This window comes from Acanthopagrus latus, chromosome 1 (genome assembly GCF_904848185.1).
Source record: "Acanthopagrus latus isolate v.2019 chromosome 1, fAcaLat1.1, whole genome shotgun sequence".
Taxonomy (NCBI): Eukaryota; Metazoa; Chordata; class Actinopteri; order Spariformes; family Sparidae; genus Acanthopagrus; species Acanthopagrus latus.
The window spans coordinates 12,880,091-13,138,646 of record NC_051039.1 but is presented as its reverse complement, the minus strand read 5'-3'; the positions used below and the strand labels follow the sequence as shown (position 1 = coordinate 13,138,646).

The 258,556-nt window shown below is 40.3% G+C and overlaps 23 protein-coding genes, 2 long non-coding RNA genes and 2 other non-coding genes across 35 annotated transcripts; 11 read left to right on the top strand and 16 right to left on the bottom strand.

Moving 5' to 3' along the window:
* Window positions 1-28,518: 28,518 nt before the first annotated feature.
* Window positions 28,519-58,792, bottom strand: tacr3a (tachykinin receptor 3a). Of its 3 annotated transcripts, XM_037115280.1 has the most exons (5): window positions 57,382-58,792; window positions 52,367-52,555; window positions 50,618-50,768; window positions 32,952-33,148; window positions 28,519-31,322 (listed from the first exon to the last, which is right to left on the bottom strand). In XM_037115280.1, exons 1-5 carry the CDS (start codon window positions 57,747-57,749, stop codon window positions 30,989-30,991), a joined length of 1,239 nt encoding a protein of 412 aa, XP_036971175.1. In that variant the 5' UTR covers window positions 57,750-58,792; the 3' UTR covers window positions 28,519-30,988. The 3 variants fall into 3 exon arrangements, with proteins under 3 accessions (XP_036971175.1, XP_036971183.1, XP_036971191.1); XM_037115288.1 differs by lacking the exon at window positions 28,519-31,322 and having other exon boundaries at window positions 32,948-33,148; XM_037115296.1 differs by lacking the exons at window positions 28,519-31,322; window positions 32,952-33,148 and adding an exon at window positions 48,014-49,549.
* Window positions 58,793-69,967: 11,175 nt separating this feature from the next.
* On the bottom strand, window positions 69,968-73,896 carry cnga1a (cyclic nucleotide gated channel subunit alpha 1a). Its single transcript, XM_037114105.1, has 7 exons — window positions 73,802-73,896; window positions 73,651-73,713; window positions 73,252-73,386; window positions 73,056-73,160; window positions 72,509-72,615; window positions 71,003-71,613; window positions 69,968-70,912 (listed from the first exon to the last, which is right to left on the bottom strand). Exons 1-7 carry the CDS (start codon window positions 73,894-73,896, stop codon window positions 69,968-69,970), a joined length of 2,061 nt encoding a protein of 686 aa, XP_036970000.1.
* A 3,431-nt stretch (window positions 73,897-77,327) lies between these two features.
* enam (enamelin) lies at window positions 77,328-80,336 on the bottom strand. Its single transcript, XM_037113983.1, has 7 exons — window positions 80,280-80,336; window positions 80,122-80,148; window positions 79,877-79,942; window positions 79,704-79,745; window positions 78,715-78,738; window positions 78,559-78,633; window positions 77,328-77,771 (listed from the first exon to the last, which is right to left on the bottom strand). The coding sequence occupies exons 1-7, from the start codon at window positions 80,334-80,336 to the stop codon at window positions 77,328-77,330; spliced, it is 735 nt and encodes a 244-aa protein (XP_036969878.1).
* Window positions 80,337-85,707: 5,371 nt separating this feature from the next.
* scpp5 (secretory calcium-binding phosphoprotein 5) lies at window positions 85,708-87,931 on the bottom strand. The gene is made up of 11 exons (XM_037108344.1): window positions 87,814-87,931; window positions 87,635-87,709; window positions 87,462-87,515; window positions 87,233-87,304; window positions 87,091-87,132; window positions 86,888-86,956; window positions 86,726-86,755; window positions 86,580-86,627; window positions 86,443-86,493; window positions 86,232-86,315; window positions 85,708-86,113 (listed from the first exon to the last, which is right to left on the bottom strand). The coding sequence occupies exons 1-11, from the start codon at window positions 87,898-87,900 to the stop codon at window positions 86,096-86,098; spliced, it is 630 nt and encodes a 209-aa protein (XP_036964239.1). The 5' UTR covers window positions 87,901-87,931; the 3' UTR covers window positions 85,708-86,095.
* Window positions 87,932-90,469: 2,538 nt separating this feature from the next.
* Window positions 90,470-92,499, bottom strand: scpp7 (secretory calcium-binding phosphoprotein 7). Its single transcript, XM_037108992.1, has 9 exons — window positions 92,466-92,499; window positions 92,286-92,351; window positions 91,941-91,985; window positions 91,662-91,709; window positions 91,542-91,583; window positions 91,351-91,410; window positions 91,140-91,259; window positions 90,755-90,828; window positions 90,470-90,638 (listed from the first exon to the last, which is right to left on the bottom strand). Exons 2-8 carry the CDS (start codon window positions 92,337-92,339, stop codon window positions 90,787-90,789), a joined length of 411 nt encoding a protein of 136 aa, XP_036964887.1. The 5' UTR covers window positions 92,340-92,351; window positions 92,466-92,499; the 3' UTR covers window positions 90,470-90,638; window positions 90,755-90,786.
* A 1,616-nt stretch (window positions 92,500-94,115) lies between these two features.
* Window positions 94,116-97,403, bottom strand: LOC119028174 (vegetative cell wall protein gp1-like). The gene is made up of 7 exons (XM_037113850.1): window positions 97,395-97,403; window positions 95,817-96,098; window positions 95,550-95,606; window positions 94,934-95,083; window positions 94,772-94,807; window positions 94,622-94,660; window positions 94,116-94,468 (listed from the first exon to the last, which is right to left on the bottom strand). The coding sequence occupies exons 1-7, from the start codon at window positions 97,401-97,403 to the stop codon at window positions 94,181-94,183; spliced, it is 861 nt and encodes a 286-aa protein (XP_036969745.1). The 3' UTR covers window positions 94,116-94,180.
* Window positions 97,404-101,595: 4,192 nt separating this feature from the next.
* On the top strand, window positions 101,596-102,482 carry LOC119027668 (protein SLG1-like). The gene is made up of 4 exons (XM_037113076.1): window positions 101,596-101,680; window positions 101,773-101,846; window positions 101,968-102,060; window positions 102,168-102,482. Exons 2-4 carry the CDS (start codon window positions 101,790-101,792, stop codon window positions 102,279-102,281), a joined length of 264 nt encoding a protein of 87 aa, XP_036968971.1. The 5' UTR covers window positions 101,596-101,680; window positions 101,773-101,789; the 3' UTR covers window positions 102,282-102,482.
* A 1,898-nt stretch (window positions 102,483-104,380) lies between these two features.
* LOC119025049 lies at window positions 104,381-104,873 on the top strand. Its single transcript, XR_005076685.1, has 3 exons — window positions 104,381-104,490; window positions 104,615-104,688; window positions 104,811-104,873. It is a non-coding gene; the product is annotated as an uncharacterized LOC119025049 (long non-coding RNA).
* Window positions 104,874-107,351: 2,478 nt separating this feature from the next.
* Window positions 107,352-108,142, bottom strand: LOC119027524. Its single transcript, XR_005077402.1, has 3 exons — window positions 108,084-108,142; window positions 107,893-107,961; window positions 107,352-107,764 (listed from the first exon to the last, which is right to left on the bottom strand). It is a non-coding gene; the product is annotated as an uncharacterized LOC119027524 (long non-coding RNA).
* Window positions 108,143-116,331: 8,189 nt separating this feature from the next.
* On the bottom strand, window positions 116,332-117,016 carry LOC119028069 (integumentary mucin C.1-like). Its single transcript, XM_037113598.1, has 3 exons — window positions 116,829-117,016; window positions 116,640-116,708; window positions 116,332-116,502 (listed from the first exon to the last, which is right to left on the bottom strand). Exons 1-3 carry the CDS (start codon window positions 116,883-116,885, stop codon window positions 116,332-116,334), a joined length of 297 nt encoding a protein of 98 aa, XP_036969493.1. The 5' UTR covers window positions 116,886-117,016.
* Window positions 117,017-119,936: 2,920 nt separating this feature from the next.
* On the bottom strand, window positions 119,937-121,029 carry LOC119027677 (integumentary mucin C.1-like). Its single transcript, XM_037113087.1, has 4 exons — window positions 120,916-121,029; window positions 120,726-120,799; window positions 120,537-120,605; window positions 119,937-120,399 (listed from the first exon to the last, which is right to left on the bottom strand). The coding sequence occupies exons 2-4, from the start codon at window positions 120,780-120,782 to the stop codon at window positions 120,229-120,231; spliced, it is 297 nt and encodes a 98-aa protein (XP_036968982.1). The 5' UTR covers window positions 120,783-120,799; window positions 120,916-121,029; the 3' UTR covers window positions 119,937-120,228.
* Window positions 121,030-123,787: 2,758 nt separating this feature from the next.
* On the top strand, window positions 123,788-128,256 carry LOC119024475. Its single transcript, XM_037107317.1, has 22 exons — window positions 123,788-123,860; window positions 124,102-124,166; window positions 124,281-124,328; window positions 124,531-124,614; window positions 124,839-124,859; window positions 125,569-125,589; window positions 125,713-125,739; window positions 125,866-125,892; window positions 126,011-126,052; window positions 126,247-126,276; window positions 126,375-126,410; window positions 126,509-126,604; window positions 126,693-126,713; window positions 126,806-126,826; window positions 126,946-126,978; window positions 127,089-127,115; window positions 127,221-127,253; window positions 127,338-127,367; window positions 127,484-127,519; window positions 127,617-127,652; window positions 127,980-128,045; window positions 128,131-128,256. The coding sequence occupies exons 2-21, from the start codon at window positions 124,116-124,118 to the stop codon at window positions 128,031-128,033; spliced, it is 774 nt and encodes a 257-aa protein (XP_036963212.1). The 5' UTR covers window positions 123,788-123,860; window positions 124,102-124,115; the 3' UTR covers window positions 128,034-128,045; window positions 128,131-128,256.
* Window positions 128,257-128,279: 23 nt separating this feature from the next.
* Window positions 128,280-130,133, bottom strand: odam (odontogenic, ameloblast associated). The gene is made up of 6 exons (XM_037107309.1): window positions 130,007-130,133; window positions 129,865-129,918; window positions 129,650-129,772; window positions 128,888-128,920; window positions 128,662-128,745; window positions 128,280-128,529 (listed from the first exon to the last, which is right to left on the bottom strand). Exons 1-6 carry the CDS (start codon window positions 130,130-130,132, stop codon window positions 128,494-128,496), a joined length of 456 nt encoding a protein of 151 aa, XP_036963204.1. The 5' UTR covers window position 130,133; the 3' UTR covers window positions 128,280-128,493.
* Window positions 130,134-133,159: 3,026 nt separating this feature from the next.
* On the bottom strand, window positions 133,160-135,578 carry scpp9 (secretory calcium-binding phosphoprotein 9). Its single transcript, XM_037109041.1, has 8 exons — window positions 135,499-135,578; window positions 135,305-135,322; window positions 134,982-135,206; window positions 133,908-133,982; window positions 133,757-133,816; window positions 133,577-133,642; window positions 133,451-133,501; window positions 133,160-133,359 (listed from the first exon to the last, which is right to left on the bottom strand). Exons 1-8 carry the CDS (start codon window positions 135,541-135,543, stop codon window positions 133,291-133,293), a joined length of 609 nt encoding a protein of 202 aa, XP_036964936.1. The 5' UTR covers window positions 135,544-135,578; the 3' UTR covers window positions 133,160-133,290.
* A 2,623-nt stretch (window positions 135,579-138,201) lies between these two features.
* Window positions 138,202-145,065, bottom strand: sparcl1 (SPARC-like 1). 2 transcript variants are annotated; one of them, XM_037085068.1, is made up of 11 exons: window positions 144,721-145,065; window positions 143,652-143,707; window positions 143,432-143,500; window positions 142,230-143,345; window positions 141,214-141,322; window positions 140,746-140,867; window positions 140,549-140,669; window positions 140,301-140,437; window positions 139,591-139,739; window positions 139,014-139,162; window positions 138,202-138,773 (listed from the first exon to the last, which is right to left on the bottom strand). In XM_037085068.1, exons 2-11 carry the CDS (start codon window positions 143,703-143,705, stop codon window positions 138,745-138,747), a joined length of 2,055 nt encoding a protein of 684 aa, XP_036940963.1. In that variant the 5' UTR covers window positions 143,706-143,707; window positions 144,721-145,065; the 3' UTR covers window positions 138,202-138,744. The 2 variants fall into 2 exon arrangements, with proteins under 2 accessions (XP_036940963.1, XP_036941681.1); XM_037085786.1 differs by lacking the exon at window positions 144,721-145,065 and adding an exon at window positions 143,971-144,019.
* A 3,043-nt stretch (window positions 145,066-148,108) lies between these two features.
* On the top strand, window positions 148,109-151,669 carry scpp1 (secretory calcium-binding phosphoprotein 1). Its single transcript, XM_037099604.1, has 9 exons — window positions 148,109-149,065; window positions 149,436-149,487; window positions 149,803-149,850; window positions 150,196-150,249; window positions 150,376-150,402; window positions 150,500-150,547; window positions 150,687-150,728; window positions 150,844-150,903; window positions 150,992-151,669. The coding sequence occupies exons 2-9, from the start codon at window positions 149,437-149,439 to the stop codon at window positions 151,487-151,489; spliced, it is 828 nt and encodes a 275-aa protein (XP_036955499.1). The 5' UTR covers window positions 148,109-149,065; window position 149,436; the 3' UTR covers window positions 151,490-151,669.
* Window positions 151,670-152,588: 919 nt separating this feature from the next.
* On the top strand, window positions 152,589-152,662 carry trnai-aau. The gene has a single exon. It is a non-coding gene; the product is annotated as a tRNA-Ile (tRNA).
* Window positions 152,663-153,705: 1,043 nt separating this feature from the next.
* aptx (aprataxin) lies at window positions 153,706-156,259 on the bottom strand. Of its 2 annotated transcripts, XM_037099572.1 has the most exons (8): window positions 156,029-156,259; window positions 155,555-155,601; window positions 155,156-155,388; window positions 155,110-155,119; window positions 154,901-154,960; window positions 154,591-154,817; window positions 154,291-154,394; window positions 153,706-154,178 (listed from the first exon to the last, which is right to left on the bottom strand). In XM_037099572.1, the coding sequence occupies exons 1-8, from the start codon at window positions 156,156-156,158 to the stop codon at window positions 154,024-154,026; spliced, it is 966 nt and encodes a 321-aa protein (XP_036955467.1). In that variant the 5' UTR covers window positions 156,159-156,259; the 3' UTR covers window positions 153,706-154,023. The 2 variants fall into 2 exon arrangements, with proteins under 2 accessions (XP_036955467.1, XP_036955461.1); XM_037099566.1 differs by having other exon boundaries at window positions 155,110-155,388; window positions 156,029-156,254.
* Window positions 156,231-163,799, top strand: dnaja1 (DnaJ heat shock protein family (Hsp40) member A1). The gene is made up of 9 exons (XM_037099553.1): window positions 156,231-156,366; window positions 158,142-158,294; window positions 158,473-158,665; window positions 159,729-159,833; window positions 160,090-160,317; window positions 160,423-160,537; window positions 160,797-160,912; window positions 161,412-161,512; window positions 161,895-163,799. The coding sequence occupies exons 2-9, from the start codon at window positions 158,163-158,165 to the stop codon at window positions 162,120-162,122; spliced, it is 1,218 nt and encodes a 405-aa protein (XP_036955448.1). The 5' UTR covers window positions 156,231-156,366; window positions 158,142-158,162; the 3' UTR covers window positions 162,123-163,799.
* Window positions 162,400-177,850, bottom strand: LOC119020286 (WD40 repeat-containing protein SMU1-like). The gene is made up of 12 exons (XM_037099539.1): window positions 176,951-177,850; window positions 174,426-174,636; window positions 174,195-174,347; window positions 173,995-174,111; window positions 172,128-172,247; window positions 170,796-170,915; window positions 170,396-170,512; window positions 170,152-170,279; window positions 168,051-168,177; window positions 167,801-167,962; window positions 167,011-167,163; window positions 162,400-166,780 (listed from the first exon to the last, which is right to left on the bottom strand). Exons 1-12 carry the CDS (start codon window positions 176,974-176,976, stop codon window positions 166,682-166,684), a joined length of 1,533 nt encoding a protein of 510 aa, XP_036955434.1. The 5' UTR covers window positions 176,977-177,850; the 3' UTR covers window positions 162,400-166,681.
* Window positions 177,851-178,261: 411 nt separating this feature from the next.
* trnas-cga lies at window positions 178,262-178,343 on the top strand. The gene has a single exon. It is a non-coding gene; the product is annotated as a tRNA-Ser (tRNA).
* A 634-nt stretch (window positions 178,344-178,977) lies between these two features.
* Window positions 178,978-181,424, top strand: LOC119020315 (perilipin-2-like). Of its 5 annotated transcripts, XM_037099592.1 has the most exons (7): window positions 178,978-179,085; window positions 179,193-179,223; window positions 179,538-179,721; window positions 180,037-180,119; window positions 180,213-180,450; window positions 180,549-180,685; window positions 180,986-181,424. In XM_037099592.1, the coding sequence occupies exons 2-7, from the start codon at window positions 179,203-179,205 to the stop codon at window positions 181,319-181,321; spliced, it is 999 nt and encodes a 332-aa protein (XP_036955487.1). In that variant the 5' UTR covers window positions 178,978-179,085; window positions 179,193-179,202; the 3' UTR covers window positions 181,322-181,424. The 5 variants fall into 5 exon arrangements, with proteins under 5 accessions (XP_036955487.1, XP_036955495.1, XP_036955478.1 ...); XM_037099600.1 differs by having other exon boundaries at window positions 179,083-179,223; window positions 181,118-181,424; XM_037099583.1 differs by having other exon boundaries at window positions 179,083-179,223.
* An 857-nt stretch (window positions 181,425-182,281) lies between these two features.
* On the bottom strand, window positions 182,282-186,865 carry rps6 (ribosomal protein S6). The gene is made up of 6 exons (XM_037120028.1): window positions 186,727-186,865; window positions 185,939-186,070; window positions 185,184-185,394; window positions 184,408-184,554; window positions 182,871-183,028; window positions 182,282-182,417 (listed from the first exon to the last, which is right to left on the bottom strand). The coding sequence occupies exons 1-6, from the start codon at window positions 186,730-186,732 to the stop codon at window positions 182,322-182,324; spliced, it is 750 nt and encodes a 249-aa protein (XP_036975923.1). The 5' UTR covers window positions 186,733-186,865; the 3' UTR covers window positions 182,282-182,321.
* Window positions 186,866-186,871: 6 nt separating this feature from the next.
* On the top strand, window positions 186,872-202,324 carry acer2 (alkaline ceramidase 2). Its single transcript, XM_037119795.1, has 7 exons — window positions 186,872-186,985; window positions 188,656-189,184; window positions 189,578-189,692; window positions 193,312-193,453; window positions 194,233-194,370; window positions 198,795-198,932; window positions 199,309-202,324. The coding sequence occupies exons 2-7, from the start codon at window positions 189,071-189,073 to the stop codon at window positions 199,493-199,495; spliced, it is 834 nt and encodes a 277-aa protein (XP_036975690.1). The 5' UTR covers window positions 186,872-186,985; window positions 188,656-189,070; the 3' UTR covers window positions 199,496-202,324.
* Window positions 202,325-204,113: 1,789 nt separating this feature from the next.
* Window positions 204,114-217,185, top strand: LOC119031418 (tetraspanin-5). Its single transcript, XM_037119918.1, has 10 exons — window positions 204,114-204,607; window positions 208,293-208,343; window positions 210,517-210,663; window positions 210,766-210,936; window positions 211,084-211,209; window positions 213,407-213,454; window positions 214,136-214,252; window positions 214,344-214,405; window positions 215,265-215,317; window positions 215,413-217,185. Exons 1-9 carry the CDS (start codon window positions 204,524-204,526, stop codon window positions 215,275-215,277), a joined length of 819 nt encoding a protein of 272 aa, XP_036975813.1. The 5' UTR covers window positions 204,114-204,523; the 3' UTR covers window positions 215,278-215,317; window positions 215,413-217,185.
* A 4,046-nt stretch (window positions 217,186-221,231) lies between these two features.
* On the top strand, window positions 221,232-234,125 carry LOC119028922 (microsomal triglyceride transfer protein). The gene is made up of 18 exons (XM_037115381.1): window positions 221,232-221,488; window positions 223,236-223,423; window positions 223,601-223,744; window positions 225,869-225,976; window positions 226,072-226,188; window positions 226,279-226,418; window positions 226,503-226,653; window positions 227,415-227,572; window positions 227,724-227,892; window positions 228,080-228,187; window positions 228,282-228,494; window positions 228,587-228,798; window positions 228,931-229,028; window positions 229,149-229,270; window positions 229,427-229,654; window positions 230,405-230,529; window positions 232,878-233,048; window positions 233,155-234,125. Exons 1-18 carry the CDS (start codon window positions 221,428-221,430, stop codon window positions 233,300-233,302), a joined length of 2,661 nt encoding a protein of 886 aa, XP_036971276.1. The 5' UTR covers window positions 221,232-221,427; the 3' UTR covers window positions 233,303-234,125.
* A 4,849-nt stretch (window positions 234,126-238,974) lies between these two features.
* On the bottom strand, window positions 238,975-249,335 carry LOC119029690 (uncharacterized protein C4orf54-like). Its single transcript, XM_037116745.1, has 2 exons — window positions 244,990-249,335; window positions 238,975-240,973 (listed from the first exon to the last, which is right to left on the bottom strand). The coding sequence occupies exon 1, from the start codon at window positions 249,163-249,165 to the stop codon at window positions 245,014-245,016; it is 4,152 nt and encodes a 1,383-aa protein (XP_036972640.1). The 5' UTR covers window positions 249,166-249,335; the 3' UTR covers window positions 238,975-240,973; window positions 244,990-245,013.
* Between the last annotated feature and the right edge of the window lie 9,221 nt (window positions 249,336-258,556).

Sequence of the window (258,556 nt, the reverse complement as noted above, 5' to 3'; positions counted from 1 at the left end):
TATACACAGACGCTAACGACGAGACGAGGAACAGGTGAGGTGGAACAGCAGGTGAGATAACGAAGGGGTCGCACAGAAGAGAAAATACTTGGAAAACAATACTGACAGACAGAGGGAGACAAACATGCAACAAGAAGGAAGGGAAAACGAACACAGAGGATAGTGAAAGGACACAAGAGGGCGCGGAAATCAAAACACCAGACATAACAAGATACAGAACAAAGACACCAGGAACCATGACATTGCGGTGCTAAAGAAAGTGAGAAGAAATTCCCGGGTCTGTCTTTTAACGCAGATTCATGCTAACAGTTAATAAGGGTCTATTCTGGGCTGTGATCCATCCTCCATCCAAGTTTCATGGAAATCAGTTCAGAAATTTTTGTGTTATCGTGTTGACAAAGCAACCAGCTAACCGAGCTGGAGCGCCAGCCTCTAAGACCACAACACAATGTCGTGTCATTGTAATTGTTCAACTTTATTCTCCATAACCATTCACAAAACTCAGAACAAACTGTCAAAATTAGCCAGTAAAATAAAGAATACAGATAAAAAGCCCCATTGAAAATGATAGATTTTCTGTATTGCTGTCATGTTAACATTCAAAATATAATATATTTGAACATTGATGTAAAATTATAATCCTTGAATATAGTAGTGCTCGAACTTAAGGGCACTCCAACTCAATGCCATTAATATAATATGCCATATATTTGGTACACTTGTACACATAGATGCTGTTGATATATGCATCATGTTTTGCATATACTGAAGTACACATCTGCATTATTACATTGGCTTTTTGCATTGTAAATTACAATTTAAGCTTTAATTCCTATTTCCTTCACTTCCATTTGCATATACATGAGATTCTCTATTTCACATTACTTCTACTGCTGAAAGTTGTTTTTCTTTTTGTACGGAGAACAGGTTATGTAAGAGCCAACATAGTTGATGGCTCAGCATCTTTGTCAAGAATCCAGCGGCAGCAGCAGCCTGCGGACGGATGATGGTCGGGGATTGCGATAGATTCGCTGGAAAATCCAATCAACAGTTTCCAATCTGCCGTGGTTGGTTCTATCACTCGAGGAACAAGACAACACTGAGTAAAGATTGGTTGCTTGTATTTCTTTTGTTACAGTACAATTGCCACCCAAATGTCACGCTGATACTATTTACACTCGGCTTATTTGGAGCAGTGTCTGGATTTGGGCCCTTGAGAACTGTTGGTTTTCATTCCAGCTTTGAAGATGTCACTTGGCCAAAACAGAAATACATCACCAGCTTTAACAAATAATCCTGTCAGTGGGATTTACGCCTTGATTTCGTTGCTATTTTTCTAACATTGCCATCTGACACAATATCCTCACACCAATACATGTATTTGATCCAGTACTGTGAGAACTATTAGAGTAGGATTAGGGGCAAGAGGTAGGCCGGAGGTCATTGAAGCAGGCCCATGAAAACATATACTCTCATATTCTTGATGCTTAATACAGCACTGACATCTAGTTTTAAGCCACAGCATAATTCAGTACAGTTGAATTTCCTCTTCAAGTTATTCGGCTGCCTTGATATCTGTACGTAACATTTCCTGGAGGGTTTTTTGGCAAAGAAGCCAAGATGGTCGAGGCAGCAGAGAGGGTTTGACACTTTCTGAGTCGCATGTCCTTTAACAATAACATTTGTGTTTGAATCACTCAAGCAAATTTACATTTGGAGTGAAAGCGAAAAGCAGTTTTGCGCCTATCCTTGAGGGATGTGTGAACCCTCGCAAAAAGCACAAGAAATGGAAAACGTCCAAAACAGAAGGGAGGATTTTTTTTTCCTTCTCAGATCCTTCTTTTCACACACAGCTGACAAACTGAGGTTGACATAACTTCTCTTCTGTCGCTCAGAACCTCTGAGAATAAAGCCAACATTATCTACCCAGACATCTTATTCATCACACTGATTGTAGTCATCTAGAATACCTGTTGTGATTTAGACAGCTGTTATGCCACACGCAGCCCCAGTGAGGATTATGTTTTTCAAACTTTCAAAGGCAAAGTATCTTGGAGTGCAGCTAAAAATGATTACAGACCTTTAATTCATATTCGTATTTGAAGGGCTTTAACTTTGCAATTTTATGTTCCTGCAAAAAGAAAGAATAGGCTTCACTTTTTACATTCCATACACATGGGCCTGGTCTCATCAGTTGTATCTGTTGTTTGTGGATGTTTTACTTGCCAGCATTTCCTCTGCTGATTGGGTTGTAAAATAACTATTCAGTTATAATAAAAAAACAAAACAACAAACAGCCTTTTAAGCCACCTGTTACTTCCAATGGCATATGAATTACATTTTTCTGCCAGAAATTTGTGGCACCAACATTTCAGCATGGCGCCAGAACAGTAACTCATTGCACTCTAACACTGAATGCATGAAAGGCAAGAGAAAAAAGTTTAATCTTCCAAAAGGGAGAGAATAAATAGAGATGTAGTGCTGAATGGAGATGTGTAGCTTAAAATGTAGTGTGTGAGTTCAGACTTAAAATTACTGGTCTCGGAGGAGAGCAGTGTTTAAGACAGGAAGGAGTGAGCAACAGAACATTGAAATTCTATGCAGAAAGCTGGGAGCCTTTGGGAAGAACATGTCATTTTCCCCACTGACATGGAACTGGAGAAGGGACCTCAAAACCTTAGTGTCATCATGATATAAGAGAGATTGCTAGTTGCTGTATTATCTGAGAACATGGCTAATAATGCACACCATTTAAAACAAAAAGTTTCTTCCCTTTTCCTATTTTTTCTCTTATCTATATTGAGGGTCACGGTGTTGTTCAAACAGACAAAGTGAAGCTTTGTGCAAATTGGCTCTATTCCAAAAGTACAGGTAAAGAGAACCTCATTCATCATAACACTTGGAGTTATAATGAGACAAAATGCGATAACTTCAGCCTTTGTATGATCGTGGTAATAAATAATAATAACACAAAATGATCAATGTTGTGGTTAGTCAGAGGTCATCAAATATTCATTCTTTTGGCAGCCTTTAACACACAAGATGTTTTCATGCAGAATTACAGCTATGAAGTGGGAAAAAAAAATCGCAGTCGAAGAGAGCAGTGGAGGACATCCCACGGATGAAACCAGGTTACAACATAGCACAATTGTAGTTATGTTCCAATATTTACCTCATTCTCCAAGTTATTTTCCTCTCTGCTAAGTGGGGAGCAAAACTCTCTTTTTCACTTAGAAAGAAATGTTTGTATTTTGGAATGAAACCCAGCAAGATTTGTTTTGCTTGTGCTACATGCATGTGAACCTCAAATTCTGCTGAGTTTCATTCCAAAACACAAACATTTATTTCAAAAATAAAAGTCAGCTGATGATTTGCTCATTACATCCATAAGAGACTTGAGGCTTGACATGGACTTGCAAAAATGACTTGTGAGTATAAAATTCTGTATAAAAGTAACATTATGTAACATTAATGTTAAGTAACATTATGGCTGCAATTCACACTCTTAGGGGTTAACTCTCCTCATCAGTGCCCACGCAGCACCTTTTGGTGGCACAGAAGGCAGTCCTGACCTTACAGGCTTTTTTTGTTTTGCTTATTTACATTCAACTGACTTGGCTAATCATCTCTTTTCTCAGGGAGCTAAAGGACAGTTGACAAGATAAACGCTCCTTTCGATCCCTCTGTCAGTCTGAGTCTGATGAGGGAAGATAGGCTGCAGTGGGTATCAATCATAAAAGTGCCTCATCCATATGCTCCAGTCAGAGGAGTTCAGCACTGTACCGAGGAGCCGTACACTGCAGGGGTCTGTATCAGAAACTTCGAGCTCAACTGAGGCTGTGCTGTGCAGTCTTCTGAAAACCCTGCACACCTGCAGTCAAGCACAACAGTATAAATTATTGATTAAATAATTCCTGTACCTTGAAGGGTGAACACTGTACGATGATTTATGGTAGAAAAGCAATAAAGTCAGTTTTCCTAAATTCTAAGTGAACAAGCAGTTGAGTTCCCCCTGCAGAGAACAGAGGAGACAGACTGGTGTGTTTACTGGGTAAACTACTGCTCATTAATCAAGTGTTTGGTGTTTCAAGCCCCCCCGCTGTGTTTCATTTTTGCCTGTTGGATTTGTTGTTTTTTTTTCTTGGCTACATTTTCTGGATTTGACCTTCACCTCTCCTGGTTCTTTCTTCTGTGCCTTGTTTGTGTTGATAAAATCACTGCATAAAACCAGCTCCGGCACCTGCATCTGTGTCCGATCCATTACCTTACTTTTACTCTACATGCACAACCTTGACAAAATTAAATTAGAATCCAATTCCTTGTCATTGGTTATTATACATGTGTGTAATGTGTGTAGTGGGTCTGTGCAGCTCTGCTGTAGTCACTAAGTCTGTCTTCTGTCAATAATGCGTAACAGGATCTGGACATGTTCAGGGCATTTTTTTAATGTGTTATGGTCCATTAGATCAATGAGTCTCACCGATCGGACCATGGGGTCAGCTGTGAGAGGCATTAAGCTTAGCAGCGCATTGCTTCAGTCCATGAGCATGCAGTGAAGCCTTCACTGCCTCTCCCAGTCAAATACATCCTTTTGGTCAGCCACAAAAACAAGATCTTGGAATAAATACCAACTTTCCTTTTCACATACTGACAAAGTTCTGTAGAAAGAGGCTCAATCTTCTCAACTTCTCTCTGTAATGTTTGGTTTTCCCCTTCCGAAGCTGTCATAGTTTTGTATGAGAGATATATAACCTAAAGGACTGACCGTGGATTCTGTCATTAAATGCTGTATTCCAACTGTATGGACGTAGAAGATTTGTCTCTGTGTGGGCAAATACAGGTCTTTCTGACAGAGCAGACATGTCAGAAAGACCTGCATTTCGTGATGTGTGTGTGTGTTTCTGTGTTTGAGACTGAGACAGAAATAAAAGCTACAGCGCCAACAGGCTTTTTTGTTTTTGAACTAAAACTGTCATTTTTGACCTTTACGTGTTCACAGCTGCCGTTTGTTGAGAGAAAATTATCACCTCATTTCATATTTGAGACATTGTCTGAGTGCCACATAATTGCAATTATGAAACTGCGTCCTGCAGTTAATTACGTTACTCACAAAAACACTGAGGTTTTTCTATTGACTCACTGCCGCAATGTGCAGTTCTCATTAATATCTGTCTTTGATGTTACTAAAGCGCACCAATTCCTTCTTTAAATATCCCAGTCACTACCTATATAGGGGCCTGTCCTGAGATAAACTCCCTCTCCTTGTAGCGCTAAGCTACAGCCATATGCTGCATTATTTCAAGTGTAACTAGAAAATAAATTAATGTGACAATCACACTGCTGCACTCAGGAGGGAACAGAGAAAACCAACTTCTGCACCACCAGAAGGCATTCCAGCCCCTGTCCACTCACACATGGGTATTTCTGCAAACAAAAATATCAAGCACTGGCAGTAACTGAGGATTTAGGTGTCGGTGAACTTCAACTCAGGTCAACTCTCACTCATTTCAGCACTCACCCGAGGCTCTGGTTCACTCCTCTCTGTGATGTGAGCTGTGAAGTACATTTCCCCTGCAGCTCTAGTCTGGGTTCAACATTATATTAAATATACATGAGATAACAGGGATCATGTCCGGGATCGCTGCTGCAGTCAGATTGATAAATCCACTGTTTTATCCCAAAAGTTTGAATTAATCTCCAAATTAGAGCAGAATTTGATGTCTCTATGGGGTTTATTCTTCCAGAAGGTCTGGCTTTGCACCCAACCCTGTCCCCCAGAGCTGGTCAGCTGTGAAAACACTTTTCTTCTTCTTCTTTGGTATCTAATTGTAGTTGGAATACATCGTGTTGCAACACTTTGCATTACTTTTCTTTTTGTCTGGATAGAGAGATCCCCGGGGACGTAAATGACATATTATGAATTGAAATATGCATTAATTGGTTTATTTACCGATCTCAAAAACACTGCAAACATACAGCATGTTTACCATGTCAAAAGCTCCAGTGGATGACCTGTGAGAGAAAATGCCATAAACGGACAGATGGACACAACGCAGAACATGTAGTTAAAGTGCATGCACTTATGTTTCAACCATTGAACTCAGCCGCTCAGTGTTCAGAAGCACCGAGCAGTTTGATGGCAAATATAGATCTGGCTTCTGTTTCCATCTCAGCTGTAGGAAATGCTCCTTGAAAAAACCCGCTGTGTACAGAAGCAGAGCACACAAACAAGCCATGCCAGAAACATCTTAGCAACCTGTGAAACATGTCAAATGTCCAGGTTTCCATTCATCACCCTGCAGGATTTCCTTATGATAAACAGTAGTAGCACCAGCAGAGCGACTGCCATAAAAACACCTGTCAGCAAGGTATCTGATTCTTTTCATCATGTCAAAGAGAGATGTCACAGGCAAAGAGCTGCAGACCTCCTGTAGTGACGAGAGATCAGAGAGGGCACATACATTTAGTTTAATGTACTTTCAAAGGGGCCTGTTCTGAATGATCCTAAAGAAACATTATGAGCGCTCTTTTTACCACCAAGCTTCTGCAGTTTCATCCCTCTTGAGGAGAGAAAGACTTGCAATGGCAATCTACTAGAACAAGCAACACAAGTTTGCAATAGACTGTGAGAGGATTTTTGGTACTTGGCCAAAGTGTCATTCAAAATGCATTCAGCCGGCTCCTTGCAGTGAGCTCCAGGGGTTAAACGCCTTCGTGGACTGCACCCAGAAAACTTTAAAACAGTAACAGCTTAAAATTCAAAGAAGTTTCCCCAGTATGCACACATTTTATTATTATTATTATTATTATTATTTTTAGGAAATCCTCCAAGAGACTATCACAGTGACAGAATTGCATCTGGCATTTAACTTGGTCTCTAAGAAGAACTATTTACAATTGACAACAATTTCCCCACAATAATCCAATAGCAGTTGATTTATAACAAACTCAGACGTGCGAAATACAATTTCTGGCAACAGCAAAGCACAGAAACAGTAAAACATGTATTATGAAGTATGTGAGAGCATGCAGAGACACTCACAAAATGTCAGGCAGTGTATGCCACTCTGGATAATGTAAGAGAATCACATGGCTCAGTGCTGATGCCGAAAGGTGTGCACCCACAGCTTAATGACATTCACTTTCTCTTTTTCTGTTATGATAAACAATGTAAGCCCCCCAAATTTAGAGGACATGCAGTTAATGCAGTTATTCTCACCTTATAAGTGCGGACTAGTAAGGAAAAAAAAAAAAAAGTAACTCGTGTTACATTACGTAAGTGACATAATCTTAAACTTTTAAACTCAAGTTTGAAAGAACTCAGTATTGACCTCACTTTTCGCACTGGGCACGAACAACTATCTCCTGGATGAAAGTTGAAAGTCCTGTGCTTGTTTGATCCTATTGTCTATCCTTGACCTCCTCCCTTTCCACTCTTTATACTTCAAGCCAAGATGGGAATGAAATTCAGTTCTGAGAGAATCACCCTTAGTCAAACTAAAATAAAATATTATTTAATTAGCAACAAAGTAATAATTATATCTTTATTTCATATCACTTATCAAAACAAAAGCAAGTCATGCTTCATATCACAGTGAAAGAGCAAAAATCATTACATTGAACCACATGAAATAACTACAATAAAACCCATGAAAAGAATAGAAACTACAGCAACATCATATCAGGAGACGCAGTGTGATAAAAGTGCATTGTAAGCTTAAATCTAAAAGAAGCCACAGACTCAGCTTACCACATGTCCTCGGGCAGGGTGCTCCAGTGCCTCAGGGCTCTAATTCCCAAAGTTCTGCTCGGCTTATTGCTCTGAGTCTGCAGCAGAGGAGTCAAGGATGGCAAAGTACAAGCAGCGTCATACTAATGAGCGAGGATGTCCAAGTCAAGGGGTGACTGGGGTGGTCGGATTGTTCATTAGTCATTAAAGACTGGACTCCATGTCTTGTTTGTGACTAAGTGTCAAGAGTGATTTGTTTTTAATTTATGGGACATGAATAATCGGACAAAGTGAGTCATGTCATTAACATGATGTTAATAAAAGAAGCATTTAAGCAAGAATTAACCAAATCGTTTATTTTGCCTAACCTTAACCAAGTACCGCAAAATACCAAATAATAGCTGGGGCGTTTCTTTGTTTTAATCACTTAACAGACCAGGCGGCAATTTGGGACCAGGCGGCAATTTGAGACAGGCATTTAATTCCTGATTGTTTCAGTCATCTGGGATGATGTCACAAACTTCGTCAGTTTCTCTGTGAATTCTCTAGCATCTAGCAATAGTTGTACGTCTTCTGCAAGTGAAGCTGTTGTGGCGGAGGAAACGATTTAGCCAACCAGCACTCGCTACAGACTCCTCATCTCTGCTGTCACTCATGGTGGCGTACATTTGTTTCTCCATCGCCCTGACCATTTTGCGGGACACTCTCTCGTGGCGTGCCCGTTTGCTGATTACTCATTCCCACATGTTTATCTTAAGCTCCTCGCTAGCCTCCCTCCACCAGGCAGCCTGACCCTGTTGCTGTCCTCCTGGAACAGACTCTGAAGCTCAGTCTTATTTTTTCGCCAATCTCTCACTCTCTTGGGGTCGACAGAAAAACGTCTAGCGGCTTCTTCTCCCGAGTTTTCCTCTGCATATTTTATGACAGGAAGTTTGAACGTCAAGTCACACTTTTTATTTTTTTGCTGCGCCGGAGCCATGGTGATCATCGGTGTGATACTGACTGACAGAAAGCAAGCACAACACGTGAAAAAGGCAAAGAAGAAAAACGTGCAGTGTCAGTGGTCACATCTTCTTCCTTGATTTTTTCAAAAAAATATTTTAAAAAATAGACTCAGCATTTATTTGGAACCGGCAGTTATTTATCAAAATATACACCTGCCACTCTAAGGTTAATTGAAACCCGGCTTTTATTTTGTAATTTACGGTAGTTGTTTTGCATACGTAACCAAACAACAATCGTTTGACAATGTTGGTCAAATTTGAAGCTTTCGGCACACTTTTTTGTGTGTAACTGGATGTTTTATACAACATTTTGTTGCAAACTTGACTGCAGAGCTTTTATATTGATAGTCTAACCAGACGTCGCATAAAAGGTATTTGTGCTAAGTTGACCGGAGTCGTTCATCCCCGAAAGTTCCACTTGAAGGGTAGGTTGAGTGTCATGGTCTGAAGCTCAAGGCCATTGACCAAGTCACTGAATTTAACAAGTTGGGAGTGAGAGCATGCTGAAATTAAACCACATGCATGACACAGGGCGTAAGCCCATGGTGCTGGGTGTCAAAACACTTTTTATTCCTGGTATTCACCTCAAATGCCTCCCCACGACCTGTGTTTATTGCAAGAAAGTAACACTGGCAGGAAAAATCTGAAAATCTGAAGTGTCTGAAATCGATCCATGCAGCATTGTACATTTAATCCCAAATGTAATACGCACAACTGTTTAGGAGATAATAACAAGCATTTTTCTCATACACCTTCCAGGCAGCAGTCTCAGCACAAACAGCCTCGGCTTATTGTTATCCAGCTCAAGGATCAGTGTTCTTACTTCTTCTCTGCTCCTTCAACACCTTCAGGATTCTCTTAGGGAATGAAGTGGAATCAAATTAACCGCCAGCCTGATACCTTTTACAGTTCATTCTAAACAATCACTGAGTCCAACCATTCGCCTGACAACTCATCAGCCCTCTTCACCATCCTGTCTTCCCCCGGCTCACCCCTGGGCCCGCCACGCCGTCCACCTCCTGCACAACCTTCGCTTGGCCATGCCAGGCCAAATCTGCACCACGGGGCCCTTCTAATAATAAAGATGACAAGAAGGGAGAAGAGCTCTCTCATGCCCGGCCAGGCGAAACCAGTAAGGTCAACAAGGTCGCTAGATGTTTCCGTCTGCCCGGCAATGACGGGAATACCAGCGCAGATACACTTTCTCCCAAACTGAGACTTTGTTAGAGCAAAAAAACCCCAAAAACCCAGCGAAGCTATTGCGTCCTTGAATTTTGTGATTGAGGTTGAGCATTTTGCACATAAAATAAGAGAGATGGAGGAGATGCTATTTGTCTTTTATTGAAAACGTGTGGTGCCTCATCCATCTACAGATTTGAAAAAAAATGTTCAGCCTTTTCTGATGACGTTGCAAACGTTCAATCATTTGTGTTGCTTTAAGGCAACAGTCATTGTCTTTGAATTTAACTCTCTTGCTATAAAGAACCGTGGCACTAAAACTACCTCCTGCATTCTGAGTAACGGACTGACTCAGCACCAGAATGAACTCTTGTGAACTATTATGAAAGGGAAGTTGATTGTGCGACCATCTTAGCCATTTTAAATTCAAGTATACCAGATTGGTTCTGTTTCGTCCGCCCTTACTTCAGTGTCTGCCAGTGACCTTACAATCTAACACCTGTCTGTGTGTCCAACACCAATCTCGCAAGCTGTTCACCAGATTTACTTCACATTGGCAGGTTTGTCGCTGTGAACCCAAGAAGTCCACCAAAGCATGTAATGACTATGGTGAATAAAGTTGTGCAAATTAAACAACAAAATATGAACGTTTTTTCCATGGCATACAGACACATTTTCCAATCGGGTGCCCCTATCTACATCATTTGTTTTTCGTTTCTTCAACACTGTTGTAAAATTAATCAGTGATATGATGCTCCAGTTGTTTTGTTCTCACACCAACCATGACCTCCTTTCTACTGTATGAAAGTATCCTCCGACGTTTGCTCTCGTCATAAGCCTGTAGGTTGTCCATGCATGCAACATATTATGAACCGTATTTATGCTTAATGTTAGGTGGCGACCTCTGAAGGCCAGAGTTAATATGACAAGTGCAAAGAAGGAAGCCTGTTGACAAAACATAAGGATCCATGTAGGGAGAAGGTTGATGCGGATGGACGGGTTGAACACAGAAGACTGTGTGAAACTGTGTGAAACCAGAAGTTGAATTTATTTGACTTGGAATTAAATTTACGTACAGTACTTAATTTATGTCACACACTGGACCTACCGTTCTTGCTTTAGCCAAAGCGATGGTGGCGAAACCTGAACAAACTGTAATTATTTAACCACTTCAACCATGTGTGATCATTACTCTCCAACTATCTGGTTTCAGTATTCACTGGCAAATCTTTTATGTCGTATTTAGCAGCTGTTTCACTGGCACTAGAGTAAAAGTGTGATATTTTGGGGAACTTGCAGCAATCTCCTTTGGATCCTTTATTGAGACCAATTTTCTGGAATAAATCCTGCACCATCCCCGGAATGAACATAAAGCTCATCTAGTTAATATCACACTCTTTGATCTCTTAAACCAGGGAATCTTGGAGGAAATTGAGCTTTATCTGAAATCTTGTTTATTCAGGCATCTTCAGTGCCGCAGAGAGCAACCACTTCTCATCACATTGTTTCCAAAAGACCCAGAAAACTGCTGTCCTCTGTCTCTAAACTGCAATTGAGAATCTTCGGAAGAACCAATTACAGGCCAATCTTAAAACCTCTCGGTTCTCAGTTAAATCAGCAGAGCAGCTGTTTATCATGGGCTCAACAACCTCCCAAGCTATCTATCTTCCCCAGGCAGTTGGCAATCAGGTCTGCTGTGCCGTCACTGAACAAGTCTATAAATCAAAGTCTTGTGCCCAAATGTCCTCAAGAGAAAAGAAAACTTATACGGTCTTAAATGTTTTAGATACCAAGCAAATAAGAAAGAAGCTTTACTAATATTATTGAATCTAAATAACCTTTTAGAACATCAGATGACATTAATCACTGGTGGTACCAATCAAACAGGAACTTTAGCTTATAATCAGAGAAATGGTTTTCATCACAACATTGGACATGTCCTTTATAATGCACCTATTAATACTCACACATTGCATCAGGCCAGTGTAGTCGATCATGCTGTTCTTTTATATCTTGTACAATACGTCCACTGCTCCAGCAGCTGAACTCAGCCCAGAGTTGCGCTATCAGGCTGCTGTTACTTCGCAGTAATATGTTATGCCAATGCATGGAGTCATTATCCTCTCCACAGACACACACAATCATAACTTCCAACAGATACAGAGTGTCCCTAGAGTCCTTCATTGGTGCTTGTGTACAGTTGTCTCATAGCAGTGTGTGCTGTGTTAGATAAGTAATTCCCTCTGGGGCTTCTGCTGTGTCGGATCTCCATTGGTTGCAGCTCCTTCAACTGGCAGCCCTGATGCTCTTGGTAATGACTGAATCCATAGAATCATAGAAATGTCTTGAGTTATTGTTGCAAAGAAAGTGTTTATTGCAAAATATTGTGTACAAAAATTTTATAACCCGTGTTGCAAGCAAAACACAGCTTTGTAGTTGCTGAATTAATCTAAAATGTATCCAGAATCTACGAGTCAATACATGTAAAGCTCCAAGTTGTAAGACAGTTTACTTTTGATTCTCATTCTCAACTTGTCAAATGTTGATGCTCTGGGTTAATAGGCTGGGTCACTCACCAACCCAATGTCAGTCCTGGACGAGCTGGGACTTATGTTGAACGAAATGATATAATTCATTGAGCGGTTTCATACAAAACTAGATGATATTCTACCATCTTTGACGACAAACATTGATTTTATTGACTTGGAAAATGGTTCAAGGCATAATTCAAATATGTTCAAAAGTCTCTCTCGATTGACTGCTGTGCAGATTATTTTCAAGAATAAGGCCCCTTGAGACCCACCAGAAGGGTCAGGACTTGTGATAGTGTAGTTACTTCCATCTGAACCCCTGCTGATAACAACACACTTTCACGACAAATTACTGAGTTTAGATATTGCTCTTTAATATGATGATCGATATGAGAATCAATGCACCGAAACATTTGGGATTGCAAGTATTGATATTCATGTATTAATATGAAAATGTTTCATGTAAATAGAAACAACACTGTGAATAATAGGTTATTATGCTGTTTAAAAGCAAAAAGAAAACCAAATCTATTTGTTAACTGTCTCAGCACGACATGTCATTGTTCTGTGCTTAGCAGGATTAAAGTTCTGAATCAGGACCTCAGGGATTCAAGGCTGTGATAATGAAAAATTTGTCTTGCCGACCATCAAGTGACACAGTCACATTGCAGAGGCGTCGCCAGTAATATGAGTAATTAGTCTCAGAGGGATGCTAATGTATAGCACACCTTCAACATGTGTCCGTAAATACGTAAATACGACTGCAGACCCATTCAGCTGAAAGATGCAGATGTGAACAAGATGTGTGAAGGGAGATTTAAGGCAATGTTTAAGCCATCTCAAAACCAAAACTGTCTGTGCTCTATCATCTGTAGTTGCTAGTCAAAACTCTTGGCAATCAAACTACTTCAGCCTTCAAACTGCACTCAGCCGAAGTGCTTCAGTGCATTTATTTACCGGCAACGTGCGTTGTTACATTAAACTGCACTTGACTGTTTAATGCTTCACGTCCTTGTGAACGATGTCGCTGTAAGCTCTATCTGCTGCATTAGCTGGTGGCGCCATGAGCTATTATTGTTCCTCGAGCCAAAACACACTGCAGGACCCTGACCATGCTGATTTCAACACGGATTTGTTGTTCGTAATGTTGGAATATCAGGGGACAGTGGGTGTGACCTCTGTCAATAGTGAGCATGCTCTACTCTTTTGCATTTTTAAATGCCATATTTTTTGTGGGTCTCGCACTAAGTAGCCAGCCGCTGATAGTTACTATAGTAACGGCATGAGAGGACGCGCTCTGTTGTAGTCGGCACTCAGTTCAGTCATTTTGCTGAGCAATTTATCCGAACCTCTTTCATCATAATGGTGTCCCAGGAAAGGTCTTCAACCCAAAACATTCTATCGCCTGCAGGACATCAGAGTCTTCAGCTCTGCTCTTTACAGGCATGTAAACATGGCCAACAGTCCAGCTATAGCTTGATTAAAATATGGCAGAATTCCATTTTGGTTTTAATCTGAGCAACAACACCATTTTTTCCTGGCTCAAGCAGAATTGCAGGCTAGATGCTTGCTGGCTTCATTTGCTGTATACAAACCTCAAGCAGAGGGTGTTTGGAGTCTGCTTGAAAATGAATGGAGAGGTTTTCTCATAAAGGCAGAAGAAAAACAACGTAAAAGCGAAATTACATCGATGGTTAGCTGTTTAATTTTAATCTCCACAGAATTAAGCTTTCCAGAATGTTTTCCTTGTCGTGGAGAAACTTCAAGCAACAGTACATTTATGTCAGTCAAAACCAGCATAAAAAAACCCCCAAAAAAACAAAACATCAATCCATGGACAAGTACCTCTGAGGCTGTGTGCTCTGTTGGTCTTTGTCTTCATTATCCCCTGCTGAATGTAGGGTCTCTCTTTATGATTCAGGCAGGTGCTGCTGCTGGCTTTAAGATGGATGGATAAAGTGGCGTGTCACGTCCTACAGGTCCACTGTAGGTGGCAGACTGAGCGTCTTCCTGCAATTTCTCACTTTCCTAGTTGGGCCCTCTTACCTCCTGCACTTATCTAGCAGCTGCTTGCATCTCACAGAAAAATAAAATCCTTTTTTCATTTCTACAGAGACTGTAGCGTAAACACAATATCGAATAGGCCCATAAGTATCTGGTTAGGATTAAATCCTGCAATCAGTCGACCACATATTGCTATTTAAAATGCCATATGAAATATTCACGAATTTGGAAAATAACATGACTCATTGTTTGGTGAACTCAGAGGTATGTTTGTGGTATTTGCCGAAATCCATAACAGATTATTAAAAACAATTTAGGAAAAAAATGGTGATTTCAAAAAGTATAGCCTGCTGAGCAGACTATACAATTACACATTTTGGCAACGCTGCATATGCGGAGGACACTGTCTAGTGCCACATTATGTGTGTGTGTACAGAACAGTTCGTTTGGTTGGGTGACGTGCTTTAAAGTCAGAGACTGCACTAAACCTCAAGTGTCCTCTGCGTCATGGTGTCAAACTCTACAAATCCCTTTTACAGTCAAGATCCTCCTGTGACTGTCAGGGATCTAAAATCAAGTTTAATACTAGATTTAGCTCAATGATGAAACTGTATACAGAAATATGATAAAAACAGCATACATTTGAAAAAGATACATAAAATAATGTGCGATGCAGTACCTTGAAATACCCTCATACATGTCATTTGAACTGACATTCCCACCTCCACTTCAATAAAAGTTATCAGATTATCTGTGTGTTATCTATATATTATGTTTAGCTAAATGAATCTGTATCCACTGAAACAAACACTCCAGCTCTTTCTTTGTCTGAGCACGGCATTTACATGAGATCAGTGGCACAAAGCAAAACGTGACAAAAAAAGAAAACATTAACCCACCAAAAGTTAATGGGGGTCTATTTTTAGCTGAGACGCATCCTCTATCCACCTTCCGTAAGAACCTGTGCGGTGGTGTGGTGTTCCTTATCAGTCAGTGAACTGTGTTATACCGAACATAACTTGTAGTTACTGGTGGAAGAGCTTTTACAGAGAAATACTTTGTGCTTGATTGCTTTCACGAAACAATTTCATTTTCCACTTATGCCAGGCGTTTGCACATGATGTGACAAACCGACTGACTCACGATTGAGCCAGGCTGTCTATAAAAGGAGCCAGGCCTCGCTCCTAACGCTAGTATGTGGGGATATCTCTGTCTCTTTGCTGTAGATGCAGAGGAGTCCGAACATTTGGATTCGTCCCACCTTTCTGTTTAGCTCTGTTGTGATGTGTTTTCAATCTATTGTAGTGTTTGGAGGAACTCTATTTGTGTGTGTGAAGCCTGTTGTTATGAATTTCCTCCATCATTCACTGATTTTGATAAATATTGCCCTCTCTCATACATTCACCGGCGTAAACTCTAATGGAATGAATGCTGTTCGAGGATACACAGGATTGTATCTGTTGTATCTTCCTCTCACGGTGGATAATTAACGCTGTGTCAGTGACAGTGGAAACTCTGCGGAGGATTCGGCAGAAAGGACTAATTTTAACAGTGTTTGAACAAGTTAATCACAAATCTTTTGAGTCTGTGTTGGATGGTATCCAGTGGAAGAGCCCAACAGGAGAGTGTAAGTATACTGTGTAAAGTGTATTGCATAACATTTATAAAAAGACAAAGGTGTCATTTATTGGCTAGTGTAGATTATGACCACTGTGGTTAAATGTTCTGTCCTCTGTAGCCTTGTCATCACCTCAGACTCTATGGAATCTCCACCAATTGAGGCTCATGGCACTGCATGCAATGAGGATAAACATATTTTAAGGTCTGCCACTTGTGAACATTTAACTTGTGCTTCTCATACCGCAATCTTTCTCTCACTTCTGCATACACACCGTGAAGAAATCCCCTCAAAGTAATAGTCTGTCGTGCAGCAGACTGTGTCTTGTCCTAGGCACACATTAGTAATATTAATGATGAGTCTCTTGATTTGAGATGCATTGCTATTGAGATGAAACTGGAATATTTACATGGAAAATAGCCATTCATCATGTTATTTATTGCTTCTGTGTTTGACAAGTCAAACTGTCTGATGTGAGAAAGGTCTATTAGGTCCAGACGCTCACGTAACACTCACAATGTTCGCTACATTGCCTCATCTGGACAGCTTTACTTGGTTTTCTCGCGCGGAAAGTACAGAAATTGTCAACATCTCAGAACACACGCAGATTTATCAAGTCGACTTTTTCATTGGCAGGAGCTACAGGGAGACAGCGCACTACTAGTGTAAACAATACTCATAAATAAATTCTGGATCCATAATTTCTGGTTCAGGGTCAACGGTCCAATCCCAGTGTCCTTGATCACAGACTTAACCTACTTTAAGTCTGGAGGGTTAAGGGTCTGTCCTGCTATCAAATCATGAAGTGCCTTAGGGCTCCTTTACTGACACTTTGGAGCCCTTAAGTCTGTATTTCTAGCAGACTTTGGCTGAGGGAATTACCTACAGTTCATAATGATGTGATATAAAACACAGGGTTAGAGGGTAGAGTGAAAAAAACAGAAACATCCAGAAGATGATGTCATTATTCTATATACAATTTCTATCTCCACCAACTTTCCACATTAAAGTGTGTTTACAGGTCTCGGAGAGTACTACTCCACATGTAATCTGCATGTGATCTGATAAACTGCCACCAGTGATGACACTGCATTGTAGGTAATGTAGGCCCCAGGTTTGAAAAAGGAAGAAAGAAAGAAATTTATGGAAAAATAAAGGCAATACCTCTGGCTCTGCTGTATCAATTTTGATACATGTTTTGTTTTTAAACCGTCCATAATGAGTCCAGCAGTGTTTCAGGAGTGATGTTTATAACCCGGAGACTACCCACAATGCAAATAACAAACTGAGTGACATTCTCTAATTAGTTTTTTTTTTTTTTTTTTTTTTTTTAAAGGTAGGCCTAAAAATGCTTATGAAACATTGTAGAAGCTTGAACTGTGACCTCTTACCGAATATGGCTGTCATGGCTCTAGAGTCCATGTCTTTGTGTTGTGTCCAGTTGTGTCTTATGTTTTGATTTTCCATGCCCTCTTGTGTCCTTTTAGTTTCTCCTGTGTATTCCCCTTGATGCAGTTTTGTCTCCCTCTGTCCGTCAGTGTTTTCTCCTCTGTGCTTCTCTCCTCGTTCCCTCATCAGTGTGTCTCTGTATTTAAGTCTTTGTTTCCCCTTCACCCTGTTCATTGCTCCTGTCTGCTTCATGTCCTTCCAGAGCTCCTCCTGTATCCAGTCTCCCCGTGGTATGTGTTCTTTGGATTTTGATTTGAACTTTGGTTTTTGTATCGTTCAGCTTTGAAAATAAACCTTGCTTTTTGTTTCTCCCTGATCCTGCCTCCTGTCTGAGTTACTGCGTTTGGGTCCACCTCCCATTTCCCTCATCCCCGTGACAGAATGAACGGACCAAGAAAAATGGACCCAGCAGTTACTGGCCATGAAATTATTCGCTGGTATCAGGACTTCATGACAAATCCCACCAGCAGGGCTCAGCAGATTGCTGCTAGCCACCATTTCTTCCACTCCATCCCATCCCATGCCTTGGCCTCAGCCCATGCCTCAGCCCAGCTACCAGCCCATGCCTCAGTCTCAAACAACAAAGTGCCCCCACCAAGAAGGCAACATTCCTACCACGGTCTGGCTCCCTGTTTTGTTGCTCTTCGCCGCAGCCCAGGGCTTCATCTTCACTACAGTGCAGAGCATCAGAACCATGCCTGCCCAGAGCCCCAGCTCCAGTGTCAGTGGTCCAGCTGACACCTGCCAGATCACCCACTTTAACGGCATGGCTGACAACTGTTCCTGCTCTTTGGTCGGTGGTCCAGCTGACACCTGCCAGATCACCCACTTTAACGGCATGGCTGACAACTGTTCCTGCTCTTTGGTCGGTGGCCCAGTCGACTCCTCGGCTGGAACAGGGCTTGGCTCATTTTGTCCCTGCTCCTCGGTGGGTGGTACTGCTGATACCTGCCGGTGTTACTATGTTGGCGTTCCAGCCGACACCTGGTGGGGCTCCCAGTTGGAGCCCTGATTAACACCGGTTCCTGTTCCTCGGTCAGAGGCCCGGCTGAGTCCAGCCGCCAGCGACTCACTGTCGGCTCCCAGGCTGACAGTCGCCAGTGACTCTCCGTCCGCACCCAGGCCGACAGTCGCCACTGATCCTTTGTCGGCTCCCAGGCAAACACCTCCCTATGAATCTCCTTCTACTCCCAGGCTGACATCCCCAAGTGATTCTCCTCCAGAGGGTCCCAGCCTTCGGCTTCCCCGCCGGTTCACAGTGGGTCCCAGCCAGCGCCTACACCTTCACCGCCAGCTTCCAGTGGGTTCCAGCCCACAGCACTGCTACTGGCTTCCAGAGGATCCCAGCCTTCGTCTTCATCGCCAGCTTCCAGTGAGTCCCAGCCCAAGCCGCATACACCGGCCATATGGCTATATTTCTGTATGCTGCATGTGTACTCTTTTTTTAATTTTTAGTTCTTTTCTTTTCAGAGTTAGGTAAAAAGTCTTAAATCCACGAGATAACACAATGTTGCTGTCACATTCCAGTTCATCCCAAGTCTGAAATGGGCCTCTGTGTCTCCAAAGCATTTCTGAGCCTTCCCCCCTCTATTAATAGGTCTTTTTCACAGCAGACATTTTGACTTGTCAGAGCAGGAAAAAGCACAGGTATAACAAAAAACACAATGGCTCTGTTCCTGTAAGTGCCCCAGAAAGCCATGACAGAGGGCTCATTAGAGATGAAGTGCGCCTCGGCTGGAAAGTGGATGAGATCAAGCAGCAGCGGCAGGGGGGTCAGAGCCAGAACCGCTTTTCCAGGTCAGTCAGTACAGGAAGTCACAGAAACACTCACATCCTGTTACATCTGACCCAGATTGATTTAGATATTATCAGACACCTGTTCGTACGCAGTCTTCAGTTGTTATTAATCATCACACTGCAGCCTATTAAAGCTCTACACAGGCGATCTGCTGTTTCTGTCCATTTCTCACAAATTCTCATGTAAATCAGCTTCATATCAGTTTGCTGCTGTTTATAAGTCATCTGAACAGAACTGTCTGTCTCAGACTACATTAATAAATGAAATACATTTAAAGTCAAACACAAAGGAAAGAAATAAAAGTCAGTAGTTGTCATTATTGATCTGTCAGATATTCTTACTGTCAGGGCTTCACATCTGAATCACCACAAGTTTTTGTGTTGTTAAATGCTTTTATAGGACGGTTTAACTTAGTCCAGTGTTAATACAGCAAACAATGATTTATTTTTGTTTATAATATGAAGGTGTGCTATTTAGTCTCCACATCAGCCATACGGCAAGTCTTCCGCTAACAAAATAGCCCAAACCTTCAGAATCAGACAAATTGGATCAAAATTTCTACATTTTGGAGGTTTCAATGAAACATCACATAACTGAGTTGGCATCTAACGAGCGAGTTGTGAACAGTGAACCAGCATGCACAATACCTGGACCCTTGATCTGAGCAGCTGAATGGAATCAAGCCATCATTAATTTGACTACTCACACCTGTGCTTTTCCAACTGCGACATGACGAACGGCCTCCCCTCCAGGTGTTTCCCATCGAGGTTACTAACAGGACTGTGACTTGCCTCCACTTGACTTTCAAATGACGATGACTGAATGTTAATTAGGAGGTTTAGAATGACAAGAGGTCCATCAATGGTGCTAGATCTGAAGGTGAGAAAACCAGGAAACATCAGTACTTCAGTCAATCTACCAGAATTAAAAGAATTGCATTTATTAACATTAATAAGGATAAATATTATAAGAATAAAGGTTCTCAGCAAAACTAAAACTGACATAGGAATAAATAAAGTTTAACGTAACCACCTACTACCAGAACTACTGCACCATTCAGAGGTTAAAGGATAAAGGAGAGGGTGTGCAGTCTTTAGGTAAGGAGTGATGAGGTCAGTTTAATTAGATAAACAAGGGGGGCGAATTCTGAAAACAAGAGCTAATCAGTGATGAGGAAGGGAAGTGAGGCAAGTGAGGAGAGAAATTGCAAACAATTAAAGAAAAGAGGGATCTTTTCTTCCATCGAGCTGGTAACTGCCTTTGTCAGATCCATAAAGAACTTTTCAGCAGAAATACACTTGACATGTTCCTATAAACATGTCTGAAGTCACTCAGAGTAACAAAAGATACATCTAATATACTCACTGCACTGGTGTTTACTGAAATGCATTATGTTGAAATATAAAAGTTAATATAAAAGAAGGATTACCTGACAGAATTAGTTCAACGCTTCATTCTTCACTTTTAGGAGACTAATGCAGGTGTGATAATTTTGGAGGACATTTGGAGACACCACGTTAAGCTCTGGTATCTCTAAGTAACTGGAGGTAATTACATCTGGCTGAAAAGAGTTTGATATGTCATTATTTTCCAGATTATTTTTGTGCACATACGTCATTTGCTTCCCTACGTAGCTGGATCTGAAACATAATCAGCTTGTGATAGGCCGTGTTGTGACATGTTGAGGATGGAAGTGCTTGAGTGTTTTTTTTTTTTCTTCTTATTTTTAGCACTAACCACGTCCCCTGCCCGTGACAACTGTAATTTTACAGCCTTTAGCTGCACTTTGCTCCCTGGCTTATTATCCTTGCTCTCCCTCTCAGCTCTGACTTCATTCTCTGTCTTTCTCCCCTCTCCTGTGGTGTCCACTCTGAAGCCACGCACTGACTGCATTCTGTGTTGATATACATGCCTGTAAATAATGTTCCTGGTACTCACAGTGGTCCATCATATGTTGATCCATTTTCATGTATGTAACTTTTATCCATTTACACTTGGGGTATTTGGCAGACGCTTTTGTCCAAAGCGACTTACAATAAGTAAATTTGTCACAAGAGAGAAACCACAACATATCACTGTTGATGGAGTAAAAGAAATATAGAAACAACTGTCAAGCCCTCATCTGAGGACCATAAGTGTTATTTGTTAAAGATTCTTCAAGTGCAAAAGTGCTAGAAGAAGTGCTAGCGATACGAACGTCCAAGTTCATACAATTTTTGTGTGTGTGTGTATGTGGCGGGGGGGGGACCCAGAGAAATCCACAAGTCCACGCGTGCTAACTGTGTGTTTCATTTGGCCGACAGACGCTACTTCCGGGACAGTGAAGTTGGTGAAGGGGACTGAATTTAAGATTAAAACTCATGTGAGCAATTGTGCTTGAGTCACATTAGATAGTTCATAGGTTCTTTTTAATGGCGTATACATCAATAGTGATGCGAGTTTGGTGGCAGGAACATTTGCGTTCATTTGTGTTTCTCATGCAGTATCGTTAAAAGTAATCTCTGAGCTCTCTAATCTCTACCGTCAGTAAAGTGTCCTGGATCAGAGGAAAATCTGAAGTGACGTCAGGTGTTTATTCTTGAGAAGGTCTGACTTGAATCCAGAATCTCTAGCCAGCTCTAAACAGCTGAGCAGCGACTCTTCAGCCCTTCATCCAACACTCTGCAAACTGAAACTTTGCCTGAAAGTTTTACTGTGTTAAATCTGTTAGAGTGTGTGCAATGTGCTATTTCAGTTGTTCTTAATATGGGAACGCTGTTGAGTTTATCTGTAATTGCTCATCAGCATGTTTTGTAATATGAGTGTTTGTGAAACATCTGGAAAAGCCTGCAGAAGTTAATGATGTATTGTCACATGAATGATTGTAGATTGAAAAGTCTACACACAACCAAACGTTTCGCTGTTTTCCATCTAAGTCTGCACACCAGGGGCATCTTGATGTATGTCAGCTCTTTGAGAAAAACACTTAAATCATTAATGACGTGCGCCATCTCTCCAGAGAAACAGCAGCTTCTCCACATCCCGGCTCCTGTGCAGTTGGTATGATTCACCCATTGTGGGCCGCAGGTGTCAATACCACTGGTATATACAGAAGCCAATTTAACTGGAAGCTCATGGCACCATGTGCAATATAATTTGCACTGCATTTCAATGTATAATAAACCCTGGCTGTGAATACACAAAACATAATAATGGAAAAGAAAAGTATCCTTAAAGCTCTTTGTGGTGGTAGGTAGTTTTTATGATGAATTGTGCCTTAGATTAGATCAGGAGTGGTGACTCACAGAAACAGAACTAATAACATCTGTCAGTGACAGATTCAGTTCATTTTCAAACATTAACCTTGTTTGCTTTACATAAGCTGACCATCTGATTAACTTGTAATTTCTTCCTACATGACCAGTTGTATTTTTAGCTTGATTTTATCAAGTCACAGAAGTATACATTGATGTTGACATTGAAGTATACTACAAAGTGTTGTTTCAATCGCACCCATTCATGATAACTATGTCTCAGGGATGTGTAGCAGCACATTTACCTCTTCTGACTCAGAGGCTTGAGAGGACTCAGTTACATTGGCAAAAAAAATTGAGAGTTTAATGGAAAAATTCAGCTCACACAGATGGAAAGTCAGCTGAGGTTTTGTAGCCCATAAAACATTTCTGGAGCTTCGCAGCGAAACATCGTTGCAGCGTTCTCCTGAAGTAGATGGGGACTTTAGACCGGGTGCATGCTAACGCTATTAGCTTAGCAGCTTCAGTGAAGAGTTTAGCTTTAAAGGTGCTATGTGTAAGAAAAGTTGAATTTGTGTCCCAAACTGTCAAAATCTGATGCTTTTGGATGGCAGCCAACTCGTCCTACAATCCCATAGAGACAGTTTTTGAAGAGCTGGGATTTTCAAATGGCACCTTTAAAAGGGCTGTAAATAACACCTATTAAATCCTGATCATTAGGTTTCTAGGGACTTGGATTATGCTGGACAAGCTATATGGATCCATTTCATGTTTTATTTTCTGTCATTTTTTAAAAATCTTTCTTGTACATTTGAAAACAAGTCCCCATCTACTTCAGTAATTTAGGTGAAAACTGTTTGCTGTGAAGCTCCAGAACTGTTTTTGTGGACTGTAAAGCTTTCTTTGACTTTCCATCAGCTTGAGGGATTTGGAATAAATGGACAGATGTGTGGATGCAGGGGACAGGGTGAAAAAGACTGCACTATTCTTACCTTTTGTGAAGCGATAAATTCCTCAACAGAGGCAGCTTCGAGATGCATGTGAGCAGGGTGGCTTTGAGGAGGGGAAAAAAAGAAAAAAGGACTGCGGTTTTCACACATGAGTCTTAATGAGGATGCAATCACTGAAATGTGTTCTGTTAACATGGCCATGACCGTCAAGTTTTTCCTTTAAATTTTAACCACCAAACATAAAACAAGTATTTTAGCAGCCACAAAGGAAATTGACAGTTTTATGCTTCTTTCCTCCTCCACCTCTGTGGTGGGTGAGAGGCTGTTTCTAAAAATGACTGACCTGCCAAGTGGTCTGACACAGACCAGCAGACCAGCAGTCCTAAGCCATATGCAGCAGACGTGGATTGCTTTGCAACAATTGCCTTATTTAGTGGTGCAGATCCAAGCTTTGAATAGCACTTCTTCTTTGGAAACGCTGCTATTTTGCAGGACCTGGCGTCAAAAAACATGTGGATAACATCTTCACCTCAACACTTGGTGGATTCAGTATTTACTGGGCATTAACACAAACAACCGATCGCTCACAACAATGTATTCTTTCCCGAACAACGTTAGTGATTTACACATATTTACATGTATATCTAACATTAATTGTATTAACCGTGAACACACAATGTGAAAATTCATTCCTTACAAAAGCATTGTCACAGACAAGCAGCCTAAACGATGAAGCAATAAGTAGCAGAGACAAGCTGCTGCATACCTATCGCCTTATTTAGCAGTCCTCGCCGCAGAGTAAATGGATAGTTTCATACAGCCATCATGAATAATTGAACATGCTTAGGTTATATGCGCTTGAGAAATTAATATTCCGGCTCTATATGCTGAAAGCCGCTATTAGTTTTACAAGTGGGATCTGAAGGATGAACTCCCCGAAAACCCTCCTCATATTTATGAAACAAATTCTGCTGCAAGGATTTCATGTTTCTTTTAGGAACATTAGTTACCTGATAGGACAAGGAGCATTAGTTTTGCTTTTCAGAATACCACTAGACTGCAAAGCCAGGAACATCTTCCTGCTGGTCTTTCATTTCAGGGCCTCAATAGACAAAAAAAGCCCTTGAAAAAGCCCTAACATACTGAGTTACCGTCAGTGTCATGTGCGCTCCTGCGGATTTATCTTTTGATGTAACAACCTTCTCTCAGCCCTCATCATCTGCTCTGCTTCCGCTGGTGGCTTCTTGCATCTCCCGGGATGCCCACTGTGCAAACACCACGCGGTAATTAAACCCTGATCTTCTGATGACAAGAGAGGGAAAAAATAAGTCTAATCAAACAGGTCGAATGTCACCGATAATGGATTCTCTCACAGAAACAACACGTCACCAGCTGCCAGCTGTGTTTTCCATCGTTAACTCATGTGTGTCAGTGGCAACAATCCTGACTGATGAGCGTAAGAACATTGTGACCGGTTTTCTATCAGACAAAAATACAGAGACTTTTCAAAGGTTTCAAAGGGTGTGGGCTGGTTACATGAACATCTGGAAGCTGGAGTCTGTTGCTCAAACAGCTCACAGTTGTCAAAGGAATAGGTCTGGCCAGAAAAATGAGATGAAACAATTTGTCCATGTGGTGTAGCTTGTAATTTGAAAGGTAGGCCAAATGAGCCAGAGGCCAGTTGGCCAGCATATCTGAGCCAAGAGCAACACAACGATGGCTGCAGTCTCACTGTGGAACTTGGTATCCTCTCTCATTAAACTATCTTCACTTACCTTTCATCATACTCTTTATGGTCTTGAGCTCACTGTCCAAACATTGAATCAAATGTGCTCACAGGAGAGATTCTGAAATCTTATCTGTCACGTGTTTGAGAATTTGCTCCCAAAAGGCTGGTTCATTTCAACACCTTCTGCCATGCATCATGGGCTGGGAAAGACATTTTTGGTGAGGTGGTTCTCCTGTTAGTTTGACTACTAGGTGACCCAATTCACAAAATGAATATTAGTGAAGTGTGTTTTAGCAAAACTTAAAATTTCTTTGCTCTGGTAAGGTTAAGGCACAAAAAACACTTGGTTAAGGTCAGGAAACTAAAATGACCTGCTTTTGTGACCACGACCACTTCAAAATATCCAGAGGTTTAACACTCTTAAATGCTGGATCCCCGCCTCTGAAAAGCTCATTCTTCACGTGACAGTACGAATGGTTTCTTAGCCAACTTTATAGAGCAGGACGAGGACGGCGATACATGTTGACGTTTTAATAAAGGTCAGCCTGATGTTACAATCTGCAGCATTTGTGTGCCTCGTGCCGGTGATGACAGCAGCTTATAAACCCAAAAAATAGGTAAGAATGACAGAGTCCCAGCCTGTGCTGCACACAGATCATGTCCAGTGAAAATGTCATTTTTTAATATTATACATATCGAACAAATGTTGGTGTAGAAAATAGTGATAGAAATTAATCCGTTTCAGTTAACTAGCCACATGCCTGTTGCTGCTCATACCCAAACACCCAACTGTCTGTATGGCTATCTACAACAGCACATGCAAGATGTTAACTAGCTGGGTAGAGGCAATTACAACAGCAACATGTTTAGAAGTAACTATGAGATGTGCTCATTAACTGCAGCTTTCTTCCTTGAATGCAGGTTGCTTCTATAGGGCCGAATCTATACTGAATGGTGCAAAACTATTTACATGAATACATAAATACATGAAAATAAAAATACTGAGATATTTAAAAGTTGCAGATTCTCACAAAATCCTGCATCGCTCCGGACGACAAACATAAAAACAAAACACTGCTGCTCGATTGTTGTTTTTTTTTTCTTATTATCTTCATTAAGATTTGACGGCGTTTTTGCAACAAGCCACAGCTACATTTCATCATAAGCATCATGTCACGTCGATTGCAAGCACTTGTGATACTGTGAGGAAAAACTGTTGCAATGAAGCTACATCAAGCAAATTCATTGACCAATGCAAAGCGATGTAAAACCTCCTGGAAGTCTCACTGTAAGAAATATGATATACTGTAGAATTTATATAGAAGTAACTCTGATTTATCAGTAACAACGCTATCCTACAGTTCCTTTTCTCAAATGACCAAAATAATTGGCATTTGTCAGCGATAATAATACAAATATCTGTTTAAAGGATAATACCACAGTTATTTTTAACCTGAGTTGTGTTTTTGTGTAAGAGTGAAAGCAGTGGTTCCTTCAAAATAAAGACAATAAAATACGTAACGTGAAGCGATATGATCGTGTGGTAACAACAAAGAAAAGAGGCTCAAGTCAAAAATGAACCGATTATCCTTTAAAAACACAACAAATAATCTGATCACCACTTGACAGAGATAGAGGCACACATTGTACTGTACATTCATACAAAACACACACGTTTATCAACACCAGAGAAAAACAGGAAAATAACTTGACACCACCACGTACAAAATATTTAAGCAACCCCAATATAATGATCAGACGACAGCTCCAGACTACATCACACCGAAAACGCACAACAATGTTTTTCTTCACATTCTTCAGTAAATACTTTCATAGAGTCCGAACATTCAGAACTGTTGGTAAGAGGAATTAAGGAGAGAAATTATATGTGTCTCTGTGGTTGCAGTTACAGATCAAGCTAGGAGATTAAAGGAACAGTTCACCCAAAAGAAAAAAAAAATCATTATGGAAAACAGAGTGGACTTGTTTTAAAATGGGTAAAACAAACACAAAATGACTCAGTGCAGTTTGTCAGGCGCAATCCAAGTGTGTGGAAACCTGGATATCCAAAATGGATTTGTACAGACAATATTCATACCTTCAACACACGTACCCAATTCAGGTGGTGCACATTAATGCTTTAAGCTTAGCAGCGACAGTGAAGTATTTCGGGGCTTCCAGAGACCTGGATTACACTGGACAAGCAACATGAAGACATTCTATATATACATAATTCTTTTTCATTTTTTTTGACAATTTAAAACAAGCCTCATTCATTTTCTTCCATATGTAACAAAACATATAAGGATACAGCATTTACTGCAACTAGCAGGACACTCTATACATCATAAATCTGTACAAATATTTGTCAGTAACTTTGAAGGAGGTCAGTTTGGTAGATAAAAGCAAAACCAAAACACTAATGATAAAAAAAAATGCTGCTGCATGCGTGTGTTGTATCAGAGGGGCCACATTGTTGATGATAGAGCCCTACTTGTCACAGTTTGTTTCAACTTATCAAAACTGTGACCCCAACATGCCACAGCCTAGCGTATTGTTTGGTGCAGTTCAGGTCCTGTCCGCATGTTTTTGGCCTTTTGTACATGTGAGTCAAGCTATCGAGAGTTTCGCCAGTGTTCATGTCCCGGCAGAAAGCAATGACACTGACAGCCGTGGTTGCTTCCAAAGGGGCCGCATCAGTATATGTAGCATCATTAAACAATGCTGACTCAGCGTATGTGTTCCGATGAGTTTGTACATTGACTGAATGGACGTTATATCGTCTAAATTTAAAGACACAAATCGACATCGACAGAGGTAAGAAATAATGAAGTTCAAATACTTCGGTAGACTCTTTAATCATTTTTCTGACAATTTTTACTTTTACTTGCTACATTTCAACACAAATATCTGTACTTTCTATTCCTCACATTTTCAAAACAGGCCCGTTACTTAAGTTTTAATGCATTTCGAGGGGACTTATCAATTACTTTCATTTACCCGTCATTGCACGTCACCTTCACGACATCTCTAAACTGAGTTCAATCTATCAGTGAGTATCGTGCATGGCAGATACAGCCAGACGAAACAACATAGAAGACGTAGCAAGACAAGGAACAAACAGAGAGGGATGGGAAGAAGAGACAAGTAGTGACAAAGGCACCAGCGCAGGTAAAACTGAATTAGGCATCATTGCGGACAACGCCGGGATGGATTCTGAGAAAGCAAGACATTCCCCACCCAACTTCTACCTGAGTAAAGAAGTTGAATTAGTACTTTTACCATCACCAGCTCTTTTTTTTTTTTTTTTTTTTACAAGTATCAGTACTTCTAATTGAGTAAATAATATGTGTACTTTTTCCACATCTGGATCTGGACATTGATAATACAGTGACAGAAAAGAGAGACAAATACAGCTGCTGTTTCTATATTTCACGGACAAAAAGGCATTCTGTGTCACATTTCCCTGCCTTGCTCGTAGCATTTTCAGTCACCAATTAACAAGCTACAGAGAGTACAATCTGTTGTTTGCAACAACACGGACATGCTTAGCACACATGAATAGCCATTGGAAATCCATTTTCAGGTGTGTTAGCAAGGCGGAGATCATTTCTTAAGTCGTGCCAAAAGAGTCCACCTCGACTGAGACAGTCTGGTTTCTAAAAATACCAGGATACATATGTACAAGACCTCGGACACAGGCAGGGAGTTAAATTAAGGGGCAACGCAGGATAACAACTTGCTGCGAGAGAAACTAGTGGAACACCAACTGTCCTGTTCTCTGATCACACGCTGAACAAAGGCATTTAAGAAGAACATTAACGGACATTAAAACAAAGGCCGACTGCGCTTCACTTTGCAGCTTCCGAGTATAAAATATAAAAATGAGAGCTATCGATCCACTAGCCCCTAGTTTGCGTTCAGTCTGCTCATTCTCCAGCAGCCTGTTTTATTGACGTGCCCTAAATATATACTGGATTTTGCCCCTGGCTTGTTACCAGTTACTGGGAAAACATGTTCCTTGTTACATAACTGAAAGCCCGACTTATTTTCGGTACTTTCGGATCCAAACTCAGAGCTGCATATGTTGCCTATCGACAGCTATTCCACTGGCAACTCTCTGCAGCTGTTCTTTCATGGTTTCAGGATGAAGCAAATGCAGAGTGTATCCTCTGTTGAACAAAAAGTTCACAGTTAAAACTCACCGGTAGTAATGAGGACTAGGACATACTTACATGATTATAATCACCATGACGTGTTTTCAGATTAGCTCCATTATGAGATGGTCTCCGCATTCTTGTATATATTTAAATAATGAGTCTTGGAGCAAGATTAATTTCATTGTCATTCATTTGAGCTGCAGGGGTGAGCCCTTCACAAAACAGTGGGGTACTCATTTTGTTTATATGCTAAACTCGTTCAGAACTAAATGTCTGATGCAGGCACTGCTACTTTGAGGATTGTGTTAATGCAGAAGGACCCTGTTTGTAGGGGAAACATTGAATGTAACACTTAAAAGTAAAAGCACCTGAAGTGTAAATGAACACACTGCAGCAGGTTAGCGTGGCTCACTTCACATGTTGCTAAGGCTGCTCTCAAGCATGGATGGATTATGGGACAATGGGACTCTGGGTGCAGACATGCAAAAGAGCCCCCCCACCAGTCACCAGTGCTTGTTTTGCATCCCCATCTTCGTTGCTTAGTTCATGCTGGAGATGAAGAGAGGCTGTGTAAATCTTTGCCAAAGCAAGGGGCACGTTTCACCAAAATTTGCAACGTGCAAGCTCAGATAATTTTCTCTGCTGTCGATTTTGGGACGATTCGCTGATCAAAACAAACACAGCGACAGTTGATTGTGAACTATAACACTGCCATGTTTTGGGACCTGTGTGCAAATCACTTTTGTGAAACAAGCCACTCGATCCACAGAAAATGTCGTAGAAAAACCACTGGGAAAAAAAAAACCCTGTGACACATGCTTCATTTTTTTTGTTTGTTTAAAGCAGAGCTATTCAGTGCAATGTGAAACATTTTAAATTGCTTTGCTTTATTTTAAAGAAGACCATGCACGTGCATCTAAAAGAGTTTGAAAGCTAACAAGACGATCAAGCGCCTCTCTCCAGCAAAGAGACAGGAGTTAAAAAAAGAGTCTTTCAGACAGAAGAGGAAGAGGAATACAGAGCTGCAGCACTGGACAAGCAGAGAAAACTGATGTGTTTTTTAAGTATTAAAGCATGTAAACCTGTTGTGGTAGTAAGTCAGAATAATATCATGAACCTGAAAATGAGCAGAATATGTCTCCATTAATTTAAGTTTGCTCTCTACTGTCAGCTGTATTATGCTGAGAAAGAATGAACACAAACAAAAAACAAAGTGGGATCACACTCTATATGGCAGCTGATAGTAAATGAACAGGAGAAAAAGAAACATAATAGGGACATCCCTCATTTTGATTGAGCTGTGTGACTTTTTAATGAGAACTGCTAGTAACATTAACTTCACACTGACGCCTGTGGCCCCGGGGCCTGTACCCAGTAGTCCATCCATGCTCCAGAGAATCATCAATATCATCCAGCAACGTTATGTAGTAAATAATCTCTATATCCAAGTAACCATTCTCTGCATACCTTCCGCCTTGATACAATGCTTCTACGTCTACATTTAGCAAACATCTGTGCACCTTTTATATGTACAGTGTATCATGCATGTGTATACATTTGCAACATGCATATGTCTGTGTGTAAGTCTGTGAGTGAAACGGCCTTCACGAGAACTCCTCAGGATGAGCGCTTGGAGCCGCTCCATTTTGCGTTTTTGGGTTGCTACCGTTGCACCCGATGATCTCTGACTGGCGAGACGTAATGTAGCTTCTCTTCCTAGAGGACAGGGAGGACTTCCTTCCAGAGGCAACAGCAGCGCCGCCGTCGCCCTCGGCAGGGTCGTACACCACCACCATGGTGGTGTCCATTCTGGACAGCGTGTACATGCTGCTCTGGCGTGTTGGGTGCAGCCGCGTGGAGCGAAGTTCCAGCTCATCGTAGCTGGACACCTTGATGAAGGGGCACCAACGAAATGCCCGCTTGAAGCCAGCTCGAAACCTGGCGTCACATGGATGCATAGAAGAGAAAAAGTAGGAGGTATTTTTTTTGTATTTTCTATTAAATGTTTTCTTCAGCAAGAAATTGAAAATATTTTATAAAGCACTAAAGGTTGGCTCTTCAGCTGAGAACAAATTGTATTCAAGTTCGCCTGAGGCTTTTAAAAAGGTAATTAGTGACGGATGTCAGTGTTTGTGCAGTGATGAAAAAGAGGCAAATTGGTGTGCAAGTGGTGCATTATGCTGTGAGGGGATCATTTTCTGAATGCACTGAAGCTGTATCCATTGATACATCAAACAGCCCCAGAGGCTTTAGAGAAGCAGTATTTCTTTAAAGAGACAAATCCATTACAGACTGATTGATGTAGTTTTCAATAAAAATGACACATTTTCACGGTAACGATCAAAATGATGTCATATCTGGATTGTATTAAAAAATAAAAAAAAATCTATAATCATCTGATAGACTTTAGGCATTTTACTGTATACGAGACTGAAAGAATATGTACCATAAATATTCAACACTATATGAAATTCAAGAGTGCATGTAGAGAATGTGGTTGTCTCTGGAGCATCATAGTTAATATTGTTCAAGGACCGTCATTTGTGGTTGAGTGGGTTATATATGGGACTATCACTCTGGGCACTGGGGCTTGAATATTGTTCTGATAATTTTATACTCATTTCAGAACTCAGTTCACTCATTACTGTCTGTATCTTTACAGTTTTCTGTTGCTAGTCTGGTTAAAAATACTTTAAGTTAAAAAATGTGGTTTGAATTAAAATAGACCCCTTCACATCGTTAAACATGTGTTTCAAGTCTGGCAAAAGAGGACCCAAATGCATAACACTGAGGCAGGCAGGTAAAAATCAAAAGTGAGCTTTGATGAAACTTAAAAGCTGATGTCCAAATTCCAAATACAAAATACCAGCAACAAAAGGCAGGCAAATATGATCAGTAACTAAACTAATAAACTAACAAGCCAGAAAAAAAAACAGATCAAACTTCATAACACAACTGTTTGGACAGGGAAAAACTAATGGGACACAGGTGAGCAGGATGGGAAAGGGTGGGAAAAAAGACTAAAAAGTGGAAAGTAAAACATGAAACATGAGGATGAACCTTATAGAATAAAACAGGAAACAATAAAACTGAATCCCAAAATAATGACAATGCGTTTGAGAGGGTAACTCCTCCCATGTGCATATTTTTCCTTTTTCCAAGAGTCACAAAACTTTGACGTTACAAAAACATGCTTTTTTTCAAGTCTATATTTCCAGTAGCAACACTAACACAGCGATACCAGATTGTACGAGAGAATATAACCAAACAGCAACTTGCCTTCATGAGGTTTGAGGTTTAATTAATAAAATGGTTTTATTTTATTTAGCGTGGACTGAATGTTCCATGGGTGATTTGACCAAATGTAATGATAAGTAGGGGATGATGATAAAAGCTCCAAACTGTTCACCCAGAGTAGATAATTAATGACTTTAAACCTCTAGTAAAACACAAAATGATGCAATGTAATAATACAACTAACTCTACATCTATAGTTGTGTAAAAAACGTAACATTTAGTTTTGTATGTTGTTTACTGTATTATTGTCACGTCCCTGCTGTCACTCACCTGCTGTTGAGGCAGCAGTAGATGATGGGGTTGTACATGGTGGAGCTCATCGCCAGCCACAGCACTGACAGGTAAACCTGCTGGATGTACTTCCACTTGTTCAGTGGCTTGTTAAGACCCGTCACAATGAAGTAGACATGGAAGGGGAGCCAGCAGAGAGCAAAGGTCACCACCACTATAATCATCATCTTCACCACCTGGGAGAGAGTGAAAAAATGATGAGAGACATTCACAAGTTGTCGGCTGCTACCTGAGGATTTGTGTGAGCTCTGAGAGTGACGGATGTGTGAAGGACAGCAGTGTCTACACCAGAAGAAATCATCACAGATCACCGCTAGTCACCCTGAATCAGGTTCATATTTTAGAGGAAGAATGTTGTACATGGACTTTTTCCTCCATTATTTATAACTTGGCACCTGGTTTTATAGGCAATAGATGCTTTACTGGAAGACTGTAATGGAAGGCAGGACAGTATGTTGTAGTTAGTCTGATTTGTTAGCATGTTATCATCTCTTTTAAATAGCATCACATGGACATGTCACAAGCATCTTCTCTTTTTCAAGGGGGTCCCGGAACAAACACATACAAGAAGAAATAACAAAATCATAAAAGACCTCAGGGTAAATACTGTGACCAGAAAATCTTCAAAGTATAAAGTAACAGACAGTCATCACTGAAAACAAATGAAATTATTATCAAGGATAAAATGTTTAATGTAGCCAAATGATGACAGAGAATAAACATGCACAAGTAAGTACGCTTTAGAGACAAAGGTGACTACAAAGCAGAGCTCATCAGTGCATCTTTGAAAGTAAATCAAAGAATGAGGGACGAAGAATTGCTTCAAGCTATAAAGACAGCATTTAAAGCGTTTAAAGGCGCATTTTTTTGCAATTAAATTGCTCTCCCATCAAGAGAGAGACAGTGAGTATACAAAGCATCATAACACAGGGAAAAAGGAACATGATGATGCAAATAGCCTATAATTTTTAAACATGAGTAGAGAAATGGAAAAAAAGCAAAAGTCAAGTCAAAGTAAAAAATGTATAACAATAAAAAAAATGCATATTTAAACAAAATATGTGAAACATCACTTCAAAAAGAGAAGGTCTGAAACAAAGAGGAATGAATATTCAAAACATTGATCAAGGAAAGGGCGAATGTTCCCTCTGTGAAATTTAAGACTAGAATTAACTCAACCCCTGAGTGGTTGTTCCTGAGTTATGGCGTTGAATAATGTGAAGAAATTTTTTAGCAGAACATTATGATGTCACAGTGTGTTTAACCTCTGACCTCTTTTGGATGTAAAACGCCACAACTTAACTCATCCTGTTTGACATTCGAGTGACGTGTTATTGTACTTATTGCACAAGGCTTTAAGTTGTATGTCTTGCAAGGTCACAGTGACTTTGACATCTGACCTTTGGAAACTGAATTCCAATGAGTTCATGAAGCAATAGTGGACATTTGTACCAAATCTGAGGATATTCCCTCAAGACTGACGCCAGTGTGGAGGCATAAGACTGGGCATTAATGTAACGCATTGCGTGCATTTAAATCAGATGTTTTAAATACTTTGTTAAAAAAGTCTGTCTACAGTATCTTTCAATCATTCTTTCAATCTCTCCTTCTGTTTGGAAGTGAACTGAATGAACCGCTGTGGACTGTGTCTGGGTGGTAAGTGGGAACACAATCCATCCTACTGTGTGACATCCCAGAGACAGGCTGGAGAGCCACGATACCAGAGGCAAAACAGACATCATCAAATCCCTCATGAAACCCAAACACAAGGCCTGGCACACTTTGTTTTGAGTTTATGTTTCAAAGTCATTTATGGCGTAACACACGCCAAGCTGTAAACTGTGATAGGTGGCTGCTAAACAAGTGGTGAAGCGGCCAGTCGGTATTTCTGCCAGTGTGGTTGTTTTTTTGTTTTTTTTTCAGCGGAGGCTCAGATTATCTCGAGAAGATACTGGGACAGGGTTTGAAGTGATGTGGGAAGACTAATGAAGAAAGATGTTAAAGAGCAAAGTAGTTGTTGAGGGTTTAGTGTAAATGTTTCCATCATGTGTTCTGGTGCCAAGGAATCCTCCGACCATGTGTTATAGCAATGAGTGTGGAGAAAAGGGGATGGTGAAGAGTCCGGTGCGATGTATTTTGTAAAGTTTGTGCACTGCATCAGTCAAATCTGTCTTGACCTCTGAGCTAAGGACCGACTGAGAATGATTCCCAACCACGGGCCCATGTGTTCCTTCTGTATATTCTTAATTAAAAAGATGGGTCATGAATATATTTAATTTTTATAAAGGACTCATTAATTTCCTGAAGCAGCTGCAGCAGTCACTGTGGTTCTAGCAAATGATGCTTAACTGGAGACTTGTTCAGGGGACGATTTTCAGCAGTGTTTTAATACACACCGGACTGAAAATAAACTGTGTCCGAGTGTCACAATATGCGGTGTTTCTCAATTTATGTGAGTAGGATGACATTGATGGACAGAAAGTCAGATATCCTGTTGTTATCTTTGGTTTCCTGCTGAAGCACGTTATAACATGCAGTCACATTATTATCACCATCATAGCACTGGGCAGCTTGTTCCGTGATAGACTGATACACCACAATAAGTGAAGGAGATGTGTCGCAGGTCCTTCCCTCCTGCTGCTGTCAGACTCCACAATCAGCACTGCTCCCTGTAGACCTCACTTGTGCACTCTACAATAAAAACTCCATACATAACCCATTACTCATTTTGGTTTGCACTAACTGGGCAATTTTCATACCCATATTTATTATTTATCAATAACAATACACTGCCCACACAGTTTATAATTACACTGTTTTGTAATACTTGTACATATTATGTATGTCCATATCTATTTCTATTACTTACATTTTTTAATATTTTTATTGTTTGTTGTTGAATTGAATTCTGTGACATACAGATGTCCCCGTTTGTGTGAATAACAAAGGAATTCTGATTCTGATCAGCACTGTCAACAGTTTATATATGTAAAAATAACCTGAGGAGGAGAAGCACAGTTGTCGAGTACTCATTGGTCTTGTTTAAATTGCCCTTATTTGGATTGAATACAATCCATGTAAGTTATTATTCATATAAACTGGGTGCTTTAGATGAGGTGAGGCTGGCTTCTTAATAATGTTACCTGCATGTCTGCTTCTGGAGACTCGTCCTGCATCTCAGGTCATGTTTTCCTTGTTTCACTTTTTATTGCTTTACCTTCTGTTTCATTTTAAGTTTCTCGCCTCTCCTGTCTTTTCAGATCCCCACTTTCAGCCGTTGTGTGTTTCCCACCCTTCTCTGACTGTCTGCACCACTCTGGTGTCTTTCACCTTTGTCCAATTATCTGTGCCTCCCTTGTGTACTTATGCTACATTCATGCGATGGTCACATTTCCTGAGTTCAGAAGTTGATCAATGTGTATCAAGCCAATTACTGTCATTTTCAACAGGCCAGGAGGGAACGAGTAGACACGATAGTACTTGAGAATGTGACATCCAAAATATTGTGCGTTATACATGAGAGACTTAAAAACTAGGAAAAACAAGCCAGTTGTGTCAATCAGCGTAGTTTTGCCAATGCCAGCAGAGTAAGAACATGAATCATCACTCAGGTTCTCTACTGTAACATCCAGTCCATGCAGGACAGAGACTTTGTGCATGACAGACAAACAGAGCGGTCTCTTCCTTATCACATGTAAATAATACTGAGCGTATATGCTGTCTGACACAGGAGGTTCAGGTGAGCTCTTGCAGTGGTTCGTATAAACATGACAGGCTTGTGAGCACATTTAAGAAAAAAAAAAAAATAGAAAAATTCAACCCACTAAACACCCATTTCTCATTATGAGGGGATAATGAGAATGTCAGAGCAATGTATTTTATGCGTACTCAATATCGTTTATGGAAATAGGTTACACAATTGTTATAAACACAATCATTTTCTCTTCCGTTTCCATGTCAATTATTCTATGTAGCAGGATTCTACTGTCTGCAAGCAGTAATTTCAGATAAAATTAATCTTCAGTGATTGATTTAATGCTTAAACAAGCTAAATAATCAACCAGGGAACAAAATTTGGTTTTACTGTTTATATCACTTAGAATTAAACAAAGAATCTATTGGACATAATGAAGTGTCTTTACAGTTCTAAAACAAAAATATCGAATGAGCAGAAATGTTGAGGTTAACAGACTGAGTCAAGAGGAGATTTAAAGCCGTTGCCATCCCATTAATTTTGTTAATGGCATAATTAAGAAAGTCATCAAGTTATCACTGGGCGGCTTCAGGAAACTGAAAAAAAAAAAGGCACTGATCACTGAACTAATGGTCTCAAGCCTGGGCATGTAGCATAAAAGACATCAATGAAAACCAAATGTGAACATATTGCAAAACTTCATAACTAAGTCCCAGCAGAACATATAGATTAATTAAAACTCCTTTGTAATATTAACCGCTTTTCATAGACAAAGCTCTTTATATTCAGGCACACCGTCATGTGTTATGAGTCTCCAGATCAAAGTTGGCCTTTTCAAAAATCAGTCAACTCCGGAACTGGAGGAGCAGCTTTTTGTTGTTTTGCTCCAATGAGCTGATCCCACCTGTCAGAGGTTCTGAAATGTACGCCTTTAATTTTCTTGAGTATAACCTTTTTATTTATTGGGTTTTTCATATTTCTGTTGACCAGGGTCAACCAACAATATTGGCTATTTCTTACTTTGAGGTTAGGAGGGTTAGTCTGATTATATATAACACACCAACAACACACACATTATATTGGAAGCTATTTTGAGCAATTCTCTTACAAAACCAACAGGTGGTCCTTATAGGTACCATAATTACTAATCAGAAAGAACCCCCACCAAGGTCAAATTATGATTGCTGCTTGTCAACAAGATGGGCCTGAGAAACGCCTCATCTTGTACAAAAGGAAGCTTATTAACAATCAGTGTGCTACATAGCAGCAGGATAGCAGCGTGTGATGTAACAAGAGGTTGGGAGATGGGAGGAAGTCATTCTGAGGGCAACTACTTGCTCACGAAAAGACTCCTCGACCCTAAAGTTTGCTTAACAATGGTAATCTTGAAGTGCTAAGATAGTTGGTTTACACTTAAACTAGTACAAATCTGCTTTTGAGTTACTGAGTGCTAGGAAATATCTTAACATGTGAATCAGTGCCTGATGGTCAGTCTTCACCATCATGAGCCAGCTACTTTCTTTGCTGAGCCACCAGCCTGAGCCGGAGCCTTCCACCGCTGCCAAACCACTCAAGCAACTTAAGTTAATTTCTTTTAATCTTTTCACCTATCCCTGTGTCTGCTTTTGGGTCCAACTTACAACCACCTACAAATTGTAACACTTAGGAGGTCCTTGACATGAGAACATTTGAGAATGAACGGATGGAGAATGTATTGATTTTGCCTCAGGAGTCTTTTCTTTACTGCGGTGGAAAATTCTAAAACGTAATCCATTGTAACCGGTGCTGACAAAAGCCTACAGGGTATAACTGTTATATCCTTCAAATATCTTTTCTATTCATCACACACACACACACACACACACACACACACACACACAAAGTAAAAATTGTACAACGCATATCTAAAATACCTTATTTTTAACATTTCACACTTCTTTAATCTTTCTTCTTCCTGGACTGACTGGTTCATTTTGGGCACTGATCGAGCTGAGAGATAGTTAGGCTTGAGAAGTTAGGTAATTCCCTCTGTGTCTCAAACTTTTTATCAGTGTTGTGGAGGTCATTTTCCAGACGGCAAGGAAGAGAAGAAAGTACCCCAATCTATCGAGGTAAACTAAATGATTGCACATCACGTATGTCTCCAAAAGCATCCCCCTGTCCATGAAAAAGAACGCAAGTGAGGAAGGACTGGAATAGCAAATAAAAAAAGAGATACAGCTCAAATTCCACATAACTGAGAGGTTTTAATGATACAAAACATTTGTCTTGGCTGAGGCTACATTTGTCATGCAAACACACTTTCTAAATTATGTACCTGAAAGATTAAAAACCTTAAGGGGAATTGCTGAAAGAAAGTTATGGGACTTTGATATTTCTGTTGGTGTAAAGAACTAATAGTTATTAAAAAGGAAAGAAAGATGAAAGCAGTAAGACCAAACCCTACAATTTAAAAAAAAAAATGCCAGAGAAGAGATAAAGCACGTTTTATGAAAGCACTGGATCTGAGGGCACATTCTGAGACCTTTTGGTGGTTTCCTACTCGGATTAATTTCGAAAATCCAACACAAATGGGCTGAAACAGAACAGAGGGAACAAGAGACAAGCAAATAAAACAAATGTAGTAAAATTTACATACAGTAAAGCAAAACCTCAAAGGGAGGATGTCTTACCTCATTTTCCCACTTTGATGTTTCATTATTGCTGTGCTGCAGAGGCCAGTGGGGCAAAAATACACAAGGCGGTAAAGGTCATGTAATAATGATAATAATGGTTAGAATTACGGGTGCCATTGCGCTGAGCTGAGCTAACAGAGCTGAGCATTAAAAGAACCGCGAAGCTGCGCAGCCAGCAGCAGGTTAGCTTAGCTTAGCACAAAGAGTGAAAGTGAGGGGAAAAGCTAACATCGACTTGTCCAAAGTTTTATCTCTTTGTTTTCATCTGACAAAAAATTGTATAAAGAAGACAGGTTAAGGCACTATTCAAGTGAGTTAGCAATGTGTATGTTGTGTAATGGCCTTTCATCTAGACTGCCTAGGACATTGCCTAGAATCCTAGGACGCTCTGCCTTGAGGCTACAGCGTGACGACAGGGACCAGTCTTGGCGGAGGCTTACGTCATGCAGAGTGGGCCCCTTCGAGTCATGAGGTTTGGCAGCAGACTACTGCTGGTGCCATTTGAACTTGTGGGGCTGGTTGTGTGAGGTGGGTTGTGGTGGAGTTGCTGCTAAGCGGAAAATGTAAAATGTGTCAATATCTGTAGTTGTTGAAGTCTACTCATTGATAATAAAGTTCATAAAAAAAACAACTTTGACAGCTCACTTGCTGCGGTGATTAAAAACACTGATATGAAGCTCAATTCTGAGGCTGTTCTGTTAATATATTTTTTTTTTTAATAAAAGAAATGGTCAATATAGCATCTTCTGATTGAGGTCAGACTTAAATCTACAACTTCTCGTTGAGCCTGCCAACCTGCTGTTAAAGCTCCAGCTATTCCAAATACAGACATGAGCACAGATGATGTTTCACCTGCTCTTCCTTGTTGGCAGAGGTTTTGCCGACCAACCTTTAAAACTAGCAGCGTAGCCAGTGTTTTATTGCTTTCAGAGCATAATGCATGGATCCCAATGAAACAAATCAAGCCCATTCGGGTAGCTGGTATCTATGAGTGAATACAAATGGAGGCTGTTGGGCCTTGGCGAAGGCTATTGAGTGTCACTCTAGTTTGCAACAAAGTGTGTGGGTTTCTACCTATTATTTATAAGCAGTGAGTCACAAAGTGAACACAATTCACCAACCTTAAGTAGGGTGCTCAGGCAGGTATTTTGTAGTCTGTCCTTGCAGCAGAACACATGCAAGGGTACACTTCTTTTATGTATAAAAGTAGTGTAACCTTGCACATTTACAGGCAGCAAACATCTGCAACATGAATATGTTTGTTGAAGAGCAGGGAAGCAGATGGTAGAGAAGCCTTCTGTAGAATATTTCTGGAAAATGGTAACATACTGCCATTTATGTCCTTTAATTGGCATGGCAAATGCTCACAGGCAGTTTTCTCCTTTTTAAGATGATAGGAACCTTAACCGGAGACACAAGCGCAAGCAATCGGCTGAGTCCTGCAAGTCTCTATTGTCCGAGCGCTTCCATCAGGTTTGAGAGGGGAGCCTCAAGTGTTTGTATTCGCTCTCCTGCTGCTAAACTACACAGGGTCAGTCTGCACCATAGAAAAAATATCTGTGTAATCCAAAGGTTATTTGATATCAGTTCTCCAACGTGGAAAAGGAGGACAACGAGGTCAGTGGCATTTTCTCACTAAATGTCAAGGTTAAATCTTGATTGCAGGGATTACTCAGTCCCCTTGTTGGTACAGGGAGCTCGTGGGGGGGAGAAATATGTAATAGGCAAGAAAATGTTCACTGACGCATGTGGAGGTCAGCCTGCGAGCAGAATGTCACACCTGAAAATCACAGTTGGAGGATCCCATGAAGCGCCAGAGAGTATCCACAAGCTAAAATCAATCATCATAATTATTACCTGTTGGCACAACCCTGTCTCCTTGAAATAACGTTTATATACTGTGTCGTTTTGAGGACAATGCGCTGCCTGGATTATGTTCAGTGTTATTCATCAAATCATGTTTCTGTGCTGCACACAAATGTCAGGATAAGGGTCGGGGTGCATGGTGGGTTTACACGTCCAGGATTTAGGGAAAAGATTTTATATTTCGGTTAACAGAAGTTGCTTCCGTTGACAGTGACCCTGCTCTTTTAATCAGTACAGCCGCCAACACCAGTTCAAGTGAATCCCTTGAATTTCCGTGGCATGAATGATATTTATCCACCTCAAGATGTTTTTCTGTTTTACACATGTAATTGCGATGACTGTGTTTTGGGCTCTGAGCGCTGCCAAAATCGCGTATTACCTATCTTTTTCACTGCAGCCATGATGACGTGAAATAGAAGGTTAACATAGGTTTAATTAATGATGATTAATGAAGGCTACGTTACATTTAGTGTAGCCGGGGACTTTCTAGTGCACAATAGCAGCACCTGGACACTGTTCGACCTGAACGGAGCAGACTCTTAATAAGTATCATCTGTAACATCTGTGTTTACTCAACTGTTTAATGTCAAGATGGCTGCTGTGTAAAAAGGTCTATACTGAGCCTGAACACATACTCAGTGGACAGAAACGGACGACTGGAGCTGCTGCCGCTGCTGTCGGCCTGCTAATGAGCTGATTTCACCATCCGAGCTTTGCAGACGTTCTGTTAATGAGATAAAAGCATCTGTTTCATTTCGTCACATTAGACTTTGTTTGTATTAAACTGAGGTCACAAGCTTTTTCCTAATTGCAACCAAGAACTGCCTGCGCCTGCACTGTACTGTATTTGTCAATGGGTGTTGTGCAAAATGTTGAGCATAAAAAAAAAAAAAACACTTCTAGAAGTTTTGTTTGGTGAGCTATTACAGAGCCCAAATAATTCAACAGTTGGTTGGTTATTGTGATCATTTTAGCTAATGACAGTTAAACTTAGGTTAGCTATTACTTGACCAACCTCTACTAATACTACCATAAAGGTCCATCTTTGAAATGCTTGGGTGCAGTCAGTAGAAGTAAATCGGCTAATTCCTCATGTCAGCCTTGCAGTGGACAATGAAACCAAAATATATAATAAGAATAGCTTAACAGAAGCTCTTGCTGACTACCAAAAGCCAGTGCACCGCTGATGCTCTAAGCTGAGGTAAAGTAAGCAGAGGACATGAGAAGAAAAAAAAAAGAAAACATTGTATTCATAAAATATAGCCAAGTTTCACCTACAGTTTTGTGGTGTGTGACTTAGTGAAATAAAGCCTCACCAAGTTAGCTATAGTGCAAGAACAAACGTTCAAGGGGACATAAGATGGACAGGGTCACCACGCTCCCTATTACAAGTCAGTTTACTGTCAAAATAACATGGAAGTTGTTATTTTAAAGTTAAAAAGATAAGCAATGTTGCTTTTACATGACAAACAAATGGCAGTATATTAGTTTGATGTCGATTTACTTTTGAAGGCAAAAAGGAATGAAACTCACATGCTAATAAGCTTTTCAATGCACCGTGGATGTTAGATTAGATTGTAAGCAGCCAAAACAGTCTTGGGGCGAGAGCGCCAGATTTATGTTTCTTCATTAATCAGGTAAATGACAACCCCATTATAAGCTCTAAGCCAGAACATGTCCCTCCAACAATTTTAAATGAGATACGACATGAACGAGACTTGCAAGTGCTACTAAACGAAGCTCCAGTGAAAGTTCAGACAGTAAGATGGCTCTTTTGCATGCTCGGTCCTTCATCTCATTGAGGCTCACTCATAATTGCCTGGGACCACTGACTGACATGAGCTGCTCGCATCAGCCGGGCGCATCTATCCAACAGCACAGCCACACACCTTCACTGTTATCATCTTGTTGCTGTCTTTTTAAGTACCGCTGTTTCCCTGCTTTTCGTTCATTCATGCTGCTATTTTGCAGCTTGAATGAACAAATGAATGAATGAATGAATGAATGAATGAATGAATGAATGAATGAACAAATGAATGAATGAATGAATGAATGAATGAATGTGCCCTCCACCTCCCCGTCATCGCCCGTCTTCCCGGATTCCCCAGCTTCATCAGCTTCATCGCTTCATCAGTCTGTCTGTCTCAGAGGCGTCATCAACCATCCCCATCAGTGTCTGTACTCCATGGGGGATTCTTCTTGCTGCTGCCCTAGGCAGAAGCCCTTTTATCACGAGAAATCTCCCCATAGAGTCTAAGTGCCTATGTCTTTCTGAATAGACATTTTTCTTACACCATTCACGAGTCTCTCCTGATGGAAATGAGAGACGCAAAAGGTGATGATTGAAGAAAGGGAACAAGGCGGTGAACCACGTATTATAAAAGTATAAAAAGTGTATTATACTACTAATGTGCAATAGAAAACACAATAATACGATAGCATGCCACTTTTCTAACTGACAATTTTATCCAAAGTTAAGACACTTTAGAACAATTTCAGATTAAACGTACCTGCAAAATGTTCACAAACAAGATATTTAATCAGCTTTCCCTGCGATATGCTCTAATGGCAACTGAAGTGTATTTTTTTATCATTAGAATAAGAAAATATTTGAATCAATGTATCCGCAAAGTTGCTAAATGTTTCTTTCTTATTATTATTTTCACTGATTTCCACAATTAACGCAAATATGTACGAAAGGAACATCATTCCCATCCTTCAACAAAGAACCCTTTGCTGTCACTCAGCTGTTAAACGTGCTCCAATTCCTAAAGCGATGTACGACTTCGTATGCGCATAAATCAAGGTGCAAACAATGCGTAGCCACAATAATTGAATGTGGCGTGGTTAACGTGAGATGAAATTGAGCAATAAAAAGCGCCCATGTTGTAATAAAAAGGTAGGCAGGAGTAGCACGTCATGTCAATGGCCCGAACATAATAAATTCTTTATTCATTACTTGTGTGGAGGGTTTGTCAAAGAATGTCAGAAAGGGTCTCCACACTTTAATGAATTTATTTTCTGAACCCTGTAGTGTAAATTTGATTTGGTCGAGCTTCAGGTTGAGCAGCACATCCCTTAACCATGGTGAAAAATTCCTGTGCTGCTGTGCTTTGTCCTCCACCAGACCAGCACCTCGTCTGTCAGGTACAAGAATGCAACACTTCCTGGAATGGAAAATATATGCTGCTAGTGAACACAGTTCAGGCAGCAATTATATTTCCACAGAAATTTGAAATGTTAAAGGTACGAAAAAATGTACCGGCAGTCTCTACTTGTGGAAAACCAGTAGGAACTATAGGGCCCAGCTTTTCTTACCATTATAACATCACTTTCGTCAGTAATTCCCAGCTCTACATACACTTACTGGTTTTCCCAGGAGATTCCTGTTTTTCATTGCCCTCCTCCTCCTCCAATTCTACAACAATTCGCCCAATTTCTGACAATTTGTTTCCCTTTTAGTTATCATAACCTGTTTCCTGGCGTGTGGCCCACTGCACTGTTTTCGCCTCATCCTCCTCATCGAGTGAGAGATTGACAGAGAGAAGCGGAGAGGAGAACGAATATTCAATCAAACTCCATTCGCCCCGGAGAGAATTCCCATTTCTGTCGTGAAGTCTTAATGGAAAGGGGCTGCAAACACTCCCATGTTGAGTTTTCTGTTAATCACGGGGGTTGCACTGTGTCCGTCCCGATGGGGATTGACTGTCAATCCCAATTTAGGACAGTGGCATGCACAAACTCTCTAAATTTTGCCCTGTTTTCTGAGAATAAAGGAAAAATTTAAATTGTCTGGCATAAAAATGCTGTTATCATTTTGTCATTTGCAGACTTTCTCTGTCAACAGAAACAAACAGAAGACACAGTTCTTGAATCTCAAATTATTCAGGGACCAAAATCCTCCCTATTTAAGGGGTCTCAAGGTTCTCAAGTATGTAACAATCATACCTAATGGTAAAAATAATGTAATCTATGTACATTGATCTATTTGTGGCACAAAATGGATAAATGGCTTAGCCAGCTGAGGAAGATGGTGCTGACTGACATGCTCCAAAATAAGAAGAATCCTCCTCCTGTGTGCACAATCCAACTTTTAGGTACCGATGTGTGATTTCTCCAGACAACCTGTAGTCAGATATAAAAACTGTGTAAGTCTTTTGTAAGAGACTTTTAATACATTGTAAAGTCCAAGGAAACTGAAAAAAAGCTTAAAATTGTTCTGTTTCTAGTCAATAGTTAAAAGCTATTCCAAGAAAGAACAGACGATCCACGGCACTGGGGGTGTGTATTAAATAAAAGGCCTTTATTAAAGCATAGCTTATACTTAGTGTTTCAGCAATAGCCTTTGTCAGGTTGTGAAAAAAGGATTCAATTCATGAGTGAGAAGAAAGAGCACAGGTGGTAATGTGGCTGCAGCCCTTCAGTCACAGCTCAGCAATCACTCTTAAAGAGAGTGAAGAATATTGTATTATCATGTTAATTGACCCTTAAATGGGCTCTATGTAACTATCTGAAACTATTCACATGCATGAATGACTTTATCATTGGTCATATATGAGCAGATTTTAATGTGATCTGAGATATAAGAGCTTCCCCATCTCTCTCTTGGTTGCCTGTGGACAATTTGTTGAAGTTTTTAATGCTGCTGGACTGTAGATGTCTTTGTGAAAGACGCAGGTTGGATTCCTCAGAGACAGCGCCTCATCTCAGTGCATATATTTGCCCCGCTGACAGAGAGCAACAGCAGCTAATGTTAGTTCAGAAATGGAGTAAGCATATACTGTATAAGCTAACAACTGGCCTCTAGCACAACCCAGAAGTTGCACGGAACCCCCTTTAATAAATTGCTCATACTGTTTTTTTTTTTTGTTTTTTTTTTCATTAAACAGGGCTGAGCACAACAGATCTATTGGCACCTATCCAGTCAGGATTAGATCAGCGCCATTAACGCTGGTAAGGGGGCGTGACACTTAGATACACCACGGCTTAACACTGCTATGCTTCATTTCTGGTAAAAAAAAAAAACAAAAAAAACTCTGATCTTGTCGAGGTAATCCAACCCAATCCTACATCCATTCTCACACCCCCACACAGTGCTTTGTCTTCAGGGAGAAAGGAAGATGGATGATTAGTGGTACTTACAACACAACAAGCCAAACACAGCTTGTCTTTAAGAGCAGTGCAGCAGATTTATGACAGGTTCAATGCACAGCCTCAGGCATGAGTTTAAAGAACACCTGTGATGTAAGGATTGCAGCAGAATAAATTAACCTTGGATTGTTGACTTTTTCTTTTAATATAGATGTTTCTTTGTATCTCGTCACTGACCGGTGTGACCTTCTCAGGAAATGTGTCGTTAAAGAGAAACGTGAGGAAAATACCTGAAAAAAGACCCTGAGAGTAATAGCACCGCTAAAAGGTTATTTTCGTTGAAAATGATCACTTCAAATGATTACTTCAGTTCATCCATTCATGTGATTTCAGTGACCTTCACCACTTTTCGCAAAAAAATCATTTACTTTGTCAATCTCTTGAGTGGGTTGAACCTGCTTTGAAGATGCAACTGCTCAATACACACTATAGATAGTCCTGATTATGGATGTAGTCAACAGCTGAACCGGTAACCGAGGGCACTACTTGGTCCAACAAAGGGGCGAGCAAGTGGCAACCATTAAAGCAGAGATACTCATAGAGAAGATTACTTTTCCCTCTAAGCATCAACGTCTCCTTAAAGAGCCAGTTCACCTTAATACTCTGCTGCCGACCTACTACATCTGAGGTGAACAGATTTTTTTTTTGCTCCATGCTAGCAGTATCGCTCAGGGGATGAAAATGTTGATTGGTCTGTCCATCACTGAGATTGAGACAAAAGCATCTTAAAAGCTGTTGGATGGATTTCCAGGAGATTGAGTGGAGACGTTAATGGTCCCCAGAGGATGAATACTTGCAAGGACAATTTTTATGCTTTGAGTAAGATGGGTCAACAACTGTTGAATGGATTGCCGTGAAATGTGATACACACATATCTCCCTCAGGAGAAAGTGGAATAACATTTGTGATCAAGCACCATCATCAAGACAAAATTGAAGTTGGTTCAATACTTTGGTTTATGACAAAATGCATGCAAAACAAATGATATACCCATCAGCCTTTTTTAAAAATAATTTATTTCCTCTCAGCATTCAACACAATCACCCCCGAAGAAATGTATTGGAAAAAGTGAACACTATGGGCTTGAGCTCCACGCTCTGCAACCTGATATCAGACTTCTCCACAAACTGACCCCAGACAGTTTGGATTGGCAGTCATACCTCCTCTACTTAATTTCTCAACACATGCTAACATGCTAAAATAGTAGTCACATCTGTTAACACTACACCTGATTACCATCGGCATCTCACTGTTGTCCCTTTGTACTTGTTAGCATGCTGATGTTAGCAAGAACAGCTACACATAGCTGCCAGCATTGCCATAGACCTTTAGCCTTGTTGTTGGCGCTTGTCTTGTGAGAGACTGCAGATACAAGATCCAAGGTGTTTGAATGTACTTTCATAAACTAGGCCTAGTGGTTGTTACAGTAACTGTAGTTTGGTGATAAAATCCAGGTCTGATTGTTTCAATACCTACATAATAGTAGTGGACAGTACAGACTTAAAAATGCCATATTAAATGCTTTTCCTTTTTCATTTTTGATAATAAATAAATAAATAAATAGATAGATAGATAGATAGATAGATAGATAGATAGATAGATATAAAACAAAAAAAACAGAAAGAACATTAACTTTTGATCCCACTGTTGCCCTGGGCTGTGCTCTTCATTCTGTAACATGTTCAGAACAGAGCCTGCAAGTGCAAACAAAACTCTAAATCCTGTGTGCCATTCATCGCCAGAAATAAGCCAGTGTGCAAAGTAAACCACTGATGGGGACAGGTTTAGGGCTGAAAAATTAACATTCACCATCTTCGATATGATGCAAAAATATTATAATTCACACACACACACACACACACACACACACACACACACACACACACACACACACACACACACACACAAATACAAACTGCTTTTGAAATCAGCTCTGGAATCAACAACAAAACGTGGGCTGCCTGCCTGAAATCTCTGGTGTGCAGACACAAACAACACACAGTCGGATACAAATATTCCTTCAGAATTATTGATCCTCACAGTTAAAAGCATGTCTCCCCATGGAGCCATTTTCTGGCTGGAGGAGTCAGAAATAATGAGCACTGTGGTGAAGCTAATACTGTTGCCCATGAACAGGTTAACGCATGTTGGACCCTACAATTAAAAGCAGCTGGAAATCATACAGCAAGACGGCCCAGTCAGAAGCATGGTCATGTTTTCCAGTGATGATAAAAAGTAAAATAATTTGTCATTCCTACCTTTCTTGTGTCCAACGGTGGCTTTGACCGCTCATTAGTTTTATATAATGAGTACAAGTGTATCATTTTGCATCATGTTGTGAGCCGCGGGCCGGGGACATAATGACAGTGCAGTAACACATCCTCTCCGTTAACACCCAGACCTTCTCATAACAAACACCGATAGATCTTTTGTTATTATGGTGATGTAATGGCCATTACACAGTTTGTTGGCTTTAAATGTCAGTTTTGAGGTTTTTGGCACCACCTGGGGAAAGCAGGGGCCATCCAAAGAGGAACCATGAGGTTAAGTTTTGGTCAAAGCGTCGGTATTTGACAAGTTGGGAACGAGATAAACTTTCCTACGAACTGGACCTTTGAATGAACACCAAAACAATGATGGGTAACTCATCTGGCAGGGTTGTGAGGGCGTGACAAAGGAATAGTTTGAGTAGAGGAAGGTAAAAAATATTTCCATCAAATCGTCAAGTATGGGGTTAAGGCACTCACAAGAGTGCCCCTTTTAATGCCCTTATGTTAAACGAAACACTATGAAGTGACTGCTGGAGCCTATGGGGAGCCCTGATTACCCCTGAGACACATAATAAAACAGTTCTCCTCTTTATCATCTTTGGGGAATATTTTGCCATGACTGCATCGTGACTTTCTCATAATGTAATGAAACTGAACCTGTCTGTGACGAGATGATTTTGTATTTCAATGCATTTGGTCATGTTTTATGATGAAAGTAAACAGCCTTATCTTTTAAAAAAAACATGTCTTCAACGAGCTCTGAACTCCTGGAACATAAAGGCCTTGGTGTCAGATACATCTGCCAAAATGCAGACAAACTTGAAATGCCGTGAGACATGGTTGGTTTTCAGAGCTTGTGTTTGTCTGGACGCATGGACAAACACCTGATTGAGGACCTGTGACAACCAGAAAGGTCGTGGTCTGTGGAAAAAAAGAAATAAACTGTTTTCTTCCCGGATATGTTCACAGAGCAGTGCCTCACGCACACAGAAGGCAAAAGTCATTATGCTTATTCAGTGAAATATGCTGAAGCATATTTTCTCACTTTTAAGTGTAAATTAATACGAGTTTAGTGCAATTAGAACTGCAAACGAAGCAACGCAGCTTTAAATGTTGAACTTAATCAGCATTACTTTCCTTTTCTCACCAGTGAGAACTTAACTTCGTATTGTTTTTTAATTTTCATTTATTTTGTAAAAGAGCCCTGCTCTTTACATTATGTTTATGGTTTATGTTTATTGATGCTACTGCGTGTCAAATACTTATTGAACAAAATGTCAAGTTGTTTCCAAAGCAGTCATATTAATTTCCGTGGTTAACACTCAACTGAAAGCTTACAGTGAGTTATTTTGACTCCTTTCAGGATAAAATACAAAACATTAAAATATGAAAATATTATAGGCTTGAATTGAAGAGGAGTAGCTCTAAACAGTTTCCCCGTTATCTTCTGACTCCATAGAGGATGTTATGTTCTCACCAGTTTGTTTATCAGCACTTAACAACAGATTATCTTTAACACAAAACAGGCCAAGAAACAATTAATTAGATTCAGTGGAGTTCTGGGATTCAACCCCCTACTAGACAATAAATGTCTTTTAGCCACAGCAATTAAATTAACAGAGACAGAGGCTCGAATCCAAAACCTAAAAGAATATATACACAATAACAGGAAGCTGGATAATTACTCTGGCTCGGCAGATGCCTTATCTACATTTACAAGAAAGATCCGAAAATTGGAAAGCTCCCAAAAACAAATTGTCAGAATGGCACGTTGCCTCAAATCTTCCATTTCCTTTTCCATTCAGGGTATAAAACAGACGTGAGATAATAATTACCTGGAGCCACAGGCGTCTCGGTGGTAGACAATTACAAATTATTCCTGCTTCTCTGACTTCCAGCATTAAAAGATCATCTTCACAGCTACTAATTAGGCCGCCCCGGGTCACAAGTGGACGAATGTTGCACTATTTCCATTCAGACATTGCTTACCTTCCTTTTGGCCCTGAGCTGTCCATGATAGTTATCAGATGAGTCTCCTGGGATCTCTCCTCCCCACAGAGTCACGCCCACGATGGTGTAAGTGATGCCCATCACCACTAAGGGCAGCACGTAGACCAGGACTGTCACTATGATATGATACCTGGGAAGAAATGGGAGAAAACACTTAAGATTTTTTTTATATTTAGCATTTATAAAATATATATACACATATGTGATTTCAGACACAGGGGATTTTATATAGGTCAACACTATAAGTCACTATAAGTCAACACTAACTGCTTCAATGTACTAATTGAGACCTTCAAGAAAAAACGCAGCATTTCAACAACTCCCCCCAAAACACGATGTGTTTAGTTCAAGTGACAGAGCCTGAGGACCGTCGTAATTATGATGGGATGCAGAGAAGGAAGTCATGGGGGGGGAGGGGTCTGGGTGGATGAGTCAACAAAACATGGAACTTTCGCACAGAGGACTGCTGCTTCCAAATGACAAAAAATACGCATTGACTGATATTTTTTTTTACATAATTTCACAAGTTGTTGTAATCACTTCTCATGCTGCTGCCTTGGCCAGGGCTCCCTGTGTAAAGAAAATGTTAAAATAGAAGTTCAATAAATTTTTTTTTTATTATAATCAGTAATCAAGAGACTCATCACTGATATTTTTTCATTCTCTGCAACGTTTATACCTCCTCTCCATGATAGTTTGGAGACTAGAGAGCGAGAAGGCTGCATCAGAGCCATAGGGGCCCCGTTTAACGCTCCAGTGTGTGAGATTTAGAAGGATTTACGAGGACTGATCGAGGACTGCTTGCTCTTTGTGTTGTACCAGGGAGAGTGAATGAATGTTTGTGGTAAAAGTTGCTTTCTGTTGCCAAATTGCTTGCATCCCTCGTGTAGAGTTAGAAACAAGCAGAATAAATAGCTCACAGTAAGACTTGAATAAAAAGTTGAGTTTCAAAATAAATCTTTGGATTAAAACAACAGCCAGCATCCTAAGTATTGGCATGCCTGACCTGCCTGCTACCATAATACCCTCCTTATTCATGGAAGTGACAACAAGGCAACTTCTGGGATTGACAAGCAACCAGGGAGTAGAGTTGTTGTGCTTGGTGCATGAAATGCATGGACAAAACCAACAAGGCATAAAGTGTTAACTAATGGACTTCATAGGTGCTGGAAGGTGGATTTATTTTACCTTGGATGGAGCCCAGCTCCTTGTTCTCCCTGTTTCCTGTCATTGTACTAAGCTAACCTCCTCCTGGCTGTGTCTCAACTGACAAAGGAGTGATATTAATATTCTTATTCAGCTCTCAGAAGAACGCAAATAATGGGGTACATCAAAACGTCAAACTACTCCTTTACTAAAGAGAGATTGATGTATGTATATGTGAAATTGCTTAAATTAAGAAACCTTCATTATGTGCAGCATAATAATACTGAGTGTGCATGCCACTGTCAACAAAGATGAGAAGAGATGTCGTCCATTTCAGGTAATGTGCTCCCAAGTTTGGCTTCTTCTAACATCAGTTTCTACCATTTCTTTGAAAAACGGTTCAAAAACTAATGGATAATGGCTAAACAGGTTTGTAAGTAATACCTTAAGAGGCTTAATTACACTTTAATGAACTTGCATTGAGAGACCTGGTTTAAATAAGACACAAACAAGCTTAGACAAAAAGGGCTGCAACAACAACTGCGCTACACTGCCTGGTATCAAAGCAGGAATATTTCTCACATGAACGGGTCGTCAGCCATGCGGGGCCAGGCCACGTAGCAGAGGGTCCTGCGGGGCAGAGTTTTGGTTGTAGAGAAGTAGCAGAGAGGGAAGGCCAGAACCACGGCCAGACTCCAGATACAGACGATGACTCCTGTGGTGGCCTTCGCTGACAGACGAGGCTTCAGGGGATGGATGATGGCCATGTACCTGCAGGTCAGACGTCAGCAGGTTAAGAAAAGACATGATTTACTTTAAGGCCTTGATCATATACAATCAAAATCGGTTCATAGGTTTAATCTTTAATTGACCGGGAAATGCCTTGACACACATTATAGATAGAAGACAGACCTTATGTCATTATGTTTTTAATGCCTCAAGGCATTATTTCTCAAGCTTTTAGGCTTTTGACTTTAAATTGAGTAATATCTATCTTCTATTTTGTCATTTCATGTTTTCGGATTGTTTAATTGATTTTCATTTGCCTAAGGAGGCAAATGAAAAAAAAAATGAAAAAAAATAGAGAAATATCTGAAACAGACATAATTATAAAGTTTAGACGCTCAGATTTCTCTCAGAAAAAATCACGGGTGATTCAGAGTTCAGATTTGTACTTTTTCTACATTAATATTTTGTCTGCGTGGCAGCCTGTAAAAGTCCAATTATGCTTTGATGTCTGGCTTTCATGGAAACCGACGCATGATTCATTCCAAAAACACTGATGAGATTTAGTTTGAGCCACACAATGAAACACTCAGACCTGACGGGGAGATTATCAGCTGGGCATGAAACTCACTCAGGATGCTACATGACTTTCAATTGCTGGTAACTCAGACATGGAGCCGCTAATTCAGTCTTAACAGGAAGGTAAAGAATGAGCCTTGTCTTGTCACCTCAGTGACTGCAGGTCTTTGAGGGACAACAACAAAGACGCCCCACCTATTCTCTAGTAATTGCTTGGCATTTATTCTGAGTCTCTCACTGGGCCGTGTGTGTGCCAGTGTGTGAATAGCTTGTTAGATGTCCAATCAAGTATGTACCACAGCGGCCTACAGTTATTTGGGGTCCAACAACCTCGCACAGCGGTGGCTGATCTAATAGACTTGTAACCACTGAACAATAATCACAATGAAACGCCAGGAGTCCTTGAATAAGATAAATAGGAATACATATCAAAGCACATCCACAGAGGCGTCAGCATTAACTGGGCATGATCGCAGAGACATTACAGCAGCGGATTAATAAATCATTTTTTCCGTCCGACCTGGGAGTGTGTCATGGCTTTACGCCGCATGAAAGCTTTCAGACAGCGTATTGTTTGGAAACAATGTCATTCTGAAGTGACAACACCAACTTAACAATCAATTTATCATCGCTTGGTGTTTAACTAGCAGAGATTACTCCTGGATGAGACGTCCAGTGCGAGCAGCCAAACACCGTGCACACAGCTAAATGTCAATGTGTTGATTTAAATGTCCGCAGAGGAGAGGAGTGTGTTTAATTTTTCAGCCCCCCAGCACTGCACAGCGGCAAAATACTTAAAGGATCAGTTCACCCAAATTACTCTGACAATGCCAGTAATGACATCTAGCCCTGCTAATTTGGTTTTGGTGACATTTCACAGTAAGAAACATTACATTTTGAGTAGCTACTAGGGAACAAAAAAGGGACTGCTATTTAAGCATTAGGTAATGAGTAACTCTGAATCCATTTATATAGAGTAGCTAATGATTAATTAATGATTAGTTAATTAGGAATCGACTAACGGATGAATCAGGAACAAAATAGAAAAGAAGACTTGTCAACTAATGCACATGTGATGATTCAGTATGATGCACCACTTTACTTGAAGTTAAACTAAAGGGGTTGTCATGTGATGCTGTATTGAGTGGCTATTGGGTAGTGAAGGGACTATTTAGTGACTACTTTCAATATTATGTGTCACTACTTAGATTGCACTGAAACAGTAACAAATGTTGAAATAATTAGCAATGAATTACATATCAAACTAGTTGTTCTTGATTTGGTTTTCTCTAGTTAGTATTTACATTGTCATTGAATAATCTTGAAAGGTGAAAATGTAAGAATTCAAGTGAAACCTTTAAAAAAAATTACCTAGAATTATTAACAGAATGTGAAGAAATAACAGTCATTCCATACAACTAGCTGCACTGCTAACTGAGCTAACTGGCCAATGCCAGCTAGATCTTGCAGCAGTTAGCAGTTACTCTTGTGATATGCCACTGAGCCCTCTATCATCATAATATTGTGATTTAAAAGGCAAACCCACCACCATATTAAACTAGCTCAGTCAGATGAACACAAGACAAGTGTTTCTTATCTATGGGTTGCCGTGACGTTGTTATTCCATTTTCTTAGCTTTGCTTCCTCAGTATAGCCAGCCAGCTAACACTGGTTCAACTTCTGAGGCTGAACACAACTAAGATACAGACATGTGGTGCTCAGACGAAGACCTTTTAAAACCCGGCACGAGGATCTATGTCTGTAGTGATTGGGGACAGTTTTCTCAGCTGGGTGAGATAGGCAGGTCACAGTGACAGTAGAAAACAGGGGCGACTACAATAGTGTGGCAACGAGCACCCTAAGACCTTCTGGTGACTCTTAGGTGACACACTGCCTCATATTTAGAAAGATGAACCCCCACAATGATGTCATTATCCGTCACAATGTTCCACTATTTACAGTGTCACATATGAATATGGTAGATATTGTCCAACCCTAGTAGGAGTTACTCATTAACTAATACTTAACTAGCAGTTAGTTCCTCATTCGTTCCAACTTTTGTGTCCTTTAATGTTAAGTGTGAAGTGGTACTTTGATTTTATTTGTTTGGATTTTTTTTCTTTTATTAACCACTTCGGACGTTCCTGATGTCACCACAATTCAGTGGAAGTGAATCTTTGTGGAGGACAGTTGGAAATATCTTTATCTTTAAGAAATCCAGCCAAACTATCTCTCTCACAGAACAATGAATGTGCCTGTTCCAGCGGATACTCAACAGACACCATTATCAGCAGTTTTCACACAGATGACTTCCTCTCCTGAGAGTTATTCCAATGACAACTGTTCACAGCAAAAGTCTCAGGAAAGACTCTTCGCTGTAGTTGAATTACTTTTTAGAAGTCATTTGTCAATGCTGCGTAAATAAAACTCCATTAACCTTCTGTGTATCGACGCTGGAAGCAGAAATCTCAAGTTTATAATGAACAGACCCTTTTTGGAATACAGCACTTACTAACTACTATATCACGTAACAATAATACAGCTGTATCCTACAAATACGCAGCCTTAGCACAAAAAAAAAGGTGTGAGAAATGGCATCATAAAAAGCTTCAAGGCTTCTCCAGTTCCCGTTCACACAACAACCTGCGTTTATGTTGCTGCAGTGCCTTAGGAAACGCACTCGGCAGCACAGCGAGTCAGCAGGAAGGACAAATTCACAGATGATCACGAACTGTGGCCTCGTGCCATTTCAAGACATCAGAGCGGAGACAGCACCATACTGAGGTTATGAGAAGCATGACCGCAGGTTACATCTACATCATGTGGGTCAAGCCGATGTTCTCTTTCTCAGCGCAGGGTTGACAGAATCAAAACGGACACTGCGGACCAAAAATACAAACGCATGGAAGTAGCTGTTGAGGAGCCAAAATGAACACGGCCTCGGGAAATGCAGTGTTCCCTTTTGTGTGTCAAGGAGAAGCACTGGAGGAGGAAAACACCTCATACACTATCACAACACTCTGTGACACTTGGACTCCGGCTGCATACACACACTGGCCGCTTGCAGCTTCTTCGTGCTTTTTGTTTCCATTATGTCCGGCCTGTGGCTGCTTCCCTCGTCCGTCTAATCCCTTTATTCAAACATTATGACGTCTGATGGTCCACTGATCAGTATCAAAGCCGGCTGATAGCAATGGCTGCATATTACTGGAAACCACGGGGGCAGGAAGAGAGAAAGGGATGGAAGAAGAAAGAAAAGGGGGGGGGGAAGAGGTACGAAAGAGCAAAGTCGATAAACAACGTGAGTGGAAGTGACACAGAAAACAAGGCGAGGGTGATGTTTTTTCTCAGTCACCGCAGCGCTCAGACTCTTTGCAAAGTAACAGCTCCAGTCCATGAATCAGAGGCTGTGACACATAAAAAAAAATAAACGCGCGGAACAGGCCCATGGTGTGTGAGATGGCTGTAACCCTGCTGGGCAACAGCCTTCCCTGCATCATAATGCAAATCACAAAGGAGCAATCACCAACTCTAAAACGCTAGAATCAGCCGGGAGCAGAAGCCTACATAAAATGCACTCAGTGGAATTTTGAATCAAAGTTCGTCCTATGCAGATGGATGGGGGGGGCACAGTCTGATACATCAGATTACTTTAATTGCACAAGCCTTTTTCAAAGGGAGAGCAGATTGTCTTCAAACAAGACAAAAAAAAAAAAGAAACACTGATTTCGTTTTTTTTCTTTTTTTTTCTTTAAGCACAATATTCAATTTTCCGCCACTGCTGGTGGAAGGCAGCATAACCAAGTGGAATAATCAGAGAGGAGATGTCCAAAAGAATCATGCGTGAAGCTCTTGAGATGAAAGTGTTTTTGGTGCATGGATCTCCTTTTTTCTTTTTCCTTTTTTTGGTACATACTGCATAGCGTGAAATATTCATGTTCTGTGTATGTGCTCCACACATTCCACTGCTCCTCTGATGATTAAGGTGTGTAAATGTAAATGTAGTGTTAGGAATCAATGCTGTGTTACTTGTACACTGTTCTTCTTCATCACACACCCCAACACTGATGAGTATTTCTCCCTATACAGACAGAATCTATAGAAATTGTGAATAAATCTAGATTATAACCCTTTTTAAATAATAATAATAATAATAATAATAATAATAATAATAATAATAATAATAATAACAACACTACATTTTACGCACACATGGAGCTGGTCACCTATAGAAGAGATGAGGATTTAGCATTTCGTTATACACTCATGTTCCAGCATTTGCATAAGCCCACCTGTCCACAGCTATCGCAGTCATGGAGTAGATGCTCGCAAACACGGATGTGACCGGGAAGAAGTTGTGGAATTTGCAGTACGCTTTCCCGAAGTACCACTCCCCGTGTGTGGCGTAGACAAAGTTTATCAAAGTGTTGAACGCTGCCATCGACGCGTCGGAAAACGCCAAGTTTAGGAGAAAGTAGTTCGTCACCGTCCTCATGCGTTTATGGGCGAGAATGATCCATATCACGATGAGGTTTCCGAACACCGCCACCGCCAGCACGAAGCTGTAGGCTACGGACCAGAGGGCGACGCGCCACGGCGGCTGCACAAACTGGTTGGTGAGGTTCCCCGTTATGTTGGATCCGTTGTGTGGAGCCGCCATCCTCCTCTCCTTTCCCTGGCAGTCAGTGTTGTGGTTGTTTCAGGAATCTGATCTAACTACTGGAAACTAGAGTGGAGGGACGGGGATTTGCGTGTACACACCACAGCGCGCGACTTGAACGCATCACCATCCCGAAAAAAGAAAAAAAAAAATCCCCAAACTACTCCGCAGTTTTAAATATATACTAAGGAAAACGCGATGAAATTGTACATGAAAGTATCCCCCAGTGCCTGTTGAATGTGAGCGCACAGCCTCTCTTCCTCCTCCTCCTCCTCCTCCTCCTCCAGCAGCAGCAACAGGCACGGCACCGTGCGCACTCTGTGACGCGCAAAATGGCACAAATGGTGAAAGAGATCGATCGATACTGGTGGCTGCCGTTTTAAACTCACGCAGAGCGGATGGAACCGCGCTCTCCCTCCCTCTCTCCCCACACTGTGCTTCTTTATCTGGCGTGACCCCTTTCCTGATTATCTCGTGTCAGCAGCATTTCAAATGAGCCACAAACAGGATATTGAAATGTTGCGGCACCATGAGGGACAACGACTCCTCGTTTTCAACCCCTGGCTGCGGTGTCAAATAGACTTCATTCACTTCCTCCCCGCCTCCTTTTGTTCAATTTTCCATCCCTGTCACATTATGTGTGGCTAATCATTCAGCCGCTTTCTTAGTGTTCCTGTTATTGCGGCCCTAAATCATCCTCACTGCGCGTCAGCGGCGAGTGGAAATGTGCACTGCTGCATCACAGTGAAAGTCTGCGACTCTCCCGTTTGTCTGTCACATCGACACTCACGACTAACAGGCTCAGGTCGCCTGCAGAGGTCCAACTGTTCACTCGGATAAACCTCCTTCATCTGCTTCCATTGCCTTTGGTGCTATAGCAAACCTCCGCACGGGTACATTTACATGTCTCCAGCAGCTGATCAAATCCAATCAGTCCACCAAAGCTTTTTAGCAACTGCATTTCTCAGTGTGCAGTGACAGCAGCCCAGAGTCATCCAGGTTTCCAAAACACATTCCCAGCTATGATTTGATTTTAGTCTATAGGAAGGCTCCAGTTCTATAAGTGGTTTCCCCCCTTGGTTGCATTATGAGATAAAAGAAAATGAATCAGTGGAATAAATTTTACATTTGAATTCAAGAGAAGAGTTGTGGGATGTTTTCACTTTACCGCAAGACTTTACACTGCAGAGGAATGCAGGGACCTCAGTCTATTGTATGGATCACTTGTGATGCAGGATGCAGGAGCACAACACACCAAGGTTTGGCCACACTGCTCTTCTATTTCACACTACCTGAAATTCATCTTATGTTTTCAAAGTGTTTGCAGAGAAATGGGAGCAAAAAAAGGTAAAGTTTTCTATAAGGGCTCTCAAAGTTGGACACAAAGTACTCTTATTTGTTATTACCAATAGCAGTGTTTTCAATTACTCCGATTGTGTCACCGGATTCATTAATTTATGTCAAATACAAGAAGTTCCATTGTTACAAGTTGTAACACAACCTGGGATAAGCTTTAACCTTATGAGTACAACTAAGACCGCACCACAGAAAAAGGATCTGAAGAAGTTTATTGGGCCTGAGAGACAATCAGGTCCTGCCATGTTGTTCTTACTTAGGTCTAAATCTTGAGTTATGCCTCTGCATAGAATCTGTGCCATACCTACAGCGATCTGCGACCTGTAGTTTCCCCAGTAAACACACTGACCTATCCAGCTGTTGCAGTCCCTCCTGACCAGCTGGCCATTGCTCTATTTGGGTTCCTTTGCCTAGATAGAGAGAGAGCAGACGGGCAACATGACCAAAGGGTGGGTTGTCCCTCCACAAGCACCCCGCCTTGCCAGCATTAGTCCTGTGTCCAAGCTCGGCGAGCGCAGAGGAGCAACGCTGCTGCACAGCTGCAAACCAAAGAAGTCTGTGTGTTTACCGGTCCGGAGTGGTTCTGTATCACTTCTGCCAGCAAGCCAATTCTTACAACTGCACAGGCCACATGTGTTCGTGCGACCATTAACTTTTTTTTAACCTGTACCTGTCATATGCTTAGAGTCTTGCATGGAGTTTGTACAAAATACAAGGCATCCTCTTGCTGCACACTGAAGGCTGTTTCACTGCTGAGACATGGGTCAGCTGTCTTGATCCTTGTTCTCTCAGTTTTTTTTATAATTTCTCTCAGTAGCCGCTCTGTGACTCATGACAAAGTACTGTTTGTATAATGTCCTTGCCTGACCTTATCTAATATACACACTGAATGTTTGTCTCCCAATAGGAGTAGAATAGAGAAAATGTGATACAGTTGTCATTTGGTTGTTGGTTTTGGCGTCGGTGTTAGAGCTGTCCCACCCCTTTTAGCTATTGTTAAGCTAACTGTTGCATCATGGTGGTTTTAAATTGAAATATACGAAATGCCAACATTTTACCACACTTTTTTTCTTTCCTCAAAATTTGAGGCTACTGTCTAATTCAGTCGAAGTTGCATAATTGACTTTTTTTTAGCATAAGTATTAATCAAAACATAGAATGTCTTAGGGAGAGCTATGCGATGCAGGAACAAAAACTAAATTGCTCCTGATTGAAAAATAAATCACAGAATCCTATCAAGAAGTTAAAATGACTGATGTTGCAGTTACTCACAGTGGGGGGGGTTATGTGTTAAGCCCATACTACATTTCTCAAACAAGTTTTTTATTCTGCTTTTCATTCCTGCATTTTCACTATTGAATTTCATGAGAAACACTGTCAATTTGGGAAGTTTGGTCCCTGAGGATATGTTAATACCATCAGAGGTATCATGATGGAGAGTCGATTTGATAAAAATGCAGTTTGTGTATGAAAAGACGGCAAACATATTCAGTGATTCATGGATTCAGGAATATTCATTTGAATATTGATATCCGGTAGAGGTCACTGTTAGGAACTGGATTCAGCTTCAGCTGGATAGGTAGCATTTATCCTTGTTACTATTTTCCCCAGAGTTCGATGGTGCATTCAGTAAGAGGGAAAAACACAATTAGAAAAAAACAGCAGCAGCTACAGTGTGCACTTCACATTGAGGTGACCACCGACAGAAGGCATCGACCTCATCTCTGTGGCTTTGTCTTGAGTCTTTGATCACTGATAAAACCCCTGCAGTTGTCTGCTGCGGGATCAGAGCAACCTTTATTAAAGATCAGTGGAAAATCTTACCTCGTAACTGAAAGGAGACAAATGGCCACTCGTGACACATGTAGGAGTGAACCGATTGGCAGTTAGATCCATGTAAAGGACGACCAAGTTTGCAGAATTGCTGACCCCTGGCATGCGATTTCTTTAAGAGCTGCAGGGTTAGGAGACAATGTAATCGTGTCTCAGTCCGTCAAGTATTTTATGGGTCCTGAATTTTTCCCTTTAGTGGATGTGCAGGTCCACAGTGTAGCTCAATATGATAAATGAGGGGAGCAGTGAAAATGTAGTTTAATATTCAGAAGTGTCCTGATACACTAACATCCAGCCCTCTGAGGGTTACTATGGATTCATATTCAAATATATACCGTGCAAAAAACAAGGGAAATTGTGTTGATGTGAATGTTTGTGATTGATAGACTGTCGTTGACAGCATGACGCAGACAAAACAAGACCTGCTGTCAGGAAGGTTTACATTAAAATTGTTTGCATTTTTCTGCAGAATGAGAGTGCTCTGAATTTCATGTCATTTCATATTCACCCTGCAATGATTAAAACGTCCCTCAGTGATGTCAGTATTGACATGCTTAGAACAAAGGAATAAATTAAAACATAACAGAAGACACTGGCTGGAAACTTGGGATGAGAGAAGGCGATGACGCACAACAAAAGACCCTCACCAGGATTTTACCGGACATGCATCTCAACACACAAGGCTAGCAGCTCTGAAGTGAGCATTATAATTACATTTGCATGAAACAAAAACATATTCGGGCCCCCCATTAGCCACGTTGTGTACAGGTTATCAAAGAAGAATAAGATTTACAGTTATTGCTGTCAAAGAACACAGCGACCACAACAAAAGATCCAGGCTAAAGAAAACCATTTGCATGCGCTGCATATTTTCACAGTCCGGTCTCGACCCCTGTCTGTTCTGACTTAATGCCGCTGCCTAATGAGGAGCAGTGTGCTCATTGTTATCGTTACATAGCGGGCGCTGAGGTTGGATTTTTTTCTGTCGGGTAATTAAATTTTTTGACATAAAATGTCCCTTTTGCACATCTCTGAGTGCATGTTTCTGGTGAAAGTGTGTGGAGGGCAGTTGCGTAGCTTCGGCCACAGCGTTGTCATCAGTTCATTTGACAGCTGCCTCTGTGGTGTGTCAGAGACCCTCCGGGGGCTCAGGGCTATTTACTTCAATCAATTAAAAATGTAACCGCATACACTACATATATCACAAGTTGTTAACACCTGCGACAGCATAGCTGGTAGCTTTTTTTTGTTTTTTTTACCTCTGTCTGTGTGTGTGTGACTGTGTGTCTGTGTGGGTGTGTTTGTCATCATGGCTAAGCATGTTCTTGGAGACACCTATGATTTGCAGGTGTTTATGTTTCTGTCTGAGAGATTTTGTCAGCCATTAGAGCAAGATACAGTCATGAATCTAACCCCCCCCAATAAATCCAGCTGCAGATTGTGAATTTTTTCCCTGACTAATAGGTCAAAACCCATTAAAATGAATTTGCTTGTATTCTACTCCATGTCAGGTTATGAAAGTCCCTTTAAAAATGTGTGACAGTAGTGATAAGCCCTGAATCATTACTGTACAAGATGCCTCCTTTTCTCCTGTCTCTACCTGTTGGGCTTTATTTATAATAAGTGGCCAATTTGCAGTCTACACAAATGTACTAATTACTTATGTCTTTAAGAAATATTTGAATCCCACTATTAAAAACTTTTGCCATGGCTTTATATCACTTCTCCCAAACAGCCCATCCTCTGTTCTGACAAGGTAAGACCTCTAGGTGGTCCAAAACTCCTCTGCTACTAAGTTGTGTAACCTTAACATCAACACTCCCCTGATGTGCCAAACCTCCAGTGCGCGCAGAGTCGGCTACTGTAAGTTGCACAGCTAACTGAGCTAACTAGTTGCAGTCTGTCAGTCAGCAGCTGTAAGCTCTGTACTCCGGCTGCTTGGAGCATGAATTCAATGGGTGGGCAGTTCCCACATATATCATGTGTAAAGCTTAGGGGCTTAAATGAATCACACAGTGTTAAGTACATTTTGCATATGTTAGGAGAGTATGGTTTACAGTAAAAGCTGTCAAAGAACACAGTAACCAGACAAAAATGCTTCCTTTACATGCGATTGATATTTTCCCCAGTCTTGAGCCCCGGCTGCTCTGCTTAATGAGGTGCTGTGGGCTCATTGTGTGTTCGCGGCTTTGTTATGCGGGTGTTTCACACTTGATCGTTTTTTTGTAATTAAATACTCTGACTTGAAATGTCATATTCTGCACATCTCTCACTGCATATTTCCTATAAAAAGAACGACGAGGGCAGCAGTTACGTAGCTTCAGCTGCAGTGCTGTTTCGCAGCTGCCTCTGTGATGGTCCGGCCTCGTGTCAGGGCTCCGGGCTATTTACTTTGATCAATTGGAAAATGTAACCGGGGACAGCAATTTATTTCCTAATGAAGGAGCATTACTTCTAAGTTATGTTTTTATTAGCCCTTAACTCAGCCATTAACAGTTGAACATTACTAGGCAGAATATCATGTGAAAGCGTTACTTCGTAGCTTATTGTACTTTTTGCAAAGTGAGTGTGTGAGTAATGACCGCCAACACACTGTCACACACTAATCAATTGAAGGTTGTCAGAGGGCATGTTCGTGCTACTAAAACATTTTAGAGTCAGGACAGTTTTGTCATAACCTCATTTAAAATGAGTGTAGTTGTAAAGGTACTCCACATGCAGATGGACTGACCTTCTGTCAACTGCTACTCTCACAAGAAGAAAGTGTTCCTGACATCCTGAGTGTAATTAAAATGACAAGCCAAGATGTGGAAATGTTTTACACGTCAGAAGCATATGGAGAAAATAATAGAGTTCCTGTTCCGTCACTATGAATATGTCCCCTTGCTGTGCAAATATACCACACCTTCACACTGACACCAATCAACAGGCATAACTTTTGTCACACCAGAGGTGTACTTCAGTTACCCACATGCAACATTACTGTTCTGTGATCTTCGAGACCTGGGAGAGAGGGTATGGCAGATTACTGGCAGTCAACGTCAATACAGTTCCACTGAATGAATGGCAGGAGTGAAGGGTTAATGATCTGGTAGTTAGTCATGGCAGAATCATTGGCACACTTTGTTTTAGAAAGCTGACGGTTGGAGAAAGGTCAGGCTGAACCCATCAATCTGGTGGAGGAGACAAACAAAAACTTTACGGGCCTGTTTGTGTTCTTTGAAACAATCACAATCGTCTTGGGCGGCATGAAGCCCAGGGAAGCAGCGAGCAGCACCTTTGGAAAATAGCAACAGATATCCAAAAGGGAGGAGAATGCCAGCTGAAAGGGTAAGCGAATGGCAGGCTTATATGAGCAGCCTCCTTCCTGTGTCATACTAGTCCTGGTTTCAAGGACCAGAGAGACAATTTTTCCTGAGCAGATCTTTTCCTCCATTCAGTTCTTTCATCGTTACGTTCATACAGACATTACTGGTTAATTAGCAATGATTCATTAACAGCAGCGTTTTCACAAGTTGCAGCTGTATGAGTTACTATTTTTGAGATGTTGTAAAAGCAACCATACAACTTCCTCTGTGTGACTACTTGCACTTCTTCTTCTTCCGTGTGAATATTTACACCGACAACCAAGTGAACATATCACTTCACTGTCTTACAGCATAATTAAAGCCACTATGTAATATGCATATATAGTTTTCCATATAAAACACAGAATAGAAATGTATTTTTATGCAATCTTTGTCTTACATCTTTATATTCCCTGTATTTCAATGTGCAATCATTCAGTATTCCCCTCTGATGGTGTAAGTCCATCAGTGAACTTGCTGCAGTTGGTACCACTCCTCTAATATCAGTGAAGACTGGCAGGGTGGCAGCACAGGCTGCTAATGTTAACCCTATAAAGCACAGCTAGCAGCCCGGTAATGAAGCACTTTTCCCTTCGATTTGATGACTGTGAAGTTGTGAATGATGTGGGCTTCCATGCTTTTTTGAATCTCCATCAGATAAATTGCCAAAACCAGTAAGCCTTTCTTTTACGATCCCTTAATTACCAGGTATTAAGCTGGTAAATTCATGGTAACACAAAAGTGTTACTAGGTAATTACCAAGGCTAATAAGAAAGTAAATACAATACCTAGTAACACATTTTTGTCACCATATATTTACTGGGTAAATAGCTAGGACTCTAACTACCTGCTTATTACCAGCAGTAATTACCCAATAACACACTACATTTACCATATGGTTACCAGGTAAATGCCCAGTATTTTGGCCATAGTTTCATTGTATTTACCTTCATAATAATTACTCAATAACACACTATAATTTACCATATATTTACCAGGTAAATGCCCAGTATTTTGGCCATAGTTTCATTGTATCTACTTTCTTATTACCATTAGTGATTACCTAGTAACACTTTTGTGTTACCATGAATTTATCAGGACTGTAAAAGAAAGGCTTACCCATAAACCATTATAATGACACCACGATTGCCATAGACGGCATATTTGACATGTGTCTATTTACATAAATGCCACTGACAACTATTGACTCATGAGGGTCTTGAAGGGTTGTCCAACTATTATCATAGGGGGATATTTTAACAACTACCCCTTTAACTCTGTTTTGTTGGGGACTGAGCCTGAACTCTGTTGTAAACCATCAAACTATGGTATTATTAAAGTTAGGGAAAGGTTATGGTTAAAGTTATGTGTAGCGTTTGGAAACTGAAACATCTCAACAAAGTTTAGACCATGAATCTTAATGCCCACTGTCTGTGTATGGCTGCATATCATTGTTGCTTTGAATTCCCACATTCTCCCTTCGCTCCTCTCACCTAATCTCCAAAAAAATAAACCTTAAGAAAATTCCTGAGGTGCAGAGTCATCTAATATGGACATAAGGGCCCTGGTTAAACTGTAATCTCCGTAATAACTGCCAAATCCAGAGACAACGTAAGCCAAGTTGAATCTTTACGTGCCAAGCTTAGACAGGTTAAATTCCCCCTCTGGTGTCTAGGACTGAATAAAACAGACTAAACTGCCTCTTTTAATTAAGGAGGTGTCAAACTTTCCTACCTGGGAGGCAAAGGTTAATCAGTAGCTGCCAGCCAGCTTTACCAAGGAGAATGTGAATATGTTAAAGTTCTCTGTTCTTTTGTTTTACTTCTTAATCCTTTCAAATTTGCTTTGAATAGTTTAATTTAGCATTTTTCACTGTGCGTGTGTGCGTGCGTGCGCGTGCTTGGGTGTGTGTGTGTGGTCTAATGTCTAGTACAGAGCTAGACTTAATAATTAATATGGAGAAATGTATAGAATCAGGGAATAAAGTGGTTTAAAATGGAAATGCTCAGGTAGAAGTATCCCAGATTAGTACTTTAGGGAGTACTTGATGGGCATGAATGGTTCATGGATAACGCTGGTAACACTCAATGGGCTTGTTATTGTCAGCAATCCCATAAAAAGACCAAAACCAACAACATGTTAATCCAAAAAAAAAAAAAAAAAATCTTCTCTGCAGCCAAGCCTGAAATATCTTGCTCCTGTGTGATGTACAGTAGAGCTCCTTGTTGGCCAAACACACAAAACCATCCAGTCAAATCCTCATAAACCCTCCTGCTGTTGTAAATACTCAGTGGAGCATCAAACGTGCATTAAGCCACAGACGAAAACAGTCCCTGACCAATGTAGGCTAAACAAAAATAAATGAAAAAAACAAAAACAAAAAAACAGCTTTACTTCTCGTCCACATGTCTTTTACATTTGCTAACATATGAATCTTCTTGATGATTGTCTGCGCTGATACTGCTCAATACAGCGAAGACCCCCTGGCTCTGAATGCCACGGAGAAATTTCTCCTCCGGGAAATCAGCCTAATAGGTGGCATTCCCCGGGATAAATGACATGCACTCAATCACTTCACTGCACCCGCTCTACCAAGACAGTTCCATTGGCTATCGCAGTCGAGTTCATTACAACACAGAGAATGGGACATTAATATTTATACTATGTGGAGTGTGAAAGCAAAGGATATACAGGATCAGACCTGGTATGTGGAAGAGAGGGAAACTGTGTGTGTGTTATATCTTTCTATGTATTTGTTATTATTTATTATTCAGAGACCAGTGTTCAAGAGAATCGACCAAAGTTATATGTCTGTGTTGACACATCTGCGTCATCTTTGTGACAATACAACCAGGGTAATTTTTGTGAGTGAGTCGAAGCTTACTGAGCAGTTACCTTTGTGTCATCAAAAACTCTATTCTTAATGAGACTTTGGGGCATTTTCCTGCCATCTTTGTGGCAATAAAACTTGGTATTTTGATGCGAAGCAAGATACCAAAACCAGGTAATTTTTTGCATTCAGCAAGATGGCTGCTAAGCAAATGACCACTGTTGAACACCATTTTGCTCGTTTCCCATTTCAGTTGACTAGGTAATTTCTATATACCATTTTGGAATGCATCAATCGCTGTGGCCCAACTATTGGGTCATCTCAGCGTTTCTTTGTGAGACAGCTGCCAAGGGAGCCACCATTAGGGCATTTTACAGCCATCTTGACAGCAAAAAAAACTGTATTTTTTACAACCATCAGAGATTTAGCGTCTTTTTGTTGGCACTGAACCCGTTTTTTTTTTTCTTTAACAAGACGTAATATTTATGAGCTATTTGACACAAAATAGCGTTTTAGTCCAAAATCTTTCTGAACCCTTACCATGTGGTTTTATGACAAAGCCTATTCAGATAATAAGCACAGCACTGATACCCCCAAAATCATAAATGAAATGTGAAGCTGAAATCTAGAGAAACAGAAACAGACGAGTATCAGTGGTATCCAAGATGGTGCAATGCCTACCTCTATTCTGGCAATTGGGGTGGGATGAAAGACACAAGCTTTGGTCTTTAAAGTCACAATCCTGCACTTAGTAGTGTACATCCACCAATCACCTCAACCACCTACCTGCAATTCTAATGGGACATAAATGGTTCCAGCTTCTCCAATGTGAAAATATGCAGCCTTTCCTAATTTCATATCACAGTGGACACTTTGCATTGTTTCACACACTGTTAACCTGTAATTGATAATTGGAGGACTTCTCAACATAACAAACAATTATGATAATCTTTTTTAAACACAGTCCAACCATAAAGCCAGATGTACTTTTAACGTGTGACATTTAAAAGATTCAGAACACGCCTGGGCATCCTCAGTGATTTTTACTGTTGCCTCTTCTATGTGATGGAAAGAGATAACTCAGCACAAACAGATTGTGTCACAGTGGGCACATACAAGTGACTCAGGATGTGATGCACACCTGTTATCACAAACTGGTTGCTTTTCTTCGCAGTTTGGCTTATCAGTGATGGATTACTGCATTAAAGCGCGTTAGTGGCATGTGCCACCTGTAGTAACCAGCGCTAAGAGACAAACACAAAAGATAATCAATAGTCACAGGCTCGGCTGCTTATTTAGAGGAGAGCGTTTCTTTTTTTGTTCTCGCTGGCATCTGGCTTTCTGGTTTGCGGTGATGTATGTGTACACATAATTACTGACAGGTGAGGAAGATTTGAGAGCTTTTGGGCATGAAAATGTTTTCTTTACATCCTTTCTGTGCAAAAACAAATCAAATATGGTCAGTGATGTGAAGCCAAGTGCCACACACATACGCAACTGACTTTCTTTTAAAGCCTCTGTCTTCAAGCCGAAACACTTTTCAGTTTAGGAAGTCAGCTCTTTTCTTCTAACTGCTTTGAGCACTGTCGCTTAAAACCAGACAGGTATACAAACCCTGTGATTTTCCCAACAGCAGTAGCCATTTTTTGTTTTAACATAATGAATGTATTCTGATTTTTTTTTATTTCAGCAATAACACATGCTCACCTTTAGATTCAGCTAAGGAGAAAAAAGCCTCAACAGTTTGAAATAGAGTAATTTTCGCTGCTGCTGTGCTGCAGTTTGGTGGGAACTCAGATTGAAATGTTGAATGAGCTCGTCGAAGAACTTTTGTGGCCATCTTCTTGGTGGTAAAGGTCACACATATCACTGCAATGCATTCTTCTTTCTTCACTGCTGACATTTGCTCACTGTGGCTTCTCTATATGAGGTACATTTTTTTTATTCATGAATTTTTTTTTAAAAAACCCTGACTTGCTTACCTTCAGATAATCCAATTCATAAAATCCTCCTGTAGCACTGAACATATGCGCTGTGAAAAGAAATTGCATTGCAGAAAACCTTTCCTCTGCTTTAATCACCCTTATTACCAGTGATTGGTAACCTTTTAGTTCAGAGCACACTGCAGAGCTACAGTATGTCATGTGATTACCTTTAAAACCTTGCTATTTACTATCCTCATGTGGACACCAGTGTATACTGCAAGCTTAGGAAGGTTATCGTGCAAAATCTAGTCATGAAAATCACAATGAATAGGACACCTGAAGCCAATATTTTATTTGGATTGAATATCAATATTGTCATTGGCGATATTTGTCCACTGAAATACTGTCATTAATTTTATAACATATAAATATACAATGGCAATACCTTTTGAAGACCAGTTCAAGTGGTATCCAGTTTCTACTAGTTTGGGTTTTTTTTTTTTGGCTTTTGCAGTTTTTTATTCATCTGTCAGTCATTTAAAGGATTAATTCAACTAAAAGTGACAGTTCAGTCATTATCTACCCACCCACGTGCCGATGGAAAGTGAGGTGATGTATCATCTACATGTATCTACATACAGTTGGTCCCATGTAATCCAAGTCTCAAGAAACCCAGAGATCCAAATTTGATTTTAAAAGACAATATTTACTAGAACGCTGTTTTGCTGTGAAGGTCCAGGAATGTTTTCTGGACTATGAAAACATCACCTGACTTTCTAGTGGTGTGAGTGTGAGTAGATGATGACTGAATTTTAATAAATGCTGGTTGAACTTTTCCCTTAAGAACCAAGTCCAATAAGAAAAGAAAGAGATCCTATTGTAACTAATTAGATAATAAGTGCTCATGGTAATAAAGAAGCTATGGGTTTATTTTTTATCTTCCTCTGTAGTCTCGTCTTTTTTCTCCTCCTCTTGTGCCTCCTCGCCCTTTCCTTCTTCATCCTTCGCCTCCTCACCTTTTTCCTCTTCCCCCTTTTCCTCCTCATCTCCTTTCTCTTCTTCCTTCTTCTCTCCCTCTGCCTCTTTCTCTTCCTTCTTCACCTCTTCTTCCTCTTCATCCTCGTCTTCTACCTCCTCTCCCGTCTGGCGCTCCAGGTCGGTGATGCGACACCTGAGAGTCTTGTCAGTTACCTTGTATTTTCCCAGAATCTTCTTCAGCTTGCTCTGCATCAGCTCCATCGTGCTGTACAGTCTATTGACCTTCTCCTCCAGCTCCTTGGCCTCAGGCATGATGTTCGCTGGGTCCAAGTCTATCAGCCCATCTTTCATCAGGATCTGCCTGCCTTTCTCCTCTAGCATCCCCTTGGCATCTGGATACTCTAAAAGTGACTCCATCAGGTCATCCTTGGACAGGCAGAAGAGGTCTGAGTATCCGATGCTGCGGATGTTGGCTGTTCGCCGGTTGCCTGCTTTGCTGCCTTTGATATTCAGGATACTGATCTCACCAAAATAGCTGCCGCTCCCCAGCACGACAAACTGCGTGACACCGTCATCAGCAACAACCGCCAGTTTTCCATCTTTGATGATGTACATCTCACGGCCAATGTCGCCCTTCTTGCAGATATAGTCTCCGGGGCTGAACACCTGTGGACGTAGCTTCAGCACCAGCTCGATCAGCAGTCCCGCCTCACAGTCTGCAAAAATACGAACTTTCTTCAGCGTGTCCATGTGGACTTGGATGGCGATTTCAGCCTTCAGCTTGTCTGGCAGATACCTCAGCACTTCTCTCTCGTCCTGTGCCTTGCCGTTATTCCACAGATAGTCAAACCACTTGATGACCCGCAGCTCAAGATCCTTGCTGACCTTTCGGACCTATAAATGAAAGGAAAAATAGTAGAAGTAAGACACGTGCATGCTGAATCTTGTTCCAGCTGTTTCAGTGGAAGTAAGAGAGCAATCTACCTGCATGTACTGCTTGATGTTGTCAATCCGAGATTGAAACTGAGCTTGTGCAGCATTCATATTGGAGATCATGGTGGCGATGTTTCCGACAATGGTGGCAAAGACCAAGACCCCGACTAAGAAGTCAACGACGTGGAAGAGAAACTCTGAGTCCAGGGCTGGTGGTGGAGTTTCTCCAATGGTAGTCAGAGTCAGCGTGGACCAGTAGAGGCTGAATGAATACTTCCTCATGGGCTCCCCGAACGCGGGCTCATCCGGGTCATCCAGAGCCGGGTAAACCCAATCGTCGGCGCCAAAACCAATGTGTTTGGAGAAAGAAAAGAAGAAGCAAGCGTTCCAGTGGATGATAATGAGGATGTACATGATCAAGTTTGCGATGCGGAAGATGTTGGGGTAGTTGGTTTTAGTCTCGGTCCTCGCGAAGAACTCCATCAAGCGGCCGATTCTCAGCAGCTTGTTGAGGCGGATCTCTGGGTAGTCGAGGCCGTAGTACAAATACAAGATGTCAGTGGGCAGCATGGAGATGAAGTCGAGACGAAACTGGAAGCTGGACACGTAGCGATCCCTGAGCAGCTTCTCGTCTTTCACCAACAGGCCTTGTTCAAGGTAACCTGCATTCAAACGAGTACAGAGTTTATAGAGAAAGGTTCATTGTCACTGATATGATAGCCCCTTGATTACATGCAGATGATCGCCATTCAAACCAAAATGTCATGTTTTGCACATCTTCAGAATTTAGATCAATTTGTTTTCAGATTTGTTCTCCTCTTACTGTTGGTCAGTGTCCTAAAAAATGCACCTTAATAATGATTCACTTCTGTAAAACAATGACATGACAATTCTTGACCGGTGAATATGTTTTTTTTTGTTTTGTTTTGTTGTGTTGGGAGGGCTTCAAAAATAGGTCCACATTATTTTATGTCTATTCCACACACCATACCGCAAGCCCAGACGTACACTGAGGCAGTTCTCAGTCTCTGTAATCATTCTCCTCCCCCGAACTGTCTGTATAGAAAATGTTAAAAACTGTGTTGGGGGAGGAAATCCTAAGTTGTTGTTGCTGTGTTTGCAAGTTCAGGTGAAGCTAATAAATAACACTTGAGAAGTCTAGATTAATTAGGTGCTCATCTTGCAGTTTCAGTCTATTAGTTGAAAAGTGTCTATCTGTGTTTCCTCGTAACACAGCAGAGGAGGAACAGAAAAACAGGCAGGGATAACTGTGCTTAAAACTCTCTAACCAGGAAATACTCAAGCATGATACTGAAGCCTCGTGCTGGTTTCACCAGAGGTTTAGAGAGCATTCTTTTCACAGACTGTTGATTTTGTTTCCCAACAGCTTATGTTGAAATCACATTAGGGACCTTTTAATGAGCTGCTGCTGTTGATGGTATCTTCATGGGGGGATGAATACGGAAAATGTTCCTTATTTCTTTTGCATATTTCTTAAAGCTTCTCTGCAGGCCCTGGATCAAGTTTTTTTATTTTTTTTTATTTTTTTTTTTTTACCTGTTCTGGTCCTGAAGAACATATCGGCCAGGTAGATAAGGTCTGAGCTGTAGTCCAGAATAACCCAGTAAATGAGGAAGTTGTGCTGCAGTTCCTCAAAGCAAGCCCTGGAGAAGGAGACGGACAGCCATGAGTGTGTTTTGTAAATGAGCAGATGTTCATTGTGCTTGTGTAGCAGGTTTTGTGAGATGTGAGGCACCTATGGATGTTGAGCACATGAACAGGTGCATGAGCACGAGGAAATACCGACAGACAAGAGAAGAGAAGAGAAGAGAAGAGAAGAGCTCCCAGCACCCTGATGTTTTACTCGCATGAAAAATAATGTGTTTGCCTCTTGTGTCTTAATCAAAATTTTTCCAGCCGCTTTTGAAAGACCAATTTCTCTGCACAGTTTCAGACTGCTGCTTAAATTGTAACCATTTGTGACAGCATCATATAAAATAGGATATGAATGACACTTAATGGGGCAGAAGGGAGTGAAATGAACATTTGACCAGCAGGGAAAACGTTTAAGGCGAAAAAGAATCAGTGGTTTTGTAGAAGTCACCTGGCAATGATCATGGTCCAGTTGTACATGACTGGTATTGTGATGATGAACAGCCAGTTGTAATACAAACTTCCAGCAGGATTAATGACAAATAGCTCTTTGGGCCTATTAGAACAGGGAAAAGAATGGAAACAACACATCAGAAGCAGAATTCGAAAAGGTGCCTTGAGGATGTTTCTTGGAGCGATGCTCTTACTTATTTTTTTCTTTCTCCTCCTTTTCCTTCTTCTCCTTTTCTTCCTTCTCCTTCTTCTCCTTCTCTTCCTTTTCCTTCTTTTCCTTTTCTTCCTTTTCCTTCTCCTCCTTTTCCCTCTGCTCCTGCTCCTTCTTCCTGTAATGTGCAGCGATACATTAGAGAACACCGAGCATTAAACACTCTTTCGAGCAACAAAAACGGTTTTGTAATATATCAGAATTACTCTTTCTTCTCCTTCTTCTTCTGTTCTTTCCTCTCCTTTTTCTTTTTTTCCTTTTCCTCCCTGGAAAAAAAAATAATAATAATTAACACATTTAATGACTCTGTGCCATACATCATAATAGGAACTGTGTTTTACAAGGGCTTCACTTATCTCCTCAGAGTTAAAGCCATACTCACTCTTCATTGTTATTGCTGTTATTCACATTGAACAGATGATGAGGGGTTGATTGCGGTGCACTTCTGAGAGAAAGACAATGTGTTACATATAAAACTAATTAAGTCTTCTCAGTAGTGCATTGTAAGCTCTCTGTTTGAGAGTTTTGCTCACAGGTCGTCCTCGCTGAGCTCTTCACTGTCCGAGGCGAGTTGTGGTGCAGTGTGAGGCGGCGCAGCGAGGTGGGGCGGGGTGGCCGAAGTGGTCATGGCAGCAGTTTTACCCTGCAACGAGATAAGAGAAAATGTTCCCGCTGAAGAGAGCTACAAGGAAAACAGTGCATCCAACCACTCTGATGCCTTTTGGTGGCCATACAGAATGAAGACAAACTTATTTTATGCTGTGCTACTCTTTTCATCCACCCCACACCTACTGTTCATAAAGTCCTTGGTCAGAAACTGTATTTTAAATACTGCCGAACAGATAAAATATTCAGCTGTGTGAAAAGAAGCAGAAGAGCAATTAATGCCCGTATCACTGAGGTGCAATATCAAGAGGACCAGAAACCATAAGTGAATTCATTCAAAGTTGTGTTCACTGCATTAGTATGTTGGCAGTCTGAAAGGTTCACAGTTCAGCAGCAGATGAATGGAGAGAAACTGTAGTACGTGTTCAGCACTCACTCCAGTTTATTTTGGTCAACAATTTTCAACAACATGTGCGAATAGAAATAGATAAACAAAGAAAAAACAAAGACAGCACAAACATTATATTGACATATAAGACTTAAGCTTACGTCTATGTTATGACCCTTTTAACACATCATAAGCAGCTCATATCTTAATAGGCAAGAAAACACAACAGAACAAAAACAAAACTTCCAAAACTTTTCAGACACAAAATATTTGCTTACCACCTTTTCTTAAAACACTTTTTGCAAAGTTAACCACACAGTCTTAATTCCCTGTCAAGACTAAATCCCCAAGTTCACCTCTTTAAGAGATACACATCAAGTCTTTTATTTGGCTGGCCCTTGCTTTTCTTGTAAACATACCTGTTCCGTTTTTATTGAACAACCTCTAAGTACAGTTAGAGAGCAAGTTATTTTGTGCGTTATAATCTGATTGATTAACAATTCTTACAGATTTCTTTCCAGCAGCATGTAAATTGGATTAGTTTTGATTTTGTTTGTTTGGTTCTTAAGTAATGTATGGGACTACAGTACAGTTTAGATGTGTCCCTCAGTCTGGTCGCACAAAAAGCTCATGCTACAGTTGCAACATTGTAATAGTGATGATGCATACATTTCATGTAACTTACCTTTTCCGCTTGTTATTGTAACGTGAAGTCCATTTTTCTTTAATCCTTTTGTAGTTTTATTGGAATCTGAAGCAACAGCAACAGCAGCAGCAGCAGATTTGTAGCACCAATAATCAGATGCTAATTAAAAACAAATATCAAAATGTAGCTACACAAGTGTCACCCATAAGCACTGAGTCTAACTAACTGTGTCATAGAGTCTCAGTGACCCTGATAAGGATTTGTGGATTAGAGTTGGCTGAGAAGAGGAGAGGCAAAGTCACTCATCCTCAATATTTGTCCACTCTGGTGGGAGATGAGATACGCTGAAGTGAAGGTTGGACAACCCTCAGTGACCCGTTAGTGATGGTCCAGGACACAGAAAAACATCTTGTGTTGGCACTTTTTTTTCTTTATCTGCAACAGACTGTAATTTTCCTGACCATTTGCGGAACAGCAGAGGATTTAGTCTCTCTCTCTCTCTCACACACACACACACGCGTGAGCGCGCACACACACACACACACACACACAGATTGGTCGCTCCTGCTCAGTCAGCACTCTCAGCTCTGATCCTATTATATCACGCCGGGGTATTACAGATTTCAGATCAGTCGGATCAGGCTCCTTTCTCTTGAATGAGAATCGTGAGAATCTGAACCTCTGTCAGTTGAGTGGAGCAGGGGGATCCTCCTGCCCTTGTGTGCTGCAGGCATCCTGTGGTTCACTGGCACTCCCTGTTGGCTGAAGTGGTGTCTGCAGTCTTTTGACAAGATTCCTAGGACTTCCTCTAACATTTGCACAGTGGATCGGGGATATGCTGTCGGTTATTTAGATGGAGACGACGAGGTACACTGTGAGGGGATCAGCTGAGAAGTTTACTCTGATGTGGCAACCTTTTCTCAGTTGTCTTAATGTGACAGGCTTTGATAACATTACAGCTGAGAAACATCTCTGCCTGTACAGTATGTAATGAGTGTGTAATATTGATTGTAAGTTATGCATTGTTGTATTCATATGTTCCTGCTTTTGTCCTGTACTTGTTAATTGTTTGTAAAACTACCAGGCAAAATGTATCTTCAATGACGTTTTTTTTTTTTAATGCCTAAACAAACTAAACAAACAAATGGTCCGTTTCTGTGGCTAAATAAACAAACTGACCTTAAAGGGCAACACAATTTCATACTGTTTTGGCGGACCCTGCCACCTGTTTTTAGGTGTTCTGGGGACCTTATGTTCCTCTGAGAACAGCTTGTTTATTCAGCTGTAGAAAAATAACAAATCATTACCCCATTCATGTTGCTATATCAAATTGGGTGGCTATAGGAGGTAGAGCAAGATGGTGTGGGTCGTCTTGTAATCAGAAGGTCACTAGTTCCAATCCCCGGCTTCCCCAGCTGCATGTACAAAAAATAATGCACATCCAGCAAATGTATGTTTCTGATAGTGTGCCTTTATTTGATTAATTTCACAGCAGACATTTTGACTTGTGACATAAGAAAAGCACAGATGTCCACTGTCACATACATGGAATTGTCAATGTTGAGTCAAAACAGCCCAGAATATGAGCTGGTCTCAGTGTTTCTCAAAAAAAACCCAAAACAAAACAAAAAAAAAAAACGAGAAGAAGAGGTGGATGCATTATTTGTCAGTAGAGATATTTTTCTGCAATAAACAACTAAGCACTTAATACAAGGTGTTGCAATGACTCATTATATCACTTTTTGGGAAATTGTGTCTCGTCAGTCAAAACTGAATTTCACACACAGAACCGCAAATTAAAGACAGAAAGAAGCTAAAGGTTTAAAAAGCTGAACATTTTCATTTTCCACTGTAAATTGAATTTTCCAATTGTAAACAAAAAACACACTTTTTTACTTGTGTTGCTTAAAGTACATACAAGAAAATTTCAGTTTTTGTTGATTCTAGCGACCCCTTTTGACAAAAACGATACGACGGCAGCACCTGCTGTCTTATAAATCTTTGCTAGTGCGTGCCGGCGGCGCGTGCATTGGATTTGGAAGCGAGTGACATACCACAGGATGGAACACGATGAGGTAATTTATATGTGATTTGATATGTGATCAGACCTGTGCACAGGCACATTAATCATAACAAAAAAATACCAATCTTATCGCTGATGACCGTTGGCTGTTACAAACATTTATGATCATCAGAGGAATGAGACTGTTTCGTAAATACTGAAAAGTTCCTAGTTGTCACTTTAACAAAGAGCAGTACAGATTTTTTTTTCCACATTTTTATGATTTTCAATTGTTTTCCATTTCAATCTCTATTTAATATGCCACAGCTTTAATCATTTTGTGCTGCATATTCATCGATGTTAGCAGCTATTGTGCTAACTGCTAATACAGGAGCACTTGAGCAATAAGAGGAATATCTACAGTGGAGCAGGATCTGCTGCTGCAGCATCAGCTGCAACGGCATCAACAGCAGCAGGGACGTCAGCTGCAGCAGGGGCGACGTCAGCAGGGGCGACGTCAACAGGGGCGACATCAGCAGGGGCGACATCAGCAGGGGCAACGTCAACTGGAACCACATCGACGGGAACCACATCAACAGGAGCCACATCGACGGGGACCACATCGACGGGGACCACATCCACTGGTGGCACATCCACAGCAGCAGCATCAACCAGCACAGCATCCACAGGGACGTCAACCACAGCTGGCTCGACAGCTGCCGCAGGGTCCGCTGCAGGCTCTGCTGGTGCTGCCTCGACCACAGCTGGTTCAGCCTCAGCGACCTCCGCCTCCTCGACCTCCTCTACCTCATCAGAATTGAGGGGGGCAGCACCAGCAGCTTTGGGGGCAGCATTGCCCTCCTGTGCCAAGCAGATGGACAATGACTTAGATTTGACTTGCATAAATTACAGGTACATTTGGTTGTCCACTGGAACAAAAAGGTGTCACACTAATGACTGTATAATATAAGTGCGTTTTGGGAGATTACACACAATTAACAGAAAGTCTAAACAGGGGCTCTCTCTACATTCATGCAGGTATTTTTTTATCATGTTAAACATCACATCATGTAAACAAAACGGGAAACAAGAACAGGTGTAAATAATGCAGGTGCTGATGGTTAAATTCCAATAGGCTCCTTTAGATCTCAGCTCATGGTCACTGTCACACTGTCGTGGTCTACTGCTTTGATGAAAATGATCAACACAAGAGAAGAGTCTTCGTTTTTTTCAACTGCTGGATTTACTATCTTTACTTTAAGTTTTTTTCTGGCGTAACAAAATCACTGCTGCTATTTTTAAAGCAAAGCCCCGAACCGAAACTAAATGCAGGAGACGTGTTTCCTTTTATGAATATGTGAGTACTACTTTGCTGCCTGTATGATGTTTTTACAATATCAAAAGGTCGCCTTTTTTTTTTTTTACTCAACTTCAACGAGATTTTTGATGTTCGTGCAAGACAAATCATATTATATTGTGTCACCTTCAGCAGGAATAGCTCTGTGCATAACAGTACATTAGTATATAAACCACTGAACTTGAATGCATTTTGGGAAAAAATATCGCTCCATACAGGGAGAAATGTAGTCACAAAGAGAAATCTATCTGTTTATTTTTGTCATTGTTAGGTGTGAAGTTGTCTGCTCACCTCTGCCTCCTCATCTGACGCATCTCCAGCAACAACAGGAGCTGGAGGGGCGACATCAGTTGCTGCAGCGTCCACCTGCATAAATAAAGCAGTTTTAATTAAACAGGGTGTTGAGCATTAACAGTTTAGATGTTGCAGTGCTGTATGTGTGCTTACCACTGCGGCCGCAGCTGGATCAGCCTAGACAAATAAAAAATGAACGAGTTAGTAACATAAAAAACTTAAGTTATTTTAAGTATAGATTATGTTACAGTCATAAGAAATTACAAGATACGATAGATATATATGATGGTAAAGAAGAAGGAGCAGTATTTTTTTTGTGTGTGACACTGTGAATCATTATTAACTTCTGAATAAACTCAAAAAAGCAAAACTTTCCCCAGCAGTCTCTCAGTTGGTTTACACCAAATCTGGAGTCCTGAGAGTAATGTTTCAAAGTGATTGTTTCTGACATCGGCCTTTCGAAATTGCAAATCTGGCACACCACAAGGTTCCATTCTGGAATCACTTTTCTTTTGCTTATACCTTTATGACCTACCGGACAGCTCTAAAGAGGTTGGATGTCAAGTGTTTGCTGATGATGCAATCATTCATGTGTCGACAAAGACTCCACAACAGGCTGAACTGTGAACTGTGCAGAAAGGTTTCCGATTGCTTTTCGATAGGGCAAAAAATATGTGATGGTTTTACAACAAGTATTGCTCAGAAGGAATTAGAGAAAGTAAATGTTTGCAAATATCTAGGTGTCATCATGGACCCTAATTAAAATTTGGGGAACATATCAGAAAACTGGCCAAGACCTTCAAGACTAAACTGAAGTGCTTTCAATTTATATAATCATGTTAAGCTATTGAGGCAACCCTACTCCATGTGCACACCACCATCTTATCACATGTTTACTATTGTTTAACTGACTGGCTACCCTCTTACTGAAGTTACATAAAGCAAAATCAAGTGATGGAGGGCGGAGTGGCTGAGACAGAAACACCATTCACTTATTTACAAGACAGTCATTCATCAACATGGATTAGACGCTGTTATTTCAAGGTTAAAAAGTTACATAATATCGCTGGTTAAATAAAACAATGCCTACATGTATTCTCCGAGTCAAATAAACCGATAAATAAATAAATACATAAACTTACAGGAGCATCAGCAGCAGGAAGGAAGGGGTTTCCAACTACACCCTGAAAAAATACAGATTAAGGATTATAATTAACGATTAATGCCAAACTGCCTGAATTGTCGAGCAATTGATTTAAAGATATATACTTTTATTGTAATTGTTTTGGGTGGAACTACAGTAAACCCCCACTACCTGCTGCTGAAACATCCTGTACATCTCCATCCACCTCAGGGCCTCATTAGCATGTGCCGCAACCTGCTGAAAAAATACCAGACATCTCAAGACATGCTCTGCAATTAAGTCAATTATTATCTCTCTGCGAGACATCTATCAGACTGTACAGCTGATGACATGACAAAAACATGTTCGGACACGCCATTGAAGGCAGACAGACACAACAACTTCACAGAAAAGAAAAGAAAAGTGAAATTTCCTACATTTTCCTCGCTTTCACTCCCTGGAGCCTGCAAATCAAACAAGAGGAATTACAAAATGTTTTTTTGGTATTTTTTCTCTCCAGAAAAAAAATGTTTAAAATCATTAAAATGGATCTGTCAGGAGACTTACTGACACATCATGTTTAAGAAATACTTACAGGAGCAGCCAGTGTAGTAACCAGCAGGAACATCATGCACACAAAGAGCTTCATCATGATTGTTCCTATGGAAAGAACGTGGAATTATATATGTATGTATGTATGTATGTATGTATGTATGTATGTATGTATGTATGTGTATATATATATATATATATATATATATATATATATATATATATATATATATATATATATGTATATATATATATATATATATATACATATATACATGCATACATATATTTTCATTCAATTCCACTGCAAAATAAGATAAACCATTTTTAAAGCTAAAATGATAACATAGATAATTGGCTCCAGGAGTTACAATCCCACAGTGCTGAATTGTTTCCATTTGAAAAGTCCATCTCACCTTTTTTTTTGTCCTCGTGCAGAGAGAAACTGAAGATGTGTCTCCTCGGTTATGGCAAGCAATCTACTTCATCTCAAACATGGATGGCATTTATATACGGTAACATCCTGTGACAGCCAATCACATCCAGTAAAACACGCAGAGCTATGTGTTTGAAGAAATCTTCAAAAGTAAAAAAAGAGAGCATGCAGGGTAAGGGCCCCTCTTATGGTTAATTACATGGTTTGGAAGTTTGCTCCTCTCTGTATCGCCCTAACGCTGATTTAAGAAGGGGAAAAAAAAAAATAACATGACATGAAGTTATCATAATGATAAAGTGATAACGACTGAGAGACACCACTTAGATCGACTTCAAAGTATGATGAAGACTATTCAGCGCTGTAATAAATGTGATTTAGTGCTCTAAATATTAAGATTAAAATGCTGATGTTACTGATAGTGACAGGGAGGAAATGCCAAATTTCCTATCCTCTACTGCATACACACAATAGCTTAACATAAATAAGTGATGATACAGGAGTACATTTACTCAGTACTGTACTGGAGCACCTATATAGGTACCTTTTATTTCATTTTACATTTCACAGCTATAGCTATACATTTTACATAGAAACATCTTGTCAAATAAATACAGTGCATTGTTAAAGATTGCTTTAAAAAGTAGCAGTGTTGTTGAGTTTCTAAGTCATGTTTCAGAAAATTGTTTGCCATTTCCCCAATAAGACATTTGCCCTCTAAACTTCTCAGATGGTTTCATTTATTTGAACAGGCAATATACAACTTTTTGCTTTAATTTATCTTTCTGAAGTAAATAATGATTGAACAATCGCAATTGATTGCAATGGCTGCAGAAAAATTACTCTGTCTCATTGTAGACCCTTTACCCTATAAACCTCACATTCACCAGTCTATTCAGGCCCATGGGCTCGATTTTTCCCATAAAAATTAAGGGTTGAAAAGTTGAAAGATTCATCAACATGTAATTTTTTTAATATAAAAAAAATTAAGGTTCACTGAGGCCAAGAGGAGCCGGGTTCTTTTACCTGCAGATCCAGACGGCATCTCACCTTAAAGGCAAACAGAAAATCCACTGTCGGGTTGAATCATTACCACGTTACAACAAGTTAATTTACAGTTTGTAGTTGGGATTTTTTTACCGTTAGATAATATAGGTCTATGTTGCTTTGAAGGTTTCTGACTCCAAGCTGAAACCAAAAGCATCTGCTTGACAATCCATGAAGTTGTGAACAGATTTCTTAATTTTCATTTCCCCACATTTGTTCTATTTTAACACCATGAGGATATTTCAAGACTTCATTCCTCATTGTTTCCTCTTTCGGCTCAAATGAATGATGGGAATGTTCCATTCTGAAAGTGACAAAAAAAAATCTGTCTATTAAATTATTCATGTATCAGCTTTGTGTTAATTTCCTGAAACAAAACCAAATTTAAATTTCTTGTCAGAGTGTCTAACTTTGCGTGCCCTCATTACACTTCGCACTGCACTGTTTTCAAGTTAGCAAACACAGAAAAAAAAATCTAATTTTGTGCCAGGATAAAGCTTTTGAAGGACTAATGAAACAACTGTTATCTCGTGTATGGAAACTCATTAGCTCAGCAGTTTGGAAACTAGAATGTCTGGCATACCGTTTTGCAGATTACAGTTGAGAGTTAAGTCCTTCATTATCTGATTTGGAACCACACACAGTAAACATAAGAGAACCTACAGTGTTGGAAACCGCTGTGATGAACGGCCCCACCAGCTAAAACAAACAAAGGGATCAGTGAAAACCCAGACACCACGAAAGAAACAGCTCCCTTTGGCAATGTGCACACACACTGGAAATTTATGTCTTGAAGGCTTGTGTTAATGCTGTAAATGGTCCCATTGGAAACAAGAAAAAAGTGCAGTTGTGAAAGGCCAGATCTTTTATTTAACTAAAGCAGAATGACAACCAAAAATTACTCTATTACATGTCAAAGGCCCCAAAATTTCACTTACATTAACAACCAAAGTACATAAATACTATCAGATAATAGAAAAGTACAGAGAAATGCCTCCCAAGAACGATATATTGTCTTTATAATGGTATTAGAATATTGTTTGTGATGTAATACTAAATACAATATGCAAGTCTTGTTATACCATATTGAAGCTGCTTGAGGTGGAGGCCCTCCTGCACTTTATTTACTGGTAGCACTGGTATAGTTCTGTCTTCTCTTTCAAAAGGGTCACCAGATGAATCCAAGAGTTTGTGAGATGATCTACAGTGAAATACAGAAGAAAAAAAACAACCCAAAAAAAGTTCAGCAACACAAATCTAAATCAAATTTTTTTGGCCTTGTTTCCCTATATTTAACCAGCTGTTATTGTTGTAGCCGTTTTAGCAAACATCCTGTCTGTTTGGCAATCCGCAATCTCCTGTCTCCAACGACTCCTTTCTTAACCCTATCCTGGTTTGTCGCACTTTTTATTATCCTGTTAAATACCTCAATATCTGATCCTCGTTGTCTCTAAAAGGTGACACATGTGAAATGGGGCTAAAGTAAACAGGGAAATCATGCATCATTATAGAATGTAAACATTAGCAGTATGTTCCATTGGACATTTAAACCCAGGACTAGAGGGAGTGCATTGTGAATTGTTCTCTCTTATTTTCCCTTTTAATGTTTTCCCTTTTCAATTAAGAAAGCTAATCTACAGAAGCAGAGCAGAGAAAAAAATGGCATTGTTTTAACACATTTATATTCTGTGGCCCTGAAAATGTGGCTGAATAGGCCACCTATATCCACTCAGACACATGTGTTGCCTCTGTTTATCATTCCATCGCCTGACACAGTACAGACAGATTCATATAGACCCTCCTATTGAGCATTTGTGTATTTCCACGTGACTTTAAAACTTCACAGGGGTACCATATAGTGCTGAGGACATTATACTGAAGGTGTGACATGTCAAATTAGGGTTATTAAGCAGGCTGTCAACATCTCCTCTGCTGTGGGTGATAGAAGTTGAATGAATTTATGTGATCTTAAGTTCCAAGAAGGGAAGCTTGTGGGGTAGAGGCAGTTATTGCGTGAGAGGATGGCGCCTGTGTGTTTTAAGTGTCATGAAGAGATAAGTGTTTGGTCATGTTCAGACAGGATTTTGTCTCCCTGGGGGAGATGGAATCAGGAAGATCCGTCACTTTTCCTTTATGGTATTTACTTTTTCAAGACAGTCACATTTCAGTGTGGGGATATCTGCTTAACCACTGTGGTAAATTATCTTCTCTGTGTGTTGTAATTATGATGTTCTGTTGCCTGTGCAGTCTGTAAGAGACATATACTGAAGCTGTATGACTTTCAGTCTTAAAATGCATGACAAAGGTGTTGACACTCTGCTGTACCTCTTACTTATCAACAAGTTTCACTGCCATTTTTCCCAATGCCCTCCAACCTGTGGTGGTCCACAGGGGTCAATCATAGGTCCATGCAAAATTAAAAATGTAAAAACATTGTATACCCGTTGTCGCACAATGTAGCTGAAGCGGCCATGTTGTTATGGAAACAGTGATATATGTCATGTTGAGAAATGCAGAGAATCTTTTCAGTTGTCAGGTGTGAGGATGTGTTGGTGATTCACAATGTGTTCACATTGGTTGAATTCTTGAGGTCTCACAACGGCACTGAACGTATTTCCTCCCTCATAAAATGACAGCAGAGCTGGTTGTTTTAATTATTTAGATTTTTTCAAAATTCAGCATTGTTTACATCCTTATTGTACCCTTCAAGAACACATATGGTGTTGTACTGCTACCTGTTTATCAGGGGAATATTGTGAAACCATTTTTCTTCAGCCACTCGTCACCCACACTCATGTGCCTGCATGAGACAAAAAAAGTAATGCCCTGAATTGAAAAACAGCTTCTTAGCAGTAACAGAGGTCAAACAGGAAACCTTTACAGTAAAAAACAACATTAAAAATGTTGTGTTAAATGACTTTTTTCTGTCTTTGTGATGCCCTTGTTTGCATATTGATTTTCTTGAGACATAACAAGATATCATCGTGGATGAAGCAACTCTAGCAGGTTTCTGCAAGTTGTTTTTTTGCAACACCTAGTACAATGAATGAAACCCAGTGACAAAGCAGTTAGGTTTATTGCAATCAGGAATAGAATGATGATGGGGGAATGAGGTCCAAAGGCAGAGGGGGAAGCAGGATGAATGCGACGGGCTAGTGAGGAATGAGTGTGACTGGCAGGGATGGCAGCGAGGTTGTAGGCAGGCTGGCAGATGGCAAGATGATCCACGAAGGTGAAAGAACAACTTGCAGTGAGTACCAGAGTAAATACCCTGAAGGCTGATGAACTGACGAGAGGCTGGTGAGCAGAGCGGGAGGAGCGATCAGCTGATTGTGTCAAATAATCAGAGCAGGGAGCCACACCGAGAAACACAGTCAAGACATGGGAACACAAGGGACGCATGAGGAAGCCTTCAGGCTGTACAGCATTAGAAGTAGTAGACAATTAGTCTGCAACTATTTTGACAATCAATGAGTCATTTTATTATTTTCGTTAACATCTGCTCTAACACCTGATCATATGAATGGGTCATTATCAGGCTTCAGCAGAGCTTGTTGACTGGCTGATCACTGTAATCAGGCGGGTAGGAATCAGGGAACAGCTGCAACATGCAGAGGAGGAAGCCCCAAGAAAACTGAAGATGAAAAAGGTTTTTGTTTAAAGCAAAACTTCAAAATATTTGATAGTTTCACATTTTCAAATGTGGGTTTTTGCTGTTTCTCTCTGTTTGATATCATTGCAAATTGAACATCCTTGGGTTTTGGACAAGGAAGATGTTTTGAAGATGACACCTTGGGCCCTGGGAAATTGAAATAGGCCTGTTTTTTTCACTGTTTTCTGAAGTTTCATACAACAAAGAAAATAATATCTGGCGGACACACATTCAGCCATTTCTCACAGCTTTAATGCCGTGTTTTTACCATTCAAATAACACCAAATGAATTCTGAAACTCTTTGAATAAACACAGGAAAAAAAAACAGATTGCTTGAAAACTTAGACTTTATTTCTTAAGGGCAAAAGACGTTTAAGGAAAAGTTAAAATGAGTTAACAAACATATGCAGCACATGTGTTACATGATGTGGAAATACAGCATTACAAAATGCCTCATCAATGAAAAAAAAGGGAAATCTATGAAGACTAAAGTAAAGCACAAAATTCTTCAGAATGTATTTCGTTCTATGTAGATGTCGTAATTTAGTTGAGTACTATTCCTAAACAAAAAGGTGGTTATTTCATCGTCATCTTAGCATTTTGTTTTATCTTTAGAAAGCACGTCCATGTGTTGCAGAAACAGATTCAGTTCCAATTATTTAACAAGTTGCAGATGTCCGAATGTTAGGGAGAAATAAATATTGCTTCATGTGCATCTCAGCCACTTCACACCTTCGCCGGCATCTGCAAAGGGAAGAAATGACAAACATGTGAGTCATTTCACACAATATATGCATTAATTTGCAGTACAGCCCTTGACAGGCTTGAATCCACTAAATGTGATGTATAGATTGATAAGAACCTGGCTTGTCTGTGTGGGCTGGTCCTGCTGGAGAGGCTGCATGGGATCCTGGGACGGGAGAGGATTGGCATCAAATGAGGGAATCTGAAAAAGAGAGAAAGCAAAAACTCACTGAGAGGTTTGAGAGAAAAGTGAGGAAATGCTCAGAATCTGGCAAATAAACTACTGAAAACACGTTGACTATTGTGTATATAACTGCTCTTTTTCTCACATTTGGGATTTGCTGGGGAATATTTTGAGGAGGATAGTCAAATGGCAGCACCTGTGAAAAGACAAGTTGTTTACTAAAACATAATAAATGAACAAATATGAGAAAAAAGGCATTCTTTGGAAGAAATGATGTCTCACATTTGGCATCACGGGGACATTTGCCATGGGAGGCATGTTTGTCATTATCTGAAACCAAAGAAAATGAGCTAATTTAGCACTTTTTAAAATGATACCGAAGTTTTTTAGATTATGCATTGTCATATCTCAAAGTTTAAAGTGTTTACCCTCTGCTGGGAGAAGTCATAGGGGTAGTACTGCAAATGTAAAGATAAAAAAGGGCACACAATTATAGATAAACCTACCCAACATGCTACTACAAGCAGTAATTAATGTGTTTTCAGTCCAAATAATGTGAGTAATCTTGAAGGGGGGGGGAGCACTCTCACCACTTCCACACTCTGTCTGCCTGGTGGCTGAGGGATGGAGTATTTGATGAAACCATGAGAGGGGAAGGGCTGCAGAAAGAAACAAAAGGGAAAAAAACTAAAAAAATCTAAAAAAATCAGTAACTGGTGGTGACCAGTTAGATGATGTTTTACCGCTTCTTATCAGAAAAAAAAAAGATTTTTCTGCAAAAATGTGTGCTTACCTGTGTTGCTCCACCTGTACCAGGGAATCTGTGGGGATAAATCTGAGACAAAAAATGGAAAAAGTGTGTCAGAATTGTCCAACTTTTCTGAAAGCAAGTTGAATGAAAGCCTGCATATGAGAAAAGAAAGAGTCTGACACACCAGCTCCACACTGTACGCTCCAGGTATTCCAGGCTGTGGTAGAGGCTGACCAGCTGCGAAGGAGTTTTTCACCTGAATGAATGTGAAAATGTAAGAAAATTGTCAGCAGGCAGAAAATACCAGGTGTTTCAAAAAAGACACTTTGCTCAGAAGCCTATGTAAATGTGTCGTTTCTGCATAGAAAAAAAAAAAATCTTCCATGCAAGATGTTAACCAGGAGCACGTTTACCTGTGAAGATGGTTGTCTGGAGCCTGCGTAATGAGGCAGGTAATGAAAGAAGGACTGAAAATGAAGGCAAAAACATGAAAATTTACATCAAGGGAACATCAAAACTTCACCTAAAATTGAGGAAATTGAGATATGAGAGCATCCTCTGTCTATTTTTCTGTGATAAAACGTACAGGTGCGGCCGAGACTGTGCTCGCCAGACAGAGGCAAAGGATGGCCAGTTTCATTTTTGCAGATTTCTCCAAGTCCTGCACACACAATTCAGCATCACGTTAACACAACCAGTTCAGACTCATGAATAAACTCATACGAGAAAAAGCACGCCTGGACAGTGAAGTTCTTCACAACTCACCTTAACACCACTGTAGAGGATGAATGATGGATGGTTGATATCGGAGGGTGACGCCAGTCGATCGTATCTACCACAGAGAAGCTTCATCTTTTATAGGGCAACAGCTCACCTGAGAGCCAATCGGAGCCGATGGGAGTGATGTTCCCCAATGAGTAGGTACAGTGCAGGTGTCTAGTCTTCAGCTTTAGTAAATGACCAGTGGTCAAATCCACTTTCTGTGTAATAGCAGGCTCGGTTTGATTACACTGTCTAGAGCAGTGGACACACCTTCACTCTGCTTGCTCCTGCTTGATTCTGCCTGTATGACAGTTGCAGTAATGTGGATTAAATAAATGAAACAATGTTAGATTTATCACTCGGCGGAGCTCTATGTAACAATCTGTGGCCCTTTACATGTTTATCGGCCATATGTGAGGGGACTGGCATGAGGATTCAAAAATGAGTCCTTCCCCATCTTTCTCAGTTACCAGAAGCCGGTGGATGACTTGTTTAATTTGATTAATGCAGCTGGATTTGTGAAGGACTTGGGTTGGGTTTTCCTGGACGGTGATCAGATCCCAACAAGCCACATGTGGAACAAATAGTATGTTTCTGTTGGACAACAGCGGACAGGTTAATAAATCCTCAGAGGTAGTTCAACATTTCGACATATTTTCAAAAAACAGCTTCTTTTGTACCACTGCATGACTTTTTTTTCTCTTCTATTTTGTAATCTCTGAGTGTCGAAAAATGACTACTAACTCACTACCGCAGTCTGCTGACCTGTATCATTGGCAGCACTGCACCTTTAGTTAAATGTTAGTTATTTCTTTTGCTGATACCAGTCTCTATCATGCTGGCACGGCGTAGGCAGCAAAGACACTGACAGGTTAACCTGCACTTGAACCCACGTTTGTGCAGTTTGATTGACACAAACAAACACATCCGCGTGATGACAGCCTCAACAGTTCATCCGTGACCACGATGACTAAGAATCCTCCCCAACAGACGGCCGTCACTGTTTTTCTTCACAGCGACTGGATTAAGGCCAAATTTTAGGAAAGAGTGGCAAAAGCCTGCAGTGGTTTAACTTTTGAAAACTACAGGCATTCAAAATGTGGGACATGAGGTCCATGTGAAGGACATGGGGGCAGAGGATAAACGGTGGTGGCTGTGCAGTCCCGCAAAAAAGTATGACACCTGGTCACCCTGACGTTTGAGTGCCTCGTCCCGGTGCCTCTCTCTAGCCTGCCAGCAGAGAGCAACAGTCACAGCACAGATCCTCCACAGAGCCCTGAGGTGAATGTAATATTGCATATAATAGTGTTGCTTGTGAATTGCACTGCAACATTGTATCATAACCATCAATAATAAATGGTAAAGTCATATCAATAACATTTTCATGTTGACAAAATGACACATCTGCGGAATAGAAAGTACAGAGTAAAAGCTAGCTAGCAAGCGATATCAATGTTAACAACACCTGGCTAGCGTTAGTATTGGTAGTGCAACAAATTAGCAACCACTCGAGGGGGCTGATGATTCAAACCACAGCGGTGTTGTGATGTGAATGCAAAGGGTGGGGGGGGTGGAATGCTACATTTAGCGGCTGAATATTATCAATAACACCTCTGATTCAACTACAGTTAATCTCACTGTGAACAAACAATGAAATATATTTATTAATGAATTATTAGCCAACTATGAAGCTTTATAAATCAGTTATATATCAGTTGATACAGCTGTTTAAGAAATGGTTTATAAAGCATTTTATTGTGACTGGGGAATAAAAACAAAGTGGCAACAGACAACATTACCTCCTGTTGTAAACCGTATCATTTCCATTTTCTTTAGAGTGGCAAATAACAACCACACGGCACAAAACATGAATCTATTCAATCATTTAGTCAATAATAGGAGTGGATAGCCACTTGGCCTTCCTTTTCACAGGTTATATATATTATGCAGTCAACAGTTACTTCATAATGATACACTGAAGCAGAAAACCTGCCGATTGCCAGTTAAAGCATATGATGATGCCTGGAAGGGCAAAGCAGATCAACTTCACTGTGTAATCCAGCTAACTAAGGGTGAAACACAGAAACTCACATGTAATTTATGCCAACATATTATCCACTGAAATGATAAGAAAGTAGACTGACACCTCCTTTGTGTGTTCATTTCAATAATCCTCAGATGTTATTGTTAAAAAATCAAAAGGCAGTTTTTATATTAATCTCATCAAAACATGCCGAATGTGAGTCGTGTTTAAATATCCTGGTACTGCAATCAGAAACGCAAGGATTTTAAAGGTGGTTGAGGTATAGATATGTTTTTATGGGATACACTCAGTGGTCACTTATTAGACAGACCTTTAAAATTGACTTAAGTCCAATAAAACTTTGTTGACATAAAGTCTACTTTTATTATACCATTAATGATTTTTGACACCATCACAGAGAAGTTAATTAAATTGGATGTTTCTAATGCAAACATAAGTGTTAGCGTTGGACTGGACTATTTTAATTCCATCATTAAAAGTGATTCTGAAGGACAGTTGTTGCAAAAATGACTCCAAGTTAAATGACTCAAAACACACTCATATTTCACTGCAATGCATAACTTTTTAATTCAAAACATAACTTTTTTTTTTTTTTTTTTTTTTTTTTTACACCAGTTTATTTCATAGAAAAGCAAAGCACCATCTACAGAGCACCACCTATCGCTTAAAATCCATCCATCTGCTCTGTTTTCCTTTCAAACCCGTAGCACCGTATCTCTCAGGCTTCAACAGAAGTGTTGGCTGGTCATCTGTCACCAGCTCCTGGTCTCATTGCATGGGTCGCCTGAAATGAAATGTGGAGCAATCACATCTGAAATACAAATTAAAACTCATCTTTGTTTAAACCTATAAGTTGGAATTATGTCAGTTGAACGGTAGACTCTGTGTGTGCAAGTGTACCTGTTCTGTGCCGTCCTGCTGAGTCCGATCGTTTAGTCATCGTCATCATCGTCATCCCCGCTGGGTTTGGCAGCCTGAAATGACAGAGGCTTCAGATGAGCCAATCAGGAGTGAGGACTGTCTCTCACATGCCAGCTGATGAGTCGATGTTTCTCAGCACCTCAGCAGAAATAGTTGGAAGACAGTGCTCCTGACGTAATACTAATTTATTAGAATGAACCCCTTGCCCTCGCCACTACGTCAATGCTTTTCCCTTTCCTACGTTATGCTTCCATTTGAAGCTGTTACTGTTCATTAAAAGCAATCAAACCATTCATATGGTTGACAGCAGACAGCGACACACATTTCAATAATTCTAAATGGCTCAAAATATAGTCATTTTTACAGGGGCAGCAGGAGCAGCTGGAGCTGCGGCGGGAGCGGCAGGGGCAGCAGGGGCAGCAGGGGCAGCAGCAGCAGGTGCAACAGGGGCGACAGCTGGCTGGTCAAATCCAAAGGGGATGTACTGGATCAGGGGAGAAAGTGAAAAAAGCTGACAAGTTCAATAATGTCTCACACAACTTGTGTCAGAGAAAGGAGAATCTGCAGGCACTTACCACGTCCTTGGTGTCCCTCCCGTTTGGCTCGAGGATCTCCTGCTTGATGAAGCCACGGACCTGTGGATGAAAAAGTCACACACATGCACATAAAGGCAGTACATCATGTATCATGTAGATCTACTCGTGGTCTCTAAAGGGTGGTGCAGGCTTTCACTACATCTTAAATTCTTAAATGTTGTGTCACTTACAGGTCCTGCAAGAAGCTGTTTCTGGTCATCAACTGGGAGCAGCTGGAAAAAAAAATAGTCATGATTATCAGACAACAGACTTGTTTAAAATGGGGAAAAACAAAATCAATAAGCTCTTACAACATCCAGAGTTCCCACTGCTGCTCCAGCAGGAATAGCCTGGACTGCCTGCAAAGATCAGATCCATCATTTTAAACTTTAGATGAGTACAGAGAAAAAACAATGAGCTACAAATAAATGTGCCATCAGCAGGCGCAGTAATAGAGACATTATCACCAGTGGTGGAGCCATAATAGCAGACCTGTGTGCCGAGCTTCTTCAGAGTGAAAATGTGTCTTTTACTGTGGTTTAGTGTGGGCCTAAGTCATACTATACACCCTGAACGGTGTCTTACTGTACCTCAGCCGGGGCGTGATGGATGTCGAACTCCATGTACCTCTGTTTCTGTAGAGAAGAGACAATATCACAGAATGGATGAGCAGAAATTCAGCCAATATTATTCATCCTACAACATTTTAAATGCACAAGAAGCTCTTAAAATGTACTGAGAAGTGGAAGTTTGAACCTCTACAGTTCCTGGACTATTGAGCATCCATTGATAAAGATTATGTGATATGACTGAGAACTTCAAAACAGCTATATGGACCTGGAGGTAAGAATTACTTTGTCAAATATTTACAGAATGCAGTGCTTAAATATATAATTATTCATATGGTATAGAAATAAGAGAAGTATGTTCCTCACAGGGGCACAAACTGCCATCCCAAGGAGGCAGGCAACAATCAGGATGGATTTCATCTTGAATAAAGCCTGCAAAGAGAGTTATAAGACTTGATAATATTCAATGTATTACTCAAAACAGCATTTGAATAGATTGTTATTTAAACAATTCTTCAAAACTATGATATGATTCTAGTTGCCTACCTTTCCCTTCTGGAAGCACACGAGCTCTGGCAGATTGTCGAGGAGGGGTGTGAGTGCTGGAGAGAGACTTACTCCTATTTATTAGCTGACAGAACAAAGGACCAGCAGTCCTGTGACAGGTTTTGGTGATGTGCCAAGGATTTTTATTTTTATGATTTCAAAATTGGCAGCCATATCCCCCGTGAGAACTCTCGTAACACATTTTTGGCTTGAAATGCACATTAATCACAGTGGAACCCTTCGTGGATGTGTTTTATCAGGTGCTCCCTTGCAACATCTTTAACACCGCCTCCAACAAAAATTGAATGAATTGGAGTCAAATTTGTTGATGAAGACTTTGAAACTAATATATATATACATTTTTTTGAACTAAGATGGTCATTCTATCACACCTTTTCACAGACCTCTGGTGCACCTGCTAGAATATAGATAACATTTTATATCATAGCTGATTATGATCAGACTACATGGGCTACAGTTACACCATTTCTGCATTCCTTCATGACAAACGCAACATGATCAGACTTTCTCTCATCAACTCAACCTCATTCACCTTTTGTTGAATACAGATCGATTGAATGGCTTTAATGGAATAGCAAATTGGTGACACATACGGACCCCAAATAGTCACTTTTATGTGAGCCTGTGGGGACTGTTAAGTGCTGAACTCGGGCCAAAAGCCATTAACTGTGAAGAAAAAGGTCTCAGCGCGATGACCAGACAAGCTCTCCCATTATGGTGTTATGGGGGAGAAAAAAACAACAGAGCACTTTCCCATTAAAGGGCTTCGAATTGAGTGGAGTGGAGAAGCTACTGCAGGGTTAACACATAGAGAATTATGAGTACCCCAACTTTATGAAACACAATTAAAACTTGAAGGCCAATCAAGGAGAATGTGTTTTTTCTTGGCATGTGTCTTGAGATTATAGCAAACACCGCTGTAGGGCAGTTTTGTCCCACTGTCTGAATTGATCTAGTTAATAAACCAAATTATATAACTGCCACATGATTATTACTGTTATGCTCATTCATTTAATTGGGTATATATCTTAGGTTATCAATGTATATTGTGGTATTCATACGTAAGTGGTATGTCACTATATATATTTACAGATGATTCATATTATATGTTTTTTGAAATTTGGTAATTTTACGGTTGGTATTATTTAGAACCTCTAAATGCGCTGGACGTTATCTGTCGAACACCAAGTTACTGGTGAACATGTTTAATCACTTTGTCAGTAAAAAGCCAAACATTTCCATGAGGAGTTGGTGGAGACCAAACATGGAGCTAAAAGAAGAGTGACTACTCGAATTTAGTGATCAGGAGGACAGAAACAGCACCCCAAATAAATGTTACTGTGTCTGACAGATTTGTAGCTTGTCCATCATGTCAACTTAAAAGGTGATAAAAATCAGTGTTTTCCTCACAGGTTGTTGTCAGTGCAAAAAACAGTTAATGCTGGTTGCAATAGTAGATGTTTTAAAACTAAGCATGAAAACACATCATTTCAAAATAGGAGACAACTTACAATTTAAATGTGGTTTGTTTTACGTTTTTATTTGATGTAATTTATTTAAAAAACAATAAAGTTAGTCAAGTGATAACGTCAAAGAAACGTCATTGATTCATTGTTATTCCTTCGGATCTTTATCAATGAGGTGTTTAGTTTTGTTCAGTATATGATGAGTTGTCTCTTCTGCTGGCTGAGCTCTCAGACCAGGTCTCCCTGTGTGGGTTTGAGTTTGGGTCCAGCAGGTGTTTGGACCGTGGCCGCCTGCTGCGTTGGGCTCTTCAGACCTACAGGGTTAGTGTTCGGCGGTGAGCCAGCACTGGCCGGCCCTTGGGTCTGCTGGATTCCAGCTGGCGAGGTCGGGGCGATGCCTTGCTGGTCTGGGTATGAGATCCCAGCGGCCTGGTTCACAGGCTGAACGGCTCCAGCAGATGGGTTTGTGAGCACACTGGACATGTACACGCCCAGTTGTCCCATTTTAGCAGCCATCTGAAACAAAGAAGAGAGGAAAGATACTGTAAGAGGTGAGGGCGGGGTGCGGGGGAACAATTGGATCATCAATCCAACTCGGGATCACTGGGTTCATCGTGTAGACTGTTTGAACAGGCTGAGAGACAGATAAAAATCTTGGCTTTGTGTTACCTGGAGTTCTTCTGAACTGAGACTGCCAAGTGCTGCATTCTAGTCAAACGGCAAATGTCCAAAAACACATCATCAGAAAGACAATCCTGAAACCAGACTGAGCATAAATCATGGTTATGTCTAAGTTTGCAGAGTGTACTTTGCATTTACCATGGGTTGCTGGAGCATGTATACAATTTGGGGATTCTGTGGATGAAAATAAGAAGGTTTGAGGATATTGCAACATTGACTTTCTTTATTCTAAAGTAGAATATATATTTATTCATTTATTTTAATCATATGAACGCTTTAAGTGTATAAAGGTAGAGAAACCTGTTGTTGCTGAATTGGCTGAGGTGCATTTCCTAAAGGAGCAGTTCCTGAAGGGGTTACTGCGGGTGACACTACGCTGTTCATAGGTTGATTTGCTGGATTTTGCTGAAGCGGGGATGCAAAAATCATCGGGTATCCATATGGGGGAGCCTGTGGAGAGAGAAATTAGATTTTTGGTGTTTTTCAACAACCTACTGCTCTGAGAAAAGAAACAAAGTCAATTCCAACCCTTTCCTACTTGAAACACCAGACATCAGAGAGTACTGTGAGACACTCACAGTATCACTTGTGGCAGGAGAACATGCTGAAGGCAAAACAGTATCTAAGTTTCGATCCCAGAGTCGTAAATTATGTGACAGACTGAGGCAGAATTACAGACAACATCATTTCCACAACACTGTCTGTTATGGCCTTTTCCAATTATCCTATACAGTAGGAAAAAACATGCAATGAAAATATGTTTAAAAACCCCCGCAGGCAAAATCTTTCAAGCTGTGTGGTTGGAATTTATCCTTGCATCAACCACCTATAGCACAGCACGTGCTGCACGTTATTTGGTGCATGGAAAAGATCAGTCTCAGAAAACATAGACAGGGTATTTTTAATAATGTCTTACCATTTGATTCCCATATGGTGATGAAAAAACAGGAAAATATGTATAAGGGGGGAAAATCTGAAAATACAGCGACAAAACCGAAATCAGAATTAGTTCAATTGTTTTGATTAACAGAAGTGTATCTCTGGGATTGATGTTATTGTTGTGAGTGAATAAATAAATAAATAAATAAATAAATAAGTGCATTTAATAGCTTTAAAAGCTTTGGATATCGTGTTTTGTGTGGTGTAATTCTTCCTCCAGATGCTATTATTCTTCATCTCCTACCTGCTGAGGCTGCTGTGGGAGAGTCGGCAGGTTAGCAGGCTGTGATCCAAGGAAGCTGGGCTGCAGAGGGATCATCATTGGACTGCCCCCTAGTGGAGACCAGACATAGTATTGTGTGGGAGGCATAAACTGGGGGCCACCCTGAGGACTTGGCTGCTGGGGGACCCCAGGCTGTGGTTGCTCCACGATAGGGGACAGTGGAGCCGGCGTCAGAGCTTCAGGTTCCTGGTTTGTGGCTTGGGTCGCTCCTCCTTGTGAGAGAGGGAGGACACTGGGATGAGCCTGAAATATAAAAGAAAAATATCCATCTTAAAGAAAAGAGCTTCAAGTATTTTTTATAAATATAGTCAATAGTGAGTCTACTTACTGGTACCGCAGACACCGTAATGGTAAAACATGACAAGAGGATGACATTTAAAAATGGCATTTTGAAAAGAAAGAAAGAAATCAATATGATTTTGAAACTGTTTCCCACAAGATGGGAGGAATGTCCGCTTAGACCCCTGAGAGTAGATTCAATGACACACAGTGAGGGAGCAATGACTTATGCGCTGCTCAGAGAGCGAAACAACCAATGACAGAACAGACATGACAGACATGACAGACATGACAGGGGTGAAAAAAAACAGACAAGTTCTACCCAGTTTTCTGGTCTGAATGAAACAATGAGACGAAACCAAAGAAAATGTGCTGAATTCCCTGAACTGCATGTTTACCTTCAATTAGAATTGTGTAATGTCTACAGAAATGAATAAACAGTCAGGTAAGAACCCGGGACTTGTGGTTTTCCTGTTACTCAGAGTGCCTGTGGGTGTGGCTGATGTGCCAGCGTCTGACGTTGTAATTATGGTGAAAGCAGATAAGCAAAATGTGCAACAAAACAGAGAAAAAAGATGAGTAAGGAAAGTAGGTATAATGTTTCAAACGCTTCGTTAAGCATCAAATTGCAGCAAAAAAAAAAAAAAAATAACATAAAGGGTTAATAAATGAATGCAACACACAAGGTAATCAGTGAATCTTGATGGATATTAAATATCACTGGCAAAGAATGTCTTGATCGTGTTTGTATTTTGTATCAAAATGACTTCATTTTGTTGGTCAGCCAAGTTTTTAATAAACTTTTGACATTATGCAGCAGGAATGCTTTAAGGTCCAAAGCTTTGAATTTCAATTGGGAAATTCCAAACTCAAACGCTGACTGCAAGTATACACAAGTGCACAAGGGGGCGGAATAAAGCTAGGGGGCAAAGAATAAAAGGATCTCTTTATAACCGTCAGATAAGGATCATAATTTCATCCTTTGCAGCTGGAGGTGTCAGTGTTGTGGATAAAAAGACACCAGGATGGGTTTTTAACTGTTTTTCACTCATTCACTGATTACATTTATTTTACATTTTTATTATATTACATTTATTTTTCTTTTCTTTTGTTAAATACATTAATTTTCCTAATATAAGCCTTTAATTTTCACTCATACTGTTTGAGTGCTTTTCCAGGTGTTTCTGGAGCCAGTCCCAGCATGCACTGTGAGGCGAGCTGACACCCCGGACATTTTACCAGACAAATAGACACACTGACCTTATTCATAGCTATGATGGTAAAATCCACCTGACTATTATGTCTCGGGCAACTGACCAAAATGTGAATCACTAATTACTTAATGTGAATACTCTACTTCAGCACACACTCACTCTATGTTTGTGTAGCTCACTGCAAATAAAGGAAACCTCAACGATTTGCTTGAATGGTCACCAAAATAAAAGTAACCTGGGCCAAACTACATACTTTTCATATTTTGGTTAAAAATGTCACAAGACGTCTCTCTCTCATTAATTTATAAAACATCACTGTTGTTTGAGCAAAACCACCTACTGAAGCAACAGTGAGTTTAAATGGGGGAGATGACAGATATAATTTGCTTCATTGGCAAACATCACGAGTGCTGAGGGGAAGAGACAAGTTGCCTTGGCACAAAAACCCAAAATAGACTTGCTGGATTGTTATTGTTATTGAAATGGGATATAACATCCACACAACACCATTATCAAGGTCACCATTTCTTCACATGCGCTTTTTTTTTTACAGCAACATGCTCAACACATGACCATTGTGCCATGTTTGAGCTGTTTTGGGTGCACATAGGAATATGTAAAACAAAATAATGAAATCATCAGAGATGTCCCAACGTGTCTGGCTTCAAATTCAATTTTATTTTTCAAAACCTCTTTGAAATAAACATATTTATGAAATATGCAAAAGTCATCATTCAGTGCAGGCTTCAACAGTATTGACTTTAACCAGCCTTTGTAGGTTGTTTTACACAATTAATTTGACATTTCAACAAACTTAGGGAAGAAACTTTACATTCATAACAAGCAGCAGTATGAAATCCGACTGTTTTGGAACATAAGAGACATGACAAAATCAAACTATACATTAAGAAACAGGTGTATTTTTTCTTAGATTGTTACACATTTTTTAGTCAAAGTTTCTGTGAATAAAAGCAGCAAACACTCGCCAGTGCAGTGTCATGAATGGAAATATTAGTCAAGAGGCTGAGTCATGGTAAAAGTACAGTGTGACAGACTTCACTGATGAAGCGAAGAGTCAGGTATTAAAGGCTCAGCACTCCCTTTCTTAAGCTGTGTTGATCCAGGTATGGTGATGTGTGTGCCCACTGAGTGGATATTATGGCGGCGTGTCGTCAGCACCCTCCCACAGGTGTCTCCAGTGCTGTCCCGAGACCGACCTCGTGCAAAACCCATAATGACAACCTCACAAAGTGCCTGTCTCAACTGTACATGTTCCAAAACACAATAAATCACCATACAATCGTCGTTTTGGGCATAAAAATAAAATAAAATTTGAAAAAAAAAAAAGCGATAAAAATGCACGTATGAGTCAACAAATACAATATATGTGAAAGTGGAAAGGTTGCTCTACCAATACTGAAAGGTGAAAAACGAGCCGACAATAACACATAAGTCAACAAAAACTGGTTCAAACAGATAACATACTACCAACATATCTAAATGCAAAAAGAAAAACCCACATGCAATATATCCTTGTTAAAGATCGGAAGTAAAGTCATTCAATCTGCTCTCAGACCAGCACAGTTTATCCGTTGTCTCCTCGGATCTCGGTGGTCGTTGGGATGGGAGTCGTAGTTGTGGCTGTGGTTGTAGTTGTAGTCGTGGTCTGGGTTGTAGTCGGTGGTGCGGCAGTAGGAAGTGAAAGCCACGTCAACAGCCAGTCAGGCAAGGTGGGAAGTGGCTGGGGCTGCACTGGTTGACGACTGCCACTCTGCAGCAAAAAAAAAACAAACACAGTGAATTTTTTGTTTTGCTAGAGTTTGAGTTCATAAGTGATAGGATTCATTTAACTCTTTACCTCATTGCTGCTAGAATCACTGCTGTCACTGGAGTCACTGCTAGAGTCACAATTCTGCAACAAAAAAGAACATTAAATGATCTACCGGTTTGCCTTTCATATTAGCCACAAATCATTGTATAAAAGCAAGAAAAAAACATGTGTCATTATTTTGTACTCACGACTACAGGAGAACTGATCAGGCAGAAAATCAGCAGAGGAAAAAACTTCATCTTGCACCTCAAACTGTTTCAGGTCCCTTGATAGTCAGAGCTGCCTGCATGCCACAGGAGAAAGCAATTGTAAACAGCTTTATAATGAATAAAATATTAAGCCTTTGTTCGCTACCCTGAAGCTGGTCCCTCCGGGCGACTCCATTAGCTTTTAAACGGCGTCGGTGCGCCCACATTGCTCTTGCACTTTAAAGGTGTGTTACTTCGTGTCAGATGTGGTCGGTGTCATGGCAGCCTCCTGAGACAAAACCAAAATATAGGTGTGAGCAGATTTTCATTGCCCAACTAGACTGTGTTTCTGAAGAGCCGCATCCTGTTCATAATCCCGGCCGACTTAAGGTATTTGCTGAAAACAGGCTGAGCTGAATTCACCACTAAGCCCAATTTGTACTGCTGATCACTCACACACACACACACACACACACACACACACACACACACACACGCGCCCAAACACACTTCCTTTTGTTCCACGAACACAAGATTTTGAATTCTGATAAGAATACAAAATATCAACCTGCTATAACAGCCACATTTTAGGAAAGAATTTAAAATAGCTGAGGTCAGATTACGGGAAGATTGATGCTGTTGAAGCTCTCTGTACTTACGAAACAGAAATATCTCTTCCCTCGAGCGATATCGCCACCTGCAAAACAATACTTGCTCAATCCTTCCCAAAGACTGTAATCATCTTGTTTACCGATGGTGGACTGCTTTTATTTCTGCTATAGCAATCATTACGACCTGTTGCAAGTGTCATCCACAGATTTAATCTCTGACTTTCAGGAGATTTAAAAGACACATTCGTGGCACTTTATGTCCTGCTTCAAACAGTGCCTTATATCGAAATCTGTAAGTGATTCCAAAGGCTGATCTCATCCCTGTTGTCTGTTTGGTCTCAGTATGATCAGGATTTGTCATTATATAGCTAAGTTTAAAAAAAATTCCTCTGACAAGGGAAGAGACACTTCATAAAACATCGTAAAATGGAGATGTTTGTCTGATCAACACAGCAGCTTATAAAAAGATCAGCCTGGCGGCAGATTTACGACGTGTGGTTCACTGACACGCAACATGTGAGGTAATGCAGGAGTCACACGAGGTCTCACACATGATCATAAAACTAGGAATTGTTTTGTCTTTACAGTCATGACACACAGCCACCAATTGTGCAATTCAAACTAGAACATGAATTATTGTGGAAATGCTAAAGACACATTAAAGAAAGGTTATGTAGGAATTAGCGTTTTGCGTTGTAAGTGTTGAAAACTTGTATGTTGAAGTTAACATGTATGTGACGCAGTGATCCTCAACTCTCACTGAAGTTACGTAGCGCAGAAACAAGTGAGAGCTGAGACAGAGACAACATTCACCTTGTTACAAAACACTTTGCAATCAAAATGATTTAAGCTGTCTGTAAAAGGTAAAACAGTTACATATTGTTGCTTTAAACATTGAAAATATTAGATTTTTTGGGGGGGTAACCTTTATAGCTCACTTGCAGACCACATTCTTTTGGCAAGTTTCAACTTGTTTCGTCATTGAACAATTAATGTAAACTGGCCTTAAACAAACTCTCTTCAAAATATGTCGCTTCCAACCCTCCAATGTTCTCCGAACACCCCCTGAGGGCGGCAGCGCTCCTGTTGAGAAAGGGCTGTTTAAAATGCTATAAAGTGAAAATATGCTGTAGTATCTGTCGCTGGCAGTGTTGCACATGCAGACAGAGAAAAAGCCACATCGAGATTGGTTAAAGAGCAATTTCTTGTTGACCATATTTTCTTGAGTAACTGCAATCAAATGAGCAAATCATCTTAAAAAAAAAAAAAAAAAAAACTATCATAAAAAATGTTCTTATGTTCTTTTTTATTTTTTGTATGGTGGCCCTGAGAACTCAATGGACTGCAACTTTAGAAAAACATGCAAGCAGACAAAACGCAAGCTCATGCTGCACTGCGGATGCTGTATTTGGACCTTGTTTGTATATTTGGTTTATGTTTTTGTTTTTGTTGTATCTGCAGCAGTGTGTGAATTTGCATCACATTTGCGGGGCATCTGTTATCAAATATCATTATTAAATTGTTGAGGTAGAAGATTTCCCAATACATGTAATTGCAATGTCCCAACAATGCAACAATGCTGTATGCTGATAAGATAACATCCGCTCCTGTAACTGTATATAAGAGGAGCTCAACATTCAGAGCAGCACGACAACAACCTCCTCGACCATCTACGAGACCGTCTGCTGAAGCTCACCTGAAGGTATTTATACAAATCTGGATTTTCCATTTGAGTTTGGTGGAAGGATGAAAACTGTTCACCTGATCAAGTCTTTATTATTGTCTTTTCAACAGGTCTGATCACTGTAACCATGCTGAAGGTAGCACTCGTTCTTGGATGCCTCCTGAGCCTCGCTCTGGCTCTCCCTGTAAGTGGAACATTCTCATTCTCTCGCTCATTTCAAAACGAGTGTTATATGTTGATATAATCAAGTTTATTGCAATAGTTGGATATGGGCAATATCAAACGTGTTACTTGTTGATTTTCAGCAGATGGAGGCAGCGCACAAACGAGTGGCTCGTTCAAGCTCCAGCTCCGACTCCAGCTTTGAATCTGACGGCTCCAACTCTGACTCCAATGAAGTGAGTGCTCTCTCTATCCTGTAGAATTCAACAACACCTAGACGTCAGCTACTGGTGACGTCCTTGGAAACTCCTGTCTTACAATTCATGTCTCTGATTTCTTAAAGAGAACCACCACCAAGGCTACAACAACAACAACAACAACAGCAGCTACAACTTCTACTACCGCAGCCACACCTACTACTACCACAGCTCCCACCAACACTACAGCGGCAAAATAAAATTTGAAATTCAACCATTGATCATGACAACCAGTACTGTATGACATGTATTTTCTAAATCCGCTTTGTCTCATGTCAGATTGTCCAAACAACTGCTACTGGCTCATCTCTCAAATTCAATTACACGTGTGTAATTACAATGTGGATCAGAATCACTGTATTCTCTGATGCATCTGCTGAATAAACCCCTTAAACTGACAATGTTAACCGTTTATTGTCTTGTCTGTAAATATGTGTGAGAAGACAAATGCTTGTGTAAAATGTGTATTACAGAAAATATCACACAGAGAGACACACAGATGGCTGTGTGATGGCCAGCAACCAAGAGGAGTTTAAACAGATTCACACCCTGAGAGTCTGGATCTACTTCTGTAGGCTTTTTGCACAGGTGTATTTACATACGCCAATCAATCAAGTTGGTATTTTCCTGGCTTTCCCCGTCTATCATTCCAGATAGAACTGTTCAGTGTGTTTAATCACAAGAGTACAAGAACTAAATCTAAAGAGCTTTTTTGTTTCTAAAATTGAATTAATGAACTTTAGACACCTACCAAAGCTCGTGTACATGTATTAACACATTTTACTCAGATGATACTGGTAAAAAGTACATTATCTGTACTATATATTAAAGACACTTCATTTATTCATCAATTACACAACAAGTAGAAACCTTGACTTATCTGAAATCTCTTCTCTCTCTGAAATACTGGGTATTTAATGGCATTAAAGCTGTCTAGATGATTTATTATGACGAAATGTGTGAACACTTGTTGGTTTGTCTGTTTGGTTATGACTTTGTTACATTGCAACACGTATGAGGTGCTCTCGTGTCAGCTGCGACTGGCTTCAAGAGAGTGTTTGTATGCAGCAACAGGCAGAAACATATTCAGAAAAAATAATTCTACATTTTATAACACTACAAATATGGCCAAGATGAGAATCTTTGCATATGCAGCAATTGTCATTTGAAGATATTTTCATGTGACATGGTTTTTTTTTTCATTGTTGTTTGTTTGTTTTTTTGATGCAGAAATGTAGAAGAGGCTGCTCTTGTAGTTGTTACAAGATGGAAACATTTTGCCTTTAGTACATTTTTACTAAAATGTTCTGCTAACTTTTAAAGGGTTAACCAACCAATTTCGAGTTGGTTGAGAACTCAAATGAGGGTGTCTGCATTTAATTTGGCTGCAGTGATGTAATTCACAGTTATCTGGTCGTTAGAATAATTTCTTAAACTAGAATGCAGGAATAGCAGAGTAATAAAATATATCAGAAACAGGTTCTTGAATTTCCTTCTTTTCTTTTTCTTACAGAATCACACAACTTTACCAACACAACAACAACTGACTGGCCCAACGAACTTTGCTGTTCCAGATCATGGAGCTCATCAGGAAACAACAATCTACAAAACCGTGGTGTGATCAAACGCTACTATTTTCATACAAATGAATGCAATAAATAACCTTTCAAATGCATTTCCTCTCCTCCAGTTCTTAATTTTCTAATGGTTTATGATGAACTGAATATCCAATTGTAACAAAAAAGATATACTTGAGCAAGTGGGAGACATATGAATACACTGTGGTGCAGTGGATCAGAAGGCGCTGAAATAAATTGGGTCGTGCTTTGTGGGGCTTCCCGGTGCAACACGGACATAGCAGACTGGCAGCTTGTAAAAAGTGCTGGTATGGAATGAAATGTGAAAGTGACTACCTCAAGCCTTTCATTTAATTGAAAAACTCAGTATTTTCCAAACTAACAAAAGTATTTGTTCTTGTCTAAACTTATATAAAGACTGGTGCTACAGTCCTGTATGCAATCCACCCCAACCACATCCTTGAGACTCCACCACGGTATCCACTCAAAGAGAAGTTGTCTTTGAACATAATCCACACAGCACTGGATTACATTGTTCGGCACACTGTAATTATGAAGACAATTAGGTAATAAACAAATAGGGTTTGATCACTGAGAGGAATTATTAAATGTACTGCACCTATTATAATGTTCGTGTGTGACCAGGCCGGCTTATTTCCTCACGTTAAAATGTGGAGGTGGATGATTTCCTAATAATTGCAATTTTCCCAACAATGCAATATGCTGATGACATCAGATCCTGTAAGTGTATATAAGAAACGCTCAGCATTCAGAGCAACACGACAACAACCTCCTTCACCAGGCAGTTTGCTGAAGTTCTGAAGTCTTGAAGGTAATTATTTTAGTCTTTTGCTACTGTATTTGAGATTGGTGTCAGGTTTGTGGAAGAGTGATTTGGCTGATATTTTGGAAAGACTCTTCATCTGCTCAAGTCTTCATCATTTTGTTTTCAACAGGTCCGATCACTGTAACCATGCTGAAGGTCGCTCTTGTTCTTGGATGCCTCCTGAGCCTCGCTCTGGCTCAGCCTGTAAGTGGAACATTCACATACTCAACATCAACACCAGTCTTCTTATATGTTGATCCCTTTACTGTTATTGTAATAGTATAATGTGGGCATTATCAAATGTGTGATTTGTGGATTTTCTGCAGATGAAGGCAGCACACAAACGAGTTGCTCGGTCAGTCTCTAGCTCTGACTCTAACTCTGGCTCTAACTCTGGCGAGGTGAGTGTTTTTTTTGTCTATAGTCTAGAATTCAACATTCAACACACCTGAGTGTCAGCTACTGTAAGATTGCTTAAAAACTCATCTTTGACAATTCATCTTTCTGAATCTCTCTCATTTTCTTGAACTGCACCACCACCCAGACTACAACTACAGCTGCAACAACTACCACTGCAGCTGCAACAACTACAACTACAGCTGCAGGAGCAACAACTACAGCTGCAGCTGCAACAACTCTAAGTCCACAACAGATACTCGCGCTCATTCTTCAACTCCTTGGGCAGTAATGAACCCCGACTGAAGCAACTGTTACATCTACCACTGCATCAGCCTCTATGACAACTACCATAAAATAACAATCAAAAATGTATCCAGTGAATGACGACCACTTTTTAATGACGTCTGCTGTTAACATCAGCTTTGAGTCAGTGTCATTTCACCTGCTTCTTTCTCTTTCCTGATTTCAGCGTTCTAGTTCACATTAACATGTCGATCGAAATCACTGTATTCTCTGCTCTATCTGCTTAATAAACTTTATCACTGCAAAACATGGAACAAATGTGTTTTGTCTTATCTGTATGTACGATAATAATAATTAATGAAGCTGTGTGGGAAAAAAGGTGGTTTTCAACTGACAGATAGATGGATGGATGGATGGATGGACATCCATTACCAGGTCTCAGCTATCAAAGCAACATTAACAATGTTACAGTCACCACACACTTCCGTAAATCTTATACTTAAGTTGCATGGAATTCTGAATGCTTCTGGTTTCACTCCACCCTATTCCATACTTGTATAATAAATAAATAGAAAAATAGCAAACTGGAATGGAGTCTTATTTTCCAATAACTACATGGTCCAACTGCGCATATTTGTATTGATTTTTCATCTCAAGAGGCACTGTATGGTTTCAATAACAACATGGCTCAGAGTAACAAGAGGGGTATCAAATCAATTTCAATCAATCAAAATCAAAATCAATCAACCTTGTATCACTGCCACTGTAGACACTCAGACAGATAGATAGAGCTACCACTGCACCAGTTTTACTAGTGCTACAAAATGAAATCTGAAATCAACCTCTAGCCAATAAGTGAATGACATCTATTATTAACATCAGCTTTGTTTGGTGCCAGTTTTATTCCAACTGTTTCCTTCTCTTTTCAGATTTTAACACGTTTTATTACTAATCATTATGTATGCACATCTGCTTAATAAACTTCATCAATGCAAAACATGGAACAAATTTGTTTTTCTTCAAATCCATATGTATGAGAAACATTAGCACACAATAAGTAGTAAAGCTCAAGATCAACTATAATGCATTTATTATGAGGTATTTAATATTGTAGGGCAGACCAAGCAAGATGATCCACTTATTACATTTGATGACTTAACTGCAAAATGAGTAAAGTGTATTTGTTTCAAATAATAATTACTACATGTACCTCAGGATGTGCAGCCATGGAAAATAAAACAAGTTATGTAATTGTCATGGTTACAGAAAAATGACCAATCAAAGCTTGCCTCAAGGTGGGGGTAAAATGAACAAGGGGTAGCGATAAAAAAAAAAAACACTTTTAAGCACTGATATATACATTACAATGCACCTGTTATCAGTAAGCGGCTTTTGGCGGATGCAGTGATTTACTACCACAGCAACAGCTACGACTGCCACTGTATCAGCTACAACACTTTTTTATTTGTCATTCAAATCACACCTTACAGTGCAGATCAGAGCGAAATGTCCCTGCAGATGGCTTGGAACAGTACAGGATAAAACAAGCAGCAAGTATTTACATAAAGATCAATAAATAAAAAGTGTAAACATGAATACTATATAATATATAAGATATATTGCACGTTATTATTATTTATTATTTATCAAGCGAAGCTACTAACGCTACAAAATGAATTCTGAAAGTTACCAAGCAATCAATCAGTGAATAATGATGATCGCATCAATTGTTAACATCAGCTTTGTTTTGGGCCAGTTTGTAATTACAACAGTTTCAATGATGTTGTTTTAACCAGAGTATTTTCTAACACATCATTCTAATTTGTTTAGAAATGTAGATAGATACAACTTTATTCTCTGCAGTGTGTGCAAAATGAACATCTAATGCAAAAGATGGATGAGATATGTTTGTTTTTCCTAAAAAGCATATGAGCTGTGACTCCACAGGATTAAGATTCTTCCAGACGAAGCTTTAAAGGAACAGTTCACCCAAATCCAGAAAATGTTTTGTGGAGCAACCTCGACCGCCTTTCATTTTGTGGTTCCTTTAAAACTACAACTACAATCTTTGGTGTCCTCATGTTATTTCATTAAGCCTGAATCTATCAACAAGGAATGGAGACAAATCAGGAATGAATGTAAAAAGAACTACTACACAGTATGTACAGCCTCATTAATTATTGATATACATAAAGATTGTAAGGAAAAACACATTTGTTCCATATTTTGCAGTGATGAAGTTTATTAAGCAGATAGAGCAGAGAATACAGTGATTTTGATCATCATGTTAATGTGAACTAGAACGCTGAGTAATAGAACACTGGTTAAAACAACGTCGTTGAAATCAGGAAAGAGAAAGAGGCAAGTGAAATGACACTGACTCAAAGCTGATGTTACCAATAGACATCATTATAAAGTGGTCGTCATTCACTGGATACTTTTTAGATTTTTATTTTATAGTAGTGGTCGTAGGGGCTGATGCAGTGGTAGATGTAGCTCTTGCTTCAGTTGTAGTTCACAACAGCCCAAGGGCTCGAAGGAGCTGGACTATCAGTTGCTGTTGTGCACTTAGAGTTGAAGTTGCTGCAGTTGTAGTTGTTGCAGCTGCAGTGGTAGTTGTTGCAGCTTTAGTTGTAGTCTGGGTGGTGGTGCAGTTCAAGAAAATCAGAAAGATGAATTGTCATGATGAGTTTTTCAGTAATCTTACAGTAGCTGACACTCAGGTGTGTTGAATGTTGAATTCTAGAGGGCAGAGAAAACACTCACCTCGCCAGAGTTAGAGCCAGAGTTAGAGCCAGAGCTTGAGCGAGCAACTCGTTTGTGTGCTCCCTCCATCTGTAGAAAATCCACAAATCACACATTTGATAATGCCCACATTATACTATCAAAATAATAGTAAAGGGATCAACATGTAAGAAGACTGGTGTTGATGATGAGTATGTGAATGTTCCACTTACAGGCTGAGCCAGAGCGAGGCTCAGGAGGCATCCAAGAACAAGAGCTACCTTCAGCATGGTTACAGTGATCGGATCTGTTGAAAAGAAAATGATGAAGACTTGAGCAGATGAAGAGTTTTTCCAAAATATCAGCCAAATCACCCTTCCACAAGCCTCACACCAATACCAACCTCAAATACAGTAACAAAAGACTAACATAATTACCTTCAAGACTTCAGAACTTCAGTAAACTGCCTGGTGAAGGAGGTTGTTGTTGCTGTGTTGCTCTGAATGTTGAGCGTTTCTTATATACAGTTACAGGATCTGCTGTCATTATTAGGAAATCTTCCACCTCCATATTATAATGTGAGGAAATAGTCTGGTCAGGTAAGGATCAGAGACACACTTGGTCAATATGTGCACAACATTTAATATTTCATCTCAGGGATAACTCTGTTGCCTAGAAATTATTTGTATGTTACTTAACTGTCTTCATAATTACAGTACGCTGAACAATGCAAACTTTGTCTGGATTACTTTCAGAGACAAAGTTTCTTTGATAGGTTAACATGTTCCACAGTGGAGTCACAAGGAGGGGGCTGGGGTGGATTGCGTGCAGAGTGCAGGATGGCCACACCAGGGTATATGATTCATTCCAGACCAATCAGTGGGTTTGCTTAAGGTTAGAAGAAGATTGAGTTTTCAGTTAAATGTTAACAGAAAAAAACCTTGTGTCTCAACACTCTTTAGCTGCCAGGACCCCAATTTAAGATGAAAAATGACACTAAAGTGAACAAAGTATTAGTGACAGTCAGGGTAAAATATTAAAAGTACTGTAATGCAGTTTAAGGTCGTGGAAAAAATAAGTTCATCGTTTATTCACAAAAATTCTAATAAAGCTATAAAACAGTCTATTTATATGTGAGCTGATTTTTTTTTCCATATTAGTTTTTGTGCGTGCATCGTTTGAATTTTATGTATACATAATTAACAGTTTTTAAAACATTCATTAAAAAGATATGTAATGTTTTGGAAGAAGAGACTTGGTGAACATGGTGAAACTGGTGCACTTCCATCCTGAGGGGGCAGTGGGGAGCGTAAACACACAGGGACCAACTTCAGATTCAAAGACAAGACCTTCTTCTTGCTGTGATGAAACGGGGATAACCACTGTGTCACTGATTACAGAAATACACAGATGAGCCAAAACATTAAATCTGGCGATGTTGACCGGCTCATTACAATCAAGTGTTCTGCGGCATTCTGGTGGATCAATTGGTATAGCATGTTATGTCCTCGCTGTCCAGGGTTCTTATCCGACCTGTGACCATTTGCTGCATGTCATCCTCTTTCCCTTTCATTCTACTATCAGTCACTCTCAAACTATCCTGTCAAATAAAGCTGCAAAGATCACATATATCAACAAAAACTTAATGGGCACCATTTAGCCACAAACCATTGCAGACCAAGTATATACCCTTAGCTGAAGATGTATTTGCCAGTTGTCTATGTGAACGCGTGGTTCAAAGGCATAATTATCTCCGGCCTAATAGCTCTGGCATTTCCCGACAGCAGTGCCACAGGACACATAACAAAGAGCTCAAGGCGTCAACCTGGCCTCCGAATTCCCCAGATAACATCAAGCAATCCCTGGGATGTGCCAGAACAAGTCAAGGAAGGATCCAGGAAGGCTTCACCGCTCAAGGATCCACCACCAATGCCCTTTGCCAGGCCCCCAGGTGTCCCTACAGAGATCCTGTGTGGGGCCTCCATTTAACCTCCTAAACAAAGTCCAACTAAACCCACTGAATGCCATCTGCCCAGAACCATATAGGCCAGGGAGTCTGAGCAAATACCTGGCATCGGCTGACACACTGTGAATGTTCATGTCAGCAGCTGATGTGTGAGTCATCTTTGTAGCATTCAGCTCTGAAGTGAACAGGAGGTGTTTTTTTATGCCAGCTCATTGTCTGTGATTGTGTTAGTGTGGTTTTCGTGTGAGGTTGCAGGCTCATCCTTAATACTTCATAAGTGGTTAACATGCCTGACATTGCGAAATGAGTAGTGGACAGCTTTGTTGGTTAATCCAACACATGTGCATTCCCCAATTATAGTGGTCATTAACCTTTTTCCTTCTTACCATTAAAACCACACTGCTGAACATTCTGCGACACAAAATTTGAGCTATACATAGAGTACAAAAGGGGAGAATGCAACTGTGAATAAATACAATAACAATGAATGATGGTCGACCAGTATGTACCAGATGAAGATGTGTTTGGAGATCCATAATACTACTTTGACACTGGACAAAAAACCCACTACAACCACCGACATCTGGATTTTGTGTTCAGTGAGAAAGGCTGATACAAGTAGCGATATCAGTACATGGAATAGGGACCCGAACCCACCAGTACCTTTTCTTGGTACTTCACTTTCTCTGATAAATGATGCTAAATCAGGCGTAACACAGGAATTTCTTCCAAAGAGGACAAAAACCTGGAAATGGCTGGACAAACTGGTTTTACTCTGTGAAGGGTTCAAATGTTTGCAAGGGTGTTCTTTAAAAGTAGAAGTTTCAACCACTAGAAGTTCTAAAAACACCCATAGAGGATTGTAAAGTGGAAATGTTTAATTTGATTTATTAAGCAACATTTGTAGCTGTGTCAGGTGAAGGTACTGCAGACATCAGGTGGAAAATACAGTAAGTACTAGTGCTTGTGTTGAAATGTGCACAAAAAATACAGAGATCAGACAAGTTTCTGTATTTCTTATGTTCTGTATTCGTGTTATTAAAATCTCTCTACAGTGTGATCTCTCTAATATCTTTAATGCACATTTTTTCACAGCTTCATTTTAAGAAAAGCATATTTCATCCATGTTTTCTGTTTATAAAGTTTATTCAGCACATACTGCAGACAATAGAAACCACAGAAAGAAACAGTTATGTTAAATCAACCCAAAGGGAAAAAAAGTCAATAAATACTGGTATAAATTCACTTATTGATCCTTGGTTAACCAGGGGCAGGAGTGGAACCAGCTATAGTTGTAGCTGCAGTGGTAGTTGTAGTAGGTGTGGCAGTAGTTGTTTGTGACTGAAGCATGGCAGAAAGGGCCCGAAGAAGATCAATAATCTGTTGTGGACTCAGTGTTGAAGTTGCTGCTGTTGTAGTTGTAGCCTGGGTGGTGGTACGCTAAAGAAAATAAGATGTTGTTAAAAATACAGCAGAGGAGTTTTAGGGGGTTTTTTTTACAATAGTTGACATTCAGTTGTGTTGAATGTTGAATTCTAGATGGTAGAGAAAAGTTCTCACCTCTTCTGAGCTTGAGCCAGAGCTTGAGCTGGAGTCTGACCGAGCAACTCGTCTGCGTGCTTCCTCCATCTGCAGAAAATCCACAAGTCACACATTTGATATTGCCTGATACTATTACAATAACTAACTGTATCAACATATAAGGACACCTGTGTTGATACTGAGAATGAGAATGTTTCACTTACAGGCTGAGCCAGAGCGAGGCTCAAGAGGCATCCAAGCACAAATACTTCCTTCAGCATGCTTACAGTGATCAGACCTGTTGAAAAGAAAATAATAAAGACTTGATCAGATGAACAGTTTTTTTCAAAATATCAGCGAAATCACCCTTCCACCAACATCTCATAGAAAATAAGCAATCAGAAGATTTAATTACCTTCAGATCTTCAGAACTTCTGCAGACTGTCTTGCAGATGATCGAGGGTTTGTTGTGTTTCTCTGAATGTTGAACATTTCCTTTATACAGTTTCAGGACCTGATGTCATCTCTTCAGCATATTGCATTGTTGGGCAATTGCAAATATTATGAAATCTTCCACACGCACATTTTAAGGTGAGGAAATAGTCTGGGTAGCTCTCAGAGACACACCTGTACAGTATGATGGATACAACGTGTTTATTATAATGATCCTTGTAAATAAATGATGATAGCCAGTTGGATTTGTCTCAGATTGTTATCCATCTTTTTTTCTTTTTTTTTGCTAATATGGAACTGTCATTAACCCACCTGCATGATATCAGTTTGTTCAGTATAAACCCAGCTACAAAACTGACTTTTCATTTTGTAACTTCATCAAAGTGTAAAGCTGCCTGAGACGGCCGAGTTTTCATCAGGTGAGATATATGTCAGAAGTATGTTCAGTATGTGTTGCTCACAGGGGTCAGACAGAATAGTTCTGGGAAATGGTGAATGTGTTTCTTCCATCCTATCTTCTAACTATAACACACCTTTCTGCACAGCTTAATTTATCATTAAAATATCAAGTGTTGTTATCTAAAAAATGAACAAGAGGGGGCCATTCCGGTTTCATATCTTTAGACCATGGTAATTGTTGCACTGGATGTTGTGTTGTGTTGGTCAGCTTTGCATTTTAAATGTGGCAGGGGTGATACCTCGCCCTCTCTCTCTTCCTTTCTGTACTGTACAGATGCACTACAAGGTACTGGAATTTGGCACCGTTTCATTGATTGTGTATTGGTACTCAAAAGTACTGATTTAATTCAATTGGTTCCCTTAAAAGTACAGAGTTCAGTACCTAACCTTAGTGAAGAAGCATTCAAATGTTTACAAGAGTATTTTTCTTTCTTTAGAGGCACTATAAGTTCAAAAAAACAAAGACATTTTAAAAGTCGAAGATTTTTATTGAAAAGCTGTTTCTTAAACTGTCTAGTTATTATTAATAGTGTTTAACAGCATGGTGGGGTAGTGGTAGTTGTAGCAGGGACAGGGGTGGTAACAGCTGTAGTATTAGTTGGTGCTGTAGTGGTGGTTGTTGGTGCAGCAGTGGTGGTTGTTGGTGCAGCAGTGGTGGTTGTTGGTGCAGCAGTGGTGGTTGTTGGTGCAGCAGTGGTGGTTGCAAGTTGTTGCCATAGGAGCTGAAGAAGGAGCCGCAGCAACAGGTTCGTCGATATTACAGGTGTTGTTGTAGTTGTAGCCTGGGTTGTGGCACAGTTCAAGAAAATGTGTCAAACATACAGCAGAGGGGTTTTAAGGATTTTTGCAGCTGTTGAAGTTCAGATGAGTTGAATGTTGAATTCTACAGGACAGAGAGAGCACTCACCTCTTCCGAGCTTGAGCCAGAGTCTGACCGAGCAACTCGTTTGTGTGCTGCCTCCATCTGCAGAAAATCCACAAGTCACACATTTGATATTGCCAACATTATACTATTACCTTAACAGTAACTGTATCGACATATAAAGACACCTGTGTTGATACTGAGAATGAGAATGTTTCACTTACAGGCTGAGCCAGAGCGAGGCTCAGGAGGCATCCAAGCACAAATACTTCCTTCAGCATGGTTACAGTGATCAGACCTGTTGAAAAGAAAATAATAAAGACTTGATTAGGTGAACAGTTTTTTTTTTTTTTTTCCAAAATATCAGCAAAGTCACCCTTCCACCAACCTCACATAGAAAATCAAAGAACAGAAGACTAATTTAATTACCTTCAGATCTTTAGAACTTCAGCAGACTGTCTCGCAGATGATCGAATGTTTTTTGTGTCTCTCTGAATGTTGAACATTTCTTTTATACAGTTTCAGGATCTGATGTCATCTCTTCTGCATATTGCATTGTTGGGAAACTACAAAATTTCAATGTGAGGAAATATGCTGTGTAGTTGTGGTTACTTTAATAATCCTTGTTAATAATTGATTATAGCCAGTTGGATTTGTCTCAGATTGTTATCCAGCTTTTTTTCTTTTTTCTTTTTCATTTTTGCTCATTTGGAACTGCAAAAAAACGTTACATTAACGCTGACGTTAAAAAGTTGGTGCCAATAAATACTATTTTAAGTTTTTATTTATTTTGTGACTATGGAGCAGCTGTAGTAGCAGTGGTAGCAACTGTGGTGGTTGCAGGTGGAGCAGTAGCAGGTCATAAGAGGGCAAGAAGGAGCTGGAGCAACTGGGCATTCACTGTTGCAGCCACTGTTGTAGTTGTAGCCTGGATGGTGGCACAGTTCAAGAAAATCAGAAACATCGATTGACAGAAACACAACAGAAGAGTTTCTAAGGATTTTTACAGCAGATGATGTTCAAGTGTGTTGAATGTTAAATTCTAGAGGACAGAGAAAACACTCACCTCATTTAAGTCAGAGCTAGAGCCAGAATTAGAGCCAGAGTCTGACCGAGCAACTCGCTCGCACTGCCCACATCATTCTGTTACCATAACAGTAACTGTATCAACATACTAAAACACTGGTGTTGATACTGAGAATGAGAATGTTTCACTTACAGGCTGAGCCAGAGCGAGGCTCAGGAGGCATCCAAGCACAAATACTTCCTTCAGCATGCTTACAGTGATCAGACCTGTTGAAAAGAACATAATAAGAGACTTCATCAGATGAACAGTTTTTCCAAAATATCAGTGAAATCTATATTTCATCAGACATCCAGGGAAAATACAGAAACAAAAGACTCATAATTACCCTCAAACCTTCAGCAGACTGACTCGCAGATGGTCGTGGAGGTTGTTGTCGTGTTGCTTTGAATGTTGAGCTATTCTTATATACAGTTACAGGAGCGGCTGTAATCTCATCCCCATATTGCATTGATGGGTCAATGCCATAGTTGTGAAATCTCCCACATCCACATTTTAAAAGGTGTGGACATAGGCCGGCCAGGTAATGATCAGACACACCTGTACATTATGAATGATACAGTATATAACATAGTTCATAAATAACGCACTCGTCCATTGAGTCAATTGGATTAGTCTCAGTTCCTAATCCAATGGACTCTTCATGTTTGTGACTTTTAATGCATTTGTTTTGGTCTTTGTTCAACAATTTTGGAACTGTCCTTTCCCCACCTGCATGTTATGTTTGTGTTCAGCACAAACGAACCATAAGACTGTCTCTGTCTGAGGTTTCCTCAGGTGTGAAATTTGATAAAAGTATATATGTAGTGCTTACAAGAGTCGATATAGAGGCTGTTCTATCATTCCATCCATCTATCAATCCATGTCATTTCTTCAATATACACCTTTCTATACAGCTTCATTACTGTACGCCCTGCTATCTGTTTACAGATGTTTGTCAGTGTGATAAAGTCACAAAAGTGCAAGATGCAGTCACAAAACATTACAGCTGTGTAGTTGATATCAAAATAAATGTTGTGTTTAGATATGGGTGTGGTTTGACCTACCAAAACTGAGTACACATGTAGTCATTGGCCAGAACATCAACATGTTGACAAGCATCAGGCTGTTGTGATCCCATAGCTAGATGGTTTCTACTCTAGTACTGTCTGGTACTGCCAATGTCATTTGTTAATGCAAAAGAAAACCAACAAAAAAAAAATCTAATACTTTCTAGTTATACAATGAACATTTGATGATAAATCAGTATACATATAAGAGAGAAAGCTTGATAATGTTGCAGTATAGTTTCAATGATTTTTATATACTTTTTAGTTACTCAAGGAAAAATAATTCTGAACTTGAATGTCCAGAAATAAGAAGCATATATTGAATTAAGCTTTTCTCTGTCTGGAAGTGTGTTGCCTTATGTTCCTGCTAAAAAAGGAGAAGGAGAAGATTCATGTGCAACACTTGCAAACAGAAATTGAAGGTTTGGTTTATAGCTGACAGAGTTTGGTCCATTTGAAATAAACTCCCTTTATCTCAAGACTGTGATGAAAATCAATATTGAAAAACTGGAGAAAAATATGGGTGTTAATATGGTGTTAATAATCGTAGAGCTGCAAAAGAAAATCATAATGTTTGTAACTGCCAGCACAACTGGCTCATATTGACCACAGTCCTCACAAGACCGACACGGATGCAGTCAGGTGAAAGTGTCTAACTATGTTGTAAGTTCTAGGATGCACATCTTTCTATACAGCTTTATCAGTGTGTTTCATATATGCATGAAAAATAAGAGAAACAAACGTACTCAGTTCAGGTTTGCGTTTGTGATATTTATTAAGCAGGCAGTAGAGAGAACACAGAGAAAGAAAAAGCTGTCATGATGAACGAGTAGTAAAACAAAGCAGTTGTTAAATAAAAACAACATTATTCAAAACTGGTTGTCAGTGAGTTATTGATTGCTGGAAAATTTTAAGACTTTATCCTGTGGTAGAAGTAGCTGATTCAATGTAATAGTCAGCACTGCAGTAGGAGTTAAGTGCCATAAGAGCTGAAGAATGAGCTGATCAGCTGTTGTTGAACTAGCTGCTGTTGACTCTCTGGTTAAAACAGCATCATGAAAATACTATTTTCAGATTAACTGTGTGACTACGGAGGAGCTGTAGTAGTAGTTGTAGCTACAGTGGTGGTTGTAGGTGCAGCAGTGGTGGTTGTTGGTGCAGCAGTGGTGATGGTTGCAAGTAGAAGCTGAAGAAGGAGCTGGAGCAGCTGGGGATTCACTGTTGTAGCTGCTGTTGTAGTTGCAGTTGTAGTTGTAGCCTGGGTGGTGGGACAGTTCAGGATAATAAGTAACATTAATTTTCAAACACACAGCAGAGGAGTTTTAAGGATTTTTACAATCGTTGACGTTCAGGTGTGTTGAATGTTGAGTTCCAGAGGACTGAGAAAGCGCTCACCTCGTCAGAGTCGGAGCTTGAGCTCGAGCCAGAGCTTGAGCGAGCAACTCGTTTGTGTGCTTCCTCCATCTGCAGAAAATCCACAAGTCACACATTTGATATTGCCAACATGATACTATTACAATAACTAACTGTATCACCATAAAAAGACACCTGTGTTGATACTGAGAATGAGAATGTTTCACTTACAGGCTGAGCCAGAGCGAGGCTCAGGAGGCATCCAAGCACAAATACTTCCTTCAGCATGGTTACAGTGATCAGACCTGTTGAAAAGAAAACAGTAAGGAATTAATCAGATGAAGAGTTTTTCCACAATATCAGCAGAATCACCCTTCCACCAACATCACATAGAAAATAAGCAATCAGAAGATTTAACTACCTTCAGATATTCAGAACTTCTGCAGACTGTCTTGCAGATGATCGAGGGTTTGTTGTGTTTCTCTGAATGTTGAACGTTTCCTTTATACAGTTTCAGGACCTGATGTCATCTCTTCAGCATACTGCATTGTTGGGAAATAGCAAATATCATAAAATCTTCCACATCCAAAGCTTAAGGTGAGGAAATAGTCTGGGTAGTTCTCAGAGACACACCTGTACAGTATGATGGATACATCGTATTTACTGTAATGATCCTTGTAAATGAATAATGATAGCCAGTTGGATTTGTCTCAGATTGTTATCCATATTTTTTTCTTTTCTTTTCTTTTTCCTAATATGGAATTGTCCTTAACCCACCTGCATGATAACAGTTTGTTCAGTATAAACCCAGCTATAAAACTGACTTTTCATTTTGTCAATTCATCAGAGTGTAAAGCTGCCTGGGATGGCCGAGGTTTCATCAAGTACGTTCAGTATGTGTTGCTCATAAGAGTCAGACACAGTAGATCTACACAGCTTCATTAATGTTTGTCATACATAAAGATTTTGAAAAAAAAAAGTCTTTTTTTTTTTTTTTAGTGGCTGCTACACTTAAAGCTTTAGAACAGTATGTATAGAAAATCTGGCCAATCAGCTGTCACAGGTGTTTTGACATTAGTCATCATTTGAAATGTGATGAAATGATGTTTACTGGGGGATTATCCTGAACTAGGAACTAATCTCTGAACTCTCAGACTATGAATTAATCTAATAGCTGTTGGGAAACAGTGAAGTGGTTTTGCCATCGACATGATTCATGTGAAAACCTTTCTGTAGTTTGTGCAAGCTTCTTTTTTCCATCAACTATGCAGGGTATTTTGTTAGAATATCTTCTTGTTAAATGGACAAAGTCACATGTTGGTGGTTTGCCACTGATAGATTTTGACTTTGACATCTGTTATTCTTTTTTTTTCTTTTTTTTTTTTTTTTTGCTTTTCTAAACTTCAATCCTTCAGTGTCAAAATACTCCAAGAAATACATTCAACAATAACAAAGTTATGCTACAGTAACTGCCCTATCTGACAGGAAAACACTATGGAATATATACTCATTAGCTGATGTGTGAGTCATTATTGTTGGATTTCCACTCTGAAGTCAGAAGGAGGTTTTGCATTTCTGGCTTCTTATTGTCTCATATTTGGGGATTTCATGGGGCTGTAACACATGACAGGATTTAGAGAGTGTGTCAGGGAGAGAGTGAGTCCCAAAGCTTTAATTTTTTTCATTTCTCATGGCTTTTCATGTTCTTGCCATTGTCTGTGTGTGTGTGTGTGTGTGTGTGTGTGTGAGTGTGTGTGCATGTGTCCTTGCGGTAAAATGTGATCCTGCAGACAACTTTTGTAGCGGGAACTATCACAGAAGCAATTGAGCATTTTGTCAGGTGTTTACTGTATGCCCTGCTGTCTGTTTACAGATGTTTGTCAGCATGATAAAGTCACAAAAGTGCAAGATGCAGTCACAAAACATTACAGCTGTGTAGTTGATATCAAAATAAATGTTGTTCTTAGATATGGGTGTGGTTTGACCTACCAAAACTGAGTACACATGTAATAATGTAATGATAATTACTGAGTCATTGGTCAGAACATCAACATGTTGACAAGCATCAGGCTGCTGTGATCCCATAGCTAGATGGTTTCTACTCTAGTACTGTCTGGTACTGCCATTGTCATTTGTTAATGCAAAAAAAAAGAAGAAGAAAAAAATATTCAAATACTTTCTAGTTATACAATGAACATATGATGATAAATCAGTATAAATATAAGAGAGAAAGCTTGATAATGTTGCAGTATAGTTTCAAACGTTTGTGTATTCTTTTTAGTTACTCAAGGAAAAATAATTCTGAACTTGAATGTCCAGAAATAAGAAGCATATAGTGAATTAAGCTTTTCTCTGTCTGGAAGTTTGTTGCCTTATTTTCCTGCTAAAAGAGGAGAAGGAGAAGATTCATGTGCAACACTTGCAAACAGAAATTGAAGGTTTGGTTTATATCTGACAGAGTTTGGTCCATTTGAAATAAACTCCCTTTATCTTAAGACTGTGATAAAATTCAATATTGAAAAACTGGAGAAAAATAAAATATGGGAGTGGACGTTACAATTACATGAAGTCTTTTGACTGTACCAGCAGCATGCTGCATGTTACACCTGCAGTAGGGTCACTGTCAGTCATTTTTGTGTAATTGTCTGATTTTTATTATTCTTTATGGTTCGTTCTGGGTAGGCTACAAATGAAGGTAGCTGTCAATAGTGTATTGTTCCAGTAGAGTGTACATTGACATTTAAAGTACTTTTTTTGTCGCCAAAATGTTTTTTTTTTATTTTTTAATAATTTAACAATTTTAACATTTGTTTGCCCTTTAATGTTTACTCAGGTTTGAAATGACTTCATTTTATATAGGGACCTTTGAGCACAATTAGTAGTTGAATTAAATGTTTCTGAAGAAGCGGTACTTTAACTTGAGCATAAAATTCTATTCTGTGAAGATTTACTACAAATATGTGCCTATGCGATGTAAACTGTTACATGTGAACAACCTTTTTCCTGTACAGTCACAATGTTTTCAACACATCAACCATTTGGGGTTTTTTTGTGGTTTTTTTCCTTTTTCAGGAGGTGTTAATAAAAGTAGAGTTGCAAAAGAAAATCATAATGTTTGTAACTGCCAGCACAACTGGCTCATATTGACAACAGTCCTCACAAGACCGACACGGATGCAGTCAGGTGAAAGTGTCTAACTATGTTGTAAGTTCTAGGATGCACATCTTTCTATACAGCTTTATCAGTGTGTTCCATATATGCATGAAAAATAAGACAAACAAACGTACTCAGTTCAGGTTTTGCATTTGTGAAATTTATTAAGCAGGCAGTAGAGAGAACACAGAGAAAGTAAACAGCTGACATGATGAACTAGCGGGAAAACAAAGCAGTTGTTAAATAAAAACAGTGTTATCCAAAACTGGTTGTAAATGAGTTATTGATCGCTGGATAATTTTAAGACTTTATCCTGTGGTAGAAGTAGCTGATTCAGTGTAATAGTCAGCACTGCAGTAGGAGTTAATTACCATAAGAATTGAAAGAATGAGCTGATCAGCTGTTGTTGAACCAGCTGCTGTTGACTCTTTCGTTAAAACAGCATCATGACAATGCTATTTTCAGATTAACTGTGTGACTACGGAGGAGCTGTAGTAGTAGTTGTAGCTACAGTAGTGGTTGTAGGTGCAGCAGTGGTGGTTGTTGGTGCAGCAGTGGTGGCGGTTGCAAGTAGAAGCTGAAGAAGGAGCTGGAGCAGCTGGGGATTCACTGTTGTAGCTGCTGTTGTAGTTGCAGTTGTAGTTGTAGCCTGAGTGGTGGGACAGTTCAGGACAATAAGAAACATTAATTTTCAAACACACAGCAGAGGAGTTTTAAGGATTTTTACAACTGTTGACGTTCAGGTGTGTTGAATGTTGAGTTCCAGAGGACTGAGAAAGCGCTCACCTCGTCAGAGTCGGAGCTTGAGCTCGAGCCAGAGCTTGAGCGAGCAACTCGTTTGTGTGCTTCCTCCATCTGCAGAAAATCCACAAGTCACACATTTGATATTGCCAACATCATACTATTACAATAACTAACTGTATCAACATATAAGGACACCTGTGTTGATACTGAAAATGAAAATGTTTCACTTACAGGCTGAGCCAGAGCGAGGCTCAGGAGGCATCCAAGCACAAATACTTCCTTCAGCATGGTTACAGTGATCAGACCTATTGAAAAGAAAATAATAAAGACTTAATCAGAGGAAGAGTTTTTCCACAATATCAGCAGAATCACCCTTCCACCAACATCACATAGAAAATAAGCAATCAGAAGATTTAATTACCTTCAGATATTCAGAACTTCTGCAGACTGTCTTGCAGATGATCGAGGGTTTGTTGTGTTTCTCTGAATGTTGAACATTTCCTTTATACAGTTTCAGGACCTGATGTCATCTCTTCAGCATATTGCATTGTTGGGCAATTGCAAATATTATGAAATCTTCCACACGCACATTTTAAGGTGAGGAAATAGTCTGGGTAGCTCTCAGAGATACACCTGTACAGTATGATGGATACAACGTGTTTACTGTAATGATCCTTGTAAATAAATGATGATAGCCAGTTGAATTTGTCTCAGATTGTTATCCATCTTTTTCTTATCTTTTCTTTTTTTTTGCAAATTTGGAACTGTCCGTAACCCACCTGCATGATAACAGTTTGTTCAGTATAAACCCAGCTACAAAACTGACTTTTCATTTTGTCAATTGATCAAAGTGTAAAGCTGCCTGAGATGTATGGCCGAGGTTTCATCAGGTGTGAAATATTCAGAAGTACGTACAGTATGTGTTGCTCACAAGAGTCAGACACTGTAGATCTACACAGCGTCATTAAAGTTTGTCAAACATAAAGATTTTGATAAAAACATATCAAGTCCATGTTTTCCATTGATGAAGTTTATTCAGCACATACTGCAGAGAGTACAGTGGTGTCGATCTACAAGTCTAAACAAACTAGAATAATGTGTGTGAGAGCACTCAGGTTAAAACAGCATCATGGCAACTTGAACCAAGACAAAGCTGATTAAAAAGTCAAAACCTTTAATGCTATTTTTAGATTCATGTTGTGACTATGGAGCAGCTGTAGTAGTAGTTGTAGCAGCTGTAGTAGTAGTTGTAGCTGCAGTAGTAGTAGTTGTAGCTGCAGTGGTGGTTGTAGGTGCTGCAGTGGTAGTTTGTAAGAGTGCAAGAAGGAGCTGGAGCAGCTGGGCATTCACTGTTGCAGCTGCTGTTGTAGTTGTAGCCTGGATGGTGGCACAGTTCAAGAAAATCAGACACACACAGCCGAGGAGTTTCGAGGGATATTTACAGTCGCTGACTTTCAGGTGAGTTGAATGTTGATTTCCAGAGGACAGAGGAAACACTCACCTCTTCCGAGCTTGAGCTCGAGCCAGAGCTTGAGCGAGCAACTCGTTTGTGTGCTACCTCCATCTGCAGAACATCCACAAGTCACACATTTGATACTGCCAACATTATACAATTGCAATAACAGTAACTGTATCGACATATAAGAAGACTGATGTTCATATTGAGTAAACACTTACAGGGTGAGCCAGAGCGAGGCTCAGGAGGCATCCAAGCACAAATACTTCCTTCAGCATGCTTACAGTGATCAGACCTGTTGAAAAGAACATAATAAGAGACTTCATCAGATGAACAGTTTTTCCAAAATGTCAGTGAAATCTATATTTCATCAGACATCCAGGGAAAATACAGAAACAAAAGACACATAATTACCCTCAAACCTTCAGCAGACTGACTCGCAGGTGGTCGTGGAGGTTGTTGTCGTGTTGCTCTGAATGTTGAGCTTTTCTTATATACAGTTACAGGAGCTGTTGACGTCTCATCAGCAGATGGAGATGTTGGGAAATTGTGATTGTTATGAAATCTTCATCCTACACATTTTAAGGTGTGGACATATGCAGGCCAGGTAATGATCAGAGACACCTGGACATTATGAAAGCTACAGTATATAACATACTTCATAAATAATGCATTGTAGCCTGCTGGATTAGTCTCAAATTATAATCCAATGGACTCATTTATCCAGCAACTTTTAAACTGTCCTTACCCCACGTGCATTATATGCTTTTGTTCAGCAAAAAACAGCCATGAAATGGACTCATCATGTTGTCATTTTATGAGATATAAAGCTGGCAGGGAACCTGGTATGAAAATGAGGAACGACAAGCACCTGTAAAGATGTACAAATAATCAGAGATTGTCACTCAGAATATTAGTACTGTACAGTACAGTACAGTGTGTTTAATGACTTAAAACATATTTGTTTTTACATACAAACAAGGCAGAAAAGGACGCACACTCTATATACAGGTTTAATAATTTGATCCAAACTCTTTTTTTTAGTGCCCGCTACACTGGAAGCTTAAGAACAGTATGTATAGAAAATCTGGCCAATCAGCTGTCACAGGTGTTTTGACATTTGTCCTAATTTGAAATGTGATGAAATGATGTTTAGTGGGGGATTATCCTAAACTAGGAACTAATCTCTGAACTCTCAGACTCTGAACTGATCTAATAGCTGTTGGGAAACAGTGAAGTGGTTTTGCCATCGACATGATTCATGTGAAAACCTTCATGTTGTTTGTGCAAGCTTCTTTTTCTTTTTTAAACTATTCAGGGTATTTTGTTAGAATATCTTGTTAAATGGACAAAGTCAAATTTTGGTGGTTTATCACTGATAGATTTTGACTTTGACATCTCTCATGCTGTTTTTGCTTTTGTAAACTCAAATGCTCCAGTGTCACAAAAAGACATTCAACAACAAAGTCATGCTACAGTACCTGCCCTATCTGACAGGAAGAATCTATGGATGATATACTCATCAGTTGATGTGTGAATCATCATTGTAGGATTTCAGCACACATACACACGCATATACAAACATACAAATACACCTGTTGACATCCAAGTGTTTCATGATGTCTGACAGTGTGTGTGTTGCTAAATCAGACCGGAAACTGTTGGCTAAGCAGCTCACGGAGCGGACCGTAAAACAGGCAACAGGCAGTGTGTCGCTACCTGCCCCACAAACCTCAGTTGAGCGCTGTAGGGATGACTTGTTTATGTAGGCTAACCAGGACGTTAGCATCTCCCTGGTTCCTTCGTCAAACAGCCTATTGGAATTTTCCAGTGGATTTTAGATTTTTCTGTCCTCACGAGTAGCTGCTAAGAACAGGGATCAAAGTCGAGTCAGACAGTTACCAAACAAGGTGTGAAACTGCAGATGATGAAGTGTGACTAAGCAGTCTGGTTTTGAGAAATTTGAGGTGTGTCTCAATGATTGATATCTGATATAAGTATCGATGCATGATGAGCCACAAACATACTTGCACAGCGCAGGTGAGTGGTACAGAGGCTCTATGTGAATTGTCCAGATATGTTTTGAAGCATAAACAGGTAAGGTTCATTCATACAGTTCAGTGTAAAGTCAATAATGCTATTTTCTTACAGGTTCTTCCGAAACAATGCGGTTCTTGTGTATTGCAGCTTTATTTTTGTCGGCAGTTGCTGCTCATGTGAGTATTATTTTTGACGATGAACATTAAGATGACACAGGAGAAGTTTTATGTTTAAAACTGGTCATTCAAATTGTTTTCTGTTCTCACTGAATTACCTATTCACATCTTTAGCGAGGCAACAACGCCCCTGATGGTGGAGGGTCTGGCCGCCCAGGATTGGTACGTGGTGTTTTAACTTAAATAATTATTACTTAACTGTGATTCAGTATAGGAAACATGCTTGTAGTCTAGATACATATACATTTGCTCAGATGCTTCTTTATAGTTATGTAATCAGTGGCTTCTGTGTTGTGTTGCCATTACCTAACCATTTTTAGACAGTCATCTACTGTGCTAATCATTTTATCTGTGCTTCACACAGGTTCCTGGTAAACCTGGACCCAGCAAGCATTTTTGGAGACGTCATGGACCTTCAAGAGGCAACCGCAAGTTCAACGGTTCATTTGTAAGCTCGCAATGAAATGCAGTGTCACTTTACCTGTATTGTATTCAAAGCTAATTAGAGTGTAATAGCTTTTATTTTTCACTTTGATATTGTGCCTAAATTTTACATCTGTTGCTTTCAATTTTATTGTGGAGCACTATTTGAGACCTACTTGTGTGTTAGGTGACAAACTGGTATTGTTCTGTATTGTTGTAAAAATACAATATGCCTCTCTCTTGTTTCAGGAGTGTTCCCCTGTTTTCAAGGTAAGCCCACTGTCATGTCTCTACATATAAACCCAGGTGTAGTTTAAATTTAACTTTTGAGCGCTTGTTAATTATTCTCTTGTGTTTTCTGAAACCTATCAGCCATTGAAAAATCAAGTTAGTTGTTGGCACTAATCACATGAAGCATCTAGTACAATGATCATGTGAAGCACATATTAGTTTGGTGTTAAGTTTATGTATGGAGAGGGAGGGGCTTGATCCGCAGCAAATTAGCAGACATCCCAGCATGCATTGTTAAGTGAGAGAAAAAAACTCTCCAGAGAACTTTCTTTTTCATCGTTTGAAGAAAACCTATATGATTGAAACCTGATGTGTGTATTTAATATACATATATGTGTATATGTAAAACATGTAAGGCATGCTTTTATCACTATTTATTTATTTATTTAGTATGATAATGAAGATAATTCAAGTCCTGAAAAGAAATGATTCATGTGAAATACTGATTTTCAGTAAAGCATGCTAATGTAAACTAAATATGTTTACCGCATTTAATGATGTGTCTAAGTTTGTACAGCTAGACCTGATAAGTTTCAGCTTGTGTTAAAACTTAAGTGCTTTAAGGCAAACTGGTTTCTGCACAGGTTTCTAGTAAAGTCAGCTTATTCCGGATAAGAGTGTATGTGATATTGACTGTTAGTAGTTGGCAAATACTAAAATGTTCTTCTAATTATTAATATTTTTCTAGGTTGACAACGTGACATTTCAGGTAAGGTCATGAGTTTAAAAAAAAAATCTATAATGTACAGTAAAGTGTATGTTTGAAGTGGCAGAGCAGGGGTTTGGCTGAATATTACACATTTTTAAACATACATGTTGCTTTCATCCATAGAATGTCTCCGCTGTGACCCTGAAGGAGGTAAGCAATACATTTTAGTCACTTGGTCTCACTTTCAATAAAAAACCTTTTTAGTTTTATGTTGTAAATTACAGCATTTTATTGAGTGTTATGATTCCACTGACCCTCTGTGTGACACTCTTGCAGGGGGAGAACAAATTTGTGATGCTGGAGGTAGGTGACGGAAGAATCAATTTGGAAATGTCAAGTTTCATCACAGTTCAAGAATCAGCAGAAAGACAAGAAAGATTACTTATGTTATTAATGAATTTTAACGACTGACCATCTCTAGCCACAGGCTGGAGGAAGAGGACCTCGCCATCATCTTCAGAAGGTGATTCAACTCTTTGTGGTGAATGTTACAGTAATACATTGCTTGTTTGATATTCACTGTTTTAATTTGGCCTGTCATCATTTGTTGTGTTTTTCGAACTGGTTATATGGTTTACAGACAATTTTCAATTGGTTGGATATTTTATTTTAAAGAAAACTGCCCCTTGATTTTCTTTCTCTTCATCTCAATTTCAGCAATATGTGAAGCTCAACTACACAGAACCGGTAATCTCCTTACCACCCACGACTGATTGAAGATGATGTCTGTTTTTACCTCATTTGCCCTCAAGAATAACCCAAATGTTCTCTATTTCCGTTTGAAGAACCACGTCTCTGTTGAGTATGGGGTTGTGAAATTTGTGAGTACAGACAATTTGTCAGCATATGTCATCATGTAAATGTCCGAATACATTTCCCGTATAATATTTGCCATGTAAATTTGAAATGTATCACGCAGGTTCCTGCTTCCATCCCTCCTCGTGGGCCCAGCGAGCATTTTGGGAGACCTCAAGGAGGTTCAAGAGGCAACGGGCATCCCAAGAAGAGGAACCTTGTAAGCTCGCATTAAAATGCATTGACACTGAAGCTGTATTTGAATACAAAATATGATGAATTTGACAATTGCTCTCTTCTTGTCTCAGGTGTTTTCCCCTGCTTTCAAGGTAGGCCCACTGTCATCTGTCGATGTGATATCAACACTCTATCAGCACTTGGCGAAAACTCTGATTTTCTTGTGTTTGTGATGTTCTTTCAGGTTGACAATGTCACATTTCAGGTAAGAGTAGAAAGAAAATATGTATCATATGCAATACCAGTACACTGTGAGTGTGACCTGAAAGAGGAAGCAGCTTCACTGAATATTACAAGCTTGTCAACCAATCCTGTTGTTTTCAGCCACAGAACGGCGCTGATGTGACCCTGAAGGAGGTAAACAATATTATTTATTCACTTTATATTAAAGAACTTTTAACCTCATTTTTTAAATTTTTCTTATGAGATGTTGTGATTCAACTGACCTTTTGTGTGAAATCTTGCAGGGGGAGAACATATTTCTGATTCCAAAGGTAGGTGACTGAAGACTCAGTTTTCAAATATTTTGTTTTATCACAGATTAAGGCTCAAAGATGGTAAAGATTAATGAATACTAATGACTAACAATCTGTCCATAGCATATCGGAAGAGGACCTCATCATCCCCAAATGGTATAAAAAGTCATTTTTACTCTTCGTAGCACTTATTACACTGTTACTCAGATGGTTTGATTATTGCTGTTGCTTTTTATACAGAGAGAGTTGCGTGGGCGTCCGAAGCCTCTGGTATGTTGTTATGTTATATATTTCTGTCAAAGTGACTTATATTTTTTACTTAATTATATGGTTTAAAGAGAATTATTCTGATCTTTAATCTTTGTTTCTCCTCGTCTCAATCTCAGCAATATGTGAAGCTCAACTACACCGCCGCACAGCCGGTAATCTTCCTCGCCTACTAAAGTATGACGATGATGTCTGTGCTGACTTTGTTTGTCCTCCATAATAACCATCATTTCTCATTTTATCCAATTCAAGAACCAAGTCTCCATTGAGTATGGGCTTGTGAAATATGTAAGTACAGTGAGCACATGGCACCACGTATATATCTGAATCTGTTTTCTATATAACATTTCTCTGTAAAATGTGAAATTCTTGCTGCCCATCCCTAATCTCCTGCAGCCGTTCCAAAAGGCGTGTGCAGTTATTTAATCAGTACCAGTACCAGTAAATCTTTCAGTCACATACCTTCTACTTCAGGTTAAATTGAAATGAGATGTGCACACATTTTTTTTAGAATCAGCCTATCAATAGAAGTCGTTTTTAGCACATTTACTGCCATTTCTTTAACTCGTAATTTGGCTTGTGGGGTTAATTTGAACAACTTTCTTAACTTTTAAGGTGGAGCCTGCTGAGCTTGTTGAAGAGGACGACTATTCAGAAGATGATTACTGACAACAATAAAAGGTGGGGGCGGTAATGGCAACACTAACTGTGATTAATAACCTGGATCCAGCTGCCGACTCATTTTTTAATCTCACTCTTTCCCCAGGAAGACACCAACATCTACAAGTTGAATGAGCAAACTCAAGCAAGATTATGCTTTCTTTCCTGTGGTGTATTCTGGGAAATGACTCATGTAATTCAGCGTCTTCCTGTAAAAGTGCCACAATAAAATTCTTGATCAAATGAGTTTGGCAAACATCTTTTATTTGTCGTGTTCGGAAAGTGTGGTGCGGATTCCTGAAATGAGCGAGATAGTTTCGGTGTAATACAAAAATAATTGAGTCCAAATGAATTGCACTTAAATGAATCACACACTCCAGCACATTTCGCAGGAGAATGAGCGACTGTGGCCGAGTACAATGAAATTAATTTTTGCCTGATCACGCCGTCGTTATTTCCCAGGTGAGGTCTAAGGCTCGAACAGGAAGGGGAAGTTAGAGGTGCCCTGGAGAAAAGAAAGAAACAGTTGTTTTGATAAAATCTAAAACAATAAATGAGAGTGACATGAAACCGAAGCCAACATTTTGTGTCTGCATACACATGATTGTACGAAAGCTTTAATGGTATTACGTGATACCTCATCGATCCCTGGGCCGGATGCGTCTCCACGAGGATCAGGAGGGATTGTAGTTGACTCTTTGTGTGACCCCTGTGGCCACGTCTGATGCAGAAAGTTAGGGAAAGTTACAAAAGCACAGAAATTCAACTTAACTGGTGCATACATGTTTCTTTCATTGGTATTCAGTATGAGTGCATATATATTTAAAGGATAACATGTATATGAAAATATTCGGTCTACTCACTTTTTCTGTTTGCACCTTAGGCTGTGAAGCATGCTTAAATGGGAAGACATGCAGAAAGATTACAACACAAAAGTAAAAAGTAAATACATAGTACATTTTTTCTCTTATTCATAACTTGCTTTTTTTTTACTGATGTATTGTCTAGGGGTTTTATCGATGCCTGTATCTAATTTGCTATCCCCTTTGCTGCTGCAACAATGTAAATGTCTCCGTTGTGGGACTGACAAAAGATTATCTGATCTAAAAACTTGCAGTATATGCAAATAAACCTCACCTGTGACATCTATTTTAAATGCGCCATCTGCACAAACCTGACAAGCAGTAAATGAGTCTAAAATTAAATAACAGTGTTACTGAACAATGAAACTTATAAGCTGTGACAGGTCTCAGTTGGCAGTGCAGATACTCCACAGTTACTTAACACTTATTTACTGATGAAACGACCGAGGTGACGTGATTTCAGCCTTCCACAGCTAAGCAGACAGACAGCTGCGGTTGATATGGGAGACTGTCGACATTGCATCACAGTCACCGCACATGAATCAACATCCGCAGCTTATTATAATTAAGTCTTTAGTCATTACAGTCTGCTGCTTTGGCCTTTAACCTCAGTTCACTGAGGCAAAGGGAAGTTTACGTGTACTGAACACTTGTGCGCCAACAAATCTTCATAAAAAGTAAGAATGGAATCACAACTGTTGAGCGATACACTGCAGAAGTCGGGCCCCTTCTTTTAACGTCGCGTCATCTTGCATGCCTCACCTGCAGAGGGAGCTGTGGTCTCTGTGTGGTTCTCTCCAGGGTTTGCTGGCCGTTGTTGGGCTGCAGCACTGCAGTGTTCCTCTGCTGAGGATACCCATAAGGAGGCACAAAGTAGTTGAAGCCCTGTGGATGATAGAAGCCATATAAATCTGCAGTGCAGGGTCTCCATAAACCCACTGAGAACTGCCTACAGGTAAATATGTTTTACTTCATACCTGCTGACTGGGAAACTGGGGATATCCGTACGGGAACTGGAAATGTGGAAACATCTGAAAGACGATCACAAACAATCTTTAGTTTCCCCGCATGACCTACGGGAGAGCACTATCACTGTTTCTCCATGCTGCTTTGTTGTACCTGAGCAGGGTTTTGGGCCTGCTGGGGGACATTAGCAGCGTTGGGGTCCTGCGGAGGCCCGAACTGCTCTTGCTGGCCATTGGGGAAGATCATCGGCGTTAGCTGGTTGCCTTGGTTGGGGAACATCAGCTGGGGCCCCTGGGGGCCAAAGGGATTGGCCATTTGAGGGTTCAAGTTCACCATCTGTGGAGTGAGCAGGACGTCGGGCTGCTGCTGCAGCACAAACTGGGGTAGAAGTGAAGACGCCTAGAGAAAAAGGGACCCGATTCAGTTTGCATTTTATTTATTTATTCATTTTTGCTCATATATTATTCACGTTGATAAACTTCCAGTACCTGTGCTTGCCCAAGTGCTGCGAGAGTCAGTCCATTCAGTCTCAGGATCTGAGCAGACAAAAATGGCTGCATTAAATGTGGTAATAATATTCCTACAGTTTCACTTTGCAACCACAAACATGAAAGTTTGAAAATAGCTATATTTACCTCGTTACTGTTGCTTGCAAGAATTCCAATCTGAACCTGTAAAACAAACATTAAAACATAAGACATCTGACTCATCTCAGCCATTTGAAAAGATACGGCAATCATGTATTTTAGAAAAACTTACTGGAAGAGCAAAGCTTGTCCTGAATAGACAGACCAACAGAAGGGAAGTCTGGAGCTTCATGATGTCTTACAGGCTGTAAAGAAACAGGTAAACAAAAAAAAAACAAAAAAAAAAAAACACAAGCTCCATGAATTCATATACTTTCATCAAGTTTTGGAAAATGCATTTTACCATTTCACTTCAACGAAACAACGAGCGTTAGAAAATGATTTTACCGTTTTCTTTGCTTCTTGCTTTCACTGTCTGCGTGCCTCCTCACCTTGTCCAGGTCCCTTTTAAACCCTCTCCACGTGAGCTGTTGTAGTCCACAGCCAACCGATCCAGACAATGTGTGGTCAGTGTGACAGACATTTCTCATGGCAACAGACTCAGACACTTACAACACAGAGCGGCTAAGTATGTCATTAGGCGTAAGTCATGTCTCTAAATGCCGTGACATGGTCTGCGTCAAGTCATTAGCACATCTCTAAAGAATATGAATTAAGAATATTCTGTGTGACGTCCACTATGAAAGTATGAAATGTTTTGCTTTTAATGGACCAGAACTCAGTGACATCCATGTAGGAGGCCTGTGCACATATTTCACTCTTTATATCTGTGCTTAAGTAAACTTTATGTGCGTATGTTAAAGTGCAGTGTTTCAGGGTGTAATTACAGACATTGAGGCCGACAGAATTTTTGTCTCTGTCATGAGAAAAAAAAAAAAAAAAGGAAAAAAAGCAAAACAGGAGCTGAGAGCTTATAATCAGACATTTGTCACGACTTGTTTATCTTGCTCTGATTGATGTTGGCATCTAATTGGTCAGTCACTGTACCTAATTGTTTAATGAGTTAGAATTGATGCTGAGGGGGAAAAAATGAAAAGCTGTTTGTTTTTGTGAGTCTGTCTGAAGAAATTGGACAGATTGTGCAAGTGTATGACAGAGAGCATTTTATTTTTTAAAAGGAATTTTGGGGCAATCCGTTTTTTTATGCACTTATGCACTTGATGGTTTTCTGTTTCATGTGCTCGCTTGCCCTTGTTTTTAAACCTGAATTGTGACCCAGTAAATTTTCCCCAGCAGATATATTTTTGTGACTGAAATTCATGCAGGTCTTCTATCAGTAAAAGAGCCAATAAGGCAAGATTATCTATATGAAAAAGAAATGCAGTTACTCAAATACAATGACCCAAGTCATAGTTAAGTAAAAGTAAATATCATTGTTGAATATGCCTTTGTTAAAAGTTAATGTCATGCATATAATGATAATAATAACAATATAATAGTAATGATAATAACAACATGATAATGATAATAATAATCTTCATTTATATAGCACACTTCTTAACAAGGTTACAAAGTGATTGTCCAGATAAATACAATTCAATACAGATAAGTCAAAAGGCAATTAAGTTGACAAAATGCAAAATACATGATACAATACATATGTATAGAACTTGATCAACGTATCTGATATTAAATGTACTTTATCAGTATCAAAAGTAATTTTCTGGCATCAAATGAACTAACCGATTAAAGGATTCAGCATTTAATGTTATCTTGTATTTATTTAAAATCTGATTTCCTATCACTACATTTAAAAAACGGGCCTCTTTGGCTCTCACACAGCATTGCATTTGCAAACTTGCTAAAATGATTAGATAAATGTGGTGGCGTACAACATGTTCTAAGTCACATTCCATCACTGCTCAAGTACCACAGGTGATAACTACAATAACGCAACGCAGATTAAACATTAAGACTGAGACGAGTGGAGGCTAGGTACAGGTACAACCACCGGTTTGCTAATCCTCTTTGACATACTCTGACTGAAAACAGTATAAAGAAAATATATTCAGTGCTTTATCTCATCAACTTGATCGATTTTGGTCAATTTTGCTCATTCTGATTTAATGCCATTAACACGTCGGGACAGGAGCAACAACAGACTGGGAAGGCTGTGAGAGCTGGAGATACACCTGTTTGAACCATTCCACAGATAAACGGGTTCATTACTAACTGGAAGCACATACAGCTGATGTCCTGTTATGATATTTGCTCCCTGAGTCTGCCACTAATTAATGATGGTTCCACTCTATTCCAGTGTCCCAGGAAGCCCCAGCGGTGTGACGGTTATTACACCTGTTCTTTTCATACTGTAACATGTCAAAATTTCTTTCCCAAAGAAAAGATTTATATCTGACAGATTTTTCATGTCGCAACAGCGCAGCCCACGTCTGTCCTCAGCCTGCCTCATGAAAGAGGAATTCACTTCAGCTGCAGCGAGTGAAAGCCAGAAAAGCTCCTGTTGCTCCAGATATTTCAGCCCAGAGATCCAGCTAACCTCTTTTTATTGTATCCTCTACATGAACAATGTGGTTTCATGTTGTTTTGTTGTGTGTGTGTGTTTTTTTTATACACATTAGCCTTTAGATGGCAGCAGAGGTCCACTATAAATTGCAAAGATGATTTGATTCAATAAAGTGATTGAAAAAATGTTAATCTTCAATCTGTATCTTTCTTCAAATTTCTTTACTTGACAATTAACACACAGTTAATCAAGAGTTTAGTACTGAGATTTATTCTTAAGTGAGTTTCAAAATCATACAAAACACACAAGTTTCCACGATCATCGGGTTTCATTATCGCTGGAAATTCCTCCATATTTGCTTCAGTGCTGTTTGTAACGGCGCCATCTTAATTGGCTGCCTGGCGGCCTTCTTCGTCACAGGGAGTTGGTGTCGTGACTTCAGTCGGAGCTGGGATCTGAGGGGGAACAAGTGGGAGCAGCAAGTGAATAAATAAGCCCTCACACACTCATATCAGACAGTGCTGACGATGTTAGCAATCCTGTTACCTGAGTATCCACAGGGGTCTTCAGGGAGTCGCCCTGATTCTTAGTTTGACGCTGCAGAGTCAAAGAACAACAGTTATTCTGTCATCACTATTCACAGACAGTAGATGTAAATTATGTTTTACTTACCCTGAATCTTCTCAGTGGATCGGGCTGAACAGGAGGCTGCTGCTGGGCGATGCCACCTGGAGCTCCCTAAACAAAGACAGCAAGCTTTAGCGATTCATGAATAGTTTCTACAAATCGTCACGTTACCTGTAGCAAAAGTTTGTTGTGGGCTGAAAATCTTCGATGTAGGTGAGAGATTACCATGAGAGGCTGCTGAGGAGGGTTCACTGGGGCCATCTGAGGGAGTCCCATGAAAGGAATCTGCCAAAAGAACACGCAAACAGACATCAGTTGTTTTGGGGTTTTTTTTGTGGCAAACAACATCTTGCGAGTTTTGAAGTTCAACACTAACCGTGTTCACTGCAGGGACAGCGTACACATTGGGAACAGGGGGTGGCACAGCGTAAACAGGAAGTCTGGGAGCAAACTTTGAGAGGGAGAGGGAGGGTTTAAATGCGCCTGTGTACATCAGGGTTATTGTAGTTTAGCATAGAAATCTTCACCATTAGCAGTGTAGATTGTTTATGTGAAAGATCTGATCAGATATTTTGTATTTTATGGTTTGTTTGTTTTTATAATAGTTTCGTATTTGTCATTGCTTTTTTCATTTAGTTTCAAGAGTGTGTTTAGTCTTTTGAGTTTAGTTTTTATCATGTACACTGGCAAAAGACAAGTTTTTTTTTACCTGAGCTTATCACTATCAAGTAAATGTTCATTGCATGATGTAATGGCTATAAAACAATCTGTCCAAATTAGTTCCCTATAAACCTTGATTTCATGATGCAATTTTGTTTTTCACCAGATTGGAAAGTCAGTCCAGCTGGAAACCTGGCACCATTTCTTGCAGCATTACAAACTAAATAAATTATTAAACTCATGTTACTCATGTTACATGTTGTAACTCATGCATTTGTTTTATTTTGTTGTTTCAGTTAGTTTTCATTTTTGCTAATGTTTAGTATTTTTTTTTTCTTTTTAGTTTCTAAAATGTGTTTCACACCCATTTCTGTTTTCAGTTTTAGTTAGCTGTAATTATTTTGGCATCATTATTATTATCTGTCTTATCAGAAATCAAAAGGTGACAGTATTTTCTATCTGCTAATGATGAAGATTCCAGTGACCAGCAGCAGGACAGCACCATCTTGTGGTGTGAATTAGCACTCAGAGAAAACAAGCCATCTTCACCAAAGTAATATAAAGCACACACTGTACTGTTTGTAAATGAATAGTGTTCTTTTTTGTCACAATGGCAAGTTGTTCTCTCTGGTTTTACACCCAGTTTTAATGTTGGTTCACATAATAACCTATGATTATTGCAGAGCTGTATGAAAACACACTTCATTAGTTTGAAATACAATGTTGAGATCTACCATGTATTTTTTTCCCCAGGTAAATCGAGGCATCAAAATGACAATCTGATACTGACCTGAGCAAGCTGCGGCTGCCCAAAGATACCTGCCCCGCCGCCAGCTACCATTGGTGGGTTCAGGCCTCCAGCCATCATCCCAGGGATTACGGCATTTGGCAGTCCTCCGTTCATACCTGCCAATCCTCCGTTTAAACCAACCAATCCTCCGTTCATGCCAGCCAATCCTGCCATCGGTGCTCCATTACCTCCCAACAGTCCTGCGGCCGCCAACAACCTCAGTGTCTGTGGGAAAGGGGAGGAAGAGCATTTGTTATAGACCATGATTTAATTCAAAGTGGTGCACTAATCAGACATATATGATTAGAGTAAATGGCTCTTACCTTGCCTCCTGCATTGACCTGCAATAAGTAAAGACAGCAGAAGTTACATGGTTTGTAAAATAGATAGATAGATAGATAGATAGATAGATAGATAGATAGATAGATAGATAGATAGATAGATAGATAGATAGATAGATAGATAGATAGATAGATAGATAGATAGATAGATAGATAGATAGATAGACTGTACTCACTTGGCAGACACTTGCAACAATTGTTGTGAGGAGGAGAAGCTTCATTTTGCAGCCTGGAACCTGAACCTGTTCTGCTTTCAAGTATGTGCCAAGGTGGACGATACTGTAGTTGCTCTCTGAATTTAGAGCACCTTTTATCAGTCCCAGAGATTATTATGAGCCAATTAGAGCGAAGAACACCGGTCCGTTCATATACTATATTTGTCACCCAAGTGTCATGGTACCGTCTGATGTGACATCTTCTTTTTTTCCTACTGTTTTTCTAAGATTTTAAGAAATGTAAAACGGTGAGTTGGTCATTTTTTTCAAAGACTCCTGACCCCGCTCAACCTCCTGACATTGTTCTCGACAAAGCCGAGCGACCACAAACAATAACAGAGTGATTCAGTGTCTTGGGGAGGGTTTGCGGTGGCTTCTGGCAGCTACTGACTCAAAAACCAGTGTGTGAAACATCTGAGTGTTGCGGGTTGTGGTCACGGGGGGGAAAACAAGTGACTTCAGTGTCAAGTGCTTTGAAGGAGAAATCAGGAAAAACATGTATGCAGCTTCTGCCTAATTAAACACTGACAGAGGAGGCCGTCCAGTGCGTATGGGAAGATGGTTGTTACTTAAAAAAAAAAAAAAAAAAAAAGCAGCTAAGTAAGAATGACAGCTTCTGATTTGTTTGTGTCTGTGTTTTTCTGCTTCTATATTATCATACAAAGTTAAAATACTTGCCTCGGGCATGTCTGGAGGCTTTACTGTAATTTGCGATGAGTCTGTATTTGTTTCAAGCTGATTTTTGCTCACACCAGGCCTAAAGTAACCACTCACGACACAACTCGTGACTTACAAAATGTCCTTTGATTAGTAAAAAAAACTCAGATTTTACAGGTGAACAGGGGCGGATATTTGTCTGTCATGTTTCTTCAGCATATTTTCTCAAGATAGCGATTACATTAATTCCCAGTGTGGTGGCTGGGTATGCCGTCACACAGGCTGTCTGTTTTTTTGGCTGCTGACTGGGCAGCCCACAGACAACCAGGTAAACACCCTCTGTGGAAGTCTGGTCTGGAGCTTTGTGCTAATGACACACTGTCATGCAGCTCAAATTAGGCAACATTTTCTTCCTGTTTGCCGTTTAATGTTGTGGCGAATGACATTTCCCAATGTAATTATGTATACGTGTTTCTATTTGTCTGATACGTGAATTTATAGAGACCGATCTTTTTTTTTACAGGCTTTATAAACAAGACTATGTTACTCCAGGAATTGGGCCTTGACATGAGTAATGTATGAGGGATGTTTTTCATATTTAGAGAACCAAGTCACTGTGTCGTAAGTAGCTGCAAGCAGTGTACTGTAAATAGATATTTGTGCATATTTCTACCAGTCTCTTACACAAACATAAAACCCTTCAGAGGAGCCACACCCATGACCCTAGCTGATGTTTTTGAGAGACATATTTTGGGCTCCAGATGACAAATCAGACATGTTTTGTGTTGCTTTGTTGGAACAAAGAGTCAGCAAAGATACAGCATTTGACTTAAATCATTTATTGGTTATTAGATGTGATAACAGTGATTAATAAAGGTGACATTTGAGCATTAACAGCTAATAATGAGACATCAATCATGATATCTGCGACGTCGTCTCATTTGGACTGCTTCTCCTCCGGCTCCATCCCAGAGCACTCTTCTTCCTCCTCAGCTGCCATCACCTTCATCACGGGAGCCTGAGTCCTCCTGAGGCGAGCTGCCACTGAACGCTGAAACCTCAGTCTGGCGGCTGCCTGACCGCCAGTGGCAGCAATGCCCGCCTGTTGAGGGCTGCTCAGCCCGGCCAGCGAGATCAGATGCACTTGGCCGGGAGTCAACAGGGCGCCCTGTGGGTTCACTCCAGCCACTCTCTGTGGCAGCACAGCAAACACTGGGCCACCCTGAGTCAACGCCCCCTGTGCCCCACCCGTCTGCCCCAAAAGAAATGCCCCAGGTTGTTGGAGAGCTCCGATGGGAATCAGCTGCTGCAGCAGAGGCTGACCTGCTTGGTTCCCAATTGGCTGGAGGAAAAATGAGCCACCAAGTTGGACTAAACGCACCACAAGAGGTTCACCGTTTAGTGGGAGCCCATTTTGAGCCCCAGCATTGGCATTGTTGCCAGCTGCTCCTCCATTAGTATTCACTCCCCCACTGGCAAGTGCCTCAGCACTCCCCGAGGACACACCACCCTCCACCACAACTGCCAAAATCTGAAAGATAACCCACAGTGTGCACAACATGTTTGATCTCAGCCACAGCAGATACACGACAGGTGAACGGCTGCGTCTTTGCTGCGCTTATATAGAGAGCATCAGCGATCGCCAAGAAAGGTCCAATCAGAGCCAAGCACTTTCTCTCAAAACAACAAGTCACCGTAATCACCATGACCGTGCGAGCTGCAGGCTATTTTTTGCTTTGTTACTTTACAGGGCCATTATTCAGGATTATGTGGCAAACCAGGTGCGAGTGACTTGCATTCTCACAGCCATTGTTGCAGAGGTCATATTTTCATGTCACAGTGGCACCAGTTAACTTGACCGAGGGATCAACCATGATATCAGAGCATGAACTGATGTCTCCCAGAGCCGCTTTGGGGTCGACTGGGATCCACCAATATGATGCAATAACTTTATTACAGGACTGTGAAGAATCATCAGCTTTAACACACGGGTGCAGTGAAATATTGTCTGTCATGATATATTGTGAAGTCCACAAAGCTTTAATGAAACATACGATGCAAAGACAAACATTTACAGCATGTTATACTCAGATAAGAAACACAGGTATTGTTTTACATTTTCCTACAATAACACAAGTGTGTGAAATCATCTACTTAGCGTTGATTTAAAGCGTAATTCTGCACTAAATCACTCTGACATACAAACCACAGTTCTATATACAACACCTTTTCTACCAATGAGCTGATGTAAACTTTCCCCCCGGTATGGAATGCATTAGAAAACAGTTTCTGGATAAAACCAGCTAAAAATAAACTCCTTCATATACTCTAATAAAAATTACTAACAGTTAAATCTAAATAACAGAGCGAAGATCCAAATGTCTGAGCTTAGCGTGACACAAAAACAACAGCACTGACCGCCAACACTTGCCCTCTACAGCGGGAGGTCAAGTGAGTTTCTGTACGTGTCAGAGTTCTTTATATTACAGAGGTTCACGGAGGCTTCCTGCGTCAACAAGCTCGAGCGGGAGAGGAGGAACAAAATGAAGCTCAGAATAACTGGTTGACATCCATATCCTCTGTGGAGAAAAATGAAAAGCGAGGATTGATATGATGAAAATTAATAAAATGAACAGTATAACTACTAGACGACAGTCAGAAGATTGTTGTGAAGAATGAAGTTTAAAATTATGACACCAGAAAACAAAAATGTGCCTGAAAAGTTGTCCTTCTTTTGAAAAAATCGTCAAATTCATCTTTGACATTAACAGAGACAGTCTCTCAGCAAGAGTGTGTTGGTTGGAAGCTGTTGCTCTTACCGTTCTTGATGCCAAAACAGGAAGTCCACTCTTTAAAGGACACCTGCTTGTCCTTGTCGGCGTCACACTCTTGGAAGAAGCGGGAGGTGCAGTGCTCCATGGGGACCAGAGGCACTCGAAGTGGGGCGAGCTCCGAGTGGGACAAGAACCTGCAGAAGGATGGATGAAGATCAAATTTTCTATAACTGTGCATGATTTGACTCGTGAACGGGATTTAAAATATACACTGTGAGAGTTGGTTGGAGTTTGATTTGATCTTAGCCAGTCCTTTTCATCTGACACCAGCATGACACATGTTCATCCAGGATCAGAACTTTATATGATATCATATCCAAAAAATGCTCTCTCTGTTGTTAGTATACATACTCTTCAATGTAATATTTCCAATCATTTTTAATGCAGATCGGTCAACCTTTTCTGTTTATGCTGATTTATAACATATATAGGAGAAATAAAAGGATACCTGTGTTATCTATGAAGAGAGTTATCTGTTACTTCAGTGTATATGGCATAGTATTGGCTTCCAAACGCATACTATTAAACACCTATAGGAAGTACTCTTTGAGCATAAATATACCTGTCAGAGGGATGCTGGTCCAGTTGAGCAAACTGCCAGTGCACTGGGTAGATGTACATGTTGTAGTTCTTCTCAAAGTCCTGGGCAAGCAGCTCAACAGAGTGATCACCAGCATGAAGACGCCTCTCGCTCTCAAAGATTTTCTTCACCTACGGAAAACAGAAGACCACACTTTGATTAAAAAAAATACATTTCATGTAATTAGTTCTTTTCCCAAATATACTATGTGACTTTCTTGGCAGACTCACTCGTTGACTGACTGAATGGATACAAATAACACAACAAACTGCAGAGAAATATTATTACTTGAAAGGTGACCTGTGAGGTTTTCTTGATGCAGATGCAGTTACTGAAGTTCTGGATTGTGTATTATTGAGACACAACAAAGCTGTTGAGTTACTATGCCTCATTCATTCATCACATTCATGTTTGCAAGTTTTGCTGCATTTTTTGCCTATTGCCACATTACCATTCACATAACCGCAGCCAATGATGTAAAAACAGACAGGAATGCGTCTTCAGTCAACCACATGTTCATGTCTTTAACACAATTGGGGTTTGATGGTAGTGCTTTGTAGCACTATTATTGGTCAACATCTCCACAGGGTACCTTTAACTTATGGTAAATACACTGTTTTTTTTAGATTATGGTGTTATTGTAGGAAGTCTGAAAATCGCAGTTTTTTCAATACAATGTCAGCACATCTTACTCTAAAATGCTGTTTAGGAGTAAGGAAGCCAGGAGACATGGAGTCATGTTCGTAGAGCTGCAGCAGCACATTCTTCAGCCAGTCCCTCATTCGTAGAGGGAACTGGACCAGCTCGGTGTCCACACATGCAGGTATTACTGAGAGAGAAACGGGGAGAAAGATCAGGGCTGAGCAAACATTTCCTGAACCATATGTCAACTAAAATGTTGGTTTTCATTTATGAGCCCTGCGCAGTGGTTAACGCTCACATTTGCATGGCCCGGTGTAGTCCAGATGAAGTCTGTGTCCTCTCTTTGTGCCCTCCAGGTTGCATTTAGTAGCAAAGAGTTCACATGATGTGTCATATGTTTTGTTGTCCGTCCCACAAACCTACAAAAACAACAAAAACATTAATGCAACGATTAAATGCAAGCCGGTGTTTAAAAACTAGATCGCCCGTACTTACGTGATCAAACTCGTTCACACTGGAAGGACATTCTGACGGCACTTGACACACACAGGCCGGCTTACTGTCTGAGCCAAGTTTACACGTCTTTCCACGTTTGCAGGGGAAGTTATCACACGGATCTGTGAGAAAAAAAACAGGCACTGTGATGACCTTTGACTCAAACTTAAAACCAGTGATCAAGAATCATTTTCACGTCTAGTTTTTTTTTTTTTTTTTTCATTTTATTGTGTGATAGCTGGAATCCACGCACACCACCCTTTACATTCCACCGCTGTTTGAGTTTGCACAGTGATTAAATTCAACTTGATCTCTATTATTCACTCCTTAAGCCTGCAGAGCTGTGTTTTGGTAGTGGCTGTGAAGCAGAGTGACACTATTCATGCGGAAGCTTCAGCAAAATGAGCCGGTCAGCAGATTCCCCTGCGAGGCTGTTGGCATAGTGCATTAGTCAATATGGTGACTAACCAGCAGGGGACTCTGGGTGGTGTACGCCTCCACCAAGAGAGGACCTGGAACTGGGGTAGAGATCCACTGTGGCTCTGATCTGCACTGGGTTCATTCCGACTAAAGGACCCTGGAAATGTGCACAGGAAGCATTAAAAGGCAATTACTTGAGATATAGGGGACATAGTTAGAGCATTACAGCTGAAGCACATGTCACATAAAAAACCTGCAATAACAGATGTTTGGCCACTTGGGGGCAGCAGAAAGTTGCATTAAGACTGACATGTAACCTTAATTTAGAAGGCTAAATTGTTACCAAATCTCACCTGTTTACCTGGACGTCCTCACCACATAAATGACCGTATAGGCCATCTGTGCTAGTGGCTTTTTACGACTCATACACACGTTTATGGTTAGGTGGTGGCCATAGCAATTACAAAGGGAGCAAAGGAGGAATTCAGGCTCGGGGTGGATGAATCAGTCAAACACATCCAGACTTTCACCCAAGAAACTGCTGTGTGTCCTTTTTATTTCATGAGACTTCTCTCAGTCAAAACACTGAAAAAAAGACTAGTTTGAATATGCCATAAAATAGCGCGCAACAATTGCAGATGAAAATCTATCACGCTGAAATGTTACCAAATCAAACACACCATTATCTTGGGAAAAGTTTCAGATTTCTTTGGGTTTGAACATTTCTTTTGAACACTTTTGGGATAAACATTTGGGGTACATGTCATTTTGGAAATCAACCTAAATCGTTGAGGCATTACAACTTGTTGCTGTTTATCCACCCAGCAGCAACATTGGGGTTTACGTCTTCTCTTTTTAGCTCCATCTTTGGTCTGCACCAACATTTCTGGGTCTTTAGCTGCTCAATGCTCCATTATGTTAAAACACAGCTATGACAGCACTGAGAGTTAACCAAAACAGTCAAGTTCTGGGCCATAAAACTACCACGTAAAATAACTGTAATCTATTGTAAATGTAAAAATGTTTATTATGGCTGCTTTGAAAAGAGTAATTGGACATATTACCCATTTTCCTGCCCTTCTCCTCTTTGCCTTGTGGACTGTATTGTCGATGCTGCTGCCCTCAGACTCAGTGGGCTCCTGCTGACTCTGTTCCTGTCCAGATGGTGTCTCTTCACTCTGTGGAGAGTGCTTCCTTGCCCTCTGGTTCTTCTTTTGCTTCCTTGTCTTTCCCTTGGTGTGGTTCTTACTCTTCTCTTCGTCCTTCTCAGCCGCCCTGGACCCGGATTCAAGTTCTGCAGCACCTATCGGTTCATCATTTGCCTCGGTTTCTTTCTTATCGACACTCATCTCTTTGGACTTGGCCTCTGAATCTTTGTCCTTGTCCTGATCAGACACTTCATCGCTGTCCATTGCCTGAGTGTTTTGTACATCTTGGTCATAGTCATCGGCGATGGTTGGAAGTTCTTTCTCGCTGGTTTCCTTCTCTTTAACATCTGTTTTTAAAAGAGGCTGTGTGTCTGCAGCAGTGTGGGGGCGTTTTTTGGTGGATACAATCCTCAGAGGTTGTAGGATGCCACTATCAGCTGCATAGTCAAGGTCAACAGGGATCTCTGAGTCCGTGCTGCCATCTGTTTCCTCCAGCAGTGGCCCCTGCTCCTCGCTCTCTGCTATTTTATCAACAGATTTTTCCTCCTTTCCCTCAAGTGGCACCTGTTCCACCACCACCTCTTCTTTGTCCAGCATTTCAGTATCTTCAGCACCCTCCTCCTTCACCGCTTCTCCCTCATTTGTCACCTCTTTAGAGTCTTCTGCTTTGTCATCCAACTTCTTCTCTTCCACCTCAGCCTCCTCATCCTCAGCGATCTCGCCGGCCTCCATCTTGCCTTTCACTGCTTGCGCTTCTTCTTCCTCTTTTTCCTCCTCCTCCATCGCTCTTTCCTCTGCTTCCTGCTCTTCCTCCGCTTCTTTCTTCAGGAGGTCCACCAGTTCCTCCTCACTCAGCAGGACTGCGGTGCTCTTGTCACCCTTTTCAGACGCCTCAAACTCTCCCTCTTCCTTGTTAGCGTTAGCATTGCCCTCAGAGCTCAGTTCCTCATCCTCCTGCTCATGGCTGCTGGCCTCAAACGGCACCAAAGTGGGTAAGACCTGTGGCTTGTTGGCCTCCTCCGTGATGATGTCCTTGTTCAGAAGAAAAGAAGAATCTTCATTTTAAAACATGAAATCACTTTAACTTTTCCACTACTTTTAAAAGAGTCCTGTAGTACCTTTTCTTTGGCTGTGTGTGGAGTCTTACGCAATCCATGATGTTTTCCATGATGATGTTTACTTTTTACCTAAACATAATGGGGATATAATAACGTACATGCTTTCATTTAATGCCAAAATTGCAGCAAACACATGTCACATCACATCTTTTGTTTGGGAGGGCTCTCATGGTAAAGTTCGGTGTCAGTCAAGAGGAATATAAGCGGCTTTGCTACTCACAGACAGGGCAAATGTTGCTGCCAGTAAGCACAGGAATACTAAACAGGCCCTCATACCTGAAACATTGAAATCAAAAAAGCAAAGATTAATTACATTGTGCTAATTTGCATGAAAATTGATTTCACAGAAAGGACTGAAAAAAAAATCCCTCAAAAAAAACAATCAACGCATTATAATCTGACTTCTGTCTGGTCACAACAAGAGACGTGAACTTGGCACATCTTTCAAAGTCAAAAACAGATGAGAGCATCTCTGCTGCCAACGCTTTCATGACAGCAGAGCGGCGGGATTGGCCTCCGCCGTTGTCAAGGTTACGGACCTCTGAGATGCGCCTCTCTCTCTCAAAAGTCACATTCAGAGCTAAAGTAAACATCAGAAGCTACCAGACTGGAAAAAAGTTGACTAAGTCCACAAACTTGTCTCCCGGGACGGAAACAAAACAGACTCTACTGAGCCTGTCCAGCGGAACAATAGCTCACTGGTTCAGACCAGTAAACCCCAGATAGGTGCAGACTGGGGGTTGGAGGGGGGGGGTGCATGAAAATTCATCAAAGGCAATTAATCAGACATTTTTATTAGATTTTTACAATACCGAGGGTGAATGAAACGTTCAGATTTTAGATAATCCTTTAATTTAACACCCACGTAACATTATAGTCAAAAATGTAGCTTTCAAAACAAACTCTTTGTGTCACTTATGAGGATATTTCACAACAATAAAGTATATGCTGTTACATAAATTATGCATAGCTGTCAGTAAGCAACATTTGAATGTGCCTATGTCATTTACAATGTACATCATAGTGTAGACAAAATATTTATATTCATTATCACTCTCAGTTTATAGAAAGTAATTAAGTCAACAACATTTGCGTGGAGCATCTAGGCAAGGTTTTTGCTATATATCACAAAAGAGGCGGCAGGATAACGCAGCAAACTGTCCACATAACAAGTTCAAGTGCAAACAAAATCAGAAAGCAAGATGTCACACACATTTCTGTTCCATCAATGAAAAATAACCCTTCAAAACAATTAAAAGGCCAGAGTAATTAGGATGTTTTTTTTTTACCTGAGGCTGGCGGTTGCAAGAGAAATGAGAATCCCGCACAAACACCAGTACGACGTGCCTGTGTTGAACCTGTGAAGATTTCCTTTTGTATTCCCGACAGCGCTCACACTGTCCACACAAACACATACACACACACACACACAGTTTTTTTTCTGGGTCTCTGGTGCCAGTGCTTTTCTAACGTTGGGAGGGTCTCTGTGGGCTGCAGAGTGTGGTGGGAATTATTGTGTTTCTTCGCTGAGAACGAATAAAAGGTGAATCAACAAAAAGTTGTGTTATTCAATAGAATGATAAAATAAAGAATAACAGAGTCAGTTTATTTTAGCTGAGAGGACAGAGCTCAGTACACCCGAGTGCACTTGGTGAGTCTCACACAGACGTACAGACCGTCACAATTTAAGTGATAAAACGTAGGAAAGGGAGAGCTGGGAAGGAAAACTGTTAGATGGCATTGAGCACAATCACAGCACCTGCTTTGAGCTGATAAGTTTCATGAGAATCTGTTGGCCCACGCAGCAGAGCAAGTTTCTCACACACAAACGAAACGTACCTGGACGTTGATAAATTGTGCTTCTACAGAGAGAGGGAGAGGAACACTGAACCTCATGGGTGTTTTGCCCTTAAAAAACTTTAATATCTAAAAGAAAGCAGCAAAAGCAGCAAATAATCCACTTGTGAATTCCACTAACCTTCTACTAATTTTATGACATTTATCCTGATCCTTATCCTTACACACATATATGATACTGGACTCGAGGAAGGAGTAGTCTATGGGTAATGGAATATAAAAGCAATTTAAGGTTGCTTTATTGCTGTTTAGCTATACTTCTCAGTACAGTCTATCAGTCTGGATGATATTTTTGGTTTTGCCTTTTCTTTATTTTCAGGAATATCTGAACAAGTATATTATGTGTAGGTTGTTTAAATGTTGGTAAAGGTTAAAGCTGAACCTCTGTGCGATACTTGTCACATGGAACATGGTTTTATGGACAGAATTAACGTGTACACTTGGCCACTAGATGTCACTCTGTCCCAAGTCTTAAAGCCACTGATACAACGTGTTGTATGTGTTAAAAATTTGTTGTGATGATTCTTACCAAAGCCAGGAAGGTACAGGATGATTAACACCATGGTAAATATTTATCAGCAGCTGCTTTTAATACGTTATTAACCTCATCCACTGATGATGTCAGCAGGAAGGGCTGTATCACATATTAGTTCAAGATTTAACACACTCAACACACCACCATTTGACAAAGTGGGCTCATCTCCAGGGCCATTTATTCCAAACAGCTCTGTAATGATTGGGCAAACTCTGCCCGCTGATTAAGATTGTGTGCTATGACTGAAAGCTCCAGAACAGTTAATAAATGGACCTCGAGGTGAGATTTAAGGTTTATCACCTGCTGGCTTAACTACGATTCATGATATATATCAATGCCACAGTGGCTTTTTAGTGATACCAGAATACACCTGTCATCTTTTATACATCACTTTATAACAACTATACCAACATTACCACTTTGTACTTTTCAGTGTTTGAAAAAATATTCCAATACAGTTAATAATTATCTTTTGAAAGAAGGGGTCAGTAACCATACAGTGTATCACAATATCAAAGTAATGTCACCTTTTTTTTTACTAAATGTATGTTTCCTGTTTTATTTTGTAAACTGCATCCTCATGTGTCATGGTTTCCTGTCTTTTTGTCTCTATTTAAACCTCTGCTTACCTGTGTTTCATTAGCTATCAGCCCTGATTATTTATTATTATCTGTGTCTTTCCTTCACGCTTCGTTTTTTCCACCTTTGTCCTCATGTCAGTCCAGTGTTTCTCATCTGTTCCATGGCCCTGTCTTCTTGTGTTTTGCCTGTGTCCTCATCATGCCATTATCCTGGTTTTTCCTCAGTTAAGTTTTGTGGTTTGTGGTTCGCTGGTTTTTTCAGTCATGGATTACTCTCGTTTTGTTGTCAGCCTTTGGTTGCTTGCATTTTGGATTATGGATGTATGGACTACAGCTTCTGATAATTAAAGCTGGCTTTGTTTTTCTCACTTTTGGGTTCCTTTTGTGTGAAGTCTGACATACAGTCACCTATTTTGGTATCTAAATGACATAATCCAATTATATTTATTCCATTACTCCAAAGCATGGTTATATTCAAGCGAATATGGATTGTTTTAACCAATGTAAAGGTGTTCATTTAACAATTTAGAAACACTCTGTTACAAATCCTGCATTCATAACTTTACTTGAGTAAAAGCACTGAAATATTTGCAGCAGAGTGTATTTTAAGTAACAAACGTAAAAGTACTCATAATGTAGACTGGCCCATTTCAGAAAAATACATATAATTGGATTATAATTATTGATGCATAATGTGTAAGCATCACTTTAATTTAAGATCCCTGGGCAGTTATTTTGGACTAACAAGACCAACCCCCGGCATAATTAATGTGGAGAGAGACAGAACTTTATATAGTCAACTGTTAACATAAAAACAACATAATCACCCGTAAAAACTGCTTAACAAGCACCTGTTTGGTGACTTTGCCCCAAAACAAGCTTTAGAACGTATTTTTCCCACATAGTTTATACTTCTACTTCTTCTACTACTTTGCTTTATATACCTCTGAATAGCACCAAACACATAGATCATGGTATGTTATTGATTGGGCTACTGACATAATCTAGTAACCATGTGAATCTACAAAGCAACTAGTAACTAAATTTATAGTAGTGGAGTAAAAACAAAATACTTCCACTCTGAAATGTAGTGAAATAGAGGAACAAAGACGCTTTAGTTGGATAAAGTCAAGTTAAATACACAACAATTGTTCAGTATTTGAGTAAATGTACTCTACCGCAGTATATAGCTGAAAAACACTTTGCCCTGCAGGTTTCTGTTCCTCACTGATTAGATAATCATTAACTGGACCCCTTGCAACAAAAGCCTGCTTTAATCAGGCTCGTGAGGATCAGATTACTTATTTTGCTTCTGTAAATGGTCAGTCACATTAAAGAAAACCGATAAGATGTACCAGAAGCCTGTCTGAGAGGGTTGATCCGTCATAAAACTTAAGTAACCTGAGGGCAGGCGCTGTTGACTGGTGGTCTGTGAGGCCACAACAAGCATCAATCATCCTCTCCTCCTTCCTCCCTCGTTCTAAAGCAGGAACTTACAACAACTGGTAGCTGTGGTTTTGGCAAACAGCTCCAGACTGGTGAACATCCAGTCTAATTATATGTTGCTTTTGTACGGTTGAAATCCAAAGCGAGGCTGAACAAGAAATTCTCTCATCTTATTCTGGGCCCGACCATATATGGACATCCTGGAAGCAATTACGAGGCTCGGGGAGGAAATACAGAAGTCTTTATTTAGGATTTCTACTGTACATGCCCTATTTTTCCAAGAATGAGCCCTGTTTCCAACAACAGCATGTAACACTGAGGACGAAAAGTTGCACAACGTGGTTTTCTTTTATTGTTTTTTGATCGTCTCATTGGTGTATTGACCCTTAAAGGTCCAATTTTGTAGAAAACTTCACTCCCGACTCGTCAGTTGAGACTCAAAAAGCAACTTTTCTTACAAACACGACCTATAATGTGTGACTACAGTTCACAAGCTTCCTTGTTATTAAGATAAATTTCATCTTTCCATTTGATGTTCTCCGGAAGTATTTGGTGTCTACCCTTGGGCAGGGCACCACCTCAAACTCTGATTAATGAATTATTATACAACAATTAAACTCGGATCATTTGTTGACTAGACAGTAAAGAAAACATCCATTTCACCGGAAACAAGCATGACCCTGTCTGGCCCTCCTTTCTCTCTGAGTGGGCGCGAATTTGTTTTTTCACGAGGCCACAAACCCTATGGTTTAGTGTGCAGAGCTATATTTCACTGAAGACATGAGAGGGGGTGGAGGATATTCAGTGACTGAATGAAACAACTGTGTGTGTGTGTGTGTGTGTGTGTGTGTGTGTGTGTGTGTGTGTGTGTGTGTGTGTGTGTGTGTTCAATCATTATCGTGCCAGAGTGTGTTTGTTTTGAGCTCTAACTCCCCGGAAAAAAAATAAAAAATACACCTTGGCGTGTCGACAGCCGAGAGAGACACTCCGGAAGGAAGTGATGCAATCATTTCAATTAAGACGACTTATATACAGTCATGCTGGGAGTTTCCTACAGCATATCCACACATCGAACTCTTACAGCCTCAACTGCCAGCTTCCACCCGTTGCTCGGGAATAGACTCCGGGTTCTCCTGTTTGCATCTGCAGCCACTGAACGAAGACCACCGACAGAAGATTTTTGTCACATTGGCTCTGACACTAACGGACAAGAAGGTAACCGATCATACGTTGACTGATTTGTTATTTAACTCCATGCTTTGGCTCATAACTTTTCTGGCATGTAGTCTGACTTGCTGATTTTTTTTTTTTTTTTCACATAATTGAATCGTTATTGTGCTTCAAGTGAAACATGTATTCATTCATTCACTGCATGAAAAATTATGCTAGATAACTTCTATATAAATAGAGTGTTTACATAAACATATTTTGCATTTTTTTAAGTGTTTATTCATCTTGGGTGTCATTTTTTGTGTTTTCATGTTTCATGTGTCATGTTTAAATCTACCTTAAATTTCATGTGAGGGATGAAGTGTTTAAAATTGGATTAAACCAATATTAATCACATACTATGTGTCTGTTACAGAATGAAGATTACCATTACGTTATGCCTGATTGGAGCAATTTTTGCCAACCCAGTAAGTATGAGATGGAGAAAATAAAACTCTTAAACATGCTTATGAATCTAAACACTGTGCAAATTAAAATGCTTGCTTCACTCTGCAGATTAATTCACCTGATGTGTTAATGGTATATGATGTTGAAGAACCTAACAAGCTAAACAGGATCAGATTCTTTCATTCATTGAACACTGAGATTCACTGAACATTTAGCCAATACTGTCTGGACTCTTCTACTTTTAAAAGCATTGCTGTGAACAATCCTCTTTGTGCTGCTCTCTTTCTCGCAGTTGAGTCTAGTTTAGTCCTTGATCTGTGATTCCTTTCTTTCAGATTTCCCATAATGTGGTTTTGGAATCAAGCGAGTTTGATCCAAACACGGTGAGTGCTTTTTAAAAATCAGTCCTCCCTTCCCTTACAATGCACTTGTAACTTTTACACATAAATCATTCGACGGCAGTCAAGTTGAGTTCCTTCGGACACAGTCAGCAAAAAATCCAACAATAGGTGCGGTTACTCAAAGTGTCTCCAGACCTCAAGAGCATTTCAGACTGTTGTTTACTATACTCTGTGTCTGGAGTCGTTTACGAAGTGAAGGCTTGCCCAGGCAATGGTTGCCAGAATCTTAAATCAATGTGATGATTGTTGGTGTTGCAGTCATATGGTGCAATTAAATACCCTGTGGTGTGTTTGCTAACTTGGTCTTTTTTTTTTTTTATCTCTCAGACTGAAAGTATGTCTGTTTCACAATCATCTGAAAATGACACTTCAGAGATTAAGGTAATATGCACATGTCTTCAAGTAATGAGGAAATGGCTGTTTTATGATGCCTTGATGACTTTTTGCATCACTTTTGATTGCTGATTTTTATCTAAATGGCTGTTTATATTTATATTTCTGTCACAGAGCTCTGAAGAAACTTCCTCAAGCCAAGTAAGTTATTTACTGACTTATTGAAAATATGTATGAAAATGTAATGATATGCTGTCAATGTGTCTAAATTCCCCTTTTATAATTGTAATCTTTACAGAGTCAGAGTTCAGAGTCAGAATCTGTAGAAACCACATCAGAGGACACGGTGGGTTTTATCATCACTCTTTTTCTTGTCTTTATCTCTTTTTTATTTTTATTTTTTTATTGTGGGGTTAGGGTTAGTGTTAGACATGGCAGGGCATGGCATCATTTTATAAAAGGCTGTGATTCTTTTCCGCAAACAGACTTCCGAGGAGAGTGACAGTCAATCAGTTGAGGATGACGAGGTAAGTCCAACGAAATCAAGTACTTTATCAGACCCATAATGCTTTGCATCTCTTAATGTGTGCACAACATCCCTCTGTTCCCCACTTAGCTCGTGTATTCTCTGTATTTCCACAGACGGACTCGTTGGCTGAAACGAGAGACGACAGCATGGGCAGTGAGGAGAACGTCAGAAAGGTGAGATAAACATTTTTGCGCTCTAAACTGTCCTGCCTCTGCTGAGATGACAGATTTAATGACAATATCTGCTTATTCTCCGCATCAGAGTTGGGTTCGAGTGTTTGCAAGTGTCATCAAGGCCCTGAGTGCAGAGGACAACAGCAGCACAGAGGTCAACGGAGGTCAGTCGGACCAACTGCCCGAGAAGCAGCCCACTCAAACCTCCACCGCCTCCCATGGTGACACGAAGCTTCAGCTGGTGGATAAGCCCGCCGCCAGCAGCGACACCACGAGCGAGAGCGCGGACACCGGTGAAGTTACCGCCGTAACAGCTGCCGCCAGTGACAGCAGTGAGAGCAACAGCAGCGAGAGCAACGAGACCAGCGAGACCAGTGACAGCAGTGACACCAGCGAGAGCACCGAGGACAGCAATGCCAGCGACAGCATGGAACAACTCAGAACCCCGGGCTGTGTGAACGGAACTGAGAGCTGTGAAAGCGAAGAGTATTTCTTCCAGGACATAGGAGACGACGGCCATCATCACTCAGTGGACAATCTGATGGTGCCAGACGAGGATGAAAGGGAGTTATTTCTAAGGAGATGATGACCTGCTCTTGTGCAGCTCCACTATGAACTACACCAACATTAAAATGACGTTCCTGATGAGCTCAGGATGACACTCTTGCCCATCACTTCTGAATGCTGATTTGGGCATTATAATGTTATCTGCAGCTGATTTTTTTTGTGTGTCTGTGTGTGTGTGTGTGTGTGTGTGTGTGTGTGTGTGATTATTACTGTGATGAATATAGCCTCAGCATTTACACTGTTTTGGAAATAATAATAAAATACTATAACCCTAATATCGGGTGCCTGTGTGTTTTTATATAATCATTCAGACCGAGGGAGCAGTGGAAAGTATCAGGTACACCTACTTGATTACTTAAAGGGTAATTCAGTCATCTATTCAGTCAGTCTCACCTCTGTGCTTATGTCCATGAAACATTTCTGGAGCTTCACAGCGAAATTGTGTGCAGCATTCTCCTAAACAACTGAAGTAAATGGGGGCTTGTTTTAAAATGTGCAAAAACAACCTGAAAAAATCCAATGTAAAATGGCTTCATACAGTTGTCTGTCATAATCCAATTCTACGGAAGCCCAGAGATTGATTGTAAAAGATGCTATTTTCACCCTTTTTAAAGCTGCAATCTTCACAGCGGCTGCTTAGCTAAGACACCCACAGCTGAAGTGGGTGCATGATATCCGCCGTGACTTGAGGGTGCAAATAAACTCTTTTCAAATAAATTTGGGATCTCAGGGCTTCCAGACATTTGGGTTACATCAGACGAGCTGTATGGAACCATTTTATGTGTCTATTCTGCTTGTTTTTACGTATTGAAACAAGTCCTCATCTACCCCATTTGTTTAGGAGAATGCTGTAGAGCTGTTTTACTGTGAAGCGCCAGAAAATGTTTTGTGGACTATGAAACTTCACCTTCCTTTCCATCGGTGAGTAGATAATGACTGAATTTTTATTTTTGTGTTAACTTATCCCCTAATTAGCCTAGAGCAGTGGTTTTTGAATATTTGGTGTCCACAGCATACCAAAGGGCAAGCTAAAATCCAAAGGAATATCTGTATTTGTGCACATAAGAAATGGCCTCCCTCCTGAACTATTTCTTTGCTTCTTTTCCATTGCCCATCACGGCCGGTTAGCTCAGTTGGTTAGAGCGTGGTGCTAATAACGCCAAGGTCGCGGGTTCGATCCCCGTACGGGCCAGCCCGATGTTTTTCTGTTTGTTTTTTTTTTTAATTATATTTGTGAAATAATGTATTAATTTATTTAAGTAGTGTGCAACACCTGATCTTATAAGGGAACCCTTTATGCAAGAACATATGGTTGGACATCAATCTCTGGAGCTTCATTCACGTAGGTCTGCTTATGTATTTATAACCAATAAACAAAGGAAAACACTAGATGGCGACAAAGTCACCAGATCTTGCTGCAGTGTTTACTGGTACCTGCATACCCTGCCTGGTGTTTTCCCTTATTCTGCATTATTAGACCACTCTCCTCTTCTTCAAATTAATTACATGGGAATTGGGAATATTGGATATTACATAATGTCATAAATATCATATAGTTCAAGTTGCACCGTCACAAAACATAAGGGAGATGTAAACACCCACACAGACCAGTGCAATAAGTAATGCTAAGTTTGTGGGTGTACTATGGGTGTACAGGGGTTTTGTCTCTATCTTCCCCATAACATTATGGACGGATTCAACCTCTGTAAATCTTTGGCAGTCAGATAGCTATTATTAGGTAAAAGCTGTATTTGTTTATTATAATATAATAATATATTAATATTAATATTAATAATAATATAAAATAATGTCTGTGACACTTGTAAATGTCTTAAATTGAATGAAAAAGAACAAGATGGATGATCCTCAAAGCGTCCCACTCAGTAAGCACACTAACTGACTGTTCCTGACGTAATTATACAATTTCTTTTGTTGCCACCTGCAACTCCTACAGTTTAAAAGGCCATGCTTTTGAAACAAAGACAACTCATCTGCTGCTGCTGCTATTTGATTAGGGCCATTTGAACATCAATATAGGTGGCTCCTTTGTTGCTGTAGTTTTGCTACAGGACAGAGCTCATTCAGCTGCAACAAATAAGAGCATCATAATAATCTTCCATACAAGCAAAAAAAGATATACACATATTACTGGGTCAAAGGTAGATTAAAGGAAACACCGGTTTTGTACTATCAGGGAAGATATTCAAGAATTTTCAATGAAAAGATAAATCAGTATTTAGTTTTTAGAAAACATTTAATACAAGATATTAAAACATGGTTTATAATGTTGGAAAAATAGATGCAATGAGACATTTTCCCAATCCTTTAGTTTCAAAATAACAAAAAAACTAATGAAGTCAAAGTTGCATCTACACGGTGAACTGCCTCTTAAATCTACTAACAAACGATGAAACAAACTGTGTTTCGGTCACACTACCTTTTTTCGAAACCAGTTTCATTAATTCATAAATCAGAATTAACAGGCAAAAACAATGCCCAACACACATTAGTCCTATATTGAACCCATAAACATCTGCGGTATCCACTTTGAGGTCACTTGGGAAAGTGAGACTTGAGGTGTTCCTTCAGAGCAGGTATTGTGGGGAGCTCTCTGTGACACACGTGACAACGGAGAGGTAGTTTCAACAACTCGCTGGTTCCATCTTTGACGCTGACCCTTCCATCTCTTTCAAGCATCTCAATCACATCTGCAGATAAGAAAAAAGAGAATTAAAACTACAAATTAGCAGTAAATGACACTAAGCAATACTGCGGAACTTCAAGTTGAAACACATGAAAAAACATGAAGTTTGCTCTCACCATGAGACTCAATGAAATAGTCTGTTGTGAATGAGTTCCAGTGCTTTTTGTTCTTCAAACAGGGAGAGTCAAAGTCTTGGCTGATCACATGGAGGTGAACATGACTGGAAAAAAACATACATGTATAATTACTATTTATTCGCAGAAAATTCTATCAATCAATTCATTATAAATTGTGCATACTTCACATTGCTGCCAACCATTTTTCAAAGCATTTTGTTCATCAGACCTTTGAGTTTATTTTGTGATATATTGAAGTTGGACCCCACCATTGCACCATCCACACAGTGATTAACCTACCTCATACTGGGGATGGCGTGGTACCCTGAGCGGAAACGTAATGAGCTAGCATCCGGACACTGCTGAACCATCTGGTCGCCGACTTCCTGCATGTGTTTCAGCAGGTCACAGTGCTCCTCACGTAAGGCCTTCAGGCTGGAAATGGACTGCCACGGGAGGACGAGCCAGTGGTAGCGAGCTTTAGGATATTTATCTTTGATTACAACTACTGTATCGTCCTTGTACACCTAGAAAAAAGGAGACAATGTGTCACGTCTGTGATTCAGATCAAGCATCACACCAATTGTCTTTTCTTTTTGTCAACAGCTACCTGCATTTTTGGGTCTTGCATTGAGGCCTTGAGACCTTGGCTCCAATGTCCAAAGTTTTCCTGCAACAAATTTAAAGTGACATGTTTTTTTATCTGATCAAATAATACTAATACCAGCGCTATAGAAAATCCATACAAGAGAAAAACATGTGGAATTCATAAAAACAACATCTTGAATACATGCAACCACTTTTTCGTTCATCTCTTACACTGGGTTTTGATGTTTCTTCAGGGCTGACTGACACAGACACCTTTTCTGACTGTTTGGCCGATTTCATACTCGAGGCCTCTCTTTGGCTCTCTCTGTCCTCTGAGGTTGGTTCTCGAGGTCTTTTGATACCGCCGCGGTCCCCGGTGGGATCCTCCTTGAACTGTACAGTGTATGAGTAGAGCTGATTGACAATATGAAGCTGCTGTCCTGGTTTCATTTTGACCTCATTGTCCTTCCCCACCACAACAGAGTCTACAGAGGTGGGGTTCAAGCCCAGCTTTGGAATTAAGACAGGAGATGAGACAGTGTCACAAAAAAAAAAAAAAAAAAAGTCGTTAGACATTCAGAGATCAACACTACAGGAAGGCTTAACGGAGTAATTCTTCAATTCAATAGCAGATTAGATTGCAGTTATTTAAATCAATGTTCTTTATGTGTCTTACCTGTTTAACTTTGACATAACCTTTGTTGCATTCTGCTTTCAGTTCAACTGGTTGAAAAGGGATAACATTAGCACAGGTTGAAGTATACTTTAAGATTGTTTCAATTTCAAAACGGAATACATGAAAAATATTCAAACACAGATAAAAAAAAAAAGAGAGAGAGAAAATAGAATCCAGTTTAAGCAACAATAGGATACAATAAACTGTAATTTAGACCAATCAAAATTATAATCAGTACAGACAAATATGGTATGTATGTAATAAGGATTTTGTTAATAAACTGAACTGCGGCAGCTCTAATGTAAGGTTTGTAACAAACATAATATATACAAATCAGTTTTAAACGCTCTTATTATACGTAACTGGATATTAATAAATATTTTTTGTGACATTTTGTAGTATGTTCCAATCTTGACGTCGGAGGCTACTTTGCTAACGTAGCCAGTGTAAAACGAAGAGGTATCGTTATATTACCTTGCTGCCGAGAGCATTTTTTGTCTTTAATAGTCGTTTCTGGACCTCGACCCAGGACAACTGTCTGTAGGTGAGGCAGTCTGATGGGTTTATGATTGCCCTCCTCGCTAATAAGCCAGCAAATTGGCATTTTATCATGTTATGGGGCTACTTTAACCAACAGAGGTGCAAAACTGTCGCTGCCCACGCTTTTGTTTTGGTTGACTCCTCGTCGCAGGAGATTGACGTCACTGTAGCAGGTTTTTGCCCCCGGTAGAGGCGGGTTAGAAGATTCTCGAAGAGTGAGCCGAGGTTTTGCTCTGAACTTGTGAGGATTCAAAACATCGTCTTCATATAAGGTAAGAAACTGACAATTCAAACGTACGGGTTTTGTTTTTACCTGTGTCATATTCGTCTTTTTAGCTTGACGTTAAAAGAAACATCCTAGCTAGCGTGTTAGCATAAGACAGGCTAGCAGTGGTTTGGATAACTAACGCTAGCTAAAGAACGCAGGGCCTCTTAGAAACGAAACACTACTGTTTTCATCATGAGCAGGGTAACAGGTAGTTGCTAACATATTAGCATCCTCGTGTCAACCAAGATTAGGCCGGTGATGGTCGTTTACTTCGTGTCTGTATATAATTAATACAAGTAAACAAAGCAAACAAGGCGTGTAACCTTAAATGTATTAGATTTGAACCTCGTTACATGATTATTTTCCCGTGTAAATGTTACACTTCTCATGGTCTGGTCTCATGTTGAAGTAAAATTAAAGAAATGAACTATGTCGGAATCTCGCCTCGTACCAGTACGTGTCGTACTTGTACATTGCTTGCGTGTTTCTGTTTTATGCCGGTGCACACTTCTCCTCCACTAACGTTACATGTCAGAGGGAAATATAAGCTACTTTTATTGTTGTATTTATCTGGCAGTAAATAGTAGTTACATTTCGGATCAAAGCTGTACAGAAAGTATAAGAATATTTAAGTAGTCTCTAAAATGTGACTTGTCATAGGTGAAAGTAGTGGTAACACTAGTTGTTAGCTCTGCCATGTCAACATCCAGATGCTGAGTGATAAGATAGTAATGAATCAGGAATAACATGCCGATAATAATATTTATTAAATGTGACTTTGAATTTTGCTTAATGAGGACTTTTACTTTCAAAACTGAAAAACATACAGGCTTTAAAGAAAGATCCAAGCTTCTAATAATCAAGGAATGCAACACTCTTTATCATTTTAATGACGATTGCCCTCAAAATCTTTTTATCTTGTTTACTCAGCGACGATCCTCATTTTACTTCATGTCGGTCTTTTTTTTTTTTTTTTTTTAAGTTTAATTTCTTTTGATGCTGATATGTTTTTGTCCAGTAACAGTGGTTTCAGTTTTGATTCACTGTAAGTATTCTGATGTGGAGGGGCAGGGGCAAAGAGCAGGCTGCGCACTAAAGAGAGTATGTCACTCTTCCTGAACCTGATCAGGAAACTTATAATATAAGTTATTGGTTCCTTGAACTTGTCATCTGCGAAGCCTCTGACACGACCACAGGTGTATGACAGTGGCTTCCATGAGTTCACCTGGAATACCTAGACCACCAATATGTGAAAAAATATTAGCTTGGAGTTCCAGGTGAACTTGTGTAAGCTGCTGACAGGCATGAAGGATAGGACTGTAAGATTGCCAGCGGAAAAACGCATCAGAATCCCAAAAACATCAACATAAAATGCAATAAGATTGTTAGAGTGTCGTCAGATATAACAAGTGTGTTACAATCATATTTGAGATTTCATTTTTTTGTTTTTTTTTTTATGGTCACCATTTTTATTGTGCCAATACAGCTTTTCATTCCTTTTACAGTGCCTGTTTTATAGACAAAGACTGCTCTCACTGTGAAACCACATGATGATTCGCTGTATTTTTGGATTTAATTTGCTCTATTTTCTCTTGTGACGGTGACGTGGTTAATATTCATATTCACTGAGCAACACACTCAGTTTCATTTAAATCACCTCTAACTTTAGAGACTGCTAAGCAAGGCCATTCTGTAAATTTCTGTTTGGTAGATTTTGGTGCTGAGCTGGAATTAAATATTGAAATACTGATGTGACTTACTTTTCTTTTTCTTTTCCAGGGTTATTTGTCAAAGGCAAACATGGTTAAAGAAACAGGCTTTTATGACACACTGGGTGTGAAACCCAGTGCAACTCCTGACGAACTGAAAAGAGCCTATCGCAAACTAGCCTTGAAATATCACCCTGACAAAAATCCAACAGAGGGAGAAAAGGTGAGCTCTTCCATAACACTGATAAAAATTGATAGTTGTTTAAGTGTATTTGATTGTCCTTATAAATAGCTAATTTTGTGACAGAAGTTTTCAGACCTGATGAAATGGATTACATTTATAGTAGAATTACAATTTTAGTTCTTACATAAGTATGTGTTTTTGTTTCTTCTCTTTGTAGTTCAAGCAGATCTCACAAGCATATGAGGTGCTTTCAGATGCCAAGAAGAGAGAGGTCTATGACCGTGGAGGTGAAAAGGCTATAAAGGAAGGAGGATCTGGTGGTGGTGGAGGCGGTGGGGGCTTTGCCTCACCCATGGACATCTTTGACCTGTTTTTTGGTGGCGGCAGTCGGATGCACAGAGAGAGAAAAGGTACGGAAATATTAGAGAAATAATCCCTGAACTGAAATAATGTGTGAGGTGTGTAAAGTGTTTATTTTTATGGTTTGAGTTATGCAAAGAAAGAGCCAGTGTTCTGTTGATGAGGACGTTGCTGTGTTAAACATTTAGTCATGGCAGTAGGGCTGCATCTAGCTATAATTTCCTTTTGTGATTAGGATGTTAAGAAGTCTCACTTGAGAACCTGGAGTCAACAAATGTTTGTCAGTTTTGCGTGAAAATGAACAATAATCGACTAATCAATGCTTCTTTTGGAAAACCCTTTATATTAGCTCATTGCAGATATCGATGTAGTGTTATCAGCCAATAACTCTAAATTTAAGTACAGAAATGAAATGTTTTGAGATGGTGCCAGCTGTAAATTTGTCCTCCCGGTAAATTTCTTGGTCTCTGTTGTTAAAATCAGATCTAATGAAACCTTAGGCCAAATGTTTATTCATAGGTAAGGACTGTTAAAATGTTTGAATCATTTTGTTTTTCTTTGGGGTTATTTTGTTTTTCATTGAGTTTGACTGTCAACAGCAGTGTTGCAGTTAAAGATCTTGTATGCGTTTGTTTGTAAGCTCTGCTGTGCATCATGTTTGGAGCTGGTCTGTCAGTTTCATTTTCTCCCTGCAGAGAACAAAACAGGATTTTCTCGTGCTGTAATAAATTGGCATCTTGTTCTTGCTGCAGCTGGTGTTTGTTAGCAAACACATAAAAGCAACATACAGACAAGACTGTCAAACAAGCTTGATAAATGTTTGAGAGATCATGTTTTTACTGGCTGTACATCAAGAGTCTCATTTGTGACTTTGCAGTTTGGCTAGAGAGGAAAACTATTCTGAGCCTCAAGTAAAGACGTAAACACACAGCTGATGCAGCCCAGTGTTGTGATTTAGGATTTGTTAGCAGAAGTTTAGGCTTGTTTATTTAAACAAGTATATTATGTAATATGTAAGGACATTGGTAGTAAAAGGAATCAAAGATGTGTATTGATTTCTAACTTTATTGCAAAAAACAGTACTGTTAAAGTCTCTGATTTGTCTCACCTCAGGTAAGAACATCGTTCATCAGATTTCTGTGACGTTGGAAGATCTTTACAACGGAGCTACAAGGAAACTTGCTCTCCAGAAGAACATTATTTGTGAGAGATGTGAAGGTACGTGTTTTGATGTGCATTTTTTATTTTTTTATTTTTACATGCCCTTGTTAGTGTCCGTCACTGGACTGGTTAAGTAATCTGAGCAGGCTTTTCAGCACACACAGGTCATGAAAAGGCTCTTTGTTCAATAACAAAATTAATCTGTCTTGTAAATGTTATCAAGTCTGTGCTGTTTATACAACAAGCCAAATGTAAAACAAAAATAGCTTCTATCTTTGTTAGTGGATTGCTGACCGTTGATTGCTCTTGGCAGGTCGTGGGAGTCGGAAAGGAGCTGCACAGATGTGCATGACCTGCCATGGCACAGGCATGCAGGTCCGCATGCACCAGCTGGTACCAGGTATGGTGCAGCAAGTGTCCACAGTGTGCCACAGCTGTCAGGGCCAAGGACAGAGAATCAGCCACAAGGATCGCTGCAAAGGATGTGGGGGCAGAAAGATCCTGCGGCAGAAGAAGATTTTGGAGGTCCACATTGACAAAGGTGAGAGTGACTGGAGAGTTTATATAATTCATGTGTGACCCGGTGAAGACTGAACCAGAAGACCAAAGATTGTCCATGAATCACCTGTTCACTCACCTGCTGCAGGAATGAGAGATGGCCAGAAGATCGTTTTCCACGGAGAGGGAGACCAGGAGCCAGGAATAGAGCCAGGTGACATCATCATCGTCTTAGACCAGCGAGAACACCCAAATTTCACCAGGTAATAAATATGTTCTATGTTATAAAGTACCTTTAGACAATATACAGTATATATGGTGAATATGTTGTCTTTCACTGGATATTTAAGTGGCACATGAGCCAAAGTAGAAGCACCAATTTGGGTCACTAGAGGGCAATACAAATCTAAATGATTACTAAAAGTCCCATTTGATTTTGCACCCTGTTGATTGAATTTTACTCAGAAGTATTATACTTTATTAAATCACCTCTGCTTTTCTTGTTCTTACTCTTGTCCTCAGGAGAGGAGAAGACCTTGTCAGGTCAATGGAGTTGCAGCTGGTCGAGGCTCTGTGTGGTTTCAAGAAGCCCATTAAGACACTGGACGACAGAACTCTCCTCATCATCTCACATCCAGGTAGATCAAGTTATTAAATGCACAGATACATCTTAAAATGTCAAATGTTTATTTGGCGTTCAGACTAAATGCTTGACGGCCTCCTTGCCAGTGTTATTAGATGATTTTTATTGATTTATATTGGTTGAGGGGCAAGCCTCTCCAACCTCTCCTTTGGAAGATATGAAATAAAAAGCAGTTGTTTTACATTTAAAACTGACCCAGCACATCCTGGTGAACAGGCACTGACCTAGAATTGTTATGCAATTGTTAAATGCAATAAAATGTGTTTGGTATCAGTATTTATTTACTACCAGATCAAATGGCTTTAAGGTGTAAGAAAGTTTATATTAAAAACAAAAAACATTTTAAAGTCATTTTTAAATAAATAAAGAAATGATCACTTAGGTCCCTAGCTTTTTACTAGGCATTTGTCAGATTATTTCATACGACAAGAGGATGCTGAATTTAATTTTCAGTTTTTCAAATCAAGATGACCTATTTTTTCATCACCTTTTAGGGGAATTGATCAAACCTGGAGACACAAAGTGCGTCTTGAATGAGGGGATGCCAATGCATCGCAGGCCATTTGAGAAGGGACGTCTTATTATTCACTTCTCGGTAAGATGTTTTTCAGTATCCACTCCTTTTTAATGTTTTTTTTCTCACTTATCTATTCTGTTTTTATCATTCACACACATCTGTAAAAGGAAAAACAATCTAGACCAGCCTCACACACAAATGCACAAAATACCCATTCAATAATGTCAGCACCATGTAAACCTCTGCTTGGCACTTAAGCCCTCTTCTCTGTCTGAGTCTCTGTAGTGTTAAACATATTAAATCGCCTTCTATGTTTTGTCTTGCTTCACATAGAAATTGGCAACAAAAAAAACAGGCAGTCGCACTTTTGCACATGATCATCAGATTGTTACTCTGACACAGTCACACTGCAGGGTGCTGAAGTGTTTAATGGTTGTTGAAATCCGTGTGTTTCTTTTAGGTGGTGTTCCCACAACCCAACTTCCTCCCCGAGCAGAAGCTGAAGGAGCTGGAGCGCTACCTCCCAGGAAAGCTGGAGGCCGAGCAGCCAGACGCAATGGATGAAGACCTGTACATCTACGCCAACCTTGAGGAGTGTGACTTTGAGAACAGGAGGAGAGGCAACCATCAGTACTACTATATGGATGAAGACGACTGCACTGGGGGCGTTCAGTGTCAGACATCTTAAACAACACCTGACCTGTTCTTACACTAGAGGCCCACACCCTCATCTCTTAAAGCACCTTCATTTTGAGTTTTGTGCACTTTTTTATTTAATTACTACTCTTTTTGATTTTTTTGTTCTTTTAAGCTGAATCATAAAACTGTCCCAACATTCTCCTGATTTATTCTACATTTTTTGGACAGATTAACTTTTAAGTTACAGGACTAAACTGGATGCCTTGTCATCTTTGGGACCTTTCCTTTTCTTTTTTTTTTCTTTTTTTTGCAAGATTTTGTTTTTATTTTTCCAGTCACACTGTGATGAGAGATGAGAGGGCTGCTTCGACAGGGGCTTCATAAAAAAAAGAAAAACTTCTTTGTCTAAGCAAAGACTGCCTGCTTTTACATGCAGGAACACTAAAACGGATGCCAATGTTAATATGAAAATAACCTTTTTTACAGTGTTACTAAATCGGCTGTTGTTGTGGACCACTTGTTGGTGACTTGTTCAATATGTTTGTGTGTGTGTGTGTGTGTGTGTGAGAGAGAAGACCTAGTGTTCAGGTAGGTGTGGGGAGCCTTGTGTATTTAGACTTGAGTTTAAACATTTCTGCTGTTTTACCCTTTCAAGGGCTATTTTCTAAACATTCTAAAACAATCATTAAAATGTGACAAAAGATAATAATGATGCAGGCGTGGCAGTACATAGGTTCAAGCCACTTAATTGTAGAGCATTCAAACTTATATTTATATTTAGTTTATTATGTTGCTGCAATCTGTTTCCTGTGATGGTGCCGCACATTTCATTATGTTTTGGAAACCTCATGTATATACAGCACAGTCTGATATAGGCAGGTGTTCACAAACAAAAGGTCAATGATTAGTAAGAAGGCACTTTATTTTGGAACAGTTAACAGATTGGGGAGGGTTTAGAAGAGCTTAATGTGATTTTATAATTATGTCTTAATGCGGTTTTGAGTTTTATTTAAAGTTATTCGGAGAAATCGGTAAACCTGCTTGTTGTAACAGGCTGTTACTGCCTTGATGCTTTCCCTCTCTTTAAGAAGTGCCAAGCTGCACCCAAGTTATACACAAACAGAGTGGCATATGTCCAAGGTGTTGTTTTAAATGTTGAGTTGATTATTTCTGGTATGTGATTTTAAATTTTTTAGAATAAATTAGAGTTGCATTATTTAGATTTACAATTACAAATTTTAATCACTTTGCAAGTTAAACCCGTTGATGGGTTTTCGCTTGTGTTGGCCAACAAGCTATTAATGGTGTCATTTGTCATGCTTTATATTTCGTAATTGTCAAATGCCAAATGGGTCATTGGGAGGTTATGGAGGGACTTAAAATCGCCACACCTGATACCTCATTGAAGTGTCTGCCTGTTTGAAGGCCTTATCATGACTTTAGCTTGATGCTACATTTCATTCTGTGGTGACTTTGCCTTTGGTTATTGTTAGGAGAGAGAAAAAAAACACAACTATGCTCAGCACAAGTGAGATCCCTGGAACAGTTGGACAGCTGTTCTTGATGCAAAGTTATGGGTACTCATAATGTCAGGGGAACTCAACTCGAAGTTCAGTTCAAATAAGTGTTGTCAAGTTCTTAATTTGACTGTATGCCTGTTAGGACCAATGATCTACATGTTCATGCTCATGTTTTCCAATTAAATTCTGTTTTATGGTCTCTGTAAGTTGCAGAATGACTTTGTGTGACTGATGTTTATTTTTCTAAGCACTGATATTTTTAAGATATTTAAGAGCAGCATTACAGGTGAAGAAGGAAGCGTCTTTGGTTTTACCTCCTCCTGATGATGCCTACAACCTCTACCTTTTCTCTCGTAAAAACAATCTGTCAAGCAGCCTTTTATTTTGTACTACGATGATGTTAATTATCTCAAATGTAAAAAAAAAAAAAAAAAATTCTGTAATTCTAAAACACTGACCCAGAAGTGGTCTTCTGCTGGCTTTCAGCCATGCCAAAGGACAATCGACAAATCTCGTCTCTTTTTTACTGTTTTCACATTCTCACTGAGGGAATGTGAATACAAACACTACAAGTGTGTTGGAGGTATCACTGTGGTTGCAGAGCTCAACAAGGTGACAGCTGAGGGAAAGAAAGCGTTCCTTGGACCTGGGATGGTCCCGGAACATGGAGTCCTGCGCTCATAGTTTGACAACAGGAGATGTGACAGTACGTGAGAGCTCGTGGGAGAACTGTCAACCATCTTACCTTCTTACCGTGGTGTTCCCGAGTATCTTTGGGTATTGGACTGTCGGTTGGACAAAATAAAATTTGGAAAACATAATTTCCGGACATTGATGACTATTGACCAAACAGTCAATAATTACAGAATCAATATAAAAAAAAGGGTTAGTCACAGACGAAGTCTACAAAATAAATGCATATGAAGATGAAGAAGTTAACATCTGGAGGTTGTACAAATGTTGTACAAAAGGTTTTCAATGACTTCTTGATTTACATATTCCAGTTTGTGTATAGATGCTGTGATGTTGACTACATTTCAAAATATCTCATATTTCAATGTAAAGAAAAATGTTTTGTTTCAGATTTCATATTTTTTCAGTCACTCACTTTTAGGAACCTCGTACCCCGCGACCCCTTGATAAAGGGATAAAGCGTTTACAGACCATGACATGAGATGACTTTGGGGTTCTATAAAGAAATGTTCACATCATATCAAGATATTTTCATTTTCAGGTACAGCTTTTCTTGTGATTATAGTATTGTTGCTAAGATTTACCTTAAATCTTTTTCAATACAGGTGAAAATGATCCTGTTAGAACAGTAATATTTTGTGACAATATTTTGTTTTTTCCTGTGTGGCAGCAATATGCTTCCAAAGAGAACAGTACCGTTACTTACTGTATAACAACACACACACACTGGCAACTGGAAAAGGTTTTTGAATTTTATTGATAATCATGTATGACATGACTGGCAATATATACAACGTAATGAATATAGAAAATAGGGAGTAATGTCTTCACATCATTTTTTGCAACAGTGATATATGGATGACAGGTGATAGTACTAGATACTGTTGTACAAATAATAAATAGTTCTCCTTCTTGCAGGCATACACGTCCTACTGATGCACGGGAACATTTATTACAGTCAGTGCAACAAACTAACGATAATGTAACCACGTTAAAACACACTTATTGTATACGCACAGGATACAGAATGTGTCACTGGAGCTCCACTGAGGTTTAACTTTAGTCGTCATGCATATTTTTAGGGAGTACTAAAATTATTATAGAGCCACGTTTAGACAGTGCACTGAGGTAGCATGCAGGGGACAAAGAGGACAACACAGAATCATCACATCTGAATCATAGTCGTTGAATCCAAGTTACAAAAGTATTATTATAAACCAAAGCTGACCAATCATATATACCTGATATTGTTTGTTTAATGCCCAAACAAGAGGCGCTGTTTATTATAAATATTTTCACGACAGTTCACCATCATGCATTTTCATGTCTAATAAAGACAGAAGAGATGAAAATGGGGATTCAAACTGCACTGGTGAAGCTGGATCCATGAGGAAGTGTGTGTTTTTTATTGTATGGAGGACCAAGACAGCCCTGCAAAAGTTCGTAAAGCAAGGACCTTAATTAATTAAGACATTAATTATTAAAAAATATACATTTTATAGATTATTTATATTAAAAAATAGACTAACCTAATTAAAACCCAATTATGAATTTCTAAATGAGATCAACAGTATGCTTTATTTGTTACTTATTGTCAAGAAATTCAGAGACACAACACTGAATTGATGCAGTTAACAAGTTCTGGAACTTGGAAAGTATAGTTGGTTTTTTTCCTTTAATGAGATTTAGTGAATATTGAACATTAAAACAAAAACAGCCTTCACGTTACCTTTTTTTTTTCTTATTTTTCTTTTTTGATTTACCAACCTGCCTCTTCTACATTTGTTAACTGCATCATTTTTCCACTTTCCCACAATGTAGCAAAATCTATGTAATTCCTCCTCACCACGAACACCCACCTGAACTTGCTGAAACGTTCAAGTGACGAGCACAAATTACAATCATGATCCATTGAAAAAGACTGATTAGTTGCAGTATTTCCGAGTGTACGCTTGACCTTAAAAAGCAGCGGATCAGTAAAAAAAAAATTAACTCCAGGCTCCATTTAGCAGTTCTTCTGTTATGTGTTGTAATTGATTGTTTTCTAACCTGTTGGTTCTGAGTTCAAAAATAAATGCTGAACCTCGGTTATTCTTGCCAACATTGACAAGAGTCCTTAAAGAGCTCTGATCCAGCTCTGATTGGATGAAACTTAGACCCGTCTGCTGATGACGTTATTTGACCTAAAGCTTCAGAAAACCTACTCAGTGGACCTTGTGGTAAGATTGTTCTCTCAATCAGTTAACTGTTTCAGAATATACTGATGGATTACTGTTATCCACTTGAAAAGGTGTTCTATTGATCCATGTATATTTATTACATAGAAATAAATGAATTGCTTTGCAACCATGCATAGGGCTCTCTGGGTCCACCATGCTGCAGTGCAGGCGACAGTTCACGGTTTCCATAGCCTCAGGAGGCCATCCTCGCTGTATGTGGCAATCAGGTTCTCGTGTGGGTGGTGAGCGATACCAATTACATCTTTCTCGTGAACCTGTGGGTGCAGAATAACACGGATCACCACACATTCTCAGTTTCCCATCAGCCGTACTGTTACCTTGTTAGCCCCCGCTAAGATTGCTACACAGCAGCAGCAACACAGTCAGAGTGTCAAGTAAGGCAAAAATAACTTGATAAATACTCTGTTTTTTAAATAAATCACACGGCACCAACTGCCGCCTCTCACCGGCTTGACAATGAGTGAATATTAGCAGCAGAGCTTACGGTCAGCGTTTTCTGCAGCCTTCCCGTCGTGTAGTTGAAGCAGTACAGCACGAAGTCCTCGCCCACACAGTAGATCCACTCCCCGCGCGGTGACAGGGTGCAACACACAAAGTCGGCTGCCTCCTTTCTGTCTGAGCTGAATGTCTTCACAGTCTGAGGCGGAAGAGGAGAAGACATTTAGCTGATTAGGAAAATGTTCAGGCATTGTGTTGGTGTTCTCACTAAAATATTACAACATGAAGGAGGAAGTGGTGGAAAGAAGAGTGAAAGTTGACGCCAAGGGTGGCAGCTATTGGTTGATCCATCATTTGGTCGACCACTTTTCTCAAGGCTGAATTGTCTCAGCAGCTTTCTTACATTATGTCCTTTCATTCGTGGTCTCCAGAGGATGATCTCCTCAGACTCAGTGACATTTTCTCTAGCGACAACATAGTGGCTAACATTTTTAAGGTGGATAAGTTTTGTGTGAGCGATTTCGACAGTTAGTGGATATATTGCCTTGAAATTTGGTACAGGATACGCTGAAACAACTGTGGTGATCACTTATCTTTTCATCTGGCTGCATTTTGAGATCAAAGTTTAAATTTGTCCAATACCATGGAAACAATAATGAAATTTAACTAATGAGCTAATTAGCAAATGTTGCTATGCTAACACACTTAATTAAGATTGTGAACATGGTAACCATTACACCTGCTAAACATAGGCTGCCTATTGTAAATGCAAATAATCCCAAAATGAAATTACCTGATGTTCCTTAGATCAGATTAATACGTCGGAGAGTTCTCACCTGACCATGCATGTTCATGACGACCACCGTGTTCGAGTGGTTACAAACCACAAAGTGCTCTGGATTTTGGGGCAGGGGAATCACATTGTTGACGGGGACTTCTGATGTCCTGGACAGAGATTTGAATGTGTTGATGCATTCGCCGGATTTTGTGCTCCAAATCTGAAATATGACATAAAAGCAAAAAATATTATAAAATAGATAAATATTGCAGAGCTTGCAGCACAGCCATATCATTTGCTCACTGTACCTTGACTGTGCCATCAGACGAAGCACTGATGATGTGAAGTCCATCTTCAGTGAAAGATGCATCATTTACAAATGACGAATGGCCATTTAACTCCTTTAGTGTCTTGCCTGACCTCAGTTCATGGATTCTGAAAATGAAATCGTTGAAAATTTGCAAAGTTGTAAAAAAAAAAGAAAAAAACTAAAAGAGCAGCCATGACTCATCAACAAGTCTACGTTTATTAACATAAAGAGGAGATTTTTGTTGACAGCAGATGAGGCGTGTTACTGAGAAGCCTGTCAGGACTGCTGCTGGCGGGATAATACTGAGGAAGGACCCAAATGCAGATGACTGAGGTGGATGTGGTGCAGTTCAGGGATTTAATGCACAGGTGTGGGCATGGGAGGGGGCAGTCAGGTGATGAGATGGTGGAGGGAAAGTCTGTGGACATCAGCTAGAGGACCGCAGGTTTAAGAAGTGGAAGGAAAGCACATGGCCTGAGAGAGGTGGGGCTGGTGACAGGGACCGAGAGCAACTGAGGGGGGAGCGCTAGGGATGAGAAAGTGTTTGAAAAGGGGAAACTGACGATCGGATTATGACACAGCCAATGTGTTATTTTTAGCTCCCGTGCAGAGACTGGGTGCGGATTAGCTAAAGCGTGACAAAACGCCTATTGCTCACTGATTGATTCCTTCTCTGGGAGGATGATATTGCGTATGTAAACAAGACCGACTCCCGGCTCGTGGAATCGCAAGTGAAGAAACACGTTGCAGCTTTGTGCCCGAGCACATGGTCTCTCTCAGTAACACCCACGCAGCACATGTGCTTCCAATACAGCAGAGAGGCTCAGCCCACACCCCCCAGGAGTCAGAAATAGATATTCAACTCCTCAGCTATGATGGGGATTCTGTGTGTGTGTGTGTGTGTGTGTGTGTGTGTGTGAGAGAGAGAGAGAGAGAGAGACAGACATCCTTGCTTCAACAAATTTACATTCAGGTGCACCGCTTGCACCAACTGTTGATGACTAATATCTGCGTTGAACTATAAGCCTTTTCAACAGTTTAAAAGCAATAAAGGAACAAAATAAACACCAGAATTTGACAATGCAGCTCATGATAGTTCCTTTTCTTCTAACAAAATGCCTATTTTCTTTATAACAGACCCCCGTTTTATGATCACGAGCCTCTAACGTTTGATATTTCGATTTACGTCAAAAATGTCACTCTAAATTTACCCAAAGAATCTATGGATTTTCATTTCATCATCTTCAACGAGTTTCTCAAGACTTGTACTGTTTTTCATGGTGGACACCTAAGTGCATCCTTGGAATTGCAACTGATTTTGCTGTAGATATTTCAGTAACTGTAACACGCTCTGACTGCTGAGAGAGCTATTAGATAACAAAAAACAATTAAAAGAACAGAAAGGTGCATTAAAACAGTAATCTTTTTGTTTGGCTCTGTTGCCAACTCCCTTTTTCCCATCTGCTTTCCTATAAGACAGTGCTGTTATGATTTATTCGGCTTGTTGTGGCAACGTTGAGCCAATTCAACGTGGGCTGTAAAAAGCCTTCGCCGCCTCCCAGCTGAACTCGCATTCATGTGTGCGCGTTTGAAACTTTCATGAATCATGTCCGAGGTCAGTGGGCGCTCTCACTTCCACCTCCCACAGTAGACAAACAAAGTTTATTTGCAACAACAAGGCTCCCACCATGTTGTTTCTCTTTTAAAATGTCTGGTGCAGCCTTAACTTAACACATATTTAAAGACCAAGAATGAATTTACTGTGTCAGGTATCAATCTAGTTCAAGTCACTGGTTTATTCAGTTTGTTTCCCCCCATGTATAGATCTACTTATAATGACGCGCTTATCTATATATCGACTTATTTATTCTTAGACTTTCATTGATATTACAGTTCAATCCATTTCAATGTCTTGTAATTTTTTCTATTTGCAAAGCATTCATGGTCATACATTACTTTATATTTTATGAATAATCTCACTAGTGTTGATAGCGATCGGTGTCAGTGTCTCAGCCAACCAAGTTTCCTTCCTCAACAGCTGCAGCAGCCTGCGGTGTGTTCGGTGTGTTCGGTGTGTGCATGAGATCGTTACATCGCACCTGATGGTTTGGTTGAAGGAGGCGCTGAGGACCTGGTTGTTGTCCTTGGAGAAGCTCAGACAGGTCACACCTTTGCTGTGGGCGTGCTCGAACCTGCGCAGGCACAAGCCGCTCTGGATCTTCCACACCTTCAGCAACAACGCACACATTTTTCAGGAGGTGAGATGATGAGACTTCGACTCGAACAGCATTGTTAACTCAGACATCAACACCTATTATTGTAGACAATATTCAAAGAGCCCACCTTTATTTTGCCATTCTGAGCTCCAGTTGCCAGCAGATCTGTATCCTGACTGAAGCACATGCACAGCACGGCTTCATCCATCATCATGAAGCTGTCCTGGGCCTGGTACTTTAGATCCTGATTCATCCATGCAGATACACACACACACACAAGTACACACACGGATAAGAAAGGCCAAGGTGGCAGCATTTAAACATTGTTATACAGGCAACATAAACAGACTTCATGCTTCAAACTAGTACAGAATATATGCAATTAAAATTCTCCACAATATTGCTGACAAACAGAACCCAGACAAGGAAACAAAAAAATATCCCTTGCAGAGGTAAAAATATCCATAATAAAGTAGAAACAATACCTTTGATATATAAAGAATTGTCAAGATATAAAATACGCTCACCTTACTGATTTTCCCAGTGTTAAAGTTCCACACCTCAATGAACCCGTCCACCGACCCAGTGATTAAGTATTTGCCATCAGGCGAGAAACGGGCGCACTCCACATGTGACCGTCGTCCAAACTGCCGAGACACACAGCAACTCTTCATTAACATAATCTCCCTCACCTCACATGCTCAACTATTTGGTTCACTGCATTTTTATCCAGATGCACAGAGAAACAACGCACAAAGTAACATCAGGCGACCTCAGGGAGGCATTAATATTTCCAGCGTGCTGCAGTCTGAAGCTGTGTAGGCTGACCGTTTTAACCTCGGGCAGAAAAAAAAAGCAAGGACGATCTCTTGGCAGCTCCATCTGGATACAAGCGATGAAAGCACAGCCAGAGACTAACACGAGTGCCTTCAGGTGAGTAAAGTAATTAGTTTTGTGTATGTGTGTGTGTGTGGGTGTGTGTGTGCAAGCATTACCTTGCCAGCGTACATTTGCTTTGAGCTTTATCACAGGAGAAGAAGACACCTTGGCACGTCGACAGTACAAAAATATCCATAAGATCACTTATGAACGGTGTGTGTTTTCCAGATGTATTGTGGGCCTCGTGAAGAAGGAGATGCAGTCTAAATTTGGATTCATTAATAAAAGGAGAAGAGTCTTTTATGCTGTAAATAAACTGTAATGCGCTGCCAATTTTACCTCGACTCATAATTACCAAGCCAAACTCTAGATGTGCAAAACACCAACATTGTTTTAGAGTGTATACAGTAAATCGGTGGATTGAGTGTTTAGATTTTTACTCAAGCAACTGAATCAATAGCACACTGTGAAAATACTCTTTAGACAGTAAAGTGGTCCCTGTTCATGTTTTTAATTTTCATTACATATGATGATTTTGGATTAATATTACTGCAGCATTAATGTGTATGATGGGTTTTACTGCTGTAGATGTTTAGATGTTAGAAGCTTTATATAATGTTGGGTAGTTTAATCTGCAGAATCATATAGCCTGTTTTCAGCTTCTTACTAATCCAATAGGATTTTTAATGAGTTTATTTATGTAAAAAATGAACACTTCATCCTTCAGTTTATCAGGAAGAATCAAAGGGTACTGTAATCTGAGAAGTAACTTGTAACTTAAGCTGTCAGACAATTATAGTGGGGTAAAAATTACTGTATTTGCAATATCTGAGATTTAGTGGAGTAGAAATGAAATAGTGTAAAATGTAAGTTTAAATACCTCAAATGTGTACCTGACTTAATGTACTTAGTTACAACCCACACCTACGGTATATTAATGTAATTCTATGTTAATCTGAACCTGGGTTGATCTACAGTACCTTGATGTGGCGGTACAGCTGGGTTGGAAAGGTCTCTTTCTCCAAAAGTCTCTTGGTGCCAGAAGTCTCAATGGTCATGTCGGGGGAGAGCTGATCTGGAAACTGCTGTATTCTCATAGACTGTGGAACAGACATGACAAACAGTCAGCAGAAAACATAACAGAATTGTAATGTTTCGCTCCATCGATGTCAAGGGCCCAATAGAAATCATGAATGCTAATAAATGTGAATATTCAAATTGTTGAGATGTAACACATGATCGAACTCAAGCAACTTCTTGCAGCTTGAAACTGTGAAAACAAACTGTGAATATTAACTGGAAACACATTTTTAGTTGCTTATTGATACATTAAATTCAAATTTCAAATTGTCAGGAGATGTTCTGTTTCTTTATGTTTTAGTACAATAATAATCTGATTTACTGCAGCCAAAACACCATCAACATGTTAGTATTGCAATAAATAAGCCAATTCTGTCACTTGATACATTTCACTGGCTGCATAAGCAACGTGGGCATCACCAAAATCCTTTCCCTAAGGCAAATGTACCTCTCTTAATACCAAAATAAAGGAGAATTAATTTCTTTAAGGCAATTTTGGAATCACTGCAAGGTTTGACAGTCACAAAAGAAACCGAGTATTGCTTCCTTTTTTTCAAAACCAAAGAGCTGACGAAATAGCTAATAATAAAATATTAAAAACAAATGAAACTGATGGTTTAAGACTCATTTCCTGACTGGATTTTTCTTCTAATGTGCTGCTCCATGCAATTAAGAATTTAAGGGGCTGTAATAAAACGTTAAAGCTCCTGAATACTTGCTTTCAGGTCCTGAGAAATTCTCTTTATGATCAAATATTCATAGTAAATGAGCAAAATTCAAAGTTTAGTTTCAGAAAGAGAAGAGAAATATCCTCAGTTATTATATAAGCATGTAACTCTGCTTAAACACCATGGTTTCATGCACATTTGGTGCAGAATCCAGAGTTATCAGCTTGTGATAGTGTGTTTCCATCCACTAGTATAATGCAAAAATGAGGAGTTTGGTGCATTGAGATGAACAGTAGGTGACGCTAATTCTCCAGTCAGGTGCATTAGATCATTACAGAGGAAGAGGTGATTCAAACAGTGCCCGTCAAACCTCTGATGAAACAAAACTGGGAAAACTGGAATGAAAATATGACATTGTGTGTTTTGTTGTTAAATGTTTTTTTTTATTATTATTATTATTCATTCATTGAAAATAAGGCTGTTTTTATGAGTCAGAAGTGACCACATTTGGACGAGAGGGTGAAGCTGGGGAAGATGTCCTGATTGGATACACTGTGGTAGCAACTTCTCAATCACAAGGCAGCCACACTCTGAATCATACCCTGCTTTATCATCTATTTTACTCTAAATGGGACCATGATTTACAAAATCAACATCATGCTGTGTTGAAGAAGACTTGAAACTAGAGATTGAGACTTAAAACTCATTAGTCAGCTGTTCACTGATGTAACAAATCAAGAGAGAAGTGCACTCCTTTTCTCATTAGCTTACATACAATTCTTTTTGAAACCAGTGGAGTTGCCCCCTGCTGGCCATTAGAAATAATGCAGAAGAGCTCGAATTAAAATATAAAATATAGAAAATCTCTCCTGGGATTGAATCAGAAAGTCTCTATTCCTTTGGCAGAAACGTGTGTGTTCATGTGTGACATCATCACCGTGAAGCTGATTTATAAATGAGATGTTTTCAGGCGAGAATTGAGGGGCGATCGTTAGTGTGTGTTTCATTCATAATGACAGAGTGCTATATTGATCAGTCGGCTTCCCTTGTCACACAATTAGAGCGAGTTTTGAGAGGGGATATTGATCGGTATACTCACGCCGACTTGTTCCAGGAGCCCCATGAGGCGAGAAGGTGGCACCACGCTGACCTCCCTCACCAGCGCCTCGGCTATCGCTCTGCGCCGCTTCTCCTTGCTGCTGCCTTTTGGGTACGCCTGCGACGAGAAGCAGAGGAGGGTACTTTATAAAGCCCTTACTGCTGCAGTTGTTTTTAAACTAGAAAGGGTCATCGTCTCACCTCGCGGGGGTCAAAGTAGGAGCATGTTAGCAGGTTCTCCAAGTGGATGTACCTCTCTGGCTGCGTCTGCTTCAACATGATCATGGGGTCAGTTTGTCTGAGGAGCGAGCGAGCCGCTCCCACCTCCCTCATTTCAATGAGCTCCATTACGACCTGTTGAAGAGATTAGTGCTCATGAGATGCTGCTAATTAAAAACTCAAGCCAAGAAACAGCACTGAGGCGAAGCTCACCTGCTCATAAAGATCAATGAGTGTGTTGTCGGGCAACTTGAGGGACTCGATGGCCAGCAGGACGGAGTCCCAGTGGCCGTTCTTTATGTCTGCAATGAAACTGTCGATGCTTTCCACCGTGTTGAGTGACACCGTGGTTTCCTCCTGTAGGGTGGTCAGCGTTCGGTAGAGGTTGTTCTCCTTCAGGTACTGCATGATCAGGCGGATCACACTGGAGAAGAAGGTTAGAGCAAAATATAACAAATGTCCTCTATCCCTTGTTTCTGCTCTATGTAACTTCAGTGAGGGGGTTGGATCACAGCGTTACATACATGTTTACTTCAACAACCATGTTTTCAGCACATACGAGTTTCGTTTGTAGACAACACCTACAGTACAAACTGACAAACTGTTACAGACATGGATTTTGGATTTACAGCAGGGGTGTTGCACTCAGACACTGTAGGGGGCGCCAGATCACACACAATAATAATTCCTACATAATGTTCCTTTGAAACACTGATGGAATGCAACTAAGTGCATTTACTCAAGTAGTCCACCTTCTGCTGGTTTACACTTTCACTCCACTCGACTACATTCATGAGATACCTTTAGTCACTCGTTGCTTTGCAGACTGCACCAGAGCACATTTTTCAAATTCATTTATTTTATCAGCAGATAAAACATAGAAATAACAAAAACCCCACATCTTCAGAAAAAATGCTAACAGTACACAGTTTATATAAACCAACATATGTACTTTTTAGATTGAAAAGTTACTTTCCATACTGAAAAATGGACAATTTAGTTTTTGGGAGAGAAATTTTAACCAGAAGGATCATGACTGAATAAAGTGAAAAAACAAACCAACCTTAACTGCGACGCAATGTCATACTGTTTCACTTCGTTTATATTTTGTTATGTTGTTTTGTTATATGTTTTTCATTTCTAGCTTCAAACAGTGATCTGGGGACATTATCCTCCACTGAGAACAGCTTGTTTATTCCGTCATGGGGAGAAAAAAAAACAAAAAAAAAAACATGTGAGTCCGTATTATGACCTCAGAAATACTGTTAATGTTAAAATTCTATGCTCCCACTGAGTTATGTTGAGGGACTTTTGGTTGTACAACACTGCTTTCAAATGCAATTGAAAAATGTTCTCACTGTTCTCACCCATTCAGTGTGTCTCTATGCTCTAGTAAAGCACTCCGAATTGCCTCGTGTCTGAATGATGCTGTATAAATAAACGCTCCCTGCCATTGTCTCTGTGACAGTTAAATCACCAGCCGCAGTTAACATTTCTCTGTGGACGTGACTCTGTGTTGGTGTGTCTCCTCTGGCGTATCTTGGTCTCAGAGAGGGAAACATCAGCGTTTACACACTCTAGTGATTCTGAGTGACCAACTGGACACTGAAACACTGTTTAATTTTCAAAAATGCTGCGCCAGATTTGACTTTTTGCTCCCAATCAAAACAAGAATCTTGCTTCATGTGGAGGTTTCTGTCCCACAGCTGAGCCATGTGCAGGTCCCTTTTTTTTTTTTTTTTCCCAACAACTCTCTGTTGCATCCCACCTTCCCATCTGTTGTCACTCCACCAGAAACCATGCTGCAGGGAAAGTTTGGTGATCTGTTTTCACTTGCGACTTTGTCCACAGGCATGGTGACTGGATAAACATCACCCACTGATTCTGCATATATGCTACAGTTTCACCTCCCACCATGGGAAGGTGAGCTTGACAACAAATGTGAAGGCTACCTCCATCCCCACGTTTCCCCACAGGAGGACTGAATATTCAACCAATGAAAAGGGGGCTCAGGCGCATCCTGAGCGAGGGGGAGGAGAGCCTATTAAATCAACAGGCACATGTGGTTGAAACAGAGATGCTGTGTGTGTGTGTGTGTGTGTGTGTGTGTGTGTGTGTGTGTGTGTGTGTGTGTGTAGAGGCATGCGAAAACAGCCCGGACCCGCCTAATCAGCGAGAACAGCGGGTTAAATGACTCCAAGCGAGGCGTTTGAGCAGCCTCACGGGGGACACTTGGCCATATGTGCGGCGGTACATTAAGAATTAAAGAGGCTGCACGGGCGATTAAACAAAACGCCACATGGGTGCAGGGGAAAAAAGCGTGCGCAGAACATAAATAACAACAGGAGTAGTGGAAGAAGAAGACAGATTTACAGGCTGCGTTGGTGCGTGTTAGTGTTGTTTATTTCTTTAAGTGACACGTTCAGGCGCACATGACGTATTCTAAGGAATGCTGCGATTTTATTATAAGAGGGAACTTTGAGAAAGATACAACAAAAAAAAAAATAGCGGCAAAAAATCCAGACATCATCCAGTCTCCCAGGTGAATGCGTAATTTACAACTCAGTCATCATGACAGACCCTCTCACTCAGCAGAACTGATGTTTTCCCTTTAAATCACACAGGTGGTCATATCATCATTATTGCTTTTATTCTATAGCTATCATTACACTTGTTAATTGCCATTAGAAATTAAAAAAACACACACACACACACACACAAAGGAAAAGCGCACTTACTCCGAGGGTTCCATGTCCGCAGCCATGCTGATGTTGTCTCCTGCTGTTGCAGCGCCGGACTGACGGCTCGGCGGTTCGGGCTCCGGCTCTGAGCTCGCTAGAGCCACGTGAAAGTCGTCTGCTGAGGACCACCCACTACACGTGCTCTCTCCTGTGTCTATCTCTTTTTTTTTTTTTTTTTTTTTTTTGCGGCGGGCAGCAAACCCAAACTTGTGACTGCCGCCGCCACACAAACGTCTTGGGCGCTACACACACCCCCACACTCCCCTTCCCCTCTCCTGACGCATGCCGATATGTGGAAGGAACATTTGTGGGCACGTTGCGTGCAGGAGACGAGATGCTGCAGCCACGACATCAGCATCATCATCATCATCATCATCATCAGCATCATCATCATCAGCAGCAGCAGCACCACGGACAGGAGCTCGTGGCTCAGAGCGTGCTCGCCTATAGGAACCATTGTGCACGAGCCAAAACATCGCTGCGAACGTCCTCTCCTCTCCCTCATCAATATGCACACCCAGAGCTGGTTGCGTCTGCGTATTCATCCCCGTGATTACCAGCCATCAGTGTCCCTCCTGTAATCACACACTGCGGGCAGTGCGATGCTGGAGCCGCACTCAGCGGGCTCGGAGAGTTAATGAGCTGAGATGTTTGACCCTTCACTCAGAGAGCGTGTTTAATCTGAGGCCCACATGAGCAAATAAACCTGTTGGTACGGTCGTTAATCCGGAAAACAGGTTCCATTACTGTGCAACGACCTTGTAAAGGGTTTATTACTGTCCCCCACTGCGCTGCATGGTCTATATTTAAGCGTAGCTACAGAATCAATACAAATGACGACTAATAACACATACAAGATTAAAAAAGAGGCATCAATCGTCTTAGTAAATGACAAAATCTGACAATATTTTATTCATATGAAGGTTGGTTTGATGGTTAATACTGTCTTATACTGAATGATTAAAATCCTCTCACAGATCAGCAGCAGCAGCAGCAGCAGCAGCAGCAGCAGCAGCAGCAGTGCACCTACAGGAGGATTTATTTGACCCCTGTGCTTCAGTGAGGACTCCAGCATCAGAGTCAGACATCAGACTGCAGGAATCAGACGCAGTTCGGCGGCCAGTGTTGTCTGATGGAGGGAAGGTCTGGGTTTGGTGTTCCTGACATGTGTGACAACACAACAAGCTGACCTTGGTTTCACTACCTGAAGCCCCCCTCGCGTGATCAGATGTAAAGTCTAAGGAAACAGAATCGAGACTAAGAAGCGTTTGTAAGTGAGTGTTCGTGTTGTTCTTTCGGCTCTTCAGAGCTGTGATGGCCGAGTGGTTAAGGCGTTGGATTCGAAATCCAATGGGGATTCCCCGCGCAGGTTCAAATCCTGCTCACAGCGATGAAGCCAGCTTTAATCAATGTATGTGACCAAAACAACAACAACCGAACGTTGGCGTAAACAAAACCTGTTCGGAAAAATCAGCGTGCTGTGATTATGAGCAAAACCAGCGACGAAGGTACATTATAATGTAGAGAAACTGCTGTCTGAAATAAAAGGGCTCAGTAAAAAAGTGCACTATTCATGCACTAATTATTAATTAAATACACCCGTTAACGAATTCTTGAATTCACAATAATTTACAAATCGTTAGGATCCTATGTAGGAAAGTATGTGCTTTGGTAGCCTATTAATTATAAGGAACATATTGTTTAATTAATGACAAATGATATAAAAATCTAATGTTATTATATTCCAATTCATTGCAAGAATAAACAACAGAGTATTTCAGTCATTGCTGACAGGTCAGCTAAGCGTGCAAAACGTGAAATATATTAACAAAAACTTTAGAGAATATATGTAGAGTACATTAGTATCAGTTGAGCACTCAAAGCTCCTGAACACCCCGAACAGTCCTGATTAAAGTGTTCATGATGCTGACTGATTTAAAAAATAAAAAAAGAAAGAAAGAAAAAAGAAAGAAAAACAAATAAAAACCGAAACGAAAATGAATAAACTCTATGACTGAACGTTACCGCAGATGCGTTGAGATCTCGCGAGATCAGCCCGAGAGCTTCTGAGCGGCGTTCAGCACAGGTGAGCGCTAATTGACGACGCGACCACGCGATGTGAGGAGAGACAGGTAAGGGGGTTCTTACCCCTTTCTGCAGGGTTAGTGTTGTCTGTGTTTTCAAATACAGTCTGCTAAACGTTTACTCATATTAAGGGTTTGGTTTTTTTTAACCCCAGTTAAGGAAACATGCCGATGAACAACAACCAGGTGAGAACAATCCAGCTGGATTACCTGTACAAGCGACACATCAACACGTCCTCATCGACCTCTAGTCTTTCTCCTGTTTGTACTTTCTGTGTTTCTACATATAAATCCAGCTGTAAACAGCTTGGATGGCAGATTCTTATCAATTGAACTTCCCCTAAATCATATATTTTGGATTTTTGGGGCTTCAGATTACTTATTTGCTGAAAGAAAAAAAAAACACATATCAGAAACAGAATATCTGTGCATCAAGTAAAACTGTTGCTGAATAAAATGGACTGTGTCTGTAGCTCTGTGTGTCTATTGATTTCCCGCAGAAGGGACAGAGTGTAGCTGCCAGACTGGCCAAGCTGCCAGTGGTTCGCTCAGCCTGCATAAGGCTGTCGGTGTTGTACACGGACACCAAGTGCAGCCACCCCAGCCTGATGTCTGTGTGTGAGGGTCTGGAGACACGAGTGACGGCTCTGGCTTCACCTGTCATTGTTAAACTGGAGCCACACAGTAAGTTCAGTCAGTCACACTGGTACATGCCTGCACCCTGCTGCTGTTCCCAGTCTGGAATCAAACTGTGAAACAAAGAAGGTGATCACTGGAAAAGAATTTGCTGCAGGAGAGACCACACAATAGACATGTGAAGTATAGATACTGTAATCTCCCCTTTGATAATCCTCTCAGGATGCTGAGTTTATATTTGCTCAAATAAAGTTGTGTTTATAGGGGCAACATCTCCTGCTAAATGAAGACTGCAGGGGTCTTTTATTGCAGAAATGTGATAACTTTTCACTAACTGCTTCACTGCCTGGATTATTCCCACAGTTTCCATTGCAAACGACGTCGCATGTAAAAGTCTTGACTGGCTGGAGACGAGGTTCCCAGTGCTGCACACACCCACAGAGGAGGTATATTTTCTTTCTCTTTTTATTTTTCAGACCTAAATGAGCCTCATAAATCTTTCCGTCAATCATCTCCTGGCTTTGTTCTGTTTCATCCAGATTGTTGCCACTGCCAAGACCAAGATGCACGAGATCCAGGATGTGGTGAGCACTGCAGCTAATGGGACCGTGGACTGTGTGACGTGGCTGATGGACATGATGCAGCAGGGCGGTGACCGGGCTGACCAGCCGCTTGTGGACCGAGCCATCAGTGTGGCCTGTATGGGACTGGACGCTGCTCTGATCAGGTCAGAGGCTCTGATGGACCGAGTGCTCCCTCCCACTGAGGAGGATAAAGGTACGTGGCTTAATGAAGAGTTACCTGATGTAAAACGAGTCACATTCAGAACCTAAATGTCTCTTGTCACTTAAATTATCTTCTTGCTGACTTTATAGGAATAGAAGCTCACTTGCTGGAGGGTTTCGATGTGGCGACACCCAGGAGAAGTTACCCTGTGCAGCTGGTTTCACTCACTGCCAAGCTGTGCAGGAGGACCTACCACATGGTGGGGTCCAGGATTCAATCTGTTCAGGTGTGCTGTGAGTAGTTTATCACGCATGTTAGAAAGTATGGGAAACACGCGCACAACACCATCAACACCTCTCTAATATGTTGATTTATCCATTTATGACCCAACACCTAGATTTAGTCTGTTACTGAAAAGCCCCTATTTAGACACATGAAAACACTCAAAGACTTAAAAGTAAGAAAGCTGATCACAAAGGTGGGTTACATCCATTTGCATGTCAGGATGAAATGTCACTTCACAAATCCATTTGACTTGTCTTTTCTTAGCCTGAGAGAAGTTAGTCTGTTGTCCTCTACTCCACAGATCATGGAGAACTTGTCTTCAGGTCTGGTTCAGGACCTTCAGACCGGCTGGCAGACCTTGGCCTGCAGTATGTGGGGGCTGCCTCAGTACGTGCAGCATCAGCTTGTGTCTGCTTTGTTCTTTATCTGCCAGATGTACAACTTGAGCTGCCCGCTGTCCCAACAACACCGACCCAACCAAAAGAGACGTTGTCCAAGTGCTGCTGAGCCCTCAACTCACAAGGACGTGGTCCAGGTTCACCATCAAGCGACGCCACCAGCCGTCCGAATGAGGTGGCCGACCAAGACGTCTCCATTTGATAACGGGTGTGATGTTAAAGGATGTATTGGTCGCTGATAGAACATCATGATAGTGTGCTGAATTCATGTCCCACTTTCAGGTCCAGCTGAAAATTGGCCTAAATGAACTTAAATAAAACTTGAACATTCATGAACTTTGATTCTCGTTGTGCTTTTAAATCTGCCTGCTGTTCAGGCAGACAAGCCACCACAATTAGGCAGTGTGTATTTGGTGCAAATAATGGGGGGGGACATTATTAATCATGTAATTATAGAACAAAACACCTTTTGATGTTGAATTTGTCTGTATGGTTGATTGTACCGCTTCAAAGTCTCCACCATTATCCCCGTCCCCAAAAAGCCAGGGACCACAGGACTGAATGACTACAGACACTGTAGTGATGAAGTTGTTCGAGCGCCTTGTGCTGCCCCACCTCAAATCCTCAACCAAGCCACTCCTGGCCTCACTGTAGTTCCCAGTCACAGACTTTGACACTCTCCCCTTTGGCAGGAGGCTGCAGTCCATCAGGACCAAAACCTCCCACCTCATGAACAGTTTCTTCCCCTCTGCAGTTGGGATCCTTAACGAGTCCCGGGACCACCACCCAAAATGATACGGACTCTTGCACTCAAACCCACAATATTTTCATATTCTTACAGTATGACTTTTCTGTCACAGCAACCCACCAACTTCATCCAGGGGTAAGACCACCCCATCGTCATCTCATGTCAGTCGTATTGCCTTCTGCAATGCAAATGGCAGCTGTGGCTCAGTGGTAGAGTGAACATCTTATCAGAATGCTGGTATGATTCCCCAGGTCTGTGTGTCCTGGGGCAAGATATTGAACCCCAAACTGCTCCTGATGGAATGGTTGGCACCTTACATGGCAGCCACCACCAGCAGTGTATTAATGTATGAAATACTGCAAGTTACTTTGGACAAAAGCATCTGCTAAATGCCCTAAATGTAAACATCCCATTATACCACTGTATTAAAAAAAATTGAATTACAAAAGGATTTTTTTCAGCAAAACATGTGTTTATTTGACTTTTTGATTTCACTTTTGGCTGGACTCTGACTTGGATGTGGATGCTCTCAGAGAAGAAAGGCGGCGCCTCTTGGCGATCTGTTCCTGGCGCTTCTCCTTGGCCTCCTGTTTACAGGAACAAAATGTGTCAGTAAAATGTTTCAATACAAAAAAGCAGCCATTCAAGTCAAGACTGCTGCACAGCAATATCACAAGGGATGCCTTTAACCTCAGCCCTTTCACAATATTGGTTTACTGCTGAAGGCAATTCTTCAAAAAGCAAACCAACTAATAAACTACAATGACCTACACTTGGATTTGACCTTGTTTTAATGTTAATTGTAATAACTTTCTAATCAAAACTTTTAAAATGAGGAATCCAAACAAAATGACAATCCTACTAACTCAACATGTATAACAGCACAGAAAATGTTGCAAAGATGACCTCTATGAAAAACATTTCTGTGCAGCAATGAATCTGCATTTTCAATCTAATAGTTTCCCCAATGTGAAGGATTTTTCACCATGTCTAGAAAATTCACATTAACATATGATGCAATCTAGAGCTAACAAAATTACCTTCATCCTCTTGGCCAGCAGCTTGGCGTACTCAGAGGCCTCCTCCTTATTCTTCTGGGTGCGCTGTCTCTTCAGGGCAATGCGGCGGCGCTTGTGCTGCAGCACACGGGGCGTCACCAGTCTCTGGATCCTGGGAGCCTTAGTTCTGGGCTTCTTGCCTATTAGACAGATGACATCCAGTTATTATAATGTGAACAAATGCCTAATGAGGTAGATTGAGTTGGGTGATGGTGCATGATATTCCCATTCACTCTAATAGCTCCAGTGCAGGAAAACTGCCAATATGATGAGCATCATCAAGACCGAAACTTTATTGGAACCAAACAACTTCTACATTTGTTTCCACAAAAACTCTTTTAAAATCCCATTAAACAGTGATTCCATTCCTACAAATCACATTTAACATCAACCGACTATACTGTGAGACCACAAAGCTCTAAATCGAAGTTTATCTGCTGTTTTTGTTTTCCTGACTTAAGTTTAGTATCCAGTACATCTGTTCCTGATCTTGGCTTGTACAGCAGACTTTGTACAACCAGAAAGGTCAATCATTTTGTCACCATCCTCAGTGATGACAGCTCCATCTCTACAAAATGCAGAGTAAGTAGAGCAGCTGATTTTAACACTGCGCCCATGCATTGTTACTGATGCAGGTGTACTTAATGTTGTGATGTACAGAGGTGACAACCGCTTCAGAGCAGGACTCATTTTCCAGAACTTATGCTGATGAAGCCAAAAAGTAAAAGGGCTTTTACTCTGGCATAGCATCAGCTCATCACCAACAGCCAGTGTATTCTATTTACTTATTCAACCTTCAGAGTAAAGTTAATTTAAGGATGCCGTAGACCAACATGCATGTCTCCATCATTACACCTGCATCATCACTAATGTTTGTACGCACTATTTAGAGTTCAAGTAGGTGCAATACTTAAGCAGCATTTTCATTTGAAATGATAAATTTGTCATTCCAATCCTCTGCCCCAGGCTCTTTTGTGTGTATGGTCAATGATTTTTATCTTTTTACACAAAAAGTAAACCCAGGCAAACAGAGGCAGAGGAGCAGCAAGACAGACTAATGTTCTTGGTGACCTAAGTTTTATCTGGAAAGGAACTACTCAGACTGCGTGTAAAAACAGAATTTTAAGAAAGAGGATAATAACTACAAGTGTATACATCTAGTACACTGCTAAACAGCTGAGATGATAATTGGTGCAGTTATCACAAAAGCAAAAGGCTTAAGACATAAAGCCTTGCAATATTACACCAAGAGCCAAGCCATTTATATAATTAAAAAAAATATTCAAACTGTTTTAAGGTCATCCCAAGTATTGTAAATCAATATCTTAGCCTAAGTTGTATATCCCTGATCCCCATCTTTTACCTTGAAGGAACCAACTTTCCCCTAAAACTTGTGTTTAACTGGCACATAGTCTCATTCAAGCTTCATTGACAGTTAAATCAACACCCAGTAAAGAGCGATACTCTGATCACTAGGAGGCTTAAGTAAAACTGGCAGTGGGAACAGCGCTATGCTTACCTTCTTTAGTCAGGGGTCTCCTCACAACATACTGCCTAACGTCATCCTCCTTGGCAAGGTTGAAGAGCTTGCGGATCTTGCTGGCCCTCTTGGGACCAAGACGGCGAGGGACGGTGCTGTCGGTCAGCCCGGGAATGTCCTTCTCACCTGAGGGTAACCAGACCAGAAGAAGATGGGTCAATCAAGATGATTATGGTCAAGTTCATTTTATAAAATTGCTGGGTACCTGCATAAATCATAAACAAATCAAGTCATTAAGGACAAAAAAATCAAGGGCACAGACAAAGACGCAGCTGCCTGCTACTGCAGAATGACAAGAGACTGTACACTTTCTGGAAAATCTGGCCACACTTAACAGGATCTCATCTCACTCTGCCAGACTCAGTTTAAGAGGAAACTGAAAGTGTTGAAAAAAAAATAAAAAATTCTCTGCTTCATCTTAGTCATATTATAACAGCTCTAGTGTCAGTCCAATACTCGTGTAGACAAGTCAATGAGAGAGCATTGCAGTTCAACCATCCACTGACCCAGACCCTGGTTGCATCTGGTAAAGCAGCTCCACAGTTACTTTGGCAACACGCTGTCCCCCCTTAATGACTACAGACCAGTCAAAAAGGGTCTACTGGTGTGCCGTGAACAGAATTTACAACCAACAATTTGTCATCGGAAAAAAAGTCTACACTGTGTAGCCTACAAGAATTAACTGCAGGTTAACTTTCTGAATCAGATGTTCTACATTGTAAATTAGTCCTTATAAGCCAGATGGAGAACGTTACCTTTCTTGACGATGACCAAGTTCAGAACGCTGAGATTGGCATCAACGATGCAACCACGGACAGACTTGCGCTTGCGCTCGCCAGTCCTGCGGGGACGGTAGCAAGAGTGTCCCTTGCTGAGCAGCAGGCGCACACGGCCGTGGGTCAGCACACCCTGCTTCATGGGGAAGCCCTGCTTGTCGTTGCCTCCGCTGATGCGCACCACATAACCCTGTAAGAGCACAGAAACACAGCTGTTACTCCTCTGCTATTCTGTTTAAGATACCTGTCACACAGAGATGATTTCTGTATATGCCAACTTTTGCTCGCTTGCATCCTCTCTCATCCTATGACCTGGAAACTGCAATCACTGATGACTTTTAAATCTATTAAATGCACTGAGATGAGGAGCTTGGGAGGGGGACGTTTTAAGGTGTGGATGCGAGGACAAACAAAACTGCTGCATTTTAGTCATCATAGGAGAAAATCAGCTTGAGTGTCTGATAGTATACACACATTGAATGAGAGAGCATTGCAGTTCAACCATCCACTGACCCAGGCTCTGGTTGCATCTGGTAAAGCAGCTCCACAGTTACTTTGGCAACACGCTGTCCCCCCTTAATGACTACAGACCAGTCAAAAAGGGTCTACTGGTGTGCCACAGTCTGCATTATGATGTGCATGTATGTCCCACTCACAGCAAGGAATACTTAAATGTACACTAGCAAGGTCACATCAAGTATAAAAGACATCAAAGTGTGAATATCACTACATACCTTCCACTCATCTCCCAGAGGGTCAGCGGACACCTCAGTGGCCATACGCTTCTCATAGAAAGTACGCAGCTTGCGCTCATCATCAACTTCAATCAGCTTCTGGCAGCCAGTAGCGGGGAATGAGATGTTCAGCTGAAAGGGAGATACAATGAGAATGTTAGTACATGAACTTCAGCATATTGGAGTACACACAGGTCATGACAGGTTACTGAAAGTCCTCATGGAGGCAGGTGTAGCAGGTAATACTAGCTGAGAGCTGTGAGGAGAACATCTGACATTACAGGGGAACGTGTGAGACTTGAGAAAACCTCTAACTTGTAACTGTAATGACTATAGATTAGCGTATTTGAGCTAAAGCTAGACTTAGAGATTCAATGGCTCGGGGGCCTGTTAGCTTCTCTGCCGGCTAACTGATAGCCTGCTAACATTAGCCGTCGGTACATCGCTAGCATTAGTATAACCATTGAAACTGCGTAAATTGACAACGCGGAAAACACAAAGTTTAAACTGAGTCGGCTAAAAAGTTTTAAAGCTTTTTAATGCAGTTCACTGAGACTTGGGCTCGTTGCACATTGCGCTCAGTGTGCGGCCATGTTTCTCAAACCACTAGCCGACAGAATCCTCAGCGCTGGATGCTATCACAATCAAAGCTCATCCTTCGTGTCAGATCCGTGAATGTAATATTTAACTACTCCGCTTTTAAGTTCAGAACCATGGCATCTACAACACGGGAGTATTTTAACGAAAACAGCCTCAAATGGTGATTTACAGTTAGGGAAACATTGTACCTTCATTTTGCCAAACCGGCCCTACGACGGTCCGCCACGGAAAAGAGAACGGATATCCGCTCCGTGGTCTCACATAGGCCTGAAATGTTCTCGCGATAACTGGCTCACTGTTACGTTCTCATCAGACTCCAGCTGAAGGTTATTAAACAACTTCAAACCAGAGAAGCGAGAACAGCGAGACAACAAAAAATGCATTCAACGATTACCAAATTATACATGTATTCTCATCTTTAATTTAAATATCTGTGTCAATTAAAAGGTAAGTTTCACCTGAAAAGAGACACATTCCAATAATGTTGTCAAAATAATTTGCTTCTTAAAAAAACATATCTGGGTTATCGAATTTATTTATTTATTTATTTACTTGTTTCATCTTCTTTACTCTAGACACATGACAGAATAAAGCTAACCTCCCCCGCTCATGAGTGTGAAACTTAAGAAGACTTGTAATCCTCTGAAAACTCAAAACACGATAAATAAATTACATTATCAAACTGATCACAACAATCGATGGTTATGATCATGTAAGTAGCCTAAATTACATCAACACAACGAGGGCATTATGGAGTCACTGCGCATGCGTTGGTCAGAGGGCGCCAGAGAGTATTTTAGCAGCTGTGAGGTCAAGATAACAACCATCCCAGTCCAGTCAGAGAGAAGCCCTGCACAAGTAATGTCTAAATGTACACTCCACCTTGTGTCTTTAGCAGTTCACTGATGCAGAACTGATGACATGTCATACGAAGCTGTTGAACAAAGTTCCTCATTTTACAGTGTGAGAAATATACCCAAAATAACTTCTTCCCTTGATTGTGTTTTCTTTTGGAATGAGATCTTGAAAACTGAATGACAAGTTGATATGTTTTTACCTTATTACCCACACCTGTGTGGGTAAAGTATTATCACTAAAAAAAAAAATAAAAAAAAATATGTGAGTGGCCCCTGTCAGTGGTACAAAATATATCATAGTATCTTATTATTATTGATGCATAAACATGTATGCAATATTTTAACAATCCTGGTCAAGATGGAGCTCATTATCTTACTAATACCACTGGTTATCTTAATTTACTGTAAAACAAAGAATTGTTTTTTATTTACTCATGTAGGAGCTTAGAATCTGAAAATCAGCTGCTGAATAAAATGTACTAAATAGGGCAAAGAAATCCAATTAAGCAGAAGTGTGAAATATCATGTCATGGAGATAAGATGAGCTAACCATTATTTATCCCCTGCCAAATTGTTGTGCACAAAAGATGTACGTATAACTTGTATAAACATACATTTAAACCTCATATACAACTTAATAGATGTCCACAAAATTCAAAATGTACACAATACAATGAAAATAAACAAGGATTATAAGTTCCTTATACCTCAAGATGATTCTAAGTGAGGTGTGTAGTTATTTAGTGTATGTCAAGTGGCATTCAGCTATGTACGTACAGTAATATGTCTCTATAAGAAGCACAGTTAACTGTATTTGTTAAATTCAAAATACTGAAATAAAGTACAAGTACATCCAAATTACACTATAGTGTACACTACACAAAACTCCTCAGTGATATTAGGATTTGGGTTCATTTATGGATGTGCATGGATATGCAATAAAAGTCAGTAGAAATGCGTTGCATTATTTTGGGGGACTCACAAGAATAACAATTAAGATATGCCACAGAATAAACCATCAAGAGTAACACAAAAATATCCCAATATTCCTCACTCATTTTGAATAGTACTTAGTTCCTCTACACCACTAAAAACAAATGTTATTTCCATAAGAATTCACTGAGGTGAAAACAAATGTACACACCACCTTGTTGGCTAAACATGTGGTTTAATCCCGTATGTAAAATTGTATTCAACGTGTTAAATCATTACGTTTGTTTAAAGCTAATCAATCACTTTTCATTGTGTTGTTTTTTTTAGGTTATGTATTAGAAGATAAAAATAAACAAATAAACGAGGACTTCCGGAGCCGAGGCCGCTGTGGTCTCGTTTCACCGAAGACGGAAGTAGACGGGAGCGAACCCTCTCGCCGCGCTCGAACGCTCTTTGGCCAGAGACGGAGCAGCTGTCAGTGCACAGCACAGAGCGTCACGACAGGCAGGACAGGAGGCTTTGTTGACGGACCGACGCGTTAAAAATGCAGCTCAGCGACAATTTATGTACTCTGTCACACTGGTGGATGTGCAATACGTGTCAGGTCTCAAACGACATCATCTAGCGGAGGATACTGACTTTTCCTCCTCGAGTGTTTTTTTCCCCTCTTCTTCTTTCTTCTTCTTCTAGTCTTCGCAGTGTTGTCGTCTGCTCGGCTCTCACTGGTCCATCCGACAGAAACATGAGTAACGTTAATCTGATTTTTTGGGACCAGTTGCAGGCTGGCAGCTCCGAGGTGGACTGGTGTGAAGGCAATTACCTGATATACCCCAGCATCGCAGAATTTTACAACACGGTCGGTGTGAAGGTCTCATTGTGATTTGTTTTTGTTGACAGCTAGACAAACCCACAGCTTCTCTGGCTTTGTGTCTGTTCTTCTGTGATGCACTGCTTTTCTTATATAGCGTTGTATACGACTCCACCTTGTTAGCAACAGCTAGCTTTTAAGTTACACCGTCACCATGATGTTTTTAAACTGTTAGCTTCAGGTTACAGATCCTCCGTTTTTTTCTTCTTTTTTTTGAATTTTATTTGCTCTGGCTGATAGTTTGTTATAAAACACTGATCAACTTCTGACAAGCACGTTGTCACTGAGCCGACACGATCAGTCCAGGTGTGATGTAATCTTTTTTTTTTTCTTTTTTTTCTTTTTTTGCTCATAGCTTTTCCTTTTGTTTTATCATTTCAGATCAGCAACATTTTGTTTTTTGTTTTGCCGCCCATATTAATGTGCTTGTTCCGCCAATATGCAACACATTTCAACAGTGGGATCTACCTCATATGGATTCTGCTGGTTGTGGTTGGTAAGTTGGCTGTCTGTCTGTCTGTCTGTCTGGTGACCTTTTTAACCTTTCACGTTTCTGTTCACTTTTTCTAACTTCACTTCAGCTCAGCACACAGAAAAAAATAACTAGTGCTTATCCATGCCTATATGAAATGTTTATATTTTGTTAAAGGTGTACTCTGTAGTTTTGGGAATGAAATCTTAATCAAAAGAGGAAAATCTTCATTGACTATTTATTAATTATTTTTTTTAATGCAAACTAAAACAAACTCTTTGTTTTCATGACTGAATAAACAAACTGACCTTAAAGGACAACTGTTTTGCTTTTCCACCGAAATTTGCAGGTCTACGCTGTTTTTTTTTTTTTAAAAAGCGGATCAACCTGCAAAAAATCGCCTGTTGACTCCATTCCCACTTCCAGATTTTTATCCGATGGGTCATGTTGTACGCCGCTGATGCCACGTTTCGCATCACAAATTCGCCGGAAATGGTTCCAGTTGGGTTCTTGTGGGTTCTTCTGCATAGCTTCCGCATTGTACGGAGACTTCCGCCAACCGAGCCGAATAACTTCCTGTTTAGTGCCCGGCTAACTTGAATGTGGATACTGTAATTTGATTGTATGGCTCTTCAAGACTTCCCAAATGTTATCGGACTGACTAGGAGACGCTTTTTTCACAGTGTTAGCCTATTGGCCGTAGGGCATCAGTTCACGTTGTAGTTACGCGGTTTGGCCACTACAAAAATTGGCTTCAACCCCGACCCACATCCTGGTGTCTTGAATAGACTGCAGGAGACCGCATCCCAGATTCCTTCCTAAATTACACGCCACCGCAGGATGTCAATAATGCGTCATCACTTCGCACCGAGGTATTTGACCCGGGTGTAAATGCAGAGTGTACACATTCCTATTGCACGCAAAAAAATCTTCGCGGGTTTAAGTGGGATTTTTGACCAGTGGAAAAGTGGTATGTGTTTATATGTGGCGGACCCTGCCACCTCTCTAGCTTCAAACTGTGTTCTGGGGACCTTATTTTCCTCTGAGAGCAGCTTTTCTTCTCCTTAAAAACTGCATAGTGCCCTTTTAACTGACAAAGCATGTGTCAGTGTGAGGTCTGTCATAAGAAAAGAGATTAGAAAATGTGTTACTGCCTGTTGGATGAATCAATTGGACATAATTATCTAGATCTCACTCTTCATCTTATTACACTGAAGCAACAAGTGGCTGGTTTTAGCTTTTAAAATGTGAACATTTGGTGGTTTTCTTGGTCTTCTATGCAAGTAAAGTCAACATTTGGAAGGTTTTGCTTGTTGCTTGTGGTTACATCATATCAGCTTTGGCTGTGGATTTTGTGAAAAGCAGTTTGATCAATTCATTGAGAAAATAATCTGCGGATCATTTGATAATGAAAATAATCTGTAAGAGTACATCAGAGCTGCTGTGAATGTAATTGATTAGTTTTCAGCTGTTAAATGAACCACTATTTTGATCATGTTTGTAGTCAGTTTGAGTAATTCTTTCAAAAGAATTAGCGCCCTTGGAGGAGTTTAACCAAGTAGGACCCCTGGAAATGTCCAACAGTACACTAACTTTTCACAAGACATTAAAGATACCAGACTTCTAAAATGATTTTATGGACTTTTGTGGACATGTCTGCAAATTTTTGTGAGTCTTCAGGCCATCAAAATTGTGATTTTGCTTGAAAAACTTGCAATACAACACCCTAAAAATACATACATGTGAATATTTCCTGCTGCCTTTACTCCTCTGTGACAGTAAACTGAATATCTTTAACTTGTGAACAAAACAAGACATTTAGAGGAAACACTGCTTGATATTTTTCACCATTTTCTAAAAATGTTTTGATTACACTATACATACTGTACGTTGCAAGTAAGTGCACCAACAAAAAAACTCTGCTTGGACTCACTGGCCTCCGTCACTGTTCTCCATTGTAGCTTTAGGGTACCCTGAATCATTTTACCCCCTTGTACAGACTGTGACTGGGCTCTTTCATTGGCGGGATGAATAAGCCCATTGCTGAACGTTTCATTTGATTGGACACAGTAAATTCTGTCTTAAATGGCGCTGCTTTATGTAAATGACAGTCCTGAGGAGATTACAGTTGTTTCCTCACTGCTGTTATGAAAACAGTCGGCGCTGCAGCGTCAGCAGAGATAACCTGACAGACCTCCCTCTGTTCCTGACAGGTGACCTCAGCAGGCCGAGGAAAACAACTGCAGCCCATTTGCATAGCTGAGTTAGCCGCAAGAACTCGAACAATGGGTCAGATGTGAGAGAGGTCATTAGCTCTGGTTCTGCACAGCGTAATGTTGTATCAGTCTTGTCTTTTCACATGACTAAGTGCACCAACCAAAGGGAAATGAAAGCAGCCCTCTAATTTCAGTCGCTCTCGTTCCATAACACGACAGCTCTGAGTATATTTTCAGGGATCTGAAGGCGGGGTAAAACTTCAGGACGCAGCTTGCGAGGGTTTACACGGTTTCATCTCTCCTCCCCTGTCTCTGCAGTCGGGATGAACTTTGACACAAGCAGAAAAACAAACCTATGTATTCTCGAATGACGACACTATTCAGCCTCTTTTCTTTGGTTCTGGCCTCAGCTGTGTGTGTCGCTCACACAGTTTGGGATTACTGCGTTTCCTGCTTAAAATACCAATTATAGACATTTGTTACGTTCTCTCATAATTCAATAGTTTGGTTTCTAAAGTGTCAGAAAGTTGTGAAGAAAAGGTCACAACTTCCTGGTCCAAACTGTCCAAAAATCCCAAATATTTTGTTTAGACTAAGAAAAAGTAGCTAATATTTACACTTCAGATCTTGGAACCAATTAATGTTTGGCATTTTTTGGTTGACAAAATGACTCTTAACTTCCATGAGAAAGTTAAGAGTCTGTATATGTTCGGTCCCCCCCTTTTTTTTTTTTTTTTGAGAAAAAGAAGTTTGTGCAACTGTAGGAATCTCCTGCAGAGGCTGTTCTCAAAACAGATTGTGCTGATAACAGAAGGTCTGTTGGACCGTGATAACAAATGGGCACCGACTGATCCGTCCCTCCGCAGCACTTTAAAACTCACAGTAACACCGCTTCCTATTTTTAACTATAACTGTAAAGATTTTGTGTTCTCTGCCAAAACACTGCAGGTGTTTCTCAGTGTTAGAGGCACCAAGTGAGTAACTTTACAGAAGACTGCCGGTCAGGCCTCACGTCCCTAAAGTTTCTCACTTGTTACTTCCAACACATGCGATCTGTGTGTTTCATTTAGAGGTGTCATTTGCAACTTTTTCATCATGTTGGTCACATTTGATAAGTGGAAATGGAAACATGTCAGCTGTGCACTTTGTAAAATAAACACAGTTTTGCAGTTTTTTAGCACTTGACACAAAGTTCATAAGGTTACAGGGTTCATTTGTTTATCATTTCACAACACTGAAGTTGCAAAACTAAAGAGCTTGTGTCCTTTTAAGCTATGTTTTTTTGACACAATCTGACCCTCTTATGCTTTCTTTAAAAAGTGACATTTATAAGCATTTTTTAAAAGGGCACAATCTCATAAACACACCGATGACGTCTCTCTTTTCTGACAAATGTTTTTTCTTGCGTCTGCCTCTCTGTCTTTCAGGCATCGGATCGACGTATTTTCACGCCACCCTGAGCTTCCTCGGCCAGATGCTGGATGAGTTGGCAATACTCTGGGTGCTGATGTGTGCCATCGCCATGTGGTTTCCCAAGAGATACCTGCCCAGGATGTTCAGGAGGGATCGGTATGTTGACCAGTGTAACACGCTGTCCGAATAACTACCTTCTGAGGGTTCACCCCAAAATCTTACCTGTAGAGTCTTTTTTTTTGTGTGTGTGTCAGGAATCATCTTGTATGTGTGTGCAAATAAAGTAAATACAAAAAAAGCTTAGTTCCATTTTATACAAGAGACAGTAGTCATTTCTGTAGCTGATATCTACAAAGGTGGAGGATTTGCACCAAAACAATCTAGATTGACCTAGTTTACAGATAAGAGGAAAAAAGTATAATGGGGTGAATTGTCCCTTTAAAACTGACACTTGCATGCAGATTTTCGTCCACTTGCAGCTGGTTTACAGGCCTTCAGCTGATCAGTTGAACTCAGGAGGAAACTCTCCTTGCATTGTGTGACTTTTCTTTAGTATTTCCGGTGGACATACAGGATGTTCTCACATGTGAGTGCTGAGCAGGTTTGTCTGAGCAGCTCACTGTTGGCCACTGAGATGTCATATGATGTTTCCACTGCTATGACTGCCTGTTTAATAATAGGCCTGTCTGAGATAGCTGACACCAGTAAAAGCTGCATCACATGTCTTAACTTCTCTTTCCATTGTTGCAGAGTCGTCGTGGCTGCTCTTTCACTTCAGCCTGTCGCTTTAAATATTCCCCATGTTTTTGTTTTATTACTGTATCTGGTTAGAGTGTGAAAGTGCTTTCTGTCTAAGAGCCAACGTTCCATCTGAATTTCACCACAGAGGGCAAAACTCTGTTCTGACATTTTTTTTTTTTCCTTCATGAATCTAGGTCAAGGTTCAAAGTGGTCATAGGCATCTTGTCAGGGATCACCACTGGGCTGGCCTTCGTCAAACCCGTCGTCAACTCGTTGTCACTCATGACCCTGGGCATCCCCTGCACCGTACTGCTCATCACTGAGCTGAAAAGGTTCGTGAACAGGTTTTTTTTTTTTTTTGGATAACAACACAGGTGATTGAGGTGAAGGTGCAGCCCTGATCCGTCATACTATGTATGCACCCATGTTTCTTCGTCGCTTCAAGGGTGGCACAGGATGTTATCCTCACTCACCAACTTGACTCAAGTTCTGAGAGCGAGGAAATAATCCTATACAATATTAAGTGTTGAGTTGTTATTTAATTAACTTGTGAAATAATAAGTGAGTAACTTTTCCAGGACTGTGGGATGACCGATTGTCTGCATGTGTAAGCAACACAGTTTATTCAACAAGAGTGGGTTGCACCACTATTTTGAAATCCATTGCAATTTGTGTATAAAGTCCCTCCAAAGTTTGTTGAAGCTTGCCTTAATTGGCCATAGAGCCTGTGAAAGAAGACTGCGGGATGTGGCCTTTTGTGACAACCTTAACAAGTGACCTTGGAGTTTAGAATCTTTATCACAGTATGTGTGTTCCTTAAACTGCTAGCTAGTGATGCACTAAATCAGGCTACATTAGAATTTAAGAAATGTCTTGGTAAAGACTTTAGTAAAATTAATAAATCAGCTGCTATCAGGGAAATCTGAAGCATGTCTAATCAAATGCAATCAACTCTGGTACTCTGTAGCTCCACAGGCTGCAAAATAACTTTCTAAGATAAATAGTTTCAGGAGGCAAATCACAAATTGTAACTTACCACACAACTTTCTGTAAATGTAGGCGTGACTTTGTCTTCTGTGATTGTTTGTTTCATTGATTTATTTGCCCTTTTTTCTGGTACCGATTGCACTTCATACAGGTTACATGTATTCGCAAGTTAACATGAGCTGTAGCTAACATTAGCATCAGCAGCAGTTAGAATTTCTTATTGTTTCCTAACAACTAAACTCCTCTGTGGAATGCAACGCGTTTTACTTTTGCTCAAACATTCATGCTGTAACAACCCTACACTGGACTCACAGTGACACGGCAGCTGTGATGTTAATTTGTCAAGCAATAAAAAGAATACCGTGTCAGGATGCATTCTCTGTGGTCAACAGTACATTAATGCTTCACCTTCGCCCCTTTGTGCCCCCAGTGTCTGATGACATGTTGCCCGTTCATAGCTAATTATAGGGCGTCATGATGTGAAAGAATGTTCCTGAAAACACACAACAAGCCTTCTTTCGTCACAGTAATGTGGGGCTGCTCCTTTGTTTTTCGTTTCCCACATCCCGTCCTCACCGCCCGTCACTCTTTTAACTTTCAGTCATCTATTGTTCAACCTGTTAGCAATTCTTGACATTTCTGCAAGTGCCAGTCATCCACAGAGGACGCCTGTTTTTGTTCCACTAAGTGGGAGAGAATTCCCGCGGCCCTTGGCTGATGGACTTTTGCCCTTAGAAACGGCGGACTGCTTTGTTGTTGTTTGTTTTTTTTTTTTACAGTACGCATGTTGGCACCCATTCAAGTCACTTCCAGTTTGACAAAAACAACCTGTCTTATGTACAGGACATCCATTACAAAGATTACATATATTAGTATTACTGGGAAGTGTTGAACCAATGATACCAATCACAGTTTTGCAATAATAGCTGAGTAATTTATGGAGGTCAGGTAGCAGCCCATTGTGGTTATGTTCCTGAAAAATGAGTGAGAGCAACGGCTGGATACCATCCACAGCCTGTATCATACCAGCTGTGTAATATTTAAAGCTTTAATTGAAACAACAGATGTTGTTCTTGACTGAAGTCCCGCTCTTGTTTTAACCCTTTGCTGTCTCGCAAAGCTTTAAAAATACACAACTTGATAAGGAAGTAACCCCAAAGCACAAACAAGTTTATAAAGAATACTGTATCTAAAATGATATCTAGTAAAAAAAAACGTGTATATCCTTACATTAGTATTCCTTTACTATGGTTTATCACTATGACCTATTTTTTTAGTTTTTTCTACTGTTTCCTGTCTGCGCCAACAACAGTGTACATTATATATGTTAATTTTTTGCAGCATCACTGGGTCAATACTCACAGAGGTCCTTTCTTATTTAACATTTTCTTTAATGTGACCTACAGATACCGACATCTTGAGTTGGTAAAGCCTCCTGCACCCAGCAATAAATAAAGAAAATGAGAAAATCCAGGCAGACGGCTGCATGGTCTCTGCAGTCACAAGTCACTAACGCGTCTTTTATCTCCCTCTCTCTCTGTTTTTGTCGTGTTACATCATTAAGTCTCCCTACGCCTGCCAGGCGTCATAACATTGATGGGTTGAAATCAGCCATGTGATGTTGGGAATTCGGTATTCAATGACGCAAAATGAAAATAATTGATAATTTGCCTCAAATGCATTAAAACAATGAAAAAGAAAATAGGTTTGTCACTCAAGTAAATTACAGATACCTGAAAAAGTTTAGTACAGTAATGAGGTATTTGTACAATATGCTTACTCTCCCTTACCCTCAGGATAAAGTAATTTAGACAATCTGGATTGTTTACATCCAGTCTGATTGCCTGAAGTCTCGTTTCCTGCCCTGTCAGACTTACATCACCATGTTTACACTTTCAAAATATCAACGAAACTGTACGATGTGCTGTGATTGATTAATCCATTCTGACATTCTTTAATAGAGTATAGTCGTCTAGTATGTATCTATGCCTTTCCAGCATTGACACCAGTGCATGAAGACTTATCTCCCGTGTCTTTGATAAATATTTGACTGATCTCGTGGTGCCTCTTCCTCTCTTCTCCCCTGAGTGAGTGAAGCCTCTCAGCAGTGCCTCACCTCAGATAGACAGACCGGACTTTCCTTCACTTATCTTTTGTCTCCAACAGTCAAACTCTCCATTGCGCTGCGTGTCTCAGGAGAATTCCTGGTTTCACATCATGCTTCTTATCTGCCACGCTTCTGTTTGAGCTGATATCCAGCCGCGTGGTCATGGTTCTGTCGGTTGATGTTTGTTAACAGGAAGGGGTGTTGACCAGCTTATGGCCGCTGTACTGTATGTACAGTACATTAAATCAGATACTGAGCCTATAGCTGACTTATTGCTGTACTTTATTCATTGTCAGGAATTGCTGCCACTTGAAAATAATGGATCGTAATACTTACAGTATCATACAGTATTGATGACAATTTAATGGCCTATTTCCCTCTTGGTGGACCTATCACTGGCCATCTATTATTGTACTTCCTGTTGCCCATGAGCAGCCTTGACACCAGTTTTTCTGTCTCTACTCCCTTTCTGGACCAATTATGTAACATACTGTACAATTTGCTAGTTTGATTCATTAATTGACATAGAGTTATACTGTAATAACAACAGGCAGCCACAGCAAAAGTCACATAATCTAGCTTTAAAAGTGGTCTGTAGATATAAAATATCCATGGCGTCTCCAGCTGAGTGATGCTCTTTGTTTATCTGAATATTATTGCATTGTTGTGGTTGCTGGGCTGTAGTCCTTTATAGAAACACTTTGTCTCATCCCAACATTCTTTTCTCCCTGAAACAATGGCAACCCAAATTAAGTGCTTGTAAACTGGTATGACTTTATGAAATGTTCTGACCTAAGGGATGGTGACAGACTGTAACAGTGACTGCATCGTCGTGAGTTTCATCGTCACCACAGTTTAGTCAGTCTTTGTTTTGGCAGCCGGTGTTTGCCAGTCAGCTGCACGGCTGTGTCTGTGTGTCTAAGGAGGACAAGACTAAGAATAGTTTATCAGCAGCAGTCTGGATTAGCACATGTCTCTGTAGGTCAGTGGTGTGTCCACCAGGAGATATTTGTACAGAGACGTAGAACAGAATACTTTTCACTGTTTTGTTAGGTCCCCAAAATAAGGAACGTTAAAAAAGAATGTGTGCACCGACAATCACAACAATAAACTGCTATGGACATTGAAGGTGTGAATGTAAACGCACCGACCTGGACTGACGAACACAGCCTGTTAAACACATAGTGTATTCTGAAAAAGACCTTCCACAAAAAATTCTTCCCAATCCAACTAACATTTTACAAAAGTAATTGTGGTTATTTCAAGTACTTTTTTATTTACTTTTCATTTTTTCCATGCCCCCAGTTGTATCAGCTGATAGTATTTATTCAAAACTTCCCTATGTGTCTTTGTTTCCACAACACAAGATTGTGTTAGGCTGCTTTTTTAGTAACGAAATTATCACAATCCTCAACTTGCACATTCATGACTTGTGTCTCATAAATTGCTTTTGTTTGGGACATTTTGTTGTTTTGTATTTGCACTGATCCTACACATAAGCACATTTAATGAAATTAAATGTAAAAATACAGAAAAACAGCTGCTGTTGGTCTGTTGATAATGTTACTATGTAATAATGAACAACATTGTTAGTCACAGTGTATTTATGTGTGTGTTTTCACGGCTGTACACATTTCTCAGTGCTGTGTTGGGTCGTTGCAGGTGTGAAAACCCCCGCGTGTTCAAGCTTGGCCTGGTCTCAGGGATCTGGTGGGCACTGGCTCTGCTCTGTTGGATCAGTGACAGGATATTCTGCGAAATGTGGTCATCTGTCAACTTTCCCTACTTACACTGTGCTTGGTAAGATCAAACACAGCTCAGAAGAAGCAGTCATGATTAACATTAAAACTTAAACACTCCATAACATACACAACTTATAAGTACTAAAAGTATATTCATCTTTCAATTTTAATGCAATTTGATTCATTTGGATTCAGATGTAGTGAGATGATTTCAACTTGCTGCCATTAGAATCAGTCAGTCATTGAAAAAAAAAAAAGTATAGGTAAAACATATGAAAAATATACAAACAAATATGTAAAATATATGTTTTGAAAAGAGCCGTTCAGTGTTTGAATTGAAGCGATGGACTGTCTCATCAATAGATGTGCAAATTTCACAGCACAAGGTATAAAGCACATGTTTGTTGGTTCATTCTAACTCCTCTCTCTCACAGGCACATCCTCATTTGTCTGGCTTCCTACCTGGGCTGCGTTTGCTTCGCCTACTTTGACGTCGCGACCGAGGCCCCGGAGCGAGGACCCGTCATCATGTTCTGGCCCAACGAGAAATGGGCCTTCATCGGCGTGCCCTACGTTTCCTTACTCTGCGTCCACAAGAAATCTGCCATCAAGGTGACTTAAGCCTGCTGCTGAACGCTTCCCCCACCAGGATGTGTCCAAGCAGTCGGGCCGTGTCCACCGGTGCTCTCGTGACTGGGTGATGTAGCACGTAGGTCTAAACGTGAGGATTTATGTTTTCCTTTTACTGTCCCTGGTCTGGTTCTCACTACACAACAGTGTTTATGCAACTCTGTCAAAGAACAAAAGGTGTCGTAAATTTGTCTTAACACGACACTGAGTGGCTTCTTAAATAGTCACAGTATCAAAGCCAAGAAAACCTTTACAGTGTACTCAGGCTTTTCACAGGCGATCTTGTCAGTATTAGTGTTATGCATCAGGCTTCTCTAAAGAGGAGATTTTGTACATTTTGTACTAATTGAAAAAACCTCATTATAAAAGCATTATACTGCCTTTATAAACGTAAAAAAAAACCCAGCATCTCATAGATGCAGTCTGGCCATCATGAAACCAGAAACAACAAAGCACTGGATTCATTAACTGTGATCAATGCGTTAAGTATCAAAGCTTCATGTTGTGTTGCTTATCTGATCTCACTATGCTCAACACAGCGGTTTATGTTAAAGTAGTGTTATAAGAAGGTATTTAACACCAAGCCTTGTGTGTTTTAAAGAAATACATAATGGAGTCATTTAATTTAAACCACCAGAAACACTATAGGCTTCTTTGTGTCATGGGTGTGCCGTGTTCCACTCCCAGCATGCCGTTGTGATTGTTCAAGATAGTATATGAGAAATGTGTTTAATATATTCCTGTATATATTTAGTTAACTAACAATGTAATATGCAGTTTATTTTCTGTATCATTCATATGTTATTGAATGAATAAGGTACCCTTTGATATTGGCCAAAACCAAAAGTAAAAAAAAAAAAAAAACACAGAATGTGAAATTAAGATGCGTTGAAATATTCAAGGAAATAATTACTTATTTTGCACAAAATGAAGAATGGTTCGCAAAATCCTATGGCTGAATACGTGCTGCGTAGCGTTTCAGAACATGATGAGTGCAATTATAACTCAGATATCTGCTTGCTTATGTACGGCTTTTAATGCTTCATTTTTTCTCTCTCACCCAGGCGTCTCAACTCTCAAAGGATAAGTTCACCCAAAAATGAGAAATCAGTCATTATCTACTCACCTTCATGCTGATGGGAAGTCAGGTTTGTAGTCAGGTGAAGGTTTCTGGAGTCTCACAGCAAAACAGCAACGCAGCATTCTCTTATAAAACACAAACAACACAAAAATAAAACATAAAATGGCTCGTTACAGCATTATCCAGGTCTCAAGAGGCTTCAGGGTCCCATATTGATTTTTAAAAAGACATTATTTATACCCATTTCTAAGCCAAATTCTTCACTATCGCTGCTAAGTTAGAAGCGTCAGCATCCCGTCTGAAGTGGGTGCACGAGAGCAACCACACGTGAACCACTTTTGGGCTCTTGCGGTTTTTTTGGAGAATTTCATTATGCCGGACAAGCTGTATGGAGCCATTTTATATATTTTTTTTGTAAACAAGTCCCCATCTACTTCAGTTGTTTAGGAGACTGCTGCAATGCTGTTTCACTGTGAAGCTCCAGAAATGTCTTGTTGACACACAAACTTCACCTGACTTTCCATCGCAATGAGGGTTAGAAGTAAATGACTGAATTTTCATTTTTGGATGACCTCACACTTTGAATTTTTATCAGGGTTATTTATTTTAGGTTCAGTGCTTTTGTGCTAAACATCATCAAAACTATAAAAACTGTGCAAAAAGCCTTAATCAAACGGGACTGTGGATTTAATAGGCAAAAGAAAGGACGGTTGTATCCTTGTGTCATGTGTCATAAACTCTAAAAGGGGAAATGCAGTGTAATGATTGCATTTGATAACAAATAGAAAAAATAGGCTAATGGTTGTGGTTGTGGGACAGATTAGGTTTGATTACTGTGTTCATGACACTGAAACAAACAGAAATTCTGCGTGCAGAATATAAAAAGGGAAGTTTGTTGCAAAGTTAAACAAGACAAGGAGCACCAAAGCTTTTTTTCACCACAAACCATTGTTGTAGATGTTCTCGAAAACTGCCTCAAGCTGTTTGACTAATATTGTTTTACTCGTGTCCTCCTGCAGAGGCTTCTGGGAACTCAAACTGCTAAAATAACTCATGAAGGGTCAAATGAAAGATCATGATTTACAAAGAAGTAGAACAAATATTTTTTTTTCTGTGATTCTGAAGTGGTATTTTTTAATAACATGAAGTATTTTGTGAAATCCAAAAACCATTTATATTTTTGTAAATGACGTGTAGCCAAATTTGAAGAATGATTTTTGATATTGCATGATTACTACCTTTGTATCGCCAAACATTCTTTAAAAATTGTTTTTTTTTATGTTATCTTCAGGAGAAAATACAGACAGTATTGACAATGTGAACAAAACTGTTGATGTGCCCAAGAATGCTTAGATTGTGCTGCAAATCCTATTGAATCATGCGTCTGATCCATGATGATGGATTGTTGGTATGAATTCAGTGAGTCATCCTCAGATTGAAGGAGTGTGTGTGAACAGGACAGCCGGGTCTGACGCTGCCCTCTGCATCGTGATATTTGTCTTGGCATGAGGTTTGATTATGATCTCATAACAGTGAGTAATGTCCTATTTATGGACTTACATGTGTATATTAATCTCAGTTTGGTTTTTTTCTCTGCTTGCATTGACAATACAGACAAACTGCACAGAGGTATTTATTTTCATAATTTATCCTGTTTTGTAAACCAATGTTTGTAATAGATTAGAACATTAGTACTTTATTTTATTTTATGCAATAAACCAAGTTAATGCTCAAACTGATCACTGGTGTTTATTTTACATAAAAGATGCATTGAAAATGTTTTCTCCCGGTCAGTGGTCAAAGTAACTTTATTTACTCAAGTACTGAACCTCAGCACAGTTTTTGAGGTACTGAATGATGACTTTATGTTACTTCTATGATGCATTGTTGTAGCTCAAAGTCCCTTCATGCCATTGAGGGTGTTTCTAGTTGTGAGTTTGATTGAACCCACTCAGGATGGAAAACCCCAGCATTCCTAAAATAATTATTTGTTATCTTGTTGCACACAATTGCAGCTTGTGTTTACAAATTATTGTATTACGATTGAAAATATAAATATTTCTTTTGGCACATTACAATGCTCGATAATGTGACAATCTTAAGGGACAATTTTGCATTGTGAGTACATTTATGTTACTGGTACTACTGATCTGTACTTTTACTCAAGTAGAACTTCAACCGCAGAACTTTTACTTGTATTTCTATTGACACTTTTGTTTATGATAAGGAACCTGAGAACTTCTTCCATGCTGTTCACATGCATGACCTTATATTTTACAGCTGTATGTGTCTTGCATCTGTTGAGAAGTCTCAGGACTGAGACTCCCAATGATGCAGGAGACACTTTCTGCCACCAGGAGGCAATATTTTCCCCATCCACTTCATTTCAATTCACTCAGCTGTCTCAGAACTGAGAACATGCGAACTAGTTGCTAAAACTAGTAATAGTTTGTTCACTCACAGAGCCCCTTGGTCCCCCACAGCTCTGTCACTGATCAGTGTCTTTGGAATTTTACCAAAAAATGTACAAATGACTGTATGTGTGGGGTTAGGGTTAAACAAAGAAGACAGTATATGCATACACTGGTTTAAACATGCTTCTTTAATCTTGTATGCATCATAAAGGGTACAAAAAGCTCAAGTATGTGTTACTGTGTAACCAAATTAAGTAAAGGTGATGATACAGTTAATAAAACACAAGAAGGTACAAACAGCAACATAGGAAAAAGATTATATCTCTAGGTGTATTCTAGTGTATCATTGCTAAGTATATATTCAAAAATAAATGAATAAGTTATAATGTGTGTTGGCCATTATATGAATCAGAAAGTGTCAGATGTGTTCCACACCTATGTATGAATATCGCTTGAATTAAATATGTGATGTGTTACAATTTCACCTCTTATTGCAGACTTATAGTGGGATTGTAAGTGTGTTTAATATTATGTAAATAAATACATTAGGAAATTATATGAATTAATAAAATAAAATGAATATAACCACGAACGTGAAATGACCAAATAACATTTTCGTCATTATGAAAGGCTTCACGATTCGCTATTGCAGATAATTTTTACTTATCTATTTTTTAAATTTAATTTTATACTGAAAGAGTTTGTTTTAATCTCAAATGTTCCACTAAAAATCACCACGGACAGACTTTGCGATTAAAAGACATAATTAAATCTAATTGGGTAAAAGAGGATCATTATGAAACACAAATACAATTTACCATCAATAAACTGTAGAACTAAGAGGGATGAAATTACATTATTGTACATTTTCTATGTTAATTTATATTTCCCATAACGTCTAATTGATTCATTAAACATTGACAGCTCTGGGACTCTACAGCCCAACACGTCTAATGAGGTGTCATTTCATCGCCGCGATGTCTTTGATAAGTCAAATTAATGACTTCATGAAAAATAGATCATAGTTGTCATATAAGGGCAGTGACGCCCTCTGCTGGAGGAAGTCCCGCCTCCTGTGACCACCAAAGCCCCCTCGTTGGTTCCCGCACATGCCATTCAAAACAAAACGACCATGTCTAGATTATGGGTCAGATAGGAGACCATCGGCTTTAATCTGGTTGACTTCAGCGGAATTTGTTTCGCTGAAGAACCTTTGTGGAGATCCATATCTGGAATAAACAGACTTCTGCAGTGACAGTCCGTGAACGCCTCGTCGCTCCTCTGCGGCTCCTTCTGCGCCTATTTGTCAGCGGAAACGCGGCAGGATGTTTATAATTAGACGCTGAAACAACTGACTGCGCGTTTGTCGAGCCGTGGAAAAATTAAAAAGAAAAAAAAAAGGTGTTTCCACAAACGGTGCTGTCAAACACAAGAGGACCATAGATGTGATTCTTTCTCACCGCGAGCTTCGACTGAGACAAAAAACAAAACAAAAAAAACAACAAAAAAAAGGACATCTTAAAAATGATGTCAGGAAAGCATTTCAAGGCTCATGAAGTGAGCTGCTGCATCAAGTATTTCATCTTCGGATTCAACATCATATTCTGGGTAAGTCCCCCGCAATTATTCGCTGTTACTTCAGGCCTTTAATGCACTGACATGACAAGGTTTCCTTACACCAACCATGATTTGATGTCGTTTCCATCGAGGCGTTTTCTTTCTTTTTCTTTGTCACCGCTTTTAACAGCAGACATGGATGATTTCATCCCTGCAATAGGCTCCCTGCTCCTGTGCACTTGTTCCCCGCTGTCACCTATCGGCACGCTTTTGTTTTTGTGTCGGGGAGGTCTCTCCTCACTGTGGAATCACTTGTTTACATCGAGCTGTCTGAGGGACATTTTACCGTCAGTGTCACGGATGTTTCAGTGCAGTTGTTACCGGAGTGGTCATCTTCATCAACCACCATCCTCTCAAGTCAAGTTTATTTATAGAGCACATATAAAAACAACAGATGTTGACCAAGAGCTATACAGCTGTGTGCAGGGAAACAGAACACCTCGTCTTGGGTTTAGTGATGTCTTTCATTAGGGGTTGAAGACCAGGAGATGAAATGACTGTTTGACTAATCATTTAGCCTCTTTAAAGGAAACTAGAGTCGATTAATTGTTTAATGTTCAAGCTGAAAGGCCAAACTTTAAATGGTGCCAGCCAGTGGTGTCATTGCAAGTTTCATCAGGATACGATATTACATGGATTCTTTGGACAGCGATACGATATTTGCCAATATCTGTCTGCCACGATACCATTCGATTCCATACCGGGACCTGCGATCGACATGAGATGATATCATGCCTACTATCTGTTCTGTTTAATAATAAAAGAAAGCGCTGTTTAGAACGGAGAAAGGAGGGCGTGAGCGGGCCATAGGAATTTAAAATTACAGGCGTATCTTAATGATATGAATCAATGTTTTCACTTTGCATCAATGCATCAGCGTTGATCAATTAACTGATATATTGATCCTGATCGATGAATCGCTACACCACTAGTTCCAGCCTTACTAATGTGCTAGTGTGCTTTTTCCAGGTTCTACATAATAATGAATGCAGTATTTATTTATTTATTTTTATTTTTAGGAAGGTGTGTTTTCTGATGCTTCACTGACAAAACGTTAATTTCAACTACTTGAGTTTTGGCGCTGATGATACCGATATTGGGGAGTAAATCAAAAGTATATTGATGAAGCAGCTGATAGTCTCATTTACACAGAACATAATAAACAGAGTTTTCTGCCAAGGACCTTGCTTTCTGTTGAAAAGTGGAAGGGACATAAAAGCTCTGGTGGAAAAAATGTTTTTTTAGGTTAGTCTTCAGCATATGCGAGGCAACATAATGAGGGGACCGTAGTAGGTCAGAGTAGATCATTACAGCAGGACTACAGCTTGCATAATGGCACTTTCCTCTCATTTGTTTTGAGCATTCTGGATTATGCTTTTAAAAAGCAATGGGGACAAAATTGGTGATTTCAAAAAGTGGTTGAAGCACCCCAGTGTCCCCGAAACCGAACCTTCCGCCATGTTGACAGGCTTAGCAGACTGCAGACTCCATGTTGTGGCAGTGTAAAATAAATCAGGAAATTAATATCGGAATGTATGTCAGCGAGCTAGACAGCTTTTTTAACTCACTTGCGTGAGGATATTCATGATTATCCAGATTCACGATGATCCTGATAATGGGCCCACCTTGATCTGCTTATCATCTCTGTTTTAATCAAGATCTGTGATAAAATCTTTTATCCCCATATTCCTCTCCAGATCCAAAAAAAGTTTCAGTTATCAGAACTGTTGCTAGTTCATTTTCTGTAGATCAGCTAACTAACCAAGCGGTGCAGCTCTGATCCTGATATCAATGTGTATCGTGATACTTCCGGAAAATACGCTGAGAAACTGTGTGATACAGTACTAAAAAAAATGGTTGACAATTGACAGATTCATACTGACATGACACCTATCGTCATGTTGTCTGTCGCTTTTTGAACACTGTTCCACAGTTGGAGCCAGTGTGTTTGTAGCCCCTCACTGACCTCCGAGTGATGAGGAGGAAGGCCACCTGTCAGGCCCTGCGGAGGCTCCCAGCCAACCACACAGTCTGTCAGTGACCCCTCTGACCGTGACACCATTCATACATCATCAGAGGAAGTTAGCTGTGTCAAAAGCATCTGTTCATCCTTCCTCTACAACAGTTTCACTAATAACTTAATCTGCAAAGTGCTTTGGATCTACCAAGGGAAACAATAGCTTAAACTAGGCTCCAATCTTGTAAATAGGTCTAATAAATGGTCTTTGACATGCACTATTATGTGTCAGTGTTACTTTGTTGTGTTAGTTTGACAAAATATTGTGAGCACAAGGTCCACTAATGAGATCAATTTATCACTGGTAAGCAATGACTTCAGTGTGTGAAGTCAGGGAACGTCCACTCCACAAAAAGCAAAAAGATGTCCCGCAAGGTTCAATGTTTGGTCCTGCACCATCTTCATTCATATTCATTTTGATGATGCACTTAAGGCAAATAAAGAAAAATAGTGCCAGAGATATTCGTAATAATAGAATCATTAAATCCACCAAGAATTTACAAGTCAGTACCATGTAGAATATCTTGTCAGCAAACTTTGCAGGAAGTGGCCTCTTTTATGGGAACAAACCCACTTCCTATCATCTAAACCAGTAGACACGGTCTGTCATTCTGCCCTCAGATTTATTACCGGTGATAGCTGCGGTACTTTCCATTGTATCCTGTATGATAAGGTGGGCAGGTCTTCTCTGTAAGAGAGGTGTAATAAATATTGTTTTTTGTTTATCTAACCTACAAAGGCCTGATTGGAGAGCTACCAACTTAAAATCTCGATGACGCTGGTCTGGAACTTTGGACGTGATCAAACTCTTTCAACTGACAGGCTCATGCTGAAGGTTCCCAGAGCACGGTCTCGATTTGGAAAAGCATTCAAATTCAAAACTCTTTATAGCGCTACTTCAATGGGCAATTTAAAACCATGATCACAAATGTCTGTGCATCAATGTGTAGCTGTAACTGATTATTCTTGATTCTCCTCTGCATTTGTATATACGGTTTTATTCAGATTATTCAATATACACCAACAACAATGAGGTAAAGACAGACAAAAGAAAACCTCAATGTGTATCTGGTCAACATAAATTGAATATACTGAATATGAATAAACATACATATACATCATGTGTATCTCAAATACCATTCAAAACAATATCATGGGCCAAACTGATGCCTTAAAGGTGCTCAAAAATTGCAAAAATCTTCATGAATGAATTCAAATAATTATATGAAATGATGTGTAACCGGCAGATGAGTGTATACAAATGAGGCGTAACCAGCACATTATTATTTTCCATGCCTATTATAATTACAAGTCAAAGTCTGTTCCTCTTTTTCCACACACAAGGCTAGCTGGTTACAAAATGCTGTCAGCGAATGATTACAAACCCTCTGATTCCCGTAATGTGGTTTTGAACTTTTACACTGGAGGAGGAAACTTGTTCACTCGTAATGTCTTCAAGCTGTTAAAAGATGCTTTCTAATGCGGGAGCCTCTCCTGCTGATACTGCAGCCAGAGAGGAGAAATATTAAGTAATGGAGCGCTGCCAGGAAAATCTCTCCGTGGTTTCTCTGTGGTAGTGCTTCAGTGTGATGACTACATGTTGTAGTCACAGCAAAATAATCCTGCCCTTGTGTCTTTTCTTCTTTGTCTGTCTCGTAGTTCCTTGGAGTGGCGTTCCTCGGCATCGGATTGTGGGCATGGAACGAAAAGGTGAGTTTACTGCTCGCGACAGTGAGTGGAATTAATTTATCATGTGAATCTTTCCACTAATGGACACCAACAAATAATCCATAAACAAAATCTTTTACATTCGTCCTCTGTCATTCACACCCTTCTGTCTGCACAAAATGCTGCCTGTGGCTTTACTGAATCAGAAAGGAATGTCATGCTTTCCGGTGGGACGACCCTCCGAACAATGGACAGAAGAAGGGAATCTGATGTATTTCACAGATTCCTTCATTGAGATCTCTCAGATCAGCTTGTGTCAAAGGGGAGCAGACACACCAGTGAGAATTCAACTGCTCGAATTTCACATAGAGAAGCAGACAGTTCCTATTCATCCTTCACATACGGCTGCCGCTAGCCATTGTTTTCATTATGTATTATTCTCACTTGATTGATTGTTTGGTCAACGAAATGTCAGAAGATGGCAACAAATGTCCTTCACAGTTTCCTCGGGTAGAGTCTTAAAATGTTTTGTCTGACAAAGAGCGAAAAACTCAAAAGAGATTCAGTTGAATTCAATTTTAAACTTTAATTCAGTCTCACAGCAATGAAAAGGCAAACGCAAGAGAATAAAACATACAAGATAAAACCGCAAGAGCTCATCCTTTGATTTAAAAAACAGCTCATATGTAGCCTTCAGTGGATATAAACTGAGAGCAGCTCTTCCTATAGTGTCGGATAGCGATGCTGTTCTCTGACTCATCCGAGCAACGCATAAAATTGGCCGTCATATGTCTTAAAGGATGTCTTTCGGGTTCATGATTGTATTTAGAGTTACTACTTGAATAGGTTAACATGCTTCACTGCTCACAAACTCAAACCGTCCAGTGCAGCAGCAATGTTCAGCTCACACACGCTTGACCCAGCACCGCAAACAACAACAGAGCAGCTGTGCTCAATCAATTCTTACATGCCAAACTAGTTGCTGGGTGTAAATTATTCAAATGCGTGACACGGCGACCTAGCGTAATGTCACGGACAACAGCATTAAAGCCAGGACTACTGATGGAGCTTCAGTCGGTGCAGACCTTTTTTTTTTAAGGTATTTTAAGATGCATGTGCAAGAACCTTTGACACAGCTGAAGGAAAAACAAAAACAGCTTATTATGGCCACCTTTTAAGTGTTTCTCACAGAGAGCACAAACAGTTGACCGGCTGACTGTCCTCTCTACTACTTGTTGGCTTTAAATTCAGTAACATAACCTTTGCTGTCCGTGAGCACAGCCTCAGAATTTGCAGCAGCGCAGCACAATAAGGGCTAAAAATAACCAGGTCATCAGCATGCGTAAGATGATTGATAACAGTTTACACTGTGTTTCACCAATTCATATATTTGCATGTGTCATCCATATGTGCATTGAACAGAATAGGAGACAGAATCCCACCTTGGAGAACACCATCATATGCATGAAATGGGGCAGGTACAACATTGCCGCATTAAACCCTAGTTGTCTGATGGGCTCAACAGAAGACTAATATTCTTAGCAAAGCATCTCTAAGGCTCATTAATTACAAGTCACATCTCATTTTGTTTCATCCGTACACACACCAAAATGTTGAAAACAACAATTTGCCATTTTACAGGGGTTTATGTGCTGGGAGCGGAGACGTCACTGCTACCACCAAGAAATAATCAAATCCCTCCATTAAATCACAACTTTATTTTTACACATTGTTTATAGTGTTGATCAAAGGAACAGGCTATAACACGTCGATTAGAGAGCTTTTGAAGCGCAGGAAGGTGGATTTTGTTACCTTTGGCAGGCTTTCTGCTCCTGTTCCTGATTTCGGTCTTTATGCTAATCTAAGCTAATCAGCTGCTGGCTCCAGCTTTGTATTTACTTTACAGACTTGACAGAGACGTCGGCGTCCTCATCTGACTCTTGGCAAGAATGTGTGAGACAGCATATTTCCAAAAAATGTCAGACGGTTCCTTTAGGTTTGATCAGGAAATTGTCTCTGCTCATCTCATTATTCAACTTGGGACCTTAGTGAGAGTGCACACTATTGGAAACACGCCAAACGCATTCCCTTACATAAGATAGATTAGTTTTACTTCCCTTAATGAAGCGCATAGAGACAGTGGACTTCGGTCAGGCTTGAAATGATTTCTCTTGTAATGACTTTAAGCTTCTAACCCCTCACTCTGCTCTCCCAGGGTGTCCTGTCCAACATCTCCTCTATCACAGACCTGGGCGGTTTCGACCCGGTCTGGCTCTTCTTGGTGGTCGGCGGTGTGATGTTCATCCTCGGATTCGCTGGTTGCATCGGCGCCCTGCGAGAAAACTCCTTCCTGCTCAAATTTGTGCGTTCACTTGTCGCGCACTAGGTTTGTTTCAATCCTCCCTCAGCCTCGCGACGACGTTTGTTAAACTCTGTGAATGTTTTTTTTTTTTTTGTCTTTCAGTTCTCTGTGTTCCTGGGTATCATCTTCTTCCTGGAGCTGACTGCAGGAGTCCTGGCCTTTGTCTTCAAGGACTGGATCAAGGACCAGCTCAACTTCTTCATTAACAACAACATTCGGGCCTACAGAGATGACATTGATCTTCAGAACCTGATAGATTTCACCCAGGAATATGTGAGCTCCATAGTTCATGCTCCGCAGTTCAGAATAATGTTGTTTTTACCTCGGGTTAGTCATGGTTGCTCATTTCTGTGGGACTTTGTTGACGTATATATGAGTTTATTGTTTTTTTTTGGGGGGGGGGTCTGTTTCGCCTCACAGTGGGAGTGTTGCGGTGCTTTTGGTGCGGACGACTGGAATCTAAACATCTACTTCAACTGCACCGATTCCAACCCGAGTCGTGAGAAATGTGGCGTGCCCTTTTCCTGCTGCACCAAGGATCCCGCGGTATGTCCTCCGGCAGAACATACCACGCTTGAGTTTTCCTCATTCACAGCCAATAAATTGCCGTTTACGGTAAAACACAGGCCAACGGGTGTAACTTGGAGTTTTACAAAGGTCAAGTACAAATTGAAGAGGACGTTTTGAACATGCTGTAACCTTTACAGTTCAGGTAGTAAAGAGGAAACTGTGAAGGTCCTCCCTGCGACACATAGCTTGGTTATCTGTGTCCTCCAGAAGGCTGGCTGAAGCTGTCAACTCTCATGGCTGTCTTCCAACAGGACATCCAGGCCTTGGTGTTTAGACTCTGCCAGCACAGCAAAGTCTAGAGGCGGCAGGGAGGGGTTGTCTTGACCGAGGTTTTTTTTTTTTTTTGGCAGAAAACTGCTGCTCTCTGTGCAAAGCAGTGACAGCTCCCTGTTTGAGCAAAACAGTCTTGCTTCACTGTAATGAAAGTTGCACAAGAGGCGTTTTTTTTTTTGCATTTGCTGACCCGGGGACGTGCCGTTCCACCAAGGTCATCCTCTTTGATAGCAACTCTTAGCAACAACAAGTATGAAGATAAAATGGAAGGTGAAAAACATGTTGTGTTCTCAGATGTTATCTTGTCCACTGGGGGCTGGATTCATCACTTTTCTGTCTTGTAATCACCCAACAAAGAACATCAAACATTTGCAGCATGAGCCTTCAAAATGAGAGCACTTTGTTTTTAGTCGTACTGACCATTAAAATAACACAGCATTTAAAGAACAAGGCTGGTGTTTTTATCCAAATGTCATTGAATACCAAAAAAAAAAAAGACCAAAACCACCAAATTTGTTTGTCTTTCTCTCAGTATTATCTAATTTCCCCCAGCTTGTCAGTGTTACTCAGGCTTGAGCCTTTTATTTTCTTCTGAAAATGTAAAAAAAAAACAAAAAAACAAAAAACGTGATGGCCATAGATATTAAATAGAACAAGGTAGTAGACCAAACAATGGAGCCCACGAAGTCCAATGAGAATTGCTCGCCGGGTGCATACGCCAGAAAGTTTTCTAGCTTCCAGGTTTACTTCCTAGCAGCCGTCTGCTGGCCCCGCTTGTATGCTCCCGCTTTACCCAAAGACTTAACATTTTGAGGACATCACAGCTTTTTGATTCTGGGTTCAAAACAAAGTTTTACAAACATAGGATAAAAAAACTGAATTAAAAGTGTCGTAATTGCTCTTTTTTTGTAGTTTTTAGGTGTCAACAGTTTTATAGACATCACTTTTAAAATGGTACCCTAAGAGGAAAATGTGTTTTCTGTGATTGGCCACTGGGTAACAGTGGGAGCAAAGCTGTGTGGAAGCCTAGTATTCAGTTTTATTACACATGAATCCTTTTAGCTCGTTTTTTAATGCATGCACAAACAAAAGATTAATAACAACAAAGTTTTGGAAAACAAGGAGGCTCTGTTGCACAGAAAAATAAGATATATCAGGCTTTGACTTCACAGTCAAAACTTGTGAAAAGTTTAAATTTGTTGTAGGTTTTTGTCTTTTAATGGATTTGTTGAAAATAAAACAATTAGACAATCCTGCAATTGTATCAAAAAAAACCCCAAACTTTTCTGTAGTTCCCGGTGTAAAAGGCGTCTCCAGACCACATTTTGCCATGGTGACTCACGCAGACTAACAAAGTGAAAACAATACGAGCCGACGCTGTTGCGGCTGTTAAATATAGCACATCGCCACGCGTTCTCCTGAAGTCACAGTTGCGATGATAATGTCTGTCATGCACAGGCTTCATATTTAAACATTCCGCCTTTGTGGCCGTGTGATACTTTTCTGTCGCTGTGTGCCTCTAATGTGTTTTTGATTTTAGGTCAGAACATGAGTCACATCTCAAAGCAGTCACGTCCAAAGTCCCAATCATTGTGACCTCAGTGTGACTCAGATCCGAGTCTCAGGTCCACAGCTCTGGTCTGGGCAGATTTTCTCAGGTTTAGATCACTGTGAGCGCTGTTGTCTCGTACACATCTGGAGGCCAAACGCACTCCAGTGCTACGCTCGACAGCACTGTTCCCCTGATATAACGCTCCAGTATGTTTATCATGGCGGTGGCTGGTTAGTTGGAAACAAGCGGCAGTAACGCTTTATACATCTCCCAAGAACATAACCACATTCTCTCTAAACGTCTTGATTTCACCGCTTGGGATTTACGCAAACCATCTTCTCTCCACAGGAGGATGTCATCAACACTCAGTGTGGCTACGACATCCGAGCAAAAACGGTGAGCTGCTCACGGAAACTTACCATCCATGGACATTAGAACTCTCCTCTGCAAGTAAAAGTCACTGCAATAAAACAGTAAAGGAGTTGAGGTTGCTCTTGTTATTTTGCCTCATGCATGTTTTTTGGCTGCATGAAGTCATCAGGTACTCCACCCTGGGCACAATATCCCTCTTTCAGTATGTTTCCCAACTCCTCGCTCTACAAAATACAGCAGCTGGCTCCCCATCAGCACTTCGGGCCGTGTGGTATTACTCACGCCGCAGCAATGCACTGGGAATTTAAAAAGACCCCTCCCCCATCATTGGCTTTGGCCTGACTCCATAGTAGCATAATGTAAGGAAAAGGGCTGTATTTGTTTTCGGTGTTTGAAAATGTGAGCAAAAAAAAAAAAGCCAGAGAGAACTAGTTTTTTAATGAGACTCTGAGCCGGGGAAACAGTGGGCTGAGTCTGTGTGTTAACAGCTGGATGACATCGGTTCAGAGGGGTTTTATTGTGAAGGGACCACAAGATGAAAAAGGAGAATCATGTGTTTCCATTAAAAACAACCAGGTGATGAAAAAGGAAAGTAAATCCCAACGTGAATTGGGACATAATGAAAGTTAAAAAAAATAACGGCAGAACTTTCTTTTATCTGCACTTGATTGTCAGGCTTTGATATCATTTTTTGTGTTCTGTCAGGACTCTGAGCAGCGAACATTCATCTATATTAAAGGCTGCGTCCCTCAGTTTGAAAAGTGGCTTCAAGACAACCTGACAGTGGTGGCAGGCATCTTTATTGGGATTGCATTACTACAGGTGAGGAACAATGAGAACGATGTAGTTTACTAGCCGACCTCTGTCTACCTTGACTTTACCTCATGTGAATTGTGTTTGTTTCTCCTTTTAGATTTTTGGCATCTGTTTAGCACAGAATCTCGTCAGCGACATTGAAGCTGTGAGAGAGAGTTGGTAGGTGGCGACAGTTTGTTCAATTACAGTTATTTACCAGTGATTAAGGTCAGGGAATAATTCATCCTCTGTGAACTTTGAATAGGTGTACTGGATTTTGTGCCAATCCATGCAGTATATGTTTAGATATTACACAGAATACATTTAAAAAACATTTCAAATATGAATGTAGGTTGGCCTGTGGGATGTACGGTGTGAAAAAAAAAACTAATCAAAAAGTGATATGTACATCATGTAGTATTGGCCTGCCATCAGTTCTATACAGTACATCAAATGGTTTTGTTTACAGTTGTTGAGGAATAAAATCAGTGAGCATGTTTGCTTGATATAGAAAAATATGGTAAATTAAGATGTATGTAAGTGATATGAGACAGAGCGCAGGGTGGAAAGTAGTAGTAGTACGACATAATATGTAAGGCATTATGTGATACATTATATGCAGTCTACAGCAATATTATATAGAATTAAATGTCAGATTTGATGTAGTAAGTATTGGTATAGAACTATGTAAGTATAATTTCATACGGAATATCACAACATATAGCAAGGTATATATTCAGTCCAATGGGCCCGCTGACAATCTCAAGATCCCCTGCTAACATGCTAAACTGATACTGTGAACATGGTAAACATTCTCCAAGTACACTTAAATTTCTGTTGTGAGAATGTTAGCATGCAGAAGTCACTGCAGCTGTAAGTACAGCTCAAAGGAACGTCTGTCGTATTCATAACAGTTTCATCATGATTCAGTGCGTTTCTTTTGGTGCACCTTGTAAAAAGCTGTCCAGATAGTCCTGCTTCTTTATCGTCTTGTTTTTATCGCACCTGTTCTTAAATCTTTCCTCTTGTCCGTGTGCAGTTTGTTTACCTAAGACCTCCTCAGAATCTCCAAAGGCAAGACGGATGTAACAGGTAAGCACTATCACTAATGTTGCAGCATATAAATATTTATATTTGTATCGACTGATTCTCCACTGTGGACTGACATGTTATCCCCCTCCCCGCAGGACTTTGCAGTTTGGACGCAGGCAACGAAGGGAAATAACGAATCAGCTGATGTGTCCAGAACAAAGAGTCTCATTCATGTGTACATAGTAAATTTAGAGTTATTTTTAGAGTTATTTGTGGCCCCTACTTTAGAATGAAGCTCGGCCTCTAAAACATACTGTAGCTCTCATACAGTACAACACAGACTCTCTATAGCAGCAGATGTGATGGTAAAGTTCCACCTCCGATGAGTCTGTACGCCTGCCAGCGAAGAGTTGAAGAGGGTCATAACCTGTAAGCAGGACAGGAGAAGGTAGATCTCATGTTGTATCAGAGGCGGTGCTTCATACAGAAAAAGGGGCCTCAGTTTTATATGTCTTACAGCTGCAGTTTTTAACACTGCATGTAAGGATTGTGTACAAAGATAAAAAGTGATTCTGGAAATGCACTGCATGCCTTTTGTCTACTGGTAAGGACATTGGCTCTCCTAATTGTGTTTCATTTATGTTAAGTATTTTAAGAATATTTGTAAAATAGTCACTAGTTTAGAGAGAATCGGCTGGTTGGCACTTTGTTGAATGTTCAATGGAATCTACTTAAAGCTACCGAGAATTAACTTTAGATTTATTTTCATCTGTGACATCACGCTTATATACGATTTGTAAGAAGAGGAAGAAGGATGCAGTAACACGAGGGAGCATGATGGATGTTGCGGGCTTTGCAAAGATGCAGGTTGTTCAAGGTTTTCGGCAGAGACGTTTAAAAAAGACAAAACGCCTAAATATACTGAAAGAAACCGAGAGATGTTGCATTTTAAAACAAAACTCAGCCTTAAGCACTTTAATCTGCAGTTTCCTTCATGACTGTTATTTTAGTCAAGCAGCAGCCACTAGAGGGGGCACTTTTCTCTAAAAACTGCATCTGTAATTCACCATAATTTGTCCCAAGGTAGCTTTACAGAACATGTGTTTCAGGCACATTATGAGTGTTGTGCCGTTCCTTGCACATTATCTTATCAGTGTTCATGCATTCATTCATTTCCTGATATATTTTGTAAGTGTTTCCGATGTGTTCCTTTTGATGAAATCTGCCAATATTGTTGTTTGTGTTTTTTTTCTTTTCTTTTTCTGTTTTGATCTGTACGTTTTCACTGGAAAATCTGGGATACAAGCATACTCATATACTTCAGCTCATGATGAACGGTGCGCTCACACTGCTCGAAAGGCACTTAACTGAGTGTGAGAAAGGATTTATAGCCTGCATACATACATTACTTGAAAGCAGAGCACACAGGCTCTCTCACCAGCATTGTTTTAAATGCAAACTTGGAAGCCGACGCACAGCTTAAATGATTTTCTTTCCTAGACGCGCATTATTCTGAGGAATTACCTTTTAATCGAACTGCACAGCAGGAAAGTAAAAACCTCATGTGGAGGCAGCGTAAACCTGCAGCAGAGATTTTTTTTCCTTTGCAGCCTTGATGAAGTGAGCAGCCTCACACAGAATATATTAGAAAAATGCATTTCTGCATTTTGAAATATTCAATAAAATGTAATACAGCAGTAGCACGCGGGTCAAATATCCTGTTTTTTTTTCCCTCTAAAAGCTTCATATGATTGTTGTTGACTGATCACACTTTTTCTTACCACTCAGTGCCATATTTGTGATCTGTGCTTCTACATACTCTTGATTATTATATTACTTTTGTTTCATCTGTACTCCTGATTCTTGTAAATAACTGGATTGTGACGAGTTGTAAATATATATCTGAATAAATGTGGTAATTTGGTAGACTCTTGTCAAGTTTATTGAGTTTAACTAGTTATTAAAGGACGTAAAGGTTAAGATGAATACATTTAACCCTCAGAACAAGTGATACACAGTTATTAACACACTACTTAATCACTACTCAAGAAGACTACCAGCACGTTTGTAAGGTCCTCTCTGACAGTGAGTGCACTGTCCTTTTCTGCAGTAGTCTGATGAAGTCATTGGGCTTTAATGACTCAATACCACCACCTAGTGTTTGTTTTTAAATTGATTTTATCATCGTCAGTGTCAGCTACTGCAAGTCAAAGAAAATAAATAAATTTGATGTCCCATCACTGGAAACAAAAGAGACAATAAGTTTACATTTTCCACACATAGATATTAATTCACTTTTTTTATGTCTTGCATTTGATGACATTTGACCTTAATTCTCAGAGGATCTCTGCATTGAAGTAGCTTATCTGTAGTCTTATCCATCTGGTTTGTTTGGTGTGATTTGTGGACTGATGTTGTGCCTGCTGGCTCACTCACATCTGGCTGGTACATAAAAATACATATTTACATATTTTATGTATTCATATTTTATATATATGAGAGAGGGCGTCTCTACGGACAACATCAATACAATATTTTCATTTTGGGGTGAACTGTACCTTTAAGGAAAAAAAACGTTACTCACAACATAATGATGACTCTGTTTGTGTTTGTGTTTGTGTGTCACAGGTAGACACGACACTGTGACAGTTAGCCAGCATGCACGACATCAGGACCCTGAAAATGAAGCAGCTCAGTCAAGTGCAGCCTTCATTATTTACACCTGCGCATTCAGACTGTGACCTCGAAGTCTACAGAGAAATCCATTTATATTTAGCAGGCACTTTTGTCCAAAGCGACCTACAGTAATTCATGCATACACTGATGGAGGTGGCTGCCATGCAAGGTGCCGACCGGCACATCAGGAGCAGTTTGGGGTTCAGTATCTTGCCCAAGGACACTTCAACATGCAGACCAGGGGAATCTGAACCAGCGACCTACCAGTAACAACACACTGGCTCTACCCCTGAGCCATAGCTGTCCAAATGGAGACCATGACCAGAGTGGATATTTTATACTTTCTATTAATTGTGTTGTGGTTGTACACACACATAGTGACAAGAAGACATTTTTTTAAACATGTTTTGAAAATTTCAATATAATGTCAGGTTTCAATATCAAGTTCTTGTTTTTCTTCACCTTTAAGATGGAGATAGAACCCAGCTTTTATATTACACTTAACAAAAATCATCATCAGATTTTAAGATGTTATTTCATATCAGTTTTTTCTATTATGAAAGGAGATGCTCAAAGTCAACATGCTGACAGACGACCTCCATTCAAGAAAACAGGTCACGATTTTTGTAAAAATGGCACTGAGGTGCATCTTTTCTGAGAAGTTTTTCTCAAAACAAAACAAGGTCCAAGCATGAACGAGAGGTCAGTGTTGGAGGTCAGAGCAGGGCTTCGTCTCTGTGCTGCTCAGGTGTTGTCTCAGACTGTTTTCACTCCACTGACTGTGATTCGTTGATCAAACTGAGGTGGAGCAGTCAGGCCACAGTTAGAGAGGAAAAGTCACATTGCTGTTTCCTCTCTTAAAATAAAACCTCAGAGCAACAGAGATTAGAGGGTTACGCATGAGCAAACAGACACATTTCTTTCAACACATCACAGATTATTTGCAATTTAGATACCCGGCTGTGATAAGAGGATCTGTTTGCGGCTTTGTTATCAGGGATTGATTGCAAACCTATGAGCTGACCTTCGGCCAGAAGCGTCAGTGTTATTTTCTTTGCATTCTAGACTCAGCAGAGAACAACAGCAGTCGTTCAAACTGATTAAATCAGCCTCTCACTCACTCTCAGTTTAATGCCAAAATGCTTCTATTATCACTACTAAATAATTAGTTTTTGTAACAGGACACATGTAATAAGTTGTCAGTAATGTGTAGAGTGTGCATCCCAAACTGTAAACTAAGTATATGCGTCCTTTTACTAGCAATAAAAGATGATTTAAAAGAAAAGGAAGTAACGTTCCTGCAGTGTACCACAGGTCATGACATACTTCCTGTCACTCTATCTGTAGGAGAGGATCTCTGAGCGATAATGAGACAACTGAGGAAGCTCAGCTCCGGACATGACCTGCACATATGAGAGCTTCATAACTGTTGGAGACATCTATCTTCGGGGACAGTGAAGGAATCATCAGATAAGGAGAGCTGAGTTGATGTCTGCGTGCTGGAGGAGGATTTCATAACCTCAACCTGAAGACACGAAGGACCCGCGAAGACCTCAGTGCTGACGTGATCTTATGTCAGTTTTCAGTACCGCTCAGGATTCAGATTCTCCCACAGAAACTCCAAACTGGCGACCAATGAGAGGACGAGGACAGTTAGCACCAGCAGACAAACACTGACACAGTTTCAAAGTGTCTGTGCACCAATCTGAATATCTTTTAAGTTCAGTGATGGCTAGTAAATGTGCTCAAGTAGTGACACAGAACAGAGACATTATCATGTTTGCCATGTAAAATAAAGGCAGTGTAATTTTGCAGTTTCTACAGTGTGCCTTGAACTGTTTTTGAGGAAGGCTTGCTTTTTATGTGTTATAATAAAATAAGTGAATTAAAATAAATATTATTGACTGTTTGCTGTTCTGTCCTACGTCTATATTTTGTAAAATACATGTGACAAACTAAATATTGTAGTCAGAACATTTCCTCTCCCTCACTGTCCACATGTATGTGGAAAGGTTGTCAACACAATCAGTCATCCTTGTCCACTTAATTTTGATTCAGATTACTAAATTTTACACAGTTATGGCACCATAATAATAATAATAATAATAATAATAATAATAATAATAATAATACTAATAATAATAATAATAATAATAATAATAATAATAATAATAATAATAAAGCAGCTTTGGAACAAAATGTTTGACCTTAAGAAAAAGTGAAGGTGGATTTATTTACTGTCAAAATCCACAACAATGTAATAGTTTCAATTCGAGTTTTGAGTTTCGATTGAACCCAAATGAATACAAGAGAGTGACTGTTAAGTAGCCTATTGCTGCAGATTAATTAAGATTACCCTTGAAGCTCTGCCCCCGACACATCCACACACTCACAACCAACACCTTCACCTGTTTCTTATATTCAAATTTTACAGGCTGAGGAAGCAAATTTTGTAATTAGCTGTAACACAGTGATTCACAGGTTAAAGGATAGATTCACTCAAAAATAAACTAATTATCTTCAAAGCCGATGTCAGGGGATGTTTCATAGTCCCAAAATGCAGCATTCTCTATTCTCTTACCTCATTCATCTAGATTTTGCCTAATTCTATGTTTTTGCAGCCTTTTAAAACAAGTCCCCATCTGATTCAGGTGTTGAGGAGAGACATTGTTTAGCTGTGAAGCTCCAGAAAAGTTTTGTGGACTAAGAAACTTCCCCTGACTTTCCATCGGCATGGGGTTGAGAAGACTGAATCTTCATTTTTGGGTGAATTTATCCTTTAATGAAGTTTGGACTTACCTAGCAGTGGATTTTGTCAAAAAGATGGCATAACATCCAATTATTATTTGCTTCCCTCTATCTAAACTGGTTCTTCTTGCGTACATATATCACACTGAGACTCTTTGTGTCCCCTGAGATGCTGTAATCTGAGCCCCTGGGCTGGTTTCTCTCACAGACTGCCCATTTCCTCCAACCAACACACGCCGACAAAGCTCAGCCTGTTCATCTGAAGAAGAAACGAGGTGAAAGGTGTCGAACATGAGGACGTCTCTCTGCCATGTCTCGGTAATATATACATTTAGAATAATTCTATATGATTATGTTCTGTTGTGGACGCGTCAGGGCAGGCGGCAGCAGTGAGTCTCCCTTCTCCCTTGATCAGCTGAATCAATCAGATAATCCCATCTCACTGATCAATAGGTCACATGGCCACGCGCAGACTCACCTCCTGCCCCGCTGTATTTAAACCTGAGCGCGTCCGTCAGCAGCAGAAGTTCCTGTCGAATCTGTGCTGGTTAATGATTGTTTGGTTATCTTGTACTTAGTACTTGAGCGTGGAGTTTGGAGTCTGCCCTCCCCTCATTTAAAACATAATAGGAGAAGCTTGGACTCCCTTTGCCTTTCTTTTTGGCCCTTTAGTGCCTCTTCAGCAGCTGACTCCTCTGCTTCTGTGTCAGTTTTTGACTCTTCTGGCTGCAGAGAGAGGATACACAATGTTAACCCTGGTTGTGCTCTTGCTTTGCACGGCCTCCTGTGTCTCAGCTTCCGCCAAAGGTGAGTCGATGAGTTGTTGTGACTTTTGTTATTTCTTGTGTGCAGGTATAGTTTGTGTTAGTGGGGTGTCCGGGGCCCTACAGGCTGATTTATCTTAGAACAGTTGAATGGCTTTGTTTGTGAGGAGAGGAAATGTGTTGACAAGGCTTTATTTATAACTCAAAATGAAGCTCTGCTGTGCTGTGGAAGCTTCTCATCAGAGGGAAACGTTGGGGAATTGCTGATGATCAAACACTGTGGTTGTCAGTCTGGGGTCCAAGGATCAACAGGGGTCCGTCAGTGAGTTGCAGGGAGTCCCAAGCAAAATGTTGAGGAGGATATTTCACATTTCATCACTTTTTTTGGAAATTGGAACAAGACAAGAAAATAAGGTTGGCGATTTTTAGTAATTTACACACTTTATTAATATTTTATTAATTATTTACTGAGCGGTGACACAACCCCGTCATGTTTGGGTTCTGTGATCTAAATCTAATTGTGCAACAGAGGCTTTAAAGTCCTCAAATGAATGAATCCTGTCAGGAATCAATGGCCACAGTGTCAGTCTCCTATTCGCTGTCAGTGGAGTAGCTTCAGATAACTTGACGACATCACTGATTGATAAGAGTGAAGTCAAAAAAGGACAGAAACACAACATTTATTATTTCTGTTGGTGTTTTGCATCTGATGTTTCAGCAGAATCTCGGCCAGTCAGTCAGTTGTTTACCCACAATGTCTATTTGTTGAATTGAGCTCTTCGTTCCTCTGCGACCGACCGGTGATGAAATCAAATACTGACACGTCAGGCTGTCTTTCCCTCGTGGACTTAATGTCATGCTGTCTAACGGAAACACTTCTGATTAGTAGAGCAGAGGAGGGATGAACACGCCTTGTTAAATGGCTGCTGGATGAATCACCTTAACGCTGTCTGACAGTATCGCCGCAAAGGAAACAAAAAATGAAAGAGGAGAAGCAGCCGTTTTGTTCAGTGGAAGTTGTTCTTTTACTTTTATGACTTTCTGAAAGAGAAAATAAAACAAGACGCAGCAGATAGAATGAGAATAAAAGAAGAAAGAGAAGAAATAAAAACAATCAAAAGGAATAAGATCAGACACAACAATATGAAAAACAGTATAAATGAGGAAAGCACATATAAGGTGGAGGATGCCTCAGACTCAAGTGTCTGACTGGATTAGAGACATAGACCTTCAGCCATCAAGTCCTTCAGTCTGAGTTCATCTTTAAATGTTAAAGTTACATTATCACTGATAGCAAGGCATTTAAAAGTATGGTTTGCCTTGAGAGGGTTCCTATGAGGTCTGCCTGTGTGCTTTTCCCACAATACAAGTTTGCTTGATCGCAAGACACGATATTTAACTCTTCTTCTTTTTTTAAATCTCCATAAAACTTAATAATAATTTGATAAATGTTAGGACTGAGTGAAAAAATGATATTTTTGACCAAATACCTCAATATTGATATTGCAGCAATAATGTAGAGATCACTATAGGGACCTTACGTTGAGATTTCTGATCAGTAATCATCAGTAATGTGGATTTAGTTGAGAGAATTAGAACAAATTGTACAGTCTGGTATGTTCAGAGTGCAACCAGGAAAAGACAACACTAACGACATATCGATATATACAACAACATCCACAATCGAAGACACAATATAACTCTGACTCTGAATGAAAATCTTGGCAGTGATGTAAAGCACCCTTCTTCACTCGTTGGGCTCACCAGCTGTGTTTCCTGTGTTTCTTCAGGTGGTGCTGCTGGACCCCGGCTGAACAACAACCAGCTGTACAAATTCAGCTACACCACTGAGGTGCTGGTGGACAAGGCCCGGGGGTCGAAAGAGGGCAGCGCTGGCTACAAGATCTCCAGCGATGTGGACGTCAACCTCGTCTGGAGAGACCCCAGCAGCAAGGATGACCAACTCATTCAACTGGCGGTACGTCGATCCAATCATAGTATCAAGTACATCCACAAAAAGATAGTGAGAACAAGCCATATGATATATCTGGCTACACACACTTTTGCTCAGATTGGTAGTAAAGCCTGCACGCCTACTCTTCTTAACAGTAAGCATCGGTGTGTTTGCTCACATGAATGAATCTCTTGTTAACAGATCTCAAACGTGAGGATCGACCCTGCGACCCATCGATCAGAGAAGAAGAACGTCCTCCATGGGTCCACGGCTGAAAGTGTGTTGGGCAAGACCAAACTGGCAGCTCTGACAAAACCTTTCATGGTGCACCTGAGAAATGGAAAGGTGAGAGTATTAGTACTTAACTCGACTTAACTGCTACTGTAGGCACTTACATGGCCTTTTCTGTACGTGGATAGTTGGTATTTAACAGTATGCAATTGGCCCTGTCAGTAGCACTGCAAGGGTTATTCGATTAGCTGTTTTGCTCATGGGTTAATTGTTTCAGTCATTTTTCATGCAAAAAAGGCAGATATGTTTCGGTACCAGCCTCTAAAATGTGAGGAGTTCCCTGCTTTTGTTTGTCATTGATGATAGTAAATGAAAAGTCTTTGCGTCTTTGACAACAAACGTTGCTTAATGACATCACTTTGAGTAGTTTTTCCACATATTTTAAATACAACTTATAGACTAACTGATTAATTGATTCATTCTCAAGAATCAGTAACTGCTTTCTCTGTACAACCTCACAGTATCAGGAATTTAGACCTTAGTTGACATGCTGTCTAAATAAAAAAACACAATTTGTCAAATTTATTTTGGGTTGACATGAAGATATCTTATATTCACTAAATGTCATGAATAACAGTGGCAATTCCTTGATATTATATGACTTACAATTTATAATCGTCAACATGCGAGAGATTCTTATAAATAATGATATAAAGTCAGTAGTTTGCTTTCAGCACTTCCGCCGTTGAGACTTGGTGAGCTTTACCTCCATTGTGCTGGAGTGATGATGCTGGCAGGGGAATTACCAGCCAGATGTGTGTGTATGTGTAGGTGTGTGTGCAAAGGTCAGCACGGTCAGAGGGTCAATAAATTAATGGTGGATAAAGTTCATCATAGTGGCTGTGAGATGAGTTATTGCATCATTATCACATCATCATCACTATATGCTATCTAATAATGTGTATAGATTGTTAGATATCTCATTTAAAGTCAAAGCGAGACTAAAAGCACGTGTAAAACTATCTCTTTCCACAGTATTTCATGTTTTTGATTGTTTTTGATCATGTTGGTCCACATGTAGACCAAAGGCTTGGGTATCTCTTTATAAAGGGTTTATAAAATGTGACTTAGGGTTTCATTCATTGGTTCAACATTTACTAACGCTACATAGATCATTATTTTATGACCATGTAACATTTGAAAAGGGCTGCAGATGATCCAGAGCCCTCAAAAAGAAGCTATTACTCATCTATTCCTAGATTTGAACATTTATAATTGTCTTAATATCTCTGTTCTCCTCATTGACTTGAAACTGATCCATAAATGCTTTATTAACCATTAATGAGACAATTGGTTACAACTTGAAAACCCTTGATTAGGAAGTACTTAACCTCCTCACCACCCTGGTGACCTGGGAGGTGACCTGTTTGTCGTTCACACAGGTTTCCCATACCGCCAGGACTGCAGTGACATGTTAATTTGCTTCACCAACATTGTTAGTGTGACGTGCCAGAAAAGTATCTGAAGTGAAGAAAAACTGTGGCTGATTTCTAGATGAACAGCGGTTCAGTGTGGGGTAAAGGTTGAAAGAATGACCTGGAAGACACTGTGAAACCGGATAGCTTATTTATACCGATGGCTGGCTGGGGCAGGAAAAACTACACATAAGAGGAGCGGACGGTCTATTTATGGTGGTCCTGGCTGATGTTGTGACTGAGCGCCACAAATAAATAACATACTGTATAGGAGACAGTGTCGGATGATGTAACCGGCTGCTTTCTCCACTCATGAGCAGGATGCAGAGTACTCCATTGAGCCTCGTTGGAAAACTCTGCGGTGTGATGTGATATTTCCCGAGATGAGCTAAGCTTATTTGACTGATTGTTTTAATATGACAGCAGTAAACAGAAGTCTGACTCATCTTTCATGCTGGTCATCGCTGTGCACTGATATGTATTCGGGATATAATTAGAGGAAATAAACTGCATGCCAGGTTGAGGTGTTCTTTTTAAACATTTAAAGTGCTAACACCAAGGTATCCTGGCCCCGTTTTTGATGTGCACTTCAAAGAATATCTTTTATTTCTGCGCGTAATGTAAATAGTCTCTGATGTCATCGTCATGCACACATGGGAAACTGACACCCTGAAACTCTTTGACCTGCATACGTGTAGGTCGCTTGGCTCATCGGCTGCTTTGTTCACAAGCATTGTTTGACATTTTGCTTTCTTTGCTGTAGGCAAAAGCATTTTACTCCTTCTGGGCCGAACCTGCAACCATCAAGAACATGAAAAGAGGGCTGGCCAGCTTGCTGCAAGTACAGCTCAGGACTGGGAAGGCTGTTGAGGTAAATGGCGCGAAAGAGACCCCCATTCCATTTATCCATGTTTTTGGTATTTTGTTATATGCCGCTAATGTGACAAACTTAATGTGTGGCAACAGAATGACGTGTCTGGAAGGTGCACAGTCGAGTACAAAGCAGCCCAAGGTCAAGTGACGAGAACCAAGATCCTGGAGACATGTAAGACAGCAGAGAGCGGATTCACCACACACAGTCAGGTATGTCAGCATCCAGACCAGCTCACCGTGCTGAAATTATGAATGTTACCGAATCACTATAGAATTGTGCTTCATTGTGTCCTCCTTCAGGTCTTGGGTGTAAGCAAGAAGTCCAGTTCTGTTACAGTGTTCACGCTTGAAGATGGTTTCATCCGCTCAGCCGTGGCTGAAGAGACACACTCACTGGCCGTCAACTCCCGGAGATCTGCCGCGGCTAAAGTTGTTTCCAGGTACAGTGAATGCCTTGGCAAAGAGTGAATGCGTGCTGCCATTTCTTTTACGGGCGCACTTTAATTTCAGGATTTTCTACACAGGCAAACACTCACACTGGTCGGGACAGAGGCTGGACCACAGGAGGCTGCTGGGAAAGACGTGACTGGGGTTGTCAAGTCGATCAATGCAAAATTTGCTGCCGTTGGTATTATGGCAGAGAAGGTCAAATCCCAGTGCAAGGGATGTCCATCAGTGAGTACCTGTTCACTTAAATTACATTTTATTACATTACATTCTACCATGACATTATGTACAGGCATGGTCGTGGTCTCCAGAGGATAATCCCCTGACCTGTCCTCTGGCTCCATGAGGTTGAATTTTGTCGCTTTCAGTAAAACATCTCATTATCAGATGGACTGCTATAACATTTAGTGCAGGATGGATCCTAAAAGACTTTGAGTTTTCCTTTAGTTCCTTTCATCAGATCAAATTTTCAGTTTGTACAATGCTAAAAGTAATTGATGTCTATTCTTGGCTGAGAGCCAACCTAAATCCACGTTTCGTGGAAATCTGTTCAGTAGTTTCTGTGTAATCCATCTGACAAACACACCAATCAACCAATGAACGTACAGTCTATGGATCAAAAGGTATCTCTCCCTGGTGAGGTCTTTGATTCTAATAATTTCCTGGTGAAGAAAATCTGCTAAATAATTAATATTCAAAACTAACTAACTTAAGTATCCATGAACTTGTGCAAGTTCTTATTTCTATGAAACAGGTTAGGAAAACACATGCAATCCAGCATTTCTTATACAGCTTCATAAAGATCCCTACACTTATTGGATCAGTACAGCTCACATTTCTGAGTAAGACGGTCTGGGGTTGAGTCATTATAACAAAACTGATCCAAATAACACTGTATTAGTTAACAGATACGGTATATTTTTGTACAGTAATTACCCACTGAAGACGATCTGTCTCCTTATCCCCTCTCCCCTGTGTTCCGCTCGTAGCTTTTCGAACATTGGCAGGCTCAACAGAAGCAGCTGGAGCCGGCGAGCCTGTCCAAAGCCACGGCTCCTCGCAGCTTCCTGGCCCTCATCCAGAGCATTAGGAAGGCGTCCAAGGATGAGATCCTCAAAGTGCTGAAGAGTGCCAGCAAGACAACTCTGTAAGCAGGCTCCTCCTTCTTCCCTACATCTTAATTTACCTACTGGCTCCATCCCTCTGCTGGTTCTTTGAATTACTCTTAACTTTTAAGTTAAGGATCAAATAGCATGAACTCACCATCATTGTATTCTCTTACTTTTCGCTGGTTTCAGACCTCAGGTGGTGGATGCTGTGACCTCCTCCCAGACCGAAGCGTCTCTGGACGCCATGCTTGAATTCCTTAACTTCACAGATGCCAAAGGTTTGGTTCTGCAGGAGAGGTTTCTCTATGCGTGTGGCTTCTCTTCACATCCCAATGAGAGGATGCTCCAGGCACTGCTGGTAAGATTAGCACAGAACCGGCAACTTTTGGGCTGAACTCACACACTTCACATCAGCGCTCTCTTCATAAATGACGTTATATGTAATATATTGCTTTCTGCCGATGGAATATTTTCTCTTTAATATAATGTGTCTTAATTGTTGAATGTTTTGGGTGGATTATCATGACAATGTGTTTCCTTTTCAGGATATTTCAAAGGGAAAGTTCGGCAGCACTGACATTAAGGAGTCTGTGGTGATCATTATGGGAGCCCTGGTCCACAAGCTGTGTCAGAAAGGAGGTTGTGACTTACCGGTAAGTCTCAAAGAAAATGAAACATACAATACTCTGGAAATTGAGCTGAATTTGAGCTGACTCATGATTTTTTGCTGTATATTTTACCTCTCAGGCGGTGGTGCAGGCTAAGAAGCTAATTCTAGCCGGTCCTGACAGCACACAGGTGGAGTCTGAGGTCCAGATGTACCTTCTGGCTCTGAAGAACTCGATGCTTCCCGAGGCCATTCCCATCTTCTCCAAATTCGCGGAGTCAGAGGTGGGAGCTTACAGCACCATCGCCCTCACAGCTCTGCAGAGATACGACGTCAAGCTCATGACCGACGAGGTAAGCCGTAGTTCACGCAACACTTCATTTGAACTGATGGTCTGCGGAGCTGATCAAAAGAATCTGTAACCAAACATTTATGTCGTTCGTAGGTTAAGCAGACAGTGAACAGGGTTTACCACCAGAACCGACGGATCTATGAGAAAAACGTGAGAGCTGCTGCCGCTGACGTCATCCTCAGTAGCAACCCGTCATACATAGAGGTCAAAAATCTGCTGCTGTCTATTGGAAACCTGCCTCGTGAGATGAACAAGTACATGCTGTCCAAGATCCAGGACATTGTCCGCTTCCAGCTGCCTGCCAGGTTTGTCATGGACCAACAGAAATAGCTTCTAAAATCCTTAGTGAACACTCAGAACAAGGAGTATTTTGTGCACAGAACATAAATGCTCATATGCAGCCATTTATTGAACAATATTTGTTTTTCATTTTTCAGCAAAGTTATACAAAAAGCTATGAAGGACATGAATTCGGCCAACTACGACCGATTCTCAAAAGTTGGGTCGTCGTCTGCGTACTCAGGATTCATGGCGCGTGAGTAATCAATTTTGAGTTTCACTCTTATTTGGCTTTTTAGCAATAAGATAGATAACATCTACATGCTACATGCATGTTATGTGTTGACTGAGTATTTTAAAATCCCCATTCCTGCAGAATCTGCCGATGTGACCTCCACATACAGTTTGGACATCCTGTATTCAGGCTCTGGGATCTTGAGGAGGAGCAACATGAACATTTACGGTGCTAGTAAAGGAGCAATGCTACATGGACTACAGGTCAGGAAACCAACGTGAAGAAAGACATTTTTGTAATATATATAAAACAAGCTTTGCAAGACTGTTGCAGGAAAAGGAATTTCAATGTTTTACTTCCTTTATTTTTAACATAAAGTACTTTGAATCATTACTAATTTGAATGTCCTTATCTCCTAGGTTGCGATCGAAGCCCAGGGTTTGGAGTCACTGATCGCTGCCACACCCGATGAGGGAGAGGAAGACCTGGAGTCGTTCGCTGGGATGTCAGCTTTGCTCTTTGACGTCCAGCTGCGGCCCGTCACCTTCTTCAAGGGTTACAGTGACCTCATGTCCAAAATGTTCTCCATGACAGGGGAGCCCATGAATGTGGTGAAGGGTCTGATCCTGCTGACTGATCATTCTGAGGTAATTAGTCACTACTGTTTACTACCTCAGTGCCACATTTACACCACACCTTGAAAGCAACGTTATATAGAACAGTTTCTGAGTGTAACACCAATACAGTAAATGCAAATCCCAGGTCCTTTACACGTTTTCAGACGCACTGTAGGTGCTGACTACAAACAAACCTCATCATATCATAACAACGTTATGTGATGAAACAAGTGATGGGGGAAGAGTGGCTGAGAAAGAGACACCGTTCATCCTATTACAAGTTACGGTACCATCAAAATGATTTCGAAGCTGTTATTTTGATTTGTTTATTCTTAAATCACAGGCTGTACAACAGATACAAAAATTATTAAATCATTGCTCATTAGTGAAAACAGCTTGAAAAGACCTACTGTACATAAACTAGAGCTGCAAACCAGAAGAAGTGTGATGTGCTGCTACATTTTGTTCCCACAAAAGGACTTGTTTACTTGGTCAGATGCATACAGTCTGTGAGCACAGCCACAGATAGCGAGTGACTCAAGTTCACAACGTCAGTCGTTAAGCTTAGTGAGTGTGAAAAGGGTCTAAATGTGAACAGCTGACACAAGGATTTAGCATTTATCGTGCCTTATACGGTTGCAGTGTTGAAAGTGCTTTGCTGGTTTATGAAACGTTTGCTTCATGATAAAAGATTTGTTCATTATGAGACACAACCAAGTATTTCAATGTGTGATTTATTTCATTTTTTGTCTTATTTCCTGCTTCTCTCTGGTCCTTTAGGTGATCACACTGCAGTCTGGTCTGAAGGCAAATGCAGAGTTCCAGGGAGGATTAGCCATCGACATCTCTGGAGGCATGGAGATCAGCCTGTGGTACAGGGAGTCCAAGACCAGCGTTAACAACAGGTAACAATACACTAACTGATATGAGGGCACCAGCAGAGCTTTTTTAACACAAGTTAAGTGTCATGTATATAGGTCACAGCCTCATGTACAACCAAGGAGTGATACATTATCTCACTGTTTTTAAAGAACTGTATGTACTGTATGACGTAATACACTCGCAGGGCAAAGGCCATTGTGAAAGGCAGAGAATTCTTAGAAAACAACCTTTGTGACACAAAGGAAAGTCGTTCCAGGCGTCCGAGCCATGTCAACGCACTGCAAATAGATCTCTGTTGATGTTAGATTCATGTGAACTTTAGATGGTCTATAAGTGTTGCCTGAATCATTTGTTCCACCGCTGTGCTGGACACGCTCCAGCATTGTGCCTCACGCACGTCTCATTTTCAGGTTTGTGTGGCCATGATGTCAGGCCTGTCTGGTTCTCTATTTAAAAACATTACAGTCGATGTGCAACAGTAGCTGCTGAAAATGGAGCATATCATCATGCACGTATTGGTTAGCCTGCGGCATCTGGTGATGAAACAGGATTTAAAGTCCGCTGCCACAGATTTGTAACATTTAGTTACAGTGGGCTCTATGCAAGACAGGGCTGCATATGAACCTTCATAATTTTTAAAGTGGAAATATACAACTTATTTGCTTTAAGTTATCATTCTGTAGTAAACAATGATTCTAGAGTGTAATGGAGACTTTCCTAGCATTTACTATGCTATTCGGACTGAAGGTTGCGTAACGGCACAAAATAAATATGTCTGCCATTATGCAACCATAACAGGAAGAGGCATCATTTTATGGGTTCACCAGGTATAGAGGATAGCTACCAGCAACCCTATGAGCAAAAGTGAACTGAGGGGTATTTACTCAATGGACGGTACTGGTGCTGTGTTAGTCTGTTCCCCTGCTGATATGAGTTTCCCCTTACTACTGGGACTTGAGACAGTTCAAAACCAGCACTCTTTGAACTAGATCAGAAAGTGACAAAATGTGTTGTTTTCTAAATACAACCAGGTGTTTTATTCTGTCTTTTCATAGCAGCGAGATCAAGGTTTCAAGGTGATTCTTAGGGTTGTTTTTTGCCTTGTGCAGTAGCAAAGCTGCTAGCGGTAGCCATGTTGCTAACGCAGAGAAACGCTAGGAGGGAGGAAAGTTGAAAAGGTTTTTTTTTTCCATAAACAAGCAGTACCAAACACATTTTGTCTGTGACAGTAAAGTCAAGATGCAAAGGTCAAGTCTTCCTTCCTTTTTTTCACCACTGTTAAGGGTCACATCTTGAATTTGGTCTTCAGGATGATTTGACCCATGTGTGGAAGGGAATGGCAGAGGCAGGTGAATGGATCAGCATAGTTGTACATCGTCCACTCTGATAATAGACTGGCAGGCTATCTATAGAAGCAGAACAAACCACACTGGCATCTTTGCCAAGGCATGTCTTCACGGGCAAAGTGACAGAGGTTGGATGTTCAACTAGTTGGCACATACTGTGATTTCAAACATAAGGGGAAGTTGTTACATGGTAGTTAAACTAAACTTGTTGTGTGAGCTTTACTGTGTGTTTGAGCCCCTGATACAAACTGTGTGATACAATTACACAAAACTTTTCACATGGTGGTTATGACAAGGCTGGAAACTGTCTGTTATAATCGTATACTTCACAAGATTTATTTAATCTTTTGGTAAGTTGCTGTGTTGTATGATACTGCTGTTATGTATCATCATGTAGTAAAGTATGGATTCCTACAATAATGATTTTTTTTTTTTCACTTTTAAGATGTGTTCTGCAGAACACATTTTAAAAATCACAAATACTCAAGTGTATTTGGGACATTTTGTATGTAATAAGTTCGCATGAATTGTAAGACATTACATGTATAATCAACAAGTTTAATATGTAATATTGTATGATAAATTCCATTTCACAGCGGCTATATTGACATGGAATTAAACTCAAAATGTTTTGGGGCCATTTACCATGTAAAATATTGGTATTTTCAAATTAAATAATGAAATGTTATATTTCAAATGTAAACTGTAAGACATCATATGTAAAGAAAATAAGGTCATAATGACATGTAGATCAACTGAAATGAAATTCAAATAACAAGGTAATTTTGGAGATGAAATGAACTGATTTAATACTGTACTGATATTAATATTGTGAAATTTAAGACATCACATATAAAAACAAGATATTTCACACATAATATGATAACAATAACAGTAATAATGGCATTTTCATATGGACTTTATCCACATATGATATTTCACATGGGAAAACATATATTTTCATATACTCATCTATGTATTTTGGGCACATTTTCATTTTTTTCCCCTTGCTTACTTGTTTTCAGGGGAGCGTTAGTGGTCACTGGGAACGTTACAGTGGACATGGACTTCATGAGAGCGGGTGTGGAGGTCAGCTTTGAAACAGAGGCATCGCTGGACTTCATCACCACTGTCCAGTTTTCTGAATATCCCTTCCTGGTGTGCATGCAGATGGACAAAGCTACCTTTCCATTCAGGTATTATAAGATTCTTCCTCAAAAAAGAAAAGATTTCAAGGCTATTTGGTGTTTTATTGTTAAATAAGCATATACCAAACCTAATCCCTTGATTGTCTGCTTTCAGTGAGCACCTGACCAAGTATGAGAGTTTGTCATCGGGGAAGAGCGTCGTGTCACGCAAGAGCAAGAAACAGCTCGTCCCCGGTTCTGAGTTCCCTCTTCACCAGGAGAACTCAAACATGTGCAAGAAGGTTTTTGACTCCAACTGGTAAAGGAGACATCATAACCCATCCAGGAAAAAGTAGTCATTTCTTATTGTCGCTCAAGAGGGTTTTATTGCATTCAGGGACAGCTATCACACCTCAGCCTCACGTCAGTGAAAGACTGTAAGAGAGACAAGTGGTGAATGTTTTTTGTTTTTTTTTAACAACACATGCAGTGTTTACATTCCTGTGAGTATTTAAGTCATTTTAATTCGACATTTTGTTTTTGAAATCAGGAATTCTTCAATTGTCTTTTTACAGATTTCCTTGAAGATTTATTTATGATGCAGGATGTATGTTTTATTTGATAGGTGATACTCCGCTAAGAAAATACCACTGCAATTTTCCCAACACAGTTTATAGTAAAGATGTACATGTAAATATCAACACTGGAGATAGTGGACTAACTTCCCCCTTTAATAGAAATGCTCCTTTCTGTCAACATTCCTGTTTTTTAATTAAATGTGTTTACTAAGGAGCAACAGTTTGTTTTATGTCACTGTTCCCACACTTGAAATAACTTATTAAGCCAAGTAATACCAGTTAATTCATATTAATTTTTGGTGATGTTTAATATTCCTTACAGAAACTATGAGTGTTCATTGTGTTTACTTTTACTGTTTTTGCAAGATTTAAGCAGGAAATTGAATCAGCCAAAATGAATCCATTAATACTTGAATATATTTTTTGTACGTGGGTGTAATTGCTCTGTTTGTCTGAAAATGTTTTGGTAGTTTGAAGATTTTTTAACTACTTTGAGCTCGTGTTTCCATGTTTTGGGAGCAGATTGTTAGATCTGTAATTGGCTGACAATAAATGTGCACTGGAAACACTTTTGACTCTGTTTATGGATTTAGATTCAACAAAAAAGTTGTGTACACACATTTTTACTATGTTCACAACAGAACTGGATTGAACAGCTGGGGGTAGAAATACCATGTGGGACTTTAAAGGGCCACTCCACTAATTTTACATGTCAGTTAATGTCTGAGGACATCACCTTAGCTTGGTTTAGAGACTACAGATTTACATTTCAGATGGACCATAATGTACTTTGATAAACTCAAAAGTCAGATGATCTTATCCTCTGCTACTTTGATACTGACCAATCTTTACTCTGCATATGAGCCCTGCAAATTTATGAAAGTACAACACAATTTTTTAGGAATGCTCATCATGCTCATCACAAACACACGGCATATTCATAATATTTTGCTTGTGACTAACTGGCACTCCCATTCTAGGATACTGTCCTGTCGTGTGTCCACAGTGTGTCATTTAGTTTTGGGACGTGTGATTAAACACAAATGTATTAGGTATATGCACCATGTAAGTAAACATAAGACCACAAGGCAAGACCTAAACATTAGGTTAAGATAAAGAGGCGTTCTTAACGCCCTCATTGTGCTGGGCTGCCATTTATTTTAATGCATATCTCCTCCCTTCCCACAAAGTTAATGCCACATGTAGAGGTTCAGAGACCCTGAACCTCTACATGTGACATGAGTAACAATGCAGCTGCAGTAATAACACTCCTCTATGTCTGAGAATGTCAGTCTGTCCGCCATTTGGGTCTATTCATGGTTCCCAGAGGATGAATCCTTATGATTTTGGTAATCCACTGACATTTCCTCTGGTGGCGCCACGAGGTTGACATTTTGTCATCATCACTATTGTTTGTCCAGTACTTTGGTTTATGACCAAATACTTGCAATGTAAACACATTCTCATACTTTGTGCTGTATTTTAAGCTTATTAGCTAAAGTTTCACTTTCCAAAAAAGGAAGCTAGGTGTATATACCAATAGCTGAACTAGGTGAACATGATGACACAGAATTGATGTTTACCCATATTGTATATGCGTATATATGTATATGCTAGGTTAAACATCTACATGACTTTATTATCACTGTGTAAGCATCCTAACACTTAATTAAAAGCATTGGTGTGCCTCGGTACCACCTCAGAGAGCCACTAGCTGTGTTTTAAACCCATGATCCTGGAGTACACGTTCTTACCAGTTTGAATCATGAAAATTCAACCACCATCAGAATCAAGATGGCAAACTTCTGAATTTGAAACAATATTCACTATAGAAAACTTTGTAAGGTTTTTTCACTCCCTACTGTGTAGGTTGTCTTCACGTTAGCATGTTTTTTCAAAGGTGCACTGTCCAAGGTGAAAAATGTACCCTTGTATCCCAAAGTAAATTATACTTGTTGATCCAGGTGAAGCAATAGATCATGACTTTTCTTGTGTCACAGCTGTGACATCAGAGCCCTTACTGGCATCTAAATACAACAACTGGGCCTTAATGTAGATACTTCAGAAACCACCGAGAGCAGCTGGGGGGAAAACCAGTGTCTGCCAGTCTCACTGCATCCACGGCAACCGAGTAAACACAGCAGCAAACTGTCAGGTTAAACTTAAGCCTCGGCCCGGGTGATGTTTCAGTGTCACCAGAAAGCTAACCTCGCACGCTGGCAGATGCCAAATGTGTACTTGTGTTGGCATAAATCTGTTTGATTCCCTTTGACCCTTGTCATTTATCTTTCTGTATGTTTTTAGTTGGGAAACTTTTATCGAATGCAGAAGGACAGCCACAGTAAACAGGTCATGGAGATAGAAAGAATTCAAATATAGCGCACAAATATTAAGTACAAATACACAAAAATATCTAAGGAAGAGTATTAACCAAATCATGAGTAGTGCTGGACACATCAGGTCATCTCAGTCAGTCACTGAGGAGAACACTGTATCAAATCTTGACCATTTTATGATGAGTTTTCTAATTCATGATTATTAAATAATGTTGTAATACTGATTGATTGAAAAGTATTAATAAGAACGTTTTCAATTCATAAAGAAGACTGTTCAGCAAGCAAAATGTTTTTTCAAAACATGGCAACCCCAAACAAATCTTTGAGGTAATCATATTTAATTGTTAAATCTTTGCTGTAAAACATAGTTAAAAAAATAGTTTGTATTGTCTATATATTTCCAGTAAATTCATCTCTTCAGTTAGTGTTCCCGGTTTTCCTCAAATATCTTGTTTTTGATCATAACAAATCCTCATTTTATTTTATCTTACAACTTATAAACAATAAGTGCAACATTAGAACATTTTTTTTTACTATAATGGCATCCTTGTAACTTGTACAATAGCTGAATCACAAACAAAACATTTGATTGCATATTTGCTTTTAATTTCCCCAACAGAGTTCATCTGTGTTTTCGACAGGTTACATTACAGGCATCAGCAAAATATTTAATTTAACCCCAACAAGATCACAGAAACAAACATGTTCAGTAGCTTGCATTTTGAATTTATTGAAAACATGTGTAGGCTTGTCAGTCTACATTACACTCATTCATCATGTTCATTACTTTCAAGCTTCTAAGTGCGAGCACAGCACGCACTTCGCCTTTCAAGGTATCTCTCTGCTGTCATCCTGACCGCTGTCTTTTTCTGGGGCAGCCACACGACCCCGGTGAAATCAGGCACAAAACATAACCAGTGCCATGGCCATTAAGGTGTTTCATTCAAATACGTGCCCTTTTTCTGTGACCATTCATAAATACACTTATCTCGGACCATCTCACCTTCGATTAACCCCTTCCCTTCATACAAAAGCAAGCTTTGATATAGTCAGTTTTCCACATTGAACCTCAAAGTCAGCAGGTTTACTGAAGGACATCTGGAAGAATGTTTTTACGATAATGATCAATATTACAGTGCATATTTGGGTATAATTCACCATTAATGATTAACAATGTACATTGTACAATGTTCATTTTAAAATGTTCATGTCATGCCACTGATTACAGCAGTATTCACAGCCAGTAGCTGCTGTCAGTGTTGGTGACAAAATAATGACAATCCAAGTGCATTAAGTACATTATTATTCACATATAAAGGTCATACAAGAAACTAATAAAATGCATGTGGGAGTTTTGAAATAGCTGGTTTATTGGAGCTTACAAATTCTATGTATCTTATTTAGTTATGAGGGTTTCAAAATGATATGTAATAGTGAAACTAATGAAATATGATTTCATTATCTTCCATCTTGCTGATCGAACACATACTTTTAAAACTCTGTAAAGAGGTAGAATATCATATTTCTCAATTTGGACTTGTTCATAGTTCAGTAGCTTCTTTGGTAAATTCTCTTTCTTTATATACTTTTACATTTTTACACAACATATTTAGAATTTCAAAGAAAATAACATTTAAAACTTGCACTGCCCTCAACTGCCTCAGGGGCACATTCATTTGATAAGTAAAATACTATCATTAAGTACACTTCATGAATCAAATGTACAAATTTAAGTACAATTTAACCTCAAAATGCATTTTCAAACATCAGGATGCTCTCAAGAGCAAATCATGTCCAAACTACTGCACAGTCAAAACCAAGTCTTCCAATCAATTCAGATCACTTAATGAATTCAACTCAAAGGGCAATTTATATTAAGTCTGTTTTCACAGAGGCATTGCAACATGTATTTTACAGAATCAAGGTACATAGACTGACCAGCAGCTCCAAATACCTTTAATATGTGTTTAGATTTAAAACATACTAAAAATAGCCATCTACAGTTCGCATCAATTCTCCATGGGATGCTGATATAACTGAGTCAAGTATAGCACAGTGACCTACAATGCCCTATTGCATATTTAAAAGGAAACAGGACAGACAAAAGACAATAAAGCAGTAATAAAATGTGTTTGTGCCATCAGTTAATGTGTTATTTAAATAAATATTTATAGATATTTTAACTTAAGAGGCCAATGTGTTCAAACAAGAGAATCTGACATTGCTGTGTGTAAAGTGTAAAGACTCACCAAACGCATGTACAGTCTGAACGCTCTGTCTACAGTGAAGTAACATGACTCCTTGTTGTACGCTCACAGAATGCTGAAATGCCATACGTCACTCACAGCCACATACACAAACACATTCAGATGCACACAACTTCCATCTCATTACACAAAAGTGTAAAATAAACCAACAGCAATAGAGGAAGTTATCCCCTAAATGTCTCAGCTGGCTCAGACTCATTTGGCCCAACATTACTTAGGTCATACTAAGTAAACTGTTAAACCAGAGTGTCATCCAGCTTCACTTCATCTGAGCAACACACTCAGTGTGTTTCTCTATTTCTTCTCACAGTAACAACCAAGGAGCGTGCTTTAAACATTTTTAACATACACCACTTACATACTGCATATCAGTTGTGCAGGTATTAGCAGCATTTTGTGAGTCATGACATAGAAGTTACATGTATTCGTCAAGTAGAACATTAGGCACAGACTCCTAAAAACATGGAAATGTTATTGTGAATGTGGAAAACTGGTGTTGGAGAGTAGCAATATGACACAGCAGTGTCAGATACTTATCATCGACTTCAGAGATGTTTAAAAAATATTATTTTCAAATACATTCATTTTTAATTCCTTATTTCTAAACTAAAATTGGGTGATCCAACATCACCCCTTAATCTGCAGAGCTTTTCTTAATTCAGTGCAGACAAATGGTCCCTGTTCTCAGAAAACCGTGTAAAAAATATATATTAAGGCCTTTTCAGACACAACGTGATTTGAGCTGGGCTCCATGTGCCACTTTTGCTTGACACAACAGGAAGCCATCATGGCACGTTGTGAGCCACTGGAAATAGTTGTGTCTCTGTCACTTTGTGACAATAGGCCAAGGGCCTTTATTGGTTGTTTTTACTGTGGGTTATTTTCTTATTGTGTAAACTAAAGCAAGGCTACGTAACTTTTGATTAAGAGCGGCCACAAGCATCAAATACAGGACAAAGACGCAAATTCCTGTTCATCTACCAAAGCATGGGAGAGTCTTTTGTTAATTTGATGTCAATCCATCCATCCATCCATCAATCCATCCATTTCCCATTACTGAGCACAGTCTGGATCAGGGTGGCAGCAGGCTAGGCAAGGTAGCCCACATATCATTCTTGCCATGTCCTCCACCTCTTTTCTTGCGGTATTCCCAGGCCAGATGACATATGTAACCCCCCCGGCATAGTCTGGGTGTGCCCAATGGTCTCCACCCACTTGGGTGTGTCTGGAATACCTCCACAGGTAGGCATCCAGGAGGAATCCATATCCACTGCTCACACCACCTTGGCTCACTCCTCTCAACGCAAAAGAACAGCAGTTCTACTCTGAGGTAAGGAAAAGCTCAACTTGTAAATCAACGGCATCACTTTCAGGCTTAGCGATCTATTCATCGCAACAGTCCGGCACAGCATTGGCACTCCTGCTGACATAGCACTAATCTGCCTGTTGATCTCACTCCATCGTACCCTGACTCATGTACAAGAGATGTACAAGCCTTCAGCATCACAGGGCAACTCTCATCCACCCCCGGCGTCTGGCAACTGTGGAGCTTTTTGACCAACCTCGTGACCATCGCTAATGAAATGGATAAAGATTTTCCTGAGCCTTCATGCTTTGCCTCCTTTAAGGAGGATGTGTCAGTCAGAATCAGGAGTTACTCAAAGTGTTTCAACTGTCTTACAATATTGTTAGTCTGAGACAGCAGTTTAAATCCAAAGCGGATAACAGCTGGGACTAAGCCCTCCAGACTTATCAGACAGTTTGGCAGAACCTCTTTGAGGCTGATCTAAAATCATTCTCCATGACCTCCTTGAATTCCTCCCACATCCAGGTTTTGCCTCCTTGTCCACAGAAGCTTCAGTCCCTCTGGACTCCTAATAACTGTCTGCAGCTCTAGGGATGCTGCCAGCTAAACAAGCCAGAAAGGACCCCTTTCTCAATTTAACAGCCTTCTTTAACACTGATGTTCACCAACAGGTTCTTTGGTTGCCGCCACGACAAGCACAGCTGACCTTCTGAAGCAAGCTCTGAGAACACACTTGGAGGCTTTGAACAGTCAATGCCCCAAGCAGTCCACTGGATGCAGGAGAAATTCTTGTGTTTTACCGATGTCTCTTAAATAAAGACGATCTACAGGGAGAGCACTTTTTTGGTCTATTGGGGATTTATTATCTATCTTTTTTTTTAACCACATTTGGCCACTAGGATTCACTGGGAACAAAGCTTTCTTGCTGTAACGAGTGTTATGAGACCATGATTGCGGTCACACATTAGTATCTACGAAACTTTCTAACATTAGCTTAACATTGTCATACGAAACCAAAAAAAGGTTGTAGCAGCAAGGTTGTGTTTTATTTCTTGAGTTCACCTTTCATTTGCAAAAGGCAGGTTTGTTTCCTTTCAAAAGTTACATAGTCTCACTTAAAACACATGGTAACATTCAAGTCAAAATAACAAAATGGTGGCTTGGCCGACAGCGTAACTAACTATAATAGAAGACCTGCCTTTGTTTCCTTTTGAATAGACATGTTGCAGGGCTCAAACAGCATTTCAAGAGTTCTAGACAGCAGCTGAATGGAAAGTCTTACAAAGCAGATTCATATAGCAATATGATGGGAGGACGGGGCTGAATGCATTAAACCCTACAAAGTACTGCAATGCATCCAGATTACACTGATGTCTGCTGCAAGGATAACGGACACAATAAAGTGGGGAGAGAAATTGCTGATGGAAATTGTCTTGGGAAGTAGATCACAGGTAGGGTGGATACCGCACTTCCGGTGAATGAAGGGCAGACTCTTCAGTGGAGAAGTCTAGAGATGACAAAGAAAGACATACAATCTGTGTTAAACTCAGACAGATGCAGTGAGAACAAGGTGAGATCACAGAGGAGAACACGTTGTTGAGTTTTTTTAGAAGTCGTTAACCTGAGCCTCTGTCAGCTGGTTGAGTTCCTGGTTTCTGAACCAGCTGACCAGATTCAGCAAAATGACTGCCGGTGGCACGCTACTCGATTTGTTTACGTAGGAGTGCTGGAGGTCGACAGTGCTCTCCACCTCCTTCTCCCCGTTTAGGAAAAAGGCAGAGGGGGAGGGGGCTATAAAAAGTTGACCCCATCTCAGCCCTGCAGACTCGCTTCCAAGCTGGAGCTGCAGCAGCATCTGATCTCTCCGAGCAGCTGTCCTCTCCCTGCATCAGCACAACAAATACTTTACATTGCCTGACCTTTTCCTCCTGCATCACTATCCCAGCCATGCCCCTGCGTCCCCCGCGCCGCCAACACCACCACCAGTTACACACACACACACACACACACACACACATACACGCACACACACACACACACACCCTGTATTCCTCTTCACACCACTACTCAACCCCATGCTAGGCCCCTGCCTGCCACGCACCCAGCTGACATGTATCCCTCATGCTCATGCAGTTGTATTATTTCTCTGACACATTAGCTGAGAATGGACTGTGACTAGTTGTGTGTATATATGAGAAACTGAGAAGTTTTTAACAGTCAGGCAAAGTGATTTACTCCGTTTGGAGTGTAAGTAAGAACATGTACTCAAGTAGAGGTAATTGTACTTCTTCTGTTTCATGTTACTTTGTACTCTTTTGCTCACAACATATTTGCCATCCAAAGTTACAAGTTACTTTGCTGATTCAGATTGTTATCACAAATTATAAATCAACTCGCTACGCAGCAGTAGATAAAGCCGGTGAAATTAGCCTCTCCTTTACCAGCTGCGACTTTAGCGATACACTTCATATCTATATATATATTCAAATGACCCCTTATGCATAATGAGTAGGCTCCTTTTACTTGAGTATTACATGATGGATTATCTTGTTTTGTATTAACTTAAGTAGAAGATCTGAATACTTCCTCTGCCACTATCACATAGTACTGCCTATGAGGCCAAGAGCAAACATGATGAAGCAACATTAGTAATGCATCACACACTAGGACAGATAGAAAGTGTTTTCTGATCATTTGACTGACTGATTATCTCCGCTCCACTTGAAATGAAATCAGTTCTATGATCTTTCTCATTCTCTTTTAAATTTTACTTATGGTGTGCATTTTAAAAGGGCAAAATGTAGTTTTGCAGAAGAAATTTAATAACACATTTTTAATATTTACAATATTAATGAGCTAAAGTTACAAAGTCATAAATGTCTATTTTGTGAAGTGTATACACAAGCTAATCTCAGAGGAAAAAAAGGTTACTAGATAACAGTTAGAAGCTAAAAAGGTGGCAGGATCCGCCTTTAAGGTCAGGTTGTTTATTCAGTCATGAAAACACAGAGAGTTTGTTTATTTAACTTGTTTGGACATTAAAAAAGTGAAGTGAAGATCGTTCTCTTTTGATTAAAATGTCTTCCCCAAAACTACATAGTGCAACTTTAATTGCCATTGTTACAGAAGGAAAAGTGCAGGTTAAATAAATAATAAACATTGACAATAATTCAATTGCATGCAGACTGACCGGCAGACTGAGACATGCGCATGGAACAAACTGCCATCATTAACATGACTAATTACAACTGTGATTTTCCTGCCATTAAAAGTGAAAGTGTTTCGTACATAAAAGGCCTGTTTGAAAATTACTGTTAGCTGTGTGTAAGTAAATTTGTAAACATGAGCTTGAAAACAACAGCAGTAATGTAAGGCTTCACTTGAGTGAAGTAGGCTAAAATTAAAATGCACAATACACAATAATCAAATGGATGTGCCTTTGTTGTGTATGCATAAAATGTATTACATAATACGTATAATAGAAATCTACTAGCCTGGAATACTGATGCAAGCTTGGTTAATGTGAAAGGCTATATGTAAATGTGTTAGCATGCTAACAGTAAGCAGGACAAGCTAACAAGGTAGCATCCAGGTCACAGCTGAGGGTGATGCAGTGCAGCTAAAGGTGGACCCTCTCTTTCTAGGAGAAAGAGAGATTTGTCCTGCTCAATAACCTTTATCAGTGAAAACACCAACATCATTTGAAAATATATAATAATATGCACTGAAAACACTTCTGCTAATTACAGATGTGGAATGACGTGTTTTTATGTTTTATAAAGACAGGTTCCCCCCTCCATATGCCTCACAGTGGTTTGGTCCACTGCACCTCACACAGCTGTCTGTGGAGCCGCTCTGACTGTGGTGCTGGAGGTGCTGGCAGATTATAGTCGGTAGGTATTTTACAAAAGTTAACTTAAGAGAAAGGTGCTTTTTTTCTCTTGTCTCAAAGTTTTAGCTTGATGCACGAGAGAAAATGCATTTTTTTTGGCCTGAAACAGCTCCCTGTGTTGTTCATCACAACCAGATGTTAGTGGTTCTCAAACTTAACAGCAATTTCTCTTTACAGAAGCAGTTTCTCATTCAATCAAGTCCATCAACAGACCCAGTTATGCTTTTACTTAACTATAAGTTAGAAGAAGTTCTTAAATAAATCTATTGACTGCAAGGTTTGTCCAATATAGTACCAATAACTAGAAAACTGTAAACTTTCTCGAAAGTGAAACTACTGTTGTGTTAATGTCTCCCTTACTCTGTACAATTCACATTCAGCGTGAGATTGTTGAGAAAGGAACTGTCCCTTGTTAGAAATTAATGAAAACATTACAGCAGTGTAACAGCAGTATAATTGTTTCTTTTACTTAAACTGTGGCCTAATGGTTAGCATGGTAACACAGTAAGGACTCCTCCAAGTCTTCCAGCCAGTAGAAAGTTTCATGAAATGTCACGAACAAGGAACGAACACATTAATGGATCGTAATGCAATCCGAGTAATTAAAGCATTTATAACAGTGATTAAGAATAACTCGATGCAAGGTGTCACTGACTGGAATAGTTTCCTGTGACACCTTCCAACCCTGAGAATAAGCCATGTAAACAAACTCGTCTCGCACTATCGAAATAGCCCGACGATGTGTAATGCCGAGAAAAGGGAACTCACTCTGGACCGCGGCTGAAAATCCAGTCTCCCAGCAAGTCGCGCCGCGGCTCAGTGGAGTCAGGTTACCTGTCATGAAGCTACTGCATGTCTATTAACACTGACATTCCTCTGCTGAGGCAGCCAAGCTCCACTGCTGCTTCACCAACACAGAAATTATGTAAAACCTCATGTAGTGCATCAGCTGCTTCAGGCTGGTCCACTTAGCTCATACAGATAAGAGGCCACATGGCTCAGCATCAAAATAACCTCAATGTATCAAACTCTTGAAATCTCACCGCCAAGTTAGGGCAGGGATGCCCAAAGTGGGGCCTAAGTTGGCCTCGCTGTGGGGTTCGACAGGTGTTTCTAGCTCAAAAACTAAAAATGTACCTTACAATAATACAAGTACTTTCAATACAGAGGATCCCAGATTCATGGCCCATGATGAAGTTTTTGATTTGTCCCTTCAAGGGAAAATTTTAGGGCTGGATTATTTATTAAAAGAAGTCGGTAGGAGACTTCCAAGTAGTGCTGCAGTGGTATACTGCATTTAAAGATGTGAAAATTGATGATGATGTTTGTCTACCGTGTTGAATTCTACCATATCGAATATTTAGACTTAGAAACTTGAAGTTTATATCAAGTTTCATGCATTTTGCGAAATTATAATAAAGTTCATCCAAAAAAACCTTTCTGCTTTCCTTCTGTTAAGGATCACTGTGACTTTAGAAGTATAATACTTGCATAATACCATTAAATATGATACTGTGAAACTGATATTATCTGAATCAGGTTGAGGGAAATTAAAGTATGAGGCCACTGTGACAGTCATCCACACGCAGGCTGCCACTCTGAACAAACATGTGGAATAAGAGCAGACTTACATGTGTGATGAGGTGCTTCCTTGGTCACCGATGCTCCACTACAAAACTCATCGTTGTTCCATCGAAGGAGGGCGGGGCGATTATTCTTGGACCTTGTGGCGTTGTGATGCTGATGACTGGCTTCCTGTCTGAGCTCACTGCTCCTCCTCTGGCTGTCACGTGTCCCGAGCTCACAGGTAGCTGCAACGGAGCCTCACCTGTCGCGCTGTAATACGCGCTCTCGCCACCTGTCGCGTTAGTTTCCGCTCTTGGGCTTCTCGCGCCTTTCACCTTTTCACCACCTGCGTCCTCAGAGTGACACGGCGACTGCGGCAACACCGCCTGGGCTGCCAGTGTGGGCGAGGGGATGAAGCCCGGGTAGATCATGTAGGTGGGGGCGTAGGCTCCTGGGCTCAGTGCCAGGGGGGACAAAGAGAGAGGCACGGGGGTGACAGGGGCAACGGGTGCCACGGGGGAATGGGGCATGGGTACATCCACGTACTGACCCGTCTCGGGGTCAAACAGTCTCTTGGTGGTGGCCTGTATGGGGGTGTCCACCAGGTAGTAATGTCCTGTAGTGGGGTCCAGGAGCATCTTGCGCTGGGTCTCTCCGGCAGAAGGAGTTGGCGACACAGCCGGGATGGAAGGGGAGAAGCACAGCACCTGCTGCTGCGCTGGAGGCAACGTTGTCACCCCCGGGTGATGGTAGATGCTCGAGGCGGGGTACTCCATGATTAACGGAGACTTCTTCTGCTCCGGTGTCTTGATATCCCTTGAAACCGGCTCTCGGTTCAGCAGCTTGATTTCATTCGTGTACCCCAGCCCCGGTATGGTCAAATAGTTCTCAGAGTCTGCTACAGTGGGATTACTGGGAATTATTCTGACCTTCCCCTGCTCCACCTGGCCATTCTTTTTCGAGGGCTCTATTTTCACCGATAGCGGAGCCACAGGCGCGTTGGAGCTCCTTGCGGCCGGTGACGTCTGCAGCGTGGAACCCTGCGGACCAGAGCTGCTGACCGAACTGATGCTGACGCGTGCCTTGTTGCCAAAATGAAGGATGCTCTTGTTGCTAAACGTCTGCGGGGACTGTGTTTTGAACGCGTCTTTGTCATAGGGGACGTGTATGATATTCAGAGCCCCTCTGTCTTCCTGAGGTTTGCCGGCGGCGACCCTGTCGGCGTCCGGCTCCTCCGCGCCCTGCTCCTCGCGCGCTATCAGCGACAGCACGTGGCTGTCGGTGACTGGCTGCGGCGCCTGAGTTTTGCGCTTCCACTCGTTCCTGTCGAAAACGTAAAGCTGCTCCATCGTTTTGACGGCAGCCTTGAGTTTCTCTAGCGCGGCCTGTTTCGGTATCGTGGGCTCGTTTCTCCTCTCGGCCATCTCGCCCGCAAACTTCTGTTTCGTTGGTTTGGTGTCGGCATTTGGCTGAACGTCTGACGGGTCGGGGTTGAGCTGCTTGGACGCGTTCGGTGCCCTGACTGTCGTGACGTCACTGTGAGACGTCTCTGACGCCTCTGACTGTTTCTGCGACGCCTCAGCCGCCTGCTGTTTCGCGTTTGTTTTCACGGAGTGACATTTAATGACAATAGGAGACGGCAGTACGTGCTTTACCGGCTCCTTTGCGGCCTTTTCTTCGGTTTTATCGGCGGCCGTGGAACATTTACCATCGCTATTTTCCAAAGAAACAAAACGATATGAACTCTTAACCAACTTCCGGACATCTCTGACGTGATAAATCGGTGTTTGGAACTTGCATTTTGTATCTCGTATGTCTCTAACAGTGAAGTTTGGGGTTTTGTCTGACGCAGACATGATGTGGCACTTGGCATCGCCCGCTGCCCTGAATGCGTTAACGGTGTTGAAACTTATTTTAGGGGTTAACAGGTTGGCGATATTCAGCGTGCAGCCTTTGTTTTCCTTCACGCTTCTCAGGCATATTTTGATCTCAGGGGTTTTCCCGCCTTTCTCGTCTTCCTGTTTACCTATTATGTTTCCATTATTGCCCGTTTTGAACTCCTTTTCACATTTCTGTGGAGCAGCAGGTGCATCCTCTGTTAAATCCTTCTCTTTTGAAAGGAGCTGGCAGCTTGGAACAAAAAGCAGTTTGGTCAACATGCTGCTGGTGTCTAATCCCTCTTTAGCTGCTGAACATGTGGGCTCAGACTCCTTCACGGGTGCTGGCTCATCTTCTTTCACCGAATTGAACGCGCTGCTCCGACTGTGGCCCAGCGGAGCTTTTTCAGGCTCAACCTGTGGCTTTTCTGAATCGTCTGCTGCCTTGTCGCTCCTCTGCTCCTCTGCTGGCTCACAGGAAGCGGGCCTGCTGCCCTCCAGGTGTTGATCGTCAGCGGAGTTAACGGTGAATGCCGAGCCTGATTCTGACGTCTGTCTTTGCAAGCCTCTCCCCTGACTCCTCTCTTGATCTTTGAACGGAAACGACGGAGACAGCGCTGGGTACGTGTCACGGATTTCGCCCCTCTCCATTTTGCGCTCCTGTTCAAACTGCATCTTTTTGGAAATCACGTTTTTCAAAAGACTCGATGCAAAAACTGCTCTTTTGTGCGTGTCCCCCGAACTTTCTGTGTGATGATACTGCGTCTCACACCCCGACCCGGCCAACACAGTCCCACTGACCTCACTGGGTCGTGCCTTTTTGATGCATTTCGGACGTCTGGCGCCTTCAGGCGCGACAACATTACAACGGAAATTCAGCGTGACTCCGCGCTGCTTCGGCTGAGCGGGATCTGTCAGCTCGATATTTTTGCTGGAACAGGAAGATTGTTGAGAAGTTGACCTCCTGTTCAGTGCGTACATTTTTGTTTGTGGAGTTTTCATGCCGGCATTAGACTTACCATGCCTCTTACTGTCCACAGTCTTATTCATTTCCACAGTCGCGCTGGAAGTCTTGTGCGCAATTACGCTCCGCTCTCTCCCCCGAGATATGTTTCCATAATTCCAGTCCACATAAGCTGACCATTTATTTAGCCCATATTCCGACATGGAGGACTCGCTGGAGGTGCTAAGATTAATGGCATCGAAGTATGGACATGCCAAGCTCCGGAAAGACTTGGCGGTTAGATTACGCACCTCTTTATCAGCGTCATCCAGCTCGCTGATAGAGCTGGACGCTCCGCTGGAATACTCATTAATATCTTTCCGTCTGAGTTTGGTTGCAAGGTGCTGACGGCCCGGAGCAGGGATGAAATACTGGGTTCTGTCGCACAGGGGCCCCGCTCTGGCGCCAGAGCTCACAAAAGAGAAGTGGCTCCTGTCTCCGAAGTGTTTTGCGTGGCCACAGGTGCTGTTGTCAAAGCTGCTGACGGGCTCGTTCAGCGACCTGGACGACGTTTTGATCGACAGGTGAATCTTGCCCGCATTTGCGTCTCCGCCGCGGTTTTTAAACACGCTCTCATCGGAGCTGGCGCACTTGTCCGAGTCGCAGAGATCACTGTCATCCTGCTCGGTGCTGACAACCGCTCCGCCGAGATTAGACTGCGCGTTCGCCTTGCTCCTGCCCTCCAGTATCAGGGTCCCCTCCTGCGTGTCGTCGCTCTCAAAAGACGCGTAATCCACAAACGAGTAGACCAGGTTGTTGTCTTCAAAGTCCCAACAGGTCCCGCGGCCCAGGTCGTAGTCGACGTCGTGGTCGAGCTCGGTCAGCTGGATCTCGTGCGTCGTGATATAGTGAGACTCGTCCTCCACCGTGTCGGAGCCGCAGTGGTCGGACAGCACCGCGCTGGCACCATCATCCGACTCCGTCTTGCTGTTCAGATACATGTCGGTGTACTGGAGCTCCTCGCTCTCGCTGCACACGTGTTCGCTGCACTCGCTCGCCTCGAGCTGCGTCTCATTCTCCAAGTCCTGATCGGCGTCGGGGAGTTTGGTCAGAGTTTCCAGAGGAGACTCACCCGACACGGGCTTGTCCTTTAACTGCTCTTCTGAAATGATCCCCCCCTCCTTGTCCTGCTCCCCGTGTTTTGAGCCGTCGCCCTTCGCCACGGACAGCTGGTTCCCCTCGCCCGTGAAAGTTACTTTCACGGTTTTTGCGCCGTCCGGTTTCATGTCCAGATCCACATAGTTGGACTCGGCGGCGCGGCCCTCACCGTCCGCGGTGTCCTTCTCCTTGTCCTCTGGGAGCAGCTTCCTGTGAAGTCCGGTGACATCTCGGTAAGTGAGAGTTTCCTCCGCTGCTTCCATTTAGTCCGGTCGTACCGTCAGGTGGTCCTCGTTTACGATGTTATCCCGACACAGGACGGAAAACTCTGCGGGCTGGAGGGACGGGAGGACGGAGAGGGAGGAGGGCAGTGGGTGAGGGAGGGTGAGGGAGGGAGAGAGAGGGAAGGGGGGGAGTCCCGAGGAAAATCCCACGATGGTTTCTCTCGGGGTGGAGAGGGTGTGTAGCATTTCACATTTTCAAAAGTTTACTGCCCAACTTTGCTTTCAAGACGGACAAAGCTTCAAGATTCAGCACCTTTTCCTGGGGAACAGCTCCCCTCCACGAAGTTTTCAGAATAGCTTAAAGGTGCATTGTGTTTTTGTTTTGTTTTTTTTGTTTGTTTTTTTTTGTTTGTTTGTTTGTTTGTTTTTATCAGAAGAGAAAGATCTTCATTAATTTCAGGACTGAATAAACTGGTTAAACACAGGACAACACCCCCTTTTTCTTGCTTCACACAGTGTTCTGGCCACGTCATTTCCATCCGAGGATCCGAGGATGTTTGTCAGTTTGAAACGATAGTTTTCCAAGTAAATACATTTCCCATTTTGTTGTAATTTAAGTAAAATATCATCTAGCTTCCCGTTAAACTGCGCATCATCTCACAAGGCATGTCACCAACACCAACATGGCCGCCAACTCGGCACCGAAAAGGTTCTAAAAAAAAAAAAAAAAAAGATTTAAAGCACACTTAAACATGTCATATTGATAACTGCAGTTATGTGAAATGTTTTTCCGTTCTGTGAGCTGCTAATAGACAGGACCAACTCCGCAATGCTTAAGTTGCAGGTTCGACGAGATGACGTCACTAACGCGACTGTTAGCTGTCTAGTCTTTTACAGTCTCATATTTCATTTGTTTTATGACAAAACTGTGACTTTATTAATCTAGAAAAAGTAGAATTATTTAAATTACCTCAGCACTCTAAACTACAGTGTGAAAAAAAGAATAATCACTACTTCCAAAGGTGAGTGTGTGTGTGTGTGTGTGTGTGTGTGTGTGTGTGTGTGTGTGTGTGTGTGTGTGTGTGTGTGTGTGTGTGTGTGTGTGTGTGTGTATACATATACACCTTTTTATCTAGTAATACAGTACATTTCTTTAAGCATAATTTCAATGTTTCAGCTGGTAATGTTTTATTTGCTTGATGTAGGCCTATTACTGTGCAGGTTCACCCATAATGTTAAATCATATTTGATTTAATATTGCTAATCTCAATATGAAAAGTAGGCTGAATAACCAATTCTATCAACAAATGCATTGGAGGGAAAAGTACAATAATTGTTTCTGAGATGTAATGTAGTTGATATATATAGTAACATAAACTTGAAATAGCCAATTGAAGTATCTTAAAATTGTAATTAAGAGCAGCACTTGTGTATGCATCTGGCTGTAGAAGATATTTGAACTTTTGCAGGACAAATGAGGTTTTGTATACTCCATAGTAACATCTTATAGATACATAAGCACACAGTTATTTCATTGATATGATCCCTCACATGTGGTAATCAATTCAGGCAGGATCAATTACAGTTCAACATTAAACAGTTATCTAAAATGACATCAGAGCACTGAAACATTACATTTCCCCAAAGCATTTTTTTTCTGCATTATGTTCTGTAAGAACAACAAAAACAACAACAAACAAAAGTCACATTGGTACAGAAATATTAATATTGGGGCAACACTAGCTGATAAAATAAGCAACGTCTCTTTTGAATGCATAAATCATTTATAAATTACTTTATCCAGTGGTGTGCATTTCAGTGCTATTTACTGATAACTTCATTAATTCATTGTGCAACAACAAAATCACAACTCTTGACAGCTTGACTGCAGAATACAGTACACAGACCACAGTAGCTCCTCAGTGTCAAAGATCTGTGTGTACATACATAAAGCTTAACAAAGAAAAGTGAACAACGAAAAACATGTCAAATTGTTACTCCACGTACAGGGTTTGGGGTCTGTAGCTGTGCTTACGTAAATATGAAGCGTGAGAAAGCAAGTACTAAGTCACTCAATAATATTGTTACTAATGATATTTGTGGGTCAGAGAATGCCATCAGTGCTCTGCCTTCCCACTGAAACAGCTGCAGAAAAATATTCCCCACCAGCTGGTGCCAGTCAGCTCAAAGAATTTACTATAAGTTCATCCATTCATGTGTTGATGCAGGTCGAGATGTGTGCGACACTAATCTGTCATTCCCTCTGTCGCCACTGGGCCATGCAGGATCCGCGGGCGACTGGACTGAGTCTAAATGAAGGAGACGGTGTTGTGTTTGTTAATAGGAATGTTTGCTACCAGGGGACAATGCTGAATAATGCTATCTTGCATGGTAATGATCCAGTTATTAGAGCTCTGTCTAAGTGTTGAAGACACAACTGTTGTTTCTGGACGGGGCCCCAGATTGGTGGTATGCAGGAGCGGGGAGGGGTCGGGCCAACAGTTGCTCCATGTGGAGGGCACACTGACAGCAGTATCAAGGACAGAGGGCACCAGTATGAAGACTTTGTCACCCCTCAGAGCCCGATTTTACCCTCGGAGTCATTAATGTGGTGCAGCCTCTTAGAAATCATCTGTTTTCGGAGCCATTGTGAAAACAAACCGAGTACTTTACTCAAGTCCTGCACTTTGAGGTACTTGTGGTTTACTTGGATGTTTTCATCTCACTTCAGACAAGAGGGCCTTGCTTGTGACAGCACACGATGTAAACATTACTGTTAACTGTTCGTTGGCTTAGACAGCTTAGTCAGCTAGCCCCTGAAACAATCTAGATCACCATCTCTCTCCTCCTCCCCTTCCACTCAAGAAGTAAAAGAGAAAACACATTTTCTGTTGTCCCTGCCCACTTTATCCACTCAGGACAGAGAACTCCATAAAGAGTCGCCCTGTCTGCATGTGAACATGTGGAGAGCTGGATCATCCTGTTTGCTGCTGTCTGGTCATTACTGCTGTGCGTTCACGTGCTGACGTAGAGAGGAGGGAGGTGATTGCTAGCTGCAAAACAGACAGGAAGTCAGCTACAGTGTTGCCTGTGCACACAGTAGCTTTAAGTTTATGAAATTAAATACAATGTTAATGTTAAGTCAGTGTTTTCCAACCTTTTTGACCCGTGGACCTTCACAAAAGAGAAGTTTCTTGGGTCCCAGTGTCATGTTTCAGATGGCTGTTGTTCACAGTTTCACCAAAGATACATTTCCTTTCAAAATGTTCCTTTATTGGTTTCATTTAAAGAACTGTTCTAAGCCTTAAAAAGAATAATATTACCCCCACCAAAAAAAGGAAGACTGAAGAAAAAAAGAGAATCATCTCATTAATCATCTCGTGACCTCTCAGATTTATCTTGCCACCCTTTTTAGGGGTCCAATTTTACTTAAGTATAAATTTAATCCAGGACTTGTACTTGTAGTAGCATTACTACATGAGTGGTTTTGCTACTTTTACTTCAGTAAAGGATCCTTAATCTTCCTTCCCGACTGTTTTTGCAGCATTTTACTGATGGGTGAAGCCTGTTTATCTGTTGGTGTAAGTTCGTGTGAGTGCTTCTCCTGCCGTGCAAAGACAAACAGCAGTAAACTACTAAAGGTCAAGACTCAAGCTTAGATTTCACATCATCAGATTAGGCCTTTAATTGCTTTAAAATTACGTAACAGTGATCAAATACTGCTTAAGGTTGAATTCGGTTTGCAGACCCTCATCTCAGTTAAATGTTTGAATGATACATATTAAACTATTCAATAAAGTATACAGGGGGCGATAACCACCCTCCTGTATACTTAAAAAATAAAAATAATGGTGTACTCTCATAGTATATCTCATGTGGAAAACATGCACGTGAGCCCTGTCTTTGCCCCAGGTCTGAGCTATTAAAGATTTGATTCTCCCTTTCTGTGCCAAAACATGAACACACTCGCAGTTTGACCTCCACAAAGCTGATAAATTTAGGCAGCTATTTAAAATGGGGACACCGCTCACGCAAGCGTGTTGAGATCAGTTTCTTACAGTGGCTACATTAAAACAGCAGGTGTTAAATCATGAGCGCCATTAATCACCGTCAGCAGCAGTCCATGTGAAGACCCTCGCTTCGGCCCTCAGACTTCAGATGTTGATACAGAATACACAATATGTACCTGCTCTAAAAATAAAAGCTGGAGCGTGAAGGATAGGCTGAACAGTAACACAGCAAATCTTCCAGTGTTAACAAGTGTTGATTTTACAGTGACACATTTTCAGAGTTGACAAGTGTCGGTGGGACAGTTGCTTGTCCAGTCACAGAGCTGACAGGGGCTCGACATCGGCAGCTTCAAAGCATCGGGTGAACTCTGATAAGCGTGTGATTATGGAGCTTGGAATAAACTGCTTGTGGGATTTTAATGTATTTATCAAAAAAAAAAAAAAATTGATATTGGTCCATTCCACAGGAGTGCTGACTGGTTAGACTCCCACAGACAAACAACAGCTGACCAGTTGATCAAGAAGTAGAAACTTTAAAGGTGAAAGTTGGAAACAAACAAGTCCTGAGATCGACTGCAGTTAATACAGATTACAGATAGGCAGGTTCATTAGTAAATGGAATAAGACCAAGTAAAAACCCTTCAATTTTAATTCCTTGTTAAAAATTAGAATTAATACAGAAAAATATTCACTATATTTTAAAAGATATTTCTTCAGTTTTAAAAACCTTCCCTCCATAAACAACATGGACCTATGTATTTAAATTCTTTCAGATCACTGTGATGTGATAGTCCATTATCCAATCAATTCAACATTTTTATTATATCATTATCTATTAATGAAATAGCCCGTTAGGCATCAATGCTATAAGATTCACCCTTGATTGAATGATTGCATTCTGATGAAACAAAAGCTTTTTTTTTTTTTTTGATTGACATTATTACAATGATGATCATAACCTTAATGCTGCAGTATTCTGTACAAGCATTTATGAATAAACCTCACTGACTGATCATTTCCAGTGGAGGAAGACGATTCTTTTCTCACTTCCCTACTTTCAGCAAAGATACTCCATTACTATTGTGAAAATCCTGCATTGAAAATGTTACCTGAGTAAAAGTACAATGTACTTTTAGCAATATGCTCTTATAGTCCCAGTCTGATATTCTTGTGTTTCCTGTGGGATCGTGCCATCCAGCAGCACCAGTGAGTTTCTGATTCCGACCGCTGACGTTCTGCAGCTCCTGAGTGGGAACTGGAGAAGTTTTAGAGCTTGAACACCTGCTGTGAAGCAGTCACCGGCAGCCAGACACCGCACTCCTCCAGGTTGCCCCCTCTGAAACCTCAAGGGTTTCATAGTTCAAAGGCTAAAAGGTCATCTTTGGATTTGAAAGTGTCATATGTGAGCTAGTTTAGTGGATGTAAGGGATTAAAGTGCTACTCAAAACCACCGATAATGGCAATTCACTTCAGGAGGAAAAGTGATCTCTGCGAGTATTTAGGTCACTTTCACTGACCGACCGGTGCTGAAGGGTTGGGTTGGTTTACCGATTATTAATGAGCAACACATTTATTTTAGAATGCAGCTTCGAGAAGTTTTTTTTGAATTGATAAAGATAATAATAATTCAAAACTACTGGTTGACACCTTTTATACATGACTTATGTTGTAATGCATGGCTTATTCAGAGTGCTTTGCTGATTATTTATAGGTCGTTCACAAGGCGTTGTTCAGAACGACTTCTGTGTTGCCAGGTTGTAAAAGAACTGGAGTTTATCCTCCTTCAGCATAGCACCTAACATGTTTGTGGTTTGCTACTCAAGTCCTCAGGAAAAAACCCTTTTGACCCCTGATAAGAGCCGGTGTGTCTTCAGAATTAAATTCCTAAAATTAGCAATTTATTATCATTTATAACTGCAGACTTATTTAAAAGTATAAAGTATGTGAATACAAATTAATTACAAACATTTGTAATATGATTAAATAGAAAGCATCAACACCACCAAAGTGTAAATGATTATAATAAGTTATAATTGATCGATAAATTATGAGTAAATTACTTATATCATTATATTTAGTTAAGATATTGTTCCACACGATAACCTCATTAGAAGTTGAACCAATTAACTTCATAGTACGACCATCAGATGGCACCACAGTAAAATGAAACAAAAATCCTGCACCTAGGGGCTTTAAGAGCCGATATTAGAGGTGAATAGTGCGTAAACTTAAACTAATAGATATATCCATAGATCTACCCTGCTGATTATTTATATAAAGACATTTATTTTTTTAAATTACAATTTTCTAGATCTGATTAAGTTTGTTTTAATTTACATGAAATTTTAATTTACAGGGCAAAACTCTACAACGTCTTGTGAAGGCATATTATACCAAAATCTCCAAAAAGTGTCCATTCTAATTTGTTTTGACTATTCTCATTGATCTTATATTATTGTACTTTTTCATATTTTCATCTGTGGTGTAGTATAAATTAGAAACATACAGAGAAAACCTTACATAAACTGTCATGACATTAACTCGAATTATCAGTGTTGTACTAACAGACTTAATGATAAAAGTACAGTAATAATTATTATTGCTAAATAAACATAAAGATTGTATGTTTATTTGTGTGCTTGGTCCGCAGAGTTTTTTATTTATAATTGTATTTTATACTTTGCGTTTCAGTGGTTTCGTCCTCAGAATCTGCACTCTCTAGAATGAGTTTTCTACAAGGAACAATGCCACAGATGTCATCTGCAGATTTCTCTCTTTTTTGGCCAGAGCCCAAAGTGAAGTCTTCATCTTGCTTCTTTTGCCCAACCAACAGTCCAAATCCAAAAGACTCTTCATTTACTACCGTAAGAGAGAAGGAAAAGCAGCAAACCTTCACATTTAAGAGGCAGGAACGGGAAAATGATTGACATGATTAATTTTCTTTCAAATGTAATCAACTAGCCGACTGATCCTGGCAGCTCTGACTCGGCGCCCTGCTGCGTTTGACACAGAATCGATCACATGACTGTGGATAAGAACTAACGAAGATGGTCTTTAGTGTTCCAGCTCTGATCAGCCTGTCCATCTTTGTCAGGTGCTGCTGTGTGATTTGTGAGCTAGGGAAGCTAAAGCCAAAGGAAGCAAGTTCATTTTACTGAGTTCATAAAGTTGCACAAACATCCAAAACATGAACAAAATGTAATAATACGACATTCACTGTGTCAGAGGTCATAAGACGCAGGCATCTCGTCATGTTTGTGGGAGACACATGGACGGGGCTCACATGATTTGTTTGTATCTAACAGAGACAAAATGTAAAAACAGCTCAAACTTACTGACAGGATTTCTCCAGTTCCTTGATCACATCTTGCTGGTTGTCTAGAAAGTAACAGCAAAGAGATGTTTGCTGTGGCATCATCTGGTTTCAGCTTGCACGTGTCCCGAGTGTTTCAGGGATACTCTAGCCTAAAAACAGCAATGAGAGATGAGAGCTGTCATGAATTATGCCAGCAATGGCAGACATGTACGGTTGGTCCCTTCTGGCAATGGGTATTTGGTTTCACTCGTGCTCATAAACTACTGGTCCTCCGGCAAAGGTCAGCACCTTGTTAGGGCCTGCTGCGACAACTAACAACCCTATTGTTGAGTGAATTCCTCTCTCTATGAACAGTGTGTGGGCAAAGATAATGTAGAGGAAAAGTTACATTTATGATTGAGTGTAAGTATGACAGCTGTGAGGAAAAATGACTTCTGTGAACGATTAGATTACTGAACAGACAAAGGTTAAGATACTGGTTAGATAGTGAAACCGACATTCTTCTGGTTATGTGGTAAAGAATATAAGTAACTTTGGACAAAAGTATCTGCCAGATGTTTATAATCAGTGTTCCAAACAAAACACAAGCTTTGTTTTCTTATTTTTACATCATTCAGTAAGAAACACTTAGTTTGTTCATCATTTTTATCACAACGACATCAGTTTACTACATAAAGCTTCATCATGCATTTAGTTTTATAATTGTGTAATTTGAAAAAATAACTGTTCTTCCTGCATCTGTTTAACTATCATAGCTTCAGTCACAGTTATTAACCTATATTTATATTACAGCATAAACTGTATCTATAGGACATAGATTAAGTTGAATTACAGAAGAGGTTATATGTATTTTATTGTATGTGTGTGGAGTTGTGGAAACAAATAGAGATAGTTAGAAATAATAATTAACCATAAATGCAAAAACATGCATAGTTAACAGCTATTTCAGAGTTAACAAACAAGAAAATGGCATAATAAACCAACTATTAAGAAACTGTTGTTTATAAACCTTAACACTGGCTTGATAATGACTTATAAAACATTTCATTGTTTGCTAACATTGAAATAATTATGAAGTTGAATCAACTATCATTTTTAACTATAACTGTTTAATTGACCATTTATTAAAGATGGTTGTTACAAAGTTTTACCCATTTTTCTACAAATGAAACAACCCTTCATCAGAAATAAATGTGTCCTGGGAACATAATCACATTCAAACTCAATACGTGACGCTTTTAAGCTGTTTAAACGACGAGAAAAATGTGAAAACTACAAAAGACAGCAGAATGAATCTTCCTTGTTCAGACCTCGAGTTTTTCCTCCTTTGGTTATCAGCAGCTGCCCCCTAGTGGTGAGATCATGTTACAGCAGAACACATGCCGGCAGGGCTCTCATCACAGACAGATCAGCTCTCTGTTGTTTCTCAAAGAAAGACAGCATCAGTTATATCAATCCCGATCAAGCAGCCTGGATTAAATATTGTGAGGAAGATAGTTTTTGATATATGCATCATAATCTATGGTGTTTATAATAAGACCCAACCCCACAGCTCCGTTAACTCAACACCCCTTTCAACAACACCCCCATTCATATATTTTCTGCATGTTATTTGACTATAAATCACACAAAAGTGCACATGAATCGTGGATGTTTCAACATTTTCATGCATTCAATATGTCAGTGTTGCTAAAGTTTTGATTTATAGGCCAACACCAACCAAATGAGGAGGCAAAAGCTGGAGGTTTCGACCATTTGATGATTATTATTTATTCTTTTCTTTTTTTAAAAACCAGTTTTATCTAAATTCTTTATATGTCACTCTTCCAAATACTTTCAGCCAACTAATAATTGCAATAACGCCTGGATTCATTGTAATGGCTGACTCCATATGGGTTTCTATATCAGATCAATTCAACCCAAACACCCCCCTCTGTGCTGACAGCTAGATGGGTCCCCTGGTGCACAAACACTCAGTGGCCTGCAGCCTGTCTCCATGTATGGAGCTGCTGTTTCCCTTGTTGATGCGCTCTCCTCTCTGTGGGACATTAAGTTAAGTGCTGAGGTATGCAGAACGAGTCACGTGACCATGCCTGCACGTGAG

What these genes read in the sequence shown, in the direction of transcription:
- LOC119031418 (XM_037119918.1), top strand. Translation starts at nt 204,524, where the DNA reads ATGATGTCAGGAAAGCATTTCAAGGCTCATGAAGTGAGCTGCTGCATC. An exon ending in GATTCAACATCATATTCTGG is followed by an intron (nt 204,608 to 208,292) that starts GTAAGTCCCCCG and finishes TCTGTCTCGTAG; the next exon opens with TTCCTTGGAGTGGCGTTCCT. An exon ending in GCTGCACCAAGGATCCCGCG is followed by an intron (nt 211,210 to 213,406) that starts GTATGTCCTCCG and finishes TTCTCTCCACAG; the next exon opens with GAGGATGTCATCAACACTCA.
- LOC119028922 (XM_037115381.1), top strand. Translation starts at nt 221,428, where the DNA reads ATGTTAACCCTGGTTGTGCTCTTGCTTTGCACGGCCTCCTGTGTCTCA. An exon ending in TGTCTCAGCTTCCGCCAAAG is followed by an intron (nt 221,489 to 223,235) that starts GTGAGTCGATGA and finishes GTGTTTCTTCAG; the next exon opens with GTGGTGCTGCTGGACCCCGG. An exon ending in TGCACCTGAGAAATGGAAAG is followed by an intron (nt 223,745 to 225,868) that starts GTGAGAGTATTA and finishes TCTTTGCTGTAG; the next exon opens with GCAAAAGCATTTTACTCCTT.
- cnga1a (XM_037114105.1), bottom strand. Translation starts at nt 73,896, where the DNA reads ATGACCACTTCGGCCACCCCGCCCCACCTCGCTGCGCCGCCTCACACT. An exon ending in TGGACCATGATCATTGCCAG is followed by an intron (nt 72,616 to 73,055) that starts GTGACTTCTACA and finishes CTCCTTCTCCAG; the next exon opens with GGCTTGCTTTGAGGAACTGC. An exon ending in GTTCTTCAGGACCAGAACAG is followed by an intron (nt 71,614 to 72,508) that starts GTAAAAAAAAAA and finishes GTTTGAATGCAG; the next exon opens with GTTACCTTGAACAAGGCCTG.
- dnaja1 (XM_037099553.1), top strand. Translation starts at nt 158,163, where the DNA reads ATGGTTAAAGAAACAGGCTTTTATGACACACTGGGTGTGAAACCCAGT. An exon ending in GGAGGTCCACATTGACAAAG is followed by an intron (nt 160,318 to 160,422) that starts GTGAGAGTGACT and finishes CACCTGCTGCAG; the next exon opens with GAATGAGAGATGGCCAGAAG. An exon ending in GTCTTATTATTCACTTCTCG is followed by an intron (nt 161,513 to 161,894) that starts GTAAGATGTTTT and finishes TGTTTCTTTTAG; the next exon opens with GTGGTGTTCCCACAACCCAA.
- scpp9 (XM_037109041.1), bottom strand. Translation starts at nt 135,543, where the DNA reads ATGAAGCTTCTCCTCCTCACAACAATTGTTGCAAGTGTCTGCCAA. An exon ending in ATCCACTGAGAAGATTCAGG is followed by an intron (nt 133,502 to 133,576) that starts GTAAGTAAAACA and finishes TTGACTCTGCAG; the next exon opens with CGTCAAACTAAGAATCAGGG. An exon ending in AGACCCCTGTGGATACTCAG is followed by an intron (nt 133,360 to 133,450) that starts GTAACAGGATTG and finishes GTTCCCCCTCAG; the next exon opens with ATCCCAGCTCCGACTGAAGT.
- LOC119028174 (XM_037113850.1), bottom strand. An exon ending in ACATGCTCCAGCAACCCATG is followed by an intron (nt 94,661 to 94,771) that starts GTAAATGCAAAG and finishes CCGTTTGACTAG; the next exon opens with AATGCAGCACTTGGCAGTCT. An exon ending in TCAGTTCAGAAGAACTCCAG is followed by an intron (nt 94,469 to 94,621) that starts GTAACACAAAGC and finishes TCTTTGTTTCAG; the next exon opens with ATGGCTGCTAAAATGGGACA.
- scpp1 (XM_037099604.1), top strand. Translation starts at nt 149,437, where the DNA reads ATGAAGATTACCATTACGTTATGCCTGATTGGAGCAATTTTTGCCAAC. An exon ending in AAACCACATCAGAGGACACG is followed by an intron (nt 150,548 to 150,686) that starts GTGGGTTTTATC and finishes TTCCGCAAACAG; the next exon opens with ACTTCCGAGGAGAGTGACAG. An exon ending in AATCAGTTGAGGATGACGAG is followed by an intron (nt 150,729 to 150,843) that starts GTAAGTCCAACG and finishes GTATTTCCACAG; the next exon opens with ACGGACTCGTTGGCTGAAAC.
- tacr3a (XM_037115280.1), bottom strand. Translation starts at nt 57,749, where the DNA reads ATGGCGGCTCCACACAACGGATCCAACATAACGGGGAACCTCACCAAC. An exon ending in ACTGCGATAGCTGTGGACAG is followed by an intron (nt 52,556 to 57,381) that starts GTGGGCTTATGC and finishes TCTGACCTGCAG; the next exon opens with GTACATGGCCATCATCCATC. An exon ending in AGCTCAGGGCCAAAAGGAAG is followed by an intron (nt 33,149 to 50,617) that starts GTAAGCAATGTC and finishes ACTCTCTCCCAG; the next exon opens with GTGGTGAAGATGATGATTAT.
- LOC119027668 (XM_037113076.1), top strand. Translation starts at nt 101,790, where the DNA reads ATGCTGAAGGTAGCACTCGTTCTTGGATGCCTCCTGAGCCTCGCTCTG. An exon ending in GCCTCGCTCTGGCTCTCCCT is followed by an intron (nt 101,847 to 101,967) that starts GTAAGTGGAACA and finishes GTTGATTTTCAG; the next exon opens with CAGATGGAGGCAGCGCACAA. An exon ending in CCAACTCTGACTCCAATGAA is followed by an intron (nt 102,061 to 102,167) that starts GTGAGTGCTCTC and finishes GATTTCTTAAAG; the next exon opens with AGAACCACCACCAAGGCTAC.
- scpp5 (XM_037108344.1), bottom strand. Translation starts at nt 87,900, where the DNA reads ATGAAGCTTCTCTGTGGTAGATACGATCGACTGGCGTCACCCTCCGAT. An exon ending in GAGCGTACAGTGTGGAGCTG is followed by an intron (nt 87,133 to 87,232) that starts GTGTGTCAGACT and finishes TTTTTGTCTCAG; the next exon opens with ATTTATCCCCACAGATTCCC. An exon ending in ATGACTTCTCCCAGCAGAGG is followed by an intron (nt 86,628 to 86,725) that starts GTAAACACTTTA and finishes CTTTGGTTTCAG; the next exon opens with ATAATGACAAACATGCCTCC.
- LOC119020315 (XM_037099592.1), top strand. Translation starts at nt 179,203, where the DNA reads ATGCCGATGAACAACAACCAG. An exon ending in TGCCGATGAACAACAACCAG is followed by an intron (nt 179,224 to 179,537) that starts GTGAGAACAATC and finishes GATTTCCCGCAG; the next exon opens with AAGGGACAGAGTGTAGCTGC. An exon ending in TCCCACTGAGGAGGATAAAG is followed by an intron (nt 180,451 to 180,548) that starts GTACGTGGCTTA and finishes CTGACTTTATAG; the next exon opens with GAATAGAAGCTCACTTGCTG.
- scpp7 (XM_037108992.1), bottom strand. Translation starts at nt 92,339, where the DNA reads ATGAAATCCATCCTGATTGTTGCCTGCCTCCTTGGGATGGCAGTTTGT. An exon ending in CAGTGGGAACTCTGGATGTT is followed by an intron (nt 91,584 to 91,661) that starts GTAAGAGCTTAT and finishes TTTTTTTTCCAG; the next exon opens with CTGCTCCCAGTTGATGACCA. An exon ending in GGAGGGACACCAAGGACGTG is followed by an intron (nt 91,260 to 91,350) that starts GTAAGTGCCTGC and finishes CCCCTGATCCAG; the next exon opens with TACATCCCCTTTGGATTTGA.
- enam (XM_037113983.1), bottom strand. Translation starts at nt 80,336, where the DNA reads ATGATGAAGCTCTTTGTGTGCATGATGTTCCTGCTGGTTACTACACTG. An exon ending in TTACTACACTGGCTGCTCCT is followed by an intron (nt 80,149 to 80,279) that starts GTAAGTATTTCT and finishes TTTGATTTGCAG; the next exon opens with GCTCCAGGGAGTGAAAGCGA. An exon ending in GGAGTGAAAGCGAGGAAAAT is followed by an intron (nt 79,943 to 80,121) that starts GTAGGAAATTTC and finishes GTATTTTTTCAG; the next exon opens with CAGGTTGCGGCACATGCTAA.
- acer2 (XM_037119795.1), top strand. Translation starts at nt 189,071, where the DNA reads ATGAGTAACGTTAATCTGATTTTTTGGGACCAGTTGCAGGCTGGCAGC. An exon ending in TCGCAGAATTTTACAACACG is followed by an intron (nt 189,185 to 189,577) that starts GTCGGTGTGAAG and finishes TTATCATTTCAG; the next exon opens with ATCAGCAACATTTTGTTTTT. An exon ending in AGGATGTTCAGGAGGGATCG is followed by an intron (nt 193,454 to 194,232) that starts GTATGTTGACCA and finishes TCATGAATCTAG; the next exon opens with GTCAAGGTTCAAAGTGGTCA.
- odam (XM_037107309.1), bottom strand. Translation starts at nt 130,132, where the DNA reads ATGTTCCCCAACCAAGGCAACCAGCTAACGCCGATGATCTTCCCCAAT. An exon ending in AGGCCCAAAACCCTGCTCAG is followed by an intron (nt 129,919 to 130,006) that starts GTACAACAAAGC and finishes ATCGTCTTTCAG; the next exon opens with ATGTTTCCACATTTCCAGTT. An exon ending in GACCACAGCTCCCTCTGCAG is followed by an intron (nt 128,921 to 129,649) that starts GTGAGGCATGCA and finishes TTCCCATTTAAG; the next exon opens with CATGCTTCACAGCCTAAGGT.
- aptx (XM_037099566.1), bottom strand. Translation starts at nt 156,158, where the DNA reads ATGCCAATTTGCTGGCTTATTAGCGAGGAGGGCAATCATAAACCCATC. An exon ending in TGCAAGACCCAAAAATGCAG is followed by an intron (nt 154,818 to 154,900) that starts GTAGCTGTTGAC and finishes CCTTTTTTCTAG; the next exon opens with GTGTACAAGGACGATACAGT. An exon ending in CTATTTCATTGAGTCTCATG is followed by an intron (nt 154,179 to 154,290) that starts GTGAGAGCAAAC and finishes TCTTATCTGCAG; the next exon opens with ATGTGATTGAGATGCTTGAA.
- LOC119024475 (XM_037107317.1), top strand. Translation starts at nt 124,116, where the DNA reads ATGCGGTTCTTGTGTATTGCAGCTTTATTTTTGTCGGCAGTTGCTGCT. An exon ending in TTGACAACGTGACATTTCAG is followed by an intron (nt 125,590 to 125,712) that starts GTAAGGTCATGA and finishes TTTCATCCATAG; the next exon opens with AATGTCTCCGCTGTGACCCT. An exon ending in ACATATTTCTGATTCCAAAG is followed by an intron (nt 127,116 to 127,220) that starts GTAGGTGACTGA and finishes ATCTGTCCATAG; the next exon opens with CATATCGGAAGAGGACCTCA.
- LOC119029690 (XM_037116745.1), bottom strand. Translation starts at nt 249,165, where the DNA reads ATGGAAGCAGCGGAGGAAACTCTCACTTACCGAGATGTCACCGGACTT.
- LOC119027677 (XM_037113087.1), bottom strand. Translation starts at nt 120,782, where the DNA reads ATGCTGAAGGAAGTATTTGTGCTTGGATGCCTCCTGAGCCTCGCTCTG. An exon ending in GCCTCGCTCTGGCTCAGCCT is followed by an intron (nt 120,606 to 120,725) that starts GTAAGTGAAACA and finishes GATTTTCTGCAG; the next exon opens with ATGGAGGAAGCACACAAACG. An exon ending in CAAGCTCCGACTCTGACGAG is followed by an intron (nt 120,400 to 120,536) that starts GTGAGCGCTTTC and finishes CCCACCACTCAG; the next exon opens with GCTACAACTACAACTGCAAC.
- rps6 (XM_037120028.1), bottom strand. An exon ending in CTTGGTCATCGTCAAGAAAG is followed by an intron (nt 184,555 to 185,183) that starts GTAACGTTCTCC and finishes GGTTACCCTCAG; the next exon opens with GTGAGAAGGACATTCCCGGG. An exon ending in GAGACCCCTGACTAAAGAAG is followed by an intron (nt 183,029 to 184,407) that starts GTAAGCATAGCG and finishes TCTGTCTAATAG; the next exon opens with GCAAGAAGCCCAGAACTAAG.
- LOC119028069 (XM_037113598.1), bottom strand. Translation starts at nt 116,885, where the DNA reads ATGCTGAAGGAAGTATTTGTGCTTGGATGCCTCCTGAGCCTCGCTCTG. An exon ending in GCCTCGCTCTGGCTCAGCCT is followed by an intron (nt 116,709 to 116,828) that starts GTAAGTGAAACA and finishes GATTTTCTGCAG; the next exon opens with ATGGAGGAAGCACACAAACG. An exon ending in CAAGCTCCGACTCTGACGAG is followed by an intron (nt 116,503 to 116,639) that starts GTGAGCGCTTTC and finishes CCCACCACCCAG; the next exon opens with GCTACAACTACAACTGCAAC.
- sparcl1 (XM_037085068.1), bottom strand. Translation starts at nt 143,705, where the DNA reads ATGAGGGCCTGTTTAGTATTCCTGTGCTTACTGGCAGCAACATTTGCC. An exon ending in CAGCAACATTTGCCCTGTCT is followed by an intron (nt 143,501 to 143,651) that starts GTGAGTAGCAAA and finishes CATTATGTTTAG; the next exon opens with GTAAAAAGTAAACATCATCA. An exon ending in CTCCTAAACAGCATTTTAGA is followed by an intron (nt 139,740 to 140,300) that starts GTAAGATGTGCT and finishes TGTTTTCCGTAG; the next exon opens with GTGAAGAAAATCTTTGAGAG.
- LOC119020286 (XM_037099539.1), bottom strand. Translation starts at nt 176,976, where the DNA reads ATGGCTGCGGACATGGAACCCTCGGA. An exon ending in TCATTGATCTTTATGAGCAG is followed by an intron (nt 174,348 to 174,425) that starts GTGAGCTTCGCC and finishes TCTCTTCAACAG; the next exon opens with GTCGTAATGGAGCTCATTGA. An exon ending in TCCTTCAACCAAACCATCAG is followed by an intron (nt 168,178 to 170,151) that starts GTGCGATGTAAC and finishes TTTCATTTTCAG; the next exon opens with AATCCATGAACTGAGGTCAG.